This window comes from Amphiprion ocellaris, chromosome 6, assembly GCF_022539595.1.
Source record: "Amphiprion ocellaris isolate individual 3 ecotype Okinawa chromosome 6, ASM2253959v1, whole genome shotgun sequence".
Taxonomy (NCBI): domain Eukaryota; kingdom Metazoa; phylum Chordata; class Actinopteri; family Pomacentridae; genus Amphiprion; species Amphiprion ocellaris.
Genome location: NC_072771.1, coordinates 29,584,297 through 29,872,654, shown reverse-complemented (window position 1 = coordinate 29,872,654; position 288,358 = coordinate 29,584,297). Strand labels below are relative to the sequence as shown.

The 288,358-nt window shown below is 39.1% G+C and overlaps 14 protein-coding genes and 1 long non-coding RNA gene across 22 annotated transcripts; 5 read left to right on the top strand and 10 right to left on the bottom strand.

Annotated features, from left to right (window-relative positions):
• Window positions 1-70,907: 70,907 nt before the first annotated feature.
• gadd45ga (growth arrest and DNA-damage-inducible, gamma a) lies at window positions 70,908-72,550 on the bottom strand. Its single transcript, XM_023280926.3, has 4 exons — window positions 72,394-72,550; window positions 72,173-72,274; window positions 71,848-72,058; window positions 70,908-71,690 (listed from the first exon to the last, which is right to left on the bottom strand). Exons 1-4 carry the CDS (start codon window positions 72,444-72,446, stop codon window positions 71,577-71,579), a joined length of 480 nt encoding a protein of 159 aa, XP_023136694.1. The 5' UTR covers window positions 72,447-72,550; the 3' UTR covers window positions 70,908-71,576.
• Window positions 72,551-75,016: 2,466 nt separating this feature from the next.
• creb3l3l (cAMP responsive element binding protein 3-like 3 like) lies at window positions 75,017-83,348 on the bottom strand. The gene is made up of 10 exons (XM_023280927.3): window positions 83,191-83,348; window positions 80,434-80,574; window positions 79,835-80,228; window positions 79,556-79,665; window positions 79,308-79,400; window positions 78,796-78,902; window positions 77,305-77,373; window positions 77,109-77,193; window positions 76,902-76,995; window positions 75,017-76,747 (listed from the first exon to the last, which is right to left on the bottom strand). The coding sequence occupies exons 2-10, from the start codon at window positions 80,572-80,574 to the stop codon at window positions 76,341-76,343; spliced, it is 1,500 nt and encodes a 499-aa protein (XP_023136695.1). The 5' UTR covers window positions 83,191-83,348; the 3' UTR covers window positions 75,017-76,340.
• Window positions 83,349-84,556: 1,208 nt separating this feature from the next.
• Window positions 84,557-96,531, bottom strand: nim1ka (NIM1 serine/threonine protein kinase a). Of its 2 annotated transcripts, none has more exons than XM_023280932.3 (7): window positions 96,223-96,531; window positions 89,674-90,184; window positions 88,807-89,175; window positions 88,561-88,673; window positions 86,923-87,044; window positions 86,654-86,800; window positions 84,557-86,192 (listed from the first exon to the last, which is right to left on the bottom strand). In XM_023280932.3, the coding sequence occupies exons 3-7, from the start codon at window positions 89,115-89,117 to the stop codon at window positions 85,434-85,436; spliced, it is 1,452 nt and encodes a 483-aa protein (XP_023136700.2). In that variant the 5' UTR covers window positions 89,118-89,175; window positions 89,674-90,184; window positions 96,223-96,531; the 3' UTR covers window positions 84,557-85,433. The 2 variants fall into 2 exon arrangements, with proteins under 2 accessions (XP_023136700.2, XP_054867688.1); XM_055011713.1 differs by lacking the exon at window positions 96,223-96,531 and adding an exon at window positions 94,041-94,257.
• A 1,056-nt stretch (window positions 96,532-97,587) lies between these two features.
• znf131 (zinc finger protein 131) lies at window positions 97,588-103,497 on the bottom strand. 3 transcript variants are annotated; one of them, XM_035953139.2, is made up of 9 exons: window positions 103,339-103,497; window positions 102,143-102,287; window positions 101,949-102,050; window positions 101,074-101,218; window positions 100,800-100,908; window positions 100,490-100,681; window positions 100,010-100,388; window positions 99,748-99,878; window positions 97,588-98,636 (listed from the first exon to the last, which is right to left on the bottom strand). In XM_035953139.2, the coding sequence occupies exons 2-9, from the start codon at window positions 102,276-102,278 to the stop codon at window positions 98,112-98,114; spliced, it is 1,719 nt and encodes a 572-aa protein (XP_035809032.1). In that variant the 5' UTR covers window positions 102,279-102,287; window positions 103,339-103,497; the 3' UTR covers window positions 97,588-98,111. The 3 variants fall into 3 exon arrangements, with proteins under 3 accessions (XP_035809032.1, XP_035809034.1, XP_035809033.1); XM_035953141.2 differs by having other exon boundaries at window positions 100,010-100,385; XM_035953140.2 differs by lacking the exon at window positions 103,339-103,497 and adding an exon at window positions 103,073-103,209.
• A 3,536-nt stretch (window positions 103,498-107,033) lies between these two features.
• selenop (selenoprotein P) lies at window positions 107,034-110,941 on the top strand. 2 transcript variants are annotated; one of them, XM_023280919.3, is made up of 5 exons: window positions 107,034-107,170; window positions 107,795-108,026; window positions 108,440-108,652; window positions 108,784-108,901; window positions 109,033-110,941. In XM_023280919.3, the coding sequence occupies exons 2-5, from the start codon at window positions 107,824-107,826 to the stop codon at window positions 109,828-109,830; spliced, it is 1,332 nt and encodes a 443-aa protein (XP_023136687.1). In that variant the 5' UTR covers window positions 107,034-107,170; window positions 107,795-107,823; the 3' UTR covers window positions 109,831-110,941. The 2 variants fall into 2 exon arrangements, with proteins under 2 accessions (XP_023136687.1, XP_023136688.1); XM_023280920.1 differs by having other exon boundaries at window positions 107,053-107,170; window positions 109,033-109,803.
• Window positions 110,942-112,915: 1,974 nt separating this feature from the next.
• Window positions 112,916-141,507, bottom strand: ghra (growth hormone receptor a). 2 transcript variants are annotated; one of them, XM_023280933.3, is made up of 10 exons: window positions 141,072-141,507; window positions 132,863-132,984; window positions 122,332-122,461; window positions 121,980-122,146; window positions 120,686-120,864; window positions 119,875-120,028; window positions 119,643-119,733; window positions 119,445-119,514; window positions 118,232-118,467; window positions 112,916-118,147 (listed from the first exon to the last, which is right to left on the bottom strand). In XM_023280933.3, exons 2-10 carry the CDS (start codon window positions 132,978-132,980, stop codon window positions 117,403-117,405), a joined length of 1,890 nt encoding a protein of 629 aa, XP_023136701.2. In that variant the 5' UTR covers window positions 132,981-132,984; window positions 141,072-141,507; the 3' UTR covers window positions 112,916-117,402. The 2 variants fall into 2 exon arrangements, with proteins under 2 accessions (XP_023136701.2, XP_023136702.2); XM_023280934.3 differs by lacking the exons at window positions 132,863-132,984; window positions 141,072-141,507 and adding an exon at window positions 125,089-126,764.
• A 5,604-nt stretch (window positions 141,508-147,111) lies between these two features.
• On the bottom strand, window positions 147,112-152,566 carry fbxo4 (F-box protein 4). The gene is made up of 7 exons (XM_023280924.3): window positions 152,330-152,566; window positions 150,408-150,682; window positions 150,105-150,325; window positions 149,562-149,637; window positions 149,303-149,475; window positions 148,960-149,186; window positions 147,112-148,864 (listed from the first exon to the last, which is right to left on the bottom strand). The coding sequence occupies exons 1-7, from the start codon at window positions 152,486-152,488 to the stop codon at window positions 148,772-148,774; spliced, it is 1,224 nt and encodes a 407-aa protein (XP_023136692.2). The 5' UTR covers window positions 152,489-152,566; the 3' UTR covers window positions 147,112-148,771.
• Window positions 152,567-153,459: 893 nt separating this feature from the next.
• On the bottom strand, window positions 153,460-157,632 carry rimoc1 (rab7a interacting mon1-ccz1 complex subunit 1). Its single transcript, XM_023280925.3, has 6 exons — window positions 157,435-157,632; window positions 156,626-156,735; window positions 154,532-154,678; window positions 154,169-154,300; window positions 153,878-153,992; window positions 153,460-153,789 (listed from the first exon to the last, which is right to left on the bottom strand). The coding sequence occupies exons 1-6, from the start codon at window positions 157,526-157,528 to the stop codon at window positions 153,554-153,556; spliced, it is 834 nt and encodes a 277-aa protein (XP_023136693.1). The 5' UTR covers window positions 157,529-157,632; the 3' UTR covers window positions 153,460-153,553.
• A 184-nt stretch (window positions 157,633-157,816) lies between these two features.
• Window positions 157,817-199,284, top strand: oxct1a (3-oxoacid CoA transferase 1a). 2 transcript variants are annotated; one of them, XM_023280922.3, is made up of 17 exons: window positions 157,817-158,028; window positions 159,090-159,198; window positions 159,740-159,830; window positions 162,507-162,642; window positions 162,862-163,011; window positions 163,163-163,269; window positions 164,216-164,276; window positions 176,014-176,121; window positions 176,447-176,561; window positions 177,121-177,215; window positions 178,003-178,051; window positions 178,524-178,596; window positions 179,726-179,801; window positions 188,453-188,542; window positions 189,430-189,510; window positions 198,387-198,488; window positions 198,601-199,284. In XM_023280922.3, the coding sequence occupies exons 1-17, from the start codon at window positions 157,933-157,935 to the stop codon at window positions 198,634-198,636; spliced, it is 1,575 nt and encodes a 524-aa protein (XP_023136690.1). In that variant the 5' UTR covers window positions 157,817-157,932; the 3' UTR covers window positions 198,637-199,284. The 2 variants fall into 2 exon arrangements, with proteins under 2 accessions (XP_023136690.1, XP_023136689.1); XM_023280921.3 differs by having other exon boundaries at window positions 157,820-158,037.
• Window positions 199,285-201,134: 1,850 nt separating this feature from the next.
• plcxd3 (phosphatidylinositol-specific phospholipase C, X domain containing 3) lies at window positions 201,135-217,060 on the top strand. The gene is made up of 6 exons (XM_023280935.3): window positions 201,135-201,393; window positions 211,908-212,164; window positions 212,411-212,584; window positions 213,873-214,048; window positions 214,851-214,952; window positions 215,973-217,060. Exons 1-6 carry the CDS (start codon window positions 201,291-201,293, stop codon window positions 216,130-216,132), a joined length of 972 nt encoding a protein of 323 aa, XP_023136703.1. The 5' UTR covers window positions 201,135-201,290; the 3' UTR covers window positions 216,133-217,060.
• A 30,902-nt stretch (window positions 217,061-247,962) lies between these two features.
• LOC129349075 (uncharacterized) lies at window positions 247,963-253,962 on the bottom strand. Of its 2 annotated transcripts, XR_008601922.1 has the most exons (4): window positions 253,835-253,962; window positions 252,836-252,936; window positions 249,721-249,821; window positions 247,963-248,365 (listed from the first exon to the last, which is right to left on the bottom strand). It is a non-coding gene; the product is annotated as an uncharacterized LOC129349075 (long non-coding RNA). The 2 variants fall into 2 exon arrangements; XR_008601921.1 differs by having other exon boundaries at window positions 247,963-249,821.
• A 1,209-nt stretch (window positions 253,963-255,171) lies between these two features.
• Window positions 255,172-262,838, top strand: c7a (complement component 7a). The gene is made up of 18 exons (XM_023282450.3): window positions 255,172-255,257; window positions 255,847-255,908; window positions 256,011-256,089; window positions 256,484-256,625; window positions 256,714-256,858; window positions 256,949-257,087; window positions 257,828-257,971; window positions 258,059-258,302; window positions 258,920-259,033; window positions 259,140-259,306; window positions 259,442-259,670; window positions 260,616-260,787; window positions 260,942-261,029; window positions 261,418-261,550; window positions 261,631-261,819; window positions 261,974-262,076; window positions 262,170-262,354; window positions 262,453-262,838. The coding sequence occupies exons 1-18, from the start codon at window positions 255,252-255,254 to the stop codon at window positions 262,635-262,637; spliced, it is 2,526 nt and encodes an 841-aa protein (XP_023138218.3). The 5' UTR covers window positions 255,172-255,251; the 3' UTR covers window positions 262,638-262,838.
• Window positions 262,839-264,133: 1,295 nt separating this feature from the next.
• rgs7bpa (regulator of G protein signaling 7 binding protein a) lies at window positions 264,134-271,477 on the bottom strand. Its single transcript, XM_023282455.3, has 6 exons — window positions 271,328-271,477; window positions 270,167-270,333; window positions 266,787-266,917; window positions 266,291-266,435; window positions 265,368-265,438; window positions 264,134-265,181 (listed from the first exon to the last, which is right to left on the bottom strand). Exons 1-6 carry the CDS (start codon window positions 271,475-271,477, stop codon window positions 265,090-265,092), a joined length of 756 nt encoding a protein of 251 aa, XP_023138223.1. The 3' UTR covers window positions 264,134-265,089.
• A 3,307-nt stretch (window positions 271,478-274,784) lies between these two features.
• rnf180a (ring finger protein 180a) lies at window positions 274,785-282,174 on the bottom strand. The gene is made up of 4 exons (XM_035953849.2): window positions 280,985-282,174; window positions 277,336-277,573; window positions 276,283-276,408; window positions 274,785-275,687 (listed from the first exon to the last, which is right to left on the bottom strand). The coding sequence occupies exons 1-4, from the start codon at window positions 281,960-281,962 to the stop codon at window positions 275,482-275,484; spliced, it is 1,548 nt and encodes a 515-aa protein (XP_035809742.1). The 5' UTR covers window positions 281,963-282,174; the 3' UTR covers window positions 274,785-275,481.
• A 3,478-nt stretch (window positions 282,175-285,652) lies between these two features.
• On the top strand, window positions 285,653-287,676 carry htr1aa (5-hydroxytryptamine (serotonin) receptor 1A a). The gene has a single exon (XM_023282454.3). The coding sequence runs from the start codon at window positions 285,976-285,978 to the stop codon at window positions 287,257-287,259; it is 1,284 nt and encodes a 427-aa protein (XP_023138222.1). The 5' UTR covers window positions 285,653-285,975; the 3' UTR covers window positions 287,260-287,676.
• Window positions 287,677-288,358: the final 682 nt, after the last annotated feature.

The window sequence follows — 288,358 nt, the reverse complement described above, 5'->3', positions numbered from 1 at the left end:
AAGAAGATACATTTGCAATGGCACTTAAGGCTTTAGATTGGTGACAAATAAATGTCCCTCTGGATCATGTTTCATTCATTGTTTGTCACTCATTGAAGTGCCATTGAAGTATTTTACTTTATTGTGCTACTATGTTGAAAATTAGTTACTTTTCACAATTTTTGCCCATTCAGATATGGACAAAGTTATCACAGATATAAGCAAATTGTCACTTCAAGTTTGCTTTTTGTGCAAAGCAGTCTGGGCATCCTTTAAGTCCCTGTGCAAATCATTTTTCAGCCTAATCACTGCCACTTGAAAATGTCACAGTAAAACAGTCATCACAAATCATAACACATTAGGTTGCAGAAAAAACTTCTGTGAGACGATGCTTGTGTAGACATCAGTGAATAATGATAAATCATCTCCCAAACAGTTAGATCTGATGGTCAAAAATAAGTAAGTAGTAAGGCTGGACAAGTCTGAATACTTCCCTCGCTTCACTATAGTTTCTCTCACTTCACCTGCACTTCCACCTAAATCACACGATGACTTCAAATGCTTTCTGTTTTAGTGGATTTTAAAGAGAGCATCATGTCCAATGATCCTCATAATCCCTGAGCCACAGAAGCTACATTTAAGGGGTGGATGATGATGAATATAATGTGGCTGTTTATACGCAGCATTATTACTAACTGACATGTGGAGAACGATAAAAGCTTTACTTGATGTCTCTCTCTGAAATCTATGTGTGACAATCTACAGCCGTCGTTAATGATGATAAGAAGTGTAGATGGAGAAGAGTGAATCAGAGTCACGCAAGAATGTGATATGTGCTTGACATGACTTGAATGTGTTTGGGCCCTGTTTCAATGGTGCAAAGTGATGTCTTCTTGCAGGTGTAGGAGTTACTTCTGTCACTGGTTGAATATCAGTCACCATGATAGAAAGTTTTAGAAGGAGACATCCTGGACAGAAGCAGCATCAGTTGCACTTATAAGCAGGGATCATTAAATCAGTGTAGTAGTTGCGTTTGGTCTTGGATAATTTGGTAAAGGCATGCAGTATTACAGCTATAAAAACGCTGATAAAATCCTATTTGACAAATGGAGCATAGCAGGCACAATGTGACATTGGCATCACCACAGTTAAGACATCGTCTCACAGCTTAAGCCATGCTCTAAATATGAAGTCTTAACTAAATCTCTCAGCTTATCTGATAGCAGACACTTCAGGGAAAGTGCTGTGGCTATGAGTTTTCATCCCCACTGTCACTGATTTGTTAGGGCCACCTTCACTGCTGACACTTCTACTCTACTCCTCCTCCTCTCCTCTCCTCTCCTCTCCTTTTCTCTCCCTTTCTCTCCTCATCCCCTCCATCCTGCCACAGCTTCTCCTCCTTCCCTCCCTTCCATCCATATTACCATGGTCTGCTGCTCCCCATCTCCTGGGGGGATTAGCAGGCTAAACACAGGGAGAGGCTCAGTAGCATATGGGAGTCGGTTCCTCCTCGGATCGTAAATTCATCCATGATTGAGGGGAGTAACGCCAGGCCCCTACTGGGCAAGCAGCAGTTTCAAGGCATCATATCAAGCAAAATGACCTCAAACTGACATTAAAGTGACCTTGAGTGGAACTTAGTGTGTCAGCGCTCTCCCTGGAACATGATGATAAGGCTCCAGATTAACAGCTGAGACTTGGGGAGTCGACACAATCTTCTGGCAGGAGAGGAGATTAAAGAAGAGGAGATGCAAGATGCACATGTGCCCATGCACACATTCACATGCATAGTAAAGATGTTTGGTCAGCAGCGGCAGCGACAGCATCTATTTTCATGTGATTTACTTGGGCTGATAGTATATTCTCTGTGTCATTGACAGGCCATTAGGCTAGGTGAAGAATGAACGTAGAACTTGGAGAAAGATGGTTTAATCTGCCTAATGCAAAAACACCATTAAGGCATTCCTTCAACATCCCACTTGAGGCCAGAAGTTTAGCTTTATATTTCTCTCATTAACGATACGTGGAGATCATCAAAGATGAAAGTTGCAGCAACTGCTCTGCTGTTATAAAAAAGAGGTACGGTTGACAGAGTGTTACAGTCAGGGGTTGTGACACTGATTTCCCTTGCCATTGAGTGCGTATCTAAAAGTGGCTTGTGATTTAATACACTGATTTCTTTTTCTTGTTAGGTGACTTTTAATTGTTTTTAGACATGAAAAGAAATATGCAATACAGTATTTAACAGGGGGAGAAAAGCAAATATTGTAGAAAAGTCCAATGTTTTTTGCATAGCTTAAGTTTTCCTGCCCAATTTCCTACCCTGGTAATCACCATGTAACCCTTTATTAGGGGGCCTCAACCTCAGGATTGTGAAACCATACTCCTAAGATGGACTCGGACTTTTAGAAGATATGAGTTTATAAAGACAACACTGAACCCACCAGCCTCTAGTGTTTTGCAATGCCATATCCTGTATGGGCATACAGCTCAGTCAAAGTTGTGGTAAATCCTATGTCCACTGCTTTTTGTATCAATTCTATGATGTAAATTGCCCCAATTTCTTCATCTCCTTTCTTGTTTTCTCCGTGTTTCTCAGACCAGGGGCTATGAACCAACTCATTATCAGTCATAGACCTCTGATGGAGATGAACCCTGACTTATCAAGACTTCTGCTCTGTCAACAGAAAAACAGAGATGTTTCATGCTCTGCATAAGAATAATACCGGTATTGTTAGAGGAAATGCTGTGGCCTAATCAACAGTATGATTACACTTATGGAAAATATTATGTCATGTGTGCCAATGACTGATGTATTGCAATCAGCGAAAATGCAGCCCAGTGACTCCTCTGGCTGAGCATGTGAGGTACACTGAACGATCTTAGACAAAGTAAGCAGAAGGACATAGATGATCTCACATAGCAGACATGATGTTATAGATTACAAGAACAAAGACACAGTTTAACAGGACAATCAAATTTCCCTAGTTTTGGTGACTTTATTCCCCGGTGCTTAGTTTATCATGTATTTTGATTCATTATCACATATCTATCTGCTGTTCCTTTATCCAGTTCTGGACTCAGCAGTTTCTCATGTGTTTCCGTAATCAATTCAACTCTGAGTTGTAGCCATTTTCTAAATGAAGCTATCGTCTCTGAAAACCAGCTCCTAACAGAAGTGATGCACTAAGTATTAGGCATGGCTGAGAGCTGTTAGCAACACCCAGGTACATACTTTAAGATGTGAGGGAAATTCTTTAGCAGCTACAGCTGAGGTTAGCAAACATGTGTTGTAAATGCCAGCACTGCATTTATTTCTCTAGAGACCAGATTTTTAGAATTTGAGTACAGAACAACTTTTCTGTGTATATACCTGTGGGCATTAAGAGTGAAACTGAAAAGTTTTAATCAGCTCCCTTGTACTGGCATTCCAAGTGTTTTGTGCAGTTTCTGTATCCAGGTACATCAATAAACAACAGCACTCGAAAAAGTGATGCACTTGAACAGTACAGAGATTTAAAGAGAGCATTCCTTGGGCAGATTTGAAGGAAAACATACAGTATTTTGTATTCAAAAGACACTTGTATTTTTGAAAGGTACAAACCATTCTAAATTCAGATCGAGGCACATTTCCTCTCAAACTGTAAGCTCAATTTGTTTTATTTTGACACTGCTTACAAGCAAGGCTACTGGGCAACAGTTACTGGTTCTCATTAAAGACTCTTCCTTTTCACGTTACATTTGTCTTGTGTTGCTGTAGCCAAGCTGAAAACATGCCCAAAGGGGTTCTCATCACTCACATACTAGCTGTAGCGGGACTGGCAAGCAGCAGCTCCTTCAAGGGTACTCAGCAACAAAACATTTTTATACCATGTTTTCCTCTGCAAATACAAAAGAGTTCCTCTTCACCTGTCAACATGATTATTCAGTCCAGTGTTTGCCACTGAATGCAAACCAGTGGTCTTACTTTCCCACATGGAGCTGTGGGAAGTCTTGAGATGTGGGACAAAGGAGGCCTACAATCCTGCCGGGATTACCTCATGCCTTTGGTCCCTGAAGTGGCCAGTCAGTCTCTTTCTCCCCACTCTCAAAAAACAAGCAAGGAGTTGCAGCAAGCATTGAAGGAAAAGAGAAAGCATCTGAAAGAGAGGAAGAGCGGAGTGTTGAGTGGGTAAGAGCATAAAAGGTGCTGGTAAGGAAACAGACTGAAAGTGTAAGGTCAAAAGAGAGAGAGCAAGAAGAGGGGAAAGCAGAAAAGGGAGGGGTCTAACGTTTAGTATTCATCCATGTTTGTATGATTAGGCCAAGTAGGGCAATTAGTCCGTGTGCAGAATAGAGATTGGGTTCAAGCACAGGACTACTGATTCACATGAGAGTTTCCTCGGGGGACACAGCTCACCTGGTGTGAACCTCCCATCCAGTGCTTCAGGGCAGCTGACCATGCACAGCACTCAGCATGACAACTCAGACATATTTATGACAAGGTTCCCACCTACTTCCACTACATTTAAGCCTTTGGCTACTGACCCTGTTGGTTGTTTACCCCAGTGAGTCACCAAAGTAAGTCGTACAGTCTGATTTGAGATGTATTTCATCACTCTGTGTTGCAGTCCATTTAAATTCTTTTCACTCGTGGGTGATATTTTCATTACATCCTCAGAGGACCCATTCTCTTTTTCTTCGCTGTATTAAACTGGCCTGTAATAGTAAATGTCTTTCTATTCTTTTCATTTTGTTGAAGTTGTGTTTCCAGTGTCCTGACAGAAGTAAGTCCAATATTAACTCTTCTTCTATCTCTGTTTCGGCGTTTACTGTCTCCTACAACATTAGCCGGGTTGTGAAACTGTTAAATGACTCACTCTGTTGACTAGCTAGTTGCAGGTAGCACACAATTAGTGTTTTTTTTTTTTTTTTTTGTTGTTGTTGTCGTTGTTGCTAAGAACAGCTTTCTTCTTCTACTGAAATGGAGTTGATGAGAACAGAGTGGGTTAATTAAGAGTTAGGTCACATTTAACCGTGTTCACATTACTGAAGAATCATTTGCTCCGTTCATATAAACTCACTGATTAATGCAGATTTAAGGCTGACACAGAAGAGTTTTAAAATAACATAAAATCTAAATTAACCCTTTCAGTTTCTGCAACTAATCATATTTCTGTTAAATGTACTTAATGTTCTCTAATGCAAACTAAAGCTCTGTGTATTTATGTTTGAGCTATATATAGCTTGAACTTGCTAACTTCTACATCTCATTTCACTCTAGACAAAAACTGCAGTGATTTTATTAAACAGCAGGTGCTTTCATATACACATCTTGCCTGTATTTACTCAGTGTCGACATAGCTTTTCTTCTCAAGTTGAATACAGGAGTTAAAGAAAAGCCCTGATTAAATTAACATCTCACTTAAACAAAAAATGGGATCTTCAGAGATTGCCAGTAAAAAGCGACCGCTCACAATAAGTGATGAAATCTAAATGCAAGCTGTGGCAACTATCATTTCAACATCAAGCTGTCTCGGGGCATCAAGTGTTTCAAATCATAAATGAAATGGAAAAACAGCTAATATCTAACCAAACTGAGCATCATTGATTTTACCCTGAGAGCATGAAAAAACGAGAAAATCACTCTGCGAGCAGCATGAAGCCCAAGACTGTGGGCTTAGCAACTTAACCTTGAGGTGATGAACACTTTTTCTGTCACTGGATGAGAACATTGGTGCCTCACAGTAGCCGAGGACATAAGATCACAAAATATTTGTAGTGTTCAGCGGGTGATTTTCAGCAAAGAGAGGTCAGATTGTTGCTGACCTAAAAAGAAACAGGAATAGTTCAAAAAGTAACTGCTGACAAAAAATCAAAACAACTTATAATTTCACTCCTGTTTACTATCAAACTTACACAAACAAAACAAAAAATGTCAATTTTATTTAGAATATGTTTATAAATTCTATTATCGGAAGCTTTTGTGATAGGACAGTAAGCCTGTCTGTGGGGAAATATGTTATATTGCCAGAAATAATAAAGCATCTTTGAAAAAGGTATACTATTTTCAATCCATGTAGACCGTGTGAATCGAGAAAAGATGATGAAGAAAAAAGTGGACACATTATCAGATTTAGAAGATAACCCTGTTTTTCAAAGGTAATTATTGTACTTTAGAGATGGATGGAACACGCATTGTTTAAGTGCAGTTTCAGGTACTTGTACTTATCCATTGTTCGCTTCTGTTTGATACTTTTTACTTCCACTCTACCATATTTGAGAGGGAAATATTTTACTCTTTGCTCCTCTGTATTTGTCTGACAGTTACACTTAGTTTTCACATTAATACTTAACATACAAAACTGTGCTTGTAGTACTATATTCTGTGGTTAAAATTGTTTTTTGCCCCAATAATGTCTCAAAGAAATAATAACTGATCACTAGTAGATAGCATAACTCTGCGAGGGAACATGCTTTCTAAAGACTATTTATGTAATACTTTACTACTTTGATTTAAAGCAAAGTTTTGAAAGCAAAACTTTTACTTGTAGTAGAACATTTTTACATCATGACATTACAACTTTTAACTATGTAAATGATGTAGACATCAGACAGTGCTTGCCTTTGTTCTTTTGATGAGCTGATTTCCGTTACAGTGCACCTCCAACCTCGACTCAACATCCTATTATGCAGTAGAAAGTTTTATGCGAATTCTACAATAATACATGACACAACTGCCCAACCTGAAGGCATCTGTAGGAGGGTGTCAGCTACAAACTCTCACTAGATTATCGTTTTTGCAACTTTATGCTTTGGAATAATATGTCAGCTTCTGTTCTGCATATTTTTTTTTAGCAAAGTTCAGCAAGTCAGCAACTGAAAACGTGAACACATTTGTGTACATATAGCACATTTATTATTCAATATGTTCCTATACAATATATGATGAAAACAATTTGCCCTTGAAAATGTGTCAAGTTTTTCTGTGGTTACAGTGCAGTAAAACTGCTGAAGGCACTTAATGAGATGAATATATTCATTTAATGTTATTTATTCAACTGTTTATGCGTGAATTAATGCAGTCATACATTCATTTATTGCCCAGCCCGCATCGAAACCTCATAAAGCATGCTGTGCATATATACACACATTTTGAAGACAAGAACTAATTTAGATTGGTATTATATATGTGATATAAAATGAATGTTTTTCTTATGCTTTCATATTGCACATATTCTTTTGTGTTTGTTGCCTACAGCTTCATATGTCTACTGTTATTGTCGTGCATACGTTTTTTGCTATATTTGGTTGGATCCGTATTTATTTCCACTGACACACGTGTACTATTCCCAGTCAGGCCTCCAGCGCCTGTGCGTTACTCACAAGCTCACTGAAGCCGGGTCCATCTTCAGTGACATCTGCCATCAGCAGTGCATGACTGTGGAGAAATCTGTTTAAATCTACAGGGCACTGTACTGAATGGTTCCCATTGATCTACATTTGCCTGACACTGTGACTGACAGAGCCAATCAGCCTATCATGGCCCTGGAGACGGACAGACACTCATTTACAGGTGAGATGAGGTGGGATGAGTTTGATTGATTGACAGACTGTCACTGAGCCACTGGGGCATTACAAAACCATCCCTGCACATCACAAGACCAATATTATGTTGGTGTATGAGTGTGTGGGAGAGAGTGCGCGTTGCTGCTTTTGCATCAGTGTGTACGTATGTATATGTTTGTGAGTGTGGGTGGTCAGCCTTATACAGATTACCCATCGCACCTTGAGTGTGGTGACAGGTAAAGAATCAGGCTGTCAGGTTGGCCCAGCCCACTTCTTCAAAGACTGGCAGAATTAAATAACCTATCATCAGGCGGAGACCCTGACAGGAGGCTGCCAGACGAGAATCATATACACTCTACACGTACACATGCACCCATGAATGTACACATATCCACACGCCCAAGGTGTTTCTCTCTTCTGCCTGCGTGTTTGTACAGTCTCTTTGTAAAACCAGTGTTCCCTCTTTTAAGGTCCCCCAATCTTCCTTTCCCCTGTGCTCTCTCTCTCTCTCTCTCTCTGTCTCTCTCTCTGTCCTCCCTCCCTCTCTCTATCCCGTGGTTCAGCGTGGGATTCAGCAGTGCCATTACTCAAACACAGCCTGTCAGGACAGATAACAGTTGTTTGTTGTTTAACACTGTACAGAGAGCTGCATGGGAAGCCAAAATCTGGAAACATTTTTTATCCCCACAATTTTTTTTTGCATGATTTCACATTCAGCATTTTATATAGCTGGTTCAAACTGCCTTAAAGCCACAGACCTGTCGTCGTCCCCCCCCCCCTCTTTTTTTTTCCAAATATGCAGTCATATCATATCTCAAAGATCATAATTAGGAGAGAGGAAAAATCTGAAAGTGTCTGGTCAGCATATTTAGATATCCATCACTGAGAAGAAAGGCTTCCTAAATAGCTTGATTTTTCTCTCAGCTATTAACTACCTTTTTCAGAGCTTCGGTCTGTACTTGTTATACAGTATTTCTTTGCTTTGGCACACTGAATCAAATTACTCTGTGATCCCCAGACATGTACTGCCCCCATGTGGCCAATACATGTACATTGAAAAAGGAACAAATATTCCTCTGTGCAGACATAGACAGGTTAGGGGCATTTTAATACAGCATCCAAACATGCAGTGTACTATTAAAGGCAAAGTGCATTAATGATTTAAATCAGTTTTACTGTTTTGTTTCATTTTTACCAATTTCTTAGTTGCATTAAAATTTGCAACAGGAAGCTAGTGTCATTGAAAAGTCAGCAACATACTTGTCCAGGGCCTGGCAAAATTACTAACCAGCACATGAACAGTCAGATATTTTTTCAAGAGTTAGTGATTTTAAAAAATAACTAAAAGGAAAGGGAAAATTGCACCTATATTCATCTATTGTTGTTCTGTATCTGCAGGACATGTGAATAAGTAACTGCCATTAAAACTAGTGGCTAAAAAATTACCTATTGCGATAAATATCTTCAATCATTAAGAAGTAGGTTAAGTTGTATTTAAAGCAAAACAAGAATTAATTCTTGAGGAAAAATACTGCAAACATTACAAGAGTGTGAACCATCAATGTTTGAATCCATCCTATTCCAGAAGAAGTCAATTCCACACTACCTCTAGCTGACAAATGTGATAACATATATCAACGGCAGGTAAATAAATCAACCTGGCCTTAAACTGGCATCACTGGCCATGTTTTTGTGGACACTGTAACATGTATTATGGGATTTCGTTGATGAAAAGTCTCCACAGTATGAAGCAGTGTTTGTGTGCAGCGTCTCTCACTGGGTGGTCGTGTGCAGCGCTGAGGTTTCGTGGGAGAGGAAGCATGTGGCATTGCAGTTTCCTGACAGTCTGGTTTGGTGTGTGAGTGTGTTATTGATGTGCTGTTGACATGTTACTGTGAGGGCTCTCACAAAACGGTGGAACCTGTTCCTGCAGAACACCTGTTGCTGACCCTGGCAAAAAGATAATGTCCTGTCTGTCCAGAAAACAGAAATAAGTCGGTCTAATTATTTACATTTAACTCACATATAAACCCCACCCTTCCATTGTCCCCTCTTTTCTTTTTACATTGAGAAATACCGAGGAGAAACCAGAAGTCAGCCTGGGATATAACATAATAGTTGTGAAAAGAAGAGAACAGGCCAACAGTTCAGCTAATGCTGCTCCACGTCCACTATTAGCCAAGATGTCTGCTGACACATTCTGCCAGCACATATATTCCTATTCTCCTGTTATTCCTTGTGTCCAGGCATCAGCAGACCGGTCCTTGTGCATTTCGATTATTTTGGACTCTGAGCTGTTTTACCAAGTGCAGTAGTTCCCTGAATGAGTTTCCCACCTTGGGTTTGGCAGACAGCATTTCCTGAGAACTCCCCGTGATAATAACCTCAGCACCAGGAGATGATTTTTAACATAATAAATGGAGAGACAAAGAGACAAAGACACAGACTGAAAGGGGAAAGTATGTAAGAAAACTGCTCCTTAAATTTTAAACCTGTCCTTCTGGCACAGAAACATTAAAAGGAAAACTAAGAAAAGAAAAGAAAGCAAGCAAGAAAAAACAGATTGAATTTCCTTTAAGAAGACAAATCCATTTTGTTTAGACTAGCAGAAAGCAGTATTGTTTTGCCACCAGTAGATGGCACTAATATTCCAATGAGCCACTATCACTTGAGTGAAATGCAACCCTTCACATAAATTTGTAGTTTGAGCTTTTATTGAGTTAATATTGTTCTAATATTTAAAATATGTATGCATTTACTCTTACTTGTGGTTTCAGTGTTTGGTTAGACAAAAGGACTTCTTTCTGTAAGTACTTTTATCTTATGAAGTCAGTTAATGCACCAAAAAGAGAGCATTGAATTCTCTTTTTCCAATCCAAGACGTCTACACAAATTTCCATAGCCAGTCACATGCCAATAATAATTCTGCATATTGCTTTTGGCCTGAATATCTTCTTCTAATAACAATCTTTGCTCCATTCCCAGAATGTAAACTGGAGAATAAGGGGGAAAAATATTAATTCAAACAGATGATGTCTGGCCATTGCCAGTGCAGTTTCCTGCATGAAGATGTGTAGTCCTCTTACCTTTCAGTAAAACAAATGACATCATCTCAGTTTCCAAGAGAAACCCAGCCTATACACCGTAACAAATATTCCTGTAAAATTACAACAAAATACTGGCAGCTGTGGATGCCGATATTTTACTGTATTTTTACAGTGTTTGATGTGTAATTTACTTAAACAGTAAAGTATTGTATAAATGGTCACAGTATGCAGCTAATTTAACATAGGTGAAGCCAAATGGTGCTCGATGTCACACAATCAGTGAAATGGTGATGACCTGAGTGCAGTGAATGTGTCTCGAGTGATTGTAGTATGAAGATGCCTGTATGTGGAAGATTTAGTCACTGGTGAATCAGTGCTTGTGGCTATAACTACACCACGAAGGCAAAACAAACACACCCAGCAACACTGTGAAAAGTTTAGTGGAAAGCATAAATCAGGCAATGGATTCAAGAAAACGTCCATGTCAATAAACATACCTCAGAGGATATTTAAATATATCATTTAGAAATGGAAGAAGGGAATATGGCACACATATAAATGAGTCCTCACAAAACTGTGACTGTGAGTGACTGTGCTACACACAAACTAGTGAGGAAGGTCACCAAGACACCTATGAGTCCCTGAAGAGTTACACGCTTCAACAACTGAGATGGGAGACAACAACTTGTGCTCAGGTTCTTCACCAGTCAAAGCTTTAGAGAAAATGAGTTTGGATGAACAAGATGTCGCCAGAGGGCACGTGAGAGACTGAAGTTAAGTGGAAGAAAGTGCTTTGACGCTATGTTTGGTGGACACCAAACACTGCACATCATTGCTAGTCTGACTTACCAGATGTAGACTGCAGTTATAAGCCTGCTATTGGTCGATCATCTCAGTCGGTATTCTTTTCTTTTTCTTTTCCCTTCTTTTATTTGGCTTTTACAGTGTTATTTTTGCCACTGGAAACAGCAACAAGCTCCTGGCATCAACCGACCAGATTGAAAACTAAATTGAAACTGAATGTCGTCTGAAGGATTTGAATTGTGCAGTAAAGCTGCTGACAGTGGTCATCTCCCTGCATGCAACATTCCACCCAAAAAGGAGCACCAAAGCTGCATCCATCGCTTAGCCCTGCCCAGGATGACTGTGACTGGTTTAAAGAAGTACAAACAAGACAGAGTGTTTTCCCTCCCTATAGCAGAATGATATTAGGGTGAAGTCAGACCATTATGTTCAACAGAACGGGCTGGCAAAACGAGACTACCTCATCACAAACACACCACTGTGAAGCATGGTGATGGCAGCATCATGGTATGAGGATGCTACTTAGCAGCAGGCTCTGAATAAATTGTAAAGGTAGCTGGTCAAATGAATGCAGCAAAGTACAGGGAAGTCCTGGAGGACAATCTGATGCAGTCTGCAACAGAATGGATTTGTTTTCCAGCAAGACAATGATCCAAGGCATACAGCCAACACGACCTGTCAGAGCCTGAGCAGTTCTGCAAAGAAGAATGGGGTAAAATTGCACTTTCCAGATGCGCAACCATGACTGAGACCTACCCACTCAGGTTTAGTGCTGTGACTGCAGCCAAATGTGCATCTACTAAATACTAATACTTATCCTATTTAATTAACTGATGTTACTTAAATTTGTTTTTATTTTGACATGAAAGAATCTTTTTGTAAATTCTTGTCAAAAAAGCCAAAATATATTGACAACAATTCAGTGTTGAAATGCAGTTAAAGGAGAAAACTTCCATGGGAGGGGGAACACTTATTTTATAAATGCTATAAGTCAAATTTTTACAGTATCCCACTGTTAATTGTTTTCTTGTTTTTGCTCCAATAAAGCATCAGATTTTACAGATTTTAACAATATTTCAGACAAACACCGCACTGCTATTATAATTTGCCTACATATCAAATGGTTTTAGGTTAAAGATATATGTGCATTTTTTTAACCAATACTTATAAGCCAGGATAATTAGGCTCAAACTAAAAGCATTATGAATGGAATAAATAGAAAGATGTGACACAGTTTACACTTTCCTCTGTTTTGAGCTCAAAGACCACAAACACATAGACGGTGCCTACAAACACATTTCACAACCCAATGGAACATATGAATTATTCATTATTAACTCTCTAACAACAGTGCTCTCTATCAACCAGACAACCTCCTTCAGTCTAGTATCGTTCATGATCTTCCAGGAATGACAATGCAACAAACTACCAGTGAGAGTAAAGGACGATATCTTTCTTTGTGTGGGCAGCAAAATCCTTCAGATGTATTTTGAGGGAAATTACCACAAAGCTTTCAGTTCACTAGAAAGCATGCAAGTAAACAAGAAATAATGGCAGGAAGTGGAGCTTTTAGATCTACAGCGCTATGCAACAGATCGAAAATTCCTTTGACAAATGTGTTGCCTGGGTAATGTAGAAATGAAACCTTCAAATTTCTTTCTGTCTGAGGAGCTTATCAGCAAAGCCTCTATTTCCTGATAAAATCTGCACTCCTTTCCAATAATGCAAAGACGAGGAGGGGTTAGCAGGAAATATCAGCTGATGCAGAGCAAGATGCTTCACCGGTCCACAATTGGCTGCTTGAAAGTCGGCAGCCTGCCATAAATCAACACTTAATGATTAGGAAGCTGGAGGATTCTGGGAAAGTGTGACAACAACAGGCAGCCAAACAGCTTAAATACTCACTCCTGGTTTTGCTGTGGATATCATTACTAGAACTGCTGGCTGGGCTCCATCGCAACAAAACAAGCATAATCATGCTTCCAGGAAGAGAGCTGAGCAAAACGATTTCTGACCATGGCTGGATGTCATTATACCAATTTCCACCTAAGTTAATTTAGTATTATTGCAGTATATGGCCCTGCAGACTTTCGTGGTTCTTATAAATTGTGATTTACTTGTAACATGATAGAATTCTTGATAAAAAGAACTTAAAATAAAAATAAAAATATTTGAATGTAATGCTATATTCTAGCAATTTTTGGTCGATTTTTTCCTTCTCGAAAAAACTGTGTCAGCTTTTGTAAAAGTAAGACTGAAAAGATGCTGTGCTGCTACAGATGGATGTCTTGATTATGGGTCTTTTTTGAGCATTGTAGATTTACTCCACTTTGACCAGCAGAGGTCAGCAAACACTTGGTAATCTGTTAAATCGCCTGCGCTAAAGCTTTTTCAGGAACATGTCTGGGCTTTCACCACCTAACTGAGCAAACTGATTACCATTACAGGCTCATAAATCATATTATGCTTGCTAATATTTCACCCTTGCACTGAACTATAGAGGGATATGAGCTGCAGAGACTTTGAGAAGTTTGCAGTGGTTTCAAGCTTAGTTTTTTTTTTTTAAGGCTATTAATAGATCTGCAGTTAATGGATTTTCCCATCTCCACTTCTTCCATTATTCCCATTCTCAGAAAATGTTATAAAACACTTTCCTGGCTAATAGCAACCGCTTCACTAGATGTTTATTTGAAACCGATGCAGAAGATTCTCAACAACAGGGTCTGTTACAGTGTGTTCAAGATGCTGCACTCAAGTTACATGACTGACACCATGTTGTGACATGTCTTGAATATAAAATTGTGCGATTCTTCACAACAGCATTCACAGCAGATCTGCTTTGATCAAGCTCACTGCGGCATATGACGGGGTCTCGGGTGAAAGTGAGATGCAAAAGCTGTCTCGTCACACGCTGTCAGCTGACTATCAAAGCTGAAGGAAAGAACATGGGGTGCTGTCACGGTGTGATCTTCAGTTGTATTCTTTAGAGCTGGAACCCTTCTGCCTTATGAAGCGGGGGTCATGTGGTGTTGGTATGCAGAGCAATGCAATCACTGGCCAACTCTGGAGCCGTGGCATGCCTCGCCGTGACATCACTGGCCTGCTGAGCACTTGGCTGGTGAAAAAGCTTGCCTATGTTTGGAACTGTTGGTATTAGCTGCCCTGAAACTGAGTACGGTCGGGCAAAAAAAAAAAAGACAGAACTCCAATTAGGGCAATCTTTAGCTTTCCAACAAACATGCCTTAAGCCTCCCCTGATACCTGAATTGCAGATTATGTAATAGCTCATCTTTTAGTTCATTTAACCTGTTAGTCTTTCCACTCACACATTGTAAAGCATTACCTGTTGTCTGAAGGACAAATTCTGGTACGACATTCAGAAAAGAGCACTTCTCGTCTTCTCGTCTCCACTTTTTTTTTAATGATTCACCTCATCTGCTCTGCCTTGGCATAAAACTGAGCCAAAACAGATAATATTGAACTTTCATACATCTACTTGCTCTGTAAAGTACAAATTAGTAAAAAATATGTATATAAACTTGAAAATTTGGCAGCAAGGTGCTAGAAAAACATGTTAAAAATTATGGAAGACTAAAATATTTTTAATGGTAAAAAAAAAAAAAATAATGACAAATATCTGTAAAATATTTTTTATTTTTTTTATCTATTTACTTTTTTGTAAAACTTTGGACAAGAACGACACCACCAGAAGGCAAAAATCCCATCTAATCTCAAAGGTTATTGTGAAACACTGCTTAAAACTAGAGCTCTTTTGTCCTCAAGGCCAAATTCAAATAGTTCCCATAGCTTTTATGTGTCAAATGCTTACATTCAGTACGACCCATTCAGTTTGAAGCCAGTATCAGGGACATGTGCATGAGAGTGAAATGCCATAGATAACATTCTCCATGTCTTAGTAGAGTAGCACTGGGGAACAGAGGGGACTAGACAGGACGTGACAACTTGTGGATTCTTCCCATTTTATCTGTCGCGTATATAAAAAAAAAGTGTGATACAAACCAATGTGCATGCAAGGCTGGAATGTGTTGGAGAGGCATGCTGTACACTGCAGAGACTCCAGCCTTACAATAACAACAAACAGTGGTGTCAAACTTCAGTCCAGCAGGGCAGTCAGGTTATTGTATTGACTGAGCTGGATTATGTATCAGAGGTAAAACTCTTCCCAGCACTGTTTTTCAGACCTCACAGGTTTCTGGCAGATCACTGAGAAATAAGTGCACCTGCAAAGGAGAGTTAGATTTTGCAGATGCTGAAAACCCACCACAATGAGTCCATTGGTGACTTGGACTATTGAAAAGAGTAATTGATATTCAGATTTCTAACGATTACTCAGACCCGGTGACCTTTTCTCTTGTCACGGTTCCTCTTTACAGTAAAGTATCACTTTTTTTGTTTGCATGTCTGTTGACTTTTGCCATTTAATTGACACAAATGCTCCTTATACAACTGAACAAGACCTGTGTGCCCAGTCACTGTGACGTGGTTTTCAAAAAAAAAAAAGCCCCTTGACATGCACCAAACTTTCACCTCCCCCTCACTGTGAGTAGGAGGTATTTACTGACTCAAAGTTGACATTGGTGGGCTTTTCTTGCTGTTTGCAGTCTATGTGCAGATGTTTTCATCAGCAGTGAGCGATGAGAATCCCCGTGCATGGAGTGACATGTGCGCGTTAAGTACAAACATGCTAAACCCACATACAGTACATTCAGGCTCTCTCCTGAGGTGCAAGAAAAGCACAGCAGGGGTGAAGAGAAAGATGAAGAGAGGCGAGCAGAGGTTGGAGGGAGCAGAGGAGGTGAATAAACTGAACAAAAAGAATGATGCAGGACATTCTGACCCAGAGTGAGGAGAATGGAACACCAGGCTAGAGTAACACTGTGTCTGATTTGGCTCTTGTGTTGGTGCCCTGCGCCAAGACTGCCGAATGATCACGGGAACACAAGCGGTTGCGCTCACACATACACACCTATAAACTTCACACACACACAAACCACCTGTGCACGTTCAAACACACTTTAGCAGTCATGCACACACGCAGACACACACTCGTGCACGCTCACACAGTTAATGATGTTCTCCAAAGAGAGCAGGAAAGGAGATCAATAGCTATTAGAAAGCACTGTGAGGTTGTATTTCTCCCTTCCCTCTAATGTGTACCGGCCATGATTTGTTTCAGTAAAAGTGCACAGTCATTTCTTTTCATCTGGTCACTTACTATTACAGTAACAACTAAACATTACCAGCAGCACATTTCCTATTCCTCTGTGCCCGAGACCCTATATTTATTACATATCCCTAAGTGATGACAAGAAAAGGCTATATTTAGCCCCTTTGAACAGCAACAACACTAAAAATTTTGTGACCGTAACCCAGACAACTACTCGACATCATTGCAATGGGGAGGGTTTTGCACTAAAAGAAGATTGCACACGTTGTGGAGTTGGAAAAAGTGCCACAGTTTTCTGAAATAAACTGGGAGAGATACTTGTCCCTGTGACTCCACATGCCTTACTTTAATAACGGATTTAGAGACGGAGACTCTGAAAATAGCCATCTAGTGGAACAGGCTGTCTTGGTGGGACATGTGCCTGTAACACATGTTCAAAAGTGGCTTTATGAAGAAGCTTCTTGGTGCTTCGACAAAAGGTCTGATAAATTGGAGCTGAGGTCAGGGAACATTGTGTTATTGCTCGTTTTCAAGCTATCTTCAGCTGACTTTTCTCTGTTTGGTCAGTTTGTTATCTAGGTTTCAAAACCTTGCAGGGTTCCTTGCTGACTATATTGTAATTGTGAACACATAGAATCTATGTGTGTATGCTTATATGTAAATGCTAACTTGAATGCATTGTCATGTATTAGTCATATACATTGCACAGCGTTACGGTAAATCGTGAATGTGGTTGCTACAGATTAATTAAGCAACAGGTTCACTCTAATCCCTGCTCTGTTTGCTTTGAGTCAGTGATCCTACTCACGACGCCAAGTGTGTCTTTCTCACTCTATGCAGAAATACCAGCTCTGTTTTAATAAGCGTGGAGATAAACTTTACACTCTCCTTCTAGCTCATTCCACATATACTGCAAAATCTCCCCCTATCTAATAGTCAGAATGTGTTCACTGTATTAGAAATCACACCAGCGAAGCAGGTAGCTGGGGAGCAAAAGGAGGCTCAGTGGTTTGCATTTTAATGTCACAGTTTTGATTTGATACTGTCCACATATCGATGTGGAAGTTGATACAAAAAAAGCTATGAAGTTGAAGCAGAAGAGAAGATTTATGAAACTGTTTTCATTACCAGTCAGCAACAATAAGAAGTGACTTTGTGACTGTCAAAGTGTGAAATGTGAAAATGCTTTCTAAAAATCACTTGGTTTTTACTGCAGAGGCTACTGTTCTATAGCGGATTAAACAAACAAAAGACCTTCATTAGTGAGAAAATGCAGAATTAAGAAAATACCAGAAAAGTGAACAACAGTCCTTAAACAAAATTAGAAGGCTGCTGAAATTAAAACCTACCGATAGTCATTTAGGCATTCCTTGCAAAAAAACAAACTCAGTCTATCGGCAGTACACATAAAAGCACCGGCAGACAAAACGGCGCCATCTCATTCTTCCTCGTGTTAAAAAGTCACAAGCTGGACAGGCAGTGGGAGGGTGGAAGGTCAACAAGTAGCAGGCTCAGAGGTCACCAGGTCAGAGGTAGGTCTCTGTATTGTAATTGTGTTGTCCCCTGGGCTGTGTTAGAGGGACCAGACAGCTGTCCTGCCTCATTAAAACACATTAACGCTGCCCTGGCTGAGTGTAAACTTGACTTATTCTATGTGAATAGTGGATCTTAGTTATACTCTGTTTGTAGAAATGCATAGATTACGTAGATACTGTATGTAGAGATGTAAGATATTATGTAAAATGCACATGACCACTTCTTACTCTGTTTTCAGGCAGGGTGTAGCAGTTAAGGGGTGGTGCTCTGTATCTGGTGCAGCTGTTGCATCTCCCCAAGGGCAAGAAGAGAAGAAAAGGGACAGAGAAGAGGGTCACTTGTACTGTCTGTATCATGCTGCTGCTGTGCTGCTCCTCTCTTTCTCGGCCCACTCCTCAGGTTTCACAGCCCACACGACTGAATCACACAGTCACCCATGAAGTACACATGTGCGTGCATACACACACACACACACACACACACACACACACACACACATTTACACAGTTTCATACCCCCAGGAGTGAATCATGCTTACCCCCTCATTTCCCCAGTGCAGTGACTCAGGGTGAGAGGAGAGAGAAAGAAGAAAAGGACAGAACATAATATGCCGAAGTGAAAATTGAGGCGCGCGGTGTCGGGCGCAGTAACGATGAGCAGTTTGGCCTTCAGTGCTTTGAGGAGGCAGCAGAGCCCTCCGTGCAACAGAACTTCTGCTGAACATGAGCTCCACGATCTACAATGCTGATCTTAGTCACCACGGCAACTGTTTTTCGGAGCGCAATAGGGAGACATTATCAGCAAGTGACATTCATCATTGTTTCAGCAAATACATGCTTCACTCTCGTTATGTGCCTCTTAATGTTACCTTGAAATTAACAGTGTGAAGAAAAATGACCAGTGGACAGAGTGAATAAATGTCTGGCTTCCTTGAATTAATATCAAGTTGTAAAAAGCCATTGCCAAATGTTACTAAAAATGCGCATTGCAGGGAAGTAGACGTGTTTTTCTTGCAAATATTCTCTTCTTTGAAACAAATGCTGATTAATTAGTCAGAACAAGTGCTCATAACTTGGCCTCTTGAAGATACCGTTAATGCTTCATACATTTTAATGTTTTATGATGTTTTGAATCTACGCATATAATGCAGCAAATGTGCAATCTAAGGTTTATCTTAAAGAAAACTTCTAACAAGGCACTGTGCTGAAAATCTTGCATCAAAGGACTGTAACATTCAAAAGCCTTTAGCAAAAATAGCCTTAAAATCTGACCTTTTGCTTCAAACACAGCTGCATGAGCCATAAAAAAAGAAACCCCTGTATCTTAGGGAGTCATTATCTGTTAAACTAACTCAGATTTCCTCTAAGCTGTACAACAAATAATGATTATTGATGTGTAACTGATTGTCTTCATTTTTGTCTTTGTCATCAAGAACAGATAGATGCTGAAATTTCCTTCATGTATGCACACAACTACAGGTTGCACATTCCAGGAGGATTAGCAAGAGTGAAGCAAAAGCAGCAACAGAGTTCTAATTGTAGTTTCTAGTTGTGTGCGTGCGTGCGCGCGTGCGTGCGTGCGCACATGTAACTACATGCAGTCATGTAAATCACACAAGCATACCATGGTGCATGTTTCTGAATTGCCAGTGAAACATCAGTAAAGGTTATCTGATCTCAACTTCCCTGATTCAAACCCAAACTGATCAAGCAGAATTTCTTTGACTTAGCAATCAGATTCTTTTGTGTGTTGATACACAAACACTAGTGCATTTCGTCAGCAAAGAGGTTGACCTTTTCAAACTCTTCCTGACCTCAAGCTGTGAAAATCATCATAGTATTTCTTTCTATTCCTCTGTCAGTTCCACGTGTTACAGTAATTACTGTGGGTCTGTCCATTTATGAGAGAAGCTGCTACAATTCCTGGCCAAGCAGTCCTAATTGCTGCAGTTATGAGCTGTCAGTGTGACCTTTTTAGACGAGAAGCAGGGGGTGTGTAAAGTGCAGCATCTTAAAACATGGCCAGACCACATGGTGTAGAGTCGAAAGAGAGGGAGAGAACCTCACAGCAGTTAGGTATATGACTCATGGCTCTTTCTGTCAACCCAGTCTGTGAGGGTGGCAGGTAGGTGTGTGTGTGTGGGATTGTCAGTGTGCGTGGTAGCATGTGGTGAGCTTTTCGTTGTGAAGAGCTGCACCATTGAACGTGTATTCTCATGCATAAATGATGCATACTGAAGCTGAAGAGCAATCCTAAATGAAATGCATAGACATGTTACAAATTAGAATTAACAAATGATGATTTACAATTGGCTACGGAAGTTTCCAGTTTTGTAGGATACAATTCATTTTCACAGCAATAAAAGCGACCTCAGATGCCGTGCCCATGATGTTTTGCTGCGAAGTCAGTGTCGAGCAAAATGGAGTTTCCTTCAGCAGAGGAATCCCCCCAAAGCAGTGGCCTGGTTTCTGTCTGTCTCACACATTTCACACACCCACACCCACACACACAGTACCTTACAGTGCAGCTGTTTAGACATACTGCTACATGCATCACAACAAATGCACTTATCTGACAACTATTGTGCACCAGAAACAATTTAAAGCTGATTAAACTGTAAAACATAACTCGAAACTGCCTTAAAATGTGGTTGACACAATATATGTGGAACAATTAGTCGTGTTATGAGTCTTGAAGATGTAAAACTGAGATAAGCTAAATGATTTCGAGTTCAATAAAGTGAAGCTTTAGTTTGAATCAGCAGCTGTTTAGTCACACTGACAAACATAACAGGCAGATCTGCTTTCTTTTAGCATTTCCTTTTAAAGCAGCTCTTCGTTTCACATGAAGTTACAGCTGCAGCTGCTAAGGCCACGAGTCAGTACAAAGACAACATGTGTTCCAGGAGATTCAGTTAAGTTGGAAATGTTTGAGGAGAAGAACTGAAATGGAAGTTCTAAGTTGAATCAACTTAAAGTAAGAAAGCTGATATATTTACAAGAGGTTAAGAAGAAGAGAGTAGTTACTTCCACTAAATTTTTGTATCAAGCTCTACAAGGTAATACTAGTTGTCTCAACGTTTTTTTTACCTGTATTTTTAAGGACAAATCAGTGTCCACACAATGGCAGAGGGTCAAAAAAGATGCAGGTCATCATTGGCTTCACCCCTCTAATGGAGTGTGATGATCTCTGACCTGTCTGTTCATACCAGTCACAGTCCTTACTGACTCAGATCGAGAATCAGCTTGCACTTAATTGCATCACCGCAGAAGAAAAAGTGAAAACTGGCCCTGGATCAGTGTTACTGACCATGTTTGCCTCTTTCCCCCTGCAGCCACGGCATCTGCCAGGCTGGAGGAAGTGAATGCGGTGCCTGATGATTATCTGACTGACAGGAAACCCTTTTGTCACTGGGGTTATCTGGCTGCCTGCAGAGGAGATGACGTGAGTACTAGAGGACAGAAAGGCCATTTCATTGGCACTGTGTACCACTCTTGGTAGTTTCCTGTAGATGTATCCAAATCTAATCCAATGTGACGTAAGATGTTTCCACAGATGATTTGGAACAAGCAAACAAAATGTATCTGTAGAAAAGAGTTGCACCTTTGCTTACCAAGAATGATGGCTGGCATTTTCTAAACACTGATATTTACCTCTAATCCTGTAGGACAAACTTCATTCAACAGCTTTGATGTTGGATTTGTCCATCTTGCATCTGTCTCTTCCAGCTTCCCTCCACTTTTTGTTTGATTCCTCCTTCTTTTTTCTGTCTGCAGCTCCTCTCTCCCCTCAGTGTCCTGCTGCTTTATTTAGCTGTTGGTTCCAGACGCAAAATTTTGCAGGAATTATGGGTAATGGGACCCTGCATTGTTAAGAGAAGCCACCATGGTGGTCCAGCACAGCATTCTCTGTTTATCTTTTACATCTGTTCCTGTCCACGTGAGCTGAGTTTAGTAAGCAAAAGATAGTGTAGGAGCTAAGATAAATATTTTCCACTTCTCCCAGATCGCACAGCTCCTATATTGAGGTTTCCTCCTCAATATATTTGAATTTCAGAGTCTCATTAGCAGAGTAATAACTCATCATTGTGCTCAGAGGTTTCTGAATAAGCATGTGTCACGTGATTCAGCTTCATTTGTATCGTGAACAGACATAAATCACTCCACTTCAACTACTAAAAGACTCAGATGTGTCATTTAACATTAAATTTTAAAATCAAACATATCATATATAATAATATCTGAAGAGTAAGTCAAACATCACCTGCTTTTCTGCTGTGTAGACATTTATTTTTCTTCACACGTGTAGTTTCTCAAACATGGGAGAAGAGACCACTTGTTTATGTGGTGCCTCTATGCGCAGGTGTTTCTGAAGGGGTTTTATGTGGGCCTGTTTGTGATTTACGGTTGTACACACATTTCTCATATTTACTAGACATGTTTTCAGTGGTAATTGTGGTCTCGGTTTGACTGCACGTTGGACAATCACACTCGCTGGGTCTGGGTCTGCGTGTTTAGTGGTTTACTTTCATAATGCAACATGTTGTACAATGTTGTACTTTCCTTGCTGTTCTTCATATGAGCAGGTTGGGGGATAAGGCCAAGCTGCTGGAGTCTATCTCTCCCCACATATGCTTGCAGGTGGCTCTGGTGTTGGCCACAGACACTGAAGAGCCCACACAGACAAAGTGCTAGACAACACAACCTCTTTCTCGAGCAGCAGGGTGGGCTCGTGTTCACAAAGATCCTTCACTTGGAAGACTAGTTGAACCTCTCATGTCAGCATCTGTTCTGCTGAAATGTACTTGAAGAAACATTGAATCCCTGCCAACATGATGGTGTTGCATGTTATTGGCTCTAACCGCTGACCTTGATGAGCCGTAGAAAGACTGGTTTGTGACAACAGCTCTATAAAATACCGCACATAATTATTTTCTTTCATTTTCACCCCTCCCCCATGTAATATCTTTGCCACGCACGGGGCCAAGTAAGGTAACATCCCTCTGTCGGTGTATCTGTCCGACACACATGACTGCAGCTTCTCTGTCAGCTGCTCCTCTAAGCTAATGAAATGGAGTTTTAAGAGGGCAAGACGGGATCGGTTGACTTTGAAGAGATGCTCCTTTTTACACATAATGCTGTGGCAGGTGGAAAGACTCACTAATCCCGTTAACACAAGTTCTCCATCTAATCATTCGAGACAGAGTGGTGATAGTGGGACACAAAGAAACAAGGGACAGAATATAGTGCATTTGTAGAAAGGCATGCACAGTGTGTTCTTTCAACCAAGTCGTAACATACTGAGATCTTAAATGTGACATGATGGCATCAGTGTCATTCCCCCCTCCCCTTCTTCTGTGCAGCTCTAGTGCTTGCAAGAAGGCTGTAGAAGACTACTGGAAATCTAGAACATTCAAAAGAGCCTGTAATATAGTACTAATACTAATCCTGCACATGATATATTCTACTGGAGTATTGCAGAGTGCAAAGACTTCAGCTGTAAACAAGACAGGGTTGTGTAATGTCTCCCTCAGTCTATTAAGAAAGGTTAGAGCAGGACACCACCCTCAGTGCACAAGCTCTTAAAATAAAGCTTTAGCTGTGCAGGCAGCTGAGGGCACTTCATCACTGCAGCTTAGATCTGCTTTCCTCACCCAGTTTTGCCTCAAGAGCTGCATACTGCATTTTTCCTCTTTGTTGTTTGCATGCGTGGGTGCAGGAGTTCATCATAAAACAATCCTATGTTAAGTCTGCAGCTGAGCCCTTGTATGTCTGCTCCGTGGTCACATGTCTGCATGCATGTTCATGTCTATTCCTCATGGCTCAGTTTAGAACAAAGATGTCTAATTATATTGCTTTCAGCTGGTCTCAGTTCAATCAAAAAAAAATCTATTGATGCACTGGTAGTAAAGCTTTTGCATCTGTGTGTACCCGTTTGTCTTGTGTTTTTGTACTGTCTGGTTTCATTCTATGGACTGGATGACAAGTGTCTGGTGCATGGAGATCTACTGCTGTAACGGACAGTTCATTCTTCGCACACACCCGCAAACAGCCTGTTCACAATTATACACACACACTCTCAGACTCAGACATAGATGCACACACCCTCTGACAGATGGTTCACACACCCATTACTCAATTTCCATTCACATGCACATGCATCCCATGTTCCGCCCAAACATTATGTTCAACAGATACAGTGAACTTACATCCATGTTGTGGCTGCACAATCAAAGGATTTCATTGTGACAGTGTTGAAAAGTAGCACAAATTGAAGGGTTTAAATCCAAAATTATGATGTCTATGTGTCAGTTAGGGCTTTGAAAGCCTTATTCCCACCAGCTTCAACTTTCTTTGCCATTTTTCTGTCTGAATCAAACTGATCTCCACCCTGCAAGGGCCCTGCTACTGTTAGTCAAAGACAGACAAACAGTCATAAGTGTATCTATAAATGACATGATCATAGTATCTGAACAATGCTGCAACACAAAACCAAACCTCTGAATAAGGAAAGGATGCAGACAAACAGTCATACTGGTAATAGCTGATAAGTGGCACATCTCAAGCCTATTATTTGGCAAACTGCAGTCACCTCAAACTGACATTTACCCAAACAGTTACAGCTCTGACATACAGTAACCTGCTGTCATAACTTGCAATTTCTATATTTATAATTACAGAGTAACAAAGTTAGCAGAACAGAATTTTTGATATTACCTGTCCAAGTTGGCCACAGGATCTCATTCATGATCCAGAGCACAACTTCTGCTGCATAACCGCCATCACATGTGATTATTCCACAACCCGCGTGGAGTTTATTACATTCTGACAGGTTTAGACAGTGCTTGATTTAGAAGCACCAACAGCCAGAGATGGAAACTGTGTGATGTTGTTTGCTACAAATAGAAGGTATAGTCACTTTAAAAAGGAACTGATTCTCTAAAAATAACCCTTTCCAGGGCTAATGAGTATTAATCTCCCAGGAAAAGTTCACAGGGAACAACAGAGAGCATCTTAGGGGATATTTATGTCCACTTAAAGTAGCACATATTCCCTCTCTGGCTGCCCCACATTCGTGCTCTCTTGGCTGTACAGACAGCTAATCCGCTCTTCAGGTGAGAGGTTGTTCCTGTAGGATCTGGTTCTCTCTGGTCAGCTCTGAGCCAAAGTAGAATCTAATTTTAACCTGTTGCTGCAAAAAGAGGAAAATAAAGAGCTTGCTGCTATTAATGGCATCACGGTGAACAAGTAACTGTGTGGGTGAGTGTGCGTTCAAAACAATCTCACACAACATTTTGGGCATGATTTCAAGGAACTTCAGTGTGTTGTGTGTGGAGGTGCCAAATGTTCAAGTACAGCAGATGCATGAATCTGTGTACTTGCCATGCACATTGAATCAGCATTTTCAGCTCTTATGACCTCCACTGTTGGTCTCTTTAACTTGCTTAAGTAACAAGTGCACTGAATAGATTCTGAGTTCATTCTGCAACTGTAACTGTATTTTTAGGCAACAGTCAAATGAACTGTGCAACCATTTGTTATTTTTAGTGAATAAAGCTAGACTGTGACAAGAAACAACCCAGTGTTGCATGAATTTATGGGTTTAAAGGACAAAAAAAATTGTACTGTCTAATTGAAATATTATGGTCAAGATTTTACAATATTATAAACCGAAACTCAACAAACCCGATGACTCCCTTTGACCAAGAACAGCAAGAGACCTCCTGCAGAACCAGGTTCAGGGAAGAAAGCCATTTGCCTCGACCAGCTGGAGTGAGGGGAGACATGGGAGAGAAAAGGACAGCAGAGAGAAACAGACAGACAGCAAAAAAGAGGGCAGTAAACTCTGGGCAGGTTGGTGAGGCCAGTGACCTCAGATCAGTAACATGCGGCTCTGGAGCCATAGATACCTGCAGAGAGATACGGGGAGAGAGGACAAAGCACAAGCTACAGGGGGGAGATGTTACAAAGTGCAACAGAGACATATAAGTGCATAGACGGAGTGGAAAAATATCACAAAAAAACTGAAATATGCTCACATTGAACAGGATATCTGAAGGTAAAGCATACTGGTGAGCTTAAAAGTCAAAAGGAAGATGAATGATTAAAAGAAGAAACTGAGTAAAATCAACAATCAACAAGTGTTTATTGCAAAGTAGCAGGGTGTTTAAAAGATGCTAAGAGAGGACCTGACTAAAGCAACCTCAGCATGACTGAAAAGCACAAGCAAAAAGATGAGTCTTTAATTTTGATTGGAAATTGCCAAAAGTTGAACAGGGATGAATGTGGAGTGAAAGCCTGGGTGCAGTAACTGAGACAGAAGAGTAACTGTGGTGGTGACCTATGTGATATAAGGACAGAGAGTGGATTTAATGTGTTCAAAATGTATTGTACAGTGAAACCATTAAGACCCTTGAAAACAAATGGCAAAACTGGAAACTCAAATCTGTCTTTCACTTGTAACTAGCGCAAATGAGCTACAATCAGTGTGATGTGATGCCTTTTCTTTGTACAGGTTAAGAGCTTTTGCATCTTGGTGGTTTTGATGGCTCTGAGCTGAAAAAAGCTGCACTTAACCATAATGTTGACTGGTTCATCAAAATTTAAAGAGGAGATCATGCGCCATTAAATACAAAAGGCCTAGTATGTTGCTTATAAGTCCTGCTTTGCTTAGTGTGAATCAAACCAAATAGAAACATACAAAGAGGACAGAATTTTCCCAATAAGTCTGAGGTAAAAGAAAAAAAGAACTTGCACATGTATGTCTAATGTTGAGCAGTATTACTGATGAAACTGACTGAGTATTTTCTGTCACCATCAGTGCTCCGCTCTTTCATTTCCTCTTGGTTTTTCTATCTCTGTTTCTTTTTCTTCTCTTTCTGCCAGCCTTCGTCATGTGTCCCTCTCTGTCTCCCCCATATACATGTGTATTGTTCCCCTCCAGTCAGGCGTATGAGAGGGCTGCTGAGAGTGTCTCTGTTGCATCCTGCTGTTAATCCACTTCCCTCTGAAACATATCCTTTTCCCTTCCCTGATACACTCACACAAATGCACATATAAACTCCTGCTAATGTACAAAACATACACAAAGATCATGGAAGCACACATGCACCTACACAAACCCTGCAGACCTAAATCACAAAATGTTGTACACATACTGAATTTGTTTGTGCGTATATATATATATATATATATGTGTGTGTGTGTTGAAATGTTAAATGGGGGTTTCCTTCAATAATTGCTGCCTGTGATATTTTCTTTCTCTATCTTACACCCTACTTGTCAGGCTCTCATCAGATACTGCATGACTAATAGCTTCACCTGTGTTCAGTAGTATCAATTTAAAATCTGCTCTCCCAGTGGTTTCGATCCACATGTTCAAACAATAAAAAATTACTAGGAGCTGCAGAATGACTCACTCGCTTCTTGCTCTTTATGTGCACACGCCGGAAGCATACAAATGCAAGGCATCACTCTGTTTTCTTTTCCTAATCAATTTGCCTCTTCTGTCGCTCCTGTCTGTTTTCGATGACACACGTACACACTGTTGTATCCACAGATGTAGGTCAAATCGAAACGCTTGTACCAAATCTAGACCAGCTCAAAACATGGAAGCAGGTCAGTCGAGCAGTTATATATTGGCCCAGATATCTTAACCTACATCTTCGCTTTTGTGTTAACGGTGGGAAAATAGGGTAAGTTGGACAAATCCGGCCGGCGAATTCATGGATGTCACAATGGTTTTGTCTTACACTTTAGAGACCCCAAGGTCTACGCAACACATTTAAGCATATTGGATGACAGGATGGATAGGCAACAGTACTTTTCCATTCTTATTTTAGTGGTCTGCACTGCTGCAGTTTTTCCAACAGTGTTCTTGCACAAAGTAACTTCTTTTTATATCAATGTGCAAACATCACAGTAAGCCAGGTTTATCTGAATAAACTATTCCATGAGCAGTTTTCTTTTAAAAAGTGACTTTTAAAAAAAAAGAAAGTGGTAAAAGCACTGACTCGTGGCAACACGTGCAACATTACTGCGTACGCACAACCGTCCTTTCTTCTGCAATCACTACCTCTGACTTCGCTGTACATAATAAAAAGTTTTTGGGCAATTAACATGCTTTAAAGAGGGTTTAAGATTGCAGCTTCAGTAGCAAGGGTAATCAATGCCAGAGAAAAACTCCAGTTTCAAGGCAGCTCAAAGCCTGCAAAGTAGAATACTAAGAATTCTATGCCTGCCCTATAATACAGACACACTGTAATTAGAGAGAAGATGGGCTTTTAGATGCTGAATTGTCTTTTGAGGTAGTTCAAAGGCAAGCCACGGCAGCTGCACTGAGGATTCGAAGCAATGGGATACAAGCCTTAATGTGTAGTTGTTGTTGATTTGATAGATTGCATTTGACTCAGTTCATTTGTACTGTTGTATCACGATGGGCTGTTCCTTATTTGGAACAATGTGTCTAAACACAAAACATAAATGACTGCACGTGTTTCATTGTGTTATTTCAATGATGTGAAACGGATGTGCTGAATAGTGCAAGTTATTTATACAACCTAAGAAATGTAAAGTTCTAACTGGAGATAGGCATACTTTAATATTGACACGTATGCTCCACTCAGCAAAGAAACGTGACCTATCTCAGCAAATGAATTCTGAGTTTCCTGTTGACACCAAAGTCTATTTTTTTGTTTTGTTTTCTTGCAGCAACTGCAAATTCATCATTCTATATTCAGCCAAATCTCCAAACAAATTTGCTGCATGAGTTTGTTCTTGCACTCTTTGCTCTCTCCATTGGACACAGTACAAAACCACATGTCATCAGGTGAGCTGCACATGTAATTGATATTAGTTATTAGTTATTGCAAATACTGTAAATGTTTTTGCTATTGTCATAATGAAATGTTTTACCTACTCATTCCAATATTGGATTTCTTTTAAGTGCCTCATATTTTGATAAAGGCATACTGTATTGCTATGCAACTGCCATGCATCAGAAATTCAAATTTCACACTGTCCAAGCAGCATGAAAGTTCACTATTTATTGTACCCATATAACTTATGCACACAAGATGTTTGAGAACTCTCCAAACAAAGGATGAAAGGTTTAATTTTACACCACAATTCTGTATTCAAACTCCATTGCTAACACGGTCATGCACTGACACGTCTTCATCTTCCCTGACCATTATGTTTACTGACTGTACACGTGCAGAAGCAGCATATGTGCAGTTGTTGCTTGCTGCACGCCTCAGATCTAAAGGTTCTGGGTTTCTGCTCTCCTACCTCCTGAAACAAAACCAGCGAAAGATTTGTCATTGTGAAAGTTCAGCGGCGCAAAAGGGAAAATCATGTTGCTGCTTGAGCAGTTCTGAAAACACACTCTGCTCTCCAAACAGTAGCATTTTGCAAATCCAGCCCGATCAGCTGTTTCCTTATATAGATCTGAGCTCCAGCATGCTGGATAACCACAGAGAACCATGAGAGAAATAGCAATTACAGACAAACAGTGCGGCAACATGACATTTGTGTGAAGCAGTGAGGCTTAGCGTAGTAGAGAGTGAGAGTCCTTGAGTTTCTCAATATTAGTCGTGATACAAATGAGACACAGAGTGATATGACTCCTCTTCATGGCAATTTGCATCTGAGTAATATTGTTGCACACAGCCGTGGGGCATTGTGCTTTCTTTTATGTGCAATCAAATTTATGGGCTTTGCTTTGAAATGGTTGGTTTGCATTCCTGGACTGACAATCAAAGTGCCGGTGCGCTTTGTTCACTGCAACTGCTGTTGAGGGGCCATTCAGCAAGGCACTACTCTCTTAGCTGGCTTGAAACTGTCAGTAGCCAGCAGGAAATGCAAGAAAGGGAAGAAGAATTATAATACATTAGGTTGAAAGTGAATATATCCTTATTGTTGGTATGCATAATTGCAATATGTGATGCGACTATTATGTATTTGAACGATTCATTCCCATGTCTAAAACTCTCCTAATAAAAACACCTCCACCAATAAAACCAATAAAAAGGACAAAAAGGATTAAAAAGAGACAAACATTATGAACCTATAGTGGAACTTCAGTCCTTTATCTAATCAGATTACTTCTTACAGCCTATTTACAGAATATCCAGCATTTATTTATCTAAGCTCACCTTTACATCACTCATATATTGAATGTAATTCACATTTAAATGATTTATAGCTTTGAATTCAAGTATGTAAACCCGAATATAAATAGATCCGAGAATTTTTTTCTGTGCACTTATTTCTTTTCTGTAATTTTCTTCATAGCAATGAAAACCTGAAGCGGCAGATGATTATTCTCATTAAATTTTGTAAAAGTGAGATCTGTAGAATGTAAAATAATGTGCATGAAGATGAGATGTGTGATTTGTTTTTCTTCTAATAGGAAGACCTCATGTTTTCTCTCCTAAAACAAGCAAACAAAAGTGTAAAAAAAAAACCAAAAAACAAAACAGCAGTTCATTAGATTCCCTGGTTCCACAATATCCACTATAAGCTGCAAACTGCTGTGTTTACTCACCCGCAGCCTCTCTACCTCACTCATGACATCACCAGCCTTTTGCCAAAAACACAATAAAGACTTTGTGATTTGCTGGATCTATTTGTGTCACTGTGACTAAAAAAAGAGACACGGCTCTAAAAATAGAGCGTAAACCATAAACAATAGGGGTAAGGCTCCTGTTATTACGGAGCTCAGGCTCCCAGAGCATTGCTAAGATTACAGGAGTTAGGGAACCAGGGGAGACTGAGAGGCATTATTGGTGCTGACGTGGTGCGTGTTGTCATAATGACTGTGCAGAAAGCAAAACTCGGAAACAATCCACACCTGACCTTTCAGTTCAGCAGGAAATACGGCTACTGCTGAGGTTTAGGTTTGCTTTTGGAAGCGGTTCAGCTAGGTGGCGGAAAACAGGGAACAACACAAAGCAGATCCCACACTTGAAGTTTTTAAACTGATCCGAGTAAAAGTATAATTCCAAGAGCCTTGCTATTTATAGATTCTGGGATTTCTAATCAGGCAACTGTGCCTAGTTGCGTGTGTTATAAAAGGCCCTGTGTGTGTGACTTAATCAAATCACTATCACCTTTCCCCATTCTGCATCGCAACCAGACATCGTTCCTATTGGTCCATCTTTTAACTGTATTCCATTATTCCATCCACGCTCAGCTCCAAACCCAACCTTTCTGCTTCCAGCTTAAGGCTATACCACTTGTGACCTTTCTGACCCTCACACAATAACATCCCTTTGAAGAGACATGAAATTAATGGTTTTTAACAACTGCTCTGGAATAATCCTGTTCAATCTTGCATGTTTTTCCCCCTCCTCTTAATTCCCCCTCTATTCCAATCCTTGATTAATGAGTTGAAAGGAGCCAGCATATGGGCACTCAGATCAGGGAGTGTCGTCCATACATACACACACACACACACACACACACACACACACACACACGCGCTGACATACACACAAGCCAGGATTAAAATACAGAAGGTGGAACAGTCATTGTGGTAGCATTATTGCTCATTAACGCATATTTCTAGAAGGATTTCAGGGTTTGTGTGTCCAGAGGGATTTTGAGGGTAACATTCGCCCCAGGGTGATTAGCAGCCTCCAGATGTTCTCAACATTATCTATCTGACCACTGCCAAAACAATCATATGGCCTTTTTATACAGAGTGCGTGATGTGTGTATAGGTGTTAGAGGCAAAACAAGGACAGACCGCATGACAAAGTGAGATCACGGTATCATCCAATGAGTGTTTTGATCTATATCTCGCTAAAACAAATGTTCAGGGAGAGGAGAAAAATAAAACATATTACAAGAACATAAAGGTTGATCTTTTTGGATCTACTGCAAACTGTGAAGACAAATCAGAGGGACTGTTGTCTGTAGATGTATGACAATGAAGGTCTTGGAGAGGCCTGAGAAAAGACAGTGGGTTTTATAAAGGAAAAGCTTGTTCTGATTTTCGGGTTTTCAATAATGTGGTTGTAGTACAGTATAGAGGCTTGTTAAAAAACTATGTCAATATGAGAGCTAATAAATCACAAACTGATATACTTTGTTTTTAATCCCACAGTTAATGTTACTAATTCTTCAATGTGACCAGACTCATACAGTTAACATTCTGGTTGTTCAAAATGTGGAAAATATGCTGCATTGAAAGGGAAAAGTTCACCCACATGCAAAATGTCCATATCTTTAATTACGATTTCAATATTGACAATTCTGTATATGTATGATTGTAGGTTATCTAACTACAGCCAGTTAGAGTTCAATAATATGTAGCTTTCATTGTTACTCAGCTACCCAATGCGCTATTATAATAATTGCTTTAACGATTAGGGGTCATGTTCTAATGTTCTATAACACGTCCTTATTCATAATGATGTCTCTGCTGCAAATAACTTTATTGCTTTAAAAAAGAAACATTTTTTAAAAAGATGACAGAAAAACTTTGACTTTAGTGAATGAATCAGAGTCAGTAAAATAATATCAACTAAAATAACCCTGATGGAGACCAGATTAATCTGTTCAACAAATGATTAAACTGATAAAGTGAGATTCTGTGTGAGAACTCACTTTTTACCTTTTAGAGGTGAAGTACACAGTTTTACTTACTGTTAGATCATGATTGATCTCATTTATGATTACAAGTATTTGATGAAGTTAAATGTCCACAGCTCTCTTTTTGAAGACGCTCATATGGATCCTCCTGCTGTCTGATTCTGCAGGTACTGAGTTCAAACACTCAGAGGAAAGACTCCTGAACAGCTGAAAGTAGCAAACTAAGCTTCAATTTCTACTAATGTTTTGAGGTCTGTGTGTTGTGTCCTTCAGCTGAACACACAAACTGTGTCTTTTGCACTGTGTGATGTTTATAGTCTTGCCACACAGCCGCCCTATACACAAAAATGCATAACCATTGTAGTCATCTAATGCTTTCATTGCACTTGGGTGCCATATCTGTCTTCACTCAATACGCAGCTCTAAATCTGTTGGCCTCTAAGTATTGCACAAACTGAAAGAGAGAGAAGTGTTAACATAATAATGTCAGTAACAAAAAACTGAACTATTTTGAATGATAGAAGCTTTGTGGGCATTTAGATATACAGTAAACAGTACATCAAGGGCAGATTCTGTGTATTTGACATGAAAAAGTCTTCTATCACTTGTAAAGTTCAGTGCTTTCCCACCATTTGATAACACTTTATGATTGATTTTTTTAAACAGCAACTTATCACAGTAGCGTGAGTTCACTGAGTGCGGTGCCAACAGTGCAAATCCATTTAAACCACATCAAACACTTGCCCCTGCTTCACTCTTTTCATCTCCAAATATCTTGTGTTTTCCTTCTCCGTCCTTTTCTCTTGATTTGCACCATACAGAATACCTGCATCACATTTACCTCTTTTCATCTCATTCTTTCTTTCTTCATTTCTTTCTCTCCTCTATGGTTTTCGTACTTGTGCTTTCCATATGCCAGAGTCACGTAGCCTGAGGGTTTGAACCTGTCTACACTCCAAACACCGACTGGAAGCAAAGAAAGAAACAGAGAGTGAGGCTGCACCAGGTGAGCTGTTTTGAAGAACAAAGGTTGTCATGAGCTGCTTTGTAACATGCAGAGCAACTCAGCAGCTGTGTGGCAATGACTAGCAAAATCAGAATAATCTCCTCCAGGCATGAAGAGAGATAAATACGTGGTAATATAACTGAAATGGAGAAGACAGAATGAGTAACCTTTATCCACGTTGGATTCTGCTTTCTACCAAGTCTGTGAAACTGGTTGACTTTGCATTAGTTATTGCAGTGATGTATATTGGCAAATATGAAGTATATTTGCTATAGGGTTAATGAGACTCTCCTCTTGGAAGTCTATCTCATAATCACAAGTGTTGGAGGGGCCAAGAGATTACATTTTCTTGGAAGCAGGATAGTGTATAATATATACTATAAAAATAGGTCACTGTGTCAAGCAGCATACTGGCCATGTGTAGCCTCCTTTGTGTGCCACAGCCGCCCAGCTTATTGTGGCTGTGCTCTAAAAGGCTCCTTCTTTAGCCAGTCGACTGTTGACATCTCACGTCTCATTAACTCTCACCCAACAGGTGAGAGCACAGCTGCAAAAATCTGCATGCATCTGTCACAGCAAGACGATGGTCAGAGGCAGAGCAGGAGGGAGTCAAAAGTGACACAGCTGTCCTCATAAACATGCACTGAGGACACACGTAGATGCATTTTTGACAAATATGGGTGTAAAACAGTAGGCATACTGTACAGTTAGTGTCCATGTTTATGTCCACAACTTAGCTCAAGGGTTTGTCATATGCAAGCTGTTGGATGTTTTTCTGTTCTGTTTCTCGAGAAAGTAGAGCATTTTCTGTGTCCGTTTATGAAATCAAACTTAGTACTCATGTCTAATCTGCTATTTTTGTTCTGTATTTGTTTCCTTTTTCAACACTTGATTTGCCAAATTTGCGTGCAACCTGTAACATTATTTAATATTTCAACATTAAGCTTTTGGTGTTAATGTACATGGTCACTTTTTTAGCATTGTGAAGTATGCATTTGTCTTCAAAAGCACGCACAGATACACATTTTTTGAAAACAAAAAAGTATGAAAGTGCAAACACGTATACATATGCACAAAAAAATACACACATTATAAATCCCCCTGTGGCAACCACCACACCTCAATATGGTTTCAGGGGTACCCAGCGTTTAGGCTGATAAATGAGGCCTAATCATAGCACTTCCTCTTTCACCTTGATTGATGCTTCGCTATCAGGGTTTGTGACCAGCCACAGCTGAACATGCAGGTCATTGGTCAAAGCAGGAGAGATAACCACCTGCTGGAGCAGCTCTGCGCCGCTACATATATCACATGCACTGCAGGGTGTGGCTTAGCGAGCATGTTGATGTTGCAGTGTGTGTGTGTGTGTGTGTGTGTGTGTGTGTGTGTGTGTGTGTGTGTGTGTGTGCGTGTGCAAGTCATCAGGAAATTCTGTGAAGGTTGTCTTTGTTCTCGTGGTGGAAAACAAGCTGACAGATGTTTCGGTTTAGCATGATGACCAGTAACTGGTCATAAACATCCTGAGAACAAAAGCCAGCTTTGAAATTTAACATGAGCTAAGCTAAGTTGTGCAACGACAGTCAACAGCGTTCAAGAATCAGCAAACAGCGCACAGAATGAGCCTCTCCTTTGGCAAGTTTGCAGACCAATTAGCAGTCATTGTGTTGCTCAGGTATAATTTTCAGTAGACTTTTACGGAAGTCTGTTGGCGGCTTTCATTAGGGATCACAGACTCACTACATCTGTGTTAATAAGCACCTTCATCAACTCCGCCCTTTCAGTCAGGAGTTTAAGTGACACCTTTCAAACAATGATCATGATTAACGTCTGCCATGTAAACACAGGAAGTGGGTGTAACCAGATAGATGGAAGGTTAGAGAATGAAAGGCCATTCCCAAAGAGCTCCTGGGGTGAGGTTAGCTTGCTCCTTGTTAATACAAATGACTGAATATAAGCCCACCTGGTTAAATGTGAATAAATAACCTAACTGTTAATCTGTTTTACATAATTAAATTATCCAGTCTGGTCCTCCCACTATCACAGCATGTTAACTCATCTTTCTTATCTGTGCTCAGCTCTTTTGTCAGTCTGGAGGAATAAATAAATAGCACCAGTCTTCTGAAGTTCTGCACTCTGTGTTGCACACATTATGTGCAGGCCTGAAGTCATTCGTTGTATAAAAATGGTAGAATGGGGATTTGAATGTGGTGACAGACCCTCATTAGAAGTATCTTATAAAGTCTTGTCAATGACAAAGAGGGTTAAGAAATAGATTTTAGAAACTGAAATCACACAGCAACTCTGCAACATAACTGCTTTATTTAATTTTAAGAGCGCTGACACGACAACAATAAGAGAAATTATTATTTGTGACCCATTCCTCTTTTTAATATCCTCCACAAATTGTGAACCAAACGAAGCGACCAGATGACAGACTAACCGTTAGCATTGCTAAGTGCTCTCACCAGAGCTGTTTACAGTACTGAAGGTGAGGATGAGTCAGCTGCCTACTCTTCTTGAATAGGAGGAGGAGTAGGCGCTGCTCTGATAGTGAAGATTCATCCACGCACTTTCTTTTCTCTGCTAAGAAAGCAATTCATCGTATATGGTATACAAAAAGACCACATTGAAAAAGTGCATGCTCTTTCAAAGCCTTTATATTGATAGTATTCTGTTCCCTTCATAAGAGATAACACATAAATACAGCTGTATTTATGTAACTCAAACTTAAGGAAGCTATATATGTCTTTACTGAATGTATCTACAGTTAAAGTTACTAAAGTATGGTCATACTACCACATTCACTCACATTCATCCTCCAGGGTACATGTTAACAAAGATAATGAGGTACTTATCAGATGGTTAGTTTTGGGTCTAAGTGCCTGGTCAGTGTTATCCAAACATGACAGCCTGAAGACACCCTGAGGGCTGGCTGCACAACTAAGTCATCTGTAATGCAGAGCAAGCTGTTCTGAAGCTCATTACTGTTGAGTGGGAGCACAGGGATGGAACACACACACACACACACACACACACACACACACACACACACACAAACTGAGAGACTACACACTGGGCCTGTAATACACAAAAATGTTTCACTCCTCATAGTTAAGGAGATTTACTGTAACGGGGATTTCACTGCTGTGACCTGAACAGGAGAAATGTAGCTGGAATTATTGTAAACTCTGACAGTGTGTGAGTGGTAAGTGCTGAAAACTGCAGCCCAAGCCTCTTTTCTCTCCTGCATTATTGATACATTTACACACACACACACACACATAGAGAGAGAGAGAGAGAGAGTTTGACTCACAACACTTTCTGTCCTGCTGCTTCAGCCAGTCTGTTTCACAGCTGTCACTGTAGTTGGCTGGCAGGCATCTTCTTAAGAAAACCCTTGTCTGAATGCGGATTTGAAAATCTGACCATATTAATTATTCCGATATGTTTCACAGGCTCAGACTGTTCATTATGCTCTGCTCACTGTACAAATTGCTTCTCTCATTCTCCCCACTAGCTTTTTTTTTTTTTTTTTTTTTGGACTATGGAGGAGTCTCCACAGGAATGTTATGCTAAACTCTGCACTGCAGACGTCAGGCCTTTGGGTTTTAGGATGCATACCACTGATTCCATTCATTTTACACTGCACACATGTCCAGAGAGGCAGAGCACTGAGAGAATGCCCATGGGGCCTTCTCTTTTGGTGTGTACTAAATGCTTAGAGCAACAGCTGCAGACACAAGTGTGTGATGTTGGGAAAACCTGCTGCTGAACATCAAACCACCCAAAAAGCCCATTAGATCAGCATTTCAGCAAGGTGGAGGGAACTCGCTCTGTACTTCAAGAGAACTCATGTTGGCTTTTGTCATTTGCACTTTTGAAGATTTAAAGTCAAAAGTTTGTTTGATGGCCATGATCAGACCTGCTGTAGTTTAAAAGTACAGACATTTAGACTGCAGTAATGGGTGTACAGATAATGCTACTTCTTTTCTATACTTCTTCTATAACTTTATGCAATTTGAATCACACAGCAAACAAAAGCCACAAGAGGCATCTCATCTTTCCTGCATGTTTGTAGTCAGCATTGTTAACTTTAAGCCACTATGTGTGTGTTAATCTCCATGCATTCATTATCTCGTCCTCTTTGGTCCAGCAAGAGATTACAACTCAATAAACAAAGGGGTTGCTCAACTAGAATTACAGCCCAACCTTGTTTCCGACCTGAGTGATTTAGGAAGACAAAAGAAAATCTAAAGGGTAAAACAGCATCTCTCTAATGCAAAGACCTTTGTTCTGCTATGATGCAATGCCTTCTTTAGTTGATTTTCCTAGACGTTGCAGCATTACGTGGAAAAAACAACTTGTCTGCAAAAACAAAATAGAAATAAAACCAAATCTATTGTTCTCATTTGTTTATTGTGACATGATCTGTTGCTTCCATATGGTTATTTATAAATGGTGGCTCCCCCTCAGAGAGTAATGATAGTAATCCCTCAATGTCAGATTAGTAACTGCTTAAATTCCCTCTGCTACGTATTAGTACCATATTCCTAGTTAGAGGATGCAAGGAGAGACCGAAAGAGATAAATAAAAAGGAGTGGAAGGGAAAAAAGGAAGACATGAACAATGAGTAAGACATGATTAGAAAAAGAAGACGGAAAAACTGCAGATGTGGTGCAGAAATGGAAATTGAGAAGACTAAATGTGCAATAACTGTTTCAACCTCATCCTCATGTAAATAGTCTTCTTAAAAAAACATCTTCTGTGTATATAATGTTCTCTGCATTTTGCACTGTTTCTCATTTATTCTGTACTGCTTTTTTTCTCCTTGGAGCTGCTGTAACGGTGAACTTCCCCCACTGTGGGATAAATAAAGTTTATCTTATGTTATCTTATCTTATCTTAAACATATCTGCAAATACAAACAAAAAGACAACTGCAGTGGGAAAGAAATTAACAATAGAGACAGGGCTTTAAATGTATATTCAGGAGCCCTTACAATCTGATACATGATGTATGAGTACTGGTGGTATAAGAGCAGGGTGATGTTAATCTGCCTTTCTGGTTTTGTTCTGGGTACAAAAGTGCATAAAAGGACAAAGGAGAAACAAAGTGTAAAATACAGAAGAAAAATAACCCCCCGTCTTCACCACTGATTGTCAAAAACATTGCAACCTTGCACAACCAGTATTTAACATTTTAATCTCCTCACCCATATTTATGTGTGCTTAAAATGTACCGCAGCAAACACACACTTTGTTCTCCTTTTTTTTTAACTGGCTTGTACACATAAATACACATACAGATGCTCGCACACACACACACACACACACACACACACACACACACACACACACACACACACACACACACACACACACACACTCACTCACTCACTCACTCACTCACTCACTCACTCACTCAAATCCTCAGGGGGGCGGTCAGTCTCTGGCTCTCACTGTGAAAAACATCCCAAAGGGATTTTAGAGACAGCACTGATCCTGTGAGATTGCCTATGTGTCAATATGTAAACACGCGTATCTGGATGCATTGCTCTGTTTTTGTTTTCAGGGATGTTCTGTATTCTAGCATGTGACCACTGATATTGTGTTGTTGACGTCCACATGGTTATGCTGTGTCCTTTCAGGAGCAGAATTAATTAAAGGATTGTGTGACTATTCAGTTCAATGCAGGAGGATTATGACGAAGTCCATTTGTGTTTATAAAAATCTACAGTAATAACCATATGTGATGTTTACCAAATGTTTTTTTTTCTAAAGCGTGCCATGTGCCAACTGTACCAGGTTCTCAAAGTAGATCTTAGCTATTGTTGTTGTATTAGCTGTAACATTTATTAAATTGAAATTTAAATGACAGTCGGTGGCCAGCCATTGATGAAGTGCCAACAAATTATAATTGTGTTGTGTTTTGGTCATTGTTACTGTCATTGTTATTTTTCTTGGATGTTTGACTTTTGCAGTGCAAAGTTATATAAGGTCAGAGTCTGACACTAGGTGACTTTTCAAATTCCTTTCAAAGACCATTCTCATTGTGGAAGTTTTCTCTGATCTCACCGAAGCCTGAGTTAAAAATGTTTACAAGAGACTTGATGCTTAAAGAGTCCTGATTAAAAATCTATAGGAGAAATCTGCAGCACCAAAGACAGCGGTTCTTTGACATATGTCCCACCCCTCTCCGCTGAAACCGAAACATCCCATCAATCGTGTTGCTGCAGTGGCTCAAGCAGCTTTTGTGAAATCGCATGCATGCATTGCAGAAGAATAACGTCTGGAAAAACCTTTTTTTAAAACCTTATTTTCAGGCAAAGTCACCAAACCTTTATAAAAAATAGATATATGGCTCTCTCTCTCTCCAGGATCCTGGTCTTGTTATCCTAAAAAAAGCTGCTTGGGGGCTTCACCAAGATGGCTGCCAAGTGATGAGACTTACGTGTGATGTGGAAATTTGCCTTGCACTTTTGAGAACAGACTTGACATAGATGTTTTCAGTAGGTCCTCTGCCAATGTGAGTGCCAAGGTGAGGTATATCTTCAAAGCCATTGGTTTGTAGGCTTGTCTGTCTGTCAGCAGGACGATGTGGAATTTATTGAAATGTGGCGGAGAAGTGAAGTGTGGGGAGAGCAACAACCTATTAAATTTCAGGTGCGGATCTGGATGACCTGATTTCATATTCTAAGATAAAGCATGCTTTGAAGGAGGATAGCACTTGTGGTTAAACGTGGAGTAGTGATTGCTCAGTGATTGGGCAAGTGATCAGACAAGTGAGTTGGGGATTCAAGCCTCAACACCACCAAACAGCCACTGCTGGGCCCCTGACAAGGTCCTGAACCCTATCTGCTCCAGGTATGCCATAGTCTGGCTGACCCTGCACTTGGGTGCCAACTTCCTGGGATAAAGATAATTTCCCCTTGTAGGATCAATAATATATGAGATGAAAATTATTTCCATACTTAATCAAAAGTCAAAAAGTCAAAGTCAACTTTATTGTCAGGTCTGCCATATGTACAGGATATAGACGGGATTGAAATGCCATTTCTCTCTGACCCCAGTGCAAACATGCAAGGCACAGTAGAAAAAACAAAAAAGACAAACACACTAAGAAACAATTTAAACATTTACACATTCTGGTTGGAGAAGCTACCCTTTCATTCATTTTTACATGCTTGTTTGGGGTTGTGTTGTGGTGGCAGCAGACTAAGCAGGATTTTGTCCCCCTACACAATGTTTCCCAGCTCCTCCAGGGGGATCCCAAGTTGTTCCCAAGCCAGATCAGACATGTAAATCTGTCCAGCGAGTTGTGGGTCTATCCTGTATTCCCAACTGGATGTTCTCGGAACACTTCCACAGGAAGACGCCCAGGAGGCATCCTAATCAGATGTCCAAACCACCTCAGCTGACTTCTTTCAATGCGATGGAACAGCAACTCTACAACTCTACACCTTATCTCTACTGCTGAATCCAGCTACCCCATGGAGACAACTGCAGAGGATGTCTTGTTTGAGAATCTCTAACATGGTAGCCAGGTATGTGAAATATCTTTGAACATGCCAGGATAGGATTTTCAAATTTCGTTTTTTTTTTTTTTTTTTTAAATGAAGCATTTTTAGCTACAATACTAAAAATGGCCAAGTGAATCTAAACAGTCTGCAGCTTAGCAATACACAAACAAGCATGTTATGGCAGTAGCACAAACACAATTTATTTGTATTACAAGCAGTTAGACAACATGATCAATACTAGAGATGTCTGTCCAGTAAATATGAAGCTACCTCCAGCAACTGGAATGTGGTGTAAAAAATAATCTGCTTACCAGAACCTCTGAAGCTCATTAATTAACATGTATCCTGCTGATCTATACAAAAGAAATGAAGAAAAAGACACAATTTTGTCTTATAATATCATGATTTATGTTGCTAAAACTGTGAATTTCTTCTCATATTGTGACATTTTTTCTCATAGTACCACATAAAGAAGTGCTAACATAAACAAACTTTACTTAGTAACAACTTGCACAACGCTGCATGCATATGTTCAGTATACATGCATGTTATTTGCATGTGCAGACTGTTCTGAAGTAAACACCAGCATACTTGTTCACAGATGTGATCAGAGACAGCAGAAAGCAGAGAGAGCCGGAATCAGCGGCTGCGTCCTCACCTCACCTACAGTAAATCTCCTCATGTGACACAGATCATGTTGCCCTAGTTTGGTTCGTGGTCATAGACGCTGTTGATCCTACAGTCCATACTTTGCCTGTATTATGCAGCACTGTGCACAAGGCATACAAAGACGGTCTTGTGCTGATGCAACAAAAGGCAATCGAGGACATCAAACACAACTGCAGAGGGAACACCACCACTGGAGGCCAGAGGCAAATCCCCCTCTGTGTGTGTGTATCTGTTCATGTGTACTAACGGTGCATCCGTTTGTGTTTGACTTTACTGCGTGTATTCCCAGTGCAGCGCTGGGCCCAGTGTCCCTGTGTGGGCCCCACAGAGGGACTGGCTGTGCCCTCTGGATAATCAGCTGGTGAAGGTCTTGATTAGCCGTGGAACAGCGTAAACTTTGCCCAGCTTCAGCTGCACGGTTATGGCCTTTTGTACGTCAGAGAACAGATACTCCGGAGCCAGAACTGGTCCGATTGCAAGGTTGTCTGGAGGGAGTCCAGAGCAAGGAGTGGGCCTTGTGAACAGTTTTGCAGGGGGGTAAAAGTGACCTCCCGCTAAGAATGAGAAACAGTATCCCCCACACATAGAGTGTGTTTGCTTTCAAGGTTTTCACAATCCTGCCGACTCTCTTCTTCCTCCCCCTACTCCTTTATATCCTCTGAGTCTCCACAGTAAACAAAGGAAGGCAACCTTCATAAGAACTGCATATCCTTATTAAAATCTCTTAACACAAGTAGTGGAGATTTGTGTGACTCAGTATGCTGCAGTATTTACAGTCACAGTATTTCTGTCATATGCAACCACAAGACTAATGACAGCATATGAGAGTCATGTTGTTGAGGTGGTGCAGGATATTGATAGAAGCTGAGCTGTCCAGCAGTATTGACTCTGTGGTTCAGACCTATGACAGCAGGATGAGGCAGCTTGAAGTGGGCTGTGGTCACTACAAAGGATAAGAGATGGCAGTGGGAGGTTTGTATATGAATAAGGTAGGAGTCGTACTACAAGAAGATGCTTGTGTTTAGTGATGCTTTTAATGTGTATGCGAATGTTAAAGTGTTCTCTGATGTTTAAATGTATAATGTAGGCATTCAACACCCACAGCGACATTTCCGCAACAGGACCCTGATCTTAACCATGGAATCAGTTGAACACAGAGGAGCCGCATTAAAAAACTAAGAGGAGAATCAGTGCTGTTTTGAAGAAAAGGGGTTCTCATGTCAATTATTAGACTGTTTTCAACCTTCATGCTCCACAAACAGACACAAATGCCTCAATGATCACGTGTCACAAGCCGGAAAAAGAGCAAAATTCCCCAAAAACAAGCTATGCTGGTATTGTGCACATTCGTTTTTCACTGAGGCAAAAATCACCGAAGATACCAAAAAGCAACACATTGTTTTATTCATAGCCTAAGCATTCCAAAAATATTCACAGTAATTCAAATGCTGCTGAGTCACTGGAATTTCACATGTGACATGTTCTTGTTTGTTCCCCTTCAGAGTTCTGCTTTAACAAATGCCATTTCATTCACGAATCTTTGTTTGAAACAACATTGCTTTTGCCAGCCTGAATGTGATTGACTCTTACTGTTCACAGCTTTAAGTAAACTATCCTTTCCCCTGTGATTGGAGAAACAAGAAAAACATCATTGAGTAATAAAAGAGAATCATGTGGCCCCAGTTACTTTTCTCCTTCAAACCAGCACAAGCAGGCTTTTATGAAGCAGGATATTACTGGAAGCAGACTTCCTACAAACACAGCTGAGATTACACAACTGAAATTGGACTTATAGGCCAAAAATATTGAGCTGTTTGAGCAGCAACATGCTATAAAATTTGCTCAACCACAAATAAAGAAGTTAGAAACCTATAGCATTATGCAGATGTATGTCATTTAACACCCATTGATGCAAAAAAGCAATGAAATAAAATACAATATAACTATAGCATGAACTGTGAACAACACTAAAATACAGTCTGAATGTGGTATTTTTTCATTGTTGATTTCTTTTCTGACCTGGATCTGCAGAACAAATTGCTTGAGGATGGATTGTTTTGCCCCACATTCTTTTTCCAGGCCTGTTTTGAAAACACTGCACACAACCAAGCAAACAAACTATCTCAATGGGTCCTCCAACCTGAATAATGGTAGCTTACTCTCTGATATGACCCAGAATAAGAATAGTAATGTCATTAGTTATGTGGCAGATAAACTTTTTAAAACTACCGCCTTTTTACATGGTGACAATGGAATGGATTTGATTCAGTTTGGCTGTAAACGTTTGCGTAGGTTTGGATGGAAATGGTTTGGAATGTGAAACTAACAGTGGTCTGTTTGCCACTGCCTAAACATGCCTAAAAGCAATAATGAGCTTGATCAGTAGACTTCTTGTTAGCAATGTGAAGCAGATGCATTTTAGAGGAAAAGAATTGCATACATTTATGAGGAGTACTAACGTATGCAACCAAGAAACACAATCAAAAATCTGTAGAAAATATACATTTGTTACAATGTACGGCCATCATGAAAACAGGTAGAAAAAACTGCTCCTTCTTTGAGCAGGAAAGGCAGAAAAGTCAGCAAAAGAAACAGAGGGATTTTTCAGTTTCTTTACATGGTTTTATTCGATGTCTGATGGTATTACAATTCTTCCATGATGTAGCTGGCAATTTAAAACCTGTGGATTTCATGCTGAGCCTGTGGGTGGGGATTGTTAAAGCTGATCACTACGGTGTTTAAAGCATGCTAAGTCAAAAGACAAGTAAGCAACACGTGTGCCACCAAGCTCTGATGCTCACTCCTGCATTTCTCCCTCTCTCTCTTCCATTTGACATGAGAATGCGCACACCGGGGTAGTTGTTACGTGCAACAATGGAGCAGTGCAGCCCAGTGCAGATGCCATGTGACGGTTCAGATTTCCTTTTTGTGCTTATATATGACTGCACGCACAGACAGAGACTGAGTGCTCTGCCAAACAAACAGCGTGATGTGTCCCCGCTCTTTCATACAGTTATACAACGCCGGATCACCCAGTCAAACGGTGCACCACGAACAGGTAACAAGGAAACATGTGCTTTGCTGCTCAGCAGCACCATTGCCACCTAAAATTCACAACTAGTGCCTTGTTATCCAAGCAGAGAGCCGACTGCATTCACCTGCCGTTCCAGGTGTAAACCGCTACATGATTGGAACACAAGATACCCGGGCTCTAATGCAGACGTAAAGCAGATCATGGTGTTTCAATGTGACAACTGAAGGAAGCCACTAGTCATCTTACATAAGGGTTAACGTGCACTTACATGTTACGGAAGGTTTGGTTCACTGCACTTTAGATAAAAAGTCCTGACAGGTGCACACATGCACTAACATTACTTTCTCTTTCTCTGACTCAGGTATAAAAAAAATAAACACCTAAAACACATGCAGGTGCTACACTGGTTTCAGAACACTCACTGATTGAATTGCCTCAAATTGTACACACGTGTGCACTCTCACCACTATGACTGCATCCTGCATTTGCAGCTGTCTTACATGTCATTCATTCCAGAGAACAGCTACCAATGGTTTGCATTTGTGTAGCTCATAGAACATCTACAATATTGTCTCTTTAGAGCCTTTATATTGATATGAAGTCATGCACAGAAAAATTGCTTTCCAGGGTTTGTGGAAAGTTTTGCAATATTTAACCCTAACGGATTAAAAATTCATAATGCAAAGAGCCACATTGTTTGCAGTGACTGTAAACTGTCAAGAATTTCAACTCAATCGACCTCTTGCAGAAATTCGCAGCAAGGCAGACTTGGCACGTGAAATGAAACTCTGTTAATGCATACATGAACTCCACTTTTTGTCAGTCACATTGCTTAACAATGGCGCGATTATCCTTAAATTGTCACTTAGAACCTATTATCTTAAATTAAGTTTCAAAAGTGCAGTCAATGTAATTGGTACAAGAAATCTAAAGGTTATGGTGAAACAATCCAACAAAATCTGATGGGTTTTTTTTTTGTTTGTTTGTTTGTTTGTATCCAATGTCCAGTATTGTGCAATGTACAGTCAGAGATTAGTGATGTAATATATGGACCTGGTAGTAAAAGGTCTGCTATCTTGCATCTGTTATATGATCAGCAGGTACTCTGATAAAGAGCGATTCCCACCCCAAAAATACATTCTTGTATGATGAATATGCAACACATTTGGAGGATAAAGTCAACCTTTAGCTTTTCCTCTGATGCACTGATTGGATTCCTTCTCGATGATAATAATCTTGGGATGTTTATTTCCATTTGATATACAAGCCTGTGTGTGTGTAAAATTTGTGTTTCAACAAACCAACTGCTGTTGTGTATCACTTTTATCTAAGACACCACACTGGAGACAAGCATTTAGTCTTCCTTCAGATAAAGAGAATAGTATCCAGTTTGTAAGTGGAAATGGAGAAAAAACATAGAAACATGACATCATCTTGTTTTGACAATATCTGTAATCTCCCTGAACAGTAAGCAGGAGATAGACAGTGTACCGATAGGTCCTGTTACAGAGATAGGTAGGACAGTACAGCAGTCAGAGACGGCATCATACATCTGATTTGCGCTTCCATAAACCCTCATAGCTCGTCATCTCCCCATATGAATCGTATCATATCAGACAACCAACACTGTATTCTTAGACAAGAGCCTATTCTCCATGCATGTTAGAACCACGTTGTTGTTAAAGAAAAGGCCAACACTCACAGTCTGTACAGACACTCAGTCTGTGCTGTGGAGGAGAGCAGATTAAGCTGTGTGTGAGTATTGTGCTCATATCAGATAAGAAGTTAAGGACTCATATGCTTGGTATGTTATGTATCATCAGCAGAACCATTCAACTTCATTATGACATTAATATGTCCTGTCTAAGAGCTTTAATTCTGTAGTCTAATGTAAAAAACAAAGCAGTCTACTGCAGTAAACAACACATATATAAAAATATGCATTGCAAATATGTGGCGCTACAATATCATAGAGGTTTCCTCGTGCCATGTTTCTGTCTCCCTAAAGCGTGTTATTGAGTTCATAGAGCTAAGATAATGCTCCTCCTGTCCCTGACAGTCAAACTGCCCTTTACTCACTAGGAGGGCTGTGGAGGGGGTTAACAATTCCTGCTTTTTGCTGTGCATCTATCACCAACTGTACAAAAACCACCAGAAACCAGATCCTTTTTCAGGCAGCTGTCGCGTGCAGCTGGTAACCCGAGACCGGCTTCTCCGAGAGGCTTTTAATTCCACACATGTGGCACTACCTGTCCAGTGTGGATTTGAAGATTTTATGTGCATGGGGCAGCTGCTGCGGCCCAAAAGCCTGATAAGGAGGGGGGGGAAAAAGGAGGAGGGAGAAAGTGTAAAAAAAGGACCCCTCTTAGATCTTAGAGCTTATATCTCCATTCATGTTACCATATCTATTCGTCCGTCTATCCATTTCTGGTAATTAGCCACATGTGTCTGGACATGTCAGGAAAAGAAAGAATGAGCAACGTGTAAATCTGTCACCCCATGTGCGCCTGTGTTTATGAAACTTTACCACCGACTGCTGCCACACAGTAGGTCCTCTAGAGACGCTGCACAGAGGGCTTAGTAAGCTGCTGGATGTGGGGGAGGAGGGGTGGCATGACGCTCAAGACAAGTTATAAAATACAGCTAAGGGACACGTTCACTTCTGGAACAATACGACATGGCCAGTCTTTATTGTGCATTGGAATTAAAATCACTTAAAGACAAGATTGGCAAAATAACATCTACTGCTCTTTCATTTCTCCAAGGTGCCAGACTTGCTGCAGAGACATTCTTGCAGCTATGAATCAGAGGCAGTTCTGAGGTTTCCTGGAAAGATCCTCTGTACTTATGCAGACAGAAGATTCTGTCCTGAATACTATGGTTCTAGATATATTGCATTTTTCAACTGTGAAAGGCAATGTCTTAGAATATTTGTTTTCCTCATAAGAGTACATGATTGACTGAATGATGCAATTATCTTATTTGATCCCTTGTAACATGTTTCATTTGGTTTTCAACTACTTGTTCTTGTTTGGCTTTTTATGAAGACATCAGCTGGAAACACCAGACTTTAATTCAGCATCAGTGTTTGAAAAAAAAAGCTTATGATAATTAGTCTGTGTGCATCCGTCCTGTTTCAAGTGTGTAGAAAATGAGATAAGTTACAAATCATTTTTACATCGTAGATTCAGCTGGACCTTTATCAGGAACATATTCAGCAGTAATGTGTGCTGTGTTAACAGTTAGGACAAAATAAATGCAAGCAATAACTGAATTTCTATGATTTCAATTTGACAGGAACATGCTGTTTCTTTTGTTCTGCCACAGGAGGACGGAGACATTCAGTACTTGGAAAGCAATAGACACTGAGAACTACTTAGAAAGTAACCATATCCTCTTCAGAGCAATGCTGGGCAGCAAGTTTGCTTCTGTTTACAGGAATGAGCACAGCGCTGATACACTGGAGGTTTTTTTCGCAGCAACATTAACAATGCATTCACCTCCAGTTCCTCGGTATCCTATTCTATGGGGGGGGGGCCTTGCACAGTGGGCTACTTACCCTGTAATTGTTAAAGAGCATGTACTGTGAAGTTTCTATGAGGAGACAGGATTAGCTGTAGAGCAACTGTGTGAATTTATGCAATTACTGGGCAATTTTGACTTCCCACCTCTTTTTTTCCACAGATTACTTGTTCTGCAGCCAGTTGTTGGCTTTACTGTATGTACTCAGCTGGACTCTGCTTTCCATGTCCTTATTTTCCTCTGTGCACTTTACAGCCTGGTCTCTGGCAGCCACTTCAAACAGGCATGCCTTCCAGCATGCCAGTGGGGGGATGAATGCATGTGACCGAGTAAAAGAAGTTTGCTGTGGCTTGAAAATTTTGTGTATTTCATTAAGTTGTTTTTGTTGCCTTGTTGGACATTTGTAGGTTTGGTTGATGAAGTCTCAGTATTTTAAAGCCCCCATATTATGCCCCTTTCCAGTACATTAATGGAAACCTCACATGACCCCAGAATGTGTCTTTACAATTTTATTTTAAAATACTCCAAACATGCCTCAGTTTACCATGACTGTAAGACTCCTGGTTTGCATTGTTTTAAACGGGCTGTGTCAGTGTCTGTAGTTTTGGCTGCAGGTGAGCTGCTGTTGTCCCCACCCTGCATTTTTAATGTTAAATCAGTAGTTCAATGGTGCAGAGCTGCAACTTGCAGCTATGAGATGACTGCTGGGTAACATGTTTTCTTAATGGACTGCGTTTCATTTCATACTCCTTTCATTGTCTGACAACAGAAAGACAAAAATGTGCAAATGAGAATAGCTTGGGATTTTGGCTTTTCAAATACATTGTATATGAGCACAGACAGCTGGAGGTGAAATGAAAACACAGTAACTCACCCACTCCTTGCTTGTTGGTTTCAAATTGGTCTTCTACCATCTGTGAATGTCCCTCAGTGTTACAATCTCCACTTTATTAGCCTCAGCCTGTGGGCATATGAGCAAAGCTCATGGCAACATTAACCACATTTGCCACATTAACCAATGTGCAAACATTAAGGATTTCCCTAGTATTGCGGTGACATTGCCATTACTAATAATAGTAATTCACAATATCTTCAATTCCTCAGGAGCTGGAGGTGCATGATGACTCTTATTTTCACTCTTGCAGCCAACAGCAGATCATTGATCAGAGCTATCTTTCTAAAATGAAACATTTGTTTTATGTAATAATTAAACTTCCTGTTTTTTTCAATCCTGCTCACGCTATTAGACTAAAAAATGCCAAAATTAATTTGCACATTCTTGGACAATATTTAAATACGTGGTGCTTTTAAAATGAAAATTCTGACTTGCAGCTGCTACATAAGTGAAAATATCCAGATAAACAAGGGCTGAAATGCACCTTTATGATCTTATTTTTTTTCTATTTTTTAACATGCAAGCCATAGAATATTTTGAAAATGCCACTGTAAGCAAGTAACAAACACATTACAGATATGCTTTCATGGCAATTTCTTTTAACCTCAACTGCCTAACAGTTATTTATAGATCTGTGCAGCCATGCTTCTTTACTGTAAATCAATCATTTTGTGCTTGTCTGCAAAAAATCCAATCGTGCCTTGTCTTCACAGAGCTGGCCGATGAAGGAGAACAGGATGTAGGTGAGTTCTGCTCTACTGAGAAAAGGGGAAGTCTGGCTCACATTAGACGGTGTTTGACTTCACTGCTTATGATCACATCAAAGTGACTTTGCACTAGCCAGAGCAATAAGCAATCCCACTTCAGTGACTTGTCTGGTTTAAATGTGCTTATATTAGGATGTTAAATGTTTTAACTTAATGCTGAGGCAACACTAAAAATAACATGAAATATTATGCAGCGTCTTAAAATCTATTCTGCTCAAAGGAGGCCCTTAATGTGTGATGATGTTCCAGCAAGAGTGCCAACAGATTCTTTTTCTTTGTGCACTGGAGGGGAGGTTAAGCGTAGCTGCCCTTTTAATGTGATTAATCTTTCAGTAAATGTATCATTTGATAAAGGATTATTCTTCTCTGTCTCTTTGTTTTCTTTTCACTCACAGGGGATATTCCAAAATGCATCAACTAATCTACACCCAAAAGTGATTCAATGACAGAGCTGAGTTCATACAAAAACCACTATATGCGACCGGTGTGGACTTACACGACACAGGATCACTGAAGTTATTTTAACTCACTCATCTCTTTAACAAAGACTAAAAACTCTCTGACACATGATCAAAGCCCTCGTTCATCTTAAGATCCTTTTTTCTCTGTCTTTCAGACTTCAAAGCCCTCAAACATCTTACACTTTTTTGCTTAACAAAGAAAAAACGGAGGGAAAAAAGCACTTGTTATGTGGCTGCACCCTACAGCAGACACAATGGTGAAAGCTGGCAGCAAACATGAACACAGCTAATAGTACCTCGACTGGATTGACAGACTTGAATGCTTGCTGTCTGTGTCAACGTCTCTGTCTCTCTTTCTTTCTTTCTTTCTTTCGTTCTTCCTTTCTTGCCGGGTCGCTGCACTTCGTGAAAGTGACAGCATAGTGAGTCAGCTTGGACTTTCCAGACTCTCCTCTGATCTCTGGCATCTGCTGAAAAACACACACTCACACACACCGGCTGCAAAAGACTAAATTTCACACACAGGTATTTAACATCTCACCCTCTCTCTTCCCTTCAGTGCTCTACTTCTTCCTTGAAACAGGGCCTGCTAACCCACCTAAAGGGTAAAGACCACTGGAACTCCCCCCCTCCACCTCCTTGACTGAGGATTAGGGTGCCCCCCGGACAGTCTCATGTCTCACAGGAGTGTGAGGCTGATCTTTCACCTTTTCTCTCCTCCGGCTCAGTTTCCACTGAGAGGCTCAGGATCTAGAGTGGACAGGTTAAGTGTACTGTTACTTGGGTGCGAGAGTGTGCCAATGTGGAGCTCCGTTTTCACACCCTAACCTGAATCCTATCTGAGAAATACTGAGTGTTTCTTAGATATGGCAGAGTACACAAAACACTCCATGTGTGACGACAGTGCCTCTTGGGATTAAGGGGATGGTGTTGAATCCTCTGGTGAAGTAACTTGTCTGTCAAATTTATATTGCAGATGTAACGGCAAGGCTGTTTTGATAAATGTTTTGTTCACATATAGAATATTGCTCATGCATTCCATACAACCGTGATGATTGCTATTTGTTACATCAAAGTGACTGCTTAAGTATGATTCATATTAAAATTTGTTCCCAAATGGTTTGGATAGGGTTGCATATGAGATTTTGTGGACATTCTTTTTCTAGAGAAGTTAACCCTGCTGAATGAAGCTGAAGCAACTCCTTTGATGAATTGTTTGACCTTGAAATCATCTCAATGCATTGAAATATAGTTTTTTTAAAAACTTTTTTACAACTCTCAAAATGTAAACACAGTTTAATGAACTGAGCCACTGCCTACCTTATAGTTACTATTCACACAGTGTAAATATAATGTAGCACTGTATTGATTTTAGATCAGGGTTCTGTATGAACAGCTGGGACCAAACAAACATACACCTGTCTTCGCTGTTGCAATCTTCGGTCAAGAGTTTTATTGCAAGGTTTAGTTGTGGCCTCAAACTCACACACACACACACACACACACACACACACACACACACACACACACACACACACTGTAAACTCACTCCCTGTTAGCTTTGTGTGTGTGTGTGTGTGTGTGTGTGTGCTCTACTCATCATGTGATAGCTGCAAGCTTAAAAAAAGATAATGATCAGACTAACAGTACTCTTTTTAATGTTCACAATGCAGAGATGCCAACAACAACTCTATTTCAGTATCTAATGAAATAAGCTTTATTGCAGAATTTTAAGGATTATTAGGATTTTGTCCAGAGTGCACAGAAACACATAATATAAAATACAATGACAACATAAAAAATGATCAGCAATTTCATCGTAATGCTTGCATTTTAGTATGTCACACAATGACACATGAATGATTCTTTTTTTACTTTTGCAGAAGTTAGCCTACTTAACATCTGCATGCATGCATAAAAAAATTCATGTATCATGCCAAAAAAATGTCCACTTTGTTACCGCCCATAGCAGCATAACATTTTGAAAAGTGCTTCTCCACCCATGAAGTCATGAATCACAGACTCCTCAGAAAGTTATACGGCTTAATCATGCTGATTAGATCAGTCAGTCATCATGCAAACAAGCATGTAAACAATAATCTGATGGTGGATTTAATGGTTACACAGACAAAACAAGCTATCCCTCCAACTGCACTTCCCTGGTGTGGATGTGGTCTTAATGAAGTTGTCATGTTAAATCCATGTGTTTTTACAGCAGACATTTTGGTTGACGATGGGTCACCTCAGTGGTAAACCAGGAGGTTCGACGGGTACATACAAGTACCAGGTAAGATAGCGACGTAGACAGATTGTTATCAGCCGTGCAGTAACGTGTGCTGTTGTAAGTGCAAACAGACTAGCTAGGGGAGGAAAACGACAACGATATCCTGAAAGCATATTCTGTTTGTGTTTATACACGTAAGACTCCACATCTGTATGTTTAGACTTACAACAACAGAAGTGTGTCTATTTGACATGAAGGAGTGTGAGTGTGTGTGTGTAGGTGTGTGTGTGCGTGCGTGCGTGCGTGCATGTGTGTAAGCATGTCTGTTTGCAGTATTTTTCCAACCTAATTTGTCACGAGTCAGATACTAATCTATAACTGTGGTAGAAACAGTGGAGAATTTTTCTTTTCTTTCCCTTTTGCTAATATTCATTTAGTGGTAAATAGGGGCGTCACCGCTGGTTTCAGTGAGTGTTGTATGCTGATGGAAATTTACGTCTAGAGTGAGAAAAGGTTTCATTAAGGCTTATTTTCTTTGGCTTTTTTATCTGTAATTTGGTTGATTACAATAAAAAAAGATATTGGGAGTTCACTGGTTCTTTTCTTGGTTTGTCACTTTGTAAAATAAGAGTACAGATTTGCAAACTGCAGAAAGAGCTTGTAAATTTTTCATTTTTTTCCCCTCTGAAAATCTCCACAGGGTGAAAAAACAAGATGAAAAGAACTCATACTGAACAAACGAGATGAACAGCTGAAAGTTGACTGTCAAATTAAAATTATCCTATGATATGATCCATAGAAAAGTAACCAAACTGTATTTATTGTTGCATTGAAAGAAGAGTGTTATTTGGGTAGAACGTCTAATTTCTGAACAGATTTACTGGTTGAAAATGTGATGAAAAACATCAGAGAATATCTGTCCTTTGTCTTTGATTATTATGTAATAGTAATGTAATGTAAATAGAGCAGGACTGCCATCATAGAAGTGCCAGCATCCAGCCACTCTTCCAAAATGCAATTTACATTTAAGTCCAGGCTCGGAACTGAGATTGTCACAGTCAAACATTTTTTTTTTCCACTGTTGTTTTAAATAGCTCACTTCCTTGCTTTTAAAGTCAGCTAAGTGCATCAAACTACAAATATCAACATTAATACACGCTGCGTCCTGTTTGCTTTGTAATTACCAGCTGAATAGTTTCCGATTACATCTGCCAAAGAGGCAGAAGGCCCCATGAAACTTCCTGAAGGCAGAGGGTCGAATTAACCTCTACTTGCTAATGTGTTTTCTGAGGATTACCTGCAGTGCATGAAGCTATTAACAAAATGAGTCATTCCAAATTTTGCTTTCCATAAGATCCCAACTTGTTACAAGTAAATCATGTGGTAAACTGCATAGATTTGAGCACAGGAGAAAATGTGCTCACAGTCTTGTAATGCAATGTACTACGTCAGGGGTCACCAACCTTTTTGAACCTGAGAGCAACTTCAAGGGTACTGAGTAGTACGAAGGGCACCTTGTTTGATACAAACTTCTTCAATAGCAAACTTGCGCCATCATCTTTAAACAATAATAATAATAATGAAAATAATATGTAAAAAGACTGATCACATTTACGTTAATTATTTCTTACAATAATTATTAACAATGATTTCCACAACAATGACAGTAGGAAACACACACACATATGGAAATCTGTTCCAATATTTAAAACTTTGGTAAATATCTTTCTTGGCAGTTTTGTATGAATCAGCATATTTGCAGCATTTTGTTCAAAATCACACCAGTTACATTTCTGTGCAAATTGTCACTTCTAACATTTTTAGGAAATCATTAACTGTCATCAAATCATGCTTCATTTGTGCAAACCACTACCTTTGTAACATTTTTGAACAATTCATGAACTCTGTCCCATGTTTGTACAAATTATCAGTTACGGAAGAAAAAAAATCAACTCTTTCACATTTTGAAATGAATCCTATCACATTAGTACTAATCACCAGCATTTTCCACCAGCATTGCAACATTTTTAACAGATCATGACAACAAATCATTACATGATTTCAACAAATTATTTTTCACATATTGTGTAATGGCACGGTGTTTTGAATGACAACATATGTTACCTCTTTCTTTGTCTGTAAATGTGTGTTAGTGGGAAGCCTGGCATTGCAGAGCTTATCATGTCAGCGACAGTCTTACCTTTATCTTGCAGGTCACAGTTCAGATGGTTCAGTTTCCCAGTGATGTCCGTTAAAAATGCAAGGAAAGAATCCACTCAGTGTCCTCAAGCAGCGAGGTGTCTTCCCCTTTGGATTGCATCAACTCTTTGATTTCGGCCAACAGTGACAAAAAACGCTGCAAAACTGTTCCTCTGCTGATCCATGGGGTTTCTGTGTGTAGTAACAGGTCACCATGATCAGCTGATAGCTCCTCCAGCAGCACCTTCAATGTCCTGGTTGTTTGGCTTTGGAGCCATTTATGATCTTCACGACAGGAGTCATCACATGATCAAATCCAGCCACTTTTGTACATACATATGTCCTGCTGGTGAATGATGCAGTGGTAATATAGGAATGTTGGGAAGTCTGGATCACCTCTGCATCGTACGATGAAGCCTGCATGGCGACCCGTCATGGAGGAGCCCCATCCGTTGTCATCGAAACAAGCTTTTCTAATGGTACATTTTTCTCCACGAAGAAACTTTTCGCCGCGTAGTAGATGCCAAAGCTGCCTTAAAGATCCGCGTTTTTCTGTCCGTAGTGCGCATCCAGTCTATGTGCGCTACCAGGTGGCTAGTTAGCATGGCTAGTTAGCATGGAAGCTTTGTAGCGGCTAAAGCAGAGTCTCTCCACATTGTGCCGCTTTGCCGACGTAATAGTCGCCCCGCAAATAGGACACATACATTTATCTTTCACTGTCGTGAAAAAGAACTCTTACTCCCAGTCATCGTGAAAATAGTGTTTTCTCTTTCACTTCTCTGTCATGTTTTGGGGTAAAACCCACATCCAGCTTCCCAACCTGTCTGCGCCCGGACGCTTCAGAGTGACGTGTGGTTTGACATGCGCAGTGAACTTTGACTCGGACAAGGTCAAAGTTCATTTACACCGAAGACATTTTATTTCTTTTTTAAATTATAATAAATATTGTAATTTAAAATCTGCATTAATGTAAGTATTTTTGATTAAAAAATAACAGCAATTACAATTTTTTTTATAAGGAATTTCATGGTGACTAGTGTTATTTTTAGAACACCTGTTGGGCAACTCACATGGTCTCTGCAGGCAACCAGGCGCCCGCGGGCACCGTGTTGGCTACCCCTGTACTACGTAGTACAAAGCAAGAATAATATATGATACAATATTTTACTAGATTTTAAGAGATTGTATCTTTTTTCAAGTCAAATCCCAAAGAAAATGTCAAGATGTCAAAATTATATCCAGATTTTTGGAATTTACACATTGCTCCCTACAGCCACAGTCTTGCATCTTATCTGAGTCATTTTATTTCCTCTCTGTTGGAAGCTGTCTTTCAGCTAATTGTAGGGAGAGTCCAGAATCTGTTGGACACCCCCAGCAGTTGCTGTTCATAATATAACACTGAGCACACTCTCTGGCATTCAGGCCAACATTATCCTGATCTCACTAGCTGTGGCCATGTGGGATCTTGTGTAACATTTTCAAAATTCTGAAAACATGTATTGTCACCTATTTGCTGTCCTTCGTGAAGTTATGCTTTGAGACACACGGCTTTTTCATTGCAGCTAATAACAATCCATGTAATAAACAAAGAGCAGACAAAGGCGCCATAATTGAATCAACCGTCTTTTTAATTTCTGGAGCATCCTTCACCCTAATTAAGGATCACTCATTGGTTGTCATGGGAGAGAATGACAACCTGAATAGAGCTGTCACTCTGGATCAGACTGACATGTTGCCTTGGCAACAAGGGTCAGTGGGTTTGCAGTCTGTGTGGAGGATGCAAGATGGGAGGAGGAGGAGCAGGAGGAGGAGGAGCAGGAGGAGGAGGAGGAGGACTGAAGTGCAGAGGTTGTAAAGAGAATCTAGATCCAAGAATCAGCTTGAGTCAGTCGTTTTATGAAAACATTTTTATAAAAGCACTGAAATAGACTCTGAAGGTCAGTGTTGCATTAAGGATGTCTCAAAACACATTTTTGTTATCTGTCATACACTCTCCCTCTGGTGAGACTTCACCTCATTTGTCCTTTATCTATAATTTATCTCCATTACCTGGATTTTGCAAGCATATGACTCAGGGCTCTTAAAGAGCCTTTAACCTTCTGATTTGTGTACTTTCCATGATGTTTCAATGTTAATGCTGGAGCACAGCCGAATGAACTGATTTGCATGTGTCTTCATCGCCCTTAGACTGCTGTGTAAATATGTTGTTGTGGAGCTCTGAATGGCTCCTCTGTGTCAACAAAGTGTGGCTCTCTCCTGGCGATGCCATTGTGTCTTAATAAATCAACCTGGATGAAAACAAGGTTATAAATGGCTCTTTAGGTGGTGAAAGTCTGTCTGCCTCCCCCTGCGTTATCAGTCCACTCAGAAATCTCTTTATATTTGCGGAGACATTTGGGTGAAGTGTGCCATGCTTTATGTCTTGGCGAAAATCCACACCCATCCTTTACAAAAGCTCTTTATTTTTCCTTTTGTGCACACACACACACACACACACACTGCAGAAAAGTGGCCCTTCCATTCTTCATCACAGCCTTGTATTTTGTGAAAGGGCCTGGCTCAGATATCCTATAGGCAGGAGTAACAGCTGTCACTAAGCCACCATAGCTGGCCCCCACTCAGCACCAAGTGGGGACCCAGAATTCACTATGTATGTCTCCATCCCGCTGTCTAGCCCTTCGACTGGCTGTCTCTGGCTACTTTCTCTGTCTGCATTTTCTTGCTGCGTATCTCTCTGCTCACTGTGCCTTCATTCCCTCTAATTATGCTGCAGACTAATTTTTTATCTCTGAAAAATTAACTTCCTTTTGTTTTTCGAGGGAGACGCTATGATAAAGAAAATGATACAGGAGGTGGGACAAAGGAGAGGAGCAGCCCATTCATTCAGTGTGACTTGGCCACACAACCCTTTGCCACACACACACACATACATGCACACATGCACACACAACCCCACCCCAGCCAGTCTCTAATCTGAACTGTTCCACCCTGAGGGCCTGAAGCTGGGGCAGCTGCTACTGATGGAGCCAGAGAGCCAGCTGTCCTCAAACACATACACACTCACCCACAGACACACACACACACACACACACACACACACCCCTCCACTCATTCATTTGGGACAATGGAGCCAGGATAGGGGTGTGTGTGGCTCATGATTTTGGAGTGTGCCATGGTCATGGGGAGGGGGGCCTTCACAGTCAGTAAGTGGTTTTTATGTTCGTTTTGTGTCTCAGCAACAGTTGGCAGCACGTGTGTCAATGACACGCCTCTCCGCTTTATTGTCCATGAAGTCAGAGGGTTTAGTGTGACCTGGGACAGACACAGTGGCACACTTAATGAAACATAAAGAGAGGCATGCACACAAACAAAGAATTATGTGGACGTACATAAACTTTTTTAGAACACAACCTGTCCAACGCTGAGAAAAAAAAAACTATTTGCACACAGTTTCTGGAATTTCATCATCTTGCAACATCTGCCACAGACCTATGTCTGTTTTCAGTTTTTCCAAAATCCTTGGAAAAACATGCAAGGATTTGTTCTGTAACACACCAATGTTGTGCAAGTTCAGTTGCCCCTGTGTGTTAATAGCTATAAAGTTAGGATTACTAAGCAAGGGTATTAAAGTCTTGTATGTTTGACTATAAAGGAAAAGTTCCTTGCAGAGCTTCAAAAACAACACATCAATGGATTCAGTCTTCTAGTTGTGATTGGTTTATCTCTATCTCCAACTGCTTCAGTTTCTGGCAGCTGCTGCTATTGGTTCTCCCTCACTCCTCATCTCTGATTGGCTCGGCAGCTGATTGCATTCAGTCGCTGCTGTCTGATTGGCGGAGTCTCGGCCTAGCAATTGCTGTGATTTGCCCTTGGTTGTGTGTTCACCAGTGTTTTCTCTATACTACAGCTGCTTTGGAAACAGGGTGAAAGCGAGTGTGTTTGTAGAGAGACAGATTTGTTTGAGTGGGTGCATGAGGTGGGTTAGGTGTGTAGTTAGCAGCTAAAGAGCCATATGGCTGATGACACATCACAACACACGCTTGTTCTTGTACACACACACACACACACACCTGACGGCTGCCTCACACCTGCTGCACCGTCTATGGTTGAGTAAGATCCAGATCAAAGGAAACAAGCCCTCGAGGACTTGTGCGTTCGTGCATTTATGTGCATTTGTGTGCGTGTGTTTGAAGAGACATTCACTGCTCCTGAATCTACGCCAACAAAGGGGACTATTTGAATGAGAGACGACTCATGTCTGGTTTTGCAAAGAGAGAGAGAGAGTGATGGAAGAGCTGAAAAGACATGCAGACTGTACACATGCACACACACTGGATATAGTCCCATATGGCACACTTAGCCTGACAGAACTAGTAGGAGGTTTACAGGAGGGAGGTGGAAGGAGGGAGTGAAATTGCAAACTTTGCTGTAAGATGTGTGGGGGGTATTGTTGATTACAGTGTGTTGAAAACAGTGCTAAGGAAAGAATCAGAGCTTATCTTCAGTTTAAATCAGGCAATGGATTTTCTCCTTACGAGTTTATTAATAACAATACAGACGCCTCAGCGATGCCTGCATTTGCTGCTGGAAATAAAGTTCCATTGCTGTCATATAAACACCCACCTATACACACAAACGCGCATGTACACGATCAAAATGAGACGCTCAAAGGACGGGTTATTTCGGTTCGCCCACAAAGGCAACAAAGTCCGTCTTTGTCACTTTCCAAGTCAGACGTCAGTGAGTTGCCTTGCTCCGTAGCTGTGGATAAAGCTTGCCTACACGGAGCCCTCATGTATATCTGCATTTTAGTGACTACCCCCACACACTGCAAACAGTACAAGATACTGTACAAGAAATGGTTATTGAATAAAGGCAAATAGCAGATACAGAACTTACTAAGTCTACATACATGCAGGCATGCATGCAAAGGGCAGACTTTGATACACAAGAGCTCCACAAACAGCCGCGAACATTCATGCACAACTGACAAACCTACAAATCCTCATTGACTTGAGTGAGACCTTTTGACTGTGGTCATGTCTGCGAGACCACATGCATATCTGTGTTTGCAACAGAAACAGACTGGTTTAGGTGCTAGAGTGCAATAGTTGCTGGGTAGAGTTGAGGAGTCTGCTGAGGATGTTGTGGTTGGCTAACTCCTTTCTTTGTTTCATAAACTCACTGTCTGGGACTCTGCTGTAAGACCAGGACAAAGAAGTCATTTTAGATTCATGCTGGACAAGAACAAGGAGGTTTATCTAAGGAAAAAGATGCTTCCTATTTTAGGCTGGCTGTTTTATGTTGCAATGTTTTTGTCCAGCGTATTTGCCTTTCTCTAACAAATGCAATGAAGCAGCTGGACCTGGATTCAATCCCTCTTGTCAGATACTCTTCACATCTCTGAAGTGGCTTTAAGCAAAATGCTCCAGAGGGCTGTCTTCAAACTCATTTCACCTCTCAGCGAAGAGATCAATCAAGGACGTCATTTTCCTGTCCATAATGCTGCTGTGTGTGAACTTATGCTCATTTACTATGTGTCTGTTTTCTTGTGATTATGCAAACGTGATTGCACTCACATGCTTTGTGTTGCCAGTGACCAAAGAAGAAAAAAAAAACAAAACATGGATTCAGTGGATTACTGATTAGATTGCCTCTCTTCTGCCTTGAGGGCACATTCAGCTGGTCATGGATTTAAGGCAGACGGGAAAGAGGATAGACAGAAAAGACAAAGAAGCTCTGTTTTAAGGAAATAATCAGTAATAGGCACACTTGCACACAGATACATGCACACACTCACACAGACATACACAGTCACACACTATTAAGAAGCTATTGTTTACTTGCTGCAGCTGCATCCTGTGTGGCAGGTAACACATGGCTTCTACTGCATATCACTCTCACAAACACATGCACACATACAACAAAAAAACGCACACATAAAAACACAGACCACACTTTCACTGTTTGTTATCCTCACACATGAGAATGTTTGCAGATCACTGGTACTCTGTAACTGTTACTAGACAAACATCAGCTACTCAATTTAGTTCACTTTTATTATAACAAAGCAAACATATTTAAAGATAAAGGTTCAATATCTCCAGAAATAGAACTGCCACCAGCAAGTAATTTAGTGAGGATACAAAAAAAAACACATCCTGCTTCCAGCAGATCCAAATGAATAAATGTCACCAACAGAGGTCAAGTTTTTAACTAAAGAGGCAAAATGCAAAATTTTCGAACAAAGATGATATTGTGACTCCAGAAAATTTCTGTAAGTGTATATATCTGGATGCGTCCATATTTCTATTATATATACAGTCTTTGGTCGACATTTAACTAACTATTGAGGCCTTTAACATCATGTATGGCAAGTATGGTAAGCCAAGTTTCCAGTTTTTTCGCTATTACGACATGTCAAAATGATGATGTGGACCGATCCATAGAATTACAAACTCTGGTGTGCAAAGTGGTCCACGCAACCTGTGTGTATGACAGGCGGTGGCTGGATTCAACACTAACAAGGGTGACTAGAAAATTGATGTAAAGGTAAAGTTTATGCACCTAAGTGGGCCAGCTGTTCACTGTCAATAATATATGTTCTGCTTCAACTACTTAACATTAGAAACTACCGAGAAAATATTCTCCTCTCCTCCAAAATATTTTACAGAACTTCGTTTTGGGTGTTAGATAAAATATAAGTAAACTCTGCACAAAACGTGTTACAGTGCAACAACAACACTATCTGAAATGACATTGAGTGACCCATGAACGAAAATTGTATCATCTCAGTGTCTTTGTTTTGATTTTTTGCCAAGTCCACATCACACCTTGAATTGTGTTTGTGCTCCCATATTTACCATATTTTACAACCGGGTATATAGCCAAGCTTCTGTTTTTTGTGTCCACAGCGATAAAGTGAGTGCTAACTGGAAATGAACTGGATATTGACAGTAAAGGAGTCTAAACAGGTGCCAGATCCAGCAATCAACCCCTGTCATAACAGTAACAGCTGTATTATATGCACATGGACACATGTGCACAAAGAGAAAAACACAGCATGAGTTCTTCGTGCTCAAAGATGCAGTCTGTGAACTACCCTGAGGTCAAGAAATGAAAATTATGAAAAAGTTTCAGTCATCTCACACAAGTAACAGCAATCACAAAGAGCATATTTAGCATTTACCATAGCAAAATAGGCACACACAAAAATACATGGGCAGATCCACACACATACACTCCTCATAGCCTTTCATTTGGAGATTAGACTGTTGATTTTTAATTGGCTTAGCAGCTTGTTTGTTTGATCCCAACGTTATTGCCCAGAGTGTTTATTTCTTCCTTGAATGAGCTGATTTTTAAAAAAAATCTCCCCTCCCCTTTCCTGTCAATAGGTACCACTGTTTGATTAATTCACAGACCAAAACACACATGTCATAATCCCCAGCATCCCATTGGCTGCTGTGGGAGCCCTGTTTCCAAAACAACACTGGAATGCCTAGAGTAGCACCGCCCGTTTCAGGAAGGAAGAGCATGTAAACAAACCTGGCGTGTGCAGCGTTGTGCTCTCCGTCTCACTCTGTGGTAAACAGAGTGTGACTCTGTGTGCAGACAGACTGCGGCTGACCTCTGGGATTACATGTCACGCTGCTGCCTTGGAGGACTTTGAATATTTGTAGGGCTGCACAAGGTGTTTGTGTCATCAAATACCACCTCAAATCTACAAATAGAGAAAGCACACCAGAAAAGAGGCTTAAGAATTTGTTCTCCAACTCAGCAACAAAGAAAAGCAGGTGCCCCATGCGGTAATGTGGCCAACCTGTCCCGTCCTTACAACCTTGCATCAAATTTTCTCCTCCACCTATAATTTTGCGTAATGTCCAGGCTTTTCTGACGCTCAGTGTGTTTACTTCTGCCATTCGGTTAAGAGAAACAAGGCCTTTTCTTTGCAGGTCAGCATGTAAAGGCAACTAAAACTTGTCCATGCCTTACACTCCTCAAGGTTGGACTACTGCAATGGGTTCTTCATTGGGATTCCTGGCAAAAATATCCTGAAGCTTCAGTTCATCCAGAACTGCGCCGCCAGGACCCTGATGATAAGCCCATATAATATGCCCAGATAACCCCCATTCTCCACTCCCTACTCAAGCTCCCTGTCTCATCCCGGATAAACTTCAAAATCCTGCTATTGACCCATTGACCTGGCCACACACCTCTCTATCTCCAAGAACTGATCATCCCCCAATCCTCTGCCCGTACACTCAGGAAAACAGACACACTGCTTCTCCGTATCCCCTCAACCACACAGGGGGCAGAGCTTTGTGCTCAGCTGCTCCACGCCTGTGGAACAGTCTCCAGATCCAGCTGAGGGCTGCACAGAGCTTGGAAACTTTTAAAGCAGGACTAAAAACCTACCTTTTTAGAAATATTTTTAACTGTTGAATTTGTAACTTTTTTCGTTAATTTTTTTTAAGCCTAGTTTAAATATTCTTTGTTTTTAGTTTGTAGCACTTTGAGACTCAGATGAGAAAGAAAGTGTGTTACAGATAAAAAATTATTATTCTAATTATCATTATTATTGTTATTATTAAAGTTCATGGGACTTCTCTGAGTGGTATGTAACAGCTCAGCACTTTTCACTATGGTATGGTTGCACTCACTGGGCCGTGAAGTCCACCCCTGTAAGTGAAAACAGAAGAGGGAAGAATAACAAGGTTATTAAAGAACATAACAGCAGATAAACACGTCCATAACAGTGATCAAAATACCCACACACTGAGACACCTATCCGATTGAGCAAGAACTCCCAGCAACCAATCAGATTTCTGTTACCAACAGCAACAGCTCATGTTTACGCCTGCCTCGAGCTAATCCTGCCCTCCGATTGGCTGCTTCTCGGGCCTTCCAGCTCAGCCCCTCCCCCCCTTCCTTTCCTCTTCTCCCTCTGCCTGCCTCTCCATCCCTACAGATTAAATGACACCGGCAAAACAAAAAGCTTATTTTTGTTTTTCATCAATGATAGCGCACCCACACAAACACGGGGCTCGTTTAGATGTAAAGGTATCTGTTTCATAACTGCATGAAGAAGCTCAGAGATGCAGAGACGGGAGTGTGAGAAAGGAGGAGGTGGGATAAACTGAACCACTGTTGCTATGCACCCTATGCTCAGTGTGTTACTGGGTTAAGTACGATATGTTGCTATGAAAAAAGCCTAACGTAAGGAAGAGGGGCAATTGCATCACTCCCTTGAAAAGTCCTTGAAAAACACATCTCTCCCCTGCCCTCTGCAAAATTCTAATTGCACTTTCAACTCATCCTCTGGGAGGAATTACAAATTGAAATGCTGCACATGAGGCTACAGTATGCAAACTTCAAGGTGTTCTCTCACGCATGAAAGAGACTCAACTTTTCTCCGTATTATCTTCTCACTGTTTTTGTGGAAGAATCGTGCACGGTTTGTGTTTTTACGTAGCACAGTTCCTCTTTGCTGCTGGAAGTTGAGTCAAAGTGTATGAGCACGCAGCCAGCTGCTGTTTGTTTTGATCAGAGAGAGTGTTCAGAGGCTGTTGTTACAGTGGATGCACCATTAGATAAGATATGTTGCCAAGAACATGGTCAGTCAGTCCAGATCTGATGTTATTATGCAATACTTCACTGGTTCAAGGAGCATGTTCGTAACACTGGAAAAAACATGCAAAGCCCATATGCATACAGGAAAACTGTAAACATGTTGTGTTCAGTTTAATATTTAACTCCCTCACCAAGTCGAAACTCTTCCAACAACACATGCTTCTTTTGTTCTGCATTTCTGTGTATGTGTGTATGCTGTGTGTGGGTGTGCACGTGCCCTTTGACATGATTTGGGATCCACCACTGCACATTTACATACACACAGTCAACTTGTTTGTGCATGAGCAGGAGTCACTGCATCATCAGTCCCCTAATAACCCTGACCTGCAGTCGAGTGACGGCACAGCGCAAGCAAACAAGGCTTTCAACTGGGATCCTCCTCTGCCCTTTTCCTTTACTTCTCAGCCGACTCTATCCCCTCAGTTTCCCTAATCTGCTGTCGTGTCTACCTCTCCCCTCCCTTCCCCGCTCGCTTTCTCTCGGTGTCAAGCCAGGCAACGTCGCTGGCTGCTCAACTCCTCTCAGGTCTGTCAGTCTAATTAGCATGTGCGCTGAAAGCAAAGAGGCAGTCTAGCAGAAACACTGTTTACTCTGTGCTGTCTCTTTCTCCCTCGCCTTCTTAGAAAAAAAAAAACAGTAAAAATGCTGCCTTAACAGCTTCCACTGCACCAAAACAGCATGCACATCCTTAAAGTAAGATACATGCATTTCCAGTTTCTTTGCTTTTTTACGGCTTCTGAGTTTCATGGCTGCACAGAACCGTGATGTGACTGCACAATTAATACTCAGTGGACGGCATCTTCCTGTTTCACACCCTTTTATTTCTGCTTTGCAAATGTGTCCAAAATTGCTCTTGAATGAGACAATCCCCTAATGGATAGGAATGAGTGTTACCAATTCAGACATGATTGCGTTTAACCAGAAATAGTACCAAACATCACTGTAATGGAATTTGGAATTTAGACCATGCATGCTATGTATGTATCTCCTTCTTTTTATGCACTTTCTATCTATCCTTGAATCCTCCCGGTCACCCTGTCTGACCTCTCTGTCTGCATGCCAGAGCGGAGTAGAAATTCTTTGATCAGATGGGCAAAATAGCTTACAACTTCCCCGCATTTTATTTGTATGTCTGAATGTCTGTCTGTATCTGCATAGACAGCAGCATTACTTCATTTCTCCTCCTTTGGGCTGTGCTTCTATGGCCATGCCTTCCGGTCCGCTGCTCTACTTGAGGATTGTGGGCTGTGAGAGGGGATTCCTGGCATGGCTTAGAGTACATGTGCTTCTGGAAGGATAAGCTCAGCTATGTCAGTAATGTGTCAGCCCCAATGAGGTTACACTCTGCTCCCCATATTTAGCAAATCACTTAGCATTGCCCCACCTCAACCAGCCAGAGTAAACCAGGAAATATGAATAGAATTTACAGGCAGACGGGCGATACAGGCAAAAGTATGAGGAAAAAATAAAATACATTCTAGCATTCATGAAATGCCCTTTTCTTTAGTGGATGGAGATTCTATTTTAAGTTATTCTGCACTATTCTCTGTTTGTCTTCTCTTTTCATTTTCTCTTCTCCACTTCTCTGTTCCCTGCTGTGCTTGAACAAACCACTCAAGATTGTAAGACTCTCAGACACTGAGTTGTCCTTAAATAGCCTTTGAATGGTCTTTCCTTAAGTTATCTCTCTGCAAAGCAAATGTCCCAGTCTCATTTAGTATCAGAGGGCTCATTGTGGACCCGTGGGTAGTCTGGGTGACCTTCTTGATTCGTTCAAGAGAGTCACGTATTTTCTCATCTACAACGTTTTGTGCATTGTTCACGTGATCATGTGAAATACCATGAGGCACAATCACATTAGAAATCAGGCACTTGGGCCATGTGAGCCATGTGATCTAAGCTGTTAAAGTTTATGTGAGGTCACTCTAATCATGGCTCAGATGCATTTTATAAAAGCTGTGGCCACACTTTCATAGCATAAAAGACAATGAGGGTCCATACATGATCTTGTTTATGCTAATATCTTAGACATTGCACTCAAAAATCACACATTAAATCCACTATAATCCATTCAGTTGCTACTGAACAAACACCCTGATGCAATCCCAAGGCAATTGCAGTCATTTGAAAACAAACATCGAAATGACTGTATCCTGCACAAATAGTGGTGGGATTATCGTCTAAATTTGAAAACATTCACTGCCCAGCTGATGTATTTAAGGCAGTTGTCTCATCGGTTTTCACCAGACTCAAGGGTAGTACTTGATATTAACAGCAGTTGAGTGTGTGTCATGACCTCATCCGCAATGACCTGCTGTGTGTTTGTCACTCTACCCCCCAAAGGGACACACTGCATCTGTAAAGTATAGGTCAGGTGTTTCTGTGTATTTGTGTGTGTTTCTAACCTGGCCACCCTCCCACTGGCTTAAAAACAGCTGTTTTGCTCAGTTTGATTATAGGCTCTGCAGAAAAGACAACCGCGATCATTACCTCTGAACAGAGAGGTCTGGATCACGTGATCTCACCCGTCCCAGCGTAGTGTTGTCACCTCAGAAGCCCAGGTGTGTGCACAAGTGTAAGCTTCAAAATTTACAGCTACCTCAGCCTAACTGAAACCACAAAACTGAAAACCACCTATGTGAGGTCACGCTGACAGACTGACAGTGATTCTTCACAAACAGAAGCCTCGATGTGTGAGCACATTGTTGTTCTCGTATCACCTGGGCCACCACAACGATGAGAAATTCCCTGCATGATGCCATGAACTTCTGAAGAACTTGTGCATTTTGTGCTTGCTCACCACATAGCTTCTGAAGGGTGAGCTCATTCTGAGAAGCAGCACAAGCAGCAGTAAGGGTGCAGCTCATATCTCCAGTGAGTGACACATACCCTGTACTTAGATTTTAGACACCTGACACCAGCAGTCCGTTGAGCTATCTCTCTCCTCGGCCTGCCAGAGCCAGCTGGGCCATGATCTCATGGTACCAATGTGGCCGCGCGAGAGCGAGAAAGTTCGAGCTGGGCGGGGTGAGAGGGGGTGCTGCCTGCCATCTCATCATGTAATCTCATCTGACTGTGGTTACAGTAAGTGAAATGGAGAAGGAATGGGAATATGGGACCACAGTTACCCATGAAAGTAATGGCTCTGGGAAGGGCAGAGAATTACTCTACTGAAGTCCGAGTGAAACATTCACAGTTGAACCACAAGTCTGGGAATTTCGGTCTCCTAATATGGAAACACATACTGTAACATTTCACTAGGCTTAAAATAGTCAAACAGCAATATGTTGGATTTTAATAAGACAGGAGAAAGCATGCAAAGCATGACTATTATTGCAATATCTTTAATTTTAACTTCACACAAGAGGTAATGACACAGCCATCCCTCATTGAAATCTTTTTTTTGTACTTTTTCCACATTGCCAAGCTTGTTCGGGAGTTTTGTGTGCATATCCAAAACAAGGAGGTTGAACAGTTTGGCTATTATACTGAATTTTCAGTTGAAAATGCTGGTGCTTAGTGCTTAAGACATATTCTTTTTTCCTACTTGTTAGCGTTTCTTCTGCTTTCAAGGACAGCTTAAAAAGTAATTCAAGGAATAGTTTGACATTTTGGGAATGCGTTTATTCATTGCCTTGCCAAGAGTTAGGTAAGAAGATCAATAACACTGCTGTATCTGTCTGTTCAGTTTGAAGTTGGAGAAGTCCATATTTAGAGTTTTGTTATGAGTGTGAAGTTGCCAGGCAGCTATCACAAACTCTGACACCACAGCTTTTTTCATCAGACATACAAGATGCTAATTAGTAAAATTCAGAGGCATGGATAAGTTATAATGCTAAGCTAAGCTAAATGACTGTGAGTTTCAGCTGTGTAGAGTATGTATTGATTCTTTCATGCAACTGTCAGCAAGACACACACTAAGTGTCTTTCCTTAAAGAAGGTACCTTTGGCCTTTAACCAGCTTCATAAATTGTGTTTGCATTTACTATCCACCAGATGACAAATGTCTGATATTTTGGCACATGTAAAACAGAGCATAACCTTTCATTGGGCTTGTGTGAAGAGAAAGAAAGGTGTAAATAGAATTACAACTGCTGCTAGCACTATTACATGATGTTTACCATTGTTCTGTGCCACAGTTGAAAGCACACATCTGTCTGGTCTCACTCCCTCGCTCTCAGTCTATCGTAGGTCTAGATCTCTGGCTCAGACTTCGTGCAGACAGTCGGCTGCCTCAACAGTCTGGTCTGTTGCTCCAGGCTCTGGCACCACAGCCAACACAGGGAGAAGATGTTTGTTAACTCCATACAAATAGCAGCAATAGCAGAGGCGAGAAGCTCTTTTTCCAGCAGCCTGAGCTTTCTTTTTTTGTACGTTGTCTGCTGGCCCACATACACCTGTAGGCAAAAGGAGCATAGAATAAAAGCAGGCATGTTGTTATTCTTCAATCTTGCATAGGGCTTGCATGAGCTGCCACCGTTGAAATAAGGTTTGAGACAACAGATACCGCAGGCCTGACTGATACGGACAAGTAGGATTTACAAAATGCAAAGAAAGATCTAATCTATAACAAAGACCATCAATGTAATGTTTATCAAAACTAAGTGAAGGTCTTATTCAACAGCATACTTGGTACTTAGCAGTAGCTATTCTACACTTACCCAGAGCCCATAACAACACAGTTAACATTTACATTCCTGACAAAATTAGTCTTATCTGAAGCATTAAATATTGAATTTTTTCCTCAAAAACAGGCCACGACTAGACACAATGGCGATTGGTATTGCTCTTGAAAATGTTTTGTTTTTCATTGCCTGAAGAACACTGACCTGTTTAAACAAAAATCCTTGAATATTTTGAGTGCATTGGAGACTGAATAATGGTTTTTTTTCATTCTTTTGTCATTTGCATTGTTAACATTTAAAGTATCCTGATCTGCTCTGTGTGTTGGCTTGGACTTTTAGAGGTATTTTTTTTTTTACAATATATTGTGTTTCAGCTTTCAGTCAGACATAGGTTTCATGTTCAATCATAGCAGAGTCCAGGGTGCATCAACCACAGACAAATACTAATCATAAGCCACACTGGTTTTCCTATCAACACTGTTTAACCCCAATCTACAGTTTTGACAGTACATATGATGAAATGACTAGTTGATTTGTCAGCATTTATGATAATTTATTGGAGTCTCCCATATTACTGCTTTTGGAAAGCCCCTTTATTGTATGCACTTTTTTTGGTAATTCTGTCTGATTGAAGCTTCCTCTGTTCTTAGAACGCTCTGCAGTTACCTGAGAACAGCCTTAGCAGAGAGCGCCTGCCTCCTTTGGTTGGGTGCTGCTGCATGGCAGTTGTGAGGACGTATGTGAGCGAGCATGCATGTACCTGTGAGGTTATGCTCGTGTTCACCTGTGTGCTCATGTGAGTACACATGCGGAGTATGACCAGCGGTTGGCTGGAGACCACGGTGCTGCCAAGAAAATCGAGATGAGTTCCTCTGAAGTCTGCTATCTCTTTGATGTGGGCCGCCCTTTTACTGTCAGCCTCAGCTCTGAGCCGACCACAAGACTCACGCGTTTCCCCTCAACCTGCAAATGATCTGCTGACCCTCATTCTGCTACAGCTCAGCTCCAGTTCCAGTCCATTTTCTGTGGTGCGCACGTGGTTGTGTGTGCATGTGTCTGCAGGAATACAAAAGCTTTTCCCCACATGTGGCTTTCTTATGCTATTGCATGACTTTTTAAAACTTATGTAGATTTCTCAAGTTGGAGTAAAATTAATGCAATACAGTCTCCCAGCTCCACTTGGATGCACAAAACTACAACTAAGCACATTTCCCACTGACACATAGATCTATTAGAACCAGCTGCCAGTGCAAGAAAAAAGAGAAAGCAGTTTGCTGAAGCCCCCCTCTCAACCTCGACCTCGATTCTACTTTCAGCAATTTTGCAGTGTCGCACAAGGCAGCTGGTCCATGAGCGGTAAAAGGTCAGTGCCTGGAGAAAACACGTCTCCAGCATCATTGTGTTGTAACTGCTCTGCTCTCCCCTTTCTTCTTTTACTCTAAATCACCCAGTCATTTGATCTTTACTTTCCTGCCACCCACATCTACTCGTTACGTCTTCAGTAGTAGTGTAATAACCCATTGTGCAACACTTCCTGATACTATGATCTGTGCAATCTGATGTAACTTCCCACATTCTGCTGCATCTCAGCTCACCTTGGGTTTGTCTGTGAAACATATTGCAAAGGAGAAATGACATTTCTGAGAAGCAAAGGTGAGTTTCATTCCAAATGTTTATTCACAAATCATTTTAAAACAAGTACAATTCAAATAAATATTGCATTGTTCTGTTTGCATATTTGCAAGTAAAAATATTTGTCCATAAAAAAGTGTCACAGCTCAAGTCAGGATTCACAAGCAACATTTCTGCTTATTCCAAGAACTTCCTGATGGCTGCCCTCAAAAAAGAAAGTAAAGTCCATTTAGACACTTTCAGATACCCTCTTCAGGACCAGCATCTGTCTTGTTCCTTTCTGATGAGATTCAGTCCAGCTTTTCATAAGTCCATTACTCGTACAGCATCGTTCACTGCGACCTTCTCTGATCTCTTCCCAGACGGCCGTTATCATCTCTAGGTTACCACTCTGCAGTACAGTCCAGCTCCTTCTCAGTGTCAATCAGGCTTTCTGTCTAGTCCACAAACACCAGACCCAGTCCATACTTGACCTCTGAACTTGAACCCTTCCACAGGGTAATCCAGAACCAATGTGCTGACCCAGAATGCACTTGAAGCTCTGGCAGAGAGGGGGATTGCAGCCACAGCCTCTTAATCCAAGACAGGTAAAGGCGGAAAGGCTCAACACCCCCTAGCTGAAGTTCAGCTTCTTGACTTTTCTTTTCATCGGCTTCTTCATCATGTGAAGCATCTTTAGGGGGATGTCACTTCAGCGTTCTGGGAGTGTGATGGTGGGCACCCAGTCGTAGACACTGCGGCTCTCCTCACAGAACAGACTCAGCTTGTCCAGAGCAGGGTCCTTCCATGGGTTTGCACTGGGGCTCTAAAATGCAAAAGAATAAAAAAGACATTTGGTATTTGAAATCAGAACACTGATGCCGTCACGCAATGACTTGGCAACGTGTGCAGAGAATTCAGACAGAAGAGTGATGCATGCATGATTCACTGGCTGCCAGCTCTCTGCCTGAGTGGGAACGTACCGTGACAAGAATGCAGTGCGCGTCCTTGGGCTCGCCGGTCTCGTCTGCACCCACGAGGTCGGCCAGGCGCTCGATGTCGTTGACGCGCACCACGTTGATGTCGTTGTCGAAGCAGAAAGCCTGGATGAGGGTGAAGTGGATCTGGAGGGCGATGTCGCACTCGTACTCCTCATCCGTGGCGAGGACGCAGAATGCCACGCTGTCTGGGTCACTGTGGGACAAGACAGCAAAGAAAGCCGGTCAGCAACTGCTCCCATGCGATCGTGCTCCAAATTTCCAAAACTCCCAACTGCGATTGAAAATTTTTACGCATCGCTATACTTACACATTCATGACTTTGGCAGATTCGTATACTCCGACTGTCAGGTAGTCCTGCGTCTTGGCAGCGACCAGCAGCTCCTCCAGGGCTGCGCCTGCACTTTGCACCCTTGACAAAGAAGAAAGACACATCATCAGCACACATTTTCAAAAAAAATGGGAAAAAATGCTGTAAAGCATCCACCAAGTTGCGCAAACAAAGCCGTATCCGTGCGTAAAAATATTTACCTATCAGTGTTTTCCATTGTGTTCTCTTGTCCGCGGATCTCTTCCAGAGTCATAGTTATAATCCAAGCGCGATCGGGGCTTTGGCGAGGTAAAATTGACTGCTGTTCTCTGTGTGGCGTCTCTCGTGTTATTCTGAGCTCGGAACAGCCTGTGGGTGGTTATATAGCAGCTCAGCGTAGTTTCTCGGCAAGGGGCGGTCTTTTCCGCTCCAGCCTCCTACCATTGGCTCGGAGCAGCCAGGGTGAGGAAAGCAAAAGTCCCCGAACAGTTTGGCTGCGCTTGTTGACAACCCCACGTGGGGCAAGATTACAACCTTTCAAGAAATCCCCCCCACCCACCACCAATGTCTCCTTTTCTTGTCAACATCCAACATCACCACAATGTAGAAAAAACCTAAAAGTCCTGTTTACGCTGGACTTTCACAGTCATTGCAAACACCAGGGCTACTGTTGATACATGTGGGTTCAATTATGCATGTTTATAAGTCATATTTAAAGAACAAGCATAGAGATCCTATGTGGTATTATAGAGTAAACAGGAATAAACACACAAACAAACAAATAGATAAACAGTCATGTTTCGATTGCAGATTGAGGTGCATTTGTGGATTATACAACTGCATCGTGTTCTTCCACAAACAGAACATATGTCAGCACATCCAGGTAACAGTGCGACCAGGTTCACCCAAAGGAAAACCGACGGAGCTTTACTGTGGGAGGACATCAGTGAAAACAGTAGCGAAATCAGTCTATTCCATGATCAGCTCTGGAACAATCTCTCAGACACTGGACTTCCCCAGCCCGGGGAATCACTGGAAAGATAAATATAGCCCATCCGAACTTTCCCTGCTCAGCCTTCCTTTGCCCTTAATAAACATTTAGTGCACCTGCATGCGCGCACACACATCAACCGACCTGTTATTCAACGTGCTGCGTTAACAGTCTGCAACACGAGTTACAGAACTGCCCTGTCCACAGGTGTAATCCAGAACCCACAGACTGACCCAGAATCCACTGGATCTGCAAGCTGACCGTCCTGACCCCGACTTCTTTCAGAGAAAAACAGCTTGTGGCCGGCACACGCCAGTTTTTTGTTCGCCCCCTGAAAAGGAAAGCTTAATTGCCAGTCTGTCTCGACGCGTGTCGTTTCTCCACGGAGAGTGGGGGAGTAAAAAAGACTTTGCATCACAACAATACGTCCTCCACCTGCTCCCGGTGCTTCCATAGAGGGATGTGAGTATGTGTGTGTATGTGCGTGCTTCCTGCGTGCGTCCCACACTCTTTATTGCCCCAATCCATTCAGCGCCCTACGGCAGATGCCCGACAGATGCGCCACGGGCCCCTCCCGAGAAAAGCGCCACGTGCCGCGGCCAGTGGTCTTTTCAGGCCGATTTATCTTATCAGGGGGATATAAGCATGTGTTTACATTCAACATCATTCCTTTTTTCAGACAGATGCCGAAGGCTGTGCGTGTTCACGGGCTGGGTGGTTGGCCCTGTCTTGAAAATATATGTCAAGTACAGTATGAGCAATCATTTATAACATGCATGAGTAATTTGAGCTTGAAAAAAATATGAAACTAATCACGAAAATTATTTTGGTCCCTAAAAAACTTTCGATAGCTGCTGCACAACTGCAATTCCAAGAATTTTGCATACTACTAAAGATTGTTTTCCACACAGGTTTCTTGGTAAATGATGAGTCAACCAATAAGCCACTTTGACATTTATTTGAATGCTAATGAAAGTGTCTACAATAACATCAGGATGACCTTTAACCTAATCTACACCATCTACAGAGCTACCGGTCACACACACACACAGCATTGAGCAGAGCTTTCAGTGTCAGAAATTTGGAGTAACACCTCCATCTGCTGGAGGAGGAGAAAGTGAACTTCCCCCTACTTACAACTAGTCTCAACATGTTGAATAAGCTCATGAGTCATGATGATTCCAACGTCCCACTTGTGACTCACCAGGTTATCCCCCCCACAGCTGAGGTAGCTGCTGAAGTCAGATCAATATTGTTTGCCAGGGGATTTGTAAGTGAAAGAGGAACAAACAAAATTTGTTTATATAACCTGGTACAATGTGAATGAACTAAATCATTGCCTTCTTTCACCACACAATGTCCCTGCATTATCTATGCGTCTGTACATGGGATAGTACATGTGAAAACCCTCTGCACTGTTTATTATGCTTGTGTGGTAAACAAAACAACAGGCCTGAATGCAGCAAGCAGATAGGAATGGGGGAAATCCCAGACTAGCTGTGAAAATCCCGGAGGTTAAATAAGAAACAGCTCTTCCCATGTGTAATTTAAGCAAAGCACCTGACTCAAATATCTAGCAGTGAAAAGGTGTGGAAAACTATTCCAGACTGTGTTCATACTGGTAAACTCATGAGTAACTTGTTTATGTAAACAGCAGTAAATTGGCACTGCTCACTTAAAGGATTTCTGGAAAAGGATTATGTAAGCTGAGCAGAGCCTGTTATACAGTCTTCTGCAGGTGAATTCATTATCAGTGGCTTCCTAATGTTGAAAAACTATGGAAAATTCATGCTAGGCATAACTAATTGTACACATATTCTTCTATTGTTCCTTAATCAATGACACTGAGCAAGTTTCATTCTGATATATAAAAAGTTTATTATTATAGATGTTCAGACATGTCTTATACATAAAGAGTTCAAATGTACAGAAAGAGCTACAATCATATATTTACATTCCATTCTTGGACTACGACAAATGTCAGTGCATTTGTTTAACATGATTAACACTTAAAATCTCATTTACAACAAAAAGTAGTTTCAATACAATTTAGATTCCATGTATTATCAACAGTAACAAAAAAAAATCACATAAAATAACAAAAATGCCTCACTGAGAAACAGCTCATTACATTTTTGAGTATATTTAACTGCAAAACAGTTCACCGAGCAAATATATCAAACCCCTTATTCTGTGCACGCAGGTGCTACGGCAGAATCAGACATGTTTAATAAAGGTAACAACTGTCCCACAAAGCTGTAAAAGTGAGCGCAGGGGTGGACTGGCATCAGCTAACAATGGCAGAGTCAAGGGTTCAGTGTCTTTTTCTGTATTTTGTCTTGCTTCACTGTACAACATAAAAACAAAGCATTCCAAAATGAAAAGGAGCATGGATACCCTTGTTACAAGGGAAATAAAAACAAACTTTACAAGTCTTCTAAATGGCCAAATGTCCTGCAATGGCTTAAGCATTACAGTGGTCAACAACCACTTCCATCAAGCTTTACGAGAATCAAGCAGCCTAACTTCTACTACGCAATAGATGTCGCCAACTATTTAGCAGTACAAACCACTGGACTACTTATTTTCATGATAATTTACTATGGCAATGTAAGCTATGATTTGGGTGAATCATTTGTGAGCAGCATATTTTAACATCTAGATCTGATGGAGGTGATCGGACAAACTGTGGTCAAATAAAGCTGTCCCCAAGATTTGGTGATAAATAATAATGCCATTGAGTTGTACTTTTACTGAAGTAATCCACTTCGTTATGAACGCTCCTGTGGTGATGCCACTGAATTTACAGATTTTGGTCGTCTACACAATGCTGTACAACAAGTTAAGAGCCCTCAGTAGCATCTGGCCTCCAGCAGGGCAGGCATATATATCACTGCAGCATTACCCTATTCTTCAAGTAGTTTACACTGCTGAAGCATGTGAATCTCTCTTTTTGCCCTCTGGAGCAAGGAAATCAGTACAAAGTGCAAATAAAGTAAGTGTGGAACGGCAGAAAGCTGTTAAAAGGAAAAAGCAGGGACAAACAGGATGATACTATATCTAGATAAATGATGGTATTTTTCCCTTCCTCCTTTTTCAAGTGTAAGTTTCCCTCTTGTACCCAAAACATGAGGAATTTGGCTCCCTCTGCTGGTTACAAGGATTAACATGTCCCTACTACATCTCATCAGAGCGGTGCTGCTGTAATATTACAGAGGGGGGGTTCCGGTCTATCCAGTTATCCTTGGACCCTGCGACCTCATATGCCACAGCAGATGCCACTACAGCATCAATTGGTCCATCCCGTATGGCCCCGACGCCGCCGGCCGGACCCGGCTTCATCTCTGCTGCCTGGCCAGGACTGGGGAAGTCTGCCGAAGAGTTGCTGTTGATGCCAGATTCCGAGTCCGGCTGCTCCACCCTCTGGTAGTCGGGAGTGTGGTTCTTCTGGCCGCCTGCGAAGATGGCTTTAACGTTATCCACCTCTGCTGGGGGCACTAGGAGAAGCTCCTCCTCCTCATGCTCCAGGTAGGATATGGCATCTGTGCTGTCTGGTGGCAGTGAGCGCAAGGTCCGGGAGAGAACTGCAATAACGAATGATAAATGGTTTCTAGTGGAGCACCAACACAGCCACATCGTTGAAAAATTAATTCACTTCACCTTGATCACACAATAGATTTAAAAAAACTAACTCGACACAATGCAAGAAAAGGCAGATATTATTTTCAGATAACTTACCTGGTGAGAGTGCGTAGAGTTCCTTCTCTTCAGTTTTTCTGCCAAATGGATTGACTGACGGGAAGATGATGAGACAGAAAGAGAGCAGGAACACCTGAAGGCCAAAAACAATGAGACGGTGAGGACAAAATACAGCAGAATGTGTTTGACACATACTATAAGAACAATAGCCATCAGAGAAATATAAGCTAAAACTGTCAAATTTACCATAACACAAGTGCTGGTGGTGCTGGCCTTCATAGTTGACATCTTCACCAAAGCCTGTAGTTTTCTCAGTTGCTCTATCAAGGAACTGCAAGAACCAAGAGGATATATTTACATTAACAGGAGTCAACAGATTCAGTAATCTGACAAGGCTAGATATGTACACATAGATGAATACAAAATATCTCAGACTACTTACATATTCTGTTTCTGAAGCATTTGGACTTTCTTCTGTAGTTCCAGGTTGTGTGCGGTGCAGATGGCGACCCTGTGGTAGACGTCAATTCAGTAGTTAAAATAGAATTCAAATGGGCGCCCGTATAGCTCAACGGGTTAAGTGAGCGACCCATGTACATGGGCTGGTCCCCGACGCAGCGGCCTGAGTTTGATTCCCGCTCACGGCCCTTTGCTGCATGTCTTCCCCCCACTCTTCTCCCTACTTTCCTCTCTGCCTCTCAAAATACACCTATCAAATAAAGCCAAAAAGGCCAAAAAAAAAAAAAGAATTCAAATGAGTTCCTCTATAAGTTCTCCTTACAGTTTGAGTTTAAGTAGCTACTATCTTTCATATATCAATAATTGTGGTACAAAGTGATCGTTGAGTTGCAGCAAGTCAACAGACAGAAAATTCATCTGCACCTATTCCAATAGTTAAATAATTGTTGAAGATGTTTTTAAAGCAAAGGTGCCGCAATGAGGATTTGATGCTTTTGTTTGCCATGCATTAATATTTGGGGGCTTTAGGTTGTAAGTAGTGTTGCTTTCGTCAACAAAAATTCTGACGAAATATCGTCGTCAACGGACCTTTATCACTTGACGAAAACGAGACAAGACGAAATAATTTCGTCTCGTCTTGTTCTGGTCAACGAAAATGAAGAGACATTTCAGCAGAGTTTTTATTTTGTAAACCGAATTTCATCTCGTTTTTATTCGTCAACAATATTGTATTATATATTTTATTATAGTTATCATCACATAACCACCATTTACGTTTCGTTTCGTCTTGTCTCGTTTTCGTCAAGTGATAAAGGTTCGTTGACGACGATATTTCGTCATAATTTTCGTTGACTAAAGCAACACTAGTTGTAAGTGAGACAAAAAACATTTAAAAGACGTCACCTCAGGCTGTGAGAAATTACAGCAGGAATTATTCACTATTCTTTGGCATTTTGTAGAAAAATAACTATTAATTTGGAAAATAAAGGACAGTTTGATAATGAAAATAATCATTAGATTATACGAAGCCAAATTCATTTTAGTCAACTGTTAAGTCATTTAAACTACAAAAAGAATTGAAAATAATCTCTAAGTTACAGCAGTTTGCCTGTAAACATGATTATTTTTTTCTTTTAGCCAACCAATTAAATCGTTTCCAGTCAAAATTGATTCGTTTTTGGTTTCAAGTTATATTTAATCATGATGCCATGCTATCCCATCATAATCTAATCCAGATGCTGGTCACAGTTTTTATTGTATTTTTTTTTTTTTTTTCAAAACTTGAGTTTTTAAGAGGCGGACCTTGTAGATTGCTATTATTAATCATTATTAAGATATTCTGAATATCATGATTAAAAAAATACACAAATAATTACCAGTGGTATTGGCCATCCAGTGTATTGTACAGAAAGTTTTTAGTAATTTTAAGAGATTTTTTTTCAAATTTTTAGACATTTTGGCCTCTTCATCTCACCTGTTTTCCAGTCCATCAACATACACCTTCTTCTTCTTGCGGCTCTCCTGAGCAGACTGCTTGTTGCGGATCTTCCTTCTGACCCTTTTCAAAGTCCTCTCCTCTGCCTGTTACACAGAGTAAAGTAGTATGTTGACATGAGGGATGACGATAAGTATAAAACAGCTCTGAGCAGCCGTTGAACAGAAAAGCCAAACCGAAAAGTTTTAATACTTTAATACTAAACTAAATGACTATTGTTCTAAGATGTAACACATACACATTTTTATGTGACCAAACAGTAAAAACACTAATGCTGTTTAAGATTACTGTAAATGTGTTACCAAAATTAGTGCAACAACAATTGCAATGTATCAGCAGAATGGGTTTTCCTTATGTTCATTACTGTATTTACGTTTTTGTAGTATTTTGCAGTTGCTAGAATCCAGTGTATTTGAAAATGCTGCACAGTGTTTATGATTAAGACAAAGTCATCTGTTTAGGTAAATACAGATGCAAAGTAAAAAAATTACCTTTGTGAGAGGCATGTGCGTGGGAATGGTTGCTCCCTCTTTTGCCAAAAGCCGCTTCTCCTCCTCAGTGAGCACAATCTCTTTAAACTGAAACTAGAGTGGAGAAAAGACACAGAGTTTTCAAAAACTTTGTCAACATGTGCATAATACATAAATGACCATCTTATCAATATTACCTGTAGGACAATATTGACACATTAACTGCAATCTGTTTTGTCTCGCTACAATAACCTTATCTGGTTACTGACCTGGTCTGTTATGTTATCCTGTGCTGAATCCTCTGCTGAGTCTTCTATGGCCAAAGTGCAGGGCAGCTCGCTGGTGATGTCCTCCTCCATTGCCTCACTCACCAGGTCATCTGTCACAAGACAATTATTGATTTTTAAAGAACTGTCTGCTTTTCTGATAAGTGCCTCTATTGTTTCTGTACTAATCCAAATTCCACATTCTTTGAATAGGTTTCATTCGCCAAGTTAATGAACACATTAAAGATTCCACAAATTTAAGAGCCCTTCAACAATACATACCCAGATCAATGAAGACGTCTGTGTCTAGCTTCTCTGCCCTCACACTCTGCAGCATGTCCATATCGCTCCCACCGCTCTGCAGCAGAGAGTAGCTGTGATCTGCCTGCACTGTTAAGGCCTCGAGGCTCTCTGTTTGCAGCTCTCCGGAAGTCAGTGCAGGGTCAGAATGCACTGGGCTGGGCTGAGAATAGCTGGGACTGGGCACAACGTCACTATCGCTGCCATGAGGACTCGGGCATCCCAGAAGATTGTTGTTTCCAGCTCCAGTGCTGCTGTCATCAGAAATGCCGCTGTCGCTGCCGAGTGGAGAATGAGAGGGACAGATGGCCTCCATGTTGTCTTCTCCATCTAACAAGCTGGACAGGAAGTCTTCTGTATCCACACCTGTCAGCATCTGGAGAAAAAAAGACAGCGTTACATTTGTTAAATTCACACAGACACACAACAAGCAAGTCATAGGGATGCTTTGCTTTTAGCTTTTCAATGAGCATGCAGTTTGTCTGGTATGTAAAAAGAAAAAAAACTAAAAACGCTGCAGTAACATCCTGAGCAATCGAACCAAATGTATTAAAGTTTAATTTCCTTTTTTTTTGCCTTACATCTTGTTCTGACAGCCAGGATTCGATGAGCCCGTTCTCATCAGGAAAAAAGGGCTCAGTAGATCCATCCTCTCCATTGTGGAACAGCAGCCCTAAGAGGTCTGTTCCATCCATGTCTGGAAGGTCCTCAGTGACTGACATCTGTAGCAAAACAGCAGCAGACAGACCACAGCAAGTTTAATATGTTACTTTTTCATAAAGTTTTATCTTATGGCATTTAGCTTTACATAAAATTCAGACAATGTTTCTACAGCACAAGTAAGACATCATTTGCTGGAATGTTTGGGTATTGCAATTTGGTGATATAGTTTACTACAAATGATTTTTTAAGTCCTTAAGTGTCATAAAGCATTTCTCTGGCAAAAAAACAAAAAAAAAAGTTAATGTATTCCTCAGTTTTATATAATCATACATTTACAGATCTACCTTTAAATTTTGGACCATTTGTCAGATAAAACAGCTATTTAAAAATAGCACTTTGGGCTCTGGGAAGTTGTGATGAGCATTAAAAGAAAAATAGGAAGACAGATGATAATGCTGCTGCCACTGATGGAAATAATTGCTAGTTGTAGCCCGACAGTCAAATGATACAATTTTCTGAACTGATTAGATAGTTCTAGCTTATTGAAATGAACAATGAATCCCTTTATACTGTTTCAAATCATATATGGCTGCATAATATATTGTTTCAACACTAACAATGAAGTGGACATGTGCTATAGTCATGTTGCAGGAAGTGCAGTATGAAGTAGGTCAAATGAGCTCTAACTACAACTCTTTTTTTTTTTTTGCTGCTGTCTACAAAAACGGAATTCACACAGTTCTCTTTTTCCATAACTGATCTACAAGAGAGGTTTGTTTGATAGAGCATAATGTATTCCTATTTAGGGGTTCTTGGATGCATTAAGTTTTACAAGACAGCGTTTGTTGGTATGCAGGCTTTACATGTGTAAAGCAAAACAACTGAGGAACAGGAGAAACACTGAAAAGGAAGATTTTGCTGTGATAAGAAAGGCAACATTTCAGTTACAGAAAGGACAATGTTCACTGACAGTAAATGCTTTTTTGGCCGCGTCTTGTTACTGGTGACACCACACAAGGACTAATTTATGTGACCATTTAAAGTAGCACCACAGAGCTCTGTATGACGAGTGCAAAGCCAGATGTAAAGCAAAAAAAAACATTTCAGATTCCTTTGCCAATGTTCCAAAACATTTCAAACAGTTCACACTCAAAAAATTACTCTGCAAAAACATTTTTTTAAATTAAAAAAATCTTTTATGCACAGGCATCCCTCTAGCAAATCACATTTATAACTTTTTCAACCTCACCCTCATGTAAATAGTCTTTTTTTAAAAATAATAATTTAAAAAATCATCTTCTGTGTATATAATGTTCTCTGCATTTTTGCACTGTGTTTCAAATTTATTCTTGTACTGCCTTCATACTTTTTTCTCCTTCAGAGCTGCTGTAATGGTGAACTTTCCTCACTGTGGGATCCAAAAAGTTTATCTTATTTCAAAATGTTTAATTCTTTTGAAATCTAGTTATTCAAGCCATTTTGTCAAAATTCCCATATTGCAATATATTTCACAAAAAATACATACTATTGTGCAGTGCTGGTATCAGTCCACATTACTATTGTATTTTAGTGGTCATATAACATGCACCATCTTTAACTAAGCATTGTAGAGGAGAGTCACAAATTAGACCCAGTGTTTAACAATAATTTTGTTAAAAGAAGGATAAAACGATTTCAAAAAACAAATATGGCAATTCAATAGACAGTAAATGTTAAGAGACAAGTAAGAAGCAAGTGTTAGAATTCAAATAAACAAGAAGTGTAGCAAATTCAAGAGATCATAGGTAAACTCTGGTAATAAACATATTTACAATATTCAGGAATGTGCAAAATATTCGCATGAGATTTCAGATATCAAGTCAAAGTAGTAGATCAGTTTTTTCACCAATGTGCAGCAGTAACGCAGAAGGAATAAAACGTGGTAGAGTAAATGGAGTGGTGGTCCAGTAAGCATCCAGACTACAGAGGACCCTGGTTCATTGGATGCTGCATTGTTGTCTGTCTTGGCCCCACGTGGAGGCTGCAGCACATGCGGAGGACGGCTTTTATTGTGCATTTAACAATATTTAGGATGAGAACCGAAAACAAACAAACAAACAAAAACAATGACACTTCCCCGTCAATGGGTTAATTACACGTAGCTTCACATTGCTTCACCTCCACGAAGGCTCTATCATGACCTCATCCTATACTGAGCCCCGCCCCCCCATGCCTTTGTCACGGGATGTGAGTACAATATCAAGCGTCAAAACAAATAATAACCTTCAGCTAATATCAGGAAACCATCCTATCTATGCAGCACTTTTTGCTGAGGTTAAATTTTAAAAAAAAAACAAGACTGCACCTCGGATGCAGAGTGCCTTTACAGAATTAAACAGAGTATTGTGTCGCATAATGTTTGTTGAAGACATGGAAGAAATGACCTACATAAAGTAGCAGTCGGTAGAAGCAAAGCGATACATGAGCTTCATAATGTAATAGGCTCAAAAATGCAGCTGCATTATTGATATCTACGGCAGAAAGCAGGAGACGTCTTAGGCCAACACCGAGGAGTCAAACGCTAACCTCAGCCTCATGATAGTCATAATCTTCATACGTCGAAGGCGTGGTCCCTCGTGGTATCAAAAACATTTAGAAACTGTGAAAACGCCATATATTGGTGTGAATTTTCTTACCGTTTGATGACAGGAGACAAAATACCATTCGAGTGAGTGGGTCTGGATGTCTTTTGGTTTCTCTATTCTGCTTTTCTTCGCTGCTACCGTCCACCGTCACAGCGCTTCCTCCCGAAACCACCTTCCAACAAGGCAAAAATTGCGTCATCGCGTAAAGGCGGAAATGAGGACGTGGTCTTTCTTGGGTGTTTCTGGGAAGTGGAGTACATTCACGTTCTGTGTCTTATACTCAAGAGCAGTCCTGATTTCAGCGCGCACACACACACACACACACACACACACACACACACACACACACACACACACACACACACACACACACACACACACACACACACACACACACACACACACACACACACACACACACACATTAATTAAACAATGTCTTTAACTGTATGCTCTGTATGCCGAATACACTATGCATCACTAAGCAATAAACTGCACTGTTTCATGTACATATATGTGTGCATATACTTCGATCAGGCAAAACATTATGACCACCTGCCTAATATTGTGGTGGTCCCCTTGATGCTGTTAAAATTCCTCTGACCCAGTGGGGCATGGACACAGGACTTCGGGGGATGTCCTGATGGCAGTGAATCCTGTGGGTCCTGTGGGTTGCAGGGTGGGACCTACCAAGATCAGGCTTGTCCTGGCACATCCCACAGATGCTCAGTAAGATTTGAATCTGGGGAGTGTGGAACCCAAGAGAACAGCTTTGCTCTGTCGTGTTCCCTGGGCCACGCCAGAGCAGTTTTTGCGGTGTGTTGGGGTGCATTGTCCTGCTGAGGGTGGCAACTGGCATCAAGCACTGCTGTTGCCATGTGGGGGTCGGGGTTGGGGGGGATTGCTCGACTTGCAGTGTTCGGTGGGTGATACATGTCAACCATCTTCATGAATGTCAGGACTCAAGGTTTCCCAGCAGAACATTTCATTATAACAAGATGATCAATGTTCTTCACTTCACCTCTCAGTGGTCATAATCTTGTGGCTAATCAGTGTATGTGTGTGTATATATAAATATAATCACGCCACAAAAACTTTTGATATGCAATATTCCATTTACCTCAGAATCATTGCCAGTATTACTTTTGACTTTTCTATTGTAAGCTAAATTTAACTTGCTTTTTTTTTTTTAAACAAGAATGTATCCTACTTACATCTCACTGCTTTTCAATTCAGCGCTGCAGTTTCTCATGTTAGATAAATTAGTTTTCTGAGCAATATCTGGCATAAGAAATTCCTTTGGGATTAGTTTTTATCTTATCTTAGCTTAAAGAATGCAAGAAATAATTGCTCACACAGTGTATTTTGTGTATTCAGTCTGAAGACTATAAAATATAGACACAAAAATAAAAGCAGATGCGTTTCAAATTAATATTTATTTCAGTCAGCACATTAGCATGGAAATGGCGTCATATGATTAAAAACCTAATGACCAAAACTTGTACTGAAATTGTCTCAGTCAAAAATAATGTTTCCACAGGAACTAGTAACTCTGATAGTTTGTATGTTGGTATTCATAGCTTGATGTCATTTACTGGCTTTTTTTTTCAGCCTATAGGGAAAATATGTGAGGTTAGTGAAGTCGACCAGCCTAATAGGACCATCCCACAGAGACACATCACACAAAATGTAAAGTCTCTGTATCATCACAAACAGTAAGGAATATAGTGAAACCAGTCTGTCTGATTTCAGAACATGATGAAAAAAGGCATCAAAGAAAAGTGCAATTAAACATTAAAGACACCACGTTTCATGTACTGACTGCATGTTTCACCACTTTATCACCTCAGCATAATGTTGTGGACCTTTTCCCTTCAAATTTATGCTACATTGATTCTCATAGGATTCGTTGTTACAACACAACTGAACATAGACCAGGTGTGAGCTATAATTATCTGGCCTGCATAACCCACATAACAAATTCTGTCTGACATCTAATTATCAACATGTTAACCTAAAGGAATTGTATTTAAGAACATTTACCAATTTCTTGTGGATTTCATGTCCCATTTAGACAAAGGAGACAATTACAGATTCACTGGCAGAAACTCATTTCACTTACTAGAATAGAAACAATAAAGTAAGAAGAGCCAGATACCAGGAGCTGAATGGGGTTATTTACTATGATGTGAATTTATACTACTGGACTGAGAAGGACTTTTTTAATGGAATCTATGCAGTCTCATCCCAGACTGATACGTCAATGTATTTCTGGAGCGAAGCAGAGAGTTTTGTCACAGAATCACACACAGTTTGGATGTGTGCCGTAAACTACGGTACACTTTTAGCCGTTCCTTTTTACTCGTTGTGGTTGGTGCCGCTACCTGTGCGACCACAGGCTTGCTCTCAACAACCCGTCTCCTGTGTGCCCGGTGCAGCAGGATCCGATAGATCCCAGTGATGGAGCTCCTGCAGTCTTTGCCCTGGTTATTGAGGATGTGCTCTGTTGTAATTCCCAGTGTCTCCAGCGCTGCTTTTACCTCCAACTCTTCCTCGATAAGCTCGGATGGATCACTCTCTGCTAGGTGGGATGGGTCTAGTTTAAAGGGCTCCAAGGCACGTGGGAAGTTCACAGGGAGCAGCCACTCACATCCCATCATCTGTTCCACAGTGCAGCGGTCAGATGGTATGGGCTGGAGGATTCCCCTGACCAGCCTCTGGCATGCCTCAGGCACCCAAGTGGGCAGGATGTAGGCTCCCTCCATAATGCATCGCTTCAGTTTGGCCACGGTGTCGGCCCTGAATGGCATGGTGCCTGTCACCATAAAGAACAGCATCACCCCCAGGGCCCAGATGTCGACAAAGATGCCAACGTAATGCTCGTCCCGGAAGAGTTCGGGTGCGGCATAAGGCGGAGAACCGCAGAACGTGTTGAGGGTCTCATCGTGGCGGCTCAGCGTGCTGAATCCAAAGTCCCCCACCTTGACACAAGAACTGCTTGTGTAGAAGACATTTTCTGCCTTCAAGTCACGGTGGATGATGTTGTTTTCATGCTGTGGGAGAACAAGGAGAAGCTGAATAATGAACAACTCCAAATTTCATGTGCAGCGCTCATGTATAAAAGAAATTGCTTATATCAGCTGCTATTATTATTGTATATAGAGTGATACATTGACACCAGTAAATACTCTGTACTGATAGAACATCTCTTTGAGATTAATTGGGTTAAAAGATTAGATCAAATTTTAATGAACACCATGGTTTGTTTAGGTCACTGTAGCAGCACAGTATAAGTAATGCTATGTACATGTGAAAGAGTCAATATGGGTTCTCATCTTTATGGTCAATATGAATATATAGGATAATGTGACTATTAAGATTGCAAATAAATCTTAAAAGAGTTAATTGAAATAATAGATTTGATGTAAACTGAATTTGTCTGCAGTCATTTACACTCAACATACAACTTCAATAAAAAACACACACACACACACACACACATATATATACTGACCATGTGTTTAACAGCAGAGAGGATCTGAGCAAAGACAATCTTGCTATCAGTGTCAGAAAGTTTTCCTTCTGTGGTAATCTTGCTGTAGAGCTCCCCTCCTCCTGCGTACTCCATCACCAGGTGTAACCGAGATAAAGTCTCCACCACCTACAGAAGAAAAGACAAAAAGCCCAGGCAAATAAGTATATCAGAATGCATTTCAAAGAAAACCAGAGCTGGGTTATGTGTTCACAGAGATCAGATAAAGTTCATAAATGAATGAGTCAGACCTCATAGAGGCGTATGATGTTGGGATGGTGCAGCTTCTCCATGCTAGAGATCTCTCTGGATAACAGCCTCTGGGTCTTCTGATCAAGCTTGGTTTTGTCTAAGATCTTTATGGCCACTTTGTCTGGTTAATAGAAGGTCATGGAAGGAAAAAGTTCATGGTCAGTGATCATTAACATGTGATACAGCAGAGCCACTTGTATAGATTAAAAAAATAGCAGAAATACTTTAAAGTGGCTTCTCAATACAACAGAAACTTTCCTGGGAAAAGGATATTTAAATGTATTAAAATGGAGATACAAGTGCCTGCATTGTGGTTATGATGACTAAAATAGCATTACTTCTCTTATAAATTATGTATTAATTGTTAGATAAATCTTTTGTGAATAGGAGATAGAAATAGTGGATCTGATTCCACCTTGCAAACACAGAATTGCTGGATTGCCCTGGAGTGGCCACGACTGATGCCCTCCTCTGGTTAATTTGATGGAGGATGAGGTGCATTCAGAAACCAATTTTCTTGATTATGTTCTCCCAGGAAGTTAATTCTCACTTTTAGCCCTATCTAAAAAGGACATTTGCTTTTGTAATTCAGGGAAAACTGCTTTTTTTTCCTGTCTTAGAGCAGTGACTCAGAGCAGATATGAAGGATCAAGTCAGGGCAAAGATTAAATATGATAGGAACACAGAGTTCTTAGTTAGATGGCTTGTTCTGGTATCTAATTTTACTTTCACCTTTAAAAAATGTGAGAAAAATAAATTAAAATATACTCACTTTTACAAGTACAATTTTAGAAAAATTTAAATATATATGTAAAAGTCGAACCGTGACTGTATTCCTTTAAATGATTCATACGTAAAAATAGACCTCAGGTAACTGAATACAGAAAAGTTCTGAAGTAGCAAAACGGTGTTGAGATATCTAATTGTGCTTCAGTATGCATTATTAAGGCTGGTGTAAGACTCCCTTTCAGCTCCGACATAGCTTTCAATGGGAGCATTCAAAATGCATTAGAGCTCATATTGTTTTTGATAAAATGATACCACTTACACACACACAGACACACACACACACACACACAATGCACGTAGCATGTAAAAGGCAGGAATACAATAAAAAAACATCTAAACCTTAAAACATAAAGCGCGTGCACACACACACACACACACACACACACACACACACACACAGAGGTGCACACTCATTTTCCTCTCTCTCTTTGATGAGGCATGCAGCAATTTCAGCCGTCACTAAGGAAACTGGAGATCTCTAATCAATCCATCTGTTCAAGGGCAGCAGACAATCTGTCTCTTTGTGGCTGAATCAGCCTCCCGGTCCGGCACACATTGCCTTGTTAGTGAATCGCTATAAGGACACATTTTTAGTGTTGCTGCTCATTGATGGAAACAGCTTATCAGCCAAGTTATTACTTAAATGGAATAGAAGCCCGAGTATATGTAAGCTCACCTGTTTTTTAAAATTATTTTAGATTAACGTTTTTAGAGTTCCTTAAAGCAATGACAATTCAGTATGTAGTCAATCAGTAATGTCTACATCCAATCTAGCTGGTGTCTTTGTTTGCCTCTGTGCAAGTGTCAGACGTACAGCTGTGTGTCATTGGTATCATGAAGGGTCTTACCTTTGGTGAGTGCATGAATTCCTAGCTTGACATGGGAGAAATTTCCACACCCGATCTCTCCTCGAATTTTGTAAAAGCCGATTCGTCTGCCCACTGTTAGCTCACGCACCACCCTGCGACCAGATTACACGACAGATGATGTAACACTGACATTCTTTATGATATACTACAAGTGGAACAACCACAGAAAGAATCCCACTGAGAGGAAAGTCTAAAAAAATTTCTGCTTCATCTCTTAAACCCTACCTTTCATCTTGACACATGTCCAGGTTCAGTCTCTCCAGCGGAGTGAGGCGGCGGATTGTGGCCCCCTCGTCATCTGTGTTGATGTCCGAGCTGTCCTGGTGGCTCCAGCGGGTGCATCTTTGGCCGCTAGTACCCATGCCTGCGCCTCCGATGGAACCTCCGACGGACTCTTCATTAGATTCCCCTGTGTCGGCCCCAGAAGGTGAGCTGGTCCCAGCGGTACACGCCGTCCCCGACACCCTCGAGCCTGCTGCCCCAGCCCCAGCTTCAGCCCCTTCTGGGCTGCTCTCAGAGGGGCAGACAGCAGTCATCCTGCAAGGGATGCCCAGGGTGGGGTCAGCTTAGCTCATAGCTGGGACTAATGCAGGACTGTGTGCACAAAAAGAAAAAAAAATCAATTATTTTGGTTAAGTTTTTATTATATTTTTGAGATAATGAGTTTCTTAACAGTGCTGTGTGAAAAGTACAGCATGTGTTGTTCTGATGCACAATTACTTATGTTCCTACCGTTACTCAAGTGTTGTTTTAAATCTGTCCCTTTAAACTGAAACTAAACAGCATAACAGCTTCAGTAACACATCTCGGTAAGGTATTACTAAAGTATTTTAGGCCAGCTAAAATGTTTTTCATATTTCTCTTTGTCTGTTGATATCAGATCAACAAAACATGGTTTTGAAACTGTTAAAAGTGAAAAAATTCTTCCCAATTTCTGCAACGTGTACACAATAGCTATAATATTTGCCTCATATAAATACAAACACACATAACCCACATGATGTGAAATAAAATTGCAAAACTTAAATATATAGCTAAAACACATCCAAGTACATGTAGGCAAATTTACAGAAGTCAAAAACCTTTACTTACCTTTAGACAAATGCGTCATTTAAAACGAAAATAATTTCAATGTCCTTGTCCCAATAAAGCAGCCATTTAGACAACTGAGGCAATAAACAAATATTATATATGACAGTTTTTTTGTAGTGGGTCCAAGCTCATGTTGCATCCAAAATGTCCCAAACCTGCTGAAACTGTCCTCGCCACAGTGGAATATCAGGACCAGTCTGTCATCAGAAGTTGGAAGCAGCTGTTGCCTCGTTGCACTTTATCAACATTTCAGTTTTCCTCACTTGCGGCTGTTGCAGAAAAGGTGATGAGCGTAGAGATCAGATAAACCATGTGTTATCGGATTCATGCTCACTGTTGTCTCTTGCTGAAGAGGTCGGCGGAGCTTTAATGGACTCTTTTGAGTCTCCTGGGTATAAATAGGCCACAGGGTGAGGAGGAGGGAAGAGGAGCTGGATGGGGGCGGCTGGAGGAAAGAGGTTGAACAGATGATAGTGTCAGGGTGCAGCCATGGGGTGATTAGCAAGACAACCTGGAATAAAGCACAAGAGAGATGCAAAAATAAATGTATTTTATGCTTATAGTGGTGCTAACAGTGGTAATATATTTCCTTTTTAATCGTGGAAGGGCCTGTATGCTTAAGTCAATACAAGTTTCCCTGTGCAGCATCTGCTTGAGTGTTCACTTATGGTGTTTTGTAATTCTTACTTAATTTACTGCTTGAGTCCTGCTCCAAGGGCAATACAAGCACAGGTTGCCATGAGAGCCAGAATAAACAAATCAGAGATCCTCATCACTCTCTAACTTCAAGATTATGCTTGCAACCTGAAATACCTGAATAACCAGACTTTATTATTTCAAATGCAGAAGATGAGGGAGGACTGTTACTCCCTTGTGTATGTGTGTGTGTTTGACGTGTGTCGGTGTATGAGAGCATAATTAGGTGATAACTGCCTTGTTCTCTGTGAACAAAGCTCTAACAACGTCCCATGAGATAGAAAAGAAAAGGTGAATGTGAGGTGAAAGTGAATCATAATTTCATGAAAACCATTAGTTTTTTTTATTAAATTGAAATACTTTCTGTAACTACAATGAAAATCAAACAAATAAGATAAATAAATGATTACATTTAATTTTACAAAATGTTCTTAGTCATATTTGGCAAATATATTTTTTGTAAGATTTTAGTTGTTTTAAAAATGACACTGTAAATTGACATAAACTCCCTCATTATCTTCTATTAGTATTTAACATAATAGCATTCAAAGTTTATAAGTTCAACCAACATATACTTAGTATATATGGCTCAAGCTACATACAATCCATAGTATCCACAGTATTTAAATCTACCTCTTTAGAGTTGCCTGTTTCTTTTAACAAACTGGTCACTGAACAGTCAGCTGTTTCATTAGATCAGAGCCAAAAAGCTCAAAACCAGTAAATGAACTGGTCATACCTACAACAATTGTGTTACCCTGATAAGAAGTCTCCCACTGTCGTCCAAAAACATTTAAAATTCATGAGCTGCTGACACCTTTGCACTGGCTGTTCCTGTGCCTCTGCTAAGATGAACATGGACACCCTATTTAATGTGAATTCACTTCCACATTAACCTTCAAGGCAACATATATGAAGAACATTAAAGGTGTACCGATCAGCAGCTAAAATTAGTCTCTTATAAATGCATTCATTACCGTTTAAGCAATTTTTGATTAAAAAGAAAATAGTTCCCAGTTGTATTATCAAAAATGTAACTATATGTTTGCAACCCATTTTTAAAGAATATGAGCTTGGTGCTGAGTGTGATGAACAAATCTGAATCAGTAAGAGACAGATTAAGGCATGGTCGGTTTATTTTACTGTCAAATAGTTCATTTACATTATGAAAGGTTTCATATAAACTAGTTCCATCCTTTGAAAGCTGCTAACTGCATCCTTTCACACTCTGACACAACAGCAAAGGTGATGGATCATAGTCAATTTTTGAAACTGAATGAAAGGTAAATAAATTGTTTTCTATGATCAAGATTAAGATATGAACATGTTTCTACAATAAAGTTAGAAGGCAATGTTTAGATTTTTTTTAAATCAACTGATATTGAGGTAAGTTATACCTGATGTGAGAAAATCTCATTACATCAATATTAAATATATGCATTCAGTAAAGTGCTACTCTAACAGGGTGTCTCGAGGAATATAGTTCAGCTTCACTGTTACCATCATAAACTGATTAAGAGTTTTCTTGACATAACAGACTGTGCGTGTAAGACAAGAACCTCCTGTAACGTGATGCTTTCGAATGTGTTCTCTCATTTGTCTGTGTTAAGATGAATGAATCTGTGTTGCAGGCTCACTTGGAAAATCAAAGCAGTTCTCTTTTGTGAGGCCCAGAGTCTTCCAGCCTTCAAACACCTTCCTGCCGTCGCACCATGAATATCTACGCATTGATCTCAGGCGGCCTAAAAGGACTTGTTCGGAGAGGAGAGGCCTCCACTTTACAGCACAAAGCAACACACGCTGAATACCAGCCTTTAATGTGTGTAAATAAAAAGACTAAAGGACAACTACGCATGAGATAAACAGATCGATGATGAGAGAAAAGCAAGAGAAGTACTGGGACACAACCACCATCAGGAAAGTGAAATTTTCAATTGTAGGGAAAAACTCTCCTTAAAATATATTTGAATGGAGAAGAAATGACAAGTAAGCCTTGAAACCAAGACATTACAGTGTGAAATACTGAATCTTGCAGTTAAAATACACCAAACTTCCTAATATAATAAAACTGCTTTAACAGCAAGTAAAACACCTGCCATATTGAGCAAAGCGATATTAGAAAAGCTAAGTGGATTGATTGGTCCAACTTGACAGTACAGAAAGGGTTTATAGATGAGCAGAGTTACTCTGAGTGCTTTATCCTTTGTTTCCACTGGATAACAAATCTACCTGGTTGCTTGGTGATGGACACTGACCGAGCATGTTTGCTTGTCTTTGTCAGGCTGAGGATTAGGCATTAACCGAACTTGCGGGCCGAATAGGAGAGCACACAGCACTATATATACAATCATTCCGTGCTGTGTTGAGTCTGAGAACACCCAGGTTAATTATGTGCATGAGTGGACTGAACCGTATACAAACACACCAATACAAACACAGATACAGAGCAAAACAGTGCGCTGGTGCAAGAATAGAGTCCCTGCAAATATTGTGAATTCAAGCTGAAATTGCATATATAAAAATAATCAAGGATGAAAAGCTTAATAAAATTTCTCAGCATATTGTTACCTTCACTTACATTTTTTTCATCATTTTCTCTTGGTTGCTAATTGAACCAAGTAAACAACCTTAATCACTTGAGCTGCAACGCCCTTCAAGAGTAGAAGCAAAGCCATACTGAAGGGATGTTTGGAGGAATCAGAAACTTAAAGACAACTGAGTTACTGCTAAAGACGATGTGGGAGCCTGTTCTTTAATGAAATCATCCTTTATACATCATGTTAATGAAAACTTATGCAATGTCTCTGTGTCTTTTGTGAAAAGCACGACCAAATAAGTTGCATTTTAGTACTGTGCCTTACATCATTTGTACTACCATTACTTAGAATTAGAGTTGCAACTAATGATTATTGTCATTAATCTATTGATTATTTGGTCTATTAAATGTCCGAAAATGGTGAAAAATATCAATCAGTGTTTCCTAAAGGCCAAGGGGACGTTGTCGAACATCTTGTTTTGTCCACAATCCAAATATGTTCAGTTTAATGTCAAAGTGGAGTAAAGAAGCCAGGATCTGTTCAAATTTAAGAAGCTGGAAGCAAAAAAATTATTGCTGTTAATAGTTGGTGACTAACTAAATAGTTGACGACTAATTGATAAGGTGTTGCTGCTCTATTTAGAAAACATTGCAGATCTTCAGGACATTTTTGCAATCAAACATTATACTCACACTTAAGATTAATTAATTGGTATAAAATGATCAAACATCTAAATGAAAATGAAACATTACATTATGAACAAAATCATTTCTGTGACTTATTGTTAAACCAGCGGCATCCAGTCCACCCATCTTTGTTGTTTTCAAGTTCATTTGCAGAAAGACGTACAACTTAAAAAAACTGCATATGATTATGCTACTTATCACAAACAAGTCTATGAGTCTGCAAACAAGCAGCCCTTCATCAGCAAACACAATCCGCTTTGCCAAGTGTGAGTCCTGACTCACCAGACACTCAATCATTTGTCTGAAGATGCCTGAAGGCAGGAAGAAGGGTTTGCCTGGTGCACTCTGCTGCTGATCACACTGCTAGCATCAGCAGCCACTTCACACGCTCCAACAACGGAAAACACAAGAGCCCATCCACAGCAGCTGTGGAGCAAGAATTACTCACTCTTTCCATCTGCTGCAGCTCCGTCCACAAAAAAATGCATGTTCGTGTCTTCAGTTATACAAGGTGAAAACACAGAGGAGCTGCTTCTCACTTTGTCAGCCTCATTTTTCCACCTATTCACTTTTTTACGTCTATTCCCTCATTCCTCCTGTGCTTGGATCCCCCATTCTCACTTTTTCGTTGCCCCTTTTGCATTCAGGCACAAAAGATGCCGCACGCGCCTATGCACACACATTCACACGGCCTTTTCCTCAGACAGGAACATGCACAGCACACTGGTGTAAATGCATGCACATGCAGACAGTGAGCTCCCTCCACACAAAGCCGCCCAGTGTGTTAATTGAGACACGCAGCTGAAAAGAATAAAAAGCTTGACAGTGAAAGAGCCACAACAATGAAGACAATGGGACTTAGGAACAGAGAGGCAGGCCTCTCTGGAATCTATGGGCCAAATATTTCACATTTCCGAAAAAAAAAGACATTGACCTCTAAATCCCTTTCCCTTGACACACAACTAAAGCAGCACAGGCTTCTATGAATACACTAAAACTAGACAAAATACCTAATTTTGCAAGTAGTCAGCTAAAAATGAAGCTAAATGCAAGAGCAGGACACTATACTCCTGCCCCTATTTTTGAGGGTTTTGCTTTGCTTTTATATTTTTTTTATATAGTATGACTGCTCAGTATCAATCTTCTTCTGTTATTATTGTAGCTGAGTAAAAAGAAAAACACTTCTTCTCAAATCTGATAATATAGAACACATGTATGGATTCAAGTACATCTAAACACCAAGGAGAGCTAGAAGTGTCTCTGAGGCCTTAAAGTTGCCATGACAATGTATGCAGGGAACACAATAACAGAACAATGTAGCATGGACTCTGTAAATCCTGCATCCGGTGGTTCAAATCTAAATGCTGTGTTTGGTCGTTTATTTCTTACCGCTTAAAAGAGCTGTCTGCACGTTCTCCACTATCAGCACATCAAAGAGGCTCGGATCAAAGAATGAAACCACATGAAGCACAATGTTTCATGTTCTCCCACTGATTGACCATCAAAAGAATAAAAATTAAGAACAAATTTCATTCAGGTGGGAATAAAAAGAACCCCAAAATGAACTGTGTTTTTTGGCTTCAAAAATATGGTAATAGATTCAGCTTCCAATCCAGGTCTACACGAAGAAGAATGATTACTTTGGCAGATCAATAGATTAAAGAATACCTCCTTTACTTTTCAGGTCTTCCAGTTTTTTCACTTCTTGGAGTAGGTGAAAAAAACACTATTGTGTAATTAAAGACACATTATGTACATGTATGTGACAAACAGTTGCCACATCCATATCTAACCGTTTCAGTTTGTGTACTTTCATTGAAGCCACAGGGCACTTTTTGACTAATTTTTGGCTTTTCTCAGACACACATTTTGTGTTTGTATGTAATTTACATAGATGTAAATCTATGATTTTGTTAATAAAACTACTTCCCAAGAACAAAGATGATCTAAATGACACAAAAAGTGAGTTATAAATGGAAAAAAAAATACTGACATAAAGACATAAAGACAAATAAATGCTATGTCAGAGAGCAACAGGTGTTAAAGCCAGACTCTGTTCACTATGTCATCAATGTTTTAGTGCTCAAAATGGTAAAAGAAGGTAATTACAGTCACGCTGGGCTTCCAAAGCTAAGAATTATTCTGTTTACACTGTGCATGTGCATGTGCATGCCTAATGTGTGCGAAAACGAGCAGGTCAGTTATGGCTGATGCACTGAATGTTATGAGCACAATCACAGCAAAATAGAACAATAAAATAACGACATTTAAACAATAGGTGGTGAAAATATACATAATGAGACTCATCTTGGTGTACAGAAGCTCCATGACACCTTCCCAATCAGCCTCAGATCACCAGACAGCCTACTGCTGGGTCGCCAACCGAAACATTCCTTGTAATGGCATAAAGAGATACTTCTTTTTCGATAAAATACATGTTCTCAGACAAAATCTCCTATTTCGAAGAGATAAAGCTAGATGCGCATCAGTTGAATGGTTCGTCTGTGCGCGTTCAGTGACAGTCAACAGTTAACATCCCTGCAGCAGGCCAATCCCTGAGAGCCAGGACGTTCTCATCACAAGCCCGCCGCACAAAAACAACACATGTCAAATCTGTGTATGAGTCTCACCTGGCTGAGGATCTTCACGGCCCCGTGGCGACGGTATTTACGGACGTCGCTGCTAAATTCATCTTCTCCGGTGCCGGTGACATTGAGAGCGCACTGGCTCCGCGACAGCTGCTCCCCGGTTGAGTCTGTTGTGAAGGAAATCCTGTTGAACGGGCAGGTGAAGCGACGAATCAGAGGCGTGCCGAGGAGACCGCCGTGCGTCCTGCGTCCAATGAGAGGCGAGAATCAGGAGCCTCTTGGTTCAGTACCACAGGAGCTGTCCCGTGCGGTGCGCAGGCGGCGGAACGCACCAGGTAACCGGATCCCTCACGCTCCACGCACACTGGTCAGGCGATTAGTACAGGAGGGGGTCAAGGTGGGGTCAGAGAAGCAGCCAAATGTGCAGTTAAAAGGTTAATTATTCCTAACACTTACTATCCACTGACGCTCTAAGCTGATGGATGTTTGAATTTCCCTCCCCCCCCGATCAATGCAGTAACTTTCTCTGCATCACTTTCCACGTTACAGGGGTTGTTTTTGATCTATAGATGGAGTTCCTTTAACTTCCACATCGCAGAGAAATATAGTTTGGTTGATTTGTATTTACTGTGCAATAGAAGCAAACATAGACTTTGTTATGTGCATGGCATGGCATAAGAACTTACACCAATATTCTGTAATTACACCTGTTTTCAGGCACTCAAGAGGTTCCTTCTGAAGTCATAATTAAACCATCCAATGCACTAATCCTGTAAAAAAATAAAAATAAAAAAAGCCGACATTTATTGCTTGAATTCTTCATCAACTGGTAGACCTGATAAATTACAACAAACTACTGATGACGTAATCCTTCAGTGGAAATGCAAAAAGCGTCTTAACTATATTGTACGGTTTGTCAATATTGGTCCATTACACACCAACTTCTTCACACTTACCTAATGTTTAGCCAGTTGGGGGCACTGGTAACACAGCGTTGTAATATACAGTACATATCGATCACATCATAAAGGCAGATATGAAGCGACTTTTGCTGTTATTTGAGGTTGTGTTTTGGGTCACATGGCAACTGCAAGTCCAATATCCACATTTTTGTGGTTCTGGTTTCCAGAAACTCCGAAGGCTCTTTTGCTGATAAATGCTCCACTGTATTTACTTGCAAGCAAGTAACTTTTTAAGCATTAGTCATAGCGTAACACTGACTCAAAGCACGCTCATAGTCCTATAAAGCTGAGGGGAACTGCAGAATTGGGTGATGAATCTTTGTGGGTTCATCCCCATCAGTGCTTTCTCTCAGATTGCAGTCATCCACTGAAGCTATTATAAATTCAACGGCATTTTTAAATATATCTATACCCCGCTATGTCCAATATACAGATGCAAGACTAGCCCATTCTCAAAACCAGTTTTATTCCATATCAGATTTTTTTCCTACAAAAACACCAAAGGTCAATATGAAAATAAACATCAACAAAATTGGCGCATTAACACTGAGAAACATCAGCAGCATACAACAACAGTTATATGAGCTGCGACATTTCATTCATTGTAAAAACTTCCATGGCAAGCGCCCCAAGTTCAAAAAATAAAATATAAATTTGAGTTAAACATGGACATAAAGAAAATGACACATGAAAATGGACTGATGAAGCACTGAAGACACCAAAAATATGGGATAAGATGGCAAACGGCTTTAAAATAAATACAGCATCAAGAGCAAGAAATGGTAACTGTCCATAACTCAGAGTTCAAAGAGTGAAGGTGCTGGGAAAAGAGATATTTCATGTGACAGCAGGACAAACTGAGGTGAAATGCTGTATCCCACATGCAATGACCTACATGGAAAATAGGATGTCTGCTTCAGGATAATGCAGCTATTCAAGACTGAAAGAGCATCCTACAGGTCATTTGTCTCATACTATCACTGCTTGCTCTGCCTCCTGAACGTTCACCACCTCTCCCTCCATCTCTACTTCTACCTGAGGGTTCACAACCTGCTGCCCGTCAACTTCAGTTGTGGTCACGTGCACCACCTGGATCTGCACTCCAGCTTGTTTTAATCTCTCCATGTCCTCCTCACACATCTCCGCCACCTCTCCATCCTCCACCACAACTGTCGCAGTCTCCTCCATTTCCATCACATCCACAGGCCCCACTGTGACGTGCTCAACGTGAATGCCGTCTTCCAGCAGGACAGTCTCAGCTCCTTCTATGCTCTGCGTTGCTATGGCGAGAGCGGCGGTTGCGGCAGAGTCAGTAATGACCAGTTCTTCAGTTGTCTTGTCCTCGATGGAATGGACGTCTTTGAGGTGGGCCTTCAGCTCTTTGGGGTGCGTGAACCAAATGTCACAGATGGTGCAGTGGTTGGGCTTGACTCCAGTGTGACTCACTAGATGGTCTTTGAACTGGTCCCAGCTATTGAACACGCTGCTACAGACCTGAGGGAGACGGTGGAGGAAACAGTAGGTCATCATCACAGAAGACAACAGTCAGCATTCTTCCTTCAAACACAGGAAGTGAACTGATAAAGTGTTATGGGAACATGTAGATGTTGCCATGCAGTACTGGAAGATTACGTGACTAATCTTTGGGGCTATAAGATTTCAGAAAACAGTGACAAATGGCTATCACAACATCCTGCAGTCTAAAGGGAGACCGGTAATTGTCTTAGCAGTCCATAACCGCAAAAAAATATTGAAATTTACAATGTAACACCAACAAAAGAAACAAATTCTCACAAAAACAAAAAAGAAACTATCTTTGATAGTGCAGTAGATTTAATAAGTGGTGGACTCTCATTTGACAGTAATGACCTCAAGCATTTGGATCATTTTTTCCCTAAAGAACTGTTTCAGCTCTGCCGTATTTATAAAATTCCCAGTGAGAATACCTCTACTGAGGTCATTCTACAGCATCACTTTAGATTTAGAGTTTTGGCTTTTGATTGGGTCACTGCAAAAGGCAAAGCTTCTGTTTGAAGTCATTCTGAAGTGATTTACTTCAATTTTGGATATCACTGTTCTGCTGCATCACCAAACTTTTATTGAGCTTCAGCTGGCAGACAGCCAGGGAGACATTTATTCTTGAAGATACCGTGAAAACTTGGAAATTCATTTTTCCCCTCAAGGATCACTAGCTCTCCAGGACCAAAGGCGGGAACCCTGTGTCAGTACACTCGCCTCCATGTGGGCATGCAGTACCGTTTTTACTCCACATGTAGTGTTCTTACTAAACAATTCAACCTTGGTTTAATTAGTAGGGCTGGACCTGAATATCCGATCGTTAAGGTGATATCTGAATATCCGCATTTGAATATCGAATGTTTGCTTGCACATACATTTGACTTTGATGATCTGACCCAATTTTAAGACAAAAAGGGTTCCTTTATATTTTTTACAACTGTATCAGAAAATCTGGACACTGTCTTTCTACATTAAATAAACAAATCAGTACACTTGATTTAAAAAAAAATCTGAAAATTCTTTTTTCACTATCAACATTGCACTGGCAGAGGAGCACTTGGCTGCCTTGATTGTGGACAATCTGTACCTGGCATTCATACAGTTTCTTGCGCCCCTTCTTGGCTCCAGCCCCATTCTGACAGGCTGCCATATGGCACTTCAATGTGCTGTTCCTTGCAAATCGCTCATGACAATCTGGACATTCATATGGTTTTTCACCTAAGGATAAGCACAAAAGGACAGACACGTTTCTTAATGCTAGATATACAATAACAGACCTCCTGGACAAATATGCCTCATTATGATTAGCTACTAGTTTGAGTACTTATCACATTGTTTCTCATTCTCACCAGTGTGCTTCCGCAAGTGCTCCTTAAAGTGGCCAAAGTGGTCAAAGTGCTTCTTACAGTATTCACAAATGTGCACTTTCTTCTGGGGTTTCTGGTTTCGAGATAGCTCCTCCACATCAAAATGAAATGTAGTGATGTGCTGCTTCAATGCACCCTCCCGTGTGTAGGCTTTACCACAGTGGCTACACACATGGGGCTTCTCCAGAGAGCCCAGGTGTGTTTTCAGGTGCTGCTTGAGGTGGTAGTACAACTTGAAGCTGCGGTCACACTTGTTGCAGCGGAACACGTTGTCTACTTGAGAAATCTGGACCTCTACAACCTCGACATTCTCCAACACCTTGGAAGCAGTCACTGTCTCCTCCTGATACACAATTTCCTGCTAAGCACAAACACAGCAATACACAATTGAGTTCATCTTTTCACATCCATAAGTCTTATATCCACGGCTGAAAACACAATTTAATTAGAAAGTAATTATACCTCTTCAATTCCTTCCTTCTTGATGACCTGAAGTGTTGGTTCTCCTTGCTGATATTTGCTCGTTATGTCAGCAAGAAGAGCCAAAGCTGAGTCATCTGATGCCGCCTGAGCATTCTTTGCTGCATCGACCACCTCCTCCAACCCCGACTCCTCTACCTCGATGGCCCCTTCCCCTATCACTTCAATCTCCACCTGCAAGGCATTGAAAATATTACCCACAATGAATTTCACTGGTAGGCACATGCAGGCAATCATTACTGAAATTTCAGTCAACCACAATGTTCAGTACTTTGCAAGGAAACATACTGACCTGCTCTCCTTCCACTGAGGGTAGAGTTTCTGTAATCACATTAGACGTCTCAGCAATCTTCCTCTTTTTACCTTTGCTCCTTGCTCTCACTGAAGAATTATCATTTATCCTACAAGAGAAGATAAGCTACAGTATTGAGGCAAAGTTGTTTATATCCAGCTCTTTGAAAACTAACACAAGAGCACATTTACAAACTACATACATGAAACTCTGAGTTACACAATTCATCTTCTTTAGCAGCAAAATGTAGCAGAGCATTGTGTTTAAATCTCACTTATTGTTGAGCGCCTTGATGGCTTCCTGCATTTGTAGGTATTCAGCTGCTTTCCAGACATCATAGGCCTCTTCTTCTCCAGCTATAGCCAACGTGGCTGTGTAAGTGAACTCCATCAGCTGGCGAAAGGCTGTGTTGCTCACTCCTGTCAAATGTGACAGAGCAGTGGTGGTGAGTAAAAGCTGTTCTAATAACAAAAGCTTCCTTGCTAAGAGTTGGAGATGTCATGATTAAGAAGTAGAAAATAATGCACACACAAAAAAAGGCAGTCCAAATCAGTGAGTAATACTAGAATTCAGGGAATTAGAAATGTTCTAAAAAAAAAAAAAAACCTCTAGAACAGGATCGATGAATTAACCAAGCTGCAACGTCAGTTGGTACCGATGTATATAGGAAGTGGCAGTACAGAACTACAAGACTAAATGTTAAGCAATATTAAAACAGTGTGACTATTACATAGTTTGTCCACTAGAGAGCACAAGTTTATTTTCAACTGTAAAATGTCCTGCACTGAGTGTACCTTACTCACAAACAAAAACTAAGACCTGGATCAATATTGTTTTCAGTTTTTTTCAAGCTCCTATATTGTTCTAGTTCACCATTTCAAAATCCAGCAATGGTCATGCCATGATTAAAGCTGTTTATTTTAAAGTAGAAACTGTAGTAAAAGTTCAGTTAAAATCAATATTCAGTTTTGTAACATTGCATGTGCACTGAACTACAGTATTTATAGTGGTAATTTATACAGGGATGAACAACAGTCTGTTTAGGAAATAATATTAACATCCACATTGCTTTTGTTTTCAAATATGGTGTGATTGTCCTTGAAGATGTGAGACTGCTCCTTTTCCTGTTTTAAATAAAACTCAGCTCACCTTCAATCTCCACCAGGGGCTCCTGAGTAAAATCCTGGAAGAACTTGTGAAAAAACTGACTGCATGCTGCCAACACTGCTTTATGGGCTCTGAACTGGTGTCCTGGATTTGACAAGAAAGATGGAAGTAAGTAGTGTTGCTTAGAAATTTGGCCAATATATCATAAAGATTACCTACAATGTATGCAGGCTTACCATCCACAATCAGCGTAATATCTGTGAACTGGTCCAGCTGTCGTTGTTCATTAAGTTTGTCCATCATGACTTTGTAATGTGCTGGATACTCATTGCCTTCATTCACCTCCACCTCCACCTCCACCTCCGCCGCCATTATTCACCTCTGCAGGAGGGGAAGAAGATGGACAAACAATGCTTAATATTACTTGAGCAAAGCAGTAAAGCTATCACACCAACTATCCATATATGTGCATAATTACAATGACATTCTTATGACACTGGTTCATGGTTTCACCTGTTCTACACTGTTTTGACGTCTTGTGGGAAATTAACAATAGTTTTAATAAGAGTTGACACCGTAAAACGTCCCACTCCTTTGAATAGAAAAAGAAATTGATATTCTGGTTTAGCAACTTCTAAAAAAAACCCACTGCGACACAATTTGATTGAACCTCACACTGTCCAAAACAACACAGTGAGAAAGTTGGACAATTACTGTTTAATTAACAGGCAACCAATTTGATGTGTCCCCTTATAGGCAAATTTAGAATGGTTGTAAAGTAATTTTATTCCAATTTGCATATTATTACAAAGTGAATGAGCAGACACGGAAAAAATCATGGGAACAAGATTAAGGGTACTGAACCAAGTGTCAAAAGTAAACTGAATTGTGCAGATGTTACACACTGTTACACAGAGAAGCTAAAATCATTTAATAATAACTTAAAGCAATGCACGGCATAAAAAACACAACTGTTAAACTTCAAAAGAGACAACCGTAGTGACGCTTTCTATAATTCGACGTTTGATATAATCCAACTCTTGATGTGACACACGGGGCTAATGTAGCTAGCTTAACAACTTTGCTAGTTTAGCTCCGTGTTAGCTTCACTAGCTGACACAGAAACCTTCCCCCCACTGAAGGACAAAACAAGTCATTTCACACACCTGACGGACTCATTTCACCAAAGGCCGACCCACTACGAGCAGATGTACATATGTAAGCGTTTCGAAAGAGGGACATTAAGGAAATCAACATGGTAGATCGCCACAGTGCTGCAGGCAACGGGCCTCCTAGCACGCTCGCCATTTCGCGTTTGACAATCAACATTACGTCATCAAACCGCGCATTAAAATACACTTTTCCCAGACAGATTTCGTAATTGTAACAGTCACAGGTCGAAATACGCCTTAAAAACCATCGGTACACGTACCTCGAGTTTGGCTATGTTGCTTCAGAAAGTTGTTTTGCGATATTATTTCCCTCGACGCATGTACCGCTGTTCTACTCTCGTTGCTCCAAAAAGGGCGGTCGTTCAACTGTCGAGCCTCGGTTTCCCAGAATCCCTTGCGAAGTCAAGGACGCCGAGGAGCGTTGCTTAGTGACTGCGGTGAACTGTAAGCGTTAGCTATGAAAAGGGCAAAATAACCATCATCAAAACGTATAATCCTGATTTATTTTTCAACGCATTAACATCTGTAAATAGCTTTATCTTTTATATTGCGATTATAATTATCTCATTGTGTTCTCTTCAAGCAATGTGCAAGTAGTGGAAAAAATATCTTTACCAAAGCAAAACGGTCAAGACTTTTACTACTATACATGGTATTTAAAAGATAAAATCAGAATATTAGCTAACTTTGTAAATGCCACAGTTGCTGTAGTTGTTTGGCAGCAAAATATACTTAAGTTATAAGTTTAGTATCAAAATTAAATTGTTGTTAGGCAGCAGAATGCCATAAACCAGCTCAGATGTCAGAAAATTGCAGCTTTTGCAAAGCAGTCGTACCATAAATATGTGAATATTTTGACAAAACAAATACATCATAGAATGGATAGTCCCTCTGTACACAAGGCTGAAGTCTGAATAATGTAACAGATTGTGTGTGTGTGTGTGTGTGTGTGTGTGTGTGTGTGTGTGTGCTAGTACGAGGAATTAATTAAGGAATTAATAACAAGCAGATGCATTTTCATAGTCATTTCCAGAAAGTATTCAGACACTTTTTGCACAATTTTGTCATATTAATGTCATTATTAAATACATAAAATCAAGATTTTGTCTATTAATTGGCTGTAAATAACTTTATGATATAGCCATGAGAGAGCACAAAGCATTAAAACATCAAAGGATTCGGATGCAAAAGATTATTTCGAAAGCATGCTAACCTAAAATAGTTCATCTCCACAATGGCAGGTCTTAATAGTGCCGTTCTTAAATAACACATCTCAGCTACCTACCAGACACTGAGACCTCTGGGTTCTCAGAGCAAAGTACCAAACTTGACTTTGAATCCCTTAAGAATGCCAGACATGAACCCAATGAAATAATAGTGTCTAATGTACACCAAGGAGTTCTTTGGAATTAGTTGCTTAGTTTTTCTCTGACATAACGTGAATTGTGGAACCTTATATACAGAGGTGTGTGCATGTGTCTAAAATATGTCAAATCAATTCAGTTTGCCACAGGTGGACTCCAGTCAACGTCTAGACACATCTCAACAAATATTAAAGCAAGCATGATGCACCTCACCATAACCCTGAGTGTCAAAGCAAAGAGTCTAAGTACTTGTGTAAGAAAGAGATGTCAGTTTTTGATTTTCAATAATTTGCAAAAAAAAGAAAGAAAAAGAAACTAAAAAACATGTCTTTACATGAGCTGTGGCAGGGCTCTCTCCTCCTGCCTTGCTCTCTCTCCCCTACAGGTGTGTGCTGATGAGAGGTCCAGGTGTGTGACATCTGCAATCAGTGGATGGTGTGCAGGTGGAGGCCAGCTAATCAGTCACTTCGGTGTCTAAAGACAGCGCTCAGTCGTCGTCTGATTCCGGACCATCTTTGGGGGAGTATGATGCAATGAAGCAAATACTTTGACTGTATGGTGCAAGATCATTGTCACCAGGGTCAGTTGCACCACACTGACAAATGCTACCCAAGTGTGAACCATCTCAGTATAGAGTATATCAAATGTTTCCAAGATATTGCACCTGTAATAACATTTTAGTGTTTTTTTTTTTTTAATTTGTTATAGTTAAGCGTGGATTTTATTGTTAGTTCAGAGCTCTTCAAATGTACTGATATGCACTACTGTATGCAGGTCAGTGTGTCCTCAATAAGTGCATATAGCACAGTGCCAGACTTTGTAAATGAGTAACACTGGGTCATAGAATAAGGTAGTTCTGGACACACAGTCACATGTCATGCTCTGCTGTATCAGTGGCATTGAAGTTGTCACATTTCACTGCACTGATCAGGTGGTTTTCAAAGACACTGGTGACCATAATCACTGTGTGCCTTGGTGCATGTTTGACTATATCTGTACACCACAGTCTTGCTCTCCTATGTGCCCTGGTATCAGATTAGTTATTAAATTCTGACAGGAGGGATTGTTTGCAGACATTTTGTCATTATATCCCCAAGAGTCATACCTTCCCAACAGACACTGCTGGAAATAAACTATCCCCTGTTCAGTACTACATCACACATATCATGTGAATATGCAAAAATGAATTTGTATAGATATACAAGAACACCCTTAACCTACTTAAAGACAATCCAACAATACTGCAAAAATCTAGTCTTAATCTCACCAGTGGAGATAAACAAGGAGCGTTCATCGTCATGATGCAATATACGGCTTATTGCATGGTTATGGCATCAATGTTTGGCAGGTTATCATGTCCATTCCGTTTACTGCTCATCATTTTTCAGATAACACCTTATATTTACACTACTGCATACGTGGCGTTATACACTGTTACACCACACTCTCACTGATATGAGCTAGCCTGACTGGTCTCTGACCTTACTAACCTCATAATGGTGGTCTCACCTCTCTAAACTATCTGACCTGCATCTGCACACAAAACACAATCTGTAAAACAAAAAGATCTGCAGTCACTTTCCCCCCCCTGTACTTTGATGCAGTTTACAGCTGTAAATGTCACATAGATTGCTGTGTTACTTGGTAACTGAACCGTAACCTAAACCAGGGTAACATGTCTGAACAAGAATTGTGTGTCTCTGGATAATTTGGTAAAACACCTACTTATTAAACTTATTTTCTGAAGCCACTTTATATTGCATTGTCTTACAGTGTGTCGATACTGTACTATTTCATCCTCATTTCTCATCCCTGTACATACTGTAAATATTATTACTACTATTCTATTATTATTTCTATTATTATGTCTATTGCTACATAAGCTGCTGTAACAATGTGAATTTCCCCTGGCGTGGGGAGAAATGAAGGACTTATCTTAACTAAATCTCTGTGCCGTTCATCATTTTGTTTTCTCCTGGTGCTTGAGTAATCTCAATTCCTCTTAATAAATTCACTGTCCTCCATTTGACCTGCCCTGAACATTACGAATAAAGTTTGCTTACTGATGATCTTCCATATTCAGTACCATAAAATACCCTGTTGGTGTTGTACTTTTGCTGTTGTTGTTTATTCAACTGATTTTTTCACTCAGGATTGCTAGCTTGTGCAAACAGCATGAGCACTTTTCTATCTGTGTTAGTCTGGACTTTGCAGAAACATGCTGGATGCCGACCAAAATCCCGCCTTCTGTCCTTTTTCACTTCCCCTCCCTGTGCAGAAAGTAAGAAACAGAATTACACAATGTTCCTCCGTGCTCTTGGAGATTCACAGTGCACCTCTTTTATATACTTGGAACAATGTAAAGGCAATCGTTTTCATTTACAAGGCAAATGCATACATTATCTCCACAGGAGACACATCATAGATACAGAAGCTACTCTTTGTCCTCACTCTTTCCCCCTGAAGGCATGCCAGTTGCTGCAAAAACACTTTCCATGAAAACTTGTTTCTCCAGTGAACAAGGTGATTTCTTGCATTGACTTTTTTAAGCTGAGAAAAGTGTGGCATCAGCATACAGCTGCAACTGAACTTTGTCCTGCTTCCTGACAGAAAAACAACAGGCAGAGTATAAAAGGGGGGAGCAGTGGAGGAAGAGGCTTGTTTTTGTTCGAGGAGTTGGAGCAAAGCAGAGCTGAACAGAGGGAGGGAAACTTATTTTAACCAAAAGGTAAGTGACCAAATGTCATTACATTTTAGCAAATTACTAAAAAATAAAGTAAAGTGATATTTAACAGCTATGATTTACAAGAATGCAAATACTAAGATGATGGACATTAGGGCATTTTGCCATAGAGTGTATTTGATAAATGCAGATGTTTTAATTGTGCAACTTCAGTCGGCCAGTGAATCTTTTACTACATTATGTAACCTTTCTGCCATGCAGAGGCTAAAATGCTACATAAATGTAAGACCTTTTGATTTCAGCATTAAAGCAAGCACGCTTTCAGTTCAACTATCAGTTGTTTTGCATTTACTCCATCAGCAAACTTAAACTTGTATAAAAACCACATGAGCACAAATTTGACAACTTCAAATAAACTGCTTTCTTCACTCAACTAGTTGCACATTTCCCCTTATATATCTATATCCAGTCCATGCAACACCTCAGTGAAAATCAGTAATGGTTTGGCAGGACACAGTGGACGATTTGGGGGATGTTAAAATGATAACCCTTGTCTGACCTTTTGTACATTTGAGGTACTTTTGTTTGGCTGAGTTTGACCATTTTTTTTTTTAACCTTTCTCCCCTCCTACCTCTCCCTCCTCCCACCACTGTCCTGTTCCTGAGCAGATTGGGGGAGTTGAGGAGGCACCACAGCGATGTGGGCTGGCCTCAGTCTGCTCCTCACTCTCTGCCTCCTCCATGGGGGCGGGGCAGAGAGTGAGGGGGGTGGGCCTCGCTGTCAGTTGCCTCCGGCCTGGAGGATAGGGGATGTGGAGCCTATGAAGGGGTCAATGGGCAGGGTGACAGTGGTGGCTCTTCTACAGGCCAGCTGACTGTTCTGCTTGGTGCAGGCTTCCAGGTATGTGCCAATCACATGACAGCCAGCATGTGCTTTGACCTCCTGTTCTGCCTTGTTGTCCATTCAAGGAAAAGAAAAATCAAACATAGTATTTGAATCTAACCAAAAAAAAAAAAAAAAAAGAATCTAACCAGGAGTCCTGAAGCCGTTGCAAAGCCCAAAATCACACTGTTTTGTTTGTCAGCAAGTGCTGCATAAAATATATTAGAATGATGTCAGTTGATTTATGGCCCCGTTCTGCAAGGCGTGTCAAATTGGCCACGAGCTATAGCAGGTACAGACTAGTTCTTCTTATCCAACTGTTCAGCTTTTTTTCCTTAAAACTTTTTCAAACCTTTAAAGCATGCAGTAACTTTGTTACTTTTAACCCTGATTTGGAAAGTCATGGTCTCTGACGGTCCTCTGCTAAACAGAATGGATGGCCTGCACCAGCAGCTGGAGGGTGAGGGTCTGAAGAATGTGGCTTACATGGTTGTTAACCACCGGGGGGCGCAAGCACAGCGCCTGCACACCATGATGGCACAAAGACTCTCAGAGAACATCACATTCTATAAACAGGATGAGCAGCAGCCGGATGTTTGGCAGACACTTGGGGGAGACAAAGATGACTTCTTCATTTATGACAGGTATGTCACATGTACAGGATGATTCATGGCCTTTTATAGAAACAACTGTGATTTTAATTTTTTTCTTTATTTTTGACCACTGGTTGCCTCCATGCTTAACATAACAATGTTTCTTGTGCCTTTGCCATCAGGTGTGGTCGTCTTACTCATCACATCTCGCTTCCATACTCCATCATTGGACAGGGCCATATTGAGGGTGCAATCAAAGACGCATACTGCAAACGCACTTGTGGAGAGTGCAGCTATGAGGTATAGAATTCACATAACTGCATGAATATTAATTAATTTAAACAAACATAAGTCATCTTATAATATGCTGGTAACACATTCAATGAAATGTTAATTAATTCACTGAAAACCATGTTTCAATTTTCTCACAGAGCGCTGAGATTCCAGAGGAGTGCAAACAGAAATCAGATGCACAGCCTGATACTCCATCTGTAGACGGCACTGGGCTCGGTCACGGTCATGATCATGGCCATGGTCACCATCATGGACATCACCATGGTGATGGCCATCATCACCATGGGGCTGGTCATGGTCACCATGGGGCTGGTCATGGTCACCACGGGGCTGATCATGGTCACCATGGGGCTGATCATGGTCACCATGGGGCTGATCAAGGTTTCCACCCCCGTGGCTTTGGCCATGGACATGATCACGACCATGGCCAACACCAGGGACACCATGATGCTGGCCATGGTTCTGATTATGTACAAACTCAAAGTCAGCAAAGTATTGGGGCACAAGGGCGTGAGCAAGATAGTAGGATGTCTCAAATGCAGCATCATTTTGATTTAGCCCAGATACCACAAGCAGTGCACATGCAACAAATGTCGCATGATGCTCACGGGGCCCCTGCTAGGCCTTGAACACCAGAGAAGGTGAGGTGAAAGTCAAAGCACAGCTGACAGTGGACAGCAGGCTCTGACAATGAAGCCTCTCCCAAAGCCAGCTGATGCTGACACTGACGCAGGCTGTTTGGCGATGCAGGGAGTGAGCAGCCAGTTGGTCTCTGACACTGTGACGAGGCGCTGCCCGCCTCCTGACAGTGACACGGACTGATAGGCAATGCAGCCAATAATGTTAGGGAGACCTGACAGTGACGCTTGCCTCCTGCTGCCTGACAGCAGCCACAGCCAACCCAATGAGCCTGACCTCCAGGTGTTGTGAGCTGAGGATGACAGCAGCTGTAAGCTGCTCCAATTATCCCTCTTATTAACATCAGCCACCAACACCGGAGTCAAGTGCTCTTTTTACCAACAAGTATTACCCTGGGACAGGAGGGAGGCAATTCTGACAGGAGGGATGTGGAACAGGGGAACAAGCCAATAACACACTGATAAAGGTAACATACCACAAAAACAGATCAACCAAAACATGTATGGCTAGTGTATTATGCTAATGATTTGACTGTACTTTAACCAATATACCATGTTGCCCCTCTGTCAGTGGGTTGCTCTCATCCTGTCTCAGTAGTTTATGTGGTTGTCATGTCCATTAATTGTCTTCTCCATTTTGTTCTCTCCATCCTTTATGAAAACAGGCGCAGAAACTATGCTCTAGTGGCCTCTGTATGATGTCAGGCTGGAGTGAGGGGAGAAGGTAGTTCAAGAACATGATAAACCCCTGAAGCATTTCAAAGTTCAGAATAAAGAATGACATAAAGTCTGTAAGACGATACAGGATGTAGGAGGAGTAAAAGAAGATACTATTGCAGTATATCAGACATTGTGAACTAGTTACTTAAGAGAAATATTTGACTGGCAGTGGCCTGAAAAAACATTTAAAACAAAACTAAAACAGCATAAAGCAATGATGCATTTCACTGTAGGGCACACTATTGATCATCACTCTTGTGCACATATAACAGCAGTAACTTTCATGAACAGCTTTATTTTTTTTGTTTTCTACTTGCTGATAAAGTGCTCAAGCTTTAACATATCTCAGGTGTATCTTTTTTCCACTTTCAAAAAACCCCTCACATTTTAAATGTTGAGTATTTGGCGTTCCTGTTTTCTTTTTTTTGCATTTACCAAATTTGCTATGTAGGTTGCAAATTGCATACATTTATAAAATAAAACATAAAAAGCATGGTTCTATCGTTAAGGAAGAAAGGAACGGAAAATGAGAGTAAAGAAATGAATGATTGTTGGAATACACTCTGTACTTAATGACGGTTTCTGTGGAAAGACAACAGTCACCCTGAAAAGCTGATGTTTGTACAGACAATTGTATTAAGGCTGTCAAAGAAGGAAAGAGAAAATTGAATAAAGATGATTGAGTTACTTTTTTAGTTTGTGTGTATGTTCTTGTCACGATAAGACATAAAAGTTGACAGTAGATGCTCACAGTTAAGCATTTTGAAATTTTTAAATTGGCTGTGTAAGACGAATTATGGTTAAAGCACTGATTATTTGTGGCTGGAGTGTTTTGTGGTAGTATTTGGCAACCATACTGCACGACCACTGCATTAACCCTACTTGGAGAAATACAACTCCAACACAGCACAAGGATCATGTTACTCATAATACAGTGCCCAAATGTATTTTATCTACTTGACAGATAAGTATAGAACTGCTTTCCTGAAAAAAAGATTTGGAGATTTATGTGAAAGATGCTGCTTTGCCCAATACTTGTCAACAGGTGGCAATGATGGACTACGCAATAAACCACCATCACAGTCTCAACATCTAACTGCTGAGTAGATCCAGCTTGTCTGCTTTACTGAGCTGATACCATTACCATTTGTTGACACCTGCACATAAATAAGCTTTAAATAGAGGTCTTTTTCATTTGTAATTATGAAGTTCAGTGACTGTTATATTCTGTAGAAATACTACAGCATTTTCAAAGATTGTGCATATTAGAGCCTTTTTCTATTTTCCTGTCATTTTCAAATCCAGCGGTTTCAAACTGTTCTGATTATGCATGCACATGAACAAAAGCTATGTGAAATATTTGCAGTAGGCATCCATAGGGATGAAAACAACCACTTATCATTTCAGAAAAGGCTCTCACTTACTTTGAACATACAAAAAAAAGCAAAACTTTATAGTTCCTTAACTACACAGCTGATGTGTGACATGTAGCATACACCTCGTTACATTTCTTTTTTTGATTACACTGATGATAGTTGGAAGAACAGCAGAAAACACAATAAGAGAATAGGCTTTATTCTATTAAAAACTGTCAATTTAGTGTGTTTGTATGGTATTTTTTTTATTTGTTGGTATTTAGACTAGCATTGGATACAAGCAGTATTAACAAATGTGCCACCAACAAGAGGAGCATCTGAAGCTCATTTTTCTATACTAACATTTGTGTAAAGACGTCAATGTACTTCTAAAAATCTGTGAAATTGTCTTAAATTGTCTCAAAGTGCAACATCCTCTGTTCGGTTTTATTTAGCTGAATTGCCTGTTGGACTGTGTGTCTGAAAAGGTCAACAAGCAACCGGAGGTAATAAATGAGGCTGAGGTGGACTGCTTGTGTGGGCGTAATTGGGCTAAAGATCCAATACAGGGGAACAGTGACTTATGGGTAATTACCTGCAATGTCCTGAGACAAAGAGCTGTGAGTGGCTGTCTCTCTGATTCAATCAACCCCACACAGAGCAGTGCAGTACACAGCCTCCGTCTTAATTGTCCGATATGCTTTCCCCTCAATGTACAACTGTTTCTGCAGCCCTTTCCCCTCCGCTTGTTCCAGCAACGATGGAGAGAATCACATGCTTGTGAACCCATTCACACAAAGTTCCTCTGTGTTGCTCACAAACAAGTACACATTCTCCACCCTCCAACTAGCCGCTCATATATGCATGCGGTCCCTATTTTCCACTCTCTCTCACACATCCATTTGAACTTTAACTCTCTGACCACAGTGGGCTGTATATTTTCTTAATTAACCCCCGCCCCCATCACCGAGTGCTGATCCGAGCTGACCTTTACTGTGCAGCGTGCTGCTCGTGTGCTGTTAATTACACAGTTGAAAGAGAGTTTAGGAGGTCCTGTGACGACTGTGGTCATATGCAATTTCATAGGAACCCATGATATATTGCTGCAGAAAATTGTAACTAGTAAGATCTTGATAAGCCCTTGAAATCTAATTCGTGTAGTTTACTCTAGCGTTTCCAACCGTAACATTAGATTAGTTGAAAATCAAAGAAATGGTCTGTTTTACTGTACAAATTGAGAGGCGCATTGAGATTTACTGACAAGGACAACAAGAAATAGCCCCTTTGTGACAAAAACGACAAAATAATAATGCACAAGATGCTGTATATTTATTGTCTAACTTGTCGAGAGCTTATTGATCACACATACGACACCAGAAAGGCTCAATTGGTAAGAGAACAATATCAAATCATCAAAAGATCAACAACAGTTCTTGACGCTGAGTAAAACAGCAGCTGACAGACAAGGACAGTGGCTCCGAGGACAAGGGAAGGTCTGAAAATATGATTATGGCACGAAAATACGGAGTCATATTAAGAAATGAAGTCAAGGCAAATTGATGAATTGCGGTGTTTTTCACACTTGAGACCACAATGCAGAGTGTTGCATGTCGAATATTTCCAGTTTTATGAGCCTGGTTGACACATGGCAGGGATGACATTAACCATGCCACCCTGTTCACTGTCAGATAAAGTGGGGAGTGGGAGTTTTAAGGGGCTCTGCACAGACAAATAAATAACACATGGACAGAAATATAGAGCGGAGCCACTGAATGTCATTGAAAAAAAAATAACAAACTGTATACCGCTGTACTCAAGTCAAGAATTAAACCATTTCCTTAACAAGCTGAAAAATGTGCGGCTCAGGGCTCTTTGTTTGATAAAGAGTTACAACCAGCACAAATTCCAGCATGATTACTTCCAGACCTAATAGAGCGACAGAAGCCACTCTAGAGCTGATGCAAAACCGAGAGACTGGAGGGCCAAAACACATCATTATAAAATACTTGACCCCCGTCAAAATGCACTTCTCAATAATGAAATGCTGAAATCACAAAGTGGGAGAAAAATAAGAGTGTCGAGTTACAATATAACTATGTCACTCTGCCTATATTTTGATATGACTTCATAAAAGACCTATCTGCTTTACCTATCCATAAATCTTATAGCAAATATGAAATACTCCATTACAGTACATCATTCTAGCAATCTGTTAGTGTAAAATACGTTCTATAAACATAAACTCTGTAGAACAAAAACTGAAGCTTATTGATATCGAAAGTTCCTCGCTGTCTTGATTATTGTGCGGACTACAAAACATAAAGCTGTTTTATAGCAACAAGTAATTCACACGTTTGACTTAGATGAGATACAAAATCTGAATACTGTTTTAAACACCAGATATATATGTGTACAAAGTGCTTCCTCTAAAGTGTCTGTAACATTTAAAAGCTTGAAATAACACTTGCAATTTTCTTTTTTTTTTTACACGACATTGTGAATGAGCTCATTGTGAACTGGAAAAAAATAATTCAATGTAGTAAACATCTGTACAGTAAGCATGAAGAAAAAAAAGCACCACCCAATATCGATCTCATGTAAAAACACTTTCAGACATTTTTTTTTTTTTTAAAACAACTTTTCCTCAGTAATATAATTGCATTGCATATTCCAGGTTTGTACACATTCACGATCACCATGACATAAATGAAACTGAACCTCAACAGTGCTTTGTCCATTATCCGATCCTCCTTCATATACACAGAGCACCTTCTGGTTATCTGTGGATAGGTATGAACACTGTCAACTGTCCCACTGTAATGCTCCTGATAACTGAACCAAATCATACCTTCAGGCCACAGACCATTTTCAGATATTGGTCTCATCCAATTTGAAAGTTTTATCACAAAACACTTAGCACACAATACAGTGATCGGCGCACTCTCTGGACTGACCCCTTCCCACCACAGTAAGGCTAAATGTAGGAAAAATACATGTACCGAGCAGCAATATATCGTGACTAGTAACATTAATGACATAAAAATATATACTTGTAATTTTACAGCACTAGTAAATATATTAAGACATTTCTGCAACAGCACTGAGTTGCTGGTATCATCCCAACTAGGCAGCAACAACAGAACACTGAGTTTTCAACAAAGATAAGAGAGAGACAGACGAAGACATAAACAGAGAAATGGCACATATTTAACAGATTCACATTTTTCAAAACTGTCATTTTATGGCTCTTGCTTTGTCTCTCTTTGTTATGGGATTGTCTTATACAAAAGACCAATTCTATCCAAGTCATTAACCTACCTATCTCAAGGATGAGCTCAAAACAACATAATTATATAAGGCTGGATACGTTTCTTTTGCACTGTAAAGTATCGTTTGCTTTTGGCAAGAAGTGTTCATTTGGAGGCTGCATTGATGTTATGCAATAACAATGCCTCGGATTCATTCACGGACTTGTTGAAAATGACAGTCCACTGTGTTGTATCACAAAACCATGCATACAAGACAAGCTCTATTAGCCTATTTTCAGACCGCTTATATACACAGCGTGCTATGCTGTCGTGTTTGTGGCACGCATATTGTCAAGTCTTCATGACAGAATTCATAGGATGAAAACACGTGAGGAGCCTAGAACCTTTACAAAAGGCTCCTCTGCTATCTCTAATAGACCATTATACAAAAGTTTACATTCTCAATAACCCAACAAGAAGTCTATACTATAAGCTAATGCTGCTAAATAATTGATTAAGCAACAAATTCTGTCTAAATAATGCCCTGAATTTGACATTTCTAAGCAAAGTATTTGGACACGCTAACAAAAAATCCCTGCCTAATTACAGACCTTTTGTGTCAGAATCAGCTGTTTAGAGGAAAAAATATTAAGATCTATGTACCTGTCTGTATGTAGCTCTAACAGACCTGAACTAGGAACTCAGTGACTTCCAGTTCGAGCCCTTATAAACATTTCTGGTTTGAAAATTGTTGTCAGCTTTACGAGCATAACGGAAACATGCAAATTATGGTTTTGTGCTGAACAATTTTGCGCTCGTAATTTTTCTGACCATGTCAGCAAGGCAAAATGACATATATAATTGAGGCAAATTTTCTGTGTTGTGCATATATATATGCATGTATGCATGCATGTTACTGTGTTTGTGGATGTGCATTTTTATCAGTTAATCTGTGCACAGAAATATATACCAGTTTAACTATACACAGCAATACGTGTCTGCACATAGCAATGCATAAATGTACAAACCGTAATTACGCAAGCATAGTACCATAGCACAGGAATGGCCAACTAATTACACTATCATAGGCACAGGCTGTTAACATGGTATACTTGGCAGATAATAAGTATAAAATGTTAGCTAATTACATCTATTACATACTTTCACAGTCTTTCAACTTGTTCCAGTTGCTGTCCCTGCAGTAACAATACAATGTGACAAGAATACAATCCCCAAGCAGAAAGCTTGATGGTTAAGGTTTAACAGATTATGACTGAGTGCTGGTTGTAAAGGGGAGACTGTTAAATGTGATGCAACACCTGGATTCTGTAAATTGTTAGGTGTGTGTCTATTTCCCCGTGCCCTCTAGCAAGGCACTTGGTGATGCTCTGTGTTCTACAGCACAGTCTGTGCAGAGCGGCTCCCAGCTGTGAGTTAATCTGAATGGATACAGCCCCGTACTGTGCGAGCCGCACTTCACTGCTGTAAATAACGTGTGTTTTGATGATACTGCTAAAATAAAATGGAAATAAACAACCTCAGGTTAAGAGGAAAAATCCACACTGGGACATTTTAATCAGGGAATTAGTCTATCAAGTGTTTTTTTTTTTTTGTTTTTTTTTTTTTAATTTCCCTTTTATCTGACTCTTTCATGTCCACTTCAGATAGCTACTTCCTTCATTTCCCAGACTGCCTGTCAACATTCCCCAAGGAAAGAAAGAGCTAGAATATTGATCACACATGTCGATTCTTCTGACTTTGCTTTCTTATTGGTATTTGTTGCCCTGACTGTTTGTGTCTGTCTGTGTGTACATTCAGTTGGTGAAAGTGTTTCTTCTATTAAAGTTATAGCTACAGAATACAAATCTTAACATCATATAATCTAAGTTTGGCCAGTAATTCGTAAAAATATGAACATCTTCTGTGTAGATAAAATGAAGCCAGGAATGCAAGGTAAATCTGCATAGCTGTGTTTAACAGTGTACTGGATTGGCGTTTTGTTGTTTAAAAATACATCTCTAGTGAGATACTAATAAGATGAGATAAGAAACTTAAGAATATAAAACCTCTGAGGCGCAAACGGTATCAGCGCCAGCAATGACTCCTCTGTGTGGCGTGAAAACATGACTAGAATGTGCTTGTCTTCCTTCCATCAGTCATACACTGAAATCATTCTGTAAGATTAAGACTTCAACAACGCCATTGCTCTACACAACACTAGCCAAAGATGTAATGCGATCTAAGGCAGTTAAGCATGGACAAGATGCCTTGTTTGACTCATTACAATCATACATGGATGTTGACACAAAGAGCAAACTGTGCATTTGGTTTGTGATGTTCACTTTTGGCCGCCTCTGCATCGGATCAACTGATGTAACAGTTAAGCTCGCAGCTTCTCACGCCTCCCTTACAGCAGCCTCTGAAAACAGACCCCTGTACACGCTCATCAACGCACAAGTTATTTGGTTTCCAGCAGGAATCAGGTAGGGTGACTGCAGGGGGACTTCCTGGTCAATCAGCTTTAATGGTCTGATGGCATTGTCACTTCATGGTGAAAGGTTCCCCAGCAGATCGGGGGTAATGTAGCCTACAGGCATGGGGGCTTTCAGAGGGTGCTGTGGCAGGCAGGGAGGGGGGGACTGGTTGGGAGGCGGGTTGAGGAGTAGACTGTGATGGCTGTCCAACTCCTGCACCACAGTATAGTCTGCAACAGGGGAAAAGAACTGGGACTGGGGAGAGTCAGGAAGAATGTAAGGTGATTGATTATCCTCCATTGTGGCTGCAGGTTTGGTCTCCACTGGCTGAGGGTGGATTGTTTGGTACCCCTCGCCAGAGCTGGGGGGAGTGCTGATCTGCCGGACATTGCTCTCTGTGGTATAGCCACTTCCCTCCGGATCCACCACCAACAGCTGAAACTGCAGCTCTTTTTGCTTCTGCTCTTCAGTCTCCTTGCTGTCTTCATCCTCCTTCCCCTTTTGTGTTTCCTCCTCTGTGGCTGAGGTGCTCTCCTGGATTCGGAGCTGCTGGCCAGGAGACAACACCACACCCCCGGAGGGCATAACATTGCTGACCTGAGCGTAGAAGTCTGTGTTGACCCAAGTCTGGGGGCCTCCAGTTTGGGCTTGGACAAGGGACCTTTCGCTGGAGGCTGGAGCTCTTTCTTCAACGTCGAAGGAAGCTTCTTCTTCCTCAGGTTGACCTGGCAGAAGGGTGGCCATCAGCATTAATGTGTCTTGTTCGGGCAGATCTGGGTTGTAACAGCTTGCCCGACCTGAGTCATCATCAGGGAAGCTGGAGGCGAAGAAAAGTATGGAGTCATCTGGTAGCATGAAAACCCAAACTTTCTAGGATATCTGGCTATTATCTCAGCCCTACCTGATGGCGTTGGAGCAACCCATGTTCATGTGGTGGCTGACAGGATGGGGCAGACCAAGGAGCCTCTGAGTGTCCGAGGCCCGGTTGTCCTCCCTCTCTCCACTGTCTCCATCCTCCCCATCCACCTCGATGAACTCCACCCATGGCTCATCTTGGTAGAAATCTGGTGCATAAGTGGGCAGGCCACCCATACCTCCACCAGTCAGGATAAAATTCAGCTCGTCCAGCTTCCCCTTCTGCAAATTTGTATGCAAGTGTGTACATAAGCATGTGAGGCCATTATAATGCAGAAATAAAAACCCTATCTATTCCTCTGCAGAACATAATAAAACATGGATAATAAAAATCTATTCCTCTACAGAACACTGTGACTTATGAGCCATTGTGTGAATATAAATGTATCAGCAGCAAAGTCAGCACCTTTGTCACCTTTGTCTAATCACGAAATTGCAGTGTTATTGTTTTATTTACCTATCAGGATTTTTTTCTGAGGGTCATGGGTCAGGTGGTTTTCTAAGGATTTTAAAAGCATTTGCATCCTGTGGTAATAAAACACCCACAAACACAATGCTGAACCAAGACCCTCTTCATATCTTAATGGCCTTCAGTGGTCCTTCTGTCTTTGTCTGCTTGTTATTTATGAACATGTTTTGTTTTGCCTTTATTCGATAGCTATAGTGAAACAGATGACAAACAGACAATGATGGGGGAGAGGAACAGTGGGCGATGTGATGATTACGTGGCCTAACATGCCTCAGCCACGCTGACACACAGAGGTCTGTTTTTGATCAACATTACAATGGAAATGTAATTAAAAACTGTGGTTATACAATACTTTATATAATCGCGTTATTGAATGAATACTAGATACACAACTGCATGTGTTGTCTGCTGTGAACTATTGATGTTTACAATTTCCCTCATCTTCATTTAGAATTCAATATTCTATTCAACATGACATAAGCATTACAACTCAACTGACACTGGCTTTTTGAGAGAGAAAAAAATGTACTCTGCAAGCTAGTATTTTTCGTGACATAAATAAATCATGTAACGCTGTGTAGTGATGCGACTTTTGTTGCATGCTAGCCAGCATGTACACTAATAACAACATATGTGTGATAAGTTATCTAAAATCAGCTGTGCTAATATATTACTGGCCTGTAAAATGTATGTTCATATAAGAAAAATCACAGACGAGACATAAATGTACCTTCAACAGCTCTGAATCGATGCCTTTAATCTTGGGTGCAGGAACAGGTGGCAACAGAACCATCATTAATCTGCCATAGCAAGAGAACATCAGTTGACGTGTATATTCTTGTGTATGTGTTTCTCAAATATCTTATTGCTGCATGTATGTTTTGGAGACAGTGGAGGCATGAAAGAGGGCAAATGTGGCTGTTCCTACCTATGCTGCTGAGTGATGACTATCAGCATGATGAGTATGAGGATACCAACAATCCCCAAAACAAGAACCAATGTGAAAGGGATAGTCGACTCTGAAAAACAAAATGAAACATCCTCAGCAGCAGCATCACAACGAGAGTATTCTAGGTTAAGTGTGTGCAATCTTACAGTTTAAAACTGTCAAATCATAATTATTTATTGCCAAGAGGTTCATTGTTCTGTCATTATCTTACCTTTGGTAGGAATCTCAGTCACTTCAATGAAGATGGAGTCGCTGAACTCGCCAAACTTAGTGAAGGCCACCATCCTGCAGCGGATGTGCACTTCATAGTCTTTTCCGATGTGCAGACCGTAGATTGTCTGCTGAGTGTGTGGCTGCATCTCCAACTGAAATGTGCAGATTTACAAAACAGACAGAGCTTTATACAACAGAAAATGTGACAATGATACATTTAGAATTGCAGAAAGTACTCATACACCAACATTGAGGCTTACTCAAGCTCAACAGGGTGTCCAGATGTCCATGTTTATTTCTGGTAACTGAAACCATGACCTTTCCAAAGGTAAAATTGTTGTAGCATTTTACATACATTGGATAGAGGACATTCTATTATAATAGAGGGTCTAAAACAGTTTCCAAGGCTGAACTTGTCAGACTGGCTGGCCAAGAAGTAATGAATATGAGCCTGTACAAGGTCCCATGGCCCCTGACCTACAGATCCCTCCCCTCACTTCCTTCAGAGAGGCTGTGTTTTCTCAGAGGGCTTTGCTCTGGCTTCCACAGCCTTGCCAACAAAGCTATACTGCATTTTAGCCACAAGAGTTCAGGGGGGAGGGGAAGAGAAACACGACACTGTCTCTATGACCGACCTACAACTTACTTTTAAGTGGGTACATGTACGTTTTTATTTGTCTGAGCTCATGCATGTGCAGAGAACCGGTTTGTGAAGTTTTAAGGTGGGTTTTTACATCCGTCAGCACAAGTAATTAAAGTGAAAGGTGGAAGAGGGAGCTTTAAAGAGAAAGTTCAGAGTGAGGACTCACTGCTTCCCAGTTTGTGGTATTTCTTTCTCTGTACTGGATCTCATACTCAATGCGCATCCAGCCTGCATCAACGTCTGCAGAGGGTGGAGGCTCCCAGTTGACCATGACATCATAACTGAGGCCGGAGGGACTTATATTCAGCAAGGTCCAGCTTAGAGACACTGGTGGGTCAGGACGCACTGTCAGGAAAAAGGCAAAACACAGATATTTTCATATCTATTAATTTGGAGATTTGGTGAAATAAAATACTAAACGTGTTTTAATGTTCATTGCACTGTACATGTATACGACTATGCTTTAGCTGACTTAGTAGCTATACGGTAAAACATGAAAAAAAAATGTCTTGACAGTGGCATGACAGGAGAAGCCTTGAGGTCAAGAACATCAAAAACATTAGATCACAAAATATTTTCTGTATAGTGTTGACGTTTTGGCCTGAGACTTGTGCAGAGAGGAACAAATAAAACTCATCTAGTATGAAAAGACTTAATCTTCTGGGTTGTATCAACAGGTTCTGCAAATTCGCATTGATTTTGTACAAATGGAAACATTGGCCTGATGGTAGCATTAGAGATATAGCCAGTAGAGTAATCAAAAACACTAGAATTCATCATCTGATGGCCAGTAATCTCAGCACCCTGGAGATGCAGCAAGTAGCTGTGGAGATATTTTGGTTTAGAGCTGGAGCTGGACAAAAGAACAGAACAAACAGCCCATAATCATGTCCTACTACAGGTTAAGTGCTTAAGAAGACAAAATCCAAATGATATATGTAAAAACAAGCTGACAATCAGTTTACACACATGAAAAAACTTGTAAACAGAGATTTTTCCATGAAAGAGATACAAGCCAGCATATGACACTGCCACGTGATAATACAGTAGTTATCAGCATCTTTTACAGTCCTGGTTAGATAAGGACTGTCAGACATCAAAACATTTACCATGTAAGCGCTGGATCTGACACTTGCTGTGACATTAACAAGCATGTGACATTTGCTGATTTAGCTGATATGCAAAAGCAAGTACCATTTCCTGGAAACCCTCTGCACTAGTAATCTATAGTGTGAGCAATAGCATTTTCTGCTGTCCTGCAGAAGTACAATTAACTATGTACTGAATACATTTACGAAGTAATCTATAAAAATCTTTTATTATCAGTTCTCCAACTTTTAAATGTGAAGGGGAAAATGTGAAAGAACATGTTTCATAATGACAAGTACACTTGAAATGCAACGTAGCTCATAGGCCATATAGCAAAAATCAGAATATATGCACAAACGCTGGTTACTAACCAATATTCTCCACAGTGAAACAGTCATCTTCGTTGAAATAGGTGACGTTTTCGCCACGGAGCTGCATGCAATAGGGGATCCAAACAGACGTGTGGTTTACGTCGAAGAAGCACTCCCTATTTGAATGGATATACTCAGGGCACTCCTTCCATTCACTGGTGGGAGAGCTGAATGGGTAAAAAAATGATGAAAGAATTTTTTTTACAAAAGGAGAAGTGCCACAAGGTGAAGATTGCAGTGGTTTTCAGTCTGACTCACATGTGCACACATAACATAGTGCTGCTATAAAGTGCACCACAAGCCAGGCAATTTACTTTCAGAGTGAAGTCGGCAACATGGGGATTACACTCACTCTTTCTTAAGGTAGAAGACTCGGAGGGCTCCAGGGGAGGACAGGTTGTGGTAGCTGCCTGGACTCCACCAGCAGCGGAATGTCTCCTGTTCCCTTGATATGCACTCTGTGAAATGAGGCTCAAGGGGAGCTGAAAGACAGTGACAGAGAGGTAAAGACTAGAGACAGAGCAAGTGGAACAACTTAGACTGCGTTAGGCTGATCAGTCACCTTTACTCCGACCCCTGCAGGAGTTAGATGTATCAACCTAGGCCCCCCTTAAACCATGACGTCTGCTAAGCAACACACTGATTTTTTTCACAGTGGATTCAAGTAAGCTATAGAAACTGGTTTTTAACCTTAAGAGAGGAAAAATTCCATGGTGTAAAATTGGCAACATCACAATACAATAACACCTAATGTTTAGTGTTGAGGAACAGAATGACTGTTCCAGTTGCTTTTGACACATGCAACAATTTTATGTTTCACGCATTTCACCACCACAAGTTGGCAAATGTGTCAACGTACATTATTCCTTCCTTTTAACATACTTGCACATACACGTTGCCTTGCTTTAGCGTCATATATTTTCAGTGATGAAAGTTATGATCTATCTGTGTCTGATTACAGCCATGAAATAAGCAGCACGGGTAGCATTTTCTGCCAGCAGGAGAAAAGACTAACATACAGTGTGTAAATCTAACATTGACCTGTGCAGTCTGTGGATCTCCGTGTGTGCACATAAGAGTAGAAAAAAAACTTGCTGAATGATAGCTTGCATCAAGTTTCAGTCACCATGCCTTCATGACCTTTAGATCTATCCACATAGGTTTCATACCATTTCTGATCTGCTGCTGAGGTCCTGACTCAGCCCTTTCCAGCTCTCCCCTGGCACCATGTCACTCCCCATCAACAATCCCCCGCCACCCCCTGTCGAAGACCAGTTTCTCATCTAGCGTAGAGTCCCAGAGCTTGGTGCAACCATAAATAAGCAACTGAAGTTATCATTGATTTCTGCTCTAGCCGCTCTCCCCCAGCTCACTCTCCTCATCGGCTGCATTATAAATCACACGCTGGCCCAGAGCATAAACATGCTTCAGAACACAAGGCGAGAAATTAAAGACAGACTGGAGCAGAACATTATCTTCACATAGTTTGGGGATTTCTAACCATCAGACAAAAACGAATTCCAAGCAGACTTACTTCAGACTGTGAAATTTCACTTTTAAAGATGAGCATGTGCATACACACAACTAGTTAACCTGACCACACCTCTAACCACAGACAACACATTAAACACCCTCACAAACAAACCCAACCCAGGCAGGTCAGACTGCACACCTCATCATTTATTCACACAGAATGTACTACATTACTTTGATTACTTTGCTATTTGGTGCCATTCGTAGCCTCATAAATTCACCGCATAGCTACTCAGTTTTGCCTTTCCCACCTTCCCTCCCTTCATCTTCCTGCACGCTGTCGTGGTTCTCATAGGTTTGCTATTTCAACTCGGCCTCCCTCCCCCATCCAACAGATTCCAGCTGCCACCATCAAAGAGGTTTCCGCAGACACTGAATGCGAACGAGGGCTTAGGACTGAAGCAGAACAGGTTAGACGAAACAAAAAGTAAAGGAACATCTTGTTCTGGGCTGGTTACATGGGCTGCATGTAGTTAGGTTAAAATGAATGACAAGTTAGGCAACATTTCAGGCAACTCAGTTCTTTGATATATATAATTATGGCTATGATAATAAACGATGAAGTTGATACATGTGAATACTTTCATTGTCTACTATTATTATTTCTATTATCATTATTTATTAAATAAGACAAGCTTTTTTGTATGAATTTCATGTCACAGCTGTTGCTCTAGTCTTGACAGTTAACCCCTCCATAAAGAAGGTAAAGGTCAAAAAGTGCAGCCATTTTTCAAAAAGGTTTGCATTTTTGAGCTGAACTAGATGGTAGTCGAACCAAAAGTGTGTCAGAGATGAAAGGTTTTGTAGCAACACCTGGTTAGACTCATCTTCTAATTCTCACTTTCTCTCTATCCCACTCATTTCCCAACGCGTCTTTTCTGAAATCATAAGGCTTAACCATATATATATATGAATATCATATATGAATACATATCAAAAAATCTTTCTAATCACACTGGCACATTCAGAAGATAAAAGACACACACACACAAAAAAAAAATGTTCAAGTTGTAACTAGGTTGCAAGCCAGCTGCCAATATTTTGACAGATGAATGATGGTTACCTGCCATGCATAGGCTGGTCATATTTGTGCAGGGCTGTACTCGCCATTTTCTACATGTACTGATGTATAAATATCACAGCGTTTCAAAGATGGGAAGCTAAATCCTGCCTGTACCTGCCAGCTGCCATTAAATGATCAACAGTTGAAAGCCTTAGGCTGGAAGAAGAAAAGTAATTTTGTACATAAGTGTGTGTGTGTGTGTGTGTGTGTGTGTGTGCATACTGTGTGTGTCTATACTGCCTCTTCCCGACTGGCCATACGTGTCTCTTCGTCCTTGCGGACTATGTGTACAGCTGAGACTGAAAAACAGCTCTTAGCTTCACGTCCTGTCTACATCAGTCCATATAGACGAGCTGGGAAACCATTTATCTACCTCAATGTCAGCTTTAGCCATTAAGGTTTAAAATCTACTAAGAAGCCTAAATAAAGCACTCTGCCCACGGCCCTCACACCAGTTGGCAAACAGCACTGAAATGGCGGTGAGAGAGGTGCTACCAAGATTTATTTAGTTACCTTACTGAGAAATGCTTGACTGTAGTGTGGAGGGAACTGAGGCTATGACATTACGAACTGCCACCTTTTCCGGCTCATTTGCAGATTTAAGTTAATGTCGAGGTTAGTCATGCTGCTGAAAAGGGAGAGGAGATGTTAGGGAAAATGGAGGAGGAAGAGGGAGACAGAGAGGAAAAGATACAGCAAGTGAATGTGACGATTGTGATGGAAATAACAGTAAGATAACAGAGTGGCATAACAGAGACTGTGAACAAAATGTATGTAATTACATACCGGATACTGGATGGTACGATGGTTTTTACTTGATGAAAACATGAGGTGTTGAAATTTAAAATCAGGGCATCAAATTCATTTTAAACAGTTAGTCCTTTTGTCATTAGTCATCTGTGTCTATGTCCATGCAACCACTTGGTATCGATATTAACAGCTACAAAATGACAGAAATACATCCAGACATGACATTTTGGAATTTATTTATATATAAAATGTCTGTCTTCCATGTGCACTGCAGCACACACAATAAATCTGGATTTGTAATCAGCTTTATTTTACTGTGCATTAGATTCTCACATAAATCTGTTTGTTAATTGCTTCTTATTTGACTTGCATCTAAAATTAGGCCCATCTGAAATGGAGAATCCATTTTCTGCACTGACGACCTTTCAGACTTGACTACTGCAAGTCATAATTCATAATTACCCAGACTGGTGTTCCCTTCTAAGATTAGTGCAGAATATTTTAATGTTGTCTGGATGCAGAGGAATAATTTTATATTTGTGGATATTTTTCTAAGTTTAAAACACTTCGGTTTGAATTTAGCTTTTTTTTTTTTTTTTTTAAAAAACATTAGATAAGTAAACTTTTACTTTAGAACTGAAAGTTCAATGTGGGCACCTTTAGTGAACGGTGCTGTCTGTTTCTTCACAGAAAAAAACACAATACAAATAGACAGACCTAAACCTACACAGCTCTGAGTGCCTCTTCATTGTGATATAAGTAGATAATTGATTTGTTTGCTCTGCGTTTAAAGAGAACACACAGTTGAACTTGTTGTCCAAGGTTACATTGCTCACATAATTCATATTCTGCTCTCCACTTACTGCAAAAAACAGTGGTGCTAACGTGTAGAACGCGCCCATGTTTTATAGATTAAAGCTACAGCATAAAGTGATAATTTTACATTATTTCAACACAAACATGGGATGTTTTCAGATGCTATTATTGTTATTTTTTGGCTGTATTGCTACAATATCCATGTCCTGACTTGCTGCATAAACCAGACAGGCAACTCTTTGAACGGTTACACACTCCAGATCTATTTGGTGTTCAGCACCGACTTCTGCCACTGCAGCATCCACGGCCGACGATTACTTCCTGCAGCGCCATCAGTCTGTGTGTGTGTGTGTGTCTGTGTGTATTTCTGCTAACCACATGGAGAAAATGGCAGCACACACTGACACTGCGCTAAGAGTGAAAGTGCCTGTCAGTCTGCACACGCCAAGTCCTACATTATAACCCGGCACCACAGCCCATACGCTCACACGCGCCACTCGCACACGTCCTTTTCTGCAACACACACACATACACACGCACACGCACACACACACACACACACACACACACACACCAGAAGTGTTACTGCAGACGCCATCATTTGTCTTCCACAGGAGCATGTCTTGGATGATGAGGAAAAGAAAGAATGAGCGGGTCTGGAGAGAGAAAAGATAAAAACAGGTGGGGGACAAAATTTGGAAAAGTCAAAAAGAAATTTAATTTACGTCACATTAAAAATTCTACCATATTTCTTCTTTATGTACACGCATGGAAAAAAAGAAATGAAAGGCTTCACACTGAGCTTAATAGTGGAGGGCAAATGCGGAATAAGGAAGTCATTTAGCAATTGGCAGAGTGTAAGGGCAAGAAGTGGGGCAGGAGTGAGGAGGAGAAAGGTGAGAGACTGCAACAAGATACAAACAAGGGAATGTAAACAGGTGATATAAATAACTGCCAACATGGACATGCAGTTTCACATGTAAGCGCACAGGCACATATGAACTAAACTTACACCTTTGAAAACAAAAACCGACAAAGAATATCAAAGTGCCATTGTTCGATTCCTCGAAGGCATCCTGTCCTTCCTCCCGGTAATGTAACAGGACATATGGCTTTTCTTCTCGTTCAAAGTTTGATTCCCAACAATGTTCACAGCTTTGAAGTTCAACAGTTACACTCGGCTGTGTTTAAGTAATGCAGTGACCTAGTTGGCCTATTCTGGTTCCAGCAATTTATTAGCTTGAACTAATGATGTTAATCTCCTCTAATGCTATTATAGCTGAGAGAATTGGCTTAGTTATGTCGCATTATGTCCAAGTGAGAGAAAGTATATATGAACTGGGGTGTCTGGCGTATAGAATGGTCACCTGATAGACACTTGGACACATATTTTCTTTTCTGTCACGTGTTCTTTTTTTTTTTTTTTTAAATGGGCTTACTGCACTATGCGTCACTCTTCACTTCAGCAAAGTGTTAGACACTCTCACGTAGGGCAATTCAATTCAATTTTATTTATATAGCACCAATTACAAATTGTCTCAAGACGCTTTACAGGACCCATATGCCTGAACCCCCAGAGCAAGCCAAAAGGCGACAGTGGCAAGAAAAACACCCTTTTAACAGGGGAAAAAACCTCGAGTAGGACAAAGCAATATGTTTTTAGTCTCAGACTATATGGTCTCACACTGAGGTGTGAGATACCTGCTTTAGTCAAAATGACCCCGTAGCTGTGTGCTATGTCCGACACTCCAACTAGATATATCAAAGTAATCTGTTTATTATGTCATGTCAGGTTCAGATTTATTTGCATGACATGCCACAGCTCCACACATTAGCTGTGAGCTGGGTGGAGTCAGGCACTGCCAAGATGGTGACAGGAAGAGCTACCACACTGAGCTTCAAAACCACTCTTCAGGAAACTTATGAGTGTCATCGTGGACGGTTTGTCCGTCTTTATGGATAGTGTCTTCAGGTGCTTCATAAAGTTCTTGGCCTCACCAGAAAACGTCACAGGCCAAAGTTTGTTCTTGCATTATTTTTTGACATAATCTGCTTTGCACGTGGTCCATCAATGTGCAAGCTTTGCTGTCCCTCCATCAAGATATGACTTCATCATTAGTCTGAAAATGGAAACCATTCAGTTCGGGAAACAGAAGTCAGATGGTTCATGGGGCAACAGTTCAAAAACACATTTGCCTGCTTCTGCCGTCTGTGTTATGTGGACGGACGCATTGTCCTGGTTCAACAGCTTTCCTCTCCTTTTGTTTTTGATTCCTTTAAACATTTAAGTTTTTGTGCACATTGATTAAAGGCTTTACAGTATATAGTTATGCCCCATAATCAGAGTTGCGTCCCTTGTTTCTGGGTCAACCCGAAAACTTTTTGAACTGTCCTGACACAAACTTATACAAAGTATACTTATGGACATTTTATATCCAATATCCATTTAAACTAACAGTTGTTAAAATTAATATACGTTTCCTAGAAGCAGAATGGTGCTGTTGAATCTGCTTCTTTGCAGCAATCCTGCCATTATGCAGCGACTTTGTGTTTGACTTCAGGCAACATATCCCACACAAGGCCCCAACTTTGCTGCTCACACCCACTGCTTGTCTTTGAAGCAGATGTAACTGTAGATTGTGTGTACAAAGCAGGCAGACCAGACCTCTGCACAGTTACCACTGGTTACCACCTCTGTGGTCAAGAACACAACCTCGCTCAACAGGATCAATCTATGTGCTCGAGCACTCCTGAGACACAGAGAGAGACACTCAAAGAAGATTGGGGAGAGACAAGAGAGTGAGTGTTGTTCCAGGGCAGATCGAGTCAAACAAGTAACACTGCCTATAATGACTCTGGTAAACCTTTAACTATATAGGAGCATCTCCCAATGTCTACTCTTGGCTTGTTCTGTGGCTGGCCTGACAACAGACATAAAACGCTGCAGGAACAGAATTCCTGCTCTTAAAGGTCCATAAGTGGAACAACAAGATGATTTCAGATAACCCCAAAAGCACAATACTGAGGGTCTACTCATATACTCTACAAGACTGCATTATTTACAAAACATACTACATGTGTGAAAGAAAAAGGCTGGTGCATTACAGTTCATTTACAGAACATTTTAAGTGTAAACCCGAGTGGAGAAAGCAGCTGTCAGTGCTGGAGGTTTTACAGTGGTAAGCTTGAGAAAGGCACAGGCTGTGTGTGTTTGCTCACGCTATCACTGTCTGCTTTGTGTTTACAGATGTTTTAACGGTCGTTGAGGAAGACCAGGGCTGCATTACCACAGTGCTCACTGGAGACCATTTTAACATTTGAACAAGAAGGACCAGTCACAATGTTTGATGGATTGACCTCATCCAGTTATCAGAGGTTTGTCTGAAAGCTTATCAGAAAGGTAATTTTGCAGAGATAAAGACTACGGTTTGCTAACAAACACAAAGTCAACAAGCCTAAAGGCAAAGACACAGCTCAAAACTCTGTATGGTTGCACAAATAAATTAACAACAGTGCAGACATCATTCCGTTAAACACTTGTGCTTTTGATGGCTGTGTTGAAATTGGCTTCTTGTGGGACTATTACACATTATAATTCTGATGGAAATAATTACCCCTATTTTATACACGCCATGTAAATGAATCAATTTTCACATGCTGTTGCATGTCTGTGTCAATGTTATCAGGACTCTGATCCTGAGATATGAGTCGCAGCTCTAGAAAAACAAAAGATCAGAAATGCTTACCTTGCTTCCCTCTCATCACAAGTGATTTTGGAAACCACGACCAAGAGGCAGCCATAACCAAGAAGACTGAGAGTGGCTTATCTTCAAATCAGAATACCATGATTACTCCAAATGTTTACAGTATCTTAACACAGATGAGCTTTAAGTCATGGATTAAAAGGTTCACCAGTAGAAAAGAACATGAACTGATTCGGTACCAGCTCTGGCACCAGAACAGTTTTCTTTTGGAAAAGCCAAAAAGGGATGAAACAGTGGACAAAGAATAATATATTCACAACACATTATAACTGTACCAGTGTTTCCAAATGTCTGTGCCACTTGGGCCCACCAACTTAACAAGCTAATAGCTGGGGAAGCTTTAACTTTATTATTCCCTGATCATTGCATTTCAGAAAGCTGCAGATTGCACAACAGACCACAAAGAGCAAAACCACGGATCTGGGCATTAGTCTACAACATTAATCACTCATCACACAGTATCAATAATGACAACATTTTCCTTAGACAACCCAAAAACCAGAAAAGAAGCAACATGGTGTGGACTTGATCTTAACTTGGAAGAGGAAGACAAGATGAGTTGGCATTCTCCAGTGGATTCCAGTGGTGTATTTGCAGCTGTTTTTCACTAAACCCATACAAAGAAACAAAAGAGGTGCCCTAGTAAAGTGCCAAACTATTTGAAGGATGCCATAAAAATATGGCAAAATCGTATCTAAGCATCCACCTAAGTCCACCTATTGGTTGCTCACCATTAAGGAATGAACTGATAAATCAATGTGTGCCTTCTTTCCCATCACAATATGCAAATATTTGTACACTGCTTACAGAGTCCTAAAGTGACATCCAAAATCCAGAAAAACACTGCACATTAACAAATGTCAGCTGCGTCAAATAAATTGTGGATATTTTTTGATATTGTTATTATCATTTTGGGGCATTTAAACCTTTATTATTGTTAGACAGATGGGAAATGTTGAAGAAGAAAGCAATGAAATGACATGCAGTGAGGGTGAAGGCCTGCTGGGAATAGAGTTGAGGACTCGCGGCACGAAAACATTCTAACCACCTGACTATCGAGTCACCTCAAGTCACCTAGCTAGTCATGATGTGGAGGCTTAAGCAGAAAAAAAATAAAGGAAATGAACTGCGTCTTGCTGTCAACTGCACTATTAATAACATAAAATGCATTTAATTCAAGCCATAGCTTTCCACAGCCATGCAGACATGATGTGTCCTGATGCTTATGAGCTTTCTTTTCAATGTAACGCTATTACAAAAAGATGGCAACAATGCAAATGGAACGTAAGGGGAAATTATTAGCATGTAACAAGTGCATGTGTAGATATAGGGGCTTCAATCAGAGCCCATAAAACAAAGCCAAAATTCCACCAGGGGTTTCTCCAGGTAACATACATGCTTTCCATTCTGGCAACAGGTGCTGCAGCCGACACACAGGACTGCCAAGGGATGGTTTATAGATTTCTCAGGTCTCTGTCTTTAATTCTGTCTGGCTCACCTCTTAATGGCAATGAGCAGATGCATCTAAGAATACCCTCGTTGGACACTGTCTGGCCAAACTGTATATTCAAGGACACCTTTCGTTGTGCTGCCAAATGTTTCCAATATTATTAGCTGCATGATAATTTGATGCTACTTTAAGTGAAACTAAACAGAGCGTAGTCGAGTTCAAGAATAATGCAAACAAATGAATAAAGAATAAACTATATAATATAGTTTTAGCAGTACGTGATAAATTAAACCATTATCATAGTAGACGCTGATTTTCTCCAAGTCAAATAACAGGTGAACTGTTTTAGTGCTATTTATTCCACAATTCTGTCCGACACGTGGAGAAGCTGCTAATTCAACCAGCCAACATTATCTTAAATTTTTGTTTTTAAATCACAGCCTAATTTTCCACTATTTCAAATTGAAGGAAATAAACTGTTTTCCAGTCAGGGTATTCACCAGTGGATGCCAACTGACTGGCTAAAAAGCACAGTCCATTAATTCATTTCTTGAATGTGAGTCAAGTCAGTTTTATGCAAACTGAACCAGGCCCACAAACAATAAAGGTTTTAACAGAAAGTGGCTGCTTATCCATCTTCCAGAAGAAACTCTCATAAAATAAAACCCAGAAATGCACTGCAGCACCAAACAACAGACAGCAGAGTTCTCCTCTTCTAAAGTAATGGGCATGTTTTGACAAAGTCCACAGCAGAATTGATCAGTTTTCTGGAATTGCTGTATCTTGGCCAAGTATTTCCCTAAATCATGTGCTTTCTGTGCACAGGTAGACTTTAGATAAACAAGAAGTTTCTTGTTTGACACTTTCACCTAATTCCAGTTGCTTCGATCATCACAGTATATTGCAGATTCAGCAATACTTTTTGGTCAGTTCTGTGATCATGAATTTGAGGAGAGTGTCGAAATGATATGATAAAAGACCGTTTGCACTTGATGTTAAAATTCCTATCCTGGCCAGCCTTTTGGCTTTAGGGATTTTAAGTGGTAAATAATATTGAAATCAAGCCTGTTTTTTCCAGCCGCAGCATTCTTTCACCCAATTATTTCGAATGGTTCAGTGACAGCTGGATTAGCTGGCTGAACATCCTGCATCGTCCTGTCCCTGGACTTTGATAGTGAAACCCCCCAGCCATATATTTACCTTAGCTCCATTGATCACCAACCTGTTTGACAAGCCACATCAGGAAAGTGCGACGTTTGCTCAACAGTGAACCCTTTCCACATGCATCTGAGCAAACAGAGCATTCTGCAACTGGTGTCTGACATAAGACGTGATAACGAGTGTCAACAGCGTGTTGCGCGCAAAACCTGAATCACATTGGTTAATATTTGATGAGGGGCACGTAGAGAGTCTCACAAACTGTCTGATGAGTGATTTGTCTCACATCACGGCGTTTCTCCTTCCCATTCGTCTGGACACAAAGCAATAAAGAATACCATCAACATACCTGATGATGTGTTGTGGTCCCGGTCAATGAGAAACGCAGATCCTGGAGTGAACAGCCAATACAGGGAGGAAATGAGGAGAAGGAGCAGGAGATTGGCGGAGGGGGATGAGTCGGCCATGATGCTGGAAGAAGACAGAGGGGAGAATGAGAAGGGGACGAGCCACTGTGATTATAATTATTAGCTGAACTCCTTGATGACATACCCATGTGAAAAACCCTCCTTCTCCCTACTCCCAATCCCTTTTCTTCCTTATTTCTTTCTCTGCCTGCCATGTAATTTCAGTGGGAGAAACCCAGCACGATTCACTATCATACCAGTTTCCCAAAGCAGCAGTTGAAAGTTCAATTCATGTGATGTGAATTTTCAATCTTTATTTGGCAAAAAAAGTCCCAGAAACACTTAATCATACTCATTTTAAATTATTTTGTCATTAGCTATGATGTTTAACACCAACTGCACACTATATTTAACTTTAAATGGAGGAAATCTCATGTAACCACCCATTTCACAAACTAATAGTCAATGAAATATCAGGGCAATCAAATCTTTGGTCATTGTGCAGGCTTCTAGCAGAGCCAGACACTGACACAGGAATAATTTTTTAAAACATCACTCAAAGTCATGTTAACACAACTCTGGTTTGTTAGCAGCGATTAATAAAAGTGCCGAGTAACGCAACATGTGGTAAGATTAAACAACACTGACACATTATCACTTTTTAACACAGCAAACCGTTGTTTATTTATAGTTCCAGCACATAGTGAGAACACTGGTGTGAAATAGTTCTGGCTACCTGGTGAATAATACTCATATCCTTTAGCTCGGTAATTGGTCTCCACCAACTCAAGAGGGAAATGTGGCTCTATGATAAATGCTCCATTCTGCAGCTAGTTACTACCTTTGTGTGATTTTGGGCAGGTAGAGGACAGTGGGTTTACCATAGCTGAAAACATCTGTTTTGTGCATCTGGAAACAATGTTGTCATGAACAGAGGGGGCTAACCAAAACAGTAAAGTTGCAGGCCATAAAACCAAAGAACATGCCAAAAGATGCTAAATGCTGGAGAACAGTACAGCTAAGTTGCATGACAATTCTTCCTGGGATTGTAAATGTAGTGATTTGATCCATTGTCAGTACAAAGATATAGATTATAGTGGCTGTTAGTGTGTTCTCGTGATCTAAAAATCTAAAAAAGGTGTAGAATGGCATGTTCTAACAAAACCTTAAATGTAGACTGGCGTCCATCCAGACCAGCTTCACACAACAAAAGTCAACTTCTTTGGGTAGTATATAAAAATACAAAAACAAAAAAGAAAACCTCCTCCTGGTCAATAGGCTGGTGTTAGTGGACAAGCTCTACAAGTTAACTCCAACCTCTAAATTTAGGCTAAACTTTCTGTCCGCACCCTTGGCTATTTACAGCTGTGTCTCCGAAACTTCGCTGGGCAGTCAACAACCCTAAATGTGGAGGTTACGTTTCTGCCAGTATTTTCCCCACTTCTGGTGTGGTCTGAGGCCACAGGATCTTAAATGAGCTATAAGCATATCCAGTCCTCCCTCATCTTATGTAACAGATTAATACTAAACGATTATTTCACAGCATTTTTAATGTCATGTCTACACACTGAGAACTACTGAGTGACAACATGGCCACCTCGGGCACATTTTCAAGACTGATGAGTTTTGGACAGAGTCTTGCAAGATGCAGTGGCAGGAAAATTCCTGCGTAAAGCTCACAAATATCTGTATAACAGCACTTATCAAACACTGGCATGCATTTACCATAACAATTTCAGTCATCCATTCACTTTGGCTTTGAGTTACTGCAGAAAATAAACAATATATATATAGTGCAACTAAGGCAAAACCAAACAAGAAAAACACTGCACATACCACATATAAAGACGAAACAATTTGTCAACATGTAGGTTTGTTGTAATGTGACAAAACGCATATCCTTGATAATTTCCATCAGTATAACAGTTCAGTCGTAAGTGTGTGTGTGTGTGTGTGTGTGTGTGTGTGTGTGTGTGTGTGTGTGTGTGTGTGTGTGTGTGTGTGTGTGTGTGTGTGCGCGCTTGTGGATGAATTCCAAGTGTCCAGGGGCCATACAAGGCTAAGTTATACAATGCAAGAATTCATGGCAGTGAGCTGACAAACAGCAGGCTCATCTGGCCCGACTAAAATGCTCCACTTACAATTATGTATTGCTCATTTTCTGCATTTGACATCTTGGCCTTGTCTTCACAATCTCTCAGACCTGAATGTCTCCCTCTCTCTCCATCTTTTACAATCTTCAATCAATCAGTTTTATCTTCTAGCTAAAACTAAAGCACCATTAAAATGGCAAACTTGACAAGGCTCCAATCAGCGCTTTGAGATCATTTTTCAAAATAATTCCTCTGACCTCGTTTAACTTGATGGAACTTCTTTTTCCCCATATTATCTTTTCTTTCAAAGTCTAGCATTCTTTCATCAGAGGGGGAAACACAGTGTGGTAATAGAGGGCCAAACAGCCCCTTCGCTCCAACATGTGGCCTCATGATAATCCTGACATCAGTCTCCCCCTTTCCTCATGTGAAAGCGTCTGTGAAAGCCCTGACAAGCCTGGTGCTTCATTTCCATCTCATACACATTTGTCCCTAATTTTTCTCCCTCTCCTGGCCAATTACAGACTCTGAGACTCACGGGAAGGGTTGCATGAGCCAATCAGAAAAGAGGGAGGCTCAGACCAAGCCTCCTGGGGTCCCTTGGTAAACATTGAAAGCCAGTGTGGTCAACCCTCCTCCCACTACCTCTGCCCTAAAATGCACACACACACACGCACACGCACACGCACACGCACACGCACATCTTGACTTGGCACCCCACGGCCAGCATCATGCCTCTCCCAAGCTTCCTCAAATCTTTGTTAATCATCACTGTTTGTTCAGAAGGAGCTGACAAGGGAGGGGGGCCAGGAAGTTAGAAGTAGATGGGGTGGTGGTAGAAGGGTGAAGCCAAAGAAAAAGAAAGGTTAAGGGGTGAGAGGTCACACCATTTCAGTCCCTTCCATAACTGCAGATGGAAAGCAGGGACTCTCTCTCTCACACAGAGTGATGTTGCAAACAATAAGTTCAATCTGAGGTTCCTCCAAAGCAGAGAACAGAAGAACTTTGTAGTCTGCACTAAGATGATCTGTGTTCATTACGCTTTTTGCTTTTCTCTCCAAAAAGCTAATAGACAATATTCAGCCTATGCCCAGAATTTTCTTATTTATGTTATTTCTTTGTGCATATTTCTGAGGTGAGGAAGGTGAAAGTTCAACATTGCGACGAAAATAACGTGGCCATTCAGAAACACAAATATTCTTTTATCTAATTTGTAAGATTAGATCTCAGACAAGGTGGGTGTTTTATTTACTTAGTTATTTTCAATGTGGAAAGTGTTTCTAACTCCCATGAGGTGCATCAACTACTTCTTAAAAAGGAGTCCAAAACATTTTTAAAATTTTTTTTAAAAAAATGCAACACTTCAAAATAGAAAAAAAAAAATCTCATGGAAACAGCTATAGACTAGCAGCACTGCTCACATCTCCCTTGGCTCTTGCCTTGGTGGAATGATCCAGTCCCTGGATGCATTTACTGAACAAAGAGTCAGTATTGTGTCATGTCAGTATTCCACAGATCTTGTAGACTGTCGATAATAAAATTAAATAGTTACTCAAAATGTGCAATTCTGTAAATTTGCCATTGTACCAATAACATAATGTTTCTAAATATGGCTTATCTTGGCTTTTAAACAGCATCCAGTAAAGTTTTTGCACTGTTTTTAAGTGTGGTTCCACATTTCATTTGCATCATGCACAGGATACAGTTGCATGCATGCAGCTGAAGATACACAGTTCTGCACCTGATTTCACACTATTCAAGAAAACAGAGCAAAGAGGGAACAACAACCATGAAGAAGAACCAATAAATCTGGTTTTAAACGATACACAAGTCAAATATTTTTTACAAATGCCATTGCTAAAATACATTCTGCATGTAGACCTCCAGAATATGCCATTTTTGGCGAGGAACAGTGGAAGTAAACAAAACTTTGTCACCATAAATTAAATATACAGTTTTAAATAGTTCACATTGACATTAGTTTGTGACACTGATATTTTTATTTTTATTTATTCTAGTTCCTGTGAACTACAAGCTTAAACATTTACGTAACAATACTGTACATGACCATGACTATTTACTTGATAGAAAATCTGAAAAGCAAAAAAGAACAGTGGAGTGTGTGGATACTTGTTTTTATGTAAACCATTCACTTAAACACTGCCGTCGTGTATTCATTGACATGATAATATTTACCCTACAGACACACCATTACTCTTTTTGTTCGACTGATACATTTCCAATATTTTTCCATTTTGCTGAGGCCTCTAGAGTGAAGCTACAGCTATAAATGTTGTGCATCTGAAGTATGCATTTAGACCAACATGGAAATATACAGAATAAAAACATTCACATTAGCCTTTCTTCGACTTCAGAGGTTTTAGGATCCACTCAAGACTTTGTATGCATTAGTGTGAACATAATGCAAACCATAAGTGTGTCTGATCTCTCACTCTCACTATCCATTCTTCATCAGTCTTTGATTCCTTTCTTCAGCCCCCCTCTTTCACAGCAGTCTATCTATTACTACAAATACCCTGATGCTCAAAGCTCAGCGCTGGAGCCCACATCTCACTAGGCTACATTAGGGTGAAAAGGAGAATCAAAGGAAGACGTGAATCCATTTGGTATGACCTTGTTAATTACTTTAGAATCAGTCAGTGAATTACTGGCTAAGCCCTCATGACAAAGTCCCAAGCTATTCAGGGTTAATCAAGGAAAGACTGACAAAAATCCAACCAAAGGCAATCAACTATAATCATGGGATAAAGACCGTATGAATGAGTGCGTGACTCTACAGGGCATCTTTAACGGGAGGGAAATCTGCAGAGAAGGGCAAAGAACAAGTACTTTGTGTGTCAGATTTAAGAAATGACATTATCACATGTAGAGCTTCTGACAAGTTGAAGACTGAATTTTTAGACCCAATGCACTTTGCAAAATAGCTACAGAAAGAATAAGCAAAGGAAAATCTGGTGCTTGGAGCTGCGTGGGTTACTTTGAAACATTGACAATAGTTGATCTCATCAAGTCAGTGTCCTGAAAATGTTGTTTTTCCATACTGGTTTTTCTTGACTGTTAAATGTGCTTAAATCACTGAAGAACAAATTCACATAATAAAATGGCAACTGCAACTTCTATAGAATGAGACGAGTGAACATAAACATCCAAATACGTGTCATTTAACTAAGTGATAACATAAAGGACCCTTCACTTACTGAACACTCTGCCTCAACTAGGTGAACTTTGTGACAGTATAGCAACCATAAAACAGAATTTTTTTAAAACACTGTTTTAATGATTACCTTTTTACACAATCGCTTCAAAATAAGGTTGGCGAGTACACAAAGTGCTCTAAGGTCCACTGTTGCATCTTTCAATTATTACACAATCAGGCAAATGGATTTTTTGCCCCGAAATCCTCCTGTCCTCTTCACGACCAGCCTCTTTCTTTGAAATAAACATTTGAGTAAACGTACCATTTCAACACAAGCCTGCATGTTACACCAGACACTAGTAAAAATTAGTTCACATTGCCTGAGCCACTCAGACAAGAGTCCAGGCCTAAATAACTGCAGCAAAAACCTGCTCCTGCCTAATAGGCCTTGGACTGTTAGATGTATTTTCTCTGATTTACTAACCTGTATACATGCACAGATACATGTTTGTATGTGTGTTTGTGGAGAGGCTATATGCATTGACACAGTATGCATTTTTAACCTGCACACATATTTGTTAGTGTGTGCTCTCCACCATTCAGATATGTCTACTGGATGGCTCTAATGTCTCCTACTCTTATTTCATAAGAGAGTGTGGAAAACTCAGAGTCAGCACACTGGCATGAGAAGAGCCTCTGCTGGAAGCAGATCAGGTCACACATCTGCAAACCCCGCTTACGGCTGTGTGTGCGGGAGGCTAGAGAGGCAAAGAGTGGGTGTTTGTGTGTATGTGCGTGCATGTGTGTATGAATAAAATCACGTGTGCGTGTATCGGAGCGCGTACAAGCACAGTAAAGAGCACAAGCAACGGACAGAACCCAGCAGAGAAAATGTGCTACACAGATCTGAAGATTGATCTTTGTGGAAAATGTCTGCTTTGCATAATTGCAAGCTGTGTTTGTGCACGCACAGGCATGCAAGGTATTAAAACCAATAGCTGCAAAGTATGATTTTGCCCCAAAACTCAAGCTTTTCATCTGTTCTGCCCGATATTGGGAAAATTGCCAGTTGTCGTAATTGGTCATTGACGAAACTGAAAATCACATGAAGTAATCTAGATTTAGGCTCTAAAGATTAGTCTACTTTGAATGGTACACATTTATGTGATTTTGATGAAAATAAAAAAAATAAACAAAAGTCTCCATCTATCCACCTGTTGTTTGGACTAAGTACAGATGTGCAGCATGTACCTCTCTAATTCACTCTAAATGTGCTGTTTCTCTCTGTATGTCACTCTCACACACACACACACACACACACACACACACACACACACACACACACACACACACACACACACACACACACACACACACACACACACACACACACACACACACACACGCACACACACACCCTGACAGCCATCTCTGACGACAAGGTGCACATAGATGTGTATAAAATCTAATGGTTTTCAGAGTGCTGTTGAGCTGTCAAAGGCAATACTGCTGTACTTAATGTTGTGTGTGGTGTGCAGCAACAGTGAGAGGAAACTGATGAAACTAATGTCTCTTAAAACTACTCGCCTCATCTATTAAAATGTCTCTTCAGCTACCTGGTGGATGCTACTGGATAAGTGCTGCCATTTTGCAGGGCCCTCATCATGTTTTTTCTCCAAATGATCCAACAGTAAATCCCATTTAACATGGTTCAGCTATATTCAGACTCAACAGGGGAAAAAATAATCTTCTAGATAAAATAATGATCCCGCTAGTAATTGCAAAACCTGTATTGCCAAAACTGCAGATTGCTATAAAATTAATGATCTATAGGTCCACAGTGGGCACAGTGGGGTGTGCTTCTTAATTAAAGCAGTAAAGGAGGACAAGTTTCTGTATTAGTACAAAAGTCAACTTCTAAATAAAGAGCAAACAAGCAGAGAAAAGAAGCTTGACAACTGGCCATTGCAGATGATCATAACTGGGAAAATATACAACAAACAGTCTCTCAAACTTCTCTTAGGATGGGATTGATTTTGCCTGGATGAATCAGTCGATCTCTGCAGGGTGCAAACACTTTATGGAAGGTCAAATTAGTTAACACTGCTTGAAAAAAAATCAATCAGTGAAATCAGTTATCCAGTAGGAGTCCTGATGATTAAATGATTCCTTCTAATATTCCGCAACTTTCTCAATTCCTACTGTCACGCTGCTGTTTTTGGATTACTGCTGAAAGCAAATGAACACTTAAACGGAATCATTATCGGTGGATTATCACATCAAAATACTTCCTCCGAATGCCATGCATCTATAGCAATATATCAACTGGCACAAAACTTTTAAAGTCAGGGACCAAATTCACAAAGGGATTTCTATCCATGCAAAGATTAAGACAAAATCAAGCACCTCTGCAGCATTTCAGTGTGTGCTGGGTTCAGATTAAGCCCATAACTTAGTCAGTATAGAGCCTGTTCTCCTTTTTAATGACAATTACCAGCTCCAATTAACAGAAAAGAAAACACTAATCAGGTAAGTCTACATCCGTGAGAGCCACTCATGGCTGTCACTGCTTCATCCTATCCCACGCTGTCCAGCTGCGTAAGCAACACAAAGTTGCAGAGGAATTTTTACACAACCTCAACTTTCTGCGTTCCTAATGCAGCCCTTTAGGAAAAGTGAGCACTGTGCATTGCAGTAGGTTAGGCGTAATTATTACTAATCATTTGTCCAAAAATAAAGAAAACACAACGAAAATTGTGCAACGAGTAGCTTGATGTGTTTATAAAAAAAAAAAAAAAAAAAAAAAGCTTCGAGTTGCTGCTCGGTTACAGCTGCATAAACTGCGAAACATGAAGGAAAACGACACGTTGCGCTCTTTCAAAGAAACATAAAGCAACTTACTTTGTACGAAGTGTCGGAAAACTGCAAAGAGATCGACTTTTCAGAGGCTGGTCATCTGATGGCCAGCAGGGCTCGAGTCCTGCTTCTTCACTTCAGCCTGCTCCGCCCGAGGAAGACCTCTCCTCTCCGATCAGGATTTCCACATCGCCCAGGCACAGGATCGGTCGGCTGCTGTGCGCTTTCCTGCTCGAGAGATTGTTGCTCTATTCGCCGCTGAAGTTCATCATGTGTAGCCCTGCTTGGAAGAGGGGAATAAACACACACACTGCGTAGCTGAGGCACAGAAACTGTGTGTGTGTTTCACATGGCGGTGAAGCGCCCTCATCCGCCAACAATCCTCTGCGCTCTGAGGACCTCAGAGGGGACAGACGGGGAGAAGGACTGCCGGGACAAAGTTCCAAAATAAACCCCTCGAGTAAGACAGTGCAGGCTGACACCACTTCTGATGAGCTTAGGTGCACTAGCAGGCTAACATAGACGTTTTATTGGGCTTTTTTTTGGTTGTTATTGGAGAGAGAATCATGGCTCCACATTAAGCTGCAGTTTAATCATTGTCATTGATTTAAAGAGTTTAAATGCGTAAGGTGTGACGCTGAAGCCGCAAAGTGAGGATAAAAAGCAAGAGTATAAGAAACACAATATTTTATATTTTATTTTATTTTACACAATATTTATTTGTGTCTTGTTAGGGCGATTAACTTGTATTAACTCGGAAAGTTCGCATTTTTGAAGTCTTCTTGCATCTTTTTAAAAATATTTTTTATTATTTATTTTTTGGTTTACTGTATGGGAACAAATGGACCCAAATTATTTATCTATCTATCTATCTATCTATCTATCTATCTATCTATCTATCTATCTATCTATCTATCTATCTATCTATCTATACATACATATATATATATGGCTGATAAAATTTGGGAGTCCATTTGCTCCCATACAGTAAACCAAAAAATAAAAAATACACAAAAATACAAAAGACCTCAAAAATTGTCAGTATATATATATATATATATATATATATATATATATATATATATATATATATATATATATATATATATATATATATATACTATTTTATTTTATTTTATTTTATTTACGCTGGAGGCATATTACACCCCCATTTCCTGCACTCCTATTGAGATCTCCTTCTAATAAGTGGGTGCCTGTGTGGCCTCACGTGGAGGGTCCACTAGAGAAGTGACGCCACGAGAGACTCGCTCAGAATTTCAGCGTCTTTGAGTTTTTGGAAAAGCGCTTTATAAATAAAATTTATTATTATTATTTATTATTAGAATTTCAGCTGTCAATGGATCTACACCCCCCTACACAGCAGCTAACCAGTTAGTATGGACGCCCCGCCTCAACACGTGAGCGCAAAAAAACACACCCAGCTGTTGCTGCTGGCTTGCAGTTTTTTTTCTTTCCTTCGCACAAACTGCACGTATGTAAGCTCTGCCTGCCTGCGTGGATCCTGCGATTGATTTTCTTGTCAGGATTTGCAATCGATGATCAATCCCAAAGCAAACATTCATCAATGTACACAAAGATCAATGAACCTTATTTAAGCCAAATTCTTTCTTTTTTGCAGAGCTGCATCATGGCACATATCTTCACCTACACATGATGATGTTTGGTTATATGTCATCCTATAAAGCTGAGTTAACCTTTGCTCTAAAATCACAGGCTTAATAGCTTGTAGCCTCTAAAAGTCTACATCCTATTCATATGCAGATGAGAAAACTGAAAGAGGTTAAAGGTAGCAGCATGTTTGACTGTAAACACAAACAAAAACAGTGAGACAAACTGTGAGAGGAGGACTGGGTGCCTTTGTTTCCTTCATCCCATTACATTTTTCTTCCCTGCCAATGCACTAATGCAGAGTTGACATAATTTGTGATGTGATGGGAAAGAAATGGAATTGGCCCATCTGCACTGAGCACAGCCGTCCTTGTATTTTTATATCCCTGTCCCTTTCTCATTTACAGGGTCCACAAGTTATGGCTGGGCTTTTCCAAGTCCTCCAAAGTGCAGTGCAACATAAAAACACTCGATGAGACACCAGGGCTGCTCTCAGGCTGCATAAATACTATAAATTATAGCTTGTGGCACAGAGAGTAAAGCTAGAAGTGAGGTAAATTTAATGAGGTTGAAGTGATATGTGCACACAAATTTCTATACCTTATTCCATTATTAAACAAAAGATGAATACAGGTAGGTGTGCTCTAATTTGCTTAATTTCACCACATTAATTACAGAACAGAAAAAAAACACTTGCACATAATTTGTATTATATCGCCACTGGACTTGTGACTTATGCACCAGAGAGCTCCGATTGGAGGAGAGTGGGGGCGTCCAGTGAATTAGTTCCCTTGTTATTGAATCATGTGGACTTATGTTGTATTGAATGTGACAACAGAACAATGCATCTGGCCCACAGACTGATGCCACTGTGAATGCACCACAGAGCTGGAACTGTGTCCCCAAAGCTCTCTGTGGGATGTTTGGTGACTGCTCTGGTCTTCGTCTTTGCAGCAGCTATGAAAATGATATCGTTTTTGAGTAATTTTGTCTATCATTTGTCAATAGAGCCGCCTAGTTTTTATGCATGAACTGCTGCGGTTTGAGATCACTAACTACTTCAGTCTGAAAGTAATTTGCACCACGGATTTCTTTCTTGACGCATGCAGTGGTTTTAAGTGATCCAACTTGAGTGATTTTGTCCATGACTCTGCCCTGCCATTCTAGTAGAGTCACAAATGTAACAAAATAATTCTTGTCAAAGGAAAGGCTGACATTATTCTGTAATTCTGTGTTAAAATATATATATATATATATATCATGCCAAATCCAACAATGCATTATTTAGACTGCATGTACTTTCCACTTTCCCCAGTCTGTGGTGCTCAGTCCCAAGATTATGGGTTGAGACGGAAATCTTTTTCATTTTAAACAAAGGCTATATCATTTCCTAAAATAGCAGGGAAATGTAGTTTTCAACAGTCCAACTGAAGTAAATGGTGCATTTCTTGGGGACTGTCTTCTGTGGTGGATTTAGTATGTCAGTGATATTTACAGCAGGGGTTAGTGTATATAAAACCAGTAAAAGAAAAACACAATGTGCATTCAATGTCTCACACAGTATATCGATTTGGCTCATTTACGTGTAAAGACATACAGCTACGGTACTTTGTTTTGTTGCCTTTTCTATTTCCAGAGAACTTTTTAAAATTATCTTCAGAACTGAGGAATGGATTGCTATTTTTGATGCCTTTTTTGACAGTTGTTCCACAAAAGTGTTTGATTTTCAGTTTTTGAGCCACCTAGCTGAGTTGCTTCAGGCAACGTAAGTCACAGCCGTATTCCTATAATTGGTTTTCTTCAATAGCCATGTAATTTGTGTTTCGCTGTCTGTTTTTGTTTCGCACCTAATGAAAGAGTGCCCTTTGTGTCATCCCCCTGCAAGTCAACTTTAATGCATTTAATGCAGTTTCACATCAAAGTGTGGCCATTTGCAGCTATGTCAGGTCCTCGCTGCCTATCGGATTAGGACATGGCTACAGGGGGAACACTTGAACATGTGCGAACACATGCACGCACGTGTACATACACATAAAGAATAACAGCAAATATATGAATGAATCACTGTGCTCCTCCTTAACGCAGTCCTGCTGACAGGCTCAAAGTGATTCACAAATAATTCACCATTAATACTTCTGAACCCCAATCTAATATTCCAACTCCCTAACCTGCCATATATATGACAGCAGGAGGTCGGTGGGACGGATGCAGTGAAGTGGGCAGGAAATTGAAGTGAATTGGCAAGATTGTATGGGATGAGTAAGCTCCGCAGACTATCAGCATGAGAGCCCCACCATGTGCAAAACAACACAATTAAGAGGAACGCTTAGCCTAATCACTGAATGCATCATGCAAATGATGTTTTTTTTTTCAATGCCTACTTTATTCTCGGCTGTTATCATAGAATACAAATTAGGGACTTAACTGTAATGAAAGGAGGAGAGAGTGAAGAAGAGGGACTGCAGAACACAGAGAGAGTGCTATTAAACAGAGAAGTTGGAGAATGACAGTGGATTTAAATCTGTGAGCTGCATTCAGAGTCAAGTTAATCAGATCTACAGTGGTTACGCCGTTCTCAACTTTGCATGTGTGCGTTTACTTGTATTGTTGTATCTACTCTCCCTCTGCAATGTGTGCATTGACAGTGTTTGATTAGGACAAATTAACTGGATTCAATAAATACAACAGACTTGGAACATCCAAATGCACTTTCAACAAAATCCTAATAGAGTAACAGCTGTTGCAGAATTATGGGTTTAGGTTGTAAAACTGTTGCTTTTAGTGTTTCCATTTAAGCCTGTTTTCATGTAGGTACAGAGAAACTGCTTTTCAAAAATAGGCACGCAATGAAATCCTTATTTTGATCTAATTCCACTGCGAATACTTATTTTAAAAAAAGAGCCACTTACTTTGGAGTTTCACTACCTGGTAAATGTGCTTCTCAAAATTCAGTGTTTGACGCCGAAAAGCTGAATGTAAACCAAGTTAAACAAGGCCATTGCTGGAAATACTATATGTCTGACTGCAAGTCAACTTAGGTTTCATTGAGCAGGAAAAACCTCGGGGAATATATAGGAAATACCTCTGCCAAAACATTCGTCATGTTACATAAGTAAATAAGCTGCATATGAAATACTGAGGATTATTTTTTTCTTGGCGCATAAAGAACACTATTAACTGCATTTCAACAAAGTCTGTTTCACGCACACAGATACAAATCTCTACAACTTGGCATCACACAGAGTTTAAATCACAGATTTGGACCTCTTGTGTGTACACAGTATTTTTACCACATTCATTCTGGTGTCTCTAATACACGTCTTACACGCATGGTGTGCTTCAACCGTCCTCGTAATGTTGAATGTGTCTGTAAACTGTCTTAGGTCAGTAAATAGGGGCTTCTCCTTCATGACATCAAATCCCAGAGGCCCATTGTGATTGTGGAAGACAAGAGGCAGCTGGATGTCTGTTTTTCATTCAGCGGTTCTACAACATGGCTCAGGATCCTCCCCCACTGAACTCCAACCACCATTATGTAGGGATATGTGCTAATGGTTCACAGTCTGCGGTCTAAATAAACAAACCTTGAAAATATCCTTTAATATCCTGACTGCAAAAACACAGTAATACAGTTTCTTTTCTATCTCTCAGCTCCTTCACTTCTTCACTGATTTAGACTGTAACCACACACATTCATGCACATACTTTTCTGATGTGGTCCACCTTCATCGTCTGTATACGCAAGCGCACGCACGCATGCACACACGCACGCACGCACGCACGCACGCACACGCACACGCACACGCACACGCACACGCACACACACACACACACACGCACACGCACACATTGTAGGTAAATAACTATGAAGTGAAGACCAAAGAGAGAGACATCCTGTTTACAGAGAACAGAGAGGTATGTAGAGATAAGAAATCAGGGTCCGTCTGTCTCTCTCTCTCTCAGAAACACACAAATCCCACAGATGCACCACACACAGCCACCGACTCTTCCATCATCTCTCTAAAAATAAATATCACCAGGATAAAAAAAAATGATTCAATCTCCGCTTCACCAGTGTTCAGCTTAGCTTAATGCACCCAAATTGCACCAATCATGGTCTTTTTATATAACTGTATATGTATAAAAATGACTGCTGAGACTGAGGAACCTTTTGATGGAAAGGCCTAGTGGATGGGGGGCATACTTTTGCCAATGATTTGGTGGTTACCTAGGGACTAGAACGAAAGAGCATCACTGAAGCCCATTATCTTTCATGTCTTACATGCTGAAAAAATTATTCTATTGTTGTCATTACAGCATGTGAACACTACCACCAGGGACACTGAAAACAGGTGGTAATTTTCAGATCGCAAACACAACTTTAACACGTTAGGAGAGAGATGTGATGATTGTATTACACTGGAATTTAGATTTAGTAAACCAACACATACAAAAGTAGACATGAACAGTGTTATTATAATTTCCATACAGTATGAACCAGAATGGGGAAGCCAGTGCAATTTTCATCCTTACCACACATGAAAGTAGCAGATATGGATTTTCAGACATTGTAGAAATGGCCATCATCTGAATTATCTGTGGGAGACAGCTTTGTAATAACCTTTATGGTGTGGAAATCCATATGTCTGCCTGGGGACATTTCAAAGCTGTGTTTGAACCTGGTTGTGTCTTTGCACAGCTTTACATTGGGAGATGTAAAGCTTTGTTGCACTTTGTATGTCATTGAAAACTTAATGCACTGTGTGTTTGGCATGTTAGCAATCAACTATTAAGATCTTTAAAATACAAAAGTAAATAGAAATAATCAAACTCAGTTGGAAATGCAGCACTGACAGTAGCCAAGCAATGAGTCACACAGCTACTTAAAAGCACTGCCTGATGGTAGAAACCAAATATCCTTACATGCTTGCTGATATTCAGATGTAGATTACCTGCTTGATGTCAAAGAAAATAACTGAAATTTAACACACAAAATGAACAAAAAGGAAATAGCGTCTACTGCTCATATGATTTGAAGAAAAAAATATTTGCATTAGACAGAATTGAGAATTATTTAAAAGCAGTTAACTGAATATTTAACAAACATCTGAATATGTGGCTCAATCTGATAAGAAAAATGTGCAATTCTGAAACCATTTGTAGAGCAAAGTACTTGTACAACAAATAAAAGACGTAAACAACGTTGAAAAAGTATCTGTCATTCAAAAGAACAAAATCTTCATTGCATTAACAAAATATTTTTATAAAGTACATATATTAAATTGCTTGTAATATAACTTAACTCGAAAAGTCATTCCTTTATAGTAAATGTGTGCAAATCATTTGATGAAAAGGCAGCATCTGTAAGTTACAGAGGACGACTTTTTTGGAGGGATTGTTGGCACATAATCCTACATTTAAAATAGTTTTTTGTATGTAATTATAATTCTAATAAAACATTGAAAATAGGTCGCAAAAGTGTCTAAAATTTGCAAAATCAATCTGTTTTAAACAACTGGACAACCTGACCCATTAGCACCTCACCATGCCATGTCATGATGTGCATAAATTACAGTAGCATGTATATATATCCGTAAGAGCTTAACATGTAAACATTTTACTGTAAGGTGGTAATAAATTGGATCAAAGTGTGGATTTCACAGCATTTTTACTTTTCTATTTCTGCACCAGAGCCTGTTTTTCTGTGTCTTCCTGCTTTTCTGTGGTCCTTCAGCCATAAAAATGATTGTTATTACAGCATCAACCATTAATTGCCCTGCTATAGGGCAGAAAATAGTGTTCAACAAAAGTTGTGGGTACTCCAAGGCTCACATGTGTTTGTATAACCTTCTGGCCTGCTATAATTATGTTGTATTGATCCTTCTGTAAATACTAACATGTTAGATGGACCTGATTAATAACAGCTATCAACCCAGTTCCTTTTCTGCTCATGCACTTCATTAAATTCCACGGGCAGCGGTCCAGTCCAGAAACATTCAGAGCGTGCGTGGTACACATTACTCAGAAAATACCGTAGTGTGTATTGGTGTCAGGAGGATGTAGCAATGTGTTCTCTGGATTCAATTCATCTGGCAGCAACAGCAGTAGTCAGGAAACTAGCTACCATAGAGTTTGACTCCCGAACATCTCAGCAACCAGGAAATGCCATCCAGAAGACCTGACAGAGATTCTGCAGCTGTGTCCTGCACCTGATCATGAAAAAGGAAAACAGGTTGAAAATCTCTACAAACTAGATGGATGTAAAAGCATTTTAGCTGATCAACAACAAGCTCCAAGAGATTACCATCCAGCGGTTCGACAGCTGGGGTAGACCGAGTCTCTTTGCCATTTCAACGCAAGGAGTTCGACACCTGGTGCTGAGTCCGTCTGTAACGTTTTGCTGGCCAGTTGTTTGAGCTGGTTCTGAAGGTTCTCTGGAGATACAGGAGAGCACCAGCAGAGGCCTGGATGTGGGAGCACCAGCACAGTTCACCACAGCACGAAGCTGGACCACCTCTGATATCCCTTCCCCTGTGGAAGTCATGGATTATAATGCAAATGTTGTGTGCTGATTGATCAAAAACCAGTGTGACGTGGCAACAGCCGAGAACCAGGAGCAGCAACAACAAAAACACCTGTTATCTCACCTCTCCCAGGCTCTGCATTGGCTACGTAGATGAAACCATCCACCACCTGGCACACTTGACGGACCTGAGGAGCAGGACTGTAAACTGGGTCACCCGACTCATCATTTCCTTCAAAAGTAAAGAGTTTATTACTGATGCTCTGCTGCTGCACTCTGGCTCTTTCCCTCTCTGCCCTGCAGATACAAACACACAAATGTTATGAACGGTAGCTGTACTCACCATAATATGCTGGAAAATATAAGCAATTGGAATGGTTTACCTGTTGGTTGAATATAGAGTCAGAATATTAAATTTGTGTTGGTTGTTGAACATGTAACTGATCCCTGAGCCAACACCTAGAATAAAGAAGAAAACGTTGACCCTGGGTTTGGTTACATTCTTTTATGCTGAAAGTGACTAGCAAGACAGTGGGTCAGTACTGCCACCTAGTGATAGACAAATAAACTTGCAGTACGTAAGATACAAGTAAGATAATTGCTTTTTTCTCCTAATGCATCTCTTGATGCAGTCTGTGGGATTGAAATGCAATAATGTAATATTTTTATTAAAGCACCATTATAGTGGCTAAAGAAGAAGCCAGACTTTACAACTGACTTGGGAGGGCTTTGCCACACCAGAACTTGTTTTATGGCACTTATCCAGGTTGTTTTATCCTGACTAGATCCTTGCCTGTGTTGTATCTACTCTCAGATGTACGTTGCTTTGGACAAGCATCTCCTAAATGAAATTGTAGAACTGTAGTCACTGGGTTAATAATAATAAGACCCATCATTACGAGCACTGAACATCAGCGTTTTCTCACCATTTATCTGTCTGTGTGGAGTTCCTGACACAGGAAGAATATCTGGGGCATGCATGAGCCTCGTGACTAAAGAGACATCCAGCTGCTCCATGCCAGGGCCAAACATGGCATAACGTGGTTCAGACGAGGGCACCAGAGACTGAAGAAATGAGGTCACAACCTCATATGCCGGCCGCGAAGGAAGCCATTGTTTTCTGCAGGATGGGCAGCCTTTTAAGTATCTGTTGAGGCAAAAAAGGTGGTCAAAAAAACTCACTTGCTACCAGCTGACCTTGAAGCAGAAAAAGAGCTAACGATACCCACTCAGACATGCAGTCAAATTTCAGCTCCATCCCTCTCTCTTCCCCCTCTTCTCTATCGTCCAGGCTCTCATCTTCGCTGACTAAGGGTGCATCCAGCAGCTCCAGATTGGGCATGCTCACATGATCAATGGAGGACCAGTATGGCATGTCCCGCAGCAGGAAGTACCTCCACAGTAATGGATCCCTAACCATGGCCCTCCAGTACCGACTGGTGGCTCCCAGGCGGCAGATGTCCGCAGGAGATAGAAAGGTCATAATCAGGAAATGTACGTCCACCTTCAGGAGGAAGGAGATAGAAAATATTCTAATCCCTGTTTAATGCTGTTAACAACTCTATATTCTGATACGTCCTCACAAGACAACCTGGGTGCTATGTTTTAGTTTTAAGAATTTTGTGCCCATAAAAATGTCATTTCTAATTGAATTCCTAGTCGGAACAATTATCCACCACTGATGACAGATTAAGGCTAAGTGCTGATCAAGAACAGGCAAGAGATGGAGGCAGGGAGCAAACTGTGAACAATCAATAACATCAACATCTGTATAATCAATGGCCTTCAGCCTTTATTCTTCACTGGGATTGCACTTCATCACTGGTGCAAGAGATATACAAAACCTTTAGGCCAGTTGAGTAAAACTAGTATTTCAACAATGTGAAAATACTCTTGATAGTAAAGGCATTGCATATAAAATGGTACCGATATTATACTGTAGATTTCTTATTATTCACACCTCAATGTGTTTGAACAAGATATGCTTTTTCCTTTGCTTAGCTTAGTTGCCATTGCCCCAAATAAATACAGGTTTCACTTTATGTAATGTTAAGTACTGTCCCCTGTAAAAAAGAAAAAAAAAGTGTAAATGTCTAAGGCACCTCTCCATTTAAAAAATGCATTTGGTAAGTAAACAATTTAATGACTATCGGAATCTACAATGGCAAAAAACATGACTAATATTGCAGGAAAACTACAATATTTTCTTGAAAAGTAGTCAGATAAATAAATTTAAGTCCATTCATATTAGAGACCTCAAGTTCCTCTGCTGCCTCAAAAATGTGAGTTAACTGCACTTACATTGATTCAATGGTTAAAAGTCATCTCATTAGTTGTACAACTAGCTGAGTTACATAAAATGAACTTGAAAATAACAAGTTCAAGTTAAGATATTAAGTTGAATCAACTTCTCACTTAGACAATAGTTGGCTTTCCTTTTACAAGTTTAAAAAGGTTCTTCCTCATTTAACTGACTTAATTTCATTGGTTGAGTGAACTCTTACCTGTTGAGTCATTCAACATTTTAAGTCAAAATGCCTTAATGTTATAAGAAGCCATGTTTTGACATTTAAAAGTGATCTGAAATGTTTGAAAAATAGAAGTTTTTATATATATATATATATATATGTGTGTGTGTGTGTGTGTGTGTGTGTCTGTGTGTGTGTGTGTGTGTGTCTGTGTGTCTGTGTGTGTGTGTGTGTGTGTGTAGTTGCATTAAGTTAACCAGGAAAGATAAGTTGATTTGATTAAATGTTTTGCAGTGTACAACGAATTGGCCATATAAGATATTTCGTTTTAAATCAACTGGGTTACTTCTCTAGGATGTGCTTTCACAAGATTACCGTTGCCAATTTTTCTGTTAGCTTAAAGTGCAAAGTTTCTCTGAATTCACCCAAAACCTGGACGTACATGTCAAATTAAGAAAAAACAACAGGGTAAATTACATTTTTTAATAGGAAAAGAAAACCATAACACGCACAATATTTAAAGCAGTTGTTGACCATTCTTACAGGGGAGCTTTAGTCTAATATTGCTCTATTTGGATGGCTGAGATGAACATAAACAGGTGTCAAAAAAATGTAAACACGCACAAACAGAGTAAGAGAAAATAACGCCAATGAACTGCCAACGAAAGCCCCATTTACTTTACCGGTAAGATGTCCAAAAATCCAGATTGTGCTTCGTCTTGTCCAGGATTTACAACAGGCACCAAGACATCTTTAGCAACTTTATCTGGAAAATATCGGTCTCTAAACCGTCTGAGGTTGCGAATTACTACAGACTCAAGTTGCTGAATCTTTTCTGCCATGATTTCAGATTTGTGAAATATTATGTAAATAACTATTAAATCACACTACTTAGAGCGAAATGACAACTAAGTCGACGTTTCCAGAGAATTTCCGGGCTCTGACGTTTCCCTATTTCTCATACTTCCTTGTTAGTGGCAGGAACGGGGCATTGTGGGTATTGAAGTTGCAAAACATTATGAAGCTGAAAACAAATATATGACGTATAAGGAGCTGTGTTGCATTTTTTTTTTCTTAAAACAAAGCGCGTGTTTATTGTCAACAAGGACATAAAAAACAGAAAATGATTTTTGTCCAAACAACACAGATTCTCTATTAATAGTTACACTATCAATGTTATCCAAGTGGCAGAAAAAAATGGAATTTGCAACAGATGGAAATACAAGTGGCATTACAAAGCTGGTATGAACAAACTTGAACGTACTTCAAATTGGTCATGAATACATTGTCAAACAGTTTTGAACACCTTTCTTTGCCGTTTTGTGCGTATATTTTATACACACATACATATATAATGTATATGCTATTATAATATATTAAAAGCATAACAAAATGGCAACAAAACAATAAATAAAATGTTAATGTGCAATGTCTCATTTCCAGCTGGATTATCTTTAAACTTGTAACAATCTTAAAAATGAAAAAAAGGTCAATTATCTTTTAATAACCTCTTTATAGTAATATTAATGTTATTATAACACATTCTTAGAGCAAAACAAATGCCCCAGTCAACAGTCTGGAATCAGGATGGTCTCTTTCAGCAGGACAGGGCAAGTAATTATTCAACAGCCTCTGATGCAGTCTCTGTCTTACACTGCCAGTCTTATACTTTCTAACATCTCATTCACCTGCTTTGGCCTGGGCCATTTGGCATAAGATTAGGTTGCCTATAGACACTGATCCAAAGACTCTTGCTTCACATACATTTTCTCCCCGTGCCTCCCCATAACCTTCCACAACATTACACCCTATCTGATGGGTTCCATTTTTTTATTTGGGATTGACACATTAGAATACTGAACTTAGATCTGTGCCTGAGGGCAACTTCGACAGAGAAGCAGCTTGGTTCACTGTAAAATACTAAGGATTTCCTTGGCATTCTCTGTGTTCCAGCCCTGGCCTTGCAGAGGGCCCTCACAGGCAAGCACATATTTGTTGAGGATCTGAGTGCCAATGTCCCGAAACTGGAGGCGATCTTCTTTACGATCCATAGTGTCAGCGCTGCAGTCTTCGTACTTGACTGCCCAGAAACACATCTCCCCAATGTACATCATTGTCAACAGGTGTGTGTCTGAAAAGATGCCTGGAAGAAAACATAAGCAAACAGTGAGTACAATAAAATAGAAGCAGCAGGACAGTTTTTGTTATAACAATACTGATGACATATGTACCTTCAGATAGGATACTTGCTGTAGCGGTGTCATGGAGCACCACCCCATCGTTGAGCTTCACAGAGTTTCTCACCTGCAGCATCCGCATCAGGTAGCGCACACCTTCCTGAATACACTAGGTCAAAATGTACATTAGACCAATTATCAGCATGTGCCAACAAAATCATTGGAAAATAAACTACTGTTAACACCAAAGCAAAGTCAGTTTGTATGGCTGAATCAGCTTAGCTCACCTCTCTGTTCACAAGCAATACTTATTGAATCTATTTAGATCTTTGCAAAGTGTGGTACCTTAAGGAATGTGTCCTTGTTTTTCTTGATCCACTGTTTCCGTTGATGAAGGGTATGGCAGTACATGTACAGCAGAGCTCCGCGTCTCCAGTAGAGGCATTCTAACAGCTCTAGGCCCAATACAGACTGCACCTGTCAAACACCATGAACAGTACTGTCACATGATAACATGTTACTTCCATGTCAATGACATATATGTGCCACGGAGAAATGTGGACCACGACAGTTACATTTATATTGAAGTAAAAGGGCCAGATTACACATTGTGATGTTGTCTCTCTTCTTGATTTCACGAAAAGGAATTTATTAATAATGCGACGTAGCATGAGACATACAAAATCATTCTCAGACAAATGTGTATACCTCTTGCGTTGGCGTTAACCTTGCTGCCAAAACTTCTGGCTCGGTCAGGTCTTGCAGCAGCTGCTGGATTTTAAATGGTGAACAGTCCTCAGGGAACTCCTGGTCCACCAGTTTATTCTCTTCATAAAAAGTGATGTCTAGAATTACCTAAATGATAAAAAAAAAAACAAAAAAAAAAAAAAAAAAAAAAAATGTGGATTCACAGACAACACTGAATAATCAGTTAAAGTTGTCAGACAAAATTACCTCTCTCTACTCACAAAATAATGTTTTAAAGCTCTTAATTTATAAAGTAAATTAAATCAGTTATTAAACTGATAATATACCTACAAGAGTATAGAGTATAGCAGTGGCTAAAGTGGTAGCCACTGCTGCAACCACCTCTCTAAATAACTCATTAAAACCCAGTTCAAAAAAAGATTACATTTCAAGCATCCTTACACATACCTAATTAACTTGTAAGAAACATGCAGTAGCTGCTTAATTACTAGCAACTCGATATTAACAACCTCCTGAACCTTTTTTAGTCAAGGATTAAACCTTTGCACAGAACCTGGGGTGCTTTTTATTTGACCAACGCTGCTTTCTTCACTTGCATCTATGTTGGGATGTGCTGCACAGGGGATGCAACAGTTGTGAAGAAGAAAGGTAAAAATGGAGGAATCTTATTTACCAACAAAATATACTTGATTTGTCACTATTTTGGAGAGATGGTGATTACTCGTGATGTACAGCATCTCAGTAGCAGAAATAAATTACAGTTGAAGTCTCTGGGACTTCAGTGGAGGGATAAACATCATTCTTATGAAAAAATTTCTCTCATTTGGTTTTGAAGACCGCTGTCTAAGATGTTGGTCCAAAATCTACACTAGGCATTCAACTCGGTTGCGATCTGATGACTTAAAAGACAATAGCATATAATATGCTTCTCCTTTAATTTCCCACCCATTTGTGTGCAATGCATCAGTCACAGAATATGACATTAACATAACAACATAGAAAATTTAAATATCAAGAAAAAATAGGAAAATTTACCTCATTTATAACCTAAAGGAACTCTTTGCACATCTATGACTTGAGGCAGTTGCATAGAAGAGGGACAAATGTATCCTAAAGTTTCAGACTTTATCTAACTGGCAATGATACATTTATTGGTGCAACGTTGTGTGCTAGACCTTCATCAGGCAAAATATGATGCTGCCATTCCTATTTTAACAGGTAGTAAATCATATAACAATAACACCAGACTGATGTTGCTTCCAAAACAGTACACCAGCCCCTGTAACTCTCCAGTCCGACAAGCGGACAAATAAATAAATACATTTTGACCAAAGTTGTGTTCTTGTACGATAAAAAACTGTAAAGGATGCATTCACGGTTTTTCACTTTAAGTTTCCCTGGGAATCTCTTATCTCATCATCATTTAAGGGATTGCAACATCCAGGTTATGGACTTGAGGATGGATGAGGGATGGAGAGAGGAAGCATAATTAACAAAATGGAAAGCACTCCAAGAGCCACATGTACACCTAACCACCGACCACAGCACTCCCCGGTTGTGAAATTACCCTTGTTCTAAGCACCCCTTAAAGCTTAATATTCAATTACTTATCTTTTTTCACAGCTTAAGCATGACTTTTCACTTCCGGATTCTAAAAGTCATGATGTTAGCTTTCATGAAATTACCATAATCATTTTGGTATGGATAATATAGTCATCTGAATTCGCAGAAACTGAAGGGCCTCTGTGGATTTGACACTGGAATAAATAATGTTTTTTTTTAGATGACAATTTTAGTAATTGATTATGAGTTTGTTATTGAGCAAACAGAACTGCCACATAGTTGCTGGTTCTGCCTTCTAAATGCAATGATGTTTTCCCCTATTTTATATAATCAAACATGACTAAACAATAGTATTTTGAACTCTTGATCAGATCTACCAAGCATTTTCAAGATCACCGTGATTACAGGGTAATTGTGATGGGCATGTGTCACTCCAAAATGATGTATGTAGAAAAATAATCATATACACTAATAAATATAACCATTAATTGCATCTCTAAACATTTCATGAAGTTTGGTGGAGTGAAATACCTGTGTGTAATCCTGAAGCAGCTTGGAAAGGTTGCTACTCTCCCCTCCTTGTCTGTAAAAGCTTTTCAACTTGTCTAGTATGGCAGACGCATTCTGTAAGTAGTCATCATCTATGGAAGAACGATATGTTAATATTACCAACTGCACATTTTAACTGAAGAAAGTCTGTGCTCTGTGCTACACATTTCCATGTGCTGTTATCAGTAGCTGACGCTTTAAAATTACACACAGTGTAAAGCGTCATTAGCAAAGTGACTAGCTTATGCGATCGCTCAGCAAACAATCATGGTATGGCAAGAAGTACATACTTACATTCTCAAATGTGTGCATTGAGATGTAATAGCAAATTTAAAACTAATGCCACAGTTCAGCATAAGCAAGCGATGTAAGTACTAAACGCTGATGTACTCTCAAACGTTCAGCCGATTATATTCCATAGCCAGCTGGACGTTTGTCAACAACACTGCATTTTGGCTAACGTTAGCAAACGTACGTTGGCCGTTACCTCGAAAAGCTGCATATTAAAAAAAAAACAACCACAACTATGTCAGTAAATGCTAGGATGACATTACTAAGTTAACTACCTACTGCCTGCTAGACACCCGTTAGAATAGACGTTATTTGTCAATGTGCATCATTTCATCGGACAGCAGCTGTTGTTATGGCTGCAAGCTAACCTGCGCTGGGTAACGTTAAGTTAGCTTGCTGGCCTGCTAGTCGGCTAATAAACTAAGAAAGAATGTTAGCCACGTAAACGAGGTGCTAGAAACGGAAAAAACGGCAAAAAGCACAACACATCTTATCGATACCTTGCTTTTCAGCTCTGAGACTTGAACACTTGATGTCTAACTCGAATATCCTTCTCTCCAACTCGACACCTTGTCGCCTGTAGTCGTCGGCCATGACTAAAAGTGTTGGTCACGTGAGCCAGGGATTACTCACGTGCTCATATGTCGTTTAAATTAATATGTACACGCGCATGTGTTAGCTAAATGAACCGTCGTGTATATATTCACGCAACTACTTCCCGTATTAATTCTGTCCCTGCTATGTTTAACGGTACCCTTAACTGAATGCGGATGTATGTTGAGTGCTTCATGACAGCATCACGGCGGTGAGAGGGTTAAATTTAAATTAGCTAGCCGAGCCTCTCCGTTGCCCCCCTCGGCTAGCCCGTCCCATTGAGGCACCAGCCAATGTCATCGTGACGTTCAGCTAGCTACCGTTCATCTCGATAAGGACGTTCACCGGCTGGAGCGTCTCTTCACTGACTCGTCCATCATCCACCAGCGTGTGGTTCCAAAAACATGGCGGCTCTCAAAGCTTTGTACAGAGCGGAGACTGTGCTCTTCAAAAACCTACCAGGTCCCCGCAGAGCCAAAGTAAACTTGGCTAGCCACCAGGTCAGCAAGGTCTGTATTTAACGCTGGCATTGATGCACAGTAGAAAGGTTGAAATTAGGCTGTTGTAAATGGCGGGGCAAGATTAAAACGTCATACCATCACGGAGACTTTATCTTTTTTTGTCGTTTGACGTTGAGGATTAAATGAGCCGGGACAATTTACCAGTTTTCACATATTGTTTAAGTTTGCTTTCGGGTGATATCGTGGACTGACCTTCACTTAAAGGCCACGTAACCAGATGGAGATTCTCAGTACGGCACATGTATTAGAAACTGTCGGCAACTTTCAGTAAGCTATAATGTAAATTCAGATCAATTGAGCTCATATAATCAATCATCGATTTAAAACACACGATACACGTTTGGCAGACGTGCAGCTTAACATGTGGTGTAGTTAATGGCCAAAGAGTGTATGCATGTGTTGCATAAACTACCCAAAAACCATCATAGATATATACAAACTTATCATGATATTTGAGTGTTATCACTTCATGATTATATTAGTAGTGTAATTTCAGAAATTAGTGTGACATCTGAGATTTTGCAGCCCATCATGATTGTAGTTTCTTTGTAACTTAGCCACTAGCTGCTATATGAATGACACAATACAGCAGAATGTCTTGTAATTTATTATTATTATTATTATTTTATTTTATTTTTTTTAATTTTTAAATTTTAAATTTTTATTTATTTTTTTTTTAAACAAACTATCTGACCACCAGGTATAATTTTAGTTGGCAAGTGTTAACACAGGATTTCAAATTTGAGTCCTCAGCAAATTGTCGTTTTGGGGCTTTTGGCTGTGGACTTCCCTGAATCTCTGCTCCTTTTGTTGTCACACGATGACCTGGATCAACCAGGAACTGTACAGAAATATTAACTGCTCCCAGTAGTTCCACTATTTTTATTAAGTTGCAACACTTTGCATTTTGAATCCATACATACTTTAATCCAGAATCATTTACATTTTGTGTCTGTTGTTAATGGACCTCTTTTTATAAATGCAAAGGATATTTCTGTTTAAAGCTTTATATACCTCATGTTCTCTAATGCTTTCTGCAGACCTGTGGCTGTTTCTTTTCCACTTCCAACCAGAGAAGTTCACAGTTCTACTCAGATCCTGTAGATGCAGTGAAAGATATCCCTGCTGGAGCTACCATTCTGGTGGGAGGTAATACAAAATTCTTTCACAATCATACTTTAAAGTTGTAGAATAGTTTCATACACATTTTGGTGCATGCAAGTTTTGTGCAGTAGTGAATCAGTTATGTTTAACAGTGCATGTATGTGGCGGGACCACTTTAAGTTAGCTCTACAATGCTGGATGGTTAGCTTCCACACAAATTGTGGACACAAATTGCACAGCTCTTATTTATAGTCAAGTTCAAAGTGACATTGTCAAACACTTTCCATTGTGTCAAATTTCTTAAGAAAAAAACAGACGTACAGAAAACAGCCTTACTCATTGTTATATTAGAATTGTTGACACCCTACACACACAGGACTGAAATGACCTGGAACTTGATTCAAGGTTATTGGACTTTTGACTGTTGAGATTATTGTTTTTTTGGGCAGACCTGCCATGGACCTAGTCTACTAGGGGAAAGTTCAACCTTAAATCAGCATAGATGAACTTTCACACAGTAATTTCTTGGTTGCTTCCATTTTTGGTCTTCTCTATTATTAATCACTTTCTTTTTCTCCCAACACAGGTTTCGGATTATGTGGTATACCAGAGAATCTTATCAACAGTTTACTGAAGACTGGTGTTAAAGGTGTCACTGCTGTCAGTAACAATGCTGGGTAAGTTTTTGTAGTGGGGTGGAATAATCCATAGCTTGTTCATGCATATGAGACTAATTTGAGAATGGCTGCATTCATTCTTATATTTTCAATGTCTGGAAAAACAATAGAATATATATTTTCCAGTTGTACTAGATATGCGGTTTAGTGAGGTCATCTACACTGGGGTCAGTCACACTACATACTCACACATTAACATCAAAACTGTGCTTGTTGCCTCTAAGAAATGGTAGTAGGGTCTATAAAAAAAGAGTATTTAGTAAGTCTTTTGCCATCACCTCTGGTGTAACTCCTGGACTTGTCTTCCTTACTCTTGATATGGATTGTGATGATGTCTGATGAAGTGACAGATGACACTTGCATTACAGCAGGTCTTTAATGCAAGTGTTAATCAGTAGTGGTGGTCTGCATTGGCGTTGGTATTCATCTATACAACAAGTCAGTATTGAAAGTTTAGACGACCTTGTTACTGCATCTTCAGACAGGCAGTGTTGATTTGGAGAAATGCCCAGGAGTTAACTTTTGATAAGTTATCAGGGTTACCTGCATAAGGAGGATGTTTGTTGCAGTGACAGCCACTCCCTCTGTGCTCAGGTGTTCTCATGTTTGATGTGTGTCTTTGCTCTCAGCAGGACAGACTGAAATGATTTAAGTGATTTCCCCTCTGGCACTTGGCATAGGCTGCTGACCTTAAAGCCTTTTTATTTTTTTCTGTCTTTTTATTACATTCCTTGATATTTCAGACTAAAAAACATTAGACATTAATGACCTATTTTTAGTAGCTATGAAAGGCAAATTTATTTTGGTTTGGAAAGAGCCGCCTAGTTGCAGTGTCCTTTACAGAGATCTTATTTGAGAGGTGAAAATATAAGTCTAAATTTAATGGTACTGTTCTCAAACATGAGTTGATTCACTTGAGCTCTAACAATAATAGTGTCCTTAATTAAGGACACATTTCTTTTCTTTAAAATGTTTTTGCTTTATTGGAAACTACTGACTGTAGTGTGATTTTACTGCTATTTTGCTTCTCTGAACAAATGCTGACACAGTAGGCTCTTGATGCCCTGTAATGAGATGAGAGGGATTCATCTGTACACAAGGAGATTATTAGGCTGCGACAGAACCAAGATTCTGTATAAAAGCCAGTTACATTTGTGTTCTAAGACCACTGCCAGAACCTATGATCTTAGAGCATTGAACATTCTGTATTGGGAGCTTTTAGTCCTTGAAAACCCATACACACCAGTTTCATACACAAGATCACAACATGTTAACATGAGTTAATCTTGCCAAATTGTTTACATAGAATACCTATTATGTGTCAAAACACTGGCTGTGTGAGTGTTTATCTCAGTCATCTGTTTTTGGTATTCTGGAGGCACATGGCCTACATTTTATGTCAACTGACATGAGATTGGAGTTGAGAATAAAGCAGTAGTTGCTGATTCATAGGTTACATAAAAGAAAGGGTGATCTCACTCTCTCCAAAGCTCAGCTTTCGTCTTTGCTGGGATTAGTGGAGCAGTGTCTCAGTAGGAGGATATTTTTGGAAACCTGCTTTAATATTAATGCACTGCAAACATGTTTTCAATGTTGGCCGTCAGTGCTGAAAAGAGGTCAGTCATAAAAAGTGATTTGATTGATTGCATTGTGTCCCAAGAGGACTACTGTTTGCTGTATCAGGACAGGATGAGAAATATGTGATAAGATATTGGACTTTTATCTTGTGCCACAAGACAAAGCACAGTTTAAAACAGCTTTATGTGCTTTATTGCGACTACTGTGTACCTTCAGATATTTCAATAACCCGAGTGATACAAGAACTTTCCCCTGACACAGCAAGTTAGAAAGGAGTACTCACAGGAGTGCTTTTCTGTTGATAAATCATGAACATATGTTCAAGTCTGATCATCTAAACATGTGACATTTTATGGTGTAACCCAGACCTCAGATCAGCATGAGATTTGCAGCTTCACTGAGGTGCTGTTTATGGTTTGTAACCATTCTGTGCATTTTTGACAGATGATGAACAAAAATGTTCATAAATGTCTGCCTCAGTGGCAACTCCAGCCCCTGCAGCTGTGTTTGTTCTAATGAACTTTGATTATGGCTGTGGATCACAGTTGGACTCTGCCTGTCTTTGCCTTATCTTTCAGATCTCTATCAGAAAAAAAGAAGCTATATCAGTTAGTTAGGCCCAGTTTCAACCTTGAATGACCTCTGCAGTGCTTTCTGGTAATGTGAGCTATGTGACTTACTGTAGAAAGCGATGACATTCACAGTCAATGACTAGAACAAATCAGACTCTTTGAGCGGTGGAGGAAATATGAGTGAAAACAGTCACAGTTGATGTAAATAGGATTTTTGACACAAATCATTAGAAAATAATACTTAAGTGTCCATAGAAAACAAACATCAACAAATGTACTTAATAATGTAAAATGCACAATAACTGATTACATAAGTATTTGCTTAAAGACAGATTGTAGTGAAGGGTGTCTTGAATCTACGTATCAGATTTGCACATCAGGACATTATAATTTTTTCCCATTCTTCTTTGGAAAGCTGCTTAAGTAATTTAAAAAAAAACAAAAATACTACTTCTCTGTCTTGGTATTTGTTTAATACACTGTAGCCATGTAAAAGTCAGTAATACCATGTATATGTTTTCATCAGAGTGGATAACTTCGGCCTTGGCCTGCTGCTGCAGACTAAGCAGATCAAGAGGATGATCTCCTCATATGTTGGAGAGAATGCAGAGTTTGAGCGACAGTATTTGGCTGGAGAGCTGGAAGTGGAACTAACGCCACAGGTTGGTCAAAGCAGCTAATTTGAAATGGTACCCACCCATGCAAACACATTCCTAAACCAAATATTCTAATAAAATCCTGCATTCCAACATCTAAATTATCAGACATCATACTGTCTATATTTCAAACTTGACAGACCAGAGATACAGACTCAGTGAAGACTTGCAGTAGACATACAGTATATCTGTTACTCTCATTTTATAATCACCTTTGTTTCACAGGGTACTCTTGCTGAGAGGATCAGGGCTGGGGGTGCTGGGGTTCCAGCCTTCTTCACTGCCACTGGCTACGGTACTCTGATCCAAGAGGGAGGCTCTCCTATTAAGTACAACAAAGATGGCAGCATTGCCATTGCTAGTGAGAAGAGAGAGGTAGGAGTATTGTTATCCCAACTATGGGGATTGCATTGAAGGAAAGTCTGGGTTCAAGATAAGGGACCAAAAAACATCAAATGGGTCACCATATTCATTCTTAGCTGCATCCACCCACTCTTTTCTCAGTTTGTGTTGTTGTTGTGCACAGGTACGAGAGTTCAATGGAAGGCACTATGTCATGGAAAAGGCCATCACTGGAGATTTTGCCCTGATCAAGGCATGGAAGGCTGACAAGGCAGGAAACATTGTTTTCAGGTAATTGATAAAATTGAATTCAAGAAAAGGAGTTCACACATCATTAGCACAGCCTTGTTGTGTTATGGAAAAGTCATTATCTTGTAAAGGGTTTAGCTTCTTCCATCAGTGCATATTAGATTAGTCTTAATCACCTTGGCTGGGTTTTCAAATCAGGTGGCAGTGAGCTGGTGTCATGTCTGGAGAGTAAAACATGAATGTTTGAAGAGTAGATGGATTTTTTTTCACATTTTGACATGCTGTTTGTAAGTATTCAATTAGCAGTGCTTTAATTTCATTTCTGAGAAGAATCTTTGAGGAACGTATGGAACGATTCTAATTGGTAGATTTTCAGCCTATATTGGTTACATGATTTTCTTGTTTATACATATCCCTAGTGTTAACATTGGCCTACTATATTTTGCAGTTAACTGACAAAATTCAGACCGGCATTATTGCTAATTATTGTTAATTGAGATAATGGGCTGGAGGCTATCCCAGCTGACTTAGGGCAAAGGCAGGGGACACACTGGACAGGTCGGCAGTCTGTCGCACGGCTACATATCCAGACAATCACACTCGCATTCACACCTACAGACAATTTAGAGTTAGAGCATGTTTTTGAACTGTTTTTGGACCCAGAGAAAACCCAAGCATGCACAAGGAGAACATGCAAACTCCATGTAGAAAGATGCAAACCGGGGATCTTCTAGCTGCAAGGTGAAAGCGCTAACCACCAAACCACTGTGCAGCCTGCACCAAGTCACTGCATGTGAATAATAATTACTGGATGTAGTAAAGTCTTTCGCCACAGGAGGGCAGTATCCTCCAGTATACCATGAGCTCATACTGCACATTAGATATTGGATCACACAGAGTTTTTTAAATCACTTGCCTTGTCTGATTTTTGTTTAAATATTTTCTTGCCTCATAATGACTTTAATAACATATCTGCCTTGCTCATCAGGAAAACAGCCAGGAACTTCAACCAGCCCATGTGTAAAGCAGCCAAAACCACCATAGTTGAGGTGTGTATTTCCAACAACACATTCACATGCTTTTAATGCCTGCCTACAGCATGTCTCTTTACGCATTTCTGCCAGTGGAGTTACTATGTCAAATTTAGCTTTCCATTATTGATTTTCATGTATTATGTCGATTTTCATTTTCTAGGAATTTAGCTTTCCTTGGCCCATAGTTGAACTATGCTATCTTGGCAAAAAATGTGAATAATATAAAAAAATCAATACTCAAACACAATAGCAACTGATCAGATATAATGTTTGTTCATATATCTCGATATAAATATCCTAAATAAAAGCAAAACTCATCTGGAGTAGATGAGTGTTTTAGTCAAACATAATCATCCGGTCACCTACAACTACGTACATGCAACCTGAGTAAACATTTTTTAATGATGCCAAACAGGGGAGCATGAAGGAAAATGGTTTAAAATTAGATTAGACTTGAAGTACATCCAGTAGTCTTAGAGCAGTAAAATATGTAAAATCCCTCAAAGGACATTATAGAGACTATTTTGTTTTTTACACTCATGGTCTGGAGCAGAAATGTGACACAGGCCTGTTACAGGTATAAAGCAAAGTGTTTTATGGGTGTGCCTTGAACACATCACCTTGAACTAAAAACCGTTTATATTCAGACTGTGTCCAGCTGTGTCTGGGCTGTCTGCAAAATAACTAGTTTTATTATATCTGTCTAGTTACCCAACTGTCAAGCATTTGACCATTTAGAAATGAGATCGCTCATTTCCTCCCTCGGTGTGCATATTTGTGTTTGTCTCCTTCTCTGCCCCTCCAACACACAAACAGCTTCACACCTCCCATATAGACTCGGTTTGATTCAGAGAGCAGCAGGAAGAAAAACTGTGTGTGTGAAAACCATAAAACACAGGCACTTTCTGAAAATAAATCGGGAGGAGAGGGTCTCTCATAAATCTAACCGAGTTCCACAAAGCACATTTTCAATTATTCTATGGTTGCTGGACCTGAAATTCAGTCTCCCGTTGATTAGAAATGTCTGGGAACAAATGGGGAGAGTGAATTCTGTCACCGTGCAGCTGTTATGAAGACTTCATGGTTGATTAAACACAAATTTTGGTTTATAGTGCTGAGTAGAACACATTCATAATTTAGTGTAATTTCTAATACGGTGTAACTGTGATGACAACAATCATTCCAATAATGGCCATCAATGACTTACGGAAAAGCTTTGTCATGGTATAACAGAAGTTTGCCCAGTTTTCTTGTTCAGGGATCATGAAAGTAGTTGCTCTCTTAGCAGTGATGCCACAGTGGCATGAATGAAAATAATAATACTGATAATGATAAAGTGATGTAAGACGGTGGGCTAAATACTTAACTGCCTGCTTCAATCTTTGTGCACTCAGAATCGTCCAGTCAAGGTGTTCTTGGTGAGAGGAAAGTATGAAACAATTTTTTTAAGGGGATTAGAGACCCAGGGGGTTTTCGGACTGATGAATAGTAGTGTTTCTTTCTTTTTTTCGAAGTTCCAGGTGCATTTCTTAGATATTTTTTTGGCATTTCTGCTTCCATATAGTGGCAAGTGGCAGAAATAATATGAAAGAAAATGAGAACGAATGAAATGACAAGCTAAAAGTAAGATTTAGATCCCATACTATCACAAGCTTTCAGAAAGTGTCATTCTTGTACCAGTTAACAAGGTCTGAGAAATGTTACGAACACAGACATCCTCTGCAGAGTGTCACAGAATGAGATATACATAAACAGACTGACTTCATATTTGAAACAAGGACATGCTATATACTTTGCTTTTCAATAGAAGACCAGACAGACTTTATTCTTTAAGCTTTTTATTTATTTGTCAGGGACTCTGCACAAAAACAGACATTTCACAGGAAGCAAGATGTATTGTGTTAGATTGTGCTGTCCTTGGGCAGGTTGACACAATAGTAAATATTAAAGACAAATTTGTATCTAAGGTACTAATACAGATATGGGCCCCGATACTCAGATGCATACCATATTAGAGACACATACATATTTACAAATGACGCTTACATATTTTCACCAATTCAATCCCTGTGCTATTCCCTTGGTATGTACACAATATAAAAAGTCACAGTGATATCAGGATAAAGATGCTGTGTTTGTGTCTGATTAATAATTGTATCCTAAAGAAATGTTATTTTAAATGGCCTGTTTATGAAAAGAATTAAAGTAACACATCAATCAATTAACCACACCTCAAAAAATCTTCTCCAACCTGACACAAATCATCTTATTTTGGAAAAGGGAAATTCTTCATCTGTATCTGAACCTAATCTGTTTTAAATGTAATTTCACATTCCCTGCCAGCAATTAAACCAGACTGTGTCAAACAGTTGTCAGTTTCTCTGAAGGTTCTGCACTTAACTCCTTTTTCATATTGTGCTATAATAACAAAACTTGTCATACACACACGTCATCTGAAGGCTTCAGTCAAGTTTGGCATGTATTGTAATTTGTGTTGCAGTTTGATAAATGATGTCAAACTGGAATTTAGTAAATTTAAAAACTGTCTTCCTTACAGTCTCTGGCTAGTAATTTGATCGACTTGTTTGTTGAAATATGAAGGGACATGGTCAAGTAAAGTAATCTACTTTAGAATCATAGTATAAAATGATGAAAAAATCTTTTATCTTTCATAAATATATAATTTAAGATAAAAATGTTTTTGCCTGTGTAAATTAGGACTAACAGTTCATCAGGAGAATAATTAAGTACTTGGAATCCCATCATAGCTCTGTCATGTTGACTTGTTTGATTGTATCTGACATTTTTTATGCCGCCTTTTTATGACAGGTAGCATATGAACACTATGTCAAGTTATTGGTGACCATCAAGTGAAAGGCCTGTATTGTAATACCCATTAAGAACCTTTTACATCTTATACAGGAGCAATTACTGTCTCCATGAAAAGACATTTATCTTTAGGATCAGTGCATGCTCAGTCATAAATGTGGGGATTAGTCGTCAATATTGACCCTGCTGTCTTGGTGCACTGGTTATTCATTTAACTTGCTGCTTAGCTTGGCAGCTCAGGCTAATGTGCGGCAAGCTCCTAGATGATCGTGTTGCACATCTGCTGGACTAGATTTCTTCCCTGTAGTGTATAAGCGGTCAGATAAGTTCAAACTGTTAAGCTATTAATGATTTTCAAAGGGCAAAAATGTCAGGACATTGTGGCAGGATCCAGACAGGACTCGGAGAACATGGATGAAAAATGATTTCCCTCAGTTCTGTCAGGCGCCTCACAGTTTCAAAAGGGAAGTCATTTAAAATGCAATTGTATCTGCACCCAAACAACTAGGCTAATTTATTAAATTCAATCCAGGTTATATTAGTGTAAATTCTGTCTTAAAAATGTTTTATCAACTGCAAAATTCAGTCCCTCAGTAAAAAAAAATTTTAAAAATCCCAAAATGTTCATATCAGAATGATTCTAGTCAGTTTTTTATTACCGAATATAATGTTATTACTTTCAAGTGAGTATGAGAAATCATTATGAGTTTCCCCTTCACAAATGGCAAAAGCTGGTGCCCATTAACCTCTTGAATAAAGTTTTGAGTAGCCGACCCACTCGTCTCTGATAGATGTTTGAATTACCTGTGCTTGAACTGTTAACTTGCAGACTGAGCTTCCGCAGTCTGCAACTTTTTAATAAATCTGAAAGTTAACTAAATATATGCACCATAACTTTACAGCTTTCTTTGAAAGGCACATTCATTTTAGATATGTACATACTGTATATATCCTTTACTGCCTCCCATCAAATTTTCCGCTTTAATTTAAATTCCAAGCATCTCCTTCACTTAAAACTCAGCAATTGTGTGTCTGTGTAATACATTAAATCCCTGAGGGGCTAACAGATATGTAGATGTGTAACCTGCTGACTCCTCCTTTGTAAGACATTAATACCAATTCTGGGAAGCAAATTCAAATGATCTCTTGGTATCCGATGGTTGCCCCATTCAAGAGACTCCACGTTTACTATGTTCAAGATAAATGAATTAACATATTGTTGTGTTTTATTATGCACAACATTATGGTAAGTCCCTCTTCTACATGTACAGATTAAATTTTGATGATAGCCAACATTAGTGCGTCATTCCATCAAGTCATTGAACTCGACCAAATGTCATTGCCCCTATCCACATTTTGACATATACAGTACCAGTCAAACTTTTGACTGGTAGTGTACATCTGCTTTAATTTTTACTGAATTTTTACTCCAAGAGATTGGAGAGGTGTCAGAAAGCAAGATAACACAAAAGCAAATTGCACAAAAGAAAATTACCAGATCATCACCAGCTCCTGCCATGGTTGCTAGGCAACCAAACCATGCTATTCAATTTTTCAATGTTCCACAGTATCCAGCTGGTCCAGTTATTGCCTTATCACAGGTACAATGAAAGGCCCCATTGCATTGTGGGTTACAATGCACCAGAGACTGAATCAAAGCAGTGGTTTTTGCTGTTGCTCGACTATCAGTGACAGTAAATGAGTCAACTGTATTCTAGTAGCGATGCAATGTAGTGGTGTGGGTGATAGTGTGCATGCACTACCAACCAGTCCTGCATGAATTGAATGAATGTATTTTTAAGTGTGTTTTGTTCTTTTAGCAAGCCAAGAGATCTAATTGGATATAAATGACCTCCATCCTCGGGGGTTTCAAGCATCAGCCTCCCGCTGTATATTTGTGTCAAAACAAAAATAGCGGTTGCTACTCTTAAACAGGCTATGGTTTTGTGCTTTGAACTTGATTATTGTTGCAACAAAAAGACCTACACATTTGCTAAATAAATGGGTAACTTGAGCATTTCTGTTTCACTTGTGACTTGTGAACTTGGACTTACTGTAGTTCATGTTTAAGTTTTTTGACTCCAGTGTTTGTCCTTAGAATGATGCGTGTTGATGTTAAACAACTGCTCTGGTCTTTTCTTTGGTACCAAAAGCCTTATGCTGTGTTTGCTCACTGCTGGAATTTCAATTAGTTATTACAGCTAGCAATTTCTGTAGTATTTTTTTATCCCTCACCATGCCTTGTTCAGTTTTCTAGTCTTCTTCTTGATTTGTGAACCTCACTAACTCTATAAGTGAAGCAGTTGTTGGCAATTAATCATGAAACCACTTATGTACCCCACCATTTCCTGCCTTAAGAGGTTTGCTTTTGTGTGAATTAGATGTGCAATGTATTCTTTCTATTCTGTTTTGCCCAAGTTACACGGGACAGATGTGGTGGATGGTCTAAGTGATACTCATTCCAGACTTTCTTTGGTTCTTCAGTACAGTGTTGCAGAAATGATGTTTAGTCAGATTCAGATGTGATGTTTGAATCTGAACTGACAAAAAATCCTTATTTGTGGAATGTGGAAATGGGCTAGTTTTGAAGTACTTTCTCTTCAAAGACGTGTGTTACAGAGTCCTCTTTGTTCAAAAAAATAAGCTGTATTTGACAGTATCAGTGTTAGCAGTGTTCTCAGCATAGTGTCATTTTTTTTCTTTTCTTTTTGCAGACTTTGAGCTGAAATCTCTCCAAAGCAAATTGTGGTAATTGCAGGGCTTGCTAGGCTACAACCACAGCAAATTGCTGTAATACCAATAGACAGATGGGTTTAAAAGCCTTTGACATCGCCCCCCAAAAGTGTGGCACACTCATTTGTCTGCATGCAAAAGGAAGACGATGCATCACAGTGACTGATATAGTTAATATTACGCTTCCACATCCATTAAACAGCAAGTATCTTGAGATGTGATACTACGCATCAGTTCATGAACTGGGAACATGATAGTGTCAAATGACAGCATTTATTTATTGTAGTATTCAGTAAACGATATTGAGCTCATGAAACAACTCATCCAGCATATCTAGTAAGCTGAACCATACAATTTTGTATTAGAATTCCTAATATTTTGAATTTTCCCTTCTCTACGGCTTTATAGGTCATATTTCTGAAGATACTGTATCTGCATCCCCCTTTATTGATTGTTTTTTAATGTGTGAGCATTACTAGTAGCAGAGTTAAGCAACTATGCAAAACCCTGCTTTTAAGTATCGATTTTCTTAAACTAAATTTAGATTGTTGTTTAATTTGTCAGTTTTTTTGTTTACATGCTTGTACATAGTATTTTTGCACATAATAAACATAGAAGTCCTATTGAGGTCAGATTTCAGCAGTTGGCTTAATGTGGCCAGTGTGATTGTAGCTGCTCAAGCTTTTGTGCATCACTTCAAATTTATTGTTGAGCCAAATGAAAAAGGTGATCATTTATTACAGCTTCCATTTCTAGTCATATTGAAACCAGTATTTGCTCATCTGCATTACCAATGAATATTGCTAAAGCATCATTCCAAAATAAAATGCTTCTATCCTGACCTAAAGATGATTATTGGAGCATTTTAGTCTTCTTAAATAGAGCGATCTGTCTCTTTTGCTGGTATGGAATTATTTGGCTGTAAGTCAGGTTGGCATAGACTTAAATTCAAGAGCCATGCTAACAGAGGAATGAAGCTAAAGCCAGTGACAGAAGGCTGAGGTTCAATAATCAGCTTTAGGTCACTGTAGGATGGGTTTAACACACTGGCAGAGAAGAGTAGAGAGAATATCAATAAAACTATATGATGGGAGCCAGCAGAAGAAGAAGACTGATTTGCTGAACATATGCCCAAACCAAATGCTTGATTAAAAGTTCAAAGTTTCCTCATAACTGCCTATCATGTGAATCTGAAGCACATTACATTGAGACTTATGTGTTCTTTGAAATGTAAATATTGCCATTTGAGCTAGGAGCGGAGTTGTCCCTTCCAAATGTTCATGGCACAAGGTGCTTTATTGTACAGCGTGTGTTATTCGAAATATGTATTTTTAGTTCTTGTAATGTTGTCAAGATTTGCATTGGCTGGCTGTCTCATTTTCTGGATAACATGAAGGCTGCCATAGGCGAGGCACTGAGAGGAAACAGATTGCTCGTGATGCCAGTATTTTGGGTTAGAGGATGGAGTCGGAACTGAGCCCTGAAAGTGGCAACAGAGGATGGCCAAGTGCCCACACACACACAATGGGAGGAAGATGGAGAGGCTATAAATACACAGTAATGAGAGGGTGGTGTCTCTGTCATTCTCATGCCCTGTTGCCTGTAGCCACACCATCTCTTTCTCTTGACCTCTTGACTGTCGCTTTTCACTCACACACCCAAACACACACAGGTTTTGGAGCAATATAAATTCAGGTGACTCTCCAATTAACAGCCTAAGCTGCTTAGGCTTTTACAGGCCTGAATATCTCCGTTTGTTTAAATGGCAGTTGTCTGTTTAATAAAATTTCATAAAGGCTTTAACTGTAACTGAATAGAGTTTATTTTGATGAGGGCTCAGGGTAGACAAGTCCATTCTACCAATACTTTGTTCCAAAACACAGTAGCCAAATGACTGCTTACCAGATGGCCATTAACTCTGATATTCGTGGTCCCTGGCAGGTGATTCCCTGTGATTTTGGTGACTCACAGACCTTATGTTTTGGCTCTCTTTCAGGCCAAATGTCAACGTATATACACATTTCTTTCTTAAAAGGAAAGGATCTGTTCTCAGCTTGCTCTGCAAATTTGATGTCAACCTTAGCATTCGATATTGATGTATTTTGTGAACTAGATGCTAATGATGAGTGACCTAATTTTCATTATGCTTGGCATGGGTATGTATCATAATCAGAGAAAAAATGTAACGTTGTGGAAGGATCCTCAAAGAATAAAAATAGCAGTGCTCTTCATTCACTCCATCCATTTCCTTTGTAATTGAGGGTGTAATCAGCATTATAGTCCCTAGGAACTGTTAGCTTACTAATATTTTTTAGACCTGACAGAATTACACTCTGCACATTATTTGACACTGTTCCTGTTTGTTAATTTGGTGATTGTGAATGTAGGTCAGTTGGTCAACAGGAGTGCAATCAGCTCAAATGAATACCTTTATCCAGAGTGCACTGAGTCAATTTGGTGTTAAAAGGTTGTCTGTGCAGCTGATTTACTCTCTGAAAGTATGTTGGTGCTTTTCATGTACTGATCATAATCAAGCATTCATGCACATGTGACAGCCGTGCTAGTCATAATATGAAGGGAATGCATGAACTCATTTCTGTTCTCACACTGTTTTTTCTTCTATATATTTAAAAATGCGATCCAACTCTAGATTTTTCATTTGGTCAAACAAACATTTGCAAGCGTGCCATATTTCCAGGATTGTTTATTAACTGTAAAGGGATCACTGTATGCAATAACGCTGTTGGTGGTTTATTCTAGGAATTTGGTGGCATGGTATACCAATCAGCATGAGATTAACAAGATTTCACTAAGCTCACAGCCTAAAAAAGCACAAACTCTCAGGGTGAAAAAAAATGCTTGCCGTGTCCCCAGAGGGCACTTTGATTCCCTCTGTCCTCCTGCCAGCTCACTTCATGCCTCACTCTGCTCTCATTGATGTGAAAATCATTCTACAGATACAGGAATATCAATGTTCATGCGTGTGCCTGTTTGCTGGCTCGACACACCTGCTCATTTGCGTGTGTGTGTGTTGATGCGTTATTCTTGTGTGTTTTTATTATTTTATTTTAATGCTTTATCCTTCCTCGTCCGTTGAACCTCCTGTCTGAACTACATCTGAGCGCCAGTGCAGCCGGGACACATCACATAGATGAAAGGAACAGAGGCTTTTTTATGTACACAGCACATTTAAATTGTATGAGCTTGTTATTGTGCCGTGACTTAGCTTTGGAAGGCTAATTGAAAATAGGGCTAAATACATGGTTTGTTTGCAGTGTGTGAGAGACCAACAAACAGACAGGGGAAAAACCCAGTTCTGAGATGTGGATTCTTTCATTTTTGCATGGGCTCACTCTTTGACATCTTTTAATTGAAAAGACAAAATTAGGCATTGATATTGTTAATGAAATTATCCATCTTAAGCATTGAAATGCATGATACCAAACGTTTGTCAGGATTTCCTTGCCCCCAGTGTTCCATATTTTGTCACTGTTTTATAATGTGATGAGCATAGCCTTGCTTGATGAAGATATCTGACGGAATCATCAGTCTCACAAAAGACAGATCAAGCCCCCAGAGAAAGATGTGGGTGAATGTGTGGGATGGCTGTATCAGTGCTCTCACGCTACCAATCTCATCTTGCATGGCCTCGTTTTCACCGTGGAGCATCAGAGATTTACAATAAACCGACCAAGAGAACCAGAAAAAGAGTCTAAAATCACTTTACTGTCCTGAGTGGCCCGAGCTCATGAGAGACCAAAGCCTCTGTATCCATGACAACGCTAAGATGGGATCCACTCTTAGCCATTGACTCCTCTCAGTCAGCGCTGAGTGCTGAGGGAGGAAGTAGAGATAAGGAGAGATTCAATTCAATTTGCTCTGAATGGCTGCTTGCCCCTCATGTAAATGGAATAAGTAGGTTACACTCTGAGCTACACAGGAGTGAAGCACAGAAAGTAGATGGGAGGGCGAGAATTATGTTGTCATGGTTAAGTTGCCTTTTGGTCCCCAGAGATGTGATGATAACTCTCATGGTCTCTCCTTTTCTCTTTTTAATTCTGTCATTTTCAACCACTTCTATACCATTTGAGGAAAAAAAAAATTGCATCTTCTCCTCCTCCTTGAAGGCTCGCCTGTTTGATGAGGGAAAATCAGTTCTCTAAAGGATGCTTGCTATTGAACGTTTACCAGCTTATTTTGATTCCTATGTTGACTTGAAATCTCAGGGACTACAGTGTTTAAGACTACGACTTACTGTAACTCTGAATATGATATATGAATTTGTCTGCAAGAGCAGACTACAAATGGACAATAAGATTTAGTGGAGCCCACACGTGTCTGTCTGAACACCTGTATAAGTGTAGGCTGGAGGCTCAATTTATAGCAGTTCCTAATGTTACCTAAGAAAGAAGGAGCAGGTGTGTTTGTTGGGGGATTTCTATCTCAGTCATGTTGACCCAACCGTATTTAAATCAATAGCCACTTCCATCTTGTTAGTCAGACAGAAATAATCCCTCTCGTATACAGTCCTCTTCTACTGCTGTACACTGTCTACATTAAGGTGGTGCACTTCTGTCTCAGAGCATGGAATATATTGTTTGCTTGATATCTAAGTTGCATAACATTCTTGTCGTGCATCCATATGAAGCGGAAAAGAAATTAAAGTGTTAGGGAAAAGGATATATTTAGTATATTTAGTATACCAGTAGCCTGTGTTACAGCAGCTTTGTCAGAATGACTGAGCTGAAATGTAAATGCTGAAAGAGAGTCCTGAGCCACAGTTCAGTTCATGGAATAGACCTTATTATTGTTGGTCAACTAGTCATGCATAGCCAGACCATTCTGCAGCACCAAGTGGTCTGGCTGCATACTGCTGTAGTGGTAAAAAATAAACCACTCTGAGTTTCTTTAAACTAATTACAGTAATTTTCAGTGTGGCTAAGCGAAGAATGTGGCTTTGGTGGTCCCTCAAAATGGTGATAGAGGAATTGCTTTGATGCCAGGAAGAAAGGCAACCACTACGATTAAAATTTCTACTTCACCCAATAAGCAGCAGGGCTGTCATCCCCAGCAAAATCTGAAAGTTTCAGCGTTTAGGTGGTGTTGGTTCAAGTAGTGAAAGGGATTTTGAAAACAGTAGCACATAGTGAAAGGGGGTGAATGCAAGGCTAATGGCAGGCTTATATCCGCAGTCTACATCTAGTGAGTCAGAACAGGCATGTCTGATTATTGGATAAAATATTCCACCTAGTAAGCTGAAAAATAAAATCCTGAAAATTTATCTTTGAATTACACATATGTAAACCATAAGAAATCACAGGCATATTGACGTTTTGTGTTAGAGATAATACTATTCAAAATTTTGACAAGATTTTCATTTCTACTGCATTTCTAGTGTATGTCCTCATTGAATACTAATAATTGATATCAGCCCTGAAAAGGCCATGTTGGTTAAGCACTGATAAATGTGATAATATGTAACTGAACATTGTTTTCCATAGGAGACAATTTGTAAATTTCTTTTGACGTTTGTGTTTGGTTTGACCAAAATCCCTCTTGCCTCAATACAACCTTCTTCATGCACCTCTGCTATCCATCACCTTTGATCCCAGGATCAAGCTACATCCCTATGGCTTTTTGTGTCAGATGATTCTCTTTTGTTTTCAATTAACCAAGCTGCTTTTGATACACAAACGGAGTCCACTGGCCTCACTGGAGTAACATAAAGAATATACACTGAAATATCCTCCACATTTATCGTCTTTCTTGTGAAGCACATTACAGTGGCAGAATTTCGAACCTGTAAAGTCACATTTGGAGAAGAAAAATTCTACAATTTACAATTTCTACAATTTCATTTAGCAGACGTGATGTTCATCTGCTTCTGCATCATGATTACCAATGATTGAATCTCAATCGCGAATCCATATTGAGCAAATTTAAAAAATGTTTCCTTTAAAATTTTGGCCAGTTAATTAAAAGCAAGATAATTCTTTAAGATCAACCTGGAGAATAGCAAAGGATCTGCTGGTTTTTTATCAGTTACCCAGTTGAATTTCATAGCTGGGTAGGCAGAAGTCATTTTCTGGCAGCATGCTTCCATCTGTTCATGGTTCCCTTATCTGAACTTTAATCTCAAGTATCATGTGGCATTTTTCAAGTGAGCCTATCACTGTATGTCTCTGTGTAGGTGGAGGAGGTGGTGGATGTTGGAACTTTTGCTGAAGAGGACATCCACATACCCAGCATCTATGTCCACAGGATCGTCCAGGGAGCCAGCTACGAGAAAAGGATTGAGGTATAAAACAAGAGCTTACACAAGAGGAAAATTCATACATGAAAGACATGAAACATCATGTCGTATCCATTTTTTCTTTAATGTCTACATTATGTTACTGTGGGTGTCACTGTGATGAAAATCTAATTCCAATAAGGAATTACTCATTAATAAGTCTAATAAATTATTAAACAGTGATAAATGATTAATCCTGTAACAATAAAAGTGTGGAATAGATGTCTTTCTGGCACATACTGTTTTTTTTTTTCATGTGCTTTTACACTTGGCCAGAAATGGCTTCTCAAGATGCTGACTCTGTTCCTTAAAAATCTCTGTATGGTTCCAGAAACGCACAGTAAAGAAAAGCCAAGAAGACAAGCCTAAACCAAAGAAGGATTCAGATATTGTTCGAGAAAGGATCATTCGCAGGGCTGCTCTGGAGTTTGAGGATGGAATGTATGGTATCCTTTGACAAGCATAATAAGTAGTAAGCTAATAAAAAAAAGACTTAAATGTATGCCTACTTTTAATAACCACAAGCAAAACCAAGCCAAACATTGGCCAACAGCCACAGGAGCAGCCTTTGAACCAGATGATTGCAGAGGCAAATTATACACAGACTTTTTTTTTCTGTAGTGTGTCCTTCCTGATGAAGCCAGTGTTAATTTTTGGGTGGCTGATCTGTGATTAACCACTCAGTTATTTTTTTTTCTTTCTTTTTTTTTTGACATTTTGACATTTCCTTTTAATTCAGCATGACATATTTCGTATCTTGGGAATGTTATGACCAAGAAATTCTGTGTGTCTGTTGAGTGTCGTCTACTCAACAATAGTTCTGGAGCTTTTAATACCACAGCAATTTACAATGTGCTAATTTACAGTTGTAGGGTGGTTGGGGTGGTCTATGGTAGATTTTGTGCAGCATATTCAGTATTATACTATATGCATGTCGGTCCTCTTAATACCTGATTTCATTTCATGAATACAGATGAAATAGTTATTGTCTTTAACAAAGAGCAGCTAATCTTGGTATTGGTATCCCCATGCTGGCCAGCAACTTTATAAAACCTGACATCACAGTACACCTCCAAAGTGAAAATGGAATTTTGGGACTGGTAAGACACCTACCAAGTTTTTTCCCCCCTCGGGTTTTATTGCTTTGTCTTGAAACTAAACAAGCTAACGAGCAGTGTATTGTTTTTACATTGACGGTTGAGCAGCAGTAACCGTTTTGAAACCACTTTGAGCTCTGAGCATGAGGCATGATGAATAGCCAACTATTTGAGCAGTATCATTCCTAGTTGGGGCCCTTATTTGAAATGTTCTGGGTTTGTTATGTAACAGATTGTGGCAGTATGACACTTTTGCTTCCATTTTTCTTTCTCACAGTCATTATTTGCTGGCTGAGCCTTTTAACAAAGGTTACTGCTGCAACTATAGACTGACTTCCCAATCAGTTGTGTTGTAAGAAGAATGTTGCCATCTATGCTAATTCCTTATTTTTCAAGGTTCTTTAAATTACGAGTGTCAGTTTTAAAGGTGGTGCTGATCTCTCCTCTCCTGTCCTCTCCTCTCCTCTCCTCTCCTCCTCTCCTCTCCTCTCCTCTCCTCTCCTCTCCTCTCCTCTCCTCTCCTCTCCTCTCCTCTCCTCTCCTCTCCTCTCCTCTCCTCTCCTCTCCTCTCCTCTCCTCTCCTCTCCTCTCCTCTCCTCTCCTCTCTAAACCAAAGGATTGCACCCTTTGTTGAACACAGGGAAAATCAATGTCTCGTCTAATCAGAGAAATGTGATTGTGTCTCTTTCCCTTGAAAGATCATGGCTAGTCAGGTTGAGTGACATGTGTAAGTGTATGTGTGGCTGACCACCTATGTGCATCTTGTTAATCTTAATTTGTTTTTGTATAGGGGCCATACCCCACTGAGGATGCAGTGGATGCAGACCTCATTAATGCCGGTGAGGTTTACCTGAATCAATACCTCCCAGAGATAAATTTATATGTACACGTATAAAAAATTGAAAGCTGTGTAAACATTGGACGAACTAAATTATTGATCGATGAAGAGACTGCGCATTTTTACTGATTTTCTGCATTGCGTTGAACATACATAGATGAATGCCTGATACAATGCATTTATTCTCTGGAATGAATGATCAGACAGTTTGACATTTTAGTCAGATGCATATTTAAGATGATATTGACAAATTATTTATATCTGCCACCGTTTCATCAATACTTAATGGATAAACATTTTTTTATTCTTACATTCATTTATTTTTATGTATTTGTTTAAAGCCCTTTGTCTTTCATGCACCTTCTTTGTGATTATGTTTATCTGTAAACTGTGTTGTTTTTAGATGTGCTGTGTGTTGTAAGATTTACTGTTATAATAAATCAATCCCAGCATTTTGTGTCGCTGTTCCACAGGGAAGGAGACTGTCACGGTGCTCCCTGGGGCTGCTTATTTCTCCAGTGATGAGTCATTTGCCATGATCCGAGGGTAAGGCTATAACACAGAAGCTTTGAAAGCTTATTTGAAGATTGAAAGTTAGATATGATTGACATTTCTGGACTTGCATGTAAGTCCATTAAAAATGATTTTCATAACACCATGAGTCACTTCTGTGGACTGCAGTTTAGACAGAAAACAAAACACAAAGAATTTTCTGATTGACTGCCTCTGAAATCGATAGTTTTTCACCTGCACAAAGCCTCTATAACCATTAAACAGCATTTGACCACAGGACTTGACCACAATCTGTACCACTGGATATTAATAAATAGCTGCTGTCACCAGTACAACTAGGCGACAGTCTTGCCAATATTCCTATAGTCTCTGGTCCTTATTGATTCACCAGCTGACTGAGATTGCCCACCCGCACTTCCTGCACCATCAGTTCTGTTTGTCCACCCAGTAGAAATTCAATAGTGCTCATAAAAAAACACTGTCCAGTCACATTGGCGGGGACCAAGTGGAACCATGCTAATTCGTGTGTGTGTGTGTGTGTCCACTATTGTGCAAACACAACTGAGTGTCCAGAGATGCTGAGAAAGAATCACTCAACATATGGTGGATTGTGAGCCGTGTTGCCTCAAAAACCACACCAGCTACTTAGTCATATTATACTACATTTAGACTTTATCACTTCTTAGCATTTATTTGTGGCCTCACACCTCCTGGGATTAAAATACTTCATGATTTGTCTGTAGGCACTAGTCCTTGTTTTGTATCTCTGCATCTACAAGCATTCTGATGATGCCTCTAGCTGCTCAAGATGTAGTGTTGGATACCTCTCTTGGACTTTATTCTCAGAGAGCACTTTTCTGGAATAAGAAGTGTCACAGTACAAATTTGATTATTATATGATAAAAGAAAGACAAGAAGACAGTCTGTAAACATGGTTACTATTTTGAAGACGTTTGTTTGTTGAGAGAATGTGCCACATCACAAATGAGTAAGTACTCAATATTTGTGTTCATATTGTCTGTCTTGTGAAAAAACATGTTGTAAATGTGCCAAAACTATATGCTTTTTGTATTTTATTTTTGATGAGTGGACTCATGAGTTCAAAAGTTGAACTGATTCTGAAGTTGACAGCTGTCTTCTTCTGTTGTGTCATTCCTTTTAGGGGTCACATCAACCTGACAATGCTTGGAGCCATGCAGGTGTCAAAATATGGTGATCTAGCCAACTGGATGATCCCAGTAAGTTTGGTTGTGAAGGTACACAGCATGAATTTTTCCAAATTCATGCTGTCTGATCCACCTGCTGTGGTTTAACACCACATCTGTACAATAGGCACGCTTCAAATGCTGCATTGTGAACCTTATGATAATCTTTTTATTTTGTTTTATTTAAATGTTCATGTGTTGTTTTTAAAACTTTGTGTCTGAAAGGTGTTTGTTCTGTGGTTACATTAATCTTGTGATGCTGTTCTGTTGTTGGACTGCGTAATGTTTTATTAGCATACATGTTTGTGTCTCCATAGTTTTGCAACTTGTTACAACTGGCTGTATAATAGGAAACACAAAGTAAACTTTTTACTTTGTCTTTCCTATTATACAGCCAGTTGTAACAATTTCGAAGCTTTGAGTATTTTAGTATTGTATGACACTATTACTGACTTAATATAATTAAAACATTTTGATATTTAGTTTACTATCAACCAATAATGCATAATAATGCAATAATGCTTAACCTGAGGCTTTAGATTCAAACATGGAAAATATTAAGGGAAACTTTAAAATGGTTTCGTAACTAACAATCTTGTTGTCTACAAAAAGATAAATACATAGTAGGCCTGGGTGATAAAACAAGAGCCCATCATCCTAACGATAGATGCTTCATCAATAACAATGAGAAAATTGTTTAATACGGCATTAGATTGTTTCACTTCAATGCATCTGATACAAATGGCCATGAAAAACGTAATGAAAATGCAACTGTGTGTATTTGTCATTGTTGGGTTAACATTAAAATTACTATCGGAGTGCCTCATTAAATTGGCTAAAATGATTAAATTCAAAGTAAGTATCATCAGTTATAATTGATTATATCGACTGAAGTAAAACATTTTATTGTGATAGACTTTTCAACTATATAACCTAGCCCTAAAAATCTGATGTATTTGGCAATTCTCTGAAGCCAGAAGTGACATCTTCAAATTGATATTTGCTTTACTGTCATATAAGTCATAGTAGCAAGTTGTGTTTGGTATTCTTACTTAAAACTTGAGTCAAATAGTTACAAATTACAGTTCTGTTGATTGACTAATTAGTTAATTGCTTTAATTCTACTCAAATGACCAATTCATAGCTATCCCTGCTTAGATTTTCAACTTCAAAAGACCTTAAATGCAAGTTGTAATTGTGGGAAAAAGAGCAATTGTAATATTTTTCTGATGTATTATTTCTCTACAACCCCTTCAGATATATTATAATCTCGTGCTTACTTTATACATGATGGGCTAACAATTTTTTTTTCCATAACAGTAGATGTCTTGGTTGAAACAGAATTCACAAAGATCTGGCTTCAGTTGAGAACGGCGATACGCCTGTCTGGGGATCGAGGGGAAGAGGGTGTTTGTGAGTGCTGCAGTACAATGGGTAGCTGACATTAACACTAGATATTTCATCAGGTCAATTGGTCTTAAAGCCACAGTGGCCCCAGTCCTCCTCAGTGATTACTAAGGTCAAGAACCCATTAAAAGCCTGTCCGCAATAAGGGAGGGCTCAACCAGAATGCCCACCAGCACACAGCCGTTTTCTGTTTGACTAAAGTGTACACACAAAGATGCATTATCCAGTGCATCATTATATATACAGATCTTTAACCAGAGTGCCGAAGATGTTCGCGTTTATTATTATTATATGAGACATATAAGGCAACCTGATGCTTAAGAATACTGTTGTTGAGGGTAATTTCTAAATTATGCAGCTTAATTTATTTTCTTTTTACCTCTCTACTTGTACTTGTTTGTCCATGGTAATTACAAATTAGCCAGTGTTTGATTAAGCATGGTATGTAGATATTGAAGCCTTGCGGTTGGGATATTCAGAAGCAGGGAGTCTATCTTTTGGTTTTGAACAGTTTGAACAGCAAAATAATGCAGCAACACAGGCACACATATCTCTGTTCTCACCTACGCCTCAATCTTCATTATCCCCTCCTTTGAAAGGATGGATGAAGAGAATTACATTTCCCACATTCTGTGATAATGAAAATTATTCACTATCTAAAGATGGGTGCATAGCGTGAAATTGGAAATGTTTTACGTAGGAGTTGGGGATGCAGTCCTCTCAGCGTGATTATGTTGATTTTGAATGCTTTTAATATGCAAAATGCAGATGAACATTTTCCAGATGAGGGCTTTGAAATGCTTTAACATCTCCACTCAGCCTGAAACATCTGGAAAAACAATAGCTGCAGAGAATAGGGTTTGTAGAATAAAGGATGTTCTGTGCCATTTTTGTCATTTAGCTTCTGGAGTTGTCCTAAATGTAAGGGACACCCATCATTTCAAAGGAGAGCACACGTGGCTATTGTCATGTAGGCATTCTCACAGATTTCCAACAGTCACACACACACACACACACAGCATTTTCATAATGAAGTGAAACCATATGTGACTTGTACTGACTTTGTTTTGGTTGTTTGAGCTATACTACTTACATTTCACTTACTCCTTTAAATCTGAGAGGAATAAACAAAAACACAGTTATTGTAAATAATGCAACACTAAGAATATACAAATTGACCAGAGCTGGTGGGTTTCTTCATGAACTAACCTCTTTTAAGCTGATGTTTCCGATTTGACTGTCTAGCTAAGACTTGGAGCCAAGGGAAGTACCAGTGGAGTTAAGTTGCACATAATTGCACCATTAGGTTTTTTGTGGGTTTTAATAGGTTTTCCTGCAGTTCGAGGAATCACAAGATATACTGGATGTAAAGTTTGATGGAAGGCTAATTGATATTGTTGATAAGTGCAAGTCAAACAGATGTTTTAATGTGTTTCTTGAGAACATCATAAGCTTTAGATAACAGATTTGCATGATATGTGTTGCAAATTTGGCTTTGAAGAATGCTTTCAGTTGCAGTAACTTGATATTGTACTTCTGAGAGAGATGGTATAAAACAATTGCACGTAAGATGGGACAAATTAGATTTATTAAAAACTGTGTATGGTTTAATTTACCAAAGAAGGAAGATCTATTCATACTCTGGTAAGAACTGACATATTAACTCTTGATATTGGAGTAGGTTGGTCCGCTGCTTTGGAAGAAATGACTTGTCCAGCGTGTGATTTAGGGAGAAACTTCAGATATGTGTAAGTTTGGGGATTTTTTTGTGTTTTTTTTGACTATCTTTTGCATGAGAAACTTTGTCATCTTGTGTTTGCTGTGGCAACATGGTTATCTGTAAAAGAGATGTGTAAATTAGCATCCCATTTAAGCAATTCATGCTAGGTTAGGAAGAAAACAGTCTCAGTAATGAGTGGATGATTTTGATGACTTATTCATGTATCTAGTTTCCATAGATGTCTTTTCTCTTTGGAATGATTATTTGAATCACCCTGTGACGAGACTGTTGAATTGTCTTCCTTGTTGGGGGGTGTACGGTCTTATAAGCCCATGTGGAATGGGCCACAAAATGGCATGGTGCTTAAATGAAATACAATTCATACATTTAAGATTGTTTTACAAGTCTGTGTGTTTTACAAAATCTGGTAATTGTTGGCTTAAAATGGAGAAAATGTGCTCTGCATCAGGGATGTTTTCCAAATCCCGAGAGGCGCAGTATAACTGCAGCTTAAGTGCAGCAATAGTTCCAGCTGCTCACTATTAAAATGCAGTTACCAGCTCAAGTGCTCATGATAGGGCCTGATGGCAACTTTAATGAAGGAGCTGCTTATAAGAGCATAAAAGAGCATTGTGCATTGCTTCACTTGCTTTCTTGCCGTATCATAACAGGTTTACCCGGGCATGGTTGCCAGCTAAAAAAAATTTTTTAAAAATGATTAGTTATTTGTAGTAGCAAAACCTTTCCATGTCTGCTTGTGTGCATTTTTAAATGTTTAGTTTTTGTTGCAGATTTTTCAGTGTTTTGCACCTCAGGTTAAAAGATTCCAAATTGTGCTGTGCTCATCAATTATACACCGTAAACAGTTGTGTTTTTTAGTCACTTCGAACATGGGACCCATTGTTTTCCTGTCAGTTCAGTCTTCTTGTCATCAGTTGTCTGGGTAACGAAGGCTCATGGCATACTGTCGCTATGTTATTAAAAAGAGAGCCAGACAGTGAAGCCGGTCAGAGAATTGGAGGGGGAGAGAAAGGAAGCCAGTTGGTAAGTGGGAACTCTTGGATTGTGAAGGGGGTCATTTTCTCTTGCCACTGACAGGAAAGTAAACACTTGCACAACAAATTTGAAAATTGTATTCGGTTGTCATGGCAACACAAAAAGTGCAAGCACCCCTTAAGCGAACTAAGAGGAATAAAGTGTTAGTCAAAGTATGCTTCCCATGATGCCTTTCTCATGCATTAGTGCCACCATTGCCATTTTTTCAAACACAACCTTTATGCCAATAGTTTGCCTGTGAATCAATCTTATTGACTGATAGTGGCAAAAAAAAAAAGGGCAACAGAATTTTATTTTTCTATATGACTCTTCACAGGACAGGGTATATAAGCACCTTAGCATTCAGAATATGTCTTAACTGCTTCATGTCCTGTCCCATTTTCCTGAACAGATAAACCAGCGGTGATGTATGTATAAAAAATCACAGTATGAAAACACTGATGTTTTTCAGCTGTTCCGTGGCTGCACCTTTTAATAAAATGTCTATTTGGAAACGCCTCAATTGTGTGCCAATGAGGGCTTGCAATGGAAAATGCTTGAGTTGAACCGACTGTCATTGTGTCTGCTCACATGTTGTGATAGGTGTCATATCAGCAAAGCTTCAAATTCAGAGGTCTTGTGTAATCTGGGTTATGCACCAGCGATATTGCTTCTTGCAGTCCTGCTCACTTTTGTCGCCATTATGTGAGTTGATGTTCCATTGCTGACATCCTCTCCAATGTCTGTTTAATTAGCATATGTGTAGGCTACTGTATATGCACCTCTGGCGAGGATTAATTTAAGAGATTGTTCAGTAAGCCGGTAAAAACACAAAATGAGTGGTTACAGACAAAAATAACGTAACTAGTGCAAGGAGGTTTCTCCATTAATGGTTCTAATATGAAATATTGAGATAAACAAAATGACAACATTAATATAGAAGTTCCTTTGAACCCTTTCAGACTGAACTTTGCCTGATTTGCACATTTGAGTAGATGAAGATGTTTTGTAATGCATTGTATGACAGTTCAACGAAATATATGAATATGCTGTAGTGTTGTATGTAAGCAGTTGAGCAATAGTTGGTACTGCTTAGAGGAGATGAGTGTCACAGTGTATTTTCATGTTTCTGTGTGTTTTCACTATGAAATGTGTCTAGAGAAACACTTTCAAATGTCTTACTGTGCTAAGATTACGGCAGTCAAGTGGACACAGACAGACTGCTGAGGAAAATTTAAAAAAAAAAAAAAAAAATCTGTAGGGCTAGAGTCAAACCAGCAAGGTTAAAGTCATCAAAGCTTGGCAATTTTAATTACTAAATTACCCTGCTCTTGTTCACAACTTAGGCAGAAGATATTTCTTTACATGAATATCATTCTGAAGCTATTCGTTCCATCTGAGTGCCTTATTGCCAGTTCTGCCTCTAACATTGAGAGGCATGTCATCCTGAATAGTTCCATATTTGGCTGCGACAGTTGCAGGTGCAGAGATTTACCAAAGCATTGCTGCTAAGTCCAGGCAATGAAAGCAAGTCTAGCAGGCATACAACCCAACATTATGGCTTGATTGAATAAAGTTACTTTCGTAGGCAGGGTTGAATATAGTGTAAACGTATCCCAAGGTACCATTTCACACATTTTGTTCTTTGTCGCACATATATAGATCATTGTAAATTTTGGGTTTTGCTGCATAGAGCTTCTTATATCAAAGCTAGCTCTGATAATCATTTGCAAAGCTGAAAATCAGAGACAAGCAAATGCCAATCCGTATGTATGTCTGTATGTCTGTATGTACCTGAGCACCAACCTGTATGTTAGTCTCCACATCAATGTTATTCTAGTTCACAAGTATTAGTGAAACATTTCACCAGGTGGACACAGCCACACACATAATCATGGCCTGGCACAGGCTGAACTCTTAATCTGGCGAACATTAATTACTGCAATGACTCATGATCACATAGACTAGACTAACACTAGTGTAGCTATGATCTCAAAAACACCCTTTTTTATTAACAGCAGCATTGTTGCTGGATGGGAGTACATTAGCAAGCGAGTAGCTTAGACAGCTGCTTTAAATCCTGACGTGCTACTATCTGGTTAGACAGTGTTATTCCCTAAGGCCTGTGCACACACCGCCTAGCCCTTTGAGTGTCATAAAGTGCATTAACATTGATCAGATATAAAAAGACACTGTTTCTGTTGTAGGATCATATGTACAGTTACTGCATGTTGAATGAAAACACTGAAGCAAAAAAAAAAGTGGAGAAATTGTGTTTAAAAATTGAATGCCAAAATGGATACTATTTTAATAATGTAGCTGCTACTAGTTTAATTTAAGGATATGGGATGAGCAGCCCACTTTCAGTTGGGGTTTCATAAGATCATACAGTAAAGCATGTGAAATTAAATGCAGCCTCTTCTATATACTTAGCCGATGCTTTTCCTTGCTTTCCCCAACCCACCTCTCCTCTCCCCAACCTCCTCCTGCTCTCAGTTGATATCTTCCCTACCCAGCTGGCCACCCTGGAGGCTGACAGTATCCTTATGATGCACCACACTTGGCATATATATCCTCTGGTTATTGAGCAAAGAGCAAAACATGCTCTTAACATGATTGATGAGGAAATGGGATTCTAATTCAGTTACTCAGCCGTCACCCTGTGGCCATATCTGCATGTCAGCCTTCCATTTTTGGAAACCTTCATTGCTGGGAACAATGTGGGACTTTTTTTTTTTTTTACCCAGTTGGCAGTTCTGCTGCAGTGATGATCTTTTCAATTGCATTTTTAAAGTACCTTTCTTAGCATCCTCCTAAAAATCAAAACCCACTGTGATTTTGTTTTAATTGAAGAACACATTTACTTCATTTGCTTATTGAATTCTAACTTGACAAAGCTTCAGTGCACTTGTTTCTACACAGGAAACCTATCCTTTAGGCAAGTTTTAAATTGTTTTAGTTTGACAGTCTTTTTCTAACTTAAGATGTAAAGGGAAAAAGGTTAAAAGGAAGTGTGAACATTTCAGTTTGCCTCAGTACAGAATGCTTCTCTGCCTTTCTCTGTATAGCTGACGTTTTTGCAATTGCCGTTGTGTTTTCGTCTGCCTAAAGTCTGAGACAGTAATGCCTGAATACTTGTAGATGAGCTATGCTCTGTAGTCATTTTTTTCCCAACAATTATTAGTCTGTCTGCCAGCAATACAAGTCTTCAGCAGTTACTGCTGAGACCTGGCTTGTAACCTAGGTTAACATGCAGTCATCTTCTTTAAAGATTTGTCTGTGGAAGTGATCTCTAAAGATCTCCCTCACAAAACCAAGACTGTTCTTACACTGGTACCCAATTCATCAAAATGCTAAATATTGAGATCCTGTTGTTGCTCCATTTCAGGGCATTTTTCATTTTCCTTTGACCATTAATCATACAATTCACACCTTCCTAAGAACAATGAATTGTGAACACATCACTCCTACACCTAAGGGTTGAAATTGCACAGTTAGGACAAGCATTTTTTTCCTCTCACCTCCAGTGACTATGTATCTATGTTCTAAGATAACATTGGTTTGATTTGTTCAGGTTTTGAGATATCTGTCCTTGATGCTTTTGCGAGTCCCCCAAAACAAAGGTGATAAATGTAATTTGGTTTGTAATGCCCAAAGCATGGAAAGCTACCATGAAAAAAATCCTGTCTTTCCAAAAACAGCTTCCTTGCTGCTCTGTATAATCCACAGAATACAGGGATAGCAATTTCCAATGCAGCTGCTTTCTACCAAAAACAATGGTCCCAATTAAAATTTGTGTAGTGTTTTGTAATATAGTAGAATTTTATATTGGATACTGGATTCTCTTGTTTTGTGTCACCTTTGTAGGATTTGCTCAGCTATGATGGTTTGTAATCTGTGAGCTCCATTTTGCATTTCACTATTTTGTTTCCATGTCTGCCTCATCGCCTGTTCTTATCAATAATACTTAAATATAAGATGTTTTTGTAACACCTACAAATAATGATTCATTTAGAATGCTCAGCATTTTTGGGGTGGGGATTTTAGCAGCATTAATTGGTAAACCTTTTTGATGTTGCCACTGTAACCATATTTTGCTAATGCTATAGATCCTTTCTAATCACTTCCTCCTGTTCTCTGTCTCAGTGCGTTTCAGGGTCTTACAGATGCAGGGATAAAATTAGGCTTCACTGAGCAGAAAACATTAGAAGATATGCTTGCACTGAAGACACAAAGCAGATTTGTGCACTTTTCTGAATTTTCAATAGAGGAGAATTTGTTTTTTTGAGGAATTTGTCTGAATAGGGACAATAGAGGAAAAAAAATGTATTTCTGTCACATCTTTCCAGTAATCTACATAACTGCCTGTATTCACTGTTATTTTATATATGTGTTTTACAAAGAATTTGGATAGTTTTAAAACATGCACAGTGCTTTTGTCTTTATTAAAAAAGACAAAAGCATTTATTATAAATAAATTAGATAACTGAAACATAAATCTGTTTTTATCTTCCTCTCTAAGGGTAAGATGGTCAAGGGAATGGGCGGAGCCATGGATTTGGTGGCTAGCGCAGGAACCAAGGTGGTGGTCACCATGGAGCACTCAGCTAAGGTGTGTACACATATATGAGTGTATGAGCACATTTTCATTGCCAATGATCTCACTAACATTGCCTTTGCAAATCACCCCAAAACACTCAAGTCCAGGTCAAATTAAACTGGCAGTTTCCTTTTCCCATGACAGTACCTTCACGAGTGTGCTTTATATCTCCTTCCTACAATAATGAATGTGAGTGTTATGACTGATTAAGGACAATTTTGTTAATGGATTGCTTAATGTCTCTTTACCAGAGAACGCTGGCTCATCCTGATGAGATTCTCCACACAAAACATTTCCTGTTCGCTCATCTTCAGCTCATTTAAATACAACTCTAGAATTGGACTTGGTGTTACAGGAAGAACTGATTAGCTAGACTGGCACTGGTGTAGTGAGAGATGAACAACCCTACAGGGTTTCTGACAATAGCAGTCAGCAATTCAACTGAATTGGTTTACTTTTAGAAAGTCCAGACCAATGTGATGCAAGGGCAGTGTAACATTCTGCATTCATAAAAGCATGCTGTTTTTTGCTAATGGCTCTCTATCTGGCGCCCAGCTATAGTCCAGATGGTGCAGCAGGTGAGCATAAATTTACTGCCCTGAAGCCTGTTTTCATTCATGAAGGGGTGGGGGTTGATGTATGATGCATACTCCTCAGACAGGCATGTGGATGTGTGTTTTTTTTTTTTTTTTTTTACTAGAGATGACCACGGGCGAAACTGAGACACACTCACGTTGAATATGTGCTATATACCCTTTAAGATGAGTGTACACAACCAGCTGCAATATCTTACAGTTTAAGCTGCATACCTGAAAGAATTAACACATTATTTGAAGTGGCCTACAGGCTTAACTGGCGAACATTAATGTTGACCTTTAACCACTACCTTTTTTTTTCAGGGAGGAAAGCACAAGATTTTGGACAAATGCAAGCTGCCTTTGACAGGGAAACAGTGTGTGGACCGGATCATCACAGAAAAGGTGAATTTTTCTTTTTGCACATTATGTATCTAAATATGCATTCATCAACCTAAATTTACATAGAGTTGGATGTATACTTGTATGTATGAGTGGATGGATCAGCTGTTAGGCGTATACTTGTACTGTTTACTAATGTTTGCTACATAGACAGTGCCAGTGAGTAAGCTGTGACTGAGCAGGACTCATGGCGTATAAAAGACTTGGAGTTGGTGGGCATCAGAATATGGTGTACTATTTAGCATTAATTTAACAATAAAAATTTTGGTGCATGCTGTGCATATGAGTGGATACTAATGACTTACTGGAGTTAATTCAATGTCTTTGATAAATGACAATGTTGTGACATGAAGACACTAAATACACAGGCCAGGAAACCCAGTTGCACATGACAAAGTATCCCATTCAGAAAATCAGAGTGACACAGGTTAGATTTGTGTTGGGGATTTTTGTGTGTAGGCCAACCACACAAACCATGAACTCAATGAAATTCAAGTCACAGACATTGTGTTTTTATTCCTCACTTATATCTACTTTGCACACGCACACACACATACACACACGCAAAAACAAATCCACACACAAGTAACTAAGATTGATACGATACAACAGAGTGATACTAGTAAATGGAAATCACATTTATTCATTTACCTCTAATTCAATCTGTTGATGTCTGCAAGGAGGCTACATACTAATTTTGAAATGTTTTAAATTTCCATGATTGGGCTTGTGTTTTCCTTTATTATGGATTTTCTTGATACTCTCCCCTCCGCTCCAAGGCCGTACTTGTACCATGTTAATGTTTGTGCTATCACAACTGATCAGGAACTCAGTTCATGATTAGTAATGACTACTTGATTACAGTCACATCTACACTGCTACTGTGTATTTTGTACTCTGTACATTGCACTGTAATGAAAAGTGAGGTACACTTTGTAAATGTAAATGTGCAGTAAGGTTGCCTGAGGCTGTTGTCCAAAGGGGCTTCAAATTCTACTTCTGGAAGCCTTTTACTTGCATGTGGAGGGAGGTTGAAGTCATGCTTACTTGCTGAGGTGATTACCAGAGAGACTATTTGTCTCCATCAACCTGCAGGAGAAGGCCTTTTGGGGTGTTTTGCTTTGATTCCTTGCTTTTTTGGAAATCCCTCTTGGGTGTATGTTACGAAGGATTTAGGCTGTAGAAATACAGTCCGTAGTGGCAGAGATTGACAAATTGACCTTGAAACCCTGGATATCATTAAGTAGTCTTTTTGATGCACCTTTTCAGTGTTGAAAATACCTAAGGGCTATCAGGTGAGAGTGTTCATTCCCATTTTGCATTTTCAAAAGATAGGCCACCGGGTATACTTCTGTAAAGCAGAGTATCTTTATTTATGCGTAAAGAGTTTTGTTTGAGGGGCTGCACAGTGGCATAGTGGTTAGCACTTTCGCCTTGCAGCAAGAAGGTCCCTGGTTCGCGTCCCGGCTTTCCCGGGATCTTTCTGTATGGAGTTTGCATGTTCTCCCTGTGCATGCGTGGGTTTTCTCCGGGTACTCCGGCTTCCTCCCACAGTCCAAAAATATGCTGAGGTTAATTGATTACTCTAAATTGCCCGTAGGTGTGAATGTGAGAGTGATTGTTTGTCTATATATGTAGCCCTGCGACAGACTGGTGACCTGTCTAGGGTGTCCCCTGCCTTCGCCCGAGTCAGCTGGGATAGGCTCCAGCCCCCCCCCCGCGACCCTAGTGAGGATTAAGCGGTGTATAGATAATGGATGGATGGAGTTTTGTTTGGGCTTGGATCCCTATAGTTTATGTTCTGCAGGTCATGATGGACGGATATAAAAACCTGCACCAGGCTTGTGGTTATAAAATAAGAAAAAAAGGTGTAGAATAGAGGGTAGAAGCATGCAGGACTGAACAATGAGGAGCTATACTGGAAATACTGTCTAGGAAAAAAAAACTGTGGGGGTGGTACTGGGAGAAAAAAAAATCCAAGAGAGAAGTTCCAGTCGCTTGTAGAGCTTGGTGCTGTTGCAGTTCTTGTGTCCTCGTGCACTCTGGTCAGTTCCCTGTTACCCTCTGGTGGATGCTGCCTTTGGAACTCGTTCATTGAAAACATGACCTGTTCTTTTCTGCTCGACTGGCTTTTGTTGTGATTGCACAACATTTCTCAGCAAGCAGATTTCTGTCAACATTTATAAAGGTTAAAGCTCTCTCAACTGCCCAGCAAGCAGCGGTAATACCTCCTTCTCTTCACCTTCCTCATTTCAGCCCAGTTCTTTATTCTTTGAAATGACTTGAAGTCCAAAATTAATTACCTCATTTCCTTTCTTCTCTATCAATGCATATTTTCCTATTTATTTGTCCTTTTTATTTTTCTTGCCTTTACATTCCTCCCCCTCTATTCTTTTGATACCATGTCTGTTGTGCTTTGAATGAATTTGAAAGTATTATATTCTCTCCATTTGGCCTTCCATTCACACTTACGCAGCGTTGTCTGTCCCAAAATGTTATCATTCTCATAACACTCTTCCTTTGACAGTGCCTGTCTCTCTTTGTATTTTGGATGGAGAAAACTGAACTTTACAAAAATGCTGTTGAGTGACTGTCAGCCTGTCATCTTCTCAGATATTGCAAGAGTGCTTATACCCGACAGCAGTGTTAAGAAGCCAATTTTTTGTCACCTTCTCTTCTTGCTGTGATTGCTTGTTTTGAAAATCAATATACCACACACAATCGCATTTTCCTCTGCTTGTGTTGTCAAGCAACACAAGTATAAAATAGTGATTTCAATGGGGGTATCAGTGCAACACCTCAGAAGTTATTGTTTTCTTGCCATCAAGATGATCGATCAAATCAGGATTTTTATATTTGTGAAGTGAGTGCTTTATTGAAAGACGACACAAAACATTCATCCCTACTTGCAAATAGCGGGTAATATGCTCACTTCACGTTTCATCTAAACGTGTATATGTGTGAAAAATAAAGGTTTTAATTGTTTGGTCAAAGTTGATCAATAACCAATTTACACACTATTATTTACCCCATGGGGCCCTTTAATACCTTGTTATACAATACACCAGCTTTACTGTTTTTTCTTTCATCATGAGTTTAAAGACAAGAGTTAATTTTTTTTTCTCCATAATATCTTAACTGAAGATAGCCTTGGCTATAAAAGCTCTGACAATGGCACAAGCAAAACTGACATTGCACTTAATTTGTGTCAGCAGGTCTTGTTAATTTAATAGATCTAGAGAATATGTATAGTATTATTACAAAATTAACTGTTGATTTAATTCAACAAGTATTGAACATTACCTGTTGAATAGTAATGAGTTTGGTGTGGATTTCACAGCTTGACTAGAGAAATATTAGGAATTAGTTTATTCTTCCTAGTGTGATTTCCCGTGTAATTTAACTTGCTAATAATAATAATAGTAACTTTATTTATATAGCACTTTTTAAAAACAGAGTTTACAAAGTGTTTCACGGACACAGCAAAAAAGAAAAGACATCACCAGATCGAATAATACGATGCCACATCCAAGGGAAAGAACAAGTGGAGTAAGAGAAAAATGGCACAACCGTAAACGCAAGGCTAAAAGTGCTAGTAATAGCAGTAATAATAAAAAAGTAAATAAAGGGTAAAAGATAATAAAATAAATAATTAATGAAGTTTTAAAAAGCAATTAGACGATAAAAGTAATAATAAATAAAAATAAAATATAGAAATAGTAATACTCTACAGGTGACGGGTTTTTTGAGTCCTTGTGGTATAATTTCACCAGTGATACATATAAAAATAGGACAATAGTCTGCACTGATGCCATCTTTCTCCATGTCAATAATGAAGAGAAAAACTTGTGAATGGCGCTAAACTCTGATCAATAGAAGTAGCCAATTGTATGTCTGTAAGATCCCCTGCAGAAACTTTAAGCCTTTATTATACTATACTTATATTATACTGCTGCGTACCCCACGGATGCATAGTTTGTTGCTATTGTACTACTTTTTAATCTGCTTGGAGTCAAGTTGAAGGGCTTAATTTGCTACATGTGCAATAAGTTGGCATCTATATATTCTGTGCATGGACACTACAGTCCTTGTGGAGTAGTTGCATGGACACTAATTGGGCTGCCAATAAGAGGTCTGTGCAGACTCACGCTGACTTGGGGAGATGATGAAATTTATATTATGCTGACCTTTGTGCTCGTGGACGTGGGGCATGCTTTCCGCATGTACGTGCCCAGATCAAATAAGACTTTGAAAGTAGAAAGGAGTGGATGCACACACACGGTTCTATTCATACTACAAATGGAAAGCATCAGTTTGCTACAGACGATTGCATTGCCCCTCATATCAAGTACAGAATAATTCCCAGGGCTCCCATAGATCTTTCAGAAAGGCTGGCTGTAACTTTGCACTTTTTACAAAATATAAGAATTAGTAGCAGTATGGGCTGTATTACTGTATCAGCACAGTGGGTGTACATTCTACAGGATTCAAAGCAAGTCAAGCACCTTCAAAACCCAATAGCAACTACTTCAATTACAACCCTTTTAAAGATGAATTATAAAGGTGTGGATGTTGAGAATCTCTTGGTACAGCTTCTTTTCTAAACAAGCATTTGTTTTACGTACCATTTGTCTTTCTGGCGTATGTGCTGTCAACACGATTGCAGTGCAAACAGTCCATGCACTCACAAATCTTAGGCTTGATGTGAACATCTGCAGAGTCTTCTGCATACCTTCCCAGACTTCAGTGGACGACAAAATTTATGTTACACATACTCTTGTGGATACTTGTGGAGCTTTTTGGACCCTTGCGTACACTGTGACATGAAGGGGCCTTAACATTGGCCTTACCTGTTTAATTTCTAAAGTAAAGTCTAGTATTATTGTTCATGCAACCTAAGAATACATGAATAATATACAGCAGTCAAGCAGCAAAACAACAGGGCTCTTTGTTCTATATTAGCCAGCAACACTGTATAAACCTGCTTGTGGGCTGTGGGAAAGTTATTATTATAGTGTTTACCAGAGGTAACTCCCAGCTGTACAAAATGAGGATACACGAGGTGCAAGACTGGGCTTATGTAAGTTGAACCACAGCACAGATTCATGGTACCACATGGTATACAGTGAACAAGGGGAATGCATAAACAATCTCTGAAAGTTTCAACCTGCTTGAATTATGTATAATTGATTTGATTACAGTCGAGTTAAACAAAACTGCATTACAGCATTACTCTCACTATTTATTAGCTTCACCTTGTATAAACCGAGTGACAAACACTACCTTTAATATGCCTGATAATGATTATCAGAAATTTATTCTCCATCGGTTGCTATCATTACACGATTAAAATTACTGTCTCCAAACTGTTTCTAAAGTGAGAGCAGAAACTGGGACCTTCAAAACCTGCTCAAAAATACTTTTTTGTCTCCACACAGAAACATGCACAGATGCTGACGTATGCATTATCTTCTCACAAACACAACATCCTTGTTAGCTCACAATGGCCAGAAGGGATGGTAATTCAAGTTTCCTGAGTAGTGTTGTTATGATATGAGATTCAGGGTGGTGGGAAATCTGTTACCTCAGGCTGTGTCTCTGCTGCTCCTCTATATGACTAAATCACTACATGCACATATAAATGTATTTTAATATATGTGCAGTTAGTAAATCACATTATTTCGTGTGTCCACTGTTGCTTGAGTTGATGCCATTACAAAGGTCTTCATACAGACTCAGTTTTTTCTCCTCTAAGCAGTTATTTACAGATTTATTTTGTATTTTAAAAAATAAAAAAGTAAAAAAAAACATTTCATGCAGAATGACTCCTGAATTATTCAGTCAATCGTAATGGTCCCAGAAAACGCTACCTTTGGTATTTTCCATAATGACAGCAATGCCAATGACACCAATTATTACTCAAGCAACCAAATTGAAATTATTTTATGGTCCTACTGTGTCTTTTGCATGAACACATCTCAAAATGTACTCCTTGTAATTGCTGGAAAGGATACTGGATGAGCTTGTTTATTTGTTGAAGGGTTACATGCTAATTTCTACTCCTATCTCTTTGTTGCATTCACATTTGTCTAAAACATTAAGCTGCCTGAGAAATGGTGGCTTTTTGTTGTTACGTGACATTCAGTCCACTTCTCGCCAGACAGCACATGGGGTAGGCTACCAGCTCCTTAATGACTAACTGGCATCAATCTGGTTAATGACGATGGTGGCTTTGAAGACTGTGAAGAAAGGTGACAGTTTCACAACAAAAGGCTGCTTTGTAAATGGAAGCACAGTTTGTTTTTCATTAGTAAAGTGTGGATATTAGAAATGAGGTCAGCTGATGGTTAATAGCTTTGTAAATGCTAACCTATTCCATTGTGTGTCGTGGTCCTCTGCATTGTAAAGTAGATTCAAACTGTGAGTTTGACATTGACATACCACAGCACCCAACATAACTGCATACTGCTTGCATCGAAATCAACCACCTCTGGCACATTTTTACAAATCTGTAATTTCCCTTAATCACTTGTGACACGTGTCACAATTAGAGATGCATGCCAGTGTCTGTGTTATCCATAGACCCTTGTTCCTTGTGACATTCCATCTGTCTTGCTATATTGGAGTGAGATATCTGCCTCCTGCCCTGTCACTGTGTGTATGATTCTAATGAGCTGAGAATCCTGACAGGCTTTGCCTGTATGTGACTGTGGCTTAGCCAGTCAGTCCCTGCTGAGAGAAGCAACAGGGCCCAGTTTGGATAAGCTTGCCTGGCCTGTCTTTGTAGAGCATTTTTGCATTGTTTGCATAAATATGGATAATAGCATTGCATTAGATTAAGTTTTAAATTGTTATTTCACAAGCTGTACAAAAACATCCTCTAAGTAATTTGTCATGTCAGACCTGTGTTAAGAAGATGGAGTTTGTTAACTGATATTATTGTCACAATTGATTTGAAACAGCATCTTTGACAGATGTCCTTGGCAATCTATACCTTGGAAATGATCTTATCAATAAATATTATTGATAAGATAAATAGAAAGAATAACTTGGAGTAAACACCTCAGATTCATTGAAGTCAGCCTGGCTAAATGTACTGAACTGGGACTTTTTACTTTTGAACTAATTAATTGTAATAAAATTCTTCTAAGGGTTGTACTGTTTTGTGGACTTATGTAGTTTAAAATATATCATGAAAACCATCCTCAAGAAAAACATCATAAATGTAGATAAATATCCTGCAATGAGTTGAAAATGTAAAAATGAAGAAGTAAAGGTTTTCTTTTCTGCCCTGTCTCTATGTTGTGTTGTAGCGATGGTGACACGGGTCGTGTTTGCGCTGAAAATTATCCCAATCTTTAAGCAGGCAAAGTAGAAACAGACCATCAACAGAAAATTACAGTACTGAGGATAATTACCACTAACTGTAAAAGTATCCAAGCAAGCGGAAAATCCAAGCCAGAACCAAAGTGTTTTTGAGACAAGATGACACTTTGGACTGAACAAACCATATTAATCTGACGCTGTAAAGACAGAAATTCCTAACAGAATGAACAGAATTACATGGGCTCATAAAAGAATGATCAAAGAGGTAATAACAGGTCTGTTGCCTGAAGAGACTATATAAGCACAGTGTGTCATATTGGTTTTGTTTGTTTGGGTTTTTTTTGTCGCTGCTTTTGAGAAGGAAGAACATTATTTAGTTTTTCTTCAGTTAAACTTCCAGATTTTGTTTTACTTTGTCCTTCGGTGTAAGCAACACGTTTGGTAACATTTTACGTTTGTTAATTACAAGAATCTTAGGTCCTTCTTTACAGCTCTGATACCTTCAGCCACATGCTGTAGAATATTTCATTATCATCAGAGATGCTGAAGTCCTCTAGTGGCTTTATTTATGAAAGTGCATTAAACTGAGCACTTCCAAAATGCATAAGCCTTGTCCGATAAATCCGATTTATCAGTTTTTCTCATGCATTTGTGTGTATTCACAACTCTTCACAGTGCACATGCACAGTTCTGTGACTCTTGAAAAATGTGATCACAGGTAAAGTGATTGCCAAAATAACAACAAAAAGTCACAGTGCTATTTTAATCATGACGTGATAAATGATCAACAACAATGGTAGCTAATGAAGTGTGTCACTGTACCCAATGTTGTTTCAATACAGCATATAATTATCTATTGTTTTCGTTTAAGATGCAGTAAATTGGAGCTTTTTTAAAATCTGAAATTAAAGTCCTTCTGAAAGTTGGAGGAATTTACACAGATTTTCAGGGAATCATTTTAGCGCTGTCTCGCTTTGCTTGCCTTGTGCTACATTAGCGCAGTTTTTAGGTGAGGACCTTTGTTACTGACCTTCAGCTTGAATTATTCTGTATTAAGGATGAATTTTCACACTTCTGATCCATTATTCTTAATCATATTGACTGTCTCTTATGTTTAAACTGTTAAAAGCAATGCAACAATTTAAATATAATTGCTACCTGCTTTGTTAGTAGTCTAACCTCAGAAAGTTGAGGACCACTCGGAGGCCTTTTCTGGATGTGTCACCAATAATTGCAGCTATTTTGTCATCTTGTGTATGGATGACATTGAAGTGGTGCTCTGGCCCCCTGCCTGTGGCGCTGATGTATTTGGGGGGTTGTTGTCTCTTTTTGGTTGCTTTCATAGCTGAAGCCCCAGCATTCTTATCTCTGACCCCAGTGACCACAGACCACAGGGCTTAAACTTGTCTCATACAGAAACACTCATTCTCACCATTTTGTCTTTGTGTCTCATCGCCCACCCCTATCTCTCTCCCTCTATATATCTCGTGTTTTTTTCTTTCCCTCTCTGCCTACATCACCTCCCTCGTTTCTGTCCTCTTTCTTTCCACCAGGCTGTGTTTGATGTGGATAAGACAAAAGGCTTGACACTGATAGAAATTTGGGAGGGGCTTACTCCTGAGGATATCAAGGCATGCACTGGCACAGATTTCGAGGTGAGTAATCTAACAGTTTGGCTACCAGCACTGAAATCCATTTTTTTCATCTTCAAATTTGATAACCTTCATACTTCTCTCTTCTCCTCGTGTCCTTTCTGGTGTCTTCTAGGTGTCTCCCAACCTCAGGCCCATGCAACAGATTTAGAGGAGCTTCCAATGAATCTGAGATGTGTTGGGTTTTTTTTCCTCATTTGTGTCCCTTCATGTGTTAGTGATAAATAGCTAGTGATTTAGCAGGCTGAGATGGGTCAAATAAGAAAATGATATTAAAACTGGCCTCATTCTTTGTACGTCTTCCAGGGAAAACGCGACTTTGCTTGTATTTGAACAGAAATGGCACAATAGCTCACCTGAATCACACTTACTGTAAGATAGCAAGTTACTGTAATAATGTACAACCTACATGTGATAAATATAGGACACAAGTGTACGATAAGTCAAATGATTTCAACATTCATCACAGAAGGGAATATGTATGTGGTTGCTTAAACTTGTGCTATGCCAAGTAACAAAAAAGGTCTTAACATTATGGATCCATTGTAAGATATCATTTTGTTTTTCTTCTCTTGGGAAAAAAAGGAGGTGTAGTAATGTGGATCTGACTGAGATATGTTTGTAACTATCACCACCTAAAGGTCAACCTGTCTCTTATTCTCTCAGCTCCCTATATTGTTGGTGTATTGTTGGTATATTGATCAAATTAGCTAGGAAACATCAATTGAACTCAGGCATTTGCTTTTCTTCTGCATTTGTACATACAATAAAATACAACATGGTATGCAGAGTGAAACAAGTGGAATTTTATTGTTTCTTCTGTCTAAATGTTATGATTTCTTGATGGGAAGAAACCTAAATCATACGATGGCAGGGATGTGAATTTAAATTATTCATTTCATCAAATCAGCAGATGATTTAAAGCAAATTACTGTTTTGAGAGTAATAGTTTGTGTCACGCTACAGGTTAGAGCTTTCTATATACAGATGGTGGGTTCAGATTGACATTCTTGATGTGATTTCTCCACTTGAGCAGAGAGGCGCTGCCATTACCTGAGGGCTGTTATATAACTGCAGGATTCAGCCTGGGGGCTTTTGGGTTCAGGGAGATCAACTGGGCTGGATCGTCAAGCAGAAAAATGGAAGAAAGTGACAGGGGTTGTTGCCACCGGCTGATGATGTTAATCCAGCACATCCCTTTATGAGTCAAAGCACAGTTGTACCCTATAAGCCTACATTTAGTAACCTGTTACTCATACTGGTATTTGAGTGCAGTGAGGAGGGAAATTAGGGAACATGGCTAGGGCACAAGTGTTGGAACATTAGAAGTGCATGAGCCTAATGTTTTTGTTTTTAGGAATGACAAATTAAGAAATGAATATCACGAGTGTGCATAGTGAGGATTTGGATGCTGAGGTTTCTGGCAGCCTAGACAAATTGGACACAATTGTACACAAGGGCTTTAAGAAACTGACCAGACCTGTATGCTAAGATAATACACAATCCTTCACATCTTTTAGCTTCAGTTCCAAGTCCAATTAGCCCTTTTCCTCCAGAGTTAATGGTTCCTTTGTTTTGCACGGCTGATAATACATGGGCCCTGCAGTCAACTTAAAACAAAGGTAATTAGTGATGGTATCCGGTCTATATGTGCACAGAGCATATAATTTCACAGTGCTATAGATGTATTTGAGGACACAGCAGTTAAAGTGATTTCTGATTATGGGGGGTGGTTATGTCAGTATTGATTCTCTGTGCCCACTGTGGTTTAATATGATCAACCCTTCGAAACAGAACCAAATGGGAAAAGGACATTAACAAATCATGACAGAACATGGATAGTTTGCTGTCTTGAGTAAAAAGAAGAAAAACATGTTGGATGAATTTTTTTTTTTTTTTGTATATTCTTCATCTATATAGCATTGTGACCTATTTTCAGAATGACTTATGTGAAGGTGGCCAGCCAGTTGATTATCACCTACCTGATTATGGCAGTTATTCTGTGTCACTGACATATTAATTACAGCTGGAATGAATCACCTCCATATGGCTGTCAGTCATTCAGATGCATGACTTAAGATATCAGGCTCCTGAGTCTACTGGGAATTAGATTGCATTCTCTCTGTGCCTTCTTTTATCTTAATTTCTGTATAGAAATACAAGAATATGAACCCACTCTGATAATGGCACCTTGAAATGACTGTTTGAAATTCACAAAATCATCAATACAGGCACAACTTTTATAATAGCATCAGCTTTGTAGACCTGTGATGTACAGTAGACTGCTCCCATCCAACTGCGTTGTTCTAAGATTGCTTTTTTAAAAAATGTTTAACACGCAGCCATCAAGCGGTGGGTGTTCTGTGCGCCTTATGAGAATGCGTGGATTTGGTGTAGTCTAGCCTGTGAAAAAACACTGACAGCTGGAATTGTTCATGCTGTTATATGTTGCTAATATTCCAAAGGTGACCGTATAATTGAAACATGTGCAGTGTCATTATTACAAGGCTGCGCGTCTGAACACCGAATGTTGCCATATTTGGATCCGTCCAACCGCATTTTCATAATTGTGCTACTCGCCGATGTGTGCAGCTCCAGGGGGGTGTGGACTGCCTCTCGGTGTGTGCGAGAGAAAGAGAGAGAGAGAGAGAGAGAGAGAAAGTGAGGCAGGGCGAGAGTGTGTGTGTGTGTGTGTGATTGTGTCTGTCTGTGTGCGTGGAGAGAAAAGGGGGCTAGAGCGCACTCCAGGTTGGCGCAGGCACCGGTCCGGGAGAAAGGAGCGTTGTGTGCACGGTTGCCGGCAGCATGGCTTCGTCTCACGGGAGAAGCGACCTGCGCTTCGCCGACTGGATGGCAAGTTTACCGCAGAGCATGCACACCATCCCGCTCACCAACCTGGCGATCCCCGGTAGGTGTTTCATCTCGTTTGCGCACAGCATGCGGCTATTCTAATTGGTGAGAAACGCGCACGTTTTTCTCCGACTTTTAACAGTGTAGACGTTTTGCTGCTTTGCAAACTTTTGATGTCTTACTTTGCATTCAATCCACAACCTTAAAAAAAACACCCGTTACTTCCACCACACCTCGTTAAAACAAAGCCTAACCTGTTGCGCAACACGAGAAGTGCCATTTATTCGGAACAGTTCAGCCTGATCGCGTCCCCGAGGGTTGCAGACAGATGACTGATGGCTTCCCCCTCAAGATGAGAAATAGCAGAAGGTAACAAAAGACAATAAAGAGCCTCTCTGCAGATTCAGAATAGTATGAACCACGCTGCTCTGTATCGTGCATGACTTGAGGCGCGCTGGGGTGGTGGCCACAGGGAGACGACGAGTGGGATGGTTCAGTCTGCGCACTCATGATCACAGAGCTTCCCATAGAAAATGAGCTGTTGCACCTTTTAGCCAATCGCTGCAGGTACCTTTAACTCCATTCAAATTGGAAAGGCTGATTGTAAAGCTCACCACTGATTTCAGTGATGGAATGGCTTAATAGCAGCCTGTTAATTTCATATCTGCTGCCTTGGTGATTATCACACCTCCACACATGGAGCTTTCATTCTTTTTCTTGCATTTTCGATCCTTTGTGGGTCTCACTCCTCTCTTCTTTCCGTCACTTTCTTTTTGAGCACCTGCTGTGTTTAGGGTTGTCATTTCAGATACAGATGACTTACTGGCATGGCATGTTAACAACTCTCGCTGCAACTTCTATGGACGCCATGCAGTTCATCACAGATGTAATCCAAGAACATCTGAAGACACTAACAGTCTGCCATGCATTACCTCATGCTTGTATTTTTGCTGAATCACATGGGGTTTGCCTTGTTAATCCACAGTTCATCCATGCCAAGGCAGCATGGGAAAATGCTCGGTCCCATTTAATTAGCCATCATTATTCCTTATTGGTTCCTGCAGCCTGCAGCTCAACTGCTCCATCCTCCATTTGGATACAGATTCTGTAAACATCCACCAAATCTTTGCACTTTTCTTGTGTTTGTCGTCACACATTTGGCGTATTGTTTGCCCAAGATAAATGCCAGAATCCACTGGATTTTATCAGTTTGTTTTGTCAGCAAGCATGTGTTCTTATTGGGATGCATGTCTGATTTATTTCAAAAGTCTGAGCAGTATCACATTCTTTTGTCTTAGAACGCAGCACTGTTGGCCTTTGTTTAAACAGGAATAAAACTGGGACAGACAAGAAACAAAAGCAACAACAATCTCATCTTCTCCGCAAGTTTTTATCTCTCCTCTTAGTTGGAAGAACAGTATTTTCAGTATGTTGCTGCAAAGTGCTGCTGTGTAATCCTCAACCATTCAAGTGCTGCTGCCTCTAACTTCAGCCTAGAGTGATCCAGGTCAAAGTAGTACTCTGCTTTGTGAGGTGATGTGATGCCATACTAGTCTGCTGTTGCCAAAAACCTCACTGTGTCTGTGTTTCCAGCATTGCACAGCTGTGTAATATTTGTTAGTACACACAACCTCCTGTATAATTTGTGGCACATTTTTTTATGGTATTTTTGATTAGTATCAGGGTTTTTAATGATTTAATGGCGTCCATTTGTCATGCTTCAAGTATCTGGTGTGCTAATGCAGCCAAATGATTTGGAAAATACTGTATATGACTAAAACACATTGTAGATCCTCAAAGGAGCACACGTGTTTGACAGATAAAAGAACTGCTGTCGACAGATTGTGTTTTCTTGCCATATGTGGTGTTGCTGTTACCTTTGACTTAGATCTACCTGACAGTCTTGACACAACATTAGTGTATTAGCCACAGCTACACTACACAGGATGCTGATGATGTGTTTTCACTTCTGTCAGAAAGTACTGAATGATTAAATGGATAGTCGGTGTATTTAGTTGTTTTTTTTTCCCTCCTTTGATTGTTTGTGCAGCCAGTGTAGGAAAGGAAGATTAATTTTCAAATGACCTACTCACAAGGTTAAGAGGTTAATAGACCAAAGGATAATCACCTCAGTCTATCACTGCGACTGAGGTGGTGACAGTAATGGTGAGGAACAGAAACAAAGTATAATGCATGCATGTGTTACTGGAAAGCATGAGGAAAAAATACTCGATAGTGAGGGAAGAACTATCACTCAGTGATTTGAAATGCTCCATCGCTCTTGGATTACTACTGGGAGTTTAGAGTGGATTGAACATATTGGTTGAAAGATCTGAGTCAGAATCTGGAGTCAGTCGACTGGTGCCTCGATGCAGGGCTTTAAAAACAAGCAAAAGCATCTTAGCTTTTTTTTTTTGCTTTCTTTACTGAATTGGTAGCCAGTTAAGGTACTTAAGTAAAGGGATGTAGAGAGGTCTCTCTTCTCAAAGGGCCTTCTTGTTACATTTGTCTGACTGACTGACTAAACAGTAAGTGAATTAAAGTATTCAATAGGTTAAGAGTTTCCTGGTCTTTAAATGAGAGAGGGTGTTTTAATTTATCAATTGTCCAGAGATGGGGGAGGGGACAGCTAAAATAAAGCCAAAGAATGTTTTTAGCCATTTAGCATTTGAAATCCCCTATAGACAGTGAAGACTAGAGTTGTAAAACATCAGCAGATTTCTCAGTGTGACCAGGATAAGAAATATAATGGGAATAAACTGGGCTCTAAAATAAAACCCTGTGGTACACTACAGTGAGATAGATGGAGAGGAACAAAGAAGGCATCAGTCTTTTCCTTAACTGCTTAGTCTTGTTGGTAAAAGGCAAATGCCTGCAAAGCCTGAAGACTGAACAACATGGCTGAGATGATCTGAGAGAAAGGAACAATCAATTCTGTCAAAAATCCAAATGAATTAAAATTGCATGATTTTCAGGATCCAAAGACACCAGTGAATCATTTGTCACACGGAGGATGGCTGACTCAGTACTGCTGTGAAACCTGACTAAAATTTGTCCAAAAAAAGGAGCAGAGCTGTGAAAGAATGGATTTTTGTAGAACCATAAATTACTATAAATTTTAAAAAAGATGCAGTTTAGTTCAATCAGGCTTTGATTGTTTGTTTGTTCTGTTTTTTTTTTTTAAATCTGAAGGCAGCATAGAACATAATTACTGACCTGTGAATTGTTCATTTTGAATAATTATAGAGCTTTTTTTATCATGCTGTGACTAATGGCACAGTACACTAACCCCTAGGTTGTGTCATATATAAAAATTATGCATATTTTCTTGAATGTAATCCTACTAGTCCTCTGTAAACCACTACGTTTGGGAAACATGGTAGCATTCAGACATGACTGGCTCTCTGCAGCGGCCATACGGGCCATTTTGGCCTCACATTGTGCCAACCTATGGGCTCCACGACTCAGATGGGTGAAGGGATGAGCAAGAGTGGCAAGGAAGAGGTTGCAGTAGATTAAAGATGGGGGCCAGTAAAGGGATTGAGGGTTGATCAATGGAGGACATGGCGGGCTGTTTTCCTGTGTCTATTGTTAGATGTGCTTGGTGAGTTCTGCAGACTGTCTGACTGAACATTCGCCTGACAGAAATCTGCAAAGGTGCGCTGCCAAAGACACTGTGAATCTGTTTCTCTTTCTATCACCATGAAACAAGCTTCAGTACGGGGAAAGGGAAAAGCCATCACAATTTCACAACCATAATTAAATTGGTAGCGATTATATTGTAGCAATTAAATTGGATTTTTGGCATTTTGAATATGATGGTAGACAGAGTGTTTAAACACTGACATGTATCTGAGTCATACAGACATGCACAGTAAATGTCGATATAAATGTAACAAAATTTGCTGCTGAGTATGCTAAGAAGATATTTGGATGTACCAAATTATTTACATTTACTCTGGGAATAAGTGCTTTTGGTGAGTGAATAAACCAGAAAAACTCCTAAATAAGCAGCTAGACATATAGGAGTGATAAATGAATGGTTTATTATATTCATATGCTTACCTCTTACACAAAGTGATTTGTTTCATTCTTAACACTGATCAATACAGTTTTAAAATAAGAAAAGCACTCAGAGAGCACAGTACTCCGCCAAGGCTGCTCAGTCGTATCATTTCCGATGGCTGAAGTCTGGAAAAAATTTGTCGCAGAAATCACAGCAACATAGAATGTGGCCATTTAATATAGATGTACCAACAAACAAAATGACCTTGCGCTAAGCACAGGCATGTGTTATGCATGTGTACGTTATGTACGGATACCAAATTGCGTGACCTAAATATGTAGCGGGTGGAGGGAATTGATGGGACTCGGAAACACCCCACAATTTAATCAATTGTTCCTTGTATGATTTCCAACGGATAAGTCCCGATAAGTCCACAGCGGTTGATTTTTAGTAGGATTGCAATCATGTGATCGTCAGCAAGAAGTTGAAGTAGCATTCACTTGTAGTCATAGTTACAGCGATGCCGTGCCGCTATCTCGCAATAATACAGAAATCTTTAACAAATCCGTGGATCCAGACTATAAGCCGCATCACTGCCAAAATATAATTAGGTGGTCCTTGTGTCATTTCTGACCTTCCCTGAACATTTCATCCAAATCCATTATTCTGTTTTTAAGTAATGTTGCACACAGAAAGACAGATTCACAGAAGGACAAACGTACACCGATTGTCACAGAACTCCGCTGCATTCCTTGGCTGAGTAACTAGTAGCGGAAACATATATGCTTTCGAAAGGGCTACAAATTAGATTTTGTTTAGGTTGCTGCAGTCTTGTGCTAATTACATATTTTGGTGAGAATATTGTCATGATAATATTACTGTGATGATTTGGCTAAGATACAGTCAGTCAGCAACATTTTTAGAAATTATTTTCAATATGCAGTGCTTATTTCACATTTAGATAGTGCCTTATATAGTTATCTATTAGGGAAAAATCTCTTTGACTTATTCAGAACAGGCAAACTATTGGAGGGAATAAGTGACCGTACCTCAGTGATACAATTCCCACATTATAATACCAAAGTATCATATTTGAAGAGGGCTCAAGGATGTCATTCGGGACCTCTTGAATGACTAAATGTAACAGCTTAAGGTCTTAGGTAAGAAATGAATAGCATATCTTTGCCAAGGGGAAAGGGTGAAGGAAATTGTATTAAGCTGAAATAGCCTCGCAGGCAATAAAAACAAATCCATTGCAGAGGAGGCGTCTTCAGTCTTCTTTTCAGTTCCCTCTAGATGGAGGAAAAGGCAGCTCAGGACTTTAAGCTTTAAATCTGACCATCAGTCCTTCAACTGGATCACTCTGCTGCCACTAAAGGCTTTGAACAAGGAGGATGAATGGTATCAGATGCCAGGATAAACACTGCACTGAGGACAGGAAAATCAACCAACTAAAAGCCATTGAAAGCCAGGGGATGTAAAAACAAACAAAGACGGAGAAAATAGTCTGGTAGAGCGAGAGAGAGAAGCTCCATCTGAGAAAAATTAAGGAAATGGATGGTAAAGAGTTAGGAGTGCTGCAGCTCGTTTCTTTCATGGATAAGTAACCATGAGTTACATCCCTTCTTAATCTCAGTTCTGCTCAAATTTAGTCAAAGTCATTGTGTTAGACCAGGTGCACATCCTGCCTATTTGCACCTCCTGAACTAGACAATGATGTTAAATTGCTGTAACACCAATCTGCTTTTCTGTTGCAGCCCTAACTTGGAACAAAGCCTTTGATTCTGTTTTAAGAATGAATTTAAAAAGAATACCCGTCGTTGCATCAGTGTGTCAAGTAATTATGGTCATAAATCATGCATCTTAATATATTTGCAGATTTTTCAGTTTTATAAGTTGCTAAAGGAAATCAAATATCTTAGAAACCACAAGAAATGGCTCCGTATGGATTCTGTGCAAGCTCTGTTTGCCTCACCAGTGGCAATTAATTGAGTATCCAGCACAAGGACATTTATCTTGATTCAAATAGTCAAATAATTCAGCCTCATCGGAAGAGTACGGACTTTGTGTGCACTGCCTCTCAAACAAGATGGAAGAGAGTAGCGAGGTCGGAGGCAGGGTGAGATTAGAGCGAATCGAACAGGAGTTTCAGAGAATAGATAGTTGCAGAATTCTGATGGAAAGAGCAACACTTGCAGAATGACTGTAAAATCATACAGAAAGATTCATACAGGTGAAGTGTAGAGGTGAGAGCACGGAGAGTCCAGAGCTTATTCTTTAGTCTTTTAGTAACATTTTGCTGATCTCCATCCTGTCACTTTTCATTCTCATTCCTCCTCTCCTCTCCTCTCCTCTCCTCTCCTCTCCTCTCCTCTCCTCTCCTCTCCTCTCCTCTCCTCTCCTCTCCTCTCCTCTCCTCTCCTCTCCTCTCCTCTCCTCTCCTCTTCCTGTCCCTCTTCCTCTTCCTCTTCCTCTTCTTCTCCCTCTCCTCAGCATCCTAAAATAGACCCGGAGAGAGTCCATGGTGAGCGGTAATGTTTTGTCGTGAAAAGGGCATAAACTGCCAGTGGTCCTCTTTGAATGGGTTTGCTTTCATTCACTGAGGGTGACTCAGTTAACACAGATCAATTCTATGAGGTAACAATCATCACTCACCACCTCCATCATCATCATCATCAATAAGTGGATCACTCTGTCTCGCCTTGTTTCTCTCTGTTGTGCTCTGGCTCTTTCTCTTTACACTTTTTCAGTAAAGCTTGTTTGTAGCCGACATGTGATTATGTTGTTAATGTCAGGGGGAAAAAACTGTTCCCAAAGTTCACAATCTGAACGGAAGAATGTGTTACACTGTTCAGCTGCTACCACAGTCTCTTCGAGGTTACTAGTGAGTCTGAGCCGAAGCCGATATTCATTCATATTATTTTGGGATTCTGATCATTTCAGTGCGTCTTTTGTGTATTTGGTTCATGAGCACATCTTCATTTCAATCAAAGCTAAAACCATCAAACAGCTTGAGAGTAGGTAGTTTGGGAATAATTCACAAGAAGTTGATCATAGAAAATGACAATGATTACATGAAGCCAAACCATATTCACTGTGAACGTCTTTCCTAAATAATGAGGCGATTTTGATGAAGACAATGTTTTATCCGGTGTGATAGATTTCCTTCAGTAAACTCTCTGATAACTATGTTTTCCGTTTGATAACATGCGACCTGCACAATATCTATATTCATTACTTACATAACACAATTTGTCTAATTCTAAGCAATGAGTGGATTGATGAAAGTAGAGTTTTAGTTCCTGTTTACAAGAAACAAATTACTTGGCTCTGAAGTGGAATTATTTGTTATTGAGCATAAAAAAAACTTGCCTGCACAGTTTCACAAATGAAAATGTTTCCTCACATTTCCACATGAATGTGTTGCCCTTGAGACACGGCGTGCCATTAAGGTGCAGCAAATTATTTCCTATTATAAACAATAATTAATCATGTTCAGAGCTCAGGCACAAAAGCTTGATTGTGCCACAGTTCCCACATCTCTGTACAGCTTTCTGTGCAGATTTTTTTTTACAGATGTTCTGAACAATATTTCTGAACAAAATATTTGTTGATACCGTCCCAGTTTTATTTTTCCTGTGAGATTGTGTCTCTTTGCAGCATAGTGTCAACCACAGGCTTTTTGTCCTACATATCTAAGGAAATGCTTGTTAGTAATCCACAAGCAAACTTTATTAGTTTGCCTTTAGGTGTTCTACTTTCATTAAAACCCCAGCAGTTTGTTGCATCATCCCCTGGGACTATTTTCTATCAACTGCATTTCCTTTCTCTTTCTCTCACATTGAGCAACAATAAATCTCTCAAGAAGTGAATTGTGCAGCTTAGTTATGCACACATGCATGTTGGTTGTGGAGCTCAAACAATTTATACACCAACTATTTTAGTAAATAAAAGATTGTTTAAGTCATTTGCTAGCAAAGAAGCCAAACATTACCGAGATCCAACGTCTAATTTTTAAGAAGTTGCTCACCTCTATGTCTCGTGATAATAAAAAAAAACTGACTTTGGATTTTAGATCATTAGTCACTAAGACGCAAACTTGGCCTTGAAGAGATTACAGTTTAGCTTTTTGTAATATTATCCACACCAAATTATTAATCACGCCATAAAGAAAATTACTAGACTAGTGTATAATGAAAATAATTCTGTGGTAATTATGTTGAACAGCCGTCAGCGCCTAAAATAAAACATTTTCTGTAGCGGCATCTGTTGTGACTGGTTAAGGTCGTGCTCTGTTACACTGTGACCCCGCTGGTGAGGCTCAGCCAGTAGTGATGCTGTTTGCTACCCAACCCCAGGATTCAGCCGTCTGCCCTGCTCATGGTCTCTGCTCTGTGCTGACTGCTCAGACCTGGCACTGGTGTATAGACAGCTGAAGGTCAGCTCAGGCTTTGTGTCAGTGTGTTGGTCATGGTGGAAGGTGGGTGGGAGGAGTAGCGTGTCTGTCTGAAACGTGAAGGATAGGATCGCAGCGACAAGAGCAGGACGAGCTAATCTGCATAATGTGCACACGCCGCCGACATTTACTCTCTCTTCGCTCTCCAGCTGGCCTGTAAAGGACACACAACCTTCAGATCTAACCAAAAGCATTCACCTTGAATCGGTTTCAAAGAAATGTGTCAGTGCTATCAAGGAATGCATCAATATAATGCTGGACTTTCATCCTCTGGTATTTTTTCATTTTCTTCTGAATAATAATGAACAATAAATGAAATACATGTTAAATTGGCCTCAGAATAAACCAGAGCTAACTTTGTTTAAATGCTCACTTCTTTTAAATTAGATATATTAGTTTTTTCACATATTAGCGGTTTCTATCCAGTCATGTAGTTTGTTTTTGTTTTCTGGAGGTTTAAGATGTCTGCATCTAAGATTCTTGGTGCCACTCCAGAATAATAATTGTAGTGCTTAAGACGCTAAAAAAAATGGCATTTGAAGAATGTAAAATGTACAGGCGGTGTCTTTCCAGAAAGAATTGCAGCGACTCATCAGAGCCCCTTCTGACAGAAGAAAAAGATGTATGAATTTTGATCATTTAGAGATAATGCTGAGCACCACAGCTGTGTGCCAGCAATTTAATGGCACATCCGCTTGTTAGTAAGTGCGTCTGAATTTAAGAAGCAGTTCTGCCACTTTCCCAGTTAGAGGTCCTTCCAATTACTGTGTAAGTTTGCTCGGCACTCCTTCATCTATATCACAAAATAACTTTCATCAGGTTGGAAATCTGTGGAGTCAACAGTTTTTCTTTTTCTTTTCACCCACGGAGCCTCCAGATCACCCCACTGTAGGGGTCAAGGTTTCAGGTTTTTCCTTTAACTCATCACGTGTCTGTGGATAAAAAAGAAAACGAACTGCCCTATTGTCTTTATTATAACACTCTATCCATGAGGATAGAGTAGATAGAAGTGTGAAGAAGCCGTGAAAAATAGTAGTGAGCGTTCCCCAGGGGGTTAGAAAATCTCCAAGGGTTTGAAATTGCAAATTGAGTCTTTGAGGACTGGACTAATTTAGCACATTGGGCAGGGATATTTACAGAGGCGTCAAATGCTCTAGAAAACTGGCATTCACAGACATTTCAGGTGGTCAGAATTTTCTTCTCAAGTTGCCTCTTCCAGGGTAAAAACTGAACCTTCAGCCTAAAATTGAGACTACAAGCTAACAAACTGTACTAGAGCCTGATCAACTTTACACTCAGGTGATATTATTTGAAGATACTGACCCCTAAGAGATATACCCCTGTTGGTATTTATGTTGTCAAATGTGCTGATATAAAAACTCTTTTTATGGAAGATAATGCAGAAAAAGATGCTTGGGGCAATGTAGATATGATGTTATATAGTTCAGACCATTATTTACACTTCTGTTAACACTGTTTGCAGCACATGCAGCAGAGTAGGTGTCACAGCTGAGCAAATGGTGTTGCGGAGTCAAACACTGTCTTCAGAGTAAGTTGCTAACTAGTTTGTGGAAGACATAGCTGTTAGTGTAACACTAAAAAATTATCCCATTTTTTCCCCTTACTTTACAGTCTCTAGCATAGTATGTTCATATATATATATATATATATATATATACTGTATAAAGAATATCAACCGTAATATTTTTTAATCTCTAATAATTGGCATGAGCTGACTAAATCCAATATTATCTGGGCTCTTTGCTGTACCAAAAAGCGCAGGCATTCTGTACCTGAGGATGTTACAGTTATAAATATACTGTATACAAGGAAAATCTAGAATAATAAGCACGGCAGTGTTCTGCCCCGAAATGCCAGCTCTGCTTCAGAAATATGATGGAGTATTTAACTGTGCACCACTCGCTTCTTTTCAAGTTGTCAGAGTTCATGATTTCCGACCATGGATGCGGTTACTCAAATAGTTGATGCTGTTGCCATGGCGCTGGGCTGTTTTCAAGCACTGACCCCACTCTTCCAGTTGTCTCTCACCAGAAACAACACATGCAGCAGTCAATAACTGCATGCAGACTCATGTTTGTGTCCTTTCCAGGTTCCCACGATTCCTTCAGCTTCTACATCGATGAGGCGTCTCCAGTGGGCCCCGAGCAGCCGGAGACGGTGCAGAACTTTGTTTCTGTTTTTGGCACAGTTGCCAAGAAGCTAATGAGGAAGTGGCTGGCTACGCAGACGATGAACTTCAATAGCCAACTGGAGGCTGGGATCCGCTTCTTTGACCTGCGCATCTCCACTAAGCCCCGTGACCCTGACAATGAGCTGTTCTTCGCCCACGGGCTCTTCAGCGCCACGGTCAGCAGAGAGTTTGGATTGTTTTTGATGTGATGAACATTCAGCAATGCTTGTGGTTGCTAAGTGATGTTTTGTGTGTATATGGCAGTGTATTTATGTCTGCATGCAGACTGGGAGCTTAATTACACAAAGTCCTTCAGAGATTTTAAGTACACAGTTCATAGTTGTTTGTGTATCTGGATTTCAAATCATTATGTCATTAAAGAAATTATTAATGTAGGTATTGTTTGTGTTTTTGTGTTTTAGGTCAGAGAAGGCCTAGAGCAGATCAGCAGTTTCCTGTCAGCTCATGCCAGAGAGGTCGTGTTCCTGGACTTCAACCACTTCTACGGCGTGCAGAACCTGCACCATGAAAAACTGGTTGCCATGTTAAAAGAGGTGTTCGGAGACAAACTCTGCCCTGTTGTTTTCGCTCAGGAGGTACAAATACACTTAACTTTTAACAGGGAGCATCATTATAAGTGATTACTCAGCCCAGAAGCTGCCACTTTCACCTTAACAACTCTTGATTGAAAAAGGACACATTTCAGGCACACATTTTTATTTTATTTTTTGCGTGCGTTTTAAGGGCTTTTGATAATTATTGTTTTCTCAACCCTGCACAATAGTGATTCTGTGTTTTGATCACTTGAGATGTAGAATGGTGGTTATCACATCTTTAATCATAGTTCATTTTTGCACTCTGAACATGCCCTTTTGGTTAGACGACAAGGACAAAAGTCCTCCCGTGCTCAGATTTCGCTTTTTGCTGCCTTTTTCTGCCTGTTTATTTCACCATCCACACTGCTCGCCCTTCTCTCCTCTTGTATCTGAACAATCTGGAAGAAGGAATCAGCCATAAAATTAATCAAATCTCCACCAACTCCCATTGCAGTGTCACCAATCTCAGATAATAGTTTCGTGACAGCTGCAGCGGCTAAGTGACAATTAAGCGAGGAAATGATGAAAATAATAAACTTTGCTGTGCCCGTAGGGGCATCTAGGGTGGTGTTTCATTTTAGGGAGAACATATGACTGGTGTTCGCTACTCCACTGGTACTTAAGTCTCCTTCTTTTCAACTTTTGCTACAATAGTGTTTCAATGAATTCTTCTACTTTACTGTTCCTTTGTCATCTGTGTATCTTCCACTTACTCTCCTGTCCAATCTTATGGCTAAATAGTGTACAGGTGTAAAGTCATCCCCACAAAGTAAATCAGCTCATGAGGAAAAAATAGAACACCAAAAACGTGAAGTATATGTACCTTGGCGTTGCGATGAAAGGGTTTATTTATACTGCAACTCTAACCTCCCTGTACAACATCTAGCCTGTTTTGTTAGCTGTAGTCGTCCACCAACTTTTTTTTTTCAGCAAAGATGTAACCATAGAAACATGTGCTGCTTGTGCCCATACTATAAACTGCAACCAGGCACAAAAGCAGGGAGTCTTCTGTCTTTACAAAAATGTGTTTTTTGCCATCAGAAAATAAAAAAAAAAATCCTAATTTAAATGTTGTTTTCTTCTCTTCTAGTTCTCTTCAATTATTGTGTTATTTAGTATTATACTGCAGTTATACATAAAGCAGTGGCTGTTAATGAAAGAAAGCTGTCTGAGTTTTAGTTTAACATATCTAACAGTTTTGTGTGATCAGTCAGAGCTTCCTTACTAGTACCATCCATGCACAGTTTCACCCTTCATAACCTCCAGAACATCCTGCCTCTGTACTCAGGTGACTCTGCAGTATCTGTGGGAGAAAGAGTACCAGGTGCTGGTCTTCTACCACCACCCCATGGCCCTGGAGGTGCCCTTCTTGTGGCCAGGCCAGATGATGCCCTCTCCCTGGGCCAACACCACCGACCCAGAAAAGCTGGTTCAATTTCTGCAGGCATCTGTCACTGACCGCAGGTTTGTCAGTACTTTTCTGTCACTGTGGGCAAAGTCTGATGTACACGAGGTTAAATGGGGCAAAACCTCTGCACTCCGACTGCACTTTGATGTTTCCATCCCTTTAATTAATGGTCTGCTTATCATTAACTTAATTTTGAAATGGTTTAAGTTTGATAATGTACATTTATATCTAAAATTAGATATATTTAATGGCAGTTAATAGAAAAGGAAGTATTGGTTCTGCAAATTTAGAAAGACTTGTTTAAATACAGATTATCACAACAATAGTGTTGAAGAAATGTGTTTTTCTTAGTGTATTGTATATAGGCCTTGATAGTTTTTTTTAAAAAAGCCTTTATCTTACTATAACATTACATAAATATATATTATTATATCATTATGGTTTGTACTTTTTACACATATAAATATCCCTCATTAAACATTTAAAAGCAAAAAAAAAATACACATGATGTCATGCAAAAGTAGGGCTAGAAAATTAATTATAATTACAGAAAACTGCAGTATTTTTATGAGATCTTTATTTTCTGTTTTTTTACATTAATTTTTGGGGGTTCCACAGTTGCCATTGTTTACATTTTTTTTCATTGCATACATTTATACTCTGTGAAACAGTACTACTTTAAATGTGAAATGTGTTTTTGTTCCTTTGAGTTTCATAAAGTAAATAATTTAAAAATACAGCAAAGTTTACTTATATATGTAGCACTTCTTTATGGCAAATGTGTCAAGGTGCCTTGCAAAAATATAAAGAAAATTACAGTGTAAAACAAACTGTAAATGTTTGATGCTTTTCTTGCAGGAGGAAGGGGACGTTCTTTGTCTCCCAGGTGGTTCTGACACCAAAGGCGAGCACTGTGATGAAGGGTGTGGCCAGTGGGCTGAGGGAGACAATTACAGAAAGGTATATGTGTGTACCTGTGTGTGTTGACAGAGAGGTAAATAAAGTGTTTTATGTCCATGTTCAGTACAACACTAGGACTGGAAAAGATGCAAGGTTAGCATCCATGGTGGTACACAATGTTATCCAGCATGTCCACAGTCAGTCTGCAACCATAAATATAGCAACACCTCGGGCCCCAGAGTCCCCAGAAGTGACACAGTTTGCCCATAACAACTCACAACAAAAATTCATGGGCACATGTGCACTTATACCCACACGTAAACAGTCATATGTGAGTCACTGTGGCATTTTATAGTGAAATCCAGAGGCATGTTGGTTTCTGCAGGTGTCCCCAGGCATTTGACACTGCCCTCATTTTTTATTTCATTTATTTTTTGAACAGCTGCCACAAACTAGAGGCAACACTTCTCTCTTTCCTCTTTCTGTCTTCCCCTTCCTCGATCACTGTGAGGAATATATTTTCCCCCCTAATTTACCCTCAACTTTGTCTGTATTTCACTCCCTCTTAATGCCACCAGCTTGTTAAAAGCCTCAGCAGCAAAAGCATCTATTTTCCTGGCATGAATTATTCATTTGATAATTCCACTATCAGCCATTCTCACCAGGCATTTAGTTACTTTGATGTAGGCATCCTGCAAAACATTGCAGCCATTCATTTTATCACGCCAGTTGTAGGACTAACGAGGAAGCGAGCACCAAGAGGAAGGAGACGACTCGTGGGATTTTGTCATGCAGAAAAACCGAGCGAGGCATCTGCAACAAACTCCCCTGGTGCTCGGTTCACATGAACACGTCCAGCGAGTCTTCAGAGTGTCCTTCTCACAGCTGGTGTCTGGCACACAGACATCACACGCTGTGATCTTTCATCACAGCATGCCCTACCCCGTGTTAAACCAGCCAACCGTGAATCATGCCCTCCTCTGTCCCCCTGCGTATCTTTTCTGACTTTATCTCCCCCCCCCCCCCCCACTTGGTGATCTTTCCTTCTGATTTTGTGTTCATCTCTGTGCATCCTCTCAGGGCGTTGCCAGGCATGATGCAGTGGATCAGATCACAAAGGCCGGGGGAGAGTGGCATCAACATCATCACGGCCGATTTTGTGGAGCTGGGAGAATTCATCAGCGCAGTCATCACCCTCAACTATCACCTGGATGAAGACGACGACGATGACGCCACCTGAGAGCCCACGACGGGGGCGTTCAGGGGAGCGTAGTCACCGCCGCTTACCGCTAGTGGTTTGAGTCTGTGCTCTCACTCTTTTCCCTTTGGCATTTATTTCAGGAGGGGAGCTGCACTGCTCCTTTCACTTTATTTAGGGCTATAGTGAATTGAGAGGTCACGTGGAAAAAAGGGGGTTGAGGAAAAGGCAAGTTGAGATTGGTAGGAACACTGGTGTGTGGTTGGAGCACTGTGAGAATGAGGTTTAGTTTTGTTTCCCGTTTTGGAGGATCAAAATGTTTATTTTTTCTCCCCCAAGTGAGATGTTAGTTTTCCTTACTCACCGTGCTGTAAAAAAAGACACAACTGCTTTTTCCACTGATCAAATGCACTGTTTTTAGGCTTAACACTTCACCAAGGGTAGGTCCCTCAGAGCATATCAACCATCTGCTAAGTGTGTTGGTACATCAATCTTGGTATTCTAGTAATAGTGAGAGTTTTTTTTTTCTTTTAAGAGGCTGTTTTAAATAATGTGTAACTCAAATTGTAGGCTGGCGTAAGTATCTAGCAGTTGTATGTCTTGTTTGGAAAATCTGTCCAAGTGAAATCTCTCTCTCTCTCTTTTTTTTTTAAACAATATGCATCCCTCATCAGATCACTGCAGGTGTTTGCAAAAAAATGCCTTCAGCAGCTTAAATGCACAGTCTTGTCATGATGTGTTTCTTTACTACATGGGCAAGAAATTAACCGTTTTCAGTACTTTGATGGTTACAATGACAGTAATCTCTCATGAGGGTTTTCAACTAGTAATAGTCACCACTGAAGTCAAGACATTTACCAGGTACGTGCGTAGCATACAAGTGATTGATTAAAATCCTTCTTTCACAAATTAAAGCCAAGAGAGAGAGAGAGAGAGGTGCAGCATGACCAGCCAGGGAAATGTACCAATTTTCAGACAAGCTTCAACTCTCACAGTCAGAAATGTGGTCGATGCAGCCAGTCATTTTCAATGATTAGGCATTCAGCGTGACATTTTTTATTGTTACTTAGTGGTGGGTGCTGAGTCGTGATAGCCAAGTATAAAAATACAGTATATCTGGGTACAAGAGTGTATCTGCCGTCTGTGTTTCCTTCGCTGGTTGCTTGCCCCTGTGTTTGTGTCTATACTTACTGCTATAGTGCAGTCTATATGAGTCACCATGAGATGTATCACCATGTTGTGTCTTTCATAATCACAGGTGATGAAGCTGCTTAACACTCACTCAGAGACTCGTTTTACTTCAGGTCAGAAAAGGGTAAACATCATCATTCAGAGGCGGGAGGTCCTGATGTGATCGCAGTGCTTTGACGCTTGGAAAACAATACAATAAATGTTAAATTAACATCCAGCTGTAGCTCTCCAGTGTCTGCTTTCCCTCATTTCTCTGAATCCCTTGATTTCTGCTCTATCAGTACTGGTGCAATACATATGGTACACCCTCATTTTTTATTTATGTTTAATGCCCTTCTTGCTTTTACCCCTCACAATGTTAAATTTAAGATGGGAAAATAAGGCGAAACAGCACCCGGAAGGAAGATGGAAATATTTTTATTGCAAGGTTTCACATATTGTGCACGAAAAAAAAAAATCACCTACTAGTCAAACATTCACACACCTGATGACTAAGTGTGGCGTTTTCTGCAGAGAATGTATTCTGCCAGGACATTGTTGTCAAGTTTGATAATGTAAAGCCAAAAAAAACTAAACAGGAAACTCAGCTCTTTGGATTGGTGAATGTATGTGTCTTGTGAGTAACTCTGCCATCTCTAAAGGTCCCATGTGAGCGACTGAGTTTCAGCTAGAAAGTCCTGTTTGTAATATACGCTTCAGTGTGTAAATGAATTCCAGTTTTCAGACAGTACTTCTTTCACTTCCGTGTCGTTTCATGTGAAAATGTTTTATATTGTGGAAAGTTTCTACATACTGTAACTGCAAATAGTATACTGCCGATGAATTGTAAATTATTTGAATTATTACTAAGAGTCATTAACAATGTTTTCTTAAGTGAGTAACCAACAGCTCTTGTTTTAGTAGTTTATTTGATACGTCATTGTTTGTGCATGAACCAAAAGCTCCTACATATACAGTTTGCTGTATCCTGTACCAACAGGATACATGAGGTTTGTGCGTAACTTCTGTTATTTCCTGCATTTTGTTCTCAGCAGCATGTGTGCATCCCAGTTGGAAATGTTCCTTCCCTTTAAGACACCTGTTTAGATTATTTTTTAAATGTTGCACTGTGCTACTACCCCGTACAGATTATCGATGAACCCACACAAATGAACAGACTTGAAAATGCTTTGCAAATCGTGCTGTAAGGACATTTGTGTCTTCCCTGGTCCAAACTGTCGTCATTGCCTTTATGTTCTGGTGTTAAAAAGAGTCCTTTGCTGTTGTAAAACTCAACAACCGTCGTACAATTGGAAGTGACTCTGTTCTAAGTGGAAAAATGGCCGATAAAATAAAGCTTCTATGCCTATTGAGTGAAGTATCATTCTCTGAACTGTTCCTGGCTCTTTGAGTGGGGATTGGTTGCTTGGATGGTTGGTTGCTTAATTGAAAAGATCATTATCCTAATCATTACAATAAAACTGTAATTTAATTCAATCGGCAAATGACACTACTCTAGATCTAATGTAGATTTCCATCTTTTAAGCTAGCAGTGTTTTATTCCCTGTCTGTGCAGAGGAGCATCCTAAAATCATCCTGTTTCCAGGGTGATGAGGATGGAGGTGGGTGGGCCGCGGCACACAGGGTGACCTTACTGAGACTGTGTTTTGTAATTCAGCGTCTGCCATTCTGCAGCCAGGTGTTGTTCACGAAGAGGAAACTAAGATACCTCAGGTGTAGAGTGGCTCATTGTTTGTTGTGTTTTTGTGTGGCTCTTACTAAACTCTAGCTTCAGTGTCTTCACTTGACTTTTTCTGACCTTCTGTCATGTGACTCACGGGATCTTAGCGTGTAGTTGGTTGGCTGTGAATCGCTGAATCTGCTCAGGACAATAGAGGTGTTATTATGGTAACCACAGCCTAGCTGAGAGGCATTTAGTCCTCTGATTGCACATTAAAGTCATTGAGGGAAGGAAAAAAAACAATTCATTTACATCTTCTGTGTAGATTCTTTCTCTAATAAAGTGAGGGTTCTTTTCAGGGGAAAAATGAACAAAAGGGTATTAATATGCTGCGTCTCCTTGGATTTTATTGAAACAGTTATTTGCTGGAGAGAAGGAAATGTAAATGCGCTGTTGTGTGTTCAGGAGTGTGGTTGGGTCTGTCTGTCTTTCTCTGTCACGCACACACTAGCAAACACGCAGATGAAGAGGAGGTAGAGGTGTAGGAGGTAGAGATGGATGATGGCATTCAGACAGTTTAAAGAGGGGCAGCACTGAGATGCACAGAAAAGTTTGGAGAGTGCGGAGGAGGAAGAGTAATTTCACCAGCCACTCCTGTGTCTTGTTACGAAGGTACAGGTTGGCAACTAGTCTGCCAGACCATGCATATTAAAATGAGAGATACATGAAAAGAGCCATTAAAACTTTGAGAGCTTGCCATAAAAGATCAAGTACCTAAAAAATAAACAACACAAGTTAATTATTAAGTGAACAAAGGGAGTCTTTGGTAGGGAATCTGTGCGAATTGCGATCATTCCTCTAGCCGTCCAGACACCAAACCAGCAGTGTTGAATTTAAGGATGCAGCTTATACAGCCATCTGGAGATGAGTATGCACAAAAGCTGCATATTCATTGACTGATATTGTCACTGTCTGAGCCTCACAGACGTCATTCTCTGGCAGACCAAACTTAGAGGGCAGATGGCGGTCAAAGACGTCCCGCCGAACATCATGAGACCCACAGAAGCAGAACTAATGGAGGGCATGGTCTGGTGGCCTTTTGTCAGAGCCAACTGTTCTTCTAGCCTGAGGTGCTGGGACTTGGCTTGATGTTGTACAGTAGCTGAGTCATTTAGCATCGAGTAGTCATTCTAGTAACACTGGAAATCACTTTTACATTTATTTTATCTGTGTATGCAGGAAATATGTATAAGTTTTGACTGTCTTCAAAGTTTCCTCTCAGTTTTATGTCTTTTGTGATTGATTTTGTTAACTTGAATAACTATTTACATCTTTTCTTCAGTTAATGTTGCATGAAAGCAACTGTATGCACATTAAATATGTCGTCGTGTTCTTTCACCACTTGATAATCACAGAGGACAACCAAGTAAATGTCACACAATTTCTGCATTGCTCTAAAATTGCTGTACCTGGAAAATTATTCTCAAATAAGGTCAACTTGAAGGAGTTTCTTTTTTCAGTGAATAAAGGACCGAGCTTGTGAGCACAAAGTGTTGGCTTGAGCTTGGGTTTTCTATTTTTCTCTTCTTCCTCTGATATTAGTTAAGGACCAGAAAATGTATTTTTCTCTGCAAAATGTCAATGCTGCTGTAGTAAAAGCCTCATTTTCAGTGTTTTGACAAAATTGTTTATTTCTGGAAATGACAGGCAGCTGGAATCAATGTTCAGTAACGCAACCTTGCCTGCCTTATGGCTGCAAAAAGATGTTATAATGCAGCACTCAATGTTGCCTCTTGAGCTGCCAGTATGTGATGGATATGCACAGTTTGATGCCAAATATATATACATAATTGGAGAGAGATGTGGATTACACATATGGATATAGGTACACTTCCTCATTAAATAGCATAAAATCCCAAGTGTGACTGCAAGATACGTCTCCCAGAAGCTATACAGCTTTCTGTCAATGGCATCATTGACAACATGTAGCCAACATGTAGAAATATCTGAAAAATCTGCATTTTAAATTGATCTAAATTAAATTCCTGCAATCTCCAAAGAGACCATTTCTCATAAACACGTAGGCAGTTTGCAGTATTCCTCGAAAATGTTTAGATTTTCTCCATACTCACTTAGAAATACTCACAAATTTGCTCGGGTTGAATCGCATTTTAGCCATGAGAGAAGAAACTGGTTCTCAAATCTCTATTGCCCTCCAGTGTTTGTTTGACTAAATCACATCTCAGTACTCATAGTTACTGTACGTCCACGTCTCTAAGCAATGTCTTTGTTCATGCAACCTCTCAGCTACAGCAATCTCCCTCTGAATAAGGTGAAAATGATAGAACTCAATGGAGACAAACATAGCAAACCGGTCCGTGTATATTGTGGCAATTGGATTTTCCATTCTGAAACGGGTTTTGAAAAACAAAAAACGAGTGGCTATTTGATTTTTGTTTCAAAATACAAAAATTAAAATTGAAATACGGCATTTTTCCTTTTCATGGTCAAAAAGGGATATACGAAAATTTAAAAAATGCTTTGATTTTCATTTTATATTTAGAATAACAAAAAAGTAAAATCAGTAAGAGACAGAGTATAGCCTTTGGTCATTTTCTGAGACCGGAAGTGGTCATCAGCAAGTGTGGAGCCAAACAGAGTACGGTGCATAGACTGTATATACATTTTTTTCGTTCGTTTTCATGGTCAAAACGAGAGATCAGGTGGCCGATCTTAAAATAAATCAATGTTGATTTTTTTAATAGAGCGTCAAAATTTTGCGAAGCCAGGGGGCGGGGTTACTTGATTGACAGTCTGGTCTGGAATCATTGACAGGTCCTATGGAGGAGGCAGCAGAGACTCTGTTCTCCTCCTTTGGATTAATTCTGAAATAATAACTGTTGGTTTATTTATCGGTGGAGCAGCAGAACATTTTCCCCAGACAGTTTTCCTGTTTTTTTTTTCAAAGAAAACCTTTCTGGAATGTTTTTCATGCCCTCCTTTACATTATTTCATCATATGGCACTTTTTTACAACATGTTTGAAAAATGGCATTTTTTTTCGACATAGTATAGTAAGGCGTTTTTTTTGCGCCAAAATTCATGATGTTTTTTTTTTTCAAAGAAAACCTTTCTGGAGTGTTTTTCACGCCCTCCTTTACATTATTTCATTATATGGCACGTTTTTACAACATGTTTGAAAAATGGCATTTTTTTTCGACATAGTAAAGTAAGGCGTTTTTTTGCACGAAAATTCATGATGTTTTTTTTTTTCAAAGAAAACCTTTCTGGAGTGTTTTTCATGCCCTCCTTTACATTATTTCATCATATGGCATGTTTTTACAACATGTTTGAAAAATGGCATTTTTTTTCAACATAGTATAGTAAGGTGTTTTTTTTTTCGCGAAAATTCATGATGTTTTTTTTTTTCAAAGAAAACCTTTCTGGAGTGTTTTTCATGCCCTCCTTTACATTATTTCATCATATGGCATGTTTTTACAACATGTTTGAAAAATGGCATTTTTTTTCGACAGAATAGTAAGGCGTTTTTTTTTTCGCGAAAATTCATGATGTTTTTTTTTTTCAAAGAAAACCTTTCTGGAGTGTTTTTCACACCCTCCTTTACATTATTTCATCATATGGCATGTTTTTACAACATGTTTGAAAAATGGCATTTTTTTTCGACATAGTATAGTAAGGCGTTTTTTTTGCGCCAAAATTGATGATGTTTTTTTTTTTCAAAGAAAACCTTTCTGGAGTGTTTTTCACACCCTCCTTTACATTATTTCATCATATGGCATGTTTTTACAACATGTTTGAAAAATGGCATTTTTTTTCGACATAGTATAGTAAGGCGTTTTTTTTTCGGCAAAATTCATGATGTTTTTTTTTCAAAGAAAACCTTTTTGGAGTGTTTTTCACGCCCTCCTTTGCATCATGTCATCATATGGCATGTTTTTACAACATGTTTGAAAAATGGCATTTTTTTTCGACATAGTATAGTAAGGCGTTTTTTTTGCGCCAAAATTGATGATGGTTTTTTTTTTCAAAGAAAACCTTTCTGGAGTGTTTTTCATGCCATCCTTTACATTATTTCATTATATGGCATGTTTTTACAACATGTTTGAAAAATGGCATTTTTTTTCGACATAGTATAGTAAGGCGTTTTTTTTGCGCCAAAATTCATGATGTTTTTTTTTTCAAAGAAAACCTTTCTGGAGTGTTTTTCATGCCCTCCTTTACATTATTTCATCATATGGCATGTTTTTACAACATATTTGAAAAATGGAATTTTTTTTCGACATAGTATAGTAAGGCGTTTTTTTTGCGCCAAAATTTATGATGGTTTTTTTTTCAAAGAAAACCTTTCTGGAGTGTTTTTCATGCTCTCCTTTGCATCATGTCATCATATGGCATGTTTTTACAACATGTTTGAAAAATGGCATTTTTTTTCGACATAGTATAGTAAGGCGTTTTTTTTTGCGCCAAAATTGATGATGGTTTTTTTTTTCAAAGAAAACCTTTCTGGAGTGTTTTTCATGCCCTCCTTTACATTATTTCATCATATGGCACGTTTTTACCACATGTTTGAAAAATGGCATTTTTTTTCGACATAGTATAGTAAGGCGGTTTTTTTTTGCCAAAATTCATGATGTTTTTTTTTTTTCAAAGAAAACCTTTCTGGAGTGTTTTTCACGCCCTCCTTTACATTATTTCATCATATGGCACGTTTTTACAACATGTTTGAAAAATGGCATTTTTTTTCGACATAGTATAGTAAGGCGTTTTTTTTGCGCCAAAATTCATGATGGTTTTTTTTTTTAAAGAAAACCTTTCTGGAGTGTTTTTCATGCCCTCCTTTACATTATTTCATCATATGGCACGTTTTTACAACATGTTTGAAAAATGGCATTTTTATTCGACATAGTATAGTAAGGCGTTTTTTTTGCGCCAAAATTGATGATGTTTTTTTTTTCAAAGAAAACCTTTCTGGAGTTTTTTTCACGCCCTCCTTTGCATCATGTCATCATATGGCATGTTTTTACAACATGTTTGAAAATGGCATTTTTTTTCGACATAGTATAGTAAGGCGTTTTTTTTTCGCCAAAATTGATGATGGTTTTTTTTTCAAAGAAAACCTTTCTGGAGTGTTTTTCACACCCTCCTTTACATTATTTCATCATATGGCATGTTTTTACAACATGTTTGAAAAATGGCATTTTTTTTCGACATAGTATAGTAAGGCGTTTTTTTTGCGCCAAAATTGATGATGTTTTTTTTTTTCAAAGAATACCTTTCTGGAGTGTTTTTCATGCCCTCCTTTACATTATTTCATCATATGGCATGTTTTTACAACATGTTTGAAAAATGGCATTTTTTTCGCCTTAGTATAGTAAGGCGTTTTTTTTTCGCCAAAATTGATGATGGTTTTTTTTTTTCAAAGAAAACCTTTCTGGAGTGTTTTTCACACCCTCCTTTACATTATTTCATCATATGGCACGTTTTTACAACATGTTTGAAAAATGGCATTTTTTTTCGACATAGTATAGTAAGGCGTTTTTTTTGCGCCAAAATTAATGAGGTTTTTTTTTTTCAAAGAAAACCTTTCTGGAGTGTTTTTCACGCCCTCCTTTGCGTTATGTCATCATATGGCATGTTTTTACAACATGTTTGAAAAATGGCATTTTTTTTCGACATAGTATAGTAAGGCTTTTTTTTGCGCCAAAATTGATGATGGTTTTTTTTTTCAAAGAAAACCTTTCTGGAGTGTTTTTCATGCCCTCCTTTACATTATTTCATCATATGGCATGTTTTTACAACATGTTTGAAAAATGGCATTTTTTTTCGACATAGTATAGTAAGGCGTTTTTTTTGCGCCAAAATTCATGATGTTTTTTTTTTTCAAAGAAAACCTTTCTGGAGTGTTTTTCATGCCCTCCTTTACATTATTTCATCATATGGCACGTTTTTACAACATGTTTGAAAAATGGCATTTTTTTTCGACATAGTATAGTAAGGCGTTTTTTTTGCGCCAAAATTGATGATGTTTTTTTTTCAAAGAAAACCTTTCTGGAGTGTTTTTCACGCCCTCCTTTACATTATTTCATCATATGGCATGTTTTTACAACATGTTTGAAAATGGCATTTTTTTTCGACATAGTATAGTAAGGCGTTTTTTTTTGCGCCAAAATTGATGATGTTTTTTTTTTCAAAGAAAACCTTTCTGGAGTGTTTTTCACGCCCTCCTTTACATTATTTCATCATATGGCATGTTTTTACAACATGTTTGAAAAATGGCATTTTTTTTCGACATAGTATAGTAAGGCGTTTTTTTTTGCGCCAAAATTCATGATGTTTTTTTTTTCAAAGAAAACCTTTCTGGAGTGTTTTTCACGCCCTCCTTTGCATCATGTCATCATATGGCACGTTTTTACAACATGTTTGAAAAATGGCATTTTTTTTCGACATAGTATAGTAAGGCGTTTTTTTTTGCGCCAAAATTCATGATGTTTTTTTTTTCAAAGAAAACCTTTCTGGAGTGTTTTTCATGCCCTCCTTTACATTATTTCATCATATGGCATGTTTTTACAACATGTTTGAAAAATGGCATTTTTTTTCGACATAGTATAGTAAGGCGTTTTTTTTGCGCCAAAATTGATGATGTTTTTTTTTTCAAAGAAAACCTTTCTGGAGTGTTTTTCACGCCCTCCTTTACATTATTTCATCATATGGCATGTTTTTACAACATGTTTGAAAAATGGCATTTTTTTTCGACATAGTATAGTAAGGCGTTTTTTTTTGCGCCAAAATTGATGATGTTTTTTTTTTCAAAGAAAACCTTTCTGGAGTGTTTTTCACACCCTCCTTTACATTATTTCATCATATGGCATGTTTTTACAACATGTTTGAAAAATGGCATTTTTTTTCGACATAGTATAGTAAGGCGTTTTTTTTGCGCCAAAATTGATGATGTTTTTTTTTTCAAAGAAAACCTTTCTGGAGTGTTTTTCACGCCCTCCTTTGCATCATGTCATCATATGGCATGTTTTTACAACATGTTTGAAAAATGGCATTTTTTTTCGACATAGTATAGTAAGGCGTTTTTTTTGCGCCAAAATTCATGATGTTTTTTTTTTCAAAGAAAACCTTTCTGGAGTGTTTTTCACGCCCTCCTTTACATTATTTCATCATATGGCATGTTTTTACAACATGTTTGAAAAATGGCATTTTTTTTCGACATAGTATAGTAAGGCGTTTTTTTTGCGCCAAAATTGATGATGTTTTTTTTTTTCAAAGAAAACCTTTCTGGAGTGTTTTTCATGCCCTCCTTTACATTATTTCATCATATGGCATGTTTTTACAACATGTTTGAAAAATGGCATTTTTTTTCGACATAGTATAGTAAGGCGTTTTTTTTGCGCCAAAATTCATGATGGTTTTTTTTTTCAAAGAAAACCTTTCTGGAGTGTTTTTCACGGCCCTCCTTACATTATTTCATCATATGGCACTGTTTTTACAACATGTTTGAAAAATGGCATTTTTTTTCGACATAGTATAGTAAGGCGTTTTTTTTGCGCCAAAATTCATGATGGTTTTTTTTTCAAAGAAAACCTTTCTGGAGTGTTTTTCACACCCTCCTTTACATTATTTCATCATATGGCACGTTTTTACAACATGTTTGAAAAATGGCATTTTTTTTCGACATAGTATAGTAAGGCGTTTTTTTTGCGCCAAAATTGATGATGGTTTTTTTTTTCAAAGAAAACCTTTCTGGAGTGTTTTTCATGCCCTCCTTTACATTATTTCATCATATGGCATGTTTTTACAACATGTTTGAAAAATGGCATTTTTTTTCGACATAGTATAGTAAGGCGTTTTTTTTGCGCCAAAATTGATGATGGTTTTTTTTTTCAAAGAAAACCTTTCTGGAGTGTTTTTCACTGCCCTCCTTTACATTATTTCATCATATGGCATGTTTTTACAACATGTTTGAAAAATGGCATTTTTTTTCGACATAGTATAGTAAGGCGTTTTTTTTGCGCCAAAATTGATGATGGTTTTTTTTTTCAAAGAAAACCTTTCTGGAGTGTTTTTCATGCCCTCCTTTACATTATTTCATCATATGGCATGTTTTTACAACATGTTTGAAAAATGGCATTTTTTTTCGACATAGTATAGTAAGGCGTTTTTTTTGCGCCAAAATTGATGATGGTTTTTTTTTTCAAAGAAAACCTTTCTGGAGTGTTTTTCATGCCCTCCTTTACATTATTTCATCATATGGCATGTTTTTACAACATGTTTGAAAAATGGCATTTTTTTTCGACATAGTATAGTAAGGCGTTTTTTTTGCGCCAAAATTCATGATGGTTTTTTTTTCAAAGAAAACCTTTCTGGAGTGTTTTTCACACCCTCCTTTACATTATTTCATCATATGGCACGTTTTTACAACATGTTTGAAAAATGGCATTTTTTTTCGACATAGTATAGTAAGGCGTTTTTTTTGCGCCAAAATTGATGATGGTTTTTTTTTCAAAGAAAACCTTTCTGGAGTGTTTTTCATGCCCTCCTTTACATTATTTCATCATATGGCATGTTTTTACAACATGTTTGAAAAATGGCATTTTTTTTCGACATAGTATAGTAAGGCGTTTTTTTTGCGCCAAAATTGATGATGGTTTTTTTTTTCAAAGAAAACCTTTCTGGAGTGTTTTTCACGCCCTCCTTTACATTATTTCATCATATGGCATGTTTTTACAACATGTTTGAAAAATGGCATTTTTTTTCGACATAGTATAGTAAGGCGTTTTTTTTGCGCCAAAATTGATGATGGTTTTTTTTTCAAAGAAAACCTTTCTGGAGTGTTTTTCACACCCTCCTTTACATTATTTCATCATATGGCACGTTTTTACAACATGTTTGAAAAATGGCATTTTTTTTCGACATAGTATAGTAAGGCGTTTTTTTTTGCGCCAAAATTAATGATGGTTTTTTTTTTCAAAGAAAACCTTTCTGGAGTGTTTTTCACGCCCTCCTTTGCATCATGTCATCATATGGCATGTTTTTACAACATGTTTGAAAAATGGCATTTTTTTTCGACATAGTATAGTAAGGCGTTTTTTTTGCGCCAAAATTCATGATGTTTTTTTTTTTCAAAGAAAACCTTTCTGGAGTGTTTTTCACGCCCTCCTTTGCATCATGTCATCATATGGCAAGTTTTTACAACATGTTTGAAAAATGGCATTTTTTTTCGACATAGTATAGTAAGGCGTTTTTTTTTGCACCAAAATTCATGATGTTTTTTTTTTCAAAGAAAACCTTTCTGGAGTGTTTTTCACGCCCTCCTTTACATTATTTCATCATATGGCATGTTTTTACAACATGTTTGAAAAATGGCATTTTTTTTCGACATAGTATAGTAAGGCGTTTTTTTTCGCGCCAAAATTCATGATGGTTTTTTTTTCAAAGAAAACCTTTCTGGAGTGTTTTTCACGCCCTCCTTTACATTATTTCATTATATGGCATGTTTTTACAACATGTTTGAAAAATGGCATTTTTTTTCGCCACAGTATTCTATGGCGTTTTTTTGCGCCAACATTCATGATGATGATGGCGCTACTTTGGCTCTGAACTTTTATCTACCTGTGGTCGCTCTGTCTTCTGGAGTGATTTGATTGGTTATACGTCACGAATAAAACTCCTTTAACGTAACATCTGTAAACAAAACAAAAATGCATCAACAAAGTTTTCTGTTAGAGTTTGTGTTCTTCTAAGTTTAACTCCGAGACTTTAAATAATTTCATTTCCTGCAAATGAATATCTACTCCAAATGTCTCCCTAATAATAATTATCAGCCTTAAAAACCCACAAAACACCCCTCTATACTCGACCACACTTAGTACAGTCAGTTCCCCCTTCTATAAATCTGCTTGGAATCTTCCACTTCCTGTTTGTCAAAGTGGCCTGCTACCTGGACAGGTTTTGTTGGAGCTCATGCAGCAAACATTTTGGGTAACTGCACTTTAATATGGATGGATGACACTGAATTAGAGTCTGTTTTAATGAGACTGAGTTAAGATGTGTAGCTCTGTCATTAAATAGTAAATTATTTCTCTGAATTCACAGAGAAAAGTCTGAAATGTTTGCTAGGTTAGTGTCCCACATGTTCTTTGGCTCAGCTAAAGCTAACTCTCTCCAACTTCTGGATCTCTTGAGTTGCTTGTTGTTAAAATATCTTGCTAGAGGTGCTGAAGCTCAGGAAGTCTGAGATGTTTGTTCAAAATTAGCTCATTCTCAAGTCTTATCTGAACTGTCCTCTTTTGTTTGAACTTTCCCTAAACTTAGGAGTTAATGACAGAGCAGCACATCCAGAGTCAGTCTCATTTATGTAGAGATTAAACTAAAGTGTCATTCATTGATGTTAAAGTGCAGTTTTTCAAATGTTTGTTGCACATGCTTCCGACCAAATCAGTCCAGGTGGAAGACGATGTGAAGAGAAAGCTCCAGAGGATGAATATCACACATTTACGTTGGAAATAAATGTCCTTTAATTTGACATTGTCATGCAAATGATGTTCAGATCTTTGAGTACTTTGCTGATGTTTGTTTCTAAATGTTTTTTGACACTCGGCCCCAAAGATTAAAACCTTTTACGGCTCACAAGCTGCAACAATTCACACATTATCAACTATCTTTCTGACTAATCTAAGACAAAAAGTGAAAAACTGCCTGATTCCTGCATCATGATTGTAAATCTTTTTGGTTTTTATGACAGTAAACTGAATATATTTGGGTTTGACATTTTATAAACCAAAACAAGAAATGAATTACTGGAGAAAACAATCAACAGATTAATGGACAAAGAAAATGTGTTTTCCAACATATATGGCTGAATTACTCCAACATTACAAGACACATACAATTTAAATTCGATTTCAATGCCAAATACAGGTCAAATTGTCTCAAGACACTTAATTTTTTATATTTTTTGTCATATTTAAAATATGACAAAGTAAGAAATTTTAACCTCTTGACTAATCCAATTTATTATTTGGTTTTTAAGAGACTAATCGACAACTAAAATAACTTTCTCCACTAAAACTAATAAACATGAGGTCAAATAGAAGAAACAGTTTTAAATACTGCAGTCCCAGGATGACAAGAATAAAGTTTGTCAACAAAAACTAAATCTGCTGGTGGATTCCATTAAAGTCCTAAAAAATGATAATAAAGTGTGATACTAAAGGTTTGTGGTGCTAAAAATGTCAAAGTAAAGATATCAAGTTGAACATCTGGATGGAGGTTGATAAAAGTTGACCTTCTTTCATTTCTCTGGAGCCGACTCCATGGATTTTATGGATGGTGGTTAAAGACCTGCTCTTCTAGTCATCGTCCTTCCTAGTCGCTATAAAAAGTCACTCCATCCTGGCCGAATTCAACATCTCTTTCATGACAACTTGTTCTGCCTCCGACCTCGTGGAAACTCCAGAAACTCGGGAAAACCCATGGAGACTCGAAGAACTCATGGAGACTTGAAGAACTCGTCGGGCGGGGGAAGGTGTGGTGGGTGGTGGGGCGAGGTGGGGGAGTAGAGGGGGGAGACCGCCACCCACCTCCCCGCCTACTCTCCGCCCTGACTCCACCCAGACTCCGCCTTGGTTCCACCCATGTGGTCACTTCAGAAACTACGATGCCAAAGGGACGACGAATTTATTTCTTTTTATCTGATCTGTAGCTCAGTGAGTTAAGGATTTGCCTATGGAGCTGCAGGTCGCTGGTTCAAGACCAGACCCTTCCTAAATTTTCTCAAAATTCTGACAAAGACAAACAAAGAAAAGTGCCAGTGGCGGGTCTTGAACCTGCGACCTTCCGCTTGGTAGACTCTCTTCTTATCCCCCTGAGCTATTCGCTCAGATACAAATTCTTCTTTTTTTTGCGCATTTATCATCTATTTTTCGTTGTTTTTGAGTTTTTTTTTTTACTTTCTCTTTTCTCGACCATTTTCTCAGGAGGTTGGACTTCCGCCTTTGTGCTGGAGGGTTGAACCCTCAGTTCCAAGACTTTTCAAAGCCTCCACACCTCCTGAGTCCTCAGGACCTGAGCTTTCACACAGTCTGAGGGCTGAAATTTTCTAAGTCCCACAGTAGTTCTCTGTTAGATTTAACTTTCAGACAGCCCAAGGACTGATATCTTCTAAGTTCCTGAGTAGTTCTCTGTTAGGTTGAACCTTCAGACAGTCCAAGGACTGAAATCTTCGAAGTTCCTGAGTACTTCTCTGTTAGTTTGAACCTTTAGACAGTCTGAGGACTGAAGTTTTAAAAATTTCTCAGTACTTCTCTGTTAGTTTGAACCTTTCCACAGTCTGAGGACTGAAAACCTAAAAGTTCTTGAGTAGTTCTCTGTTAGTTTGAACCTACAGACAGTCTGAGGACTGAAATTTTAAAAGTTTCTCAGTACTTCTCTGTTAGTTTGAACTTTCTGGTTAACAGAAGCCTTAAAACTTGTGAACATTAGTCTTGATTTCACATTTAGATCATCCATCTGAGTTCTTCTCAGACCTTCACCTGTGGGTTTTTTAGAAATCCTCAACAAACTTTGATTCTCTTCACTGAACAGTAAAATTTGTGGAGATCAGAAGGTAACATTATTTTGATCAATGCCTTCAACTACTAGTAGACTTTATCCTGAAAGCAGTTTTCTTAAATGAGTTCTTAGTAAATCTGTCCACAATCAAACCAAGAACATAGAAAGAGGCAATGTTTGAAGAAACAACTTGATGTTTTCATTTCAGACTAGAAAACGTGTTAAGACCTTTATCTGTTTTTGCTCTTTTTGATCATTTTATTGTCTCTTCTGTTTAATTTGATCTTCTAAAGTCTAACTGGTGTCTTTTCAAATGTTTTGTCTTTAGATTGATTCTTCTTAAATGTTTAGTTTGGCTCTTTTCTCACATTTTATTCTTTTCTAATGTCTGATTTGATTTCCAAATGTTTTGTCTTTTTAATGTTTAATTGTTGTTTTTTTTAAATGTTTCATCAGCTTGTTTGAAAAATTTCCTCTTCTTTCCCAATGTTTTTTTGATTAAATCTTTAAGGTTTTTCTTTTTAAATGTTTTACCACCTTTTAATGTTTAATTTTCTTTTTAAATGCTTCATTGTATTTTCTGTTTAATTCCTATTTAAAGTTTTATTGTCTTAAAGATTTAATTTTCAAATTAAACATTCAGTTTTTTAATTAAACGTTTTGCCTTTTTAAAGGTTTAATAATCTAATTAAATGTTTTGTATGTTTTAAAATGTTTACTATTCTTCTTTAACTGTATTTTTTAAATGGTTAATTATTGAAAATATTTTATCTGTAATTTTTAATATTTGTATTTTAAAAATTTTGTTTAATTTTCTAATTCACTATTTTGTCTGTTTATTATAGTTAAACATTAAATACAATTAAATGATATTAAACAGACAAAATAGTGAATTAGAAAATTAAACAAGATACAATACATGTCATTATGAAATTAAACAAAATTTTTAAAATACAAATATTAAAAATTACAGATAAAATATTTTCCATAATTAACCATTTAAAAAATACAATTAAACTAGAAGAATATTAAAAATTTAAAAAATACTTTTTAATAATTAAACTTTTTAAAAGTTTTATTGCATTATTTTTTCCCCTTTGATTTAATTGCTTTTTTGTTATGTAGTTTATTTCTTTAATCTTATTTTTCTGTCAAGATTTTAACCCCAACCTTAAAAATGAAATAAACCCTTAAATCACAATGAAAATACTTCTGTTGTCACAATCATGAGTTTGTCAATTATTCAGTTTATCAATTCAACTTTATTTGTTTAGCACCTTTTACACAGATGACAAAACCAAACAAGCAAAGAGAAAAAAAACTATGCTAAAACTATGATTAAAACTCAAAAACATAAAAAAAAAAAAAAAAAAAAGATTTAACATGGTAATAAAATATGTTGTGTCCAGGGGATGGAGGGAGTTTATTGAAGTCTTCTTGGACTCACATGGGAAATCATTTAAAATATGAACTTGATATTCAGTCTAAGAAAACTGGAAACTGCAGAGCAACAGAAGAACCAACAATATCTCCTGTTTTCTCCTTTAATGAGTTGCTCTTCTTGTGCTTTCAGACCAAAGAACTACAGACTCTTCACAACCTGCTCAAACTCTTGGTACAGGACCTCACCACACGGGTCAAGAAGGTTTCTGTCTCATTTCTACTCTGAAGCTCACCTTCTCCTGCTCAAACTGCTGACAAATGTTTCTGCTGCTCTAAAGTCTGCTCTCCACAACTTCCTAAAAACTCTCAAAGTCTCTTGTGCTGCAGGTTGCTTTGTAGAACTGTTCCAGAAAACCTCACTAAACCACATGGAGGGGCCTCAAGATAGTCGTCCAAATGAAACCGTACAAAAACCAAAACTGGCACAACCCAAATGCTAAAGTCTCCTGCAGCCTACCAGAGAACCTCTGAGAACAGAGAATCAGGACAGGAACTCTTACCTTCTGGACAACCAACGCTGGTTCTCAAACAAGAACACAGAATGTGTCTGACCAAAAACCTCTAAAGACTCACTACAGCCAAGATAAAGACACAACTCAGCTGCACCAAATCCACTAATCACTGCACACATTAGCACCATGTGCTAACTGTGGCTAAAGAACCACCTTTACCAAGACAACTATCCAGTACAAAGCCCTAAAACACACCAAGAAACACATTAAAGATGATTTTACTGCTGGAAGCTGCAAGCCAACGCCTAACAAACTAAAGCAACAGAGCCAAACCCAGTTCAGTGGTGAAGAGAAACAGAGGAAATGTTTGTCTGCAGCCACATAAAGCAGGAAGACACTGAGCTGCTCAGGTGTTCCTGATAACACCAAGCTGCTCAGGTGTTCCTGATAACACCAAGCAGCCACCTGGACAGCCAATAGGAACACAGCTTACTGGAAGTCCAGAGGACTGGCTTAGTGAAGGAAATTTAGTTTAAAGTTGAAGCAGAAAGTTAACAAAGAAAGTTGAAAACCACCTTCTGATACCTGAAATCTCTGAGTTTTCACACAAAGAACGCCTGAACATGTCAAACTGGTTCCATAGTAGAACCATCATTGTAAAAACGTCATAGTATGGTGTGTTGCTCAAAAAACATTAGGACCCGGCTGTCTAGGGTCGCCGAGGAGCAACACAAAAACAGGACAAACACTGGTTTCCAGGAGGTTAGGCGGCTATTTATTTGAAAGAGTAAGTTTACAACAAAACATATGAGCAGAAAAATCACAAAGTCTGTCTTTAGTTCAGCTGAAAATATTAGTTTTTGTCTTTTTTATTGACCAAACTTTTCAGGAAGTAGATGAAGAATAATTAAAGCTCTCATGTAGAAGTCCAACTTATTTTAGATCCTTGTGGAGAGTTTAATCTTAGAGTTTGTAAAGCTGTTGAGTTTTTAGAGTCACATGGATTGTTTTGACATTTAATAACCGAGTCCTGAAATAAAATTACAGTTGTGGATTTCTGTCATTTAGTCTGGACTAAACAAATAACAGCAGCATAAATCTCAAACGTCATTATGAGGAGTCTGGATTGAGGTTTCTCACTTGATAATGATCAAAACATGAAATTTAGGTTGGTTTAAAGGAATATTCCACCTTAAATCTTTGAATGTTGACCTAAAAGGTTGGTTTCAGGAAGTATTCCATCTCCAAGGTCCTCACGCATCCACCTTAAAGGAACATTCCACCAAAAATCCTTGGACATGCACCTAAAATGTTGGTTTAACCGAGTATTCCATCCAAAATCCTCAAAGAGACCTGAGGGGCTGGTTAAAAGGAATATTCCACCTAAAACCTCAAATATAGACCCGAATGGGTGGTTTAGAAAAAATCCTTCAATGTAGACCAGAAAAGTTAGTATGGAGGAATATGAAATGTAGACCTGAGAAGTTGGTTTGGAAGAATATACCATCCTAAACATCCTTAAATGTAGACTAAAAGACGGTTTGGAAGAACATTCCACCTAAAATCCTCCCTTGTAGACCTAAAAGGTGAGTTTAATGGTATATTCCACCTAAAATTCACTACTGTAGACCTTGGAGGTTGGTCTGATGGTATATTCCACCCAACATCCTTGAACATAAACTTAAAAAGTTCATTCAAAGGAATATTCCACCTAAAATCCTTCAATGTAGACCAAAAAATCTGGGTGTAAAGGAGTATTCCACCTTAAGTGTAGACCTAAAGGATGGTTTGGAGTAATATTCTACTCTAAAATCTTCCAATGTAGACCTAAAAGGTTGATCTGATGGTATATTCTACCCAACATCCTGGAACATTTACCTAAAAGGTTGGTTTAATGGTATATTCCCAGAAGAACCCTTGAACATCGGGCTTAATGGTATATTCCACCCAAAATACTTCTACATATACCAAGAAGTCATTGTAAAGAAAATGTAGACCTAAAAGGATTGTTTAAAGGAATATTTAAAGGGTTATTTTCATTATTTAATAATCTGTTATCAGTCAGAACCCTGCAAACTTATTTTCATCAGTTTTTCTAGTGGAAGTCACAAATAAAGGAGCTCTTGGTTTTTCCCAGCATTAGTGAGTCAAAAGCTGCTGTTTCAACACAGACACGTTCACATCCATCCACAAACCTCTCAGCACTCAAACACCCACAGACAGGTGGCCGGCTGGGCCGAGGCTCGGCGGCCTCCTGAGACCCACGAGTCGGGGAGTCGGTGAACTTGTTGGTCCGGTTTGAAGGCCTCGTGTGGTCCAGTAGAAGTCCACGTAGTCGGTGTTCGCTTTGAACCACAGCGACTGGCCGCCATCAGGTGGACCGGCTCGTCCTCGTAGGGCTCCTCCTGTAGCTTTGAGGGGACCACAGGAACATTCAGTAGCTGTTGGAGTTCTTCCTGTCAGGCTCGTGGTAGGACGGCTCTGAAGAATCTTGTACTTGTCTTATCTAGAACAATGTAAAAGCCTAAACTGTTAACAGCGGTGTAAAGAAGCAAACACACAGGCACTGTTCCCTCTAAGCTGTGTGCGTGCGCAATTGCACACTGCTGACATGGTCTCCATGCATAGAAAATCTGCGCTGTGCACAAAAAAAAAAATCCAACCTAAATTGTAAATAAAAGTTTGTCGGCTTCGACCTGGTGTCATTCCATCAGTGTTAAACTTCCCGGCTAAATCTTGGAAGAGTACGTGCCAGAAAGACGACCAAGCAGCCTTGAGATCTTAGGCAGCGTCTCCCTCAGGTGGGTGTCGACGGTGTTCACGATCAGGTCTGTAGAGGGGGGAGGCCGCCACCCACCTCCCCGCCTACTCTCTACCCTGACTCCACCCAGACTCTGCCTTGGCTCCACCCATGTGGTCACTTTATTAACTACAATGCCAAAGGGATGACGAAATTACTTCTTTTCATCTGATCTGTAGCTCAGTGAGTTAAAGGTTTACCTGTAGAGCTGCAGGTCACTGGTTCAAGACCAGACCCTTCTTAAATTTTATCAAAATCCTGACAGAGACAAAGAAAAAGAAAAAGAAAAATGCCAGTGGTGGGTCTTGAACCTACTACCTTCCACTTGGTAGTCTCTCTTCTTATCCCGCTGAGCTACTCCCTCAGATACTAATTCTTCTTTTTTTTGCCCATTTATTATCTATTTTTTTTGCCATTTTCGAGGTTTTTTTAACTTGAGTCTCGACTCGACCATTTTTCTCAGGAGGCTGGACTTCAGCCTTTGTGCTGGAGGGTTGAACCCTCAGTTCCAAGACTTTCAAAGCCTCCAGACCTCCCGAGTCCTCAGGACCTGAGCTTTCACACAGTGTGAGGGCTGAAATTTTCTAAGTCCCACAGTAGTTCTCTGTTAGATTGAACTTCCAGACAGTCCAAGGACTGATATCTTCTAAGTTCCTGAGTAGTTCTCTGTTAGTTTGAACCGTTCCACAGTCTGAGGACTGAAATCCTAAAAGTTCTTGAGTAGTTCTCTGTTAGTTTGAACCTTCAGACAGTCTGAGGACTGAAATCTTAAGTTTCTCAGTACTTCTCTGTTAGTTTGAACTTTCTAGTTAACAGAAGCCTTAAAACTTGTGACCATGAGTCTTGATTTCACATTTAGACCATCCATCTGAGTTCTTCTCAGACCTTCACCTGTAGGTTTTTGAGAAATCCTCAACAAACTTTGATTCTCTTCACTGAACAGTAAAGTTTGTGGAGATCAGAAGGTAACATTAGTTTGATAAATGCCTTCAACTACTAGTAGACTTTATCTGGAAAGCAGTTTTCTGAATTGAGTTCTTAGTAAATCTGTCCACAATCAAACCGAGAACATAGAGAGAGGAAATGTTTGAAGAAACAACTTGATGTTTTCGTTTCAGACTAGAAAACGCTTTAAGAACTTTATCTGTTTTTGCTCTTTTTGATCGTTTTATTGTCTCTTCTGTTTAATTTGATCTTCTAAAGTCTAACTGGTGTCTTTTGAAATGTTTCATCTTTAGTTTGATTCTTCTTAAACGTTTAGTTTTGCTCTTTTCTCACTTTTTATTCTTTTCTAATGTCTGATTTGATTTCCAAATGTTTTGTCTTTTTAATGTTTAATTGTTTTTTCAAATGTTTTATCGGCTTGTTTGAGTTTCTTTTTCTTTCCCAATATTTAATGTTTCAATTAAATCTTTAAGGTTTTTCTTTTTAAGTGTTTTACCACCTTTTAATGTTAATTTTCTTTTTAAATGCTTCATTGTATTTTCTGTTTAATTCCTATTTGAAGTTTTATTGTCTTTAAGATGTAATTTTCTAATTAAACATTTAATTTTTTAATTAAATAATTTGCCTTTTTATTGGATAGGCGTAGTGAGAGACAGATAGGAAACAGGGGAGAAGAGTCGGGGGAAGACTTGCAGCAAAGGGCCATGAGCGGGAATCGAACCCGGGACGCTGCGTCATGGACCAGCCTCTGTACATGTATCACCCGTGTAACCCGTTGAGCTATATGGGAGCCCATGTTTTATCTTTTTAAGTGTTTAGTAATCCGATTAAATGTTTTGCATTTTTTCAAATGTTTAACATTCTTCTTGTTGAATTGTATTTTTTTAAATGTTTAATGATGGAAAATACTTTATCTGTAATTTCTAATATTTGTATTTTAAAAATTTTGTTTAATTTCATAACGACATGTATTGTATCTTGTCGAATGATCTCATTCAATATTTTTGTCTGTTTAATAGAGTTAAACATTAAATTACATTAAATTATATTAAACAGACAAAATATTGAATGAGATCATTCGACAAGATACAATACATGTCGTTATGAAATTAAACAAAATTTTTAAAATACAAATATTAGAAATTACAGATAAAGTATTTTCCATCATTAAACATTTAAAAAAATACAATTCAACAAGAAGAATGTTAAACATTTGAAAAAATGCAAAACATTTAATCGGATTACTAAACCCTTAAAAAGACAAAACATTTAATTAAAAAATTAAATGTTTAATTAGAAAATTACATCTTAAAGACAATAAAACTTCAAATAGGAATTAAACAGAAAATACAATGAAGCATTTAAAAAGAAAACTAAACATTAAAAGGTGGTATATGTATATATAATTTAATTGTATTTAATGTTTAACTCTATTAAACAGACAAAAATATTGAATGAGATCATTCGACAAGATACAATACATGTCGTTATGAAATTAAACAAAATTTTTAAAATACAAATATTAGAAATTACAGATAAAGTATTTTCCATCATTAAACATTTAAAAAAATACAATTCAACAAGAAGAATGTTAAACATTTGAAAAAATGCAAAACATTTAATCGGATTACTAAACCCTTAAAAAGACAAAACATTTAATTAAAAAATTAAATGTTTAATTAGAAAATTACATCTTAAAGACAATAAAACTTCAAATAGGAATTAAACAGAAAATACAATGAAGCATTTAAAAAGAAAACTAAACATTAAAAGGTGGTATATGTATATATAATTTAATTGTATTTAATGTTTAACTCTATTAAACAGACAAAAATATTGAATGAGATCATTCGACAAGATACAATACATGTCGTTATGAAATTAAACAAAATTTTTAAAATACAAATATTAGAAATTACAGATAAAGTATTTTCCATCATTAAACATTTAAAAAATACAATTCAACAAGAAGAATGTTAAACATTTGAAAAAATGCAAAACATTTAATCGGATTACTAAACCCTTAAAAAGACAAAACATTTAATTAAAAAATTAAATGTTTAATTAGAAAATTACATCTTAAAGACAATAAAACTTCAAATAGGAATTAAACAGAAAATACAATGAAGCATTTAAAAAGAAAACTAAACATTAAAAGGTGGTATATGTATATATAATTTAATTGTATTTAATGTTTAACTCTATTAAACAGACAAAAATATTGAATGAGATCATTCGACAAGATACAATACATGTCGTTATGAAATTAAACAAAATTTTTAAAATACAAATATTAGAAATTACAGATAAAGTATTTTCCATCATTAAACATTTAAAAAATACAATTCAACAAGAAGAATGTTAAACATTTGAAAAAATGCAAAACATTTAATCGGATTACTAAACCCTTAAAAAGACAAAACATTTAATTAAAAAATTAAATGTTTAATTAGAAAATTACATCTTAAAGACAATAAAACTTCAAATAGGAATTAAACAGAAAATACAATGAAGCATTTAAAAAGAAAACTAAACATTAAAAGGTGGTATATGTATATATAATTTAATTGTATTTAATGTTTAACTCTATTAAACAGACAAAAATATTGAATGAGATCATTCGACAAGATACAATACATGTCGTTATGAAATTAAACAAAATTTTTAAAATACAAATATTAGAAATTACAGATAAAGTATTTTCCATCATTAAACATTTAAAAAAATACAATTCAACAAGAAGAATGTTAAACATTTGAAAAAATGCAAAACATTTAATCGGATTACTAAACCCTTAAAAAGACAAAACATTTAATTAAAAAATTAAATGTTTAATTAGAAAATTACATCTTAAAGACAATAAAACTTCAAATAGGAATTAAACAGAAAATACAATGAAGCATTTAAAAAGAAAACTAAACATTAAAAGGTGGTATATGTATATATAATTTAATTGTATTTAATGTTTAACTCTATTAAACAGACAAAAATATTGAATGAGATCATTCGACAAGATACAATACATGTCGTTATGAAATTAAACAAAATTTTTAAAATACAAATATTAGAAATTACAGATAAAGTATTTTCCATCATTAAACATTTAAAAAAAATACAATTCAACAAGAAGAATGTTAAACATTTGAAAAAATGCAAAACATTTAATCGGATTACTAAACCCTTAAAAAGACAAAACATTTAATTAAAAAATTAAATGTTTAATTAGAAAATTACATCTTAAAGACAATAAAACTTCAAATAGGAATTAAACAGAAAATACAATGAAGCATTTAAAAAGAAAACTAAACATTAAAAGGTGGTATATGTATATATAATTTAATTGTATTTAATGTTTAACTCTATTAAACAGACAAAAATATTGAATGAGATCATTCGACAAGATACAATACATGTCGTTATGAAATTAAACAAAATTTTTAAAATACAAATATTAGAAATTACAGATAAAGTATTTTCCATCATTAAACATTTAAAAAAAATACAATTCAACAAGAAGAATGTTAAACATTTGAAAAAATGCAAAACATTTAATCGGATTACTAAACCCTTAAAAAGACAAAACATTTAATTAAAAAATTAAATGTTTAATTAGAAAATTACATCTTAAAGACAATAAAACTTCAAATAGGAATTAAACAGAAAATACAATGAAGCATTTAAAAAGAAAACTAAACATTAAAAGGTGGTATATGTATATATAATTTAATTGTATTTAATGTTTAACTCTATTAAACAGACAAAAATATTGAATGAGATCATTCGACAAGATACAATACATGTCGTTATGAAATTAAACAAAATTTTTAAAATACAAATATTAGAAATTACAGATAAAGTATTTTCCATCATTAAACATTTAAAAAAATACAATTCAACAAGAAGAATGTTAAACATTTGAAAAAATGCAAAACATTTAATCGGATTACTAAACCCTTAAAAAGACAAAACATTTAATTAAAAAATTAAATGTTTAATTAGAAAATTACATCTTAAAGACAATAAAACTTCAAATAGGAATTAAACAGAAAATACAATGAAGCATTTAAAAAGAAAACTAAACATTAAAAGGTGGTATATGTATATATAATTTAATTGTATTTAATGTTTAACTCGAGATCAGAAGGTAACATTATTTTGATAAATGCCTTCAACTACTAGTAGACTTTATCTGGAAAGCAGTTTTCTGAAATGAGTTCTTAGTAAATCTGTCCACAATCAAACCGAGAACATAGAGAGAGGAAATGTTTGAAGAAACAACTTGATGTTTTCGTTTCAGACTAGAAAACGCTTTAAGACCTTTATCTGTTTTTGCTCTTTTTGATCGTTTTATTGTCTCTTCTGTTTAATTTGATCTTCTAAAGTCTAACTGGTGTCTTTTGAAATGTTTCTGTCTTTAGATTGATTCTTCTTAAATGTTTAGTTTGGCTCTTTTCCTCACTTTTTATTCTTTTCTAATGTCTGATTTGATTTCCAAATGTTTTGTCTTTTTAATGTTTAATGTGTTTTTTTCAAATGTTTCATCAGCTTGTTTGAAATTTCCTTCTTCTTTCCCAATGTTTATGTTTGAATTAAATCTTTAAGGTTTTTCTTTTTAAATGTTTTACCACCTTTTAATGTTTAATTTTCTTTTTAAATGCTTCATTGTATTTTCTGTTTAATTCCTATTTAAGTTTTATTGTCTTTAAGATGTAATTTTCAAATTAAACATTTCAGTTTTTTAATTAAACGTTTTGCCTTTTTATTGGATAGGCATAGTGAGAGACAGATAGGAAACAGGGGAGAAGAGTCGGGGGAAGACTTGCAGCAAAGGGCCATGAGCGGGAATCGAACCCGGGACGCTGCGTCATGGACCAGCCTCTGTACATGTATCACCCGTGTAACCCGTTGAGCTATATGGGAGCCCATGTTTTATCTTGTTAAGGGTTTAGTAATCCGATTAAATGTTTTGCATTTTTTCAAATGTTTAACATTCTTCTTGTTGAATTGTATTTTTTTAAATGTTTAATGATGGAAAATACTTTATCTGTAATTTCTAATATTTGTATTTTAAAAATTTTGTTTAATTTCATAACGACATGTATTGTATCTTGTCGAATGATCTCATTCAATATTTTTGTCTGTTTAATAGAGTTAAACATTAAATTACATTAAATTATATTAAACAGACAAAATATTGAATGAGATCATTCGACAAGATACAATACATGTCGTTATGAAATTAAACAAAATTTTTAAAATACAAATATTAGAAATTACAGATAAAGTATTTTCCATCATTAAACATTTAAAAAAATACAATTCAACAAGAAGAATGTTAAACATTTGAAAAAATGCAAAACATTTAATCGGATTACTAAACCCTTAAAAAGACAAAACATTTAATTAAAAAATTAAATGTTTAATTAGAAAATTACATCTTAAAGACAATAAAACTTCAAATAGGAATTAAACAGAAAATACAATGAAGCATTTAAAAAGAAAACTAAACATTAAAAGGTGGTATATGTATATATAATTTAATTGTATTTAATGTTTAACTCTATTAAACAGACAAAAATATTGAATGAGATCATTCGACAAGATACAATACATGTCGTTATGAAATTAAACAAAATTTTTAAAATACAAATATTAGAAATTACAGATAAAGTATTTTCCATCATTAAACATTTAAAAAAAATACAATTCAACAAGAAGAATGTTAAACATTTGAAAAAATGCAAAACATTTAATCGGATTACTAAACCCTTAAAAAGACAAAACATTTAATTAAAAAATTAAATGTTTAATTAGAAAATTACATCTTAAAGACAATAAAACTTCAAATAGGAATTAAACAGAAAATACAATGAAGCATTTAAAAAGAAAACTAAACATTAAAAGGTGGTATATGTATATATAATTTAATTGTATTTAATGTTTAACTCTATTAAACAGACAAAAATATTGAATGAGATCATTCGACAAGATACAATACATGTCGTTATGAAATTAAACAAAATTTTTAAAATACAAATATTAGAAATTACAGATAAAGTATTTTCCATCATTAAACATTTAAAAAAATACAATTCAACAAGAAGAATGTTAAACATTTGAAAAAATGCAAAACATTTAATCGGATTACTAAACCCTTAAAAAGACAAAACATTTAATTAAAAAATTAAATGTTTAATTAGAAAATTACATCTTAAAGACAATAAAACTTCAAATAGGAATTAAACAGAAAATACAATGAAGCATTTAAAAAGAAAACTAAACATTAAAAGGTGGTATATGTATATATAATTTAATTGTATTTAATGTTTAACTCTATTAAACAGACAAAAATATTGAATGAGATCATTCGACAAGATACAATACATGTCGTTATGAAATTAAACAAAATTTTTAAAATACAAATATTAGAAATTACAGATAAAGTATTTTCCATCATTAAACATTTAAAAAAAATACAATTCAACAAGAAGAATGTTAAACATTTGAAAAAATGCAAAACATTTAATCGGATTACTAAACCCTTAAAAAGACAAAACATTTAATTAAAAAATTAAATGTTTAATTAGAAAATTACATCTTAAAGACAATAAAACTTCAAATAGGAATTAAACAGAAAATACAATGAAGCATTTAAAAAGAAAACTAAACATTAAAAGGTGGTATATGTATATATAATTTAATTGTATTTAATGTTTAACTCTATTAAACAGACAAAAATATTGAATGAGATCATTCGACAAGATACAATACATGTCGTTATGAAATTAAACAAAATTTTTAAAATACAAATATTAGAAATTACAGATAAAGTATTTTCCATCATTAAACATTTAAAAAAATACAATTCAACAAGAAGAATGTTAAACATTTGAAAAAATGCAAAACATTTAATCGGATTACTAAACCCTTAAAAAGACAAAACATTTAATTAAAAAATTAAATGTTTAATTAGAAAATTACATCTTAAAGACAATAAAACTTCAAATAGGAATTAAACAGAAAATACAATGAAGCATTTAAAAAGAAAACTAAACATTAAAAGGTGGTATATGTATATATAATTTAATTGTATTTAATGTTTAACTCTATTAAACAGACAAAAATATTGAATGAGATCATTCGACAAGATACAATACATGTCGTTATGAAATTAAACAAAATTTTTAAAATACAAATATTAGAAATTACAGATAAAGTATTTTCCATCATTAAACATTTAAAAAAATACAATTCAACAAGAAGAATGTTAAACATTTGAAAAAATGCAAAACATTTAATCGGATTACTAAACCCTTAAAAAGACAAAACATTTAATTAAAAAATTAAATGTTTAATTAGAAAATTACATCTTAAAGACAATAAAACTTCAAATAGGAATTAAACAGAAAATACAATGAAGCATTTAAAAAGAAAACTAAACATTAAAAGGTGGTATATGTATATATAATTTAATTGTATTTAATGTTTAACTCTATTAAACAGACAAAAATATTGAATGAGATCATTCGACAAGATACAATACATGTCGTTATGAAATTAAACAAAATTTTTAAAATACAAATATTAGAAATTACAGATAAAGTATTTTCCATCATTAAACATTTAAAAAAAATACAATTCAACAAGAAGAATGTTAAACATTTGAAAAAATGCAAAACATTTAATCGGATTACTAAACCCTTAAAAAGACAAAACATTTAATTAAAAAATTAAATGTTTAATTAGAAAATTACATCTTAAAGACAATAAAACTTCAAATAGGAATTAAACAGAAAATACAATGAAGCATTTAAAAAGAAAACTAAACATTAAAAGGTGGTATATGTATATATAATTTAATTGTATTTAATGTTTAACTCTATTAAACAGACAAAATATTGAATTAGATAATTCAACAAGATACAATATGTTATGAAATTAAAATTTTTGAAATACAAATATTAAAAATTACAGATAAAGTATTTTCCATAATTAAACATTTAAAAAAAATGAACTTAAACAAGAATAATATTAAACATTTTTTAAAAATTCAAAACACTTGATTAGATTATTAAACCCTTAAAAACACAAAATATTTAATTAAAAAATTAAATGTTTAATTAGAAAATTACATCTTAAATTTCTTAAATCTTTTTAATAAAACTTTTTAAAAGTTTTATTGTATTAATTTTTTTCCTTTGATTTAATTGCTTTTTGTTACGTAGTTTATTTCTTTAATCTTCTTTTTCTGTCAAGATTTTAACCCCAACCTTAAAAATGAAATAAACCCTTAAACCACAATGAAAATACTTCTGTTGTCACAATCATGAGTTAGTCAGTTATTCAGTTTATCAATTCAACTTTATTTATCACCTTTTACACAGATGACAAAACTAAACAAGCAAAGAGAAAAAACTATGCTAAAACCAGGATTAAAACTCAAAAACATAAAAAAAAAAATAAAATTATCATGGTAATAAAATATGTTGTGTCCAGGGGATGGAAGGAGTTTATTGAGGTCTTCTTGGGCTCACATGGGAAATCATTTAAAATATAAACTTGATATTCAGTCTAAGGAAACTGGAAACTGCAGAGCGACAGAAGAACCAACAATATCTCCTGTTTTCTCCTTTAATGAGTTGACTCTTCTTGTGCTTTCAGACCAAAGAACTACAGACTCTTCACAACCTGCTCAAACTCTTGGTACAGGACCTCACCACACGGGTCAAGAAGGTTTCCTTCTCCTCATTTCTACTCTGAAGCTCACCTTCTCCTGCTCAAACTGCTGACAAATGTTTCTGCTGCTCAAAAGTCTGCTCTCCAGAACTTCCTAAAAACTCTCAAAGTCTCTTCTGCTGCAGGTTGCTTTGTAGAACTGTTCCAGAAAACCTCACTAAACCATATGGAGAGGCCTCAAGATAGTCGTCCAAATGAAACCATACAAAAACCAAACTAGCACAACCCAAACGCTAAAGTCTCCTGCAGCCTACCAGAGAATCTCTGAGAATAGAGAATCAGGACAGGAACTCTTACCTTCTGGACAACCAACGTTGGTTCACAAACAAGAATACAGAATGTGTCTGACCAAAAACCTCTAAAGACTCACTACAGCCAAGATAAAGACACAACTCAGCTGCACCAAATCCACTAATCACTGCACACATTAGCACCATGTGCTAACTGTGGCTAAAGAACCTCATTTACCAAGACAACTATCCAGTACAAAGCCCTACAACACACCAAGAAACACATTAAAGACGATTTTACTGCTGGAAGCTGCAAGCCAACGCCTAACAAACTGAAGCAACAGAGCCAAACGCAGTTCAGTGGTGAAGAGAAACAGAGGAAATGTTTGTCTGCAGCTAAATAAAGCAGGAAGACACTGAGCTGCTCAGGTGTTCCTGATAACACCAAGCAGCCACCTGGACAGCCAATAGGAACACAGCTTACTGGAAGTCCAGAGGGCTGGGTTAGTGAAGGAAATTTAATTTCAAGTTGAAGCAGAAAGTTAATAAAGAAAGTTGAAAACCACCTTCTGATCCTTGAAATCTCTGAGTTTTCACACAAAGAACACCTGAACATGTCAAACTGGTTCCATAGTAGAACCATCATTGTAAAAACGTCATAGTATGGTGTGTTGCTCAAAAAACATTAGGACCCGGCTGTCAGGGGACAAACATGTAAGAAACATGAGAACAGAGAGAACCCAACCAGTAGGTCACAGTTTATCATCCCCCAGTCATCTCCTGAAGTCCATATGGTGAGAGACATCAGTATCTGGTTGTTCATTTACCAGAGGATGCTTATAGTCATGCTGATGTGGTCTGTACTCTACAGTATTTTAGTGACTCAATAAATGCCTAAGTTGTTTTTTTTTAAAATGCTTTTTAGTTTTCAATAAACATTTAATAGCCTATATGTAATCAATAAATGGCCTTTGCCTATCTTAAGAAAAATTCACTCAGAACTCTGATATGTTAACAGTATTAAATAAATCAATAAATACATGCATACACACATAAATAAGTTAATACATTAACTGTGTTAAGATTTAGATTTTTTAAAAAAGTTGTTTTTGCAGAATCCAGTATTGCTCACTGGTTGGTCATTACATTTTGTTAGTTTGATTTCACTGTTTAAAATGATGCCACCGCTTTTCAGACAGAACCTGTGATAATAAAACAATACAAAATTTTTAGTTCTGTGTTAATAAAGCACTTAAAGCTTTAAGTATGTCTAAATGTTTTTTTCAAAATTAAATATATCACTCCTTAGGTGGTAGTGGCCCCAAGTTCAGTAAAGTTGGAAAGATATTCACAGATTCAGACTTCCAGCATCAATAACTCATTAGATATAGGTTGTCAAAACATAAACGGTGCCTCTTTCCCATTGTTGCAAGGCAGACAATGTGCTACAAGCCCAGTTTTATCAAAAGTAGCTGTCTTTCAAGGTACAGGAATAACACTGGTGTCTATGGAGTGAACAGGGTCCGTCTGCAATTTGCAAAACCACTGCAACAGTAAAGAGAGACAAATATTCAATAACTTCACTCTTATACATTGTAGTGTCACTAAAATCACTGCAGCCTTCAACTGGCTCCTGTTGACAAAGTGTTTTAACAGAAATGTAAATGCTGTAATTTGATTCTTTTAATAAACCATGTAACTTGAATGGATGTGATGCTGGTGTGACCACAGTTCACACGTCTGATGTTGCTCACAGTGGTCCAAGGGACGCTCAGGGAGTTTGTGTGTTTGCTCACACTCAGGAAAAATTAGAGGGAACATTGCACACAGGCATAGATTAGGACTCAAACTAGATTTATTTTAGAAAACAAATCAGCTTAGAGGCATTTGTTCACACGTGGCTGAATAGGAGGCCGTCCAATCAGATTCGAGGTCTTCACTCTGTAGGTTGTTTGTTGGGTGAGACTCTTGGACCTCCATCAGCTGACGTGGATGTTTGATGGTCTTCCTCTCTAGTGCCAGATGATTCATCCATGAATTCAGCAGCTACAGACTGAAATGAAGCTCATGCTGCCGTTATTGAATTCCTGTTCCAGATCAAATGTTCAGAGCTCACCTTGAATGCAGCCGTCTGCTGTCTGATAGTTTTTCTCATTGTAGTCTTCAAAAAAGTCTTTTTCCTCATGTCAGGATGTGGTGAGACTCTTTCTCAGTCGTTGCAGACGTCCCTCATTGTGCATCTCCAGAGAAGAAACAGAAAAACTGATCACTGCTTCAGCATCACAAACGCTCTCCAGCATTGAGAGTGTTTTAGGAATTCATTCATTGTGTTGTGAACTTTGAAGGAGCAGAAACTTTCCAGCTGCCAAAGATATGAGCTCCAATTCTGGATGTTTTAGGAAATGAAGTTCATCAAATGAACACTTGATTTTTGCTGATAACTCATTAAATTACTAAAGAAATCTAACATAAAAACCTGTAAACTCTCAGGAAGCTTTTGTTAAAGTTTGTCTATAATTCTATCATCATGTTCTGGAACCAGGACTCTGCAGAAGTTCCTTCAATCAGATACTTGTGTTTTGATTTAAGGCCTCAGGTTTGAACGTACAGCAGAGGATTAGAAAGGAGTGCTTTTAATGTTTAAATCAGTCCAGTAAATGTTTGGCATGAAAATTATTAAAATTTTGATTTAGATAGATTTACTACAATACTGTAGTCTCACTTAAATATATCCAAATGAGTTCAGTGTAATTACATTTTAAAGAATATTTGATTTCTTAATCTCAATACTGTAAGGTCTGACCCTAAATATTGTAATAATGATGTACATTTAAATAATAAATAATATTGTAGTGCAGAGTCATAAATTTTGGACAGAATTTAACACTCGTGTCCATGGCAACGCTAAAGTTTTTGCTTCTTACTAAAGTTCACAACACAAGTAAAGATTTTAATGTAAAACTTCAGGGACGACTGCTAACCATAAGTATTCTGATCAATACTTCATGATCAATATCAGGACAGATGTTGCAATTCCAGCTGTTACATTAGACTGCAGTTATTCACAGAGAAATTAAAACATCACATTCCTCATAAAAACTAGATGGGACTTTCATAAAATAAAGTGTTGGTGAATAAACAGTGTAAAAAGTGTAAAGCAGCTCCATTAAATCAGGAGATGTGAGACTTCCACAGCATGGATCACCATCTGCTGTGTTGATTCATAGCTGAATCTCAGAATGAACTGAGCTAGAAAAGCTGCTTTGAGCTGCAACATTACGGTCTGACAATCCAACACCATCACAGTTTTCATCTGGTTGTTTTGCTCCAACATGCTGTGAAGTTCAGTTTTTACCTGAATCAATACAGAGATTCTATTTCCAACCAAGACTGGAATAAAAATTTGAATGTTATGAGGTTTTAATGCAAGTAAACCCTTTCAGATGGAAGGATTTACTTCTAAGTTCTAATTCAAGTTTCAGTTGGAGCACATTGCATTCACAAAGAAAAACAGCGATACCTTCAGAGCAACATTTAATAAACCTAAAGCTTCCCTGTTGGCTCATTGGTGGAGTTTATTACTGAGCATCTGAACCTTAAATCCAGTGAGAGGACCATCTTCAGTCGAGGCCAGTCAGAGAACTTCAAGACCTTCCATCAGCTGGACCAGATGTGGCATCATCTCCCTCTGAACATCTGGATTACAGGAGAAAAGACAGAAATCAAACACAGATCACAGAAATACAATTTATTCACTTTCATCATTTTATAAAAGTAGCATGAACTTTATTAAAACTTGACAATATCAGTAATGAAAGTAAATATTTTTATCTCATGTTGAAGCTAAATTTAAAGTCAATTTTAATGACAGTTTATCGTGAGAGGAGTGAGAATGGAGCCTTTCTTTCCTTTTTACAATATTTCCTCAAAATATTCTGTTTATTATTGGCTTTAGAAGCATTTTTCTTTACTTATTTATTTTTAGATACCTCAGACTGATGCACTTTGCTGGTTTGCAGATAATTTCATGTACAATGACAATAAAGGTCTTCTATTATAACATATTTGCTAAAACAAGAACTGAAACCTTCTCAACCATCTCTCAGGCTGCAAAACTCCAACTGTGACAAAGAATTATCTGATGTAGTTATAATTATAATCTTTACTGAACCAGCCCTGGAATTAATAAAAATCTGTATATGGATATGATTTTCTCTGATGGGACCACTATGGAAGCTGTAGTAATTATTAACTATCCTTTGAAGGGAAAGATTAGGTCTTCTTCAGGTGGATAAAAAAAATGCTCTCCTTAAAAAAACAAAAAAACTGCATACAATAAAGTAAATGTCTTCTGCACTGCACACATACTACACTTTTGTGTAACTCTGGATGTCAGAGTAAAGGCAGACAGATCCAATGATCAGCCACAACATTCTGACCACTGACAGCTGAAGAGAACAACATCCACCATCTTGTTCTAATGCAGTGTTTCTCAAATAGTGGGGCGCGCCCCCCTAGGGGGGCGCAGAGGCATGTCGGGGGGGCGCAGGCGACCGGGAGGAAAAGGTCCTTCAACACGGAACTAATTAGCTGAACTATTGTTGTAACGTCGGCCTGTTTTTCGCGGCGTACAACAATACTGAAATTGTGCTGGCCCATAGACTGTATATGCCATAGATATAAAAAAAATATTAATAATAATGATCTTCTATATATATCTATGGTATATGCACTGGCGGTTGAGACTCCGAAGTACAGACTCCTGAGAACGGGAGAACGCATCGTTAATGTGCAGTCGGAACACCAGCGTACTTGATCACATCATGTACTCGGCTCATCTGCTCCGATTATTTTTACCAGCAATGTCAAACATACGGCCTGTGGGCCAAAACCGGCCCACCAGACGGTCCATTTCGGCCCGCAGGACGACTTTACAAATGATAAAAATTACAACAACATTAACTGTAAATTGTAAATTTGTAAAACTGTAAATTTTAAATAATTTATAGAACTTGACAAGTTGTTCTGATCATGAAGTAAAATACTAGATTGTTCAGTTCCAGATACCTGTGACTGAATGTTTTGTGTTTTTGTAGATAAACTGTTATCTGGCAGTTACCATGCATGTGTAAATGATGAACTCAGGCATAATAGGCTACTGTTGAAATTGAACTTGTTTTCCTTAAGAAATTTCAGGTTCATAATATTTTGTAAAAAGTTAGTTCATTAAATGTGAACATTTTCAGAATGTACTTTTTTTTAACTAAAACAAAGGGGAACAGTTGGAGCTGTGGTTATTTATAGGTTATTATGCTGTGATTTTACTGGTCGGGCCCACTGGAGATCAGATTGGGGTTTATGTGGCCCCTGGACTAAAATGAGTTTGACACCCCTGATCTTTACTGTGAAAAACAACAAAATGGAATCAGATAAAATAACACAGCCCTGCATATTCATGTTTTCACAGTTTCATATATATATGTGTGTGTGTGTGTGTGTGTGTGTGTGTGTGTGTGTGTGTGTGTGTGTGTGTGTGTGTGTATATACACACACACACAAAGTTATTGGGGGGGGCACGAAAGTTTTTTGTCCTCCGAAGGGGGGCCCGACAGAAAAAATTTGAGAACCACTGTTCTAATGCAACGTTCTGCTTGGAAACCTTGATGTTCATGTGGATGTTTGACATGTACCACCACCTAAAAACTGCAGGACAAACAACCTCCTAGTCCCCATGGCAACAACAGTCCTTGATGCCAGCTGCCTCCCTCAGCAGGACAAATTAAAACTACTCAGGAGTGGTCCGAGGAACACGACAGAGCTAAGCTGTTCACCTGGGTTCCACACTCCCCACATCCAGATCTGATTGATCATCTGTGGGATGGTCCAGGATCAGCCTGGTCTAGGTAGGACCCACCCTGCAACCCACAGGACCCACAGAATCCACAGGACATCCCCAGAGGTTCTGATGAACCACTGGGTCAGAGGAGTTTTAGCAGCATAAAGGGACCAACACAGTATTAGTCAGGTGGTCAGAATGTTATACTGTTATATTGTCATGCAGATTATATGATCAGTAAATGTTACCATCAATTATAACGTCCACATTGATCAGGAAAAAAAAACCCAATCAGTTCATTCAGAAACTGTGGGGTTAAACCTAAAAACACAGACCTCAACAGCAGTTTGTTTCAAAGCAGAACACCAGCCAGTTTTCACTAAAGAAGCTTTCAGAGCAACAATTAAATGACAGTTTTGTTCTCATTAAGTTCTCAGAGTCAGAGTCAGCTAAAATAATGTATACACACATCAGGAAAAGAAAAACTTTTATAAATATTTCATTTGTAGAAGTACTTCTATACATATAGATTCCTCTTTCTAAGTTTGATCAAATCACGATAACTCTGTGTCCTGTTGTATGATGTTTTCCCAACAGATGGCGCTACCCTCATGAATGGAGAATCAACAATTGACGTCTACAACACAACAGAAATGTCTGGAAGCCAGTGGCCACCACTTTGAGCACCTCTTGTAATTGTAGAGGCCAAAGATAACTTTTACTAATCTTGTGATGTCTGATTAAATTTGGTATTGAACTATTTATGCAAGTTTTTCTTTTCCTGATGTGTGTAAACATTATTTTGGCTGACTCTGTATAATGGGTTTCTGACAGGTCACCAGGCAACATCTTTTTATAATAATGACAAACATACCTGCATTCTACAGGAGTGATTTTCCTCATGTGCAGGTAAAGATGTGTGAGGAGCTTAGAGATGACAGGAGCAGGAGTCATCCTCACTAATTCAGCTTCCACCTAGAAACAGAAAGACCACAAACAAACACACTGATATACTCTCAAACGTTCAACCTCACAGCCTCAAAATATCTGTTTAGGAAGTGTTGTGTTTCTAAATTCTGCTGAAAGCGTTGACAAACATTCTCTTTCAAGGTTGTGTAAAAAGCAGCCTGTCCTCTGAGCTACTGAGAAATCTTCCTGAACAAAATTTCTACATGTAAATCGGCTCAACAAAAACTAAAGCCTCAGTCAGAGATAGCAGGTATCGCAAATTATAAAGAACTTTGTTAACTCAGACTTTCTGCTTCAACCTCACATAAAAAGGGGAGTTTAACTCGTCAGGTGACTGAAAATGAACGGCTTGTGCAGTTCTAGATCCGAAAGTAGGACGTTTCATCTCATCTTTTACTACAAATACATGCAATAATAAATAAATACAATGGCTGGTTGTTAGTTTATTCACTATTAATGTCACTTTATATACTGGATGGAACTTGAGCAGTGAAAGAGAGAAGGAATTTAATGAAATTATGGAGATTCAGAGAGGTAATGTTGCACAATGTTAAGTTAAGCATGGTTTAATTCAAACCAGCTGAATGTTAAACTTCAGTGCAGCTGAACGGGTTTCAGTTAACCTTAAAGTAAAACAAGTTTTTTTAAAAGCTAAAATACACAGCAGAGAAATACAGGTTGAGAAGTTCAGCCTAATAATGACGGACAGCTGAGGCAGCAACTAACAGGTGTTCAGCGGTAAGTTAGCCACCTGTGTTGATTAGCCCGCTAGCTAACTTAGCCGCTTAGCTATCTAACGCGTCCGGACCAACTGCTCAAACACGACAAAACACAAGTCTTCACAAGTCGCTGACTTAACGTACAACAAAACGACACTACTGATTAGAAGTATTTATCTTCTTACCGTGTTTTACTCCAAAAACAAGATCAACAGCAACCAGAGATGCTACCAGACGAGCCGACCACAGCTACAGATAGAAGACTAGATACGCTAGCACGCTGTCTCCTCTGTAGCTCTATGGTCTGACCAATCGCTGCTCTCTGGCTCCGCCCTCAGAGAATCTTGTTGTGTTTGGCTCCACACATGCTGATGACCAGTTCCGGTCTCAGAAAATGAAAAAACGGACCTTTTTCCGTTTCTGGCTCTTACTGATTTTACTTTTTTTTGTTATTCTCAATATAAAATGAAAATCAAAGCATTTTAAAAAATTCGTATATCCCTTTTTGATCATGAAAGGGAAAAACGCCCTGTATTTCAATATTAATTTTTGTATGCTAAAACGAAAATGAAATAACCACTTGTTTTTGGTTTTTCAATATCCATTTCAGAACGGAAAATCCAATTGCCAAAATATACACGGACCCAAACCATTAGAGCTATGTGTAACTGAATAAGACTGCGCTGAGAATGTTGCAAAGCTACATATGAAGAAGTATTATCCTGTAACTGTTTTACATGTTTAATGAGATGTTAGGGAGATACAAGCCACACCGATTTCAGTAAGGTTTGGCAGTTTTATGAACCAGAAATAGCACTTTTCAATTACTCTCTTATTCTGGGGCATTTGTACATATAAAAAGACAGATGTAGCTGAATTCTGCAGATACAAGCTATTTTTTTATCCACATAAATATGGAAACAGGCTTCACTTCAAAGTTCAAAGTCTCCAAGAATATACTGGAAGTCCCCTACTTCTTGTGATCAGGATAAGAGCTTGAAAGTTAAAGTTATTCTTGATGCGGACAGCAACATGCAAACCTGCCAAACATCCAGACGACACTGAGAGTTTAAGGTCCCAAACTGGAAAGTTTCACCTTGATTAGGAACAGTCCTTTCTCACAGCAGACATTTTAACTTGTCAAACATGAGTGTAACTAAAAAATAATGGCTGCATTCCAACTAGGTATTACACTGACCGGATCATGTCCCATCTTTACTAATTCTTTGGCATGAACCAGCAGCAGCTGTGCTTTTTCCTGCAAAAACGTGTGGAAATGTTGTGCTGTGAAAAAGGTCAGAATGTTGTCTGGTGAGTTTCTCTCCAAGAGGGATCTTAACTTTTAGTTTCAGAATGACTTTATGGAGGAGCGTTTTGGCAGGAGGTGCTACAAAAATATTTCACAACTTTCAAAGCATAAACACACACGCACACACACGCACACACACACACACACACACACACACGTACACACATCATTTTATTTTCCACATGGAACCCAGAGAAATTTATGGGATGTCCTTCCAACGTTTTCCCTCCCTAACTTAACATCATCCGTTTGCAAAGCCTGCTTATAATTCTGTTTGCTGCACTTCGATCACCATGAAGGCAAGTAGATTTTGCACTTACTAACAGGGAAAATACTAATTTATGCATAACATGTCATATGTAGTGCAGTATAGTTATTTTCTGATTTCAGTGAGAAAGTGTTTTTGTATTTATTCTGTCTTAGTTGCATCAGAATTAGTTACCATGCAGTTTTCTTTTCTCTTCTCTTCTCTTCTCTTCTCTTCTCTTCTCTTCTCTTCTCTTCTCTTCTCTTCTCTTCTCTTCTCTTCTCTTCTCTTCTCTTCTCTTCTCTTCTCTTCTCTTCTCTTCTCTTCTCTTCTCTTCTCTTCTCTTCTCTTCTCTTCTCTTCTCTTCTCTTCTCTTCTCTTCTCTTCTCTTCTCTTCTCTTCTCTTCTCTTCTCTTCTCTTCTCTTCTCTTCTCTTCTCTTCTCTTCTCTTCTCTTCTCTTCTCTTCTCTTCTCTTCTCTTCTCTTCTCTTCTCTTCTCTTCTCTTCTCTTCTCTTCTCTTCTCTTCTCTTCTCTTCTCTTCTCTTCTCTTCTCTTCTCTTCTCTTCTCTTCTCTTCTCTTCTCTTCTCTTCTCTTCTCTTCTCTTCTCTTCTCTTCTCTTCTCTTCTCTTCTCTTCTCAGAATATTGCACAAATCTGTGCAGGAGTCTTGCCATGGCTGCTCTTCCTGTTCACTACAAAAGGGTAAATCTATTTTTGCTTTGCTCTTTCACCATTAGCAGCACGCATATATTGTGATTACTTGCTTTCACAAAATTTATTTGTTTTCATTTATTGAATTACTAGGTTTTGTCACCAGAGGGTTCATTGTCAGTGGGGGCCTTATGGTAGCTGGTCAGAGTGTGATGCCTGCACCAAACTACAGGTTTGGAATTTGTTTCTCACCTATAAAACTTGGTGACACATATCATTTTGAAATAAAACCAATACTTTTATTGTAAATACAAAAAGCTGTTTGTGAAAAAATGATTATATTCATGTTTTGCCATCAGAAATGCTCAGGATTCTGTTTATTTTGGCATTGATTCAAATATTTTAACATGTATTAGCTTATTAGTGTTATTTTGTCATATTTCTTTGCAATGTTGTGGTGTGGGCTGCAAATTGGCTTGGTGGTTAACTCTGTTGTCTTATAGCTATAGAAGATCCATGGTTCGTGTACCAGCCTGGGCTGGGATAGGCTCCAGCTCCCCAGCAACCTTAATGAGGATTAAGTGGTGTATAGCTAATGGACGGATGGATGTTGTGGTGTGTGACAGACTAGAAGTCGAGCCATGGATGTCTATGCTCAGTTTGGTGGGAATCCCTGCAGCGGGGGGCGGACTGAGACCAGGTCCTGTGAAACCACACAAGGTTGCCCTTTAGAGGACGGGTGTGGAAACAGGTTTCGCTGTCGATCAGGTTAGAAATGAAACTCTCATCACTTCCTTAATCACACAGAATCAAATGAAACAACCACTAACGTATCTGCCTGTCTTTGGATCCCCAGGGAAGTGTGTTAGCCAGTCTCTGGTGTGTAACGGGGATCACGACTGTGAGGAAGATGGACATGATGAACATGTTTGTGAAAATAGAAACTCCATTATATGTACAGTAACAGCTCCCCCGCCTAACATTAAACTCATAGGACTTGGGTAAGTAACAAATCTTGACATAAACCTCTTTATATGTGTGTACCATCCAATTAAAGTGCATATGTTTGATATATTTTATTGTTTCTGCAGGTTTGATGTGGTGTCAGGAAAGAGGAGAGCCAGTGTCATCAATACAAAGAGCTTTGGGGGCCAGTGTCGCCGCACCTTTAGTGATAACCATGACACTTTCTATCGACTGCCCCTCAGTACTCTCCAGTACACCTTTTTGGTCTGTACCTCTCTATTTATTTCTGTAAAAGTACCCTGTGGAGTTTTTATTGTTCATACACATTGTTGTGCTTTATATCCAGCATTTTCCATCATCCTTGAAGACTGACAATAACAATCGACCTACTGGGTCACACATTGGTCGCATCAACTCGCTGCCTTTTGCTCTTTTACTGTTGCATTCCTACCATTAGTGCTATCAAATGGACATCCACCACTAACCTCCACTACTAAAAATGAAACCAAACTAAATTAATCATTGCTGTCAAAGAGAAAAGAAACAAAGACAGAACTCGTTGCTACATTTACACCTTGGATCTATTCCCACTTAGTATTAATATGTGATCTGGAAACACTGTCTTGACATTTTAAGCACCACTGTGTGTTACTTTTGCTTTTTTGCCAGGATTAGGGAATTTAACAATACTTTACATACCAAGTTTACAATGATTCATATATTCAATTTGATCATAATAGTTCGTTTCTAAATATTTAATACTTATGCTTATGAATCAGTGATGTCCATAATCTGGTGAATGCAGTCACATGGTGCTGGATTGTTAAAACATTGTCTTCGAAATGCGACCTTACAATGCCGCTAGTGGGCAAAAATTCCATAGGGTACCTTTAAACACTTACAGTCACATTATAGTGCCACTTTGTCCACATTTATTTTATTTTATTGACATGTGAAGGTATTTTTCCTCCATCTGGGGGATTTTTAACTTTTGCTGTTCTCAGGTTAAAGCTCAGAATGACTTCAGTGATGAGATGTTCACCAGTAAGTGGCACTATGCCAAGGACATTGTCAACAGGCAGACTGTGTCCGGGACCACAACAGGATATCGCAACTATGACTTCCATGAGACAAATGACAGGACTCAGGTGTGTAGAAACAAATTCATCTTGTTTTTAGACATTAAAAGCAGAACATTGCAAATATTTAAATCATGATTTTGTTCCCCTTTACAGACCCACAAGATTTTGGTTTTGAAGAATGACATACAGGTAGCTCAGTTCCAGAGCAACTCTCCTCAGTACCTCCCAATATCTGAGGAGCTGTGGAAGGCATTGGCCAAGCTCCCATCTGTGTATGACTACGCCGCCTACAGGAAGGTCTTGGAAAGGTTTGGAACTCACTACCTGTCTGAGGGAAGCCTTGGAGGTTCGTTTAAAGTCGTTGCTACATTTGATGAAGAAACTGAAAAACGGATGGGTAAGGTTTCATAAATCATGAACAGTTTAATAACAGACAAATATACAGTGTGTCATGTTTTTTATCGTGCCTTTTAGCTCATGTTTTCATGAAACAACAAGAAATTCTATCTTCCTAAATAATATTTAATATTCCCACATGATATTAGTCATTCACTGCTGATATAAAATTAATTACATAACAGGAAGAAACTTAAAAAATATGTCTGAGTGAACAGTGCATGTCAAATTGACCTAATTCATTTCAAGCTCTGAAATATATTTCATAAAAACAAGTGTGTTCTCCAAAACTAATGTGATTCTGTTTTTTAAAACATCTGTTTGAACAGATACAACTCATCTCAAATTCATCTCGAGCAAAAACATTAATCGATTTTTTTCATGTCTGTAGAAATGAGAAGTGTATCAAAATTCCTAAATTGTTAAATGCACAACTGAATGTTTACAGTAAGTCAATAAAACTGTATGCTGTAGTTAGCTGTAACTATATTAGATTTATTAGTAGGCTTCTAATAGTAAACAAAACATTAGGTAGATAAAAATAAAACTTCATAAAGCCCTGCCTAAATGTTGCCATTAGTTTCAAGCTCTGACTTTTGTTTTTTCTTTGTTTTTAAGTCAGTGAAAGCCAACGATATAATGAGTGTGAGAAGACTCAACGCTGGATTCTTATATTCCCCATTACAAGAGTGGACTGTAGAAGTGGTCAACATCATTCCTCATCATCCTCAGGTATAAACTGGATGTTAATTATTCATATAAGAGTGCTTGTAAAACTAAATGTTCGTCATCCATCATCTCTGCAAATGTTTTTTTTTTGTTTGTTTTTTAAAAACAGGTAGTAGCAGGAACAATGCTGTGAAACGAGTGGATGTGGAAGGAGGCAGCAGCTCACACATTGCAGCACTGAAAACCATGCAGCTCAATGAGCCACAAAAGAACTGGGAGATGTACTCAAACTGGACTGAGTCTGTTAGATCATGTCCAGAAGTCACAAAACAGAAGGTGAAGAGAAGAGTAAAATAAGCTTTTTGAACTTTAAAAGCATGAATAATATGTTAGATTTGCTTTAAATGCATTTTGTTGGTATTTTATGAAGCCTCCAGTTCAACTCTTTGACTCCAGCTGTTGGTTTTGCAGCTGCGGCCGCTGTCAGAGCTGGTGAAGGAGGTTCAGTGTGCCGGAGTGAAGAGGCTCTACCTTCGCAGGGCCATAGAGCAGTACCTCGCAGAGAGCGATGCGTGTCACTGCCAGCCCTGCAAAAACAACGGCATGGCTATCATGGATGGAGATCAGTGCAAATGTATCTGCAAGCCTGGCACGTCAGGACTGGCCTGTGAGCAGGGAACTGAGGCGGAAGGTCAACCGGGTGGGTGTTGCTTTTCACGCAGGGTCTTTATGCCTGCAGTCAGTCAACTCACTAATTAAAATGTTTTATCTGGTTTGTGTAATCTGTATAAGAGAAAGTCTTTAAGTGGCACATTGCAGTGTAATTCTTAACTGATTAAAGCAAGGTTTCCAGGCCACTAGAGGAAAATCCAGGGAGTCCAGTCATGAAATACTCAGCACATGACCTCCTATAAAATCAAAAAATCACATTTTCCATTTTTATATCTATGCTGTATGTACAATATATTAATTTTTCAGTTTCAGAGCTTCAGGTTGGTACTTTTTCAGATTTTGTGCTAAACTAAACTAGCCATCTGCTGGCTATAACATTACCCTGACTGGACTTCTTTAAGACTTGTATAATTAAATTCAATTGAAAAAACTATATTCGTCCATTGGGGGAGTTGGACTGTGAACGGTAGCAACAACTGCACAATAGTAGTGACAACCATGCGGTAGTTGAAATAGTATAATTAAAATTAGATTTAAAAATTAAAAATGATATAATTCGTTAGTATAAATTTATTATAATTATACTTAGTTATATTAGTATACTTATATATAGGTTTTATGATATACAGACCTACACTACCAGTCAAAAATTTGGACACCCCTTGTCATTCAGTGGTTTTTATTTAATTATTTTGTAAATTATAGATTAATACTAAAGACATCAAAACTATAAAAGAATACATATGGAATTATGTTGTAAACAAAAAAAGTGTTAATCTTTAGTATTAATCTAAAGCATTGAATGAGAAGGTGTGTTCAAAACTCTTGACTGGTAGTGTATGTAGTTATATATAGGTTAGTATAACCTAACTTTCAGCAAAAACCAAAGTAGGTTCATGTAGAGGTGGTGGATAGATGTTCTGAGTGTGATTTATATCTATCATATTCCTGTCTTCCTTCGTGTTTCTTTAAGGAGTGATCCACGGTGGCTGGTCCTGTTGGTCTGCCTGGTCATTGTGCTCTGGAGGTCGGAGGTCACGAAGTCGCTCCTGCTCGAAACCGTCCCCTCTGAACGGTGGACAGCACTGCACTGGAGAACCAACCGAGACGTCCGACTGTGAAGATCAAGAGCTGCAATACTTAAAGTCAGAGCGAGCTGAAGTTTAATTGTGCCGCTTGAATATCGTAACATTTACGCACCGTCGGTCATTGCATTGAATTTTCAGTCAGAGGAAGTTTCACGCTGATTTTCATCAATATGCAGCTATACAACATGTTATTTTTAACTATTTTCTACAGAACCATGGAGCCTCAGTGCTTTGATCAAACTCTCCCGGCAAGTCAGAAGTGCGGAGCCCCTCCAGCTCTAATCAATGGCTACATCCTGGTAAAAAATGAAGCCACACAGGGAATTTGCTGTATTGGATATTGTTAAGCTCATTTTTGTAAACATTCAATAATTTTTTTGTTACACTTATCTCAACTTTTCTGCACTGTTGCTCCTCGTATGATCTACGTTGTCTTTATAACAGTAAGCTAAATTTACCAAGGTTTTATTGTGAAAAATTATGTAATATGGTGAACCAAAGATTGTAGCCTCTTAAAGCACACTTTCTATAAAGTTAAAAAGCAAAGCTCTGCCTCAATGGCACTGAGATACTTTAGTTATTCATATTTCAGTGTCGTAACTTCAGTCATTTTTAACAGATTTCTGCACACAAATCCAACCTGTGAAATGGAACGTAATCATCTTTTGATCCCCACATTCTTCACAGGACCCTAAAGACATTTACCTTGTGGGGAGTAAAGTTCAGTACTCCTGCACTGATGGTTTCTATCTTGCTGGTGCGAACACCCTGGAATGTGCTGCTGATCAAACCTGGTCTGATGGCCCTGGGCTGTGCACAAGTGAGTACTCACAGCCAAAATATAGCATATGTTGTAATCACGGTGAATTACAGTGTCACTCTGGTAAACTTTCCTTGCAGTTTCAGCTTGCAAGATTGATTCCCTCGCGGATGATGTCATAGCCAGTTTTTCAAAAAAGGTCATTGGCATCGGGGATTCAGTTACCTTGTCCTGTCCAGAAGGTAGACAGCTACTAGGAGAATCAACAATTATTTGTAACCCCAGTCTGCAATTTTCACCAGACCCAGCAAACATCAGGTGCAGCGAAGGTAAATTATACTGCAGGGTTCATATAAATAATCTACTGGATGTTATGGGAGGATGTGGCAGCAGTATATTGTGTCCTACTTTTCATTTATTGTCATCTTTAACTGTTTTATATCAGTTTACCAACCTGAAGACTGACTTTTATGTATCCCACAGTCATGACGACAGCTTTGCCACACATTGCTCCCCTAGTGCAATGCAAACAGTGGGAGAAGCTTGTCAGAGGAAAATGTGTTTGCAAAATGCCTTTTGAGTGCAGGTATGCTCTGCTAATCAGTGATTCATTAATGTGACCTCTGGCAATGAAAAAATTGGTTGATTTAATTGATTTTCGTGTTTTTGTTGTCACCAGTTCATCTTTGGCGTTGTGTGCCACAGCTGCAACCAGAAGAAATTCAGTCCTTCTGAATGTTTGCAAAATGCACGTGCTGCAGTGTCTGGGGAAGAACCACGCGATAGCAGAAGACAGCACCTGCATGTGGCCACAGAGAAACACAACAGGCTGCACTGGCTGTCACATGTGGGAGATCTGTGATGGTAGGAACATGCAAATCCACAAAACAAAAACCACAACATTCTACACTTCTTGCAATTTTTAGTCATTGATGAGGTTTTTCCTTATGCTGCTCTCTCAGATCAAACCAATGACTGTCGCTGTAAGGCCTCTGCAGATTGCTCGACCTCCGGATTAAATGTGTGTGTCCGTGTTGGAGAAGATGTGACTGCAGCCCCACAAACCATGAGCGAATGTGAAGCAGGACATAGAAGATGTAAAGGAGAGAAAGTGTCAGTTGTCAGTATCCTGCCCTGCACCTCCTGAGGATTCGGGCATCATGCTGACTGACCTCTCATCGTCTGCTACTTTATGCATTAATCCTTTTCTAAATACATGCCTTTTTTTCCCCTGTAAAACCAATATTGTTTTAAATTCCACTCCTTAACACATTAAAGGTATATTTTTATGCATGCATTAAAACAAAACTAAACTGCATTAAGACAAATAATAAATAGCACAACACTGTTTAATCTCTCCTTATTTTTGCACTTCTGTGTTATGAATATAGACAACCAGAGAAAAGCAAATACTGTAAATATCACAGATAAATATGTATTTACAGACAGTAAATTATGTTGCCGTTTCAGACAGCGGGTTGCAAAGCCTCTTGTTTCTGACGCTGTTTGAGTCGTATTCACATCAAACGGCAAAAAAGAAGTAGGGCTTCATTTTGAGAAAAATAGTTTTGTAAATGTCCCTTGAGGTAATGTTTGAAAATCTGTTTTCTGGACTGAGATTTCAAAAGATGTCCTGTGCTTACTAAACCAGACAGCGTTCAGCCTGCCAAGCAAACCCCCTGCTGACAGTCTATTCCTGCCTCTGGCTCGCTGCCCTCTCATGGTGTGAGTGCATGTGTGTGTGTGTGTGTTTGTGTGTGTGTGTGTGTGTGTGTGTGTGTGTGTGTGTGTGTGTGTGTGTGTGTGTGTGTGTGTGTGTTTGAACCTGCCTCTGAAACAGTGTGAAGATACCAACTCCTCAATGTTTCGTCATGACATCAGAATGCGTATAGTCGGCACATGCGTTTCACCGTTTCACGTGTTGTTCACAAAGGCTGGTGGCTGAGAGGAAAGGTGCTAGAAGTTCTTCTGAGTGGTAGCACACAGGCTGGCCCTCTGAAAGGAAGGGGATACACACAAACTGGCAGAATATTCAGGCATGTACAGGTAAGCTATCGCTCCCCATGTGCTCCGGGTTTTTTTAAAAAAAACACACATATATATAAGTGGAAAAAGGGTGAAAAAAAAAACATTAGCAATGTGTTTGGATACAAAAAGCTGCCAAAACCGGTGCGTAAAATGGTTACATTTATAGAAAACTAGTTTATCTCCCTTCTTTCCAAAGATATCCAGTATTTGGTGTTTTGGCGATGGAAGAATCAAAGTGGGAGTGTCTGATTGTGTACACTTTCATCATATCATTCAGTGACATTTTGTGACCTGTATGGATGTGTTTGGGTCACCATGAATGTATTATATCATTAAAGAAAAATCTGTTTTGTTTATGTTTGCCTTTGAAAATAGTTACCCAAAACGGTTGGTTAAGTAGCTTTTACATATAAAACTACACCAGCATCTATCTGTCTATCCAGTTTAAATGCAACCTTGTTTTGGGGGGTGACAATGGTCTTTGAGCCATCCTTTAACCTTCACAGTATAACTCATATTTTTCCCCACAATGCGTTCCACAAGTCTATTTTGATCGTTTATCGCCACCTAGTGGACATTTCAGGAGATTACAGGCAAAACAGTTAGGGACACTAGTTAAGTTTCAATAACAAAAGTTTTATTAACAATGTAAAATGACCTATATCAGCTTTGACTACTGTATCTTCACCGTGCCATAATCATTGATCAACCTCTTTAATAAACCAAACTTCCTGCCCTCTGACTGCCTCAGACAGAGAGAAATCCTCCCAGCTCATATCAACAGGCAGATTCTTTGCTAACCACCTCCAACTTTGAAAATAATTCAGAGAGCATTGTGTTAAGAGTATGTGTATATACAAGTCTAATGTCAATTTATGGATAGATATTGTGTGCAAAGAAGTTTTCTTTTGAGTAGTGTATCATATATTCCTTTTCGAAGCTGGAAAGTTTAAGTTGGGTACAGGTTCTTGGTTTATGGAAGACTAAATTAAGTACATTGAGAAGAAAAACAGCAAGAAACAGAAAACAGAGACTGTAATACACAACAAACTTATTCTGCACAAACCTGTCATCTCGGCGTAGACAGACGAAGATATAACTTTGTCTTTGCAAGTGCCATCCTCAAATATTCGAACGGCGTCTATTCATAAGTTATCACATGATTTCTGACAAAACAGACATTTATATTCCCTTTTTTAAAACATGAATTGCCATTTCAGTCACTCAGGCTTATGGAAGTAATTGAACATTGACACTGTTTTCAGATGACCTCTCATTCGCTTTTACATTAGACAAGCAGATATCTGACTTCATTTACCAAAAAAGGGAGAATCTGTTGCAAAATATCTTAAAATATATGTTCATGACTTTTGTTTTTCATTACATTGCAGTTACAATTCTTCTTTGTATTACAAAATAAAATTATAAAATGGGCAGCCTTTAAAAAAAAAAAGAAGAAAGAGACAATTTATTTGAAAATGGCAGTAATAGATTGGTGGGAGACACAAGTGGTAAAGGACAGTGGGTAATGGTGTCTTTGTTGCTGCCTCCTACCCACAAAGGCGGGGCCCTTAGCTGGTTACCAGGCAACAGAGCCCAAAGAACCGCCTCTTCCTCTGTCGGACAAGCGGGTAGGGAGTCAGGTTCAGCAAACTGCTGTCATCTGGGCACAGGAGCACATGGACACACAGCCAAGTCATGCACTTTTTGCTACTTTTAGCCATGATGCAGTGTTTCTACGAGGCTGAACCGCTCATTATTATCCAAATAAATATTTTTGATAATAATGCTGTGTGGCGTTCTGGTGTGTGTGAGGTTGTGAGCAAGAAGGTAAAGTTTTTCTTCTTACCTTGGTTCTTCAGTGGTAAAGGCATTGTCTCCCTGAGTTTACTGAGAAGGTTCTTCATCTCCCTCATATCCCTGCAAGGATACAAATGGGCAAAGTTCTAAATCGGGTAGTATATTCTCACATATACACACACAATCATGTTTCCATCACTTTAAAAAAAGTGATGTAAACTTTACCCTCATCATAACCCTGATCCTAACCTTAACATACGTTATGAAGACCTGCTATTTGATCCCAAAATGAGGTGCAACCCAACACTGTGGCTGTAAACAGACCCACAAACCTAGCAAAACCTTCTGTCATTTTTGCAGCCACATCTAAAAAAGTATCTCAAAATATTCTGTAAACGTATTACTGTCTTATTTCAGTACCTACTACAATAAAACACTCTGACACAACACAGTGCACACAGTGACTACTAGATGCAATGCCAGTATTTTTCAAGGAGTTTGTAAACTGTCAAACTATGGGCCAGCAACTCTGTTTATATTTGAGTTAAAAATTTTATAAAGTAATCCAAATAACTGTAAAAAAAAAAAAAAGAATCATATATATTACATTAGATTTCATGTTTATCTTTGATTTAAACAGTACAGTGATTGTATATATGCTGTAGGTTGCCAGTAATGTAGGCTGTCATAGTTCCTTCCATTCTTTATAGGATGTTAAATTAGAAAAAATATGTAAAGCAGTTTTTTGTTGCCTTGTTTACTGCTGTAAATAGTCAGATGATAGATTATTACAAAATGTTTTCATATAAAGTCCCTTGCATACTTTGTATTATGTTTCCTACAACAAATGTAACAAATGATGAATAAAAATGAATGAGTAACACTATTTAAACCATAATAAACACACAAATTCAAACACACAACACTTTCTCTTGTCCAGGCAGACAAAACACAACACATATATCTACCTACTTTTCTATGTTTTCTATGTCAGTGGCCACCAGCCAGCAGAGCTGAGGACAGTCAGTGGGGGAGGAAGAGGTGTCCTCCAGGATGGGGATGTCTGAGCTCTCCTCAGTCTTACTGTCGACCCCAGGAGGACCACATGAATCCTTACCTAAAGCACACAGAAAGTAGAATTAATCGCGTACCATCACTAGGCACGTTAATACACGAAAAACAATTGACCTAAAATTACACATGATCATAGTAAATTTGATTAAAATAGCATATGAGCTCTAGTTTAGATTTGTTCAGATTTACAGTAATATTGATTGGTTTATTGGTGAATCTGGATTAAAAATAAGATACAAAGTTTTCAGTATATAAACACTTCTAAGCATTTATGTTGAAATGTGATTGTCTTCTAATGGGTTTCTGGGTTCTTTCTGCATTTTTGCATATTTAATTTTAAAAAGCCATAACAAAGCATGCTGTCTATAAGCTATCCATACATCCATTTACTAACCTTTCCGATGGAGCTGCAGGGATCCCAGCAAGCAGACAGATTTTAACATCTCTGTGATGTACATCTCCAGACAGCACTGCAGCTGGATGAACAGTCTACAGATCTCAGGGTGGATCTCCCCATCCTCTGGCCTGAAATGACACATAGTGAGAACAAACCAAAAGTTACTTGCTAGCTGGAACTTGGTGAACTCTGAATGCAAGGACCGGTTTTAAATACCCAGTTTAAATTTATTTTGGAAATAAATAAATATTTTTGGGGCTGCTCAGTGGAACGGATCCCTGGTTTGCGCCCTGGCCTGGGCCTGGGATTTTTCTGTGTGGAGTTTGCATTTTCTCCCTGTGCATGTGTGGGTTTTCACCAGGTCTACGGCTTCCTCCCTCAGTCCAAAAACATGCTGAGGCTAATCAATGATTCTAAATTGTCTGTAGGTGTGAATGCGAGTGTACTTGATTGGTTGAAAGACTGGTGACCTGTCCAGAGTGTCACCTGCCTTCACCTAGTGTCAGCTGGGATAAGCTCCAGCCCCCCTGCGACCATACAGAGGATTAAGCAGTGTATAGATAATGGATGGATAAATATTCTGCTAATCCTAAGCCTGAAACTAGCAGTAGCTCAACTAAAGAAAGTATTGGATCAATGTAAATGCGGTTTCTAGGCCTCCACCAACCAATAAAGTTGCAGTTCGTCCCGACTTGACCTTTGACCTTTTGGATATAAAATGCCCTCTGTTTATCCTGATAGACATGAAATTTTCTTGCAATTAGCATATGTATTCTTTAGTTATGGCCGAATAACATGTTTTGTGATTTTCACACGCCAAAATCAAATCAGTTCATGTTAAAGCTCATGGAACGTCTATGTCAACAAGAACTAGATGCATGAGGTCACGGTGACCTTGACCTTTGATCACTAAAATCTAATCAGTTCATCCTTAAGTCCAAGTTAATGGTTGAAGAAATTCAAATGGGATAAACAAACAGACAACCTGAAAACATTATGCCCCTGAAAAGACACTGTTCCGATGTGTATAACCAGGCAAAAAATAAAGTGGTAAACAGCATTTTAGTATAAACATATCGTATAAAGTCAGCAAGTAAAGAAACAAGCATCAAATTCACCAGAATTGATTATTTCTCAAATGCACAGACTGAGCCCCATTATGTGCTTTTACTTTGACCCTACGATAGATATGCATATCTTCTGTGTCACATCATAAACAGCAGTAATAGTGACAATTCTGCTTGTTTCTGAATACATTCATGTGCTCAACAACCTGAACAATAACCTCAATCCATCAATAGCAGTGATTCAAAAAAAGAGTCTACTGGATTAAAATGTCCTGATGAGATACAGAGTTTGCATTGATGATGGATAAATTGTACCTTTTGTCTTGGTCATTCTGAAAAATTTGCTACCGACTGCATTTTGTGTGATCATGCTCAATCTATTGTTTAACAACCAAAAGTAACATAATCTCAGCTGATCACTAGGTTTTTATGAGACATCACAGTAGCTGCTTCGCAACCATACAAATCTGGTGTTCGAGGGGAAACTACAGCAGGTGATATTCAGCGGGTGTGATATCACATGGGAAAATGACGGAGATGAAAGGCGTGAAACTTGCACCTGGTACAAACATTTCTCGCACAAATCAGGCTGTTGAATTCCCCTCTTCCAACAGCGAGCATCTCCTTGCCGTCCCTGCTTTGTCACAGTGCTGCCGTCTACAGTGCCGTTGCTAAAGCACAGCTGTCACCAACGCTATCCCGCTTATCAGCTCTGCTCTCGCACATTGGAGGGGCCACGCATCACTCAAACCATTCAGACACACTGACTTTATTTTATTAAAGGGGAATGATCTGCGGCATCTAATTCAAGCTCTGCGACACCAGTTAGTGGAGACAGACACTGAAGCGGCCTGGAGGGGTTTTAGAGACGGAGGTTTACAATGTGTGTTGATTGTGAAAATGGGTGGGAACTTAAGAGCTGCTGCATATTCAAGTGCAGGACTGTAATAGTTAGTATTCATTTTGGAGAAACAGGTATAACTGTAACTAGGGTTTTGATTAAGAGGTACATATTGGAAAAAAGAATAGTGCAATGTAAACATTCCGCACAATGTTATTAATCTCTTGTAATAAAAAGAAACTGAAATGCCCACATTCAATTAATGTTGTATGATTAATGCATCCACATGATGGAAAGCATTTACTGGCTAACTGCATGAGCACATGTACTTTAAAGCCCACATACACTGAGTGAAAATATTTTGTCACATTAAAGGATGTGCATTCCTAATATATGACATAGCATGTGGAATTATTATTGAACCAGGAAATAGGTTACAGAGCAGAGTAGACACATTTTAAACTCCTTATAAAAATATATGGCTGTCTCATTGTTTATATATGTGTATGCCAATTATAAGGAGAAATCTGCTGGAGTAAATATGATGCTGGTATTGTTCCAACAATGCCTGAGCTTGGGGAAGCAGCTAACACTGCAGACATCCTCCAAAATCTCTCTCACTGCTGGCTCCAGCCTGTCCAATTGTTATTTAAGTAAGTTTGAAGGAGCCAAGTCAGCCTCACTGAGGATCCTCGAATCCCAAACCTCACTTTGCCCTTCTTCCACTGGCACCAACATAGAAGAGCTGCTGTGGGCCAAGTCTATTTAAGGATCTCTCTCCATCTTAAGGCAAAACTTCCATCACAAACAAACAAAACAAGGCACTTGTAATGTAATTTAGCATGAAAACACATTCAGACGAACCACTTTGCACCGAGTGCTTCACAGTTGTATCTTTTGTTATTATTGAAGATAAGGAAACCCCAAAGATTCTGCACATTCACAAACTTTCCAGACACTCACAATACATTTCAAGCAACAAGAACAAAAAAAGCCATTGGTTCCACATTATTGATACTATTATCGCAGATATTCGTTCTGGGAAGCATTCCACTTCCATTCCACTTGGTGCATTAACGTTTTAGGCCCAGCTAATGGGGCAGTGATCAGTTACAGTATGTAGCTGTGATTGCTTCCTGGTGAAGCTCTCTCTCTGGCAAATTAGAGATGTCATGATTTTTAAAAGCCGGTCTCGTGTTCTGTTTAGTTTTTTCCACCTTTAAAACTTTCCAGTTTAATGGAGCAGACAGACACTTGGCTGATTTCTTTTGAAGAGTAGGCTTACAAAATACATACACAGGAGCCTAAAAATGGGGACGCTTATGCAAATGAGAGATTTTGCCTACTTTGGTAAAAATTAGATACTTTACAACTTGAGACTCTGCAGTGTGTTGCAGAGCGCCCCGTTTGGTGCGTTAAAAAATAAATAAAAAATTCCAGGACCATGGACAGCTCTGTGCACAACTCACCCCGATATCAAGGAGAGGCTGTGGTGAGCAGCTCTCGCCATTTCGCAGCCTTTAGTTCGGGTCTTCAGCATTTCAGCCCGTAAGGAAGGACAGTCGACGGTGATCTCACCAATGGAGATGACAAGCTCACGGTACAAAGCCACGAGTGTATTGAATTCCTGGACGATCTGCGTTACAGGGAAACAGAAAATAAGTTAGGATCCATGCAAGTAACACAAACACAGAAGTTTATTTTTGACTTCTGTCCACATGAAAAAGGTGCCAAGAAGGAAATGCTGTGCTGTACTATATCCAGCCTTTGGGCTTCTTCTTATTTTCTTCCTACACTGGGGACAAATAAGGTGCCATGTGCAGGGATGCATGCTGCTATGCTTCAGTAAAGCAGGATTTCAACAACAAGAACAAAAAACTGCAACCTTGCACATATGTGGCCACAAAAGCTCAAGAAACAAAGAGAAGAAAAGTGAATCATTGCTACGAAAAATCTTTTTTTTTTTTTAAATCAGCCAAGAGCGCACGATAAAACGCACAAGATTGGTGATTTCCATTATTGTTAAATCTGATTGTTTTTGCACGAATAATCTCGGAGCTGGAGCTTGATGGTGCACTAGTATTTTTTTTTTCTCGTTTCGTGCAACTCCTGCATCCCTGCTGTAGTCCTGTAAGCGAACAGCGAGGCTCCATGACGCTCGCTAATGTATGAACGGGGCTGAAGCAGCAGCAGCAGCAGCAGCAGCAGCCTCTATCAATCCTGTCATCTCTGTGTCAAAACACGGGACATCTGTGCCAAGATCCACCAACTACCCCCAGCAGGTAATCCCTGATTCTGGTCATTTTAAAAAAAAAAAAAGAAACCAGCCCGAGCAGCTTCTCCACACTCTGAATGCAAATCACACAGTCGATCTGCACGCCGAGGTTTGTTCTGTTTGGCTTCACTGCCAACAAAGCAATGCAAATGCATACGGCTACAGCTATTTTTAGGCTGCCAGACCTGGTTATAGTCTCTTTCCCCCCCTTCTTCTTCGTGCAGATATTAGCAGCTTGTGCACCCTTGCATGCACGGGATAGTCGATCAGTCCAAGAACAAAGAGCGGTTGGGATAATAAACACAGCGCTCTTTATCGGAGGCACCATGCAGGCATTGACGTGCCGCAAACCTACCATTCTGCAGTCGGCCACGGCTCGCTGGGCTTTGCGGGTACTTTCGGTGCTCTCCCTCCTCTGTGGGTCTCGGTAAGGAGGCTTGCCGATCTGGAAGATGTTCCCGGCCGATCTGGGGCGGTTTTTGCGCCCATTCGATGCAGAACTCATGCATACACATCCACTATTAAAACAGCCCTAAGACGGAACGATTTTTTGTGTGTGCCTTTATCCCCCCACCTTCCAAACTCCAACCACTTTCTCTCTTCCTGCCTCGGCAACCCCCCTTAACTGTTCACCTTATCCTCTCCTCTCCGCTTTTGCGCTCAGTTCACCTTCGCCAACTACTGGCTGGGAGAGGTTTTTTTGAACCTCGATTACTGTTATTGCTCTATCCCCCTCGCGTTCGTTCTCTCTCCCCCACCTTTCTAATGTGGGAGAGGGAGCGAGTGTTTTCCCAGACGAGGCTGAAAGCGCAGGAGAAGTGCCGGATGAGCGCCCGTGGCTCCTCTCCGCATTGCCTCGACTGCAACGGGGCGCAAGTCACCTTCACTCCAGCGGCAGCAGAGAAGACTTCACACCCAACCGAGAGTCCACAGCTAGCTGAGGCGTCTTTCCTGACGCACCGCTGTCAAGAGGAGGCGATCGCATTCACGGAGACTCTCCAAATGCAACCATTTTTTATGATTGCGCGTTTCCATGAAAGCGCGGAGGGCGATAGCGATCGGTTTTTCTTTGCTGCGCAGAAATACGCGCCGCCGGTGTCCGCGCCGGAGAATTCTGAGCTTGAAAATCCGAACAAAAGAACCGAAAAACTTAATTCCCGGTATCGCGGTGTCGGCTCGGCTCCCGGTGTCTTGTTCCTGTGAGAGTCTCGGGCTCGTCGGGCTGGGCCTATCTCTAACCTTGGAGAGGCAGCAGAAGACGAGCAGTTGCTACAGGCCTGACGTGGCTCTGTGGCTGGCAACACTGCGCACCCAAAGGACGCGAATACTAATAGGGCCCATCAAGTCAGACCCCCGCCCTGCTGAGCTCCGTATGAACTCCCTGTGAAATTCTGGCTACTGGCCACTTTGCCTCCATCCAGGAGAGGCAGAATTAAAATGAAATCAATATTACAGTAAACTTTTATTACCCAATACCACAATTTAAACTGGCTCTAAATGGACGCAGACTACTATGGCATATTTATCTTTATATGCAGGCCCAGTTAAATGGAGCTTAAAGTTAGTTATATGGCACATTTAAACGTCTGTCACACTATCTTTACGGCAGTATTAACATAATACTCTTAACGTCTATAATGTAGGAATGTGTGGTATGTTAGTGTTGCTTTTTGGAGTTCACAGACACAAGGCTGAGTTTGGAACTGTGATGTTTGAAAATTCAATGATGTTTGAATAAAGTATGAAAAAGTAACACTGAAGTATGTACAAACACACATGGTGCTGTTTTTCCATGACTGACCCACATTTATTTCCTAGAGACTTCCTGTGACTATAACCACTACCTGCCTGAAAATAACCCTGGTCTCAAACCACGGTGCCTGAGCACTTGGTTCAAGAAAGGTAAAGCTGTGACTATAGACTGAATTATGTCCCCACAACATGAATTCTGTAAGTGCAAAACCACACACACAAGTTGCTACCTCTGGAATCCAAGAATTAAGACACACATAACTATATATGAGAATAAAAATGTATAATTGATCAATAAATGTGCAGGATTGTTGTCTATGGTTACACCACAACAGATCATGCAGGAAAATACACTCATTCAACATTTATAGGCTTGCACTGTAAATGTGCTTGAATCCATTGCTGGATTTCACCGATTATTTGCCAGTTTTTGCTTTTCACAACAAAAGTGTGCAGCATATATTCAGAATGAGAAGAGAGTCAGCCTGTAGTCAGTGTTCTTCCTGAACCTCCATTACTTTAAAATTACGATGGAAAGGATGTCTTTAAGGGTTTCAGATCTATACCTAGAGACACAGCTGCATTCACACATATTAACACCTGAAGCAGCACCAAGAAGTGATAAACGTACAATGTCATTTTCATTTACCTGAAACGGATTCTGCAGCAATCGTGTCTGATTTTGGAGTTGATTTCTGAAAAGAGACAATGATTTAACCAATCCTTAAGTTGATTAGCAGTGACAAGCCAGTTTATTGTTCTAAAATGGCTTTTACTCCAAAACGTGCATTTCTTTCATAAATACACATGTTCAAACATTGCCAAAGAGTTAAATTTAAATGATAGTTTTGCTGAGTTGCTAGCCTCAGTGCTGTTTGACTGACTTTCCAAACTGCAGCCTGCAGCCTGGCCCTTCATGTCCTGGAAAATTTGGTAGAGGACAAAGTCAAGTCTCTATCCTGGAGTAACCAGAGCCTTTACTTTCCAAAGACTAAACCCAAATATATCCATCTGGGGCTGCTTTGCTTCCTGCACTAATTTTGGGTACTTTTCTGGCATAGGGGTGAAAACTTTATATCCAAGGTGGCAGTTTGTTTAGTGAGACTTTTCCTCCTGTCCAGCTTGCAACACACCAGGTAGCTTCACCCGACTGGCTAATATGGCTCTACTGGACAATATTTGTAGCCATATTTAGACACAAGTAATGTACATTAAAACAAAACAAATATATGATAATTGCAGATTATTATGGTTTTGTTTTCCCCTATACATAATTTGTTAATCCCAATATGCCACTTTCAGTCTAGAAAAGCCTATTTGTGATCTCAATAATGAATACTGAAATAACATGTAAATATTATCTTCTCACAAACCAATGGCATACATATGATACAGAAATTGATTTGTAACACATTATTAATAAATGTGTAAAGCTGATTTGTTTGCAATAAGTTAACCAACATTAATTAATGACCTATAAATGAGCTGTACTTCTTTGTCATTGCAAAAGTATACCAAAGTACATAAAGATTCTAAGTTTAATAGTTTACTACCAAACATGAAATTCACTTTAAAGCTTTTAAATCCACATCTACATACCTGCAGGCGTGTGTTTCTTTGTGAACTTTATTTGATATAAAATACAGTGACTTATTACAACCAAAGATCTATTCCCTCCAGGGGGTGCTTGAGAACAAACAACATGCAATATGCTTTCTAAATGACGGAAATAAAATAAAATGTAGAAAATCTAAACAACTAGTAAGACACAATGTGTAATGTAATTTCAAAAATGTGTTTGGTGGGAAACTGGAACGCAGAGGTTAATAAAACTACAAATGGCCTCAACCCAAACCCAAAAGCTAATCTGACACCCAATTATGTTTTTTTCATGGTGCATTAACCTGCAACTCCATTAAAAACATGTTCATGTTATTATTTAATAATTATTCATCACTGGAATATTTAATACCTCCAGCTGCCCTGAAATGCATTTTTTTTATTTTGAGCACAAGGTATTAGTATAAACAAGAACTCTCAGAATCTTCCCAGTGCCAACATGCATTTGTTCCATTTTCCAAATTACTTTATTATTTTGAAAATGCATTTTAATATCATTTTACAAATACTGATTGTCGTATATAAAAAAAGCATAAATATATGTTCTGTTGTCAGTTGCACATCCTGCAATGAGCCATTAGTAATGGGTCTAAGTTGTGCAGTTATAATAACAGCAACTTGGAATTTTCCATTCCATTCATTATTGTATAAAATTCCTAGTAGTGAATTTGTCACTATACATTATGAAAATAGTTTGTCTAGGAGCAGTCCAGCATTAAATAAAACCATAATGGGATGATATTGTAGGTGAAACACTACAAGCTAAGAGCTGTTGCAATAGCTCTCCTCCATACAGGGACAGGACATGTTGTGCAACCCACATTACATGTGCATCATGTGGAGACAGAGAACACAGAACATTGGATTCCCAAACATGCCCTACACCATTTCCCCATTTCAATTATTTATTAATGAGAAGCAACAAGCTGGCACACTGTTGTTGTTTTCCCTCCACCATCCCACCTGCTTGAAATTCACTCACTGGTATCTCATTAACCTCTACAACTTAGCTCCCCCTTTTCCACTTACATATAAGCACGAGTGCCCTCTGCTTCATCTTTAATTCCTTATTTTATTACTTTACCCTCATTCCTCTTCAAGCTCTCCTCTGTCTGTGTTGCCCCATAATTGCTTCTGTCAAAAAGAAGGGAAGAAGAGATAGCAGAGAAAGCAGAATATGAAGAAGCCAATGACCCAGTTGACTGAGTAGATGTAGATGATGACCATGTCCATGTCGAATCGCCAGCCTCGAGAGTCATCCTCGAAGTCAATGGCGTCCATACGGTAGCCTCCTCCATGGGGGAACTGGCGCCTGGCAATAGGACTGGACTGCCTCTGGAAGCCTAATTTGAAAAATGGATTCTTTTCTTAAAAAATTACATTCCAAAATTTAGCAGAACTGACTTATATATTATTTCCACACTTTCTGCCTCACTTGGATTCATGTGAGTTACAATAGGTTGCAAGATGACAAATTTTCATCATGAGAAAAGGATCAGAATGGCAAGCTACTGTTAGAAGAGATCATGTAATAGTTTGGGGAAATTGACAATTCAATGGTAAAAAAAAAAAGTATTTTACCACCAATGAAATACACATTAAATTTGTTTACCTTTTGGGGCTGATTAAGATTTTTTTTCTTTTGTGCCAATTAGGTTAATATCTTAATATTTAACCTTATTTTTGCTCTTCAACAAAATTACACGGCTGACAGAAGTGACTGTGATACAATATGTATATCATAATAACCAGTCACTCCTCCAAGAACTCTTTGGCAAATGAAAGCAATTTTATCTAAGCACATGGAAAATGCAAGAGCTTGCAGTATAAATAGAGCGCAGATATAGTTGTGTTTCAAATTCCAAATTAGTATGTTTTTTGGTGTTGCTGGTGTTTTGTCTAACTATTGATCCTATGTATGTGAAATTAAAAACTTGCCACCAAAGATGCGGAAGAGTTTCCTGCAACTTGGGAGAGGCCACTTGGCACAGCTTGCTTTCTGAAAGTTCTGTTTCCGAGAAAGATATTCCTTTGGGAAGAACGTCCTTGCCGTTTGGTTCAGCTCTACGAGACAGACAAAGAGACAGATTTATTCAGCGTATTCAAAAAAAAGACATCAGACATTGCATCACTAGCCACCCTAATTTTCTCCCTGTTCTGTTTCTGCATGACCTTGGCTCTGGTAATCAACACAAGAATCTAATCTTGTCATCTAATCATTAACAAGAGCCCTCAGTGTTTCTACAGTCCTCATAACCATCCCATCCTCACTGCTCACTGTCTGCCACATACATCCAGAAGTAGGCCAACGTGATTCACAGAAGTTCATTACTTATTCATACACTTGTCCAAATCAGACTACATTGTATGTAATCAGTATGCAGTCGTCATGAGGTTATATAAAATACTGCTGCCAGTACATGTATTCATACAAATGCAAAAACACACATTATTACAGTACATCGCATGACATTGTTGTGTAAAAGATTATGTACAGTGTTAGGGTTTGATTTTTCACTGGTTAAAAAAAAAGCATCTCTCCTTTTTATGTTTTCTACCAAAAAGGAATACTACTTCGTATTTCCATCAGAGCGGACTAAATGAAAGTGTTCAGACTGCGTTTGATTTTGTCTTCTCAGTCTCTGTGACTCATCTGGTCAGAACTGAACTAAAGGTCTACTCTGCTCCCTGTGGGACGACTGCAGCTGGGCTCTCACAATGATCTGCAGCTTAGATGTCATCTGTATGACAAGCAACAAATATAGGAGCCACATGTAGCTGTAATATATGCAACACTATGTCTCTAGTGTCGTCATTTTTAAAGGCAGTTACTGTTTCTGATTGACTGTACTTCAAAAACAAACATCTTTTGTTCAGTCTAGAATGCCGATAATGGTGTAGTATAAATGTGACTATAGTTTGTCACAACTGATGCATCTTTCTGATTGTTGTTGTATTGCACAGTAATCATATTTTTGCTCATTTTCTCACCCTTTTGGAAGAAGACATGTGTTATGATGGTTCTGCACAGGGGGCACGGGGTATTAGTGGGGCTATTTTTAGCCAGCGTCCTCAGACAGGGTTCACAGAAGATGTGGTTGCAGGGATGACACATGTAAGGACTGAAGTACACGTCCAAGCACACAGCGCAGATGTAACCTTCCCTGTCGCTGGCGCTCAGGCCCTCGTCGTCCTCGCTGCTGCTGCTGGATTGGTTCCCTGTTGAACTCTGAGCGTGGAGAAAAATCCAGAAGTAGAAAAGACACTTTAAAATAACGAAGAATCACGCAACTTCCAGATTACATGAGAGCAAACATCTTTCCTTGCATGACTCCAGACGTCCGACTCATGCATATAATACTGATGGATGCAATCAAACATAAATATGTAAATTTGCAAGCAAATATATGTTTATGTAATGTTATCCCTTAAACAAGATTAAAAGTTGCTATGCTGATATGATTATAAATGAAAATGTGCCAAAAGTTTTCTTGAGATTTTTGCTTCAGCTTTTTCTTCATTGCAAAACCCATTTCTGCTTGGTCATGCCTGCATGAAGTGACCTTCTCATACAGGTATTTTAATAACTGCTTGCATCAGGTAACTGTATTAATGGGAGCAAACCAGAAATCTGAACCCTTCACATATGAGATGTTAAGCATATATTATCACTACAAGATGTCATTCTACCAGTTGGCAAGTAAATATATGTGAAAATGTCTTTTTATTCCGCAGTCCTCTTGAGATCCTGCTTGAAATGCTCTTCTCTGTTTCCACCCTCTTTGATGAGTGTAAGCCTCTTTGACGCCCACCTGGACGGTGCAGTAAGATGTGTGAGGACTTGAGGGTGTCAGGTGTGAGTTCAGTGGAGTGAACTGTCTACCTACCTACATATTCTCAAGTCTTGCTGTAAAAAATAAACGCTGTTTGTTAGAGAACACAATGTGTCTCCGATGATGGCCTTAATACGAACTTCATTCATTTTGCAGAAACAGAAAAGTAATATATCTCAGGCTATACCACCTAAATCTACGTTTTTCATACAGGCCACACTATGAGTTATGCGTAAACAGTACAATAAGATAAAAATATTCATTTTAAACCCACAGACAGACAGTCTTTTCCTATTTTTCAATCATCAACTTGCCCTCCCTCCCAAGAGACTCTGCACATGAATCCATCCTCAGCTTCCCATTTCCAAATTCCAGCTATAAGTCACATGCGTGGATGTACCAAAACTCATTCTGAGAACAGTATCTGGGGTTTCTTATGTCCCCCATCTCCTTCCTCCTTTCCAGATGTGTGTTGGCAGCCCCCCGAGGGATTGGTGTCTACATCTATAGCGCTGTAAAAAAAAAAAAAAAAAAAAAAAAAATCCTAGAGGGTTTTTCCAGAGTAATTACCACTTTCTCACCCAGGGGAACCTCCAGGGACTTCCCTGTTGCACCAGCCCTACTTCCCAAGGTGTGCCATTAACACAGAGAGGAGAACACAGAGCGCTCCCAGGTAATCACAGACACCGAGGCTCTCCCCTGGCAACATGCACTGTAACATGGCAGCTTTGTCGTGGTTACAGTGGCAAATGGGTGCCTAAATACAAGATGCTCATTCTATAACCTACAGAAGTAAAGATTACCTTAATAAAGCCAACATTTTTCTGGCTCAAACACCCAGTTGACCATTTAAACTAACTGGAGCTTAATTTGACTGCTGCAGCTCCTAAACCACTACCCTAAAAAAGATATAGTTTGTTTAAATTTTACAGAATTTCAATTCTTTTGTGATTACAGTATGTGCTTTTGCTGAACTTCATATACCAACAAAAACGACATCAACTTTTGCACAAACAAGCCAAGTTGGAAACAAGCCAACACTAGCTGTATCTCCATCACACAGGGAAAAATTACTTCCTGTGGTTTGTTATTGCACAGTAACTCCCACTGTACCTTCGTCCGGCTGTATACTGCATTCAGAAAGTACCACATCACATTGCACTCAGATAGTCACATGAGATTCGAGTGGAGAGACTAAATCTATCTTTTCAATAAACCAAGAAGATAAAATTGCACGAATGCAGTATTTCTAGAGACAGTTTGGGACGGGGGCTAAATAACTAAAACTTTTCACTTGCTGAAACTCATACATATTTCCAAAATATAAACCAGGCTTTGTGACCAGAGGGTTCAATCCAGACAAAGCTAAAAAAATTGGGAAAAGCTATTGCTGACCAGCCAGCATAAGTCCCGAGTGCAGCAATGATGTTCAGAGGCTACAGCAGAAATGCTGTGGTTGTGCATATCTGTACCCAAGTGAGACTGAATGCAACTCTGCCGCTATAAAGTTGGGTAAAGCTGAGAAAAGGCCATACATTAGGTTTAGTAATGATAAATGAGCAAGAATACTCATGCAGCCTCCTACCAAATAAATAAAAGTTTAGAGGAATATCTAATTGGACAAATAAGCTTAACTTTTTCTCTGGAAGTTAGCTAAGAAGATCAATATTACTCTCAAGGGTCTGTGTATCATACTGAGAAAGGAGGTCATTTGTTTAGCTTAGCATAAATACAGAGTCACTAGCATTATTAAAGCTCACATATTAGCATGTCAAATCCTGTTTGTTTAATCCACAAACACTTTCATGCATTTTCCTCATAGTGACATCAGTTTCCTCCCACAGATATAATAATGAACTCAGTTATACCTGCACGAACTTGATACTGGGAGTACTATGTTTGTATATCACAGCTGGTCAATAATAACACACCTACTCCAGTGAGCCAGAGAGGGAAAAATCTTAGCTAAAAATGATACATTCAGCAGGGGGGAATAGAATTAGGAAAATGATATTATGAAAGTCTGAATACAACTAATTTTATTCTGTTTGCTGTAATACAACAGTCTGAATCATTTCAGTCTACTGACATGACTGCAGAGCTGCAGCAGCCAATCAAAACAGAATCTGCTCTTTTGTGTGGTTGGTTTTGAAGGGCTCTCTGCCCGAGTCCCATCATGCAACTAATTCAGCTGTGACCCCACTTTAAACCACACACACAATGGCTATTGAAATGAGCTGGGTGCTGATATGGCTGTCAGAGAGTCAGACTCGAGATGAAATGAACATAAAACAGACACACGCACAGAAACATGTGTAGTCAAACACTGTCAGTGTCATAAATAAAAACTGTGAAAAATGGATACAGTGCAGCAATATTTAAGTCAGGTTTTTGTGCTTGTTGTTTTGTGCCACACACATTACATTCCATTACATTATCCTTCCATCTTAAAACATAAATAGACCTTTAAGTGGATCGATTAGGTAATTTAAGGCTGGAAGTGCCTGACTATAAATCTCAGGGCATCTCTTGAGAAGCTTTAGAGTTTGCTGCATCCACAAACTCTCTTAAAGCCACAATGTTGGCAAAATTAAAGATCAAGTAAGTTTTCTTTTTCAACATGCTCCTCATGAAGCATCCTGCTAGTGCAAGCTGATAAAGATGCAGGAGAAGTTTGACTTGCTTAATGATAAAATATGTCATCCAGCTTTCTGGTTTTGCACACAAATCCTAATCCTTGAATCACTGGCAAAACATTCAGTAAAATAACATTGATTTCGGTACCAGTGTGATACAGTGTCATTCACCTGTCTGCTCTCCTGCTGTTGACTTTGTCTCCACTTCTCTCTTCTCCTTTGCCTCCTCCTCAAACTTTTAATCCTGTTCTTCTCTCTTTTGCTTATCCTCCTCTCTCCGTGAGGAATGTAAGGCAGCACCAATGTTGACGTCATGGGTTGACTCATCACCTCCATCACCCCGCTGGCCCCTTCCTCACCATCTTCCACGTTCTCCTCATCTTCCTCATCCTCTTCTTCTTCCTCTCCTAACTCTGAGAAGGTGAGAGACGGTAGGTGTGTCTGACAGTGATGGCTTTGCGATGAACGTCCGATTGTTGCCCCTGTTCTCACCTCCACCCAGAATGGATCTTGCTCTCTGGATGAAGTGAATGAGAAGCTGTGCAAGTCCCCTGCAGATGACCTGGAGGATACTCTCTGAGGTGAAGACCTGGTTCGGACAGCAGGCCGAGGAGAGCGAGAGCTTAAACTGGAAGAGACGGTACGAGTGTAGCCGTTGCACTGATGTCTTGGACATGTGTGTCCTCTCTGCAAGCTGTTTGATCCCTCTCCAATTTCCAAAATGCTGCTTACTTGAATGTCAGAGTTACTACTGGATAAACTTTCAGTGCTTCCCTGTCTATCCTGGGCTCCTTCTCTGTGTGTCTGAGCTTGTTCTGTTGTTCTCTGTCTTGGCTTTCCTCCTAAATGTTCAGCACTTAGTCTCCCTTCACTCCTGTCTTGGTTTCCCTCTCTCCATCTTCCTCTGTTGTTTTCACTGCAGCTCTTTTTAAAAGCTTTCCTCCCAGGTAGGGCAGGCCTTGCCAGCTGCTCCACGCTGCTCGAGCGTCCCTCTCCGGTCGAATCTGCACTCCTCAGAACAGGCCTTGCTGCCTTATAGCACGAAGCATGGGTCTCATTGTTACTGTTTTCTTCACTGCCATCCTCACTTCCACTACCTCCAACTCTGCTTGAGCCGTTTACACCAGAAGCTCCCACATGGGAGCTCATGATGGCACTTTCAAGCCTCTCAGTCACCAGCAGAGCACATCTGATGCCACTTCAACCAGACAGCCTCGCCTTTCCCCTGCTGTCATCCATCTCTCTGTCTTCTTTCTGCCTCCCACTTCTTCTGGATGTATAGATTCAAGCTCTTTTTTTAAGAGCTAGAGGGACTGTTCCAGTGCAGAGGAGGTGAGCAGTGCAGCTCTCTGGCTTGGCCTATCCTGCCCCTGTTCGCCCCCTGGGGCATTCCACACTGTTGACAAAGACAAAGTCCCTGCAGTGAGCCCCAGTACAATAGGTGGACTGTTCATGGCCTCACTATTGTTCAGGGTGACCTATAGAAAACACACCACTATGCAACCACTGAACTCACAAAAATAAGGTGAAAAAGCCAGAGCCACCGTTTCTTTTTCTCATGTCCACTACCATGGTGTCAGCTTTTTTCACTCACTGGTTGATAAGCAGAGCACAGAGTCATTTCTGTGTTTGTGTGTATATCTGTATGTGATTTCATTTCTACTGGTGCATTATTATCAAGGACCTCCTGTGCAACTTTTAGACCCAATAACAGATTCATTAGTGCAGTGAATGAAGAGGAACACCAAAGAACGATGTGTGACATCCATAATAGATCTTTTTCATAGCAGTCATTTTGACCTGAAATAGCAGGTAAATGAGTGTATTGATGATATAAAAGAAGGGTTTGTTCTTTTTAGATGCAGAGTTTTATAAATGGGATTAGTAACACCAGTATTTTAAGGGTTACATTTAATTAAGGCCAATATGTAATCTGCTGACTAATTCGATTAAATGTGTGGACATCCCAGTATATATATGTGTGTGTGTCTGTGTGTCTGTGTGTGTGTGTGTGTGTGTGTGTGTGTGTGTGTGAGAGATAAGTTTTCAAAGTTAAATAACAAAGCAATAATGATTTTAAGTTATGCATTTCAATATATAATTTTACCTTCCAAAGCATAACATGGAAGAATTAATTGATTACGTCATTGTATTCAAAGAAGATCAGTGTAATTGTCACATCCCTGTTTAATTTTGCCATTACACCCCTGTATACTGTCACTCGCCATCCGCCGCATAGATATCCTCCCACTTTCCTCCATGTTTCAGTCACCTGACTCCTCACACCCACCTCACCTGTTTTCCACTCTCTAATCATCTTAGAATATATATATATATATATATATATATATATATATATATATATATATATATATATATATATATATATATATATATATATATATATATATATACTTGCTGTCTTTTCACAGTCTTTAGCCAATTTGTTTTGTCAGATTCTTGCATCATTCTTGCATCTTGTATTACTGATGTTGTTTGCTGCCCAGGAACCTATTTGATCCTTTATCTACCCCTCATTAGTTAGTGTAATAAAAGCACTGAATTGTACCTGCCATTTCAGATTTGTGTGAATGTGCTATATGCCTCATTTTTAGGTGTTTGTCTAAAGTAGAAAATTATATGTACAGTTCCATAAATACTTCAACAGCTTGTATTTTGGTTTCTCTATTCAGCAGAGACTGGAAACTTGAGTGTGTCTCTGTGATGCTAAATGCTCTCAACATCATGAAGTCAGTCTGGGATTATATTTAAATACCAAAGTACTGGAGACAGTTAAATCCACTGAAGAACTGTGACAGTCCTCCAAAGATGCTGCCTACCTGCCAAGTAACTTGAAAAACTGTGTGCAAGCATACCTTGTAGAGTTGGTGCTGTTTTAAAGGCAACGAGGGGTCGCATCAAATATTGATTTTATTTCAGAGTTTTCTGCTTACTGCAATTTGTATGAAGACTCAGGGGAATATTTGTTTTCAAGCATCCTTACACAACATCACACTGTGAACATCTGGATGGAGCCATCTTTGTTTATGGCATGTCATTTGATGGTCACACACACGTGGGAAACATCATACAGAAAGAAGATCTGAGCCTTATACTTGCGTCATTGTATTTTAGGAGATTATTTCATGTGTGAATCCAGTTTGATTAATTGTGGGTTTAAAACAACACACATTCACAGGTACAATCTTCAAACTTCCCACCTGGAAAAACTGACTGATTCAACACCCAAATTCTGCAAAAACAAAGCTTCTCAACATTGATAAATGCTGTTAAACGGTCAGTTTGGGGATTTTTCAAACAGTGCTAGTTATTTTTTATGAAGATTAAATTGTGACTTGAATTAATCATTATACAGGAAAGGCACAAACTGGGAATAATATTAGTTAAGTCCAGCTGAAGTTAGCGCTGCTGACTTGAAGAAATTTCCTGCTGATGAACCGATGTGATTAAACTTGCAAAAATGTAATTTCTGGTGTAAAAATACCTCAATAAATCCTTTGTAAAAGATTAATTTATATTTACTGGGCTTTCACAACGTAAGCAATGTCAGTCAAATTCAAGGCAGCCAATGTGAGTGAAGATTAACACACAGTCCATCTTTATATACAGTCTGATGCCACAGACACAAAAGGCTAAAACTCTTCCACTGAAGGTCGCAACTACTGATTCTCCCAGTTACAGTCATCTGAGACACTGACCAGCAGGGATAATTTATTTGCACATTCCCATTTAAAGTTTTAAATCTAAATTTTACATTTAAGCTTCCTATTCATATGTCTCAATTTATATCAATACTCAGATGTGTAATCCACAATATACAGATTTCTTTTCCTTTTAAACATTTTAAGGTCTGATCTGACTATCCTGAGTGGGGAATTATGATAGGCTAATAGCTACTGTTGTTATTGTTTATTTATTAGTTCTTTTTCAGTAATTTGAATTTTGAGTTAAATTATCTTCCATGCTTAGACCATATAACAGAAACCTCCTTCCTCCCTTCACCCTGCAAAGTAACCCTTGTTTGGCTGTGTTTATTCAGGCTCACTGCTGGCATTAATCGCTGGCTCAAATACACTCAGATAGAAAAGTCACTGCTGTTTGCCAGGGATTCCCCTCTCGCTCTGTCTCTGTCACATATGAGGTGTTTGGTCATCGTCTCTCTTCAGCCATCCTACCATCATCTCCCACTGGAGCCCAACCCCTCCCTGAGCCCAGAGCCCAGATGGAGCAGCAGCCATCATTTGGTTGCAGTACCGGCTGTGGACAGCAGATGGCAGCCGTATTCCTCTCTGGGTTGTGGAGGAGCTGTCTCTGGTCCTGAAACTACCTTTCGCTCCCAGCGCTCTGGAAATTTTACCTTTCTCCCTCCATCTCGGTTCAAAATGCAAAACTACACCTGTGAATGCTTGTTTTTGGGTCCTAATTGACCTATTTTACCAGATAAAATGTGTTTCAAATGAAACTGACTTTAAGGAAAAGTTAATTGGAAGTCGTGAAAGATGTTTCTCTCGGTTAATATGTCCACTTGAGGTATTCCACCGACAGATTTGCCTTGTTTGCTGGTTTTTTAGTGACAGCCTATCTTGCTATTTTGTAATAAATCCGTTAAAATTAGTCCTGGCTGGCATTTGCCGGTTCAGACGAAGGCTAAACTAAAAGGAAATCCACAGAATGTTGTAGTCAGTGAGTCCACAGGGTAAAATAAATGACAAGCGAAAAAAATGAAAGTACAGAGCTCTGCACCCTCATCGGTTGTCTGCAGTAAAAAACGAAGCAACAAGGAGAGCAAAGGCACAAAACTCCAGGGCGACCTCCTCCCGGTCTGACGTACCCAAAGCTGTTGGTATAAATGAATTCACGGCGTCACCAAGCTCAGATGATTCGCAGTACCAGTGAGCGCACCCGGCTGTCAACACTCATGGGCTACAACACACACAAGCTTCCCTCACACCCACTCACAAACACGCCTGCGTCATGCGTCCTGAGAGCGACAGCACGAACTCGGTAAGTCCGATGGACCCGGTAAAGCGCACAGCAGCAGCAGCAGCAGCAGTCTGACGGGCTGACTGCCTCCTGCCTTTCTGTCCACTCGTGTGTCCCCAACTGCTTTGGGAAAGTTGCGCTCTGAGTGTGGTCACATTATGGATTTTATAACAGCAAGCGGCAACGACAGCAACGCGACAAGCGGTTACCCTGATGGGGTGGAAGTGGTTGCCGACTGGGACGGGGGTGAGAATGGCACAGGGTCTGGGTCTCAGCCAGACCTGGTGCTGAGTTATCAGATTATCACTTCTCTGCTCCTGGGGGCCCTCATCCTCTGCTCCATATTTGGCAATGCGTGCGTCGTGGCAGCCATCGCCCTGGAGAGATCTCTCCAGAATGTGGCCAACTATCTGATCGGATCCCTGGCAGTGACAGACCTCATGGTTTCGGTGCTGGTTCTGCCAATGGCGGCCCTCTACCAGGTTTTGAACAAGTGGACTTTGGGGCAGGAGATTTGTGATTTATTTATCTCTCTGGATGTACTGTGTTGCACATCATCCATCCTGCATCTGTGCGCAATCGCCTTGGACAGGTACTGGGCCATAACAGACCCCATTGACTATGTAAATAAACGGACACCCAGGAGAGCTGCGTTCTTGATTAGCGTCACTTGGTTAATTGGTTTCTCCATCTCTATTCCGCCTATGTTAGGCTGGAGAAGCGCCGAAGACAGGGCGAATCCCGACGCCTGCATGATCAGCCAGGACCCGGGCTACACCATCTACTCTACGTTTGGAGCTTTTTACATTCCGCTCATCCTCATGCTGGTCCTGTACGGGCGAATATTCAGGGCCGCTCGGTTTCGGATTCGAAAGACAGTGAAGAAAACCGAGAAGGCAAAAGTGTCAGACAAGTGCTCGGCCGTGTCTCCAGCCATCTTCCACAAAAAAACCAACGGGGAGGCCGGAGGAAAGGGCTGGAAGCGCGGCGACGACTCCAAAGCCAGTTCTCCGTGCGTAAACGGCGCGGTGAAGCATGGAGACGAGGGCGAGTCGCTAGAGATCATAGAAGTTATCAGCAACTCCAAGACGCACCTGCCTCTGCCCAACACCCCCCAGTCGTCCTCGCACGGCTACGAAAACATGAACGAAAAGAACTCGGGGGCGAAGAGGAAGCTTGCACTGGCCCGGGAGCGTAAAACGGTGAAAACGCTCGGGATCATCATGGGAACTTTCATCTTCTGCTGGCTGCCCTTTTTCATCGTCGCGCTGGTGCTGCCTTTCTGTGCAGAGAGCTGCTACATGCCCGACTGGCTGGGTGCAGTCATAAACTGGCTGGGATACTCCAACTCTCTCCTCAACCCCATCATATATGCCTACTTCAACAAAGACTTCCAAAGTGCTTTCAAGAAGATCATAAAATGCAAATTCCACAGACCGTAAAAAGTGCACAGTTTTATCAAACTTTTAACTGAACGTGGAGCAAATAAAAGGACAGCAGGAAATGTTCAATGACTGTAAAGAAACAGCAAAAATATGACATACAGACTATTTTATTCAGGGACTTCTAGGTGTGCGTATGAGGGTCGTGTAAAAAATAATAATAATAAACCCAACCATGAAATGAGACAAGACAGGAACTTTTTGCTCTTAATGTACAAGCTCATGTTTGTTCAGTGTTGTAGCTACAGTACTATTTAGCATATATGCGACGGTAGCCATCGTTGTATTGCCATGCAAGACGTGTCATGTGCTGATTCCATGCATTTTTATCATGAAGCACGCTGGGTATTTCCGTCCCATGCCACGAGCTTTGTAGCACTGAAACAATAAAAGCAATCAAAGTTTGTCATTAAGAAATATTGACTCAATGTTTGTTTAGAGAATTAACGAAGTCATGCGCTAAGAAAAGGCCAAGAAGCCTGTTATGAAACATCACACTTTGTCCCTGTGTCATCATATATCTTCATATAGGTAATAAGGAGTGAATCATTTGCTGTGTTATTGAGAAAACAAAGCAAATCATCAATTTGCTTTGACAGGCCACACTGTTGGGGGTGGAGGGGTTGAGGGGAATCAGCACATAGGTATCGAACAAAGCCTGCTGTATATCCATCAAATCCATCTCAAAGCTGAAATCAAAAGCAGATTGGCATTTTTTTTCACTAAAGTGGAGCCTGATATTACATTTATGATGACATGTTCTCAGTCTCCCCCTCTCTGTCTGTTTCTTGTCTTATTCAGACCTCCCCCATTCCATTTCTCTATTTCTGACTTCAAGATTGTCCCTTGTGTGTGAGAGAAAGACAGACACAACAGAATGTGACAGAAAGATTGCTCAAGAGAAAGATTAAGGGAGCGTATTGAACACTTTTTTTTCTCCCCCTCCAGTATCCGATTATTGGACAGATGTCTTTCTCCATTAGAGCTGATTGTAAAATGCATCGTTGCAACATCAACATAAAAATGGGGAAAAAAAAGACCTGTCCTAAATTTGTCTCATTGTGTGGAGGGTTACTGTGAAAAAATAGACCACATGATG

Excerpts from the sequence above, each read along its gene's own strand:
- gadd45ga (XM_023280926.3), bottom strand. The coding sequence starts at position 72,446 with ATGACTCTGGAAGAGATCCGCGGACAAGAGAACACAATGGAAAACACT. Across the intron at positions 72,059-72,172 it reads TCTGCCAAAGTCATGAATGT|TGACCCAGACAGCGTGGCAT; the intron begins GTAAGTATAGCG and ends CTTGTCCCACAG. Across the intron at positions 71,691-71,847 it reads CGCACTGCATTCTTGTCACG|AGCCCCAGTGCAAACCCATG; the intron begins GTACGTTCCCAC and ends TTTGCATTTTAG.
- creb3l3l (XM_023280927.3), bottom strand. The coding sequence starts at position 80,574 with ATGTCAGTCACTGAGGACCTTCCAGACATGGATGGAACAGACCTCTTA. Across the intron at positions 77,194-77,304 it reads ATGCTTCAGAAACAGAATAT|TTCCTTGATAGAGCAACTGA; the intron begins GTAAGTAGTCTG and ends TGGTTCTTGCAG. Across the intron at positions 76,748-76,901 it reads ACTCTACGCACTCTCACCAG|TTCTCTCCCGGACCTTGCGC; the intron begins GTAAGTTATCTG and ends TCGTTATTGCAG.
- nim1ka (XM_023280932.3), bottom strand. The coding sequence starts at position 89,117 with ATGACTGCTGTCTGCCCCTCTGAGAGCAGCCCAGAAGGGGCTGAAGCT. Across the intron at positions 88,674-88,806 it reads GACATGTGTCAAGATGAAAG|GGTGGTGCGTGAGCTAACAG; the intron begins GTAGGGTTTAAG and ends ATCTGGTCGCAG. Across the intron at positions 86,801-86,922 it reads ACATCATACGCCTCTATGAG|GTGGTGGAGACTTTATCTCG; the intron begins GTCTGACTCATT and ends TTTCTTCTGTAG.
- znf131 (XM_035953139.2), bottom strand. The coding sequence starts at position 102,278 with ATGGCGGCGGAGGTGGAGGTGGAGGTGGAGGTGAATGAAGGCAATGAG. Across the intron at positions 102,051-102,142 it reads TATTACGCTGATTGTGGATG|GACACCAGTTCAGAGCCCAT; the intron begins GTAAGCCTGCAT and ends TGTCAAATCCAG. Across the intron at positions 101,219-101,948 it reads GCCCCTGGTGGAGATTGAAG|GAGTGAGCAACACAGCCTTT; the intron begins GTGAGCTGAGTT and ends CACATTTGACAG.
- ghra (XM_023280933.3), bottom strand. The coding sequence starts at position 132,980 with ATGGCCGACTCATCCCCCTCCGCCAATCTCCTGCTCCTTCTCCTCATT. Across the intron at positions 119,515-119,642 it reads GTCATCACTCAGCAGCATAG|ATTAATGATGGTTCTGTTGC; the intron begins GTAGGAACAGCC and ends TTGCTATGGCAG. Across the intron at positions 118,148-118,231 it reads GGTTGCTCCAACGCCATCAG|CTTCCCTGATGATGACTCAG; the intron begins GTAGGGCTGAGA and ends CTTCGCCTCCAG.
- fbxo4 (XM_023280924.3), bottom strand. The coding sequence starts at position 152,488 with ATGGCAGAAAAGATTCAGCAACTTGAGTCTGTAGTAATTCGCAACCTC. Across the intron at positions 149,476-149,561 it reads ACTCTATATTCAACCAACAG|GGCAGAGAGGGAAAGAGCCA; the intron begins GTAAACCATTCC and ends TTGTATCTGCAG. Across the intron at positions 148,865-148,959 it reads AGCTGTCGAACCGCTGGATG|GTGCAGGACACAGCTGCAGA; the intron begins GTAATCTCTTGG and ends TTTCATGATCAG.
- rimoc1 (XM_023280925.3), bottom strand. The coding sequence starts at position 157,528 with ATGGCCGACGACTACAGGCGACAAGGTGTCGAGTTGGAGAGAAGGATA. Across the intron at positions 154,301-154,531 it reads GGTTAACGCCAACGCAAGAG|GTGCAGTCTGTATTGGGCCT; the intron begins GTATACACATTT and ends GGTGTTTGACAG. Across the intron at positions 153,790-153,877 it reads AGCAAGTATCCTATCTGAAG|GCATCTTTTCAGACACACAC; the intron begins GTACATATGTCA and ends GTTTTCTTCCAG.
- oxct1a (XM_023280921.3), top strand. The coding sequence starts at position 157,933 with ATGGCGGCTCTCAAAGCTTTGTACAGAGCGGAGACTGTGCTCTTCAAA. Across the intron at positions 177,216-178,002 it reads AAAATGGAATTTTGGGACTG|GGGCCATACCCCACTGAGGA; the intron begins GTAAGACACCTA and ends GTTTTTGTATAG. Across the intron at positions 178,597-179,725 it reads TCATTTGCCATGATCCGAGG|GGGTCACATCAACCTGACAA; the intron begins GTAAGGCTATAA and ends CATTCCTTTTAG.
- plcxd3 (XM_023280935.3), top strand. The coding sequence starts at position 201,291 with ATGGCTTCGTCTCACGGGAGAAGCGACCTGCGCTTCGCCGACTGGATG. Across the intron at positions 201,394-211,907 it reads CACCAACCTGGCGATCCCCG|GTTCCCACGATTCCTTCAGC; the intron begins GTAGGTGTTTCA and ends TGTCCTTTCCAG. Across the intron at positions 212,585-213,872 it reads CTGTTGTTTTCGCTCAGGAG|GTGACTCTGCAGTATCTGTG; the intron begins GTACAAATACAC and ends CTCTGTACTCAG.
- c7a (XM_023282450.3), top strand. Across the intron at positions 258,303-258,919 it reads AGAAACTGAAAAACGGATGG|TCAGTGAAAGCCAACGATAT; the intron begins GTAAGGTTTCAT and ends TTTGTTTTTAAG. Across the intron at positions 259,034-259,139 it reads TCATTCCTCATCATCCTCAG|GTAGTAGCAGGAACAATGCT; the intron begins GTATAAACTGGA and ends TTTTAAAAACAG.
- rgs7bpa (XM_023282455.3), bottom strand. The coding sequence starts at position 271,477 with ATGAGTTCTGCATCGAATGGGCGCAAAAACCGCCCCAGATCGGCCGGG. Across the intron at positions 266,918-270,166 it reads AGCCTCTCCTTGATATCGGG|GCCAGAGGATGGGGAGATCC; the intron begins GTGAGTTGTGCA and ends GTGTCATTTCAG. Across the intron at positions 266,436-266,786 it reads CCTGCAGCTCCATCGGAAAG|GTAAGGATTCATGTGGTCCT; the intron begins GTTAGTAAATGG and ends TGTGTGCTTTAG.
- rnf180a (XM_035953849.2), bottom strand. The coding sequence starts at position 281,962 with ATGAGCTCCCATGTGGGAGCTTCTGGTGTAAACGGCTCAAGCAGAGTT. Across the intron at positions 277,574-280,984 it reads AACAGCAGGAGAGCAGACAG|AGTTCAACAGGGAACCAATC; the intron begins GTGAATGACACT and ends CTCCACGCTCAG. Across the intron at positions 275,688-276,282 it reads ACTCTTCCGCATCTTTGGTG|GCTTCCAGAGGCAGTCCAGT; the intron begins GCAAGTTTTTAA and ends TTTTCAAATTAG.
- htr1aa (XM_023282454.3), top strand. The coding sequence starts at position 285,976 with ATGGATTTTATAACAGCAAGCGGCAACGACAGCAACGCGACAAGCGGT.